Source organism: Zalophus californianus, chromosome 12 (genome assembly GCF_009762305.2).
Source record: "Zalophus californianus isolate mZalCal1 chromosome 12, mZalCal1.pri.v2, whole genome shotgun sequence".
Classification (NCBI taxonomy): Eukaryota; Metazoa; Chordata; class Mammalia; order Carnivora; family Otariidae; genus Zalophus; species Zalophus californianus.
The window spans coordinates 64,107,824-64,396,181 of NC_045606.1; the positions used below are offsets into that span (position 1 = coordinate 64,107,824).

The 288,358-nt window shown below is 40.4% G+C and overlaps 2 protein-coding genes and 1 non-coding gene across 4 annotated transcripts in view; 2 read left to right on the top strand and 1 right to left on the bottom strand.

Annotated features, from left to right (window-relative positions):
- Positions 1 to 346: 346 nt before the first annotated feature.
- NPSR1 (neuropeptide S receptor 1) lies at positions 347 to 150,283 on the top strand. 2 transcript variants are annotated; one of them, XM_027574563.1, is made up of 9 exons: positions 347 to 502; positions 33,966 to 34,098; positions 104,792 to 104,895; positions 114,141 to 114,234; positions 120,316 to 120,517; positions 131,525 to 131,601; positions 144,434 to 144,520; positions 149,154 to 149,334; positions 150,193 to 150,283. In XM_027574563.1, the coding sequence occupies exons 1-9, from the start codon at positions 347 to 349 to the stop codon at positions 150,281 to 150,283; spliced, it is 1,125 nt and encodes a 374-aa protein (XP_027430364.1). The 2 variants fall into 2 exon arrangements, with proteins under 2 accessions (XP_027430364.1, XP_027430365.1); XM_027574564.1 differs by lacking the exons at positions 104,792 to 104,895; positions 114,141 to 114,234.
- On the top strand, positions 14,868 to 14,940 carry TRNAE-CUC. Its single transcript has one exon. It is a non-coding gene; the product is annotated as a tRNA-Glu (tRNA).
- Positions 150,284 to 204,777: 54,494 nt separating the features above from the next.
- Positions 204,778 to 288,358, bottom strand: part of DPY19L1 (dpy-19 like C-mannosyltransferase 1) — an 84,967-nt gene continuing 1,386 nt past the window's right edge. Inside the window, 22 exon segments of the mRNA XM_027573802.2 lie at positions 204,778 to 207,613; positions 212,902 to 213,027; positions 214,181 to 214,280; positions 215,024 to 215,198; positions 216,611 to 216,730; positions 217,784 to 217,808; positions 220,195 to 220,220; positions 220,222 to 220,245; positions 222,970 to 223,041; positions 227,861 to 227,962; positions 233,380 to 233,460; positions 233,996 to 234,055; positions 236,165 to 236,251; positions 241,501 to 241,578; positions 243,744 to 243,843; positions 245,915 to 246,006; positions 253,154 to 253,211; positions 265,746 to 265,839; positions 266,551 to 266,671; positions 268,575 to 268,712; positions 272,380 to 272,467; positions 273,101 to 273,125. Of these exon segments, the coding sequence (XP_027429603.2) occupies positions 207,457 to 207,613; positions 212,902 to 213,027; positions 214,181 to 214,280; positions 215,024 to 215,198; positions 216,611 to 216,730; positions 217,784 to 217,808; positions 220,195 to 220,220; positions 220,222 to 220,245; positions 222,970 to 223,041; positions 227,861 to 227,962; positions 233,380 to 233,460; positions 233,996 to 234,055; positions 236,165 to 236,251; positions 241,501 to 241,578; positions 243,744 to 243,843; positions 245,915 to 246,006; positions 253,154 to 253,211; positions 265,746 to 265,839; positions 266,551 to 266,671; positions 268,575 to 268,712; positions 272,380 to 272,467; positions 273,101 to 273,125 (1,949 nt within the window). The 3' untranslated portion in view covers positions 204,778 to 207,456.

Below are 288,358 nucleotides of genomic sequence, written 5' to 3' on the forward strand. Positions count from 1 at the left end.
TGGAGCCATATGGATCGCTTTTGGCGTGCGGCGGCAGGGGGGGGGGGTGGGGGGTGGGCTCTATGTTGAGGCCCCGGGCCTGGGCGGGACTGTGGGGTGAAGAGGCTGTGCCGGCTCCTAGATCATAACTGCTGAGGAGAGGAGAGCAGCACATGGATCCTCGCAGGCATCAGGCAGAGCTCTTCAGGGAGGTGGGCTCCGGGAGGGCTCCGTGCCTCTGCTGAGCCGAGCTCCAGGCAGAAGCCTTGGGAGGCAGAGCAGGTGCAGAGCTGCAGCGCTCAGAGGGGAGCTGGACTCTTCCTGGGCCGCCGGCGCCGGGACAGCCAGGCTCGAGTCCACCTGAGCCATGCCAGCCAACCTCACAGAGCGCGGCCCGGACTCCGACGCTTCCAGCGGGACCACACAGACCCTGGATGCTTCCCCAGTCCTCTGCACGGAAACGGTGACTTTCACGGAAGTGGTGGAAGGGGAGGAGTGGGGCTCCTCCTACTACTCCTTTAAGGTACGTTTCCTGCTTTCCACTCTGAAAAGGATTTTAAATAATGAGACAAGTGGAATTTAAGAGACCCAGCTAAACTATCATTGCCAATACCGTGAATGGGTATAGTTTGTTTTCTTTAACTAAAAGAATAACAGAAAAAAAAAAAACCTGATGAGCTAAATCAAGGAGTTTTTCATACTGTGCAAGGACCTATACTGTAGTTTCTTATGAATACTGGTCTTTTTCTTCTGCTGCTGCTGAAAACGTGTGAATCTTGAGTAGCATTTAACCAAGAGGCTGCAGAATGGATGATTTTGTTTGTTTGTTTGTTTCCCCCCCTTTCCTTAGGTAAAAACACTTCTAATTAATTCTATAATAGTGCTTGAAATGTTGTCTGTTTCCTGTAGGGGTTATTGCTGTCAGTTTTTTGCAAGGAACATCATAAGTGTGGAGAGCCCACATCCCCCAGGACAGTGCCTGGTGCAAGGAGAAACATAGCAGTAAGGAAGGAAAGACCACACTTTTTTTTTTGATCCTGTGCTTTGAACGTCAGTGAGCAATAGATTCTTTGTTGTTTGTGGTGCCACAGTTTGCAACAAGTTGCTTCCTAGAACAAATGAGTAAATCAGACTTTGGTGAATTTCACCTTCAAAACATCCAGGGGTCACCCTGAGGAAACGATCCTCATTAGGCTAATACTGTTCCCTCTTCTACAAGACTGTAGTCAGAAACAAACCAGGCATCTGGAAAACAAGTTCTCTGCCTCTTGCATCAGAATGCAGGCATGTCAGGATATTTCACACGCTGCCTGGAGGTGCGTTAAGTCGTGGCAATAATTCCCAGGTCTCAGACTGGTCTTTTTTTTTTTTTTTAAAGATTTTATTTATTTATTTGACAGAGACACAGCGAGAGAGGGAACACAAGCAGAGGGAGTGTGAGAGGGAGAAGCAGGCTTCCCATGGAGCCCGATGCGGGGCTCGATCCCAGGACCCTGGGATCATGACCTGAGCCGAAGGCAGATGCTTAATGACTGAGCCACCCAGGCGCCCCTCAGACTGGTCTTTTATACCAGCAAGGAAAAGACTTCAAGAAAAATTCAAGCTGTTTTTGTTTGTTTGTTTGTTTGTTTGTTTAATCCTCTGGGTGTTCTTGAAATGATTTGGTTTTTACTCCACAAAGTAGAATTACTGTAACATCTACCTCTTTACTAGAGCTTTGCTTCTTTGCAAACACTCAGAATAAAACTTTCAGCAGGGAGCAATCCTGGGAGGCAGCCTAGCCTTCCTCAAAAGCCAAGAGACAAAACAGCAAAGCAGAGGCTGAACAAGTCACTTAGGCTGGCTCCACGGGACCCAGTCCCTCAGAACCACCTCCTGATGCATGCACACGCACAGCCCCGCTGCCCAGCTCCATGACAGAAAATAGACACTGAAATTGGAGTTGGTTGCCATTTACCTTTGACTGGGTACATCCTCTCTATGGAATCAGCTTGCGGATCTAGAGAGTCTGTGTTGGAGAAGCAGGCTTTGTGTACCCAGGGAACACACCACTCTTTCTCAGGGACACTGCCTCTGCAGCCTCTTTGATAGTTATAAAACCTGGCAGCAAACGGAACGAAGAGAGAATGGCCATTGCAAAAGGGATACTAATCGGCAATAAGGCAGTCGTTCTGAGACGCAAGCGATAATCACTCTCCACTGAAATCTCTTTTGCCCTTTTTTGAATACAGCTCCTAAGGGGTATTTTGAATGTTCAGACAAACCCCTGCTTGTTCTCTACTAGTGTTTCATTCTGTCCTAGCAACATCCTCTCTAGGTACTAAAGAGAATCACATCATTTTCTGTCTCATGCCTACTCATGTTTGCCCTCAAACAACTAGACCACTGGACAAGAAAAGGAGATAAAAGAGAGGGACTGTTTGTCCAGGAGCTTAGGATGTTCCATTTCATTTTTTGACCCACGCAATCATTGACTAAAGCACAGTGATGTGTAGTTACAAGGCCGTCTGTGGTGTTTGCGGGCACCGAGCTTCAGTGTTTCAGGGTAACTTTTTCCCATGGTCCTCTTGGAACAGGGCACTTCTGTTACACTGTGGATCCAGAAACAATTCTGATGCAAACCCTTGTTCACTGTGAGACTTTTATTGCACATACTTCTCAAGAAGAAAGTCTGAACTGCTCTTTACTATCTCCCAAATGTGTCCTTTTAATCCCTGTTCTTTACCAAAAGCAGTAAAAATATCATAAAAATAAAAATCGTGTCAACAGTAAAAGTAGCAGAATTAATAGCAACAACAATAGCCTAACATCTCATTTGCTGTAGGCTTTCTTGGTGCCAGGAATCGTTCTAAATGACTTCTGTGACGTATCGCATTTCATTCTCACACACTGTGGTGCGTTTTTCCATCTGGAATTGCCTTCCGCCTTCATCTGCATTGATCTAAATTCCACCCACTCTGAAGTCTCCTCTTGAATTGCTTCTTCCATGAAGACCCCCCACCCTTGACTCATCTCTCCTTTGAGTGTACCTGCCTTCTTGCCACTTAATCCACCTGTCTTCAACTGCTATTTCAATATGTGTCCAGAAGATGTATAATAGCCATTAAGCCCCTTGAATGATTTTTGTTTCGTATTCTCTCCAGAAGCCAGCACCATGCTAGGCATACTCAATAAACATTTACTACATTAATGAAGTGTGGTGTTCTGTCTCTGTCAACTGCCAGTATTTTGTCAGAAAGCTTGCTTTCTCAGTGATGGAGGTGGGGGTCTTGTTAACCATGACTCCACAGGGCAGCCCCTGCCCTGCTTTGTCTCTCTACCCACTGTACTCGCCAAGCAAGGTCCTTCTCTGCATGAACATTCAAATCATCCTTATCCCATTTCCAAGACAACGTGACCAAAGTAAGTTATGGATTCCAGTGGGTGGGGTATAGAATTAGTTGTGGTGCCATAGACTAGTACCTAGTATCCGATTTAGCCCTGGGAAACCGTACCCAACCATGTTGTAGCCTTACTAGTCTCAGAGGTCTTGTTCGGTCTGCATGCTTGGGCTTCTGTCTTTCCTGCCTAGCACTTGAGTTCTTGTCTGAACCCCAAAGCTCTCTTGGCAGGAAATAAGACACCCCTGTCTGGATCTGGTTAGCTTTCTCTTCCACAGGCTTAGTGTCTTTCCCTCCTCCCATTTCCGCCCCCAAATTCTTGCCCCCACTTCCACTGCTCTAACCTGATCTGTTATCTAAGCATGCCCTGGGATATAGGCAGGAAGGTCAGCGGAGAGTTTACCACCCCCTTCTTCTATCATGGGCTTCATGTGACCAACCCTGTGCGGTCCTGGGTTCAAGATTCCCAGCTCAAGCCCTGGTTTCCTTCATAGTTTCCAATTTCAAGTTCCCATCCAGTTCACCTCAATTCCAGTACCAAATTCCAGTACCAAATTCTACCAGAAATTCCCAAGGAGGATAGGACTTTGCTAATCAGAAAGTGAATGGAGGACGTGAATATGAACCTGTCCGAGTGGAAGACAAAGACGAAACTCTTCATTTTAGCCTTTCGTTTTGCCTGTGAATGTGCTAGCAATGTTTCCCGTATCTCTAATTTTTAATGATGAGAAAATTAATTCAAAGTAACTGGGAGAGAACCTTGTCTGAATTAGTAAACTGGTGAAATTATAAAATAATGCAAATGAACTCATTTTTATTACTCTCAGGTGAAGGAAGAAACTTGAACCAAGACTGCTAAATATTACCTAATGACGATCTTTTATTGAATCTTCTTCAGTGGGAAGCTACAAACGATAGGTGATTAGTCTAACTATTGTTGATATGTAAATGGTTGCTTCTAAGGGCTTGAGGGTGATTGGACACAGTTTGGTTTTTTTTGCCTTTGTTAGTGTAGCCTCCTACCTACTCTCTTGCTATTAATTTTCTTAACACATCTTTCCTCCTTTAATATAACAAAAGCAAATTCTAGTTGGATTCCTGTCCCGCTTATTTCACAGGGAGCTTTAGCAGGAGCTCAATTGAGAAAGCTTATGTAGACTTGCTTGTTTTCAGTATATTTTGGTTCACAACTCATTTCTAAGAACTTGATCTACTTCCTGAGGTCCCTGACCTCCCCATGTTATCTCCTGCAGATTACAACAAGGGCCTGGCATTCACATCATGCATTTGTTTATGTCTTCTACATAGTTTCGCTCGGTATGTTCATTTTCAGTACATTCATATGGTTGAATATGTGGCTGTTTATAAGGAAATGACTACTAGTTTTGCTCAGTTAAATAGTTATTAAAGGTCTGCTATTTACTACCTGTTTGTGCTGTGCTGACCGAGCACTCCACTTTCCATTCCCTTACTGGGTAAGCTCTATCATGGCCAGTTTGACTTTGTGTCATTGAGAAAGGCACAGATATTACTGGTTGGCTCTACGGGGGCGTCAGACAATTCCCAAGCTATGCACTGTAGTTTGTGAGAAAGGAAAACTTGCTCAACTAAATTTCTCTTTGCAGTACTAGTACATCTCAGGGCAGGAAACATAATCTTAGTTAATTCCGAGTGAACTCAGAATTACAGTTTTTCAGCCTATGAAGGGTTTTCCCATTTTCTGACTCAAGGAAGGTGTCTAAGCTCTAGGGATGGTGCCTCTATAGTGCGTTCACATGTGTGTGATGGGGGTAAGGGAGGGGGTCCAACCTGGGGAGAGACCTGGGCAAGTTGGTGTCAGCTTGAAAAGTGCTGTCTGGCTTTCAGAAGCGGTTTTCCCTGTTCCAGACCCTTGTGTGGATCCCTGTCTGGCCCAGGTCAGGACCACACTGTTTCCTGAGGCAGAGTACTTTTGTCACATTTCTTTCAGGCACACGGGTGTTCACATCTCCCTCTTTCCCTCTCAATCGCAGCCAAATTTGTTTGTCCTTACTAGGAATGAAAAGTTCACCTGCCTCCCTCCCAGCTCTGGGCTGTGGGAAACAGCGGCGTTGTCTCTAGTGCTCTCTCTACCCACATGGCGACCATATCTGTACCGCTCCCGCCTCATGATAGATGGGGAACCTGCCATTCCCTCGCTCCTATGCAGTAAGTGGACTTCAGCCCCCTTTTAGTACTGTGCTCTCAAACTCAGTGGATGTTATCTCTTCCTTTTTTTGGTGCAAGCCTTTGGAAGGGGAAATACGATATCCTCTCATCCGTGTCTACGCTTCTTCACATTCTGTATCACTGTTGAACCATTCTATCTGCCGGCTCCCTCAACCTTTCTTTATCAAGGGGAAACTGGCTGCACTGTATTCTTCCAAATTTCTTATTCCAAGCTTTCTGCTCTGAATGCTCAAAAAGACACTCCTCTTGCCAGGAAAAAAAAAAAAAAAGCCATTTCTTTTCGAGGTAGTTAAGATACCCTCCGTGAGGCTTTTATTTATTTATTTATTTTTGAAAGCCTGACACTCACTTGTTTCTCTCTGCCTACATTGCTAAAGATTATATCCTGAGGGCAGATGCGGCAGAGCTCTCCGGCTGCCTGAGCTGGGAAGGATTTATCAAAGGAGTAGGAAGGCCCACATCCATTTATGCTTCAAAATGTCACCCTGTCCTCCTTGAAATAACTTCCTGTTGATACAGTGGGTAAGAATGTGTGGAGCCATGTACTCAAGTGTCAAGAAATGTCATATCATTGTTCTATAACTGAACTTAGCTTTTCTCTGGACCGCTCAGCCCACCTGATGGCAGAAGTAGCTTAGTCATCCACAGGTAAACTCAGGCTCTCGAAACTTCCCCATCATTTAGTGAGGCATGGCCTCTATAACCAGAGTGCTGGGGTCAGGTCCCAGTGCCACCGCTATCTAACTGTGCGACTTTGAGCAGTTCCCTTCTACCTGCCATGGCTTCCATATCCAACAAATGACACTAATAATTAAATGTCCTCCGGAGGGTTCTTGTGACAAGTTAAGTAATGGAATTCTTGTGAAGCTTTTAAGAATGGTGAAGGGCCTAAAGTGTTCAATAATTGTTAGATGTTGGATCCCCAGGAACTAATTGTTTCACTCTTTACTAAAGCTACTTCCTGAAAGTTGAGGAGCCACCATTATCTATACTTCTGAATATTCTGAAGGATATCACTGCCGTTGAAGCTCTTTGGGACAGTTCTAATATACATTAAGTCCTCACCCAGTGGTGGTGAATTGAGCTGTTGCTCTTCTTTCAATTAGACCATGAAAAATGTAGAGTAAGAGAAGATTCCATTTCTTACTTTATCATCTTGATATAATGTCTAATTTTTATCTATGCAAGCTTAATGGACCACTACAAGAAGGGCTATTTACAGAGATGGGAAATTATGCCCTATCCAGCGGAAGAAAGGATGGGCTTCTACTGTGGCAAAGAGATCTTCTGGGCCACAAGATGGCAAAACCACGCACACTCATGATGAAATCATTAAGAAGTAATCATCAGGGTTCTTTTCTTTTTTTCTTTTTTTTTCTTTTTTTTTTCTTTTTTTTCTCCTAACAGGCAATATTGCTGACCGCCTAAAAATGATGGGTCCCTTACACTTGTCAGCCCTTTACTGTCAACACCATAACACTGTCACATGATTTCATTTGACCTACCATCAGCTCTAGCAGGCTCTAAAATAGCATTCTTATTTTTTAACCAGATGTGAACAGGAAATCAGAGAAAAGTTAAAGGTGTGAATTTCCTAATAAAATAGAAACAGAGAAAGAAGAAAAAAGAAATAAGATTCTACGGCTGATTTTAGGCAGGATAAGGTAGGTTCTGCAACAGTAAAAACTAAACCCTGAGGTGCAACAAAAAATGGGGGCACTTAACTGCTGGGATAAATGAGGCAGAAGAGAGAATCAGCGATATAGAAGACCAAATGATGGAAAATAAAGAGGCTGAGAAAAAGAGAGAGAAACAACTACAGGATCACGAGGGCAGAATTCGAGATTAAGCGATACCATAAGATGAAACAACATTAGAATAATTGGGATCCCAGAAGAAGAAGAAAGAGAGAGAGGGGCAGAAGGTATATTGGAGCACATAATAGCAGAGAACTTCCTTAATGTGAGGAAGGAAACAGGCATCAAAATCCAGGAGGCACAGAGAACCCCTCTCAAAATCAATAAAAATAGGTCAACACCCCGACATCTAATAGTAAAACTTACAAGTCTCAGAGACAAAGAGAAAATCCTGAAAGCAGCTCGGGAGAAGAGATATGTAACCTACAATGGTAGAAATATTAGATTGGCAACAGACCTATCCACAGAGACCTGACAGGCCAGAAAGGACTGGCATGATATCTTCAGAGCACTAAACGAGAAAAATATGCAGCCAAGAATACTATATCCAGCTAGGCTCTCATTGAAAATTGAAGGAGAGATAAAAAGCTTCCAGGACAAACAAAAACTAAAGGAATTTGCAAACACAAAACCAGCCCTACAAGAAATATTGAAAGGGGTCCTCTAAGCAAAGAGAGAGCCTAAAAGCAGCATAGATCAGAAAGGAACACGGACAATATACAGTAACCGTCACCTTACAGGCAATACAATGGCACTAAATTCATACCTTTCAATAGTTACCCTGAATGTAAATGGGCTAAATGCCCCAATCAAAAGTCACAGGCTATCAGATTGGATTAAAAAACAAGACCCATCGATATTCTGTCTGCAAGGGACTCATTTTAGACCCAAAGTCACCCCCAGATTGAAAGTGAGGGGGTGGAAAAGCATTTACCATGCTAATGGACACCAAAAGAAAGCTGGGGTGGCAATCCTTATATCAGACAAATTAGATTTTAAAACAAAGACTGTAATAAGAGATGAGGAAGGACACTATATCCTACCAAAGGGTCTATCGAACAAGAAGATCTAACAATTGTAAATATCTATGCCCCTAACATGGGAGCAGCCAATTATATAAGGCAATTCATAACAAAAGCAAAGAAACACATTGACAACAATACAATAATAGTGCGGGACTTTAACACCCCCCTGACTGAAATGGACAGATCATCTAAGCAAAAGATCAACAAGGAAATAAAGACTTTAAATGACACACTGGACCAAATGGACTTCACAGACATAGTCAGAACATTCCATCCCAAAGCAACAGAATACACATTCTTCTCTAGTGCCCATGGAACATACTGTAGAATTGATCACATCCTAGGTCACAAATCAGGTCTCAACTGGTACCAAAAGATTGGGATTATTCCCTGCATATTTTCAGACCACAATGCTTTGAAACTAGAACTCAATCACAAGAGGAAAGTCGGAAAGAACTCAAGTACATGGAGGCTAAAGAGCATCCTACTAAAGAATGAATGGGTCAACCAGGAAATTAAAGAAGAATTTAAAAAATTCATGGAAACCAATGAAAATGAAAACACAACTGTTCAAAATCTTTGGGATACAGCAAAGGCAGTCCCGAGAGGAAAGTATATAGCAATACAAGCCTTTCTCAAGAAACAAGAAAGGTCTCAAATACACTACCTAACCCTACACCTAAAGGAGCTGGAGAAAGAACAGCAAATAAAGCCTAAACCCAGCCGGAGAAGAGAAATAATAAAGATCAGAGCAGAAATCAATGAACTAGAAACCAAAAGAACAGTAGAACAGATCAACGAAACTAGGAGTTGGTTCTTTGAAAGAATTAACAAGATTGATAAACCCCTGGCCAGACTTATCCAAAAGAAAAGAGAAATGACCCAAATCAACAAAATCATGAAGGAAAGAGGAGAGATCACAACCAACACCAAAGAAATACAAACAATTCTAAGAACATATTATGAGCAACTCTATGCCAGCAAATTAGATAACCTGGAAGAAATGGGTGCATTCCTAGAGATGTATCAACTACCAAAATTGAACCAGGAAGAAATAGAAAACCTGAACAGACCTATAACCACTAAGGAAATGGAAGCAGTCATCCAAAATCTCCCAACAAACAAAAGCCCAGGGCCAGATGGCTTCCCAGGGGAATTCTATCAGACATTTAAAGAAGAATTAATACCTATTCTCCTGAAACTGTTCCAAAAAATAGAAACGGAAGGAAAACTTCCAAATTCATTTTATGAGGCCAGCATTACCTTGATCCCCAAACCAGACAACGACCCCATCAAAAAGGAGAATTACAGACCAATATCCTTGATGAACATGGATGCAAAAATTCTCACCAAAATACTAGCCAATAGGATCCAACAGTACATTAAAAGGATTATTCACCATGACCAAGTGGGATTTATCCCTGGGCTGCAAGGCTGGTTCAACATCCGCAAATCAATCAACGTGATACAATACATTAACAAAAGAAAGAACAAGAATCATATGATCCTCTCAATAGATGCAAAAAAAGCATTTGACAAAGTACAGCATCCTTTCTTGATCAAAACTCTTCAGAGTATAGGGATAGAGGGTACATGCCTCAATATCATAAAAGCCATCTATGAAAAATCTACAGCGAATATCATTCTCAATGGGGAAAAGCTGAGAGCTTTCCCCCTAAGGTCAGGAACGCGGCAGGGATGTCCACTCTCACCACTGCTATTCAACATAGTATTAGAAGTCCTAGCCACAGCAATCAGACAACAAAAAGAACTCAAAGGCATCCAAATCGGCAAAGAGGAAGTCAAACTCTCACTCTTTGCAGATGATATGATACTGTATGTGGAACACCCAAAAGACTCCACCCCCAAACTGCTAGAACTCATATAGGAATTCAGTCAAGTGGCAGGATATAAAATCAATGCACAGAAATCAGTGGCATTCCTATACACCAACAAGACAGAAGAGAGACAAATCAAGGGGTCGATCCCATTTACAATTGCACCCAAAACCATTAGATACCTAGGAATAAATCTAACCAAAGAGGCAAAGGATCTGTACTCAGAAAACTATAAAATACTCATGAAAGAAATTGAAGAAGACACAAAGAAATGGAAAAACGTTCCATGCTCATGGATTGGGAGAATCAACATTGTGAAGATGTCAATGTTACCTAGAGCAATCTACACATTCAATGCAATCCCCATCAAAATACCATCCACTTTTTTCAAAGAAATGGAACAAATAATCCTAAAATTTGTATGGAACCAGAAGAGACCCAGAATAGCCAGAGGAATACTGAAAAAGAAAAGCAAAGCTGGCGGCATCACAATTCCGGACTTCCAGCTCTATTACAAATCTGTCATCATCAAGACAGTATGGTACTGGCACAAAAACAGACACATAGATCAATGGAACAGAATCGAGAGCCCAGAAATGGACCCTCAACTCTATGGTCAACTTATTTTTGACAAAGCAGGAAAGAATGTCCAATGGCAAAAAGACAGTCTCTTCAACAAATGGTGTTGGGAAAATTGGACAGCCACATGCAGAAGAATGAAACTGGACCATTTCCTTACACCACACACAAAAATAGACTCCAAATGGTTGAAAGACCTAAACGTGAGACAGGAGTCCATCCAAATCCTAAAGGAGAACACAGGTAGCAACCTTTTCGACCTTAGCTGCAGCAACTTCTTCCTAGAAACATCGCCAAAGGCACGGGAAGCCAGGGCAAAAATGAACTATTGGGATTTCATCAAGATAAAAAGCTTCTGCACAGCAAAAGAAACAGTCCACAAAACCAAAAGACAACCAACAGAATGGGAGAAAATATTTGCAAATGACATATCAGATAAAGGGCTAGTATCCAAAATCTATAAAGAACTTATCAAACTCAACACCCAAAGAACAAATAATCCAATCAAGAAATGGGCAGAAGACATGAACAGACATTTCTCCAAAGAAGACATCCAAATGGCCAACAGGCACATGAAAAAGTGCTCAACATCGCTTGGCATCAGGGAAATCCAAATCAAAACCTCAATGAGATACCACCTCACACCCGTCAGAATGGCTAAAATTAACAAGTCAGGGAACAACAGATGTTGGCGGGGATGTGGAGAAAGGGGAACCCTCCTACACTGTTGGTGGGAATGCAAGCTGGTGCAACCACTCTGGAAAACAGTATGGAGGTTCCTCAAACAGTTGAAATTAGAGCTACCGTTCGACCCAGCAATTGCACTACTGGGTATTTACCCCAAAGATACAAATGTAGGGACCCGAAGGGGTACGTGTACCCCAATGTTTATAGCAGCAATGTCCACCATAGCCAAACTGTGGAAAGAGCCAAGATGCCCATCGACAGATGAATGGATAAAGAAGATGTGGTATATATACACAATGGAATATTATGCAGCCATCAAAAGGAATGAGATCTTGCCATTTGCAACGACGTGGATGGAACTGGAGGGTGTTATGCTGAGTGAAATAAGTCAATCAGAGAAAGACATGTATCACATGACCTCACTGATATGAGGAATTCTTAATCTCAGGAAAGAAACTGAGTGTTACTGGAGTGGTTGGGGGTGGGAGGGATGGGCTGGCTGGGTGATAGACATTGGGGAGGGTATGTGCTACGGTGAGCGCTGTGAATTGTGCAAGACTGTTGAATCACAGATCTGTACTTCTGAAACAAATAACGCAACATATTTTAAGAAAAAAGAAAAAGAAGAAGATAACAGGAGAGGAAGAAAAGGGGAGTATGTCAGAGGGGGAGACGAACCATGAGAGATGATGGACTCTGAAAAACAAACTGAGGGTTCTGGAGGGGAGGGGGGTGGGGGGATGGGTTAGCCTGGTGATGGGTATTAAGGAGGGCACGTTCTGCATGGAGCACTGGGTGTTATGAACAAACAATGAATCATGGAACACTGCACCAAAAACTAATGATGTAATATATGGTGATTAACATAACAATAAAAAAATTAAAAAAAAAAAGATAAAAAGCTTTTGCACAGCAAAAGAAACAGTCCACAAAACCAAAAGACAACTGACAGAATGGGAGAAAATATTTGCAAATGACATATCAGATAAAGGGCTACTATCCAAAATCTATAAAGAACTTATCAAACTCAACACCCAAAGAACAAATAATCCAATCGAGAAATGGGCAGAAGACATGAACAGACATTTTTCAAAGAAGACATCCAGATGGCCAACAGACACATGAAAAAGTGCTCAACATCGCTCGGCATCAGGGAAATCCAAATCAAACCTCAGTGAGATACCACCTCACACCAGTCAGAATGGCTAAAATTAACAAGTCAGGAAATGACAGATGTTGGCGGGGATGCGGAGAAAGGGGAATCCTTCTACACTGTTGGTGAGAATGCAAGCTGGTGCAACCACTCTGGAAAACAGTGTGGAGGTTCCTCAAACTGTTGAAAATAGCGCTACCATAGGATCCAGCAATTGCACTACTGTGTATTTACCCCAAAGATACAAATGTAGGGATCCGAAGGGGTATGTGCACCCCAATGTTTATAGCAGCAATGTCCACAATAGCCAAACTGTGGAAAGAGCCAAGATGTCCATCGACAGATGAATGGATAAAGGAGAAGTGGTATATATACACAATGGAATATTATGCAGCCATCAAAAGGAATGAGATCTTGCCATTTGCAACAACGTGGATGGAACTGGAGGGTGTTATGCTGAGTGAAATAAGTCAATCAGAGAAAGACATGTATCATATGATGGAATATGAGGAATTCTTAAACTCAGGAAAGAAACTGAGTGTTGCTGGAGTGGTGGGGGTGTGGGAGGGATGGGGTGGCTGGGTGATAGACATTGGGAGGGGATGTGCTATGGTGAGCACTGTGAATTGTGCAAGACTGTTGAATCACAGATCTGTACTTCTGAAACAAATAATGCAACATATGTTAAGAAAAAAGAAAAAGAAGAAGATAGCAGGAGGGGAAGAATGAAGGGGAGTAAATTGGAGGGGGAGACGAACCAGGAGAGACGATGGACTCTGAAAAACAAACTGAGGGTTCTAGAGGGGAGGAGGATGGGGGGATGGGTTAGCCTGTTGATGAGTATTAAAGAGGGCACATCCTGCATGGAGCACTGGGTGTTATGCACAAACAATGAATCATGGGACACTACATCAAGAACCAATGATGTAATGTATGGTGATTAACATAACAATAAAAAATAAAAGATATCTAAACCCTGAATATTGGTGGTTTAGCATATCAAAAGTTATTTCTCTCAATTATCCCAGTTGCAAGCAGGTCAACTTGTAACTCTGCCTTCTAGAACAAAATTATTTCCAAGGAAGAAGGCTTTGGCCTTATCTTACCTGCTTCGGCCTGAACTGGTATATGACTTCAACTCGATTCCATTGGCAAGAATTTATTAGGTGATGGGCAGGGGAAATGTAGCTTCACTGAACATCCCCAGTGTGGGGAACATAGTGTATCGCTTTAAAGCTTGGCCTGATTTTCACCTTCTACAGGATGAAACCTAAGTTCTTCAGCCTGGCCTAAATATGTTCATGACCCCAATATGTTACATGACATATACACATGAACACACACGCATGCACACATACATGCACACATACTAGACTTCAGTCACGGAAGGGTAACTCTAGATCCCACTTCCATAGCATTGTGTCTGACACAGAGTAGGTAAATGGTCAATAAATATTTTGTGGAGTGAAAGAGCATATCAAGAAAGAGTCTGTGTCACAAGTTTATTCCTAAGGTCTCAATAAATTAATGTGAACATATTAGAGTGGATGGAATCTTAATCCTTATTCTGCAAGCCATTGGGATTGGATTTTAAAGGTACCGTGATTTAGGGGAATTCCCAACACCACAGCAAGGCCATATAGCAGGAGAGGCTGTGTAAACAGATCTTTAGACCTGAAGCAATCAACGTCCAAAGTCTGATGATACTCCTTTCCATGGTGTCAGCCCTGGTTCCACATCTAAGGCCTGGAAACCATCCACCTGTGAACCCCAAGACATCAGGCAGGTATTGGGAAAGGCACAATGTTAACATTCACATCCCTGGTCTCCATTTATGTGTTCTGACACCTGATTATAGAAGTTCACCTATAGAGATCTTCTGCAAGGTACAGAGGGCAAAGGGCACCATCTGTGGACAATAGGACCTGCTGCAATGGGGTGAATGATTCAGCCCTGTCTACCAGAATTTCAATCAAGCAGCCACATAATTCCTGTCTGCTGCCTCTGGACACTGTAAGCAGAAAATGTGTCTGTCTTGTGAGCAGTGAGACTATAGCTGCTTTCTCAGGAGAAGACCTTATACTAGGTACTAGGAAACCAGGAAGGATGTATCACTGTCTTGATGGGCTAGTAAACTAATGCTTTAATTCAACAAATATTACTAACGTGACTTCAGCCTTTTAAATTCTTAATACCTATAGATAAACATAAATATTTCTCACTCAGTTTAAGTTTAAAATATAAATATGATGTCTAAAAATAAGTCAAAGTATAATTGTAGTAATGCAGAATATAATTTTTTTAAACTATATTCTTGGGGCCCCTGGCTGGCTCAGTTGGTAGAGCATGTGACTCTCGATCTCAGGGTCATGAGTTCAAGCCCCACGTTGGAGGTAGAGATTACTTAAATAAATAAATAAATTTTAAAAAAATAAAAAAATAAACTATATTCTTTCCCTCCCCATATTTTACATACCCTTTTACCCTATCAATTTGAGAATCACAGATTGGCTTGACCGAGTATTACTTTAGGCACTGGGGGTTCAGAGATGGAGGAAACAGGTACCTTGCCTTCAGACAGCTCTGTCTAATGGGGAACCAGACATTTAGTCAATAATTATAAGGGAAAAGCATATAGTCACTTAGAAAAGGGAAGAGGGGTGCCTGGGTTGCTCAGATGGTTATGTGTCTGACTCTTGGTTTGGGCTCAGGTCATGATCTCAGGGTCCTGAGATGGAGCCAGCATCAGGCTCTGTGCTCAGCGGGGAGCCTGCTTCTCCCTCTCCTTCTGCCCCTCCCCCACTCATGCACGCGCTCCATTTCTCTCTCTCTCTCTGTCAAATAAATAAATAAAATCTTAAAAAAACTAGAGTTAGGTAAAAAGACCCAAGGGGATCATTAGACTAAACAATATGGATTTTTTTCTTACAGGCAAGAAGATCTTTAAAGTTTTATTAACAAAAATGTTAACAGTGAAAACTGATTTTAGAGAGCTTAATCAGGCTGCAGGGTCCCGGATGGGTTTCAGGGAGGGGACCCTGGGAAAGGAGAGTCAGTTCTGATGCCCGAAGGAGAGGTGTTGGTGCTCAGGTGAGGATTGTCTTGTCTGAGAGTGGAAAGGAAGTACATATGTCGGGTCATGAAGGTTTTGGGGAATCAGAGAGGGTTGGCTGAGGCAGAGAAGGAAGATGACATGGGGGTTAAAATTGATAAGGTGATCCCACAATGTCGATGAAAAGGCAAAGGAAATTGAACAGCCATAATAATTCTGAAAAAGAAGAAAGGGAGGTGACTTACAGACTTACTGTAAAGTTACAGTGAGGTATTGAGGGAACGCTAAACGTACAGAAATGGAAAAGAAATAGGCCCACACATATATGGTCAATTAATTTTTGACAAAAGTAAAATTCAATGAAAGAAGCAAAAATAGTGCTGGAACAAGTAGATAGCTACATGTAAAAAGTGAACCCCTACCCAAACTTTATACCCTATAAAATTTAACCCCAAATGGATCATATACCTAAGTGTAAAACCTAAAATAAAACACCTAGAAGAAAATCTAGGAGAAAATCTTTGTGACCTTGGATTAGGCAAAGATTTCTTACATACAACACTGAAAATACAATCCATGAAAGAAAAATTTGATAAATTGGACTCTATTAAAATTAAGAACTTCTATAATTTGAAAGATGCTATTAAGAGAGAAAAAGGCTAATCACATACTAGGAAAAAATATCTATAAATTATATACAGATCTAATGGGTAATTTTTATCCAGAACATATAAAAATTTCCTAAAGCTCAATAAGCAGAAAAAAAATCTTGATTTAAAAAAGTAGCAAAAGTTTTACGGGCGCCTGGGTGGCTCAGCCGGTTAAGTGTCCAACTCTTGATTTTGGCTCAGGTCATGATCTCAGGGGCATGAGCTAGAGCTCTGCATTGGGCTCCAAGCTTTAGGATTCTCTCTCTCTCCCTCTGCCCTTCCCACCCCCGCTCACACGGTCTCTCTCTCTCTCTCTCTCTCTCTCTCATTCTCTCTTAAAAAGATAAAAATAAAATGTAGCAAAATTTTGAACAGACATACCACCAAAGAAAATACATAGATGGTAAATAAGGACATGAAAAGATGTTCAGCCTCCTTAGTCATGAGTGAACTACAAAATAAAACTACAATGAGATACCACCACACGCTTATTAGAAGGGCTAAAATAAGAATACACTGACTGTGTCGAGCACTGTCAAGAATGGGAAGCAATTAGAACCATCTTACATTCCTCATGGAAAAATGGTAAAGACCTTTCAGAAAACATTTTGCCCTTTTCCTATAAGTTAAACATATATTTATTTTACAACCCCCAACTCCTACTCCTGGGCATTTACCAAAGGGAAATAAAACCTACGTCTACACAAAGCCTGTATGTCAATAGGTAGACTGCCTTCATTTAAAAATGCCAAAAAGCAGAAACAACCCAAACATCCTGAAGCTGGAGAATGGGTAAACAGGCTGTAATACACCCATTCAGTGGAATATTACCTAGTAATAATAAGGAATAAACTTACAGATACACAAAACAACATGATGCATTTCAAATGCATTATGTTAAGTGAAAGGAAATCAGACTCAAAATGCTACAAACTGTCATGAATTCATTTGATTTCATTTATGTAATGTTGTGGAGAAAATAGAACTCTAAGGACAGAAAACAAATCAGTGGTTGCCATGGGCTGGGGGTGAGCCGAAGCCTGACTACAAAGGGCACAGGGGAATCTTTGTGAATGATGGAACTGTTCTATATCTTGAGTGTAATGATGGTTACATTTGTCAAAACTCTCAGAACTATATACGAAAAGGGTGAATTTTCCTCTGTAGAAATTATATCTTAATAAAAAATTCATTATCTAGAGATTTACATTGTGAGTTTAATTTTCAACAAAATTTGTTTCATTTGAAAATCATAAATCCCCAAGTGACAGCATAATGGAAGTATAGCGGAAGCCCCAGGAGCACCTGAAATGAGATATAGATTTAGAAGATTACTACAGAATCAAGAGTTTAAGATGGATGAACCTCCAAAAGCCGCAACTATGGATCAAAATGGACAGAAAAATGAAGGCCCCACGTCACAAAGGTGTTTGCTCAAATGTCATCTCCTTGAGAGTCTTCTTCAGCTTATATGACATATGACACATCTGTACCTTTGTTCTCTATCTCATAATGTCTAGAAATTTTGCTTCATGAGGACCAGAACTCCACCTAGTTTCACCAGTGCCAACAACCATGCTAGCCCTGATTAGACCGTCAGAGAGTCTTGAAGAGTGAATAGACCCTATTGTGGACTTAATAGGCATAAATATTGACAAAGAATTCAGGGCACAGCTCTGTAAATGTTTTCCTAGGTACCTCTTTATTCTACTTTACAAGTAGACCTCAACCATTAGCCACTTAGCACGAATCTTAAGTATATAAAGGTAGTACTGGTGAGGAATAAAGATGATGCTTCCAAATTTTGGAGAACATCAACAGCTGTGAAAGGAGGCATTGGATGAGCCTGGAGAAGATGAAGGTGTGCTCAGGAACAGATGCTGAATGGGCAGTGCTCCTTTGGTTGACCCCATAGCTAATCTCAACCCCCTTCTCACTTTCCCAGCTAAATACTCACTGCCCTAGTCTCCCCTGCAGTTAAAAGTAACTCAGTTTGGGAAACTTAATTGGAAGTCTGTGAGATTGCTGATAAATTTTCTCCTTTTCTAATAAAAAGAGAAAGATATGGCTGGCATTCTATTTTTTCCCTTCTGTCTGCCTTGAATTCTGACACAATGCAGGGAGCTGCAGCAGCCACTTTATGACCACAGGAGAAAACCCAAGGCAAATTAGATGCATCAAAGACAGCAGTAACCTACCTTCAGATTTCTTATTATATGAAAAAAAACCACCACACTTTATTTGTTTAAGCCACCATTAAGTGGGCTTTTTTATTTTTGAGCTGAACACTTTCCCAATAGATTTAAAAAAAAAAAAAGGTACAAAACTGTATGTTTGGAGTTCTGAAGCTAAGGTCTTAAAAGTGAGCCACAGAAAAATCAAATAAACATTTCTTTTTCTTTTATCCCACATTTGGGTGGTGCAGGGGCTGGCTATGCTCAGGTTTCTCATCCTGCTGTTAAAGAGGCACTGAAGAGGGTTTTATAAACATTGATTCAGACTGGATTATATGTTTCTGAGTAAGAAAAAGTCTCTCCCCTTTCCCAAAGAAAAAAAGCCTTGAATTTTTTCAGAATGATTCTCCACATTTCAGATAATGACAGTACTTGGGTAATTTTATGAAAAATGCTAAAAGCACTTTAAAAATACTAGCTTAAAAAACTACCCAAAACATTAGGTCATTTTTTCATAACGGCCCAACAAGAGGATTTCCTATTGTTCTTCCTAAGGTGTAAAAGGATATGATTCCTGACACTTTAAGACAACCAAGGAAAGTGTGAGACATGGGCTCTGGAACCTGAAACCAATTCCATATTGTGCAACTCAGAACATCTCACATGCCGGCTCTCGCCTCACGTAGCTCTGCTGGGGGAGCCGAGCAATGACTACTTCAGTGTAGGATCAAGCAACAAAGGAGCCAGTTCTCATGTGGAAAATGGATTTGGGGGGAGAAAAAGAGGAAGGTAGTCATGGAGGAATTCTACCCATTAACCTCCTGTGAGGCTCCCTCCAAACTGAGAGTGGGTGAGCAGCGAGTGAGGGCTGATGCCCTTCCCCTTGAAGACCAGCCTCCCAGACTCTCCACCACCCAGATTCTGCCCCTTAAACTCTCCACTCTCCCAGATTCTCCACCCACCCACATTCTCCATTCTCCCACTCTCCACACTCCCAGATTCTCCACTCTCCCAAATTCTCCACTCACCCACTCTCCACTCTCCCACACTCTCCATATTCCCAAAGTCTCTACTTGCCCAGATTCTCCACTCCCAAATTCTCCATTCTTCCGCATTCTCCACCCACCCACATACTCCAGTCTCCTACACTCTCCACACTCCCAGATTCTCCACCCTCCCAAATACTCCATGCACCCAGATTCTCTCCTGCCCACACTGTTCACCCTCCAACTTGCCACTCTCCCAGATTCTCCACACACCCACACTCTCCACTCTCCCAGATTCTCCACTCTCTCATACTCTCCATTCACCCAGATTCTCCACTCTCCCAAATTCTCCACTCACCCAAGTTCTCCACTCACCACATTCTCCATTCTCCCCAATTCTCTACTCACCAAATTCTCCACCCAGGTTTTCCACTCTCCAGCTCTCCACCCACGCAGATTCTCCACCCACTCAGATTTTCCACTGTCCCACACTCTGCACTTTCCCAGATTTTCCACCCTCCCAAATACTCCATTCCCCCAGGTTCTCCCCCTGCCACACTCTCTACTCTCCAACTTGCCACTCTCCAAATTCTCCACCCACCCACACTCTCCACTCTCCCAGATTCTCTACTCTCCCAAATTCTCCACTTACCCAGAATCTCCATTCACTCAGATTCTCCACCCATCCAAATTCTCCACCCTCCCACACTCTCTACCCACCCAGATTATTCTCCCTTTGCCAAAGGTAAGTAAAGCAGAAACTTCCAGGGATTCCTCCCCTATTTGTGTTCCATTTTTGGAAGGAAAGAGACCGTTCTCCCAAGATAGAAATAGGTGGTTGGAGAAGAATAAGAAGGAAGCATAACCTTGACACAAACAAGAACCAGGTTAAGCTTTCCCACACTCTCTAAGAGCTACTTCTTTCCCTTTGCTGTCTTCTCTGCCTGCTCTCTTCTCTGCCGGTCTAGGCATTCAGCTTGGACCTTGCATGCTCGGCTTCAAAATTTTTTTCTCTCCCTCTTTTCCCTAGTCCTCCTTCTATCTAAAAACACTCTTCCTCAACAAACTAATTCCAAGTATCAGCATAAAAGCCTTCCAGAGTAAAGGAATTCTTTCCCTGGGGTGTCTCTCCCCTCAGCCCCCTTAACCTTCCAAGGCTATTTGCATTTTAAAGAGGATCTTGCTTAACTTACACAAACCCCTCCTCTCCTGAGCTCCCTGGGCAGAGAGAGTGAAGATCATAGGGTCTAGAGGAGTGTTGGGGTTCCTTGAAGAAGCAGCAGCAAAGGCTAAGAGGATCCCCCTTAATTCCTCTTCTTTCAGCTCCCAAAGGCTTTTGCCCAGCTCCTCTGCTGGGCTGGAGCCCTGATTCATCCTGGCCTGCAGTGTTCCTGACTCTGCATCTGATCAGAGATCTCCCCACGGCACTAAGAATTCCATTCACGTACAGATACTGAACCGAAGTCTTTGCTCAAGGACCGTTATTCACAACTCATAATTTAATAAAAAAATGAAATGGAATATTGTTAGGGCCCAAATGCAAGTTTCCTTCCTTTCATCTAGTAATTGTGGACTATTGCCCTCGGCAACACATAGCAATCTATGCAAATAGAAGATACTCTTTCAACGGAGGATAAATTTTATTTTCTTTCCAATGCATTTAGTTCCTTTTGAGGATTTTTTTTTTTCGCCTAGGTAGGGATAAAAATGCAAAAAGTATTCAAGAATACAGAAACTATTTGCCCAAAATAAAACTTAGAATAATCTATTGAATGCTAACTGCCAAGCACTTTGTCTTCTCCATCGATTATTTTATTTACTCCTTCATTACTCAGGTTAACCTAGATTATGCCATGGTAACAAAGAACCAGCTATTACCAGAAAGTTGAAACGGTAATGTTTATTTCCTGCTCATGTCATGTGTTCATTACAGGTTAACAAGGAGCCTCTGCTTATTGTAGTCACTCAGGGACATAGGCTGATGGAAGCTCCATCTCCACACAGGCTGCCTTAATACCAGGACTAGAAGACAGACAGACAGAAAATGGTGAACGAACTCTGCCCTGACTCTTTTAGCTTCTGCCCAGAAGTGACACACATCACTTCTCACAATTCATTGGCCAAAGTAAGTTCATGGTCAGATCTGGTATCAATGGAGCAAGAAAATAACAGCCTCCCTCTGGGAAAGTCAGGGGCTGTTGGTGATCAGAACTGTGAATGAAACTCCTGCAACTCTGAAACAGGCATTATTATCCTTGATTTACAGAGAGAAAAGGTGAGGCGCATTGAAGATAAGTTCACACAATAGTTGATTGTCCAAAAATGTGGACCGAGCCATCTGGTTCAGAAGCACGTGCATTCTCCACTGTAACAGAACTCCCTAAAGATGTTCCACAGAACTCTAATTATGTGAGTTGCTAAGCATGTAAAAAAGGACTATGGCCAAAAAAGTTTGGGAAGGAGCAACTATTATATTCATCATATATAATGTATTAGCCTATTTAAGTTTCTGAGAAGTCTTACAGAAAAGAAACCAGTTTAATTCTGCTTAATCAAAATTTCCCAAATTTTTTGGATCACAGAACATTAGGACGTTACCTCTAACAATATGCCATGGGGACAGTGGTCCCTGGAACACACCTCAGAAGATGCTACATCATGTTCTTTCCCACGGAGCCTGTGGACTAACCTAACAGAACCACCTTTTTGGGCAGATGAGACCCAGAAAGGTAAAGTGATCTTCCCAAGATCATACAAGCCAGTAAATGGTAGAGACAGGACAGAGCTGTAATCTCTGGATATCTAAGTCAGAGCTCCTGGTTGGCCTGTGGAAGCATCATGAAAATACAAACTGGAAAGCACTAGTCAAATTTAAGATAGCATTAATTCTTAACGCTAAGCGCTACTGAAATATAGAAAATATTTGAACAAATAAAAAACCATGGTGCTTCAGGATAAGAAGATTAAATTTTGTGAAGTTGTCAGTTCTCCCCAAATTACCTTATAATGTTTAAAACAATTTTAGTCAAAACTTCAATGTGATTGTTTTATTGTGACAAAATAATTCAAAAGCTCATAAAAAAAAGGTGAGAAAAACTAAGAGATTTTAATATAAATGCTAATGAGGAAGAGGGATTTTTCCCTATCAGCTTTTAATATATGTAAATCTGCATTAAGCAAAAACATTTCAGAATTAGCACAATACTTGACAGATCAATAATAACAAATGGTTTGCCCTGAAAATAACATTCTTGTACATAAATGAACTTAATACTACAAAGAAACTGCAAAAGTCAGTAAGAAGGAATGCATATTTTGGCAATAAAAATAGAGGGTAGGTGGGTGGGTGATGATTCTCACATCACGTGAGGTTGTAAGGTCAATTTCAGTTGGATTTTGGAACTAAGTTTTTACAAAATAGCTAGAAAAAAAGTATAATTATCAGACTGATTTTGAGATGAGCAAAAACTTCCTAAGTTTAAAAATAAAATTTTTTTAAAAAGGTTTTATTTATTTATTTGACAGAAAGAGACACAGAGAAAGAGGGAACACAAGCAGGGGGAGTGAAGGAGGGAGAAGCAGGAGCCCGACCCAGGCCAGATCCCAGGACCCTGAGATCACGACCTGAGCCAAAAATAAAAATTTAAAGGGAAACAAAAACTGAGAAAATTGATGCATTTCCGTAAGAACAAATGAAAGGATCAATTTTTTTTTTCTGCAGAGAAACCTCAAGGGAGGTTCTAAAAGGCATCTGAAAGCAAGACACCTTTGTGACAGTAGCATATGCCAAACAGAGGGAGGAGGAGTTCCAGAGAAGGTCCTGGCCCCTGAGGCTCACACATGAAAAGATCTGGGGAGCTGCCAGCATCTCTCTAGTAATGACCCAGGTGTCGGGGGAGAGGGATGTGGTCTTTAAATAATTATGGTTACACACTTTCAGAGCCACAGTTGGATTCAGGAATTTAGTGAATTCCCCCATTTCTTTATTTCTCCATTTTCCCATATCGCTCCCCTTGTAATTTTTCCCCACTCCAGCCCCCAATTGAGATTTTGTTAGTGATTCCTGAATTACGCACGTGACCTGGAAGTTATCTGTTTCTTTGAAAATCGACTTTTCCAATCATTTGCATCATTTTTCTATCATCATTGGGATGGGCTGAACCACAAAGTGTATTTAGACTTCCATGGCAAGTAGAGAATAGTAGGAAGGTGGCTTAGACAGAGGCAGGCATCAGCCTAGAGGACCAGTCTCTAGGGGACAGGTCCCTGCTGGGGTAACTGAGGCTCCTGAGCATAGGCCCAAGGTGATGTGGCCAACCCCATCAAAATCCAAGAGGTTCAGATGAGGGTGATGCTTGCATCTAGGCAGATGGTTGCACCTGCAGGCCTCAGATAGGCTCCCATGGAATGACTGGCGAGAGGTGGAGGGACTAGTGTCCTACCCTGGGCAGGGGAGGCTTGCAAGACTCAGAGAACATGTAGGAGACCCAGAAATGCAGGCAAGGGAACCAAAGGACAAATGGAAACCAAGGCAGACTACCAGTTGTACGAATTGGGTGCAAACTAACAATTAGCCATTTATACTCTCCTGACCAACCACCCAACTTAGGTGCCCTGAAAATGAAGTCACCAAGAGTTCAGGATGATCTCCCTGGAATCCTTGTCCTGAGCGCCTTTCATGCCCTTCCCACTACCCATTCTCATCTATTCCGTAACCTGGCTTCACGTCTGCTCCTGCTCTTCGTTTGCTTAGCTCCTCCTGGTTTCTTTTAGCTACTTGATTGTGAGCCTTCTGGATGGACTAGAAAGTACAGATTGAAGTCCTCAGAGTCTGTACTGCAATGGGCTCCCAGGGAGAAAGGTTCCTTGAAAACTTTCCCCATTTATTAGTACCCTTAGAACAGAAAACAAATTCCTGGAGGCTTTTTTTTTTTAATAGAATTTTAAGATTGTATTTATTTATTTATTTTAGAGAGAGATAGGGAGAGAACGCGCTCGCATGTGAGCAGGAGGAGGAGAAGACGGAGAGAAGGAATCTCAGGCAGACTCCATGCTGAGCATGGGTTCCATCTTGGGACTGGATCCCACAATCCTGAGATCATGACCTGAGCCGAAACCAAGAGTTGGTCACTTACCTGACTGAGCCACCCAGGCATCCCCTGGCGGCTTATTTTTTTAATTATGTAGTAGATCATCAAGAAGAATAGTTTTTTGGTATTTTTATTACATAGTAATTATTCAGTTTCTACTATGTTGTAGAGATTTGGACCTAATTTATCCAAATGTTAGTTTTCTATTTCAAGGGTCTAGAGCTCAAATAGCAAATTTAAATGTTAATCTCAGTTCTTGGTACATAGGAGGAGCTTCATTCGTTTATTCAACAAACATTAATAATTACTACCTGACCTTGCAGCCCAGTGGGTTTTCAGATGATTTCTAATATCTGTGGTCTGGTCTATTATGGGAATTCAGATGGAATCCCAGAATTTAATTGCCCAAAACTTCCAATACACCCTATTTGTGATTAATCTAGAGGTCCTCTTGTGATCCAAGAATGAATCACAAGAAGGGACTCACATTGAAATGAATATGGGGCACTGGCATTTCTGTTGCAGGTAGAATTCGAAGATTCACTAGTACCCAAAAAGCTGAATCAGACAGTCCCATCCAAATGCAGTCTCGTGCACCAAACCCTGATTGAAATGAGAACAATTAGGCAGTGGGAAATTAACATTGCAAATTAAACATGAAATATAACCCATGGCAGTAATGATAAAACACTCCAGACCAATAAGTAACCCTTTCTGGTTAGAATAGAAAGAGCTGATGCAGTTATTTAATATGTCCTAGAGGTTAAACTGAGAAATAAATGTTAGGGGGTGAATCATTTCCCTGTGCAGTCCCAAATTGAAGAAGATAAAATTGTCTTCTGTTACTCGTGATGGTCGTATTGAGAGGTAAGGCAAAGGCAGTTGAAGCAATGAAGACAACTAGAGAAGGTTGCTGATGGAGAATTCTTTTCTTCTTTTGGTAGCAAGTTCTTCTAACTCAGGACAGACACCTAGGATGGACCTTGCCCATTTGAAATAGTTGGTTTTCAGGACACAGGTCCAGTTTCTCATTATTAAGCCTTGCATTCCTCTGTGACCACACTCAGTGTTCCTGAGTGGCCCTTATCTGTCCTCACTAACCTGAAAGTTTTCAACCTCTGCCTTCACTTACATTATTGCCAGGCACCCTACTCTTTCCTAGGCTATGTCTACTAATTTTTTCAGACTCAGTCACATATTAATTTCTCCAAGATATACGTTTTGACCAACCATGACCAGTCTTTCCTAAAGTTCTACTGCATGTCCCTTCTTTGGAGTTCTACAAAATCTCCATTATCGTAGCTCACAGTGAATTATTTTTTTTTACATTTATGCCTCCACCATCAGACCATGAGCTCCTTGTCTTGGCCTTCCTTCTATCTCCAAACTATGTTGAACTTTAGAACTAGATTCTCAATAAATGTTTGTTGAACTTGATTATACAGAATGCAAACCAGTACGTGTGTATTCACAACAACATGATTTCAAGGACAGTTTTCCACTTCTGGTCTGAGTATCACTTCTATACCAACATATAGATGGATAGGTAGGTAGATAGATAGATAGATAGATAGATGCCAAGGTTCTCCCCTCAGGGCAAATGCCTTTCCCCCAGATATACTACATGGGAGTTCACAGAATGACTCTAGGTCCATAACTCTTTGGGACTGGCTTGGTCCATGGCCATGCTGTCAACCTCAACAGACCCGGGCTGTGACAATATCTTCCATCTCATTCACATTCTTGATTCTTCAAGCAGGAGGCCTCCTGTCAGTTAGTCCCACCAGCCCCTAGTCAGAGAGTGCAATCTATATCCCTGTCCTGGGTCCCTGTTAAAATGATATGAAAAGCCATACAAAAAATTTGAAATTTGAATTAACATCCAGACTTACATGTAGCTTTATATAATTTTCTTTTTTTGCAATAGTAATTATTTTAGAAGTCTTGTTATATATCTTTTCATAATTGATAACAGTACTAGAAATGAAAGTTATCCTGGGTAATCCTAGATGGAATTCCCATAGTTCTAGGTAAAATAGTTTGGAAAGGTGAATGCCGATAGATGGTTTGATGACAGTAATTCAACTGTATTTGCACGGGTGTCTCCCAGATGGTTACTGGGAAGGTGGTGAAATTGCAGATTCTCAAAAGGGGCATCATTAGGAGGAGGCGGTGGTGGGGATGAAGCCAAAGTATGTGCTCTGCAGCAAGCCCAGTCTTAACCACCAAGCCTTCTAGTCGACCACTCCCTGGCAGTGTCCCTGAAGCAGCGGGTAGAGTGAGAAATGGGGAGAAGGTGGGACAACCTCCCAAATGAGAGGTTCCCAACCGTGCAGAAATGGTTACTGCCCAGGGGTTTCTAGAGCCCTCAATGGATCTCATTCCTCAAGTCTAATTAAGCAGCTTCGGGAATCCAAAGCTTTGTAGTCTGTTCCTACCTGCCTCGCTTTGAATTGTGTGCTCCCTGCATTGCGTGGTGATTCAGCCTCAGTGGAATTAGACATTTTCAGATCTTTGCCTTGGATATTTGCAGCCCACCTAAGCAAATTAATAGAGCTTTGAGCAGCCTCAGAGCCTGCGTGCTATGAATGACAGGCGGCATATGAGTCTCAGTGACAGGAGAGCAGAGTTTCTTTGCCGGCTGCTCCCTGAGAACTGAGGCTGAATCATAACCTTTCTGAGATTTCATTTCCTCTCTCGGGAAGTAAGATATATTTGCTCCTTCCTGTGTTCGAGAGATTCATCTTCAACGTCACAAAAATAACAATAATCATAAAATGAGCCATGAAAATGTAAGCGGTACAGAAAGTTCTGTGATTCCTGGGACAGATGATGCAGCTGCATCTTGTGTGATATTTATGACTACAGTTGTGTGGGCACCTTCCACTGCTCCAGTGTCCATCCATCCAAACACATATGGAGCATTGACCTTACACACTCAGTCCTACTGGACGCAGTCATGAAACTGACCCAGCCCCAGAAACCCAGCTTCAGACAAGTTCTGGGTCAGAGGAAAATGAATGAAAATTGAAAGTAAATGAGTCAGCTTCACCAATCCTGACCCCAAATTGGAACAGAAAACCACTCTAGTAAGTAGGGCAGGGACTTTACAGTCAAGTAAAGCTATGTTCACATCCCACCTACATTGCTTATGAACCACATATTCCACAAGCCCCATTTCCTTATGTATAAAATTGGGGACAGTGACATCTCATTCGTCAGTTTGTGATACCTGTGAGCAATATGTAAAGCTTCTCAAATGTTTGGTCCATGACAATCAATCAAGAACAAACACTTACTAAGCATCTACTGTACATGACAAACTAAGTAAGTCAGGTGCTAGATTAATGGGATTCACTCCAATAATATTAGTTCCTACTTACCCTATAATTGTTAAAGATACTTTACACTTTTAATTCCAGTTTCCAGGACTCCTCCGGAAAAGAGGATCACCATTCCTTGAATTTGGATAAATCGTGTTTTACTCTCAGACAAGTCTGGCATAACCAGCATTAACTAGTGTCACCCAACTAAATGTCTGGTATTTCCTGAGATAATTCCCATTTCAGATAACCTGTTCTGTGGTACTTATAAGTACCCTTTCACTTGTCATTAACTGTATATCCACCCAACAGACATTTATTAAGCACTTTCTATGGGGAAGACGGAATGCGAGCCTGAAGTGGTGACCTAGACCTAATGCCCACCCTCAGAGGCATCCTTTTGGCCCTGGAAGCCTATCCTATGGAGTGAAACCCCAAGTATCGGCCCTGTGGCAGCACCAGCATCATCCAGGGAATGCTGTAATTCATCCTTCTAAATCCCAGGGCTTCATTTTCTGTTCTGCAGAGAGATGACGTCACTACCTGGCCTCATCACTTTGAGGTTGAAAACCAATTAGTCATGCCTACAACCATGTAACTGAGTTGAAAACGCCCTAGTCTTGAGTCACTGAAAAATTTCAAACTCACCCATTACTTCTACTCAGTATTGAGCATCTGGCTGGAATTTTGCCTCGCATGACCACTAGGGGGCACTTAATCCCCAACTATATTTCTGCAATAGCTTTTTGGGACCTGTGTTGGGACACCACCCCTACCTGGGGGAAAGGTGGAGGGCCCTTTAGGCTCAGGTGAAATACCAACAGACTGGAACTGAAAATAGGATGAACAGGGTGAATTCAAACGTCGTCCTGAAAAGGTTGAGAGTTATTTATAAATCACTCCTCAAACCCACACATAGTGCAAGAAACTAAGGAAGGGGAAAAAACAGTTTTTATTGTGTATATACAAATGCATTGGGCACCGAGCTAGAAGTCTTGCATTTTCATTGTCAAATCTATCCATCACAAGTGTCCTGCGGCAGATTTTATCTTTATCTTCATTTTATAAATGAAAAAAATAGACTCAGCGAGGTTATCCCTTACCTATGTATTACACATCTAGGGAGTAGCAAAGAGTCTGATCCCAAGTCAGGCTGGTTTCAAAGCCTACCCACTTTTCTACAAATCACTCACCTGATTGTAATATTCAAATGCCTCTGAACTTGCTTCCTAAATTCCCGTTGTCATAATTTTCCAAATCCTCGTATCACCCTGGGATTTGTATGTGTCTGCGTGTTTGTGAGTGCATGGGTAAGAACACTATGAATAAATGATCCTTCAAGTACGTGTTTGCATACTTAATGCCCCTTGTACTAATTGATGAAACAGGATTTAAACTTGGCCGAGTATAATTTATATACTCTACATGATGTAGTGCTAACACCTTATACTATAGACAATTAATTGATGGTGAATGGATTAATAAACAAATAAATAAACAGGGCTCTTAGGAAGACTCCAGAAAGCAAGAAGGGGGTGGGGAGCTTCTTGCATCTTCCAATTTCCTGAAGCCTCTGAGGTGAGATTGTCTTCAAATAGAGAACTATAAAGCAGGGGGACTAATTTCATAGGACCTGCTCAGCCTGCCCTATAGACATCATCCAGTCCCAAGAAGAATAGACTCTGACCTGTGTACAGAGAGCCTTGTGTCTCACAGCCCAAAGCACAGTTACTGCAAGCTTCTAAGAAAAAGGCTCAGCCAAGCTAACACCTGACTCTGCCAGCCCTCCTGAGGCCCGACTTCCAATTCACTGGTATATCTAACCAGGATAATTTGATTTGCAGTGTTTGTCACTCTGTGCTCCCAGCAGAGCAGATCTGAGCTCCAAGCCTACTTTGAAGATATTGGATGCCTGGGTCGGAATTGTGCTGCACGAAGACGAAGAACACAGCCGCTCTGTGCCCACCGAGAGGCCAGAGGTATCCTCCATTACAGAGCAACTTGATTTCTGGAAATCTGAACTTCGGTGCCAGCAGCATAATCACCAGTGCGCCATGTGAAAAGCAAACCGTTTACCCACTTCAGTGGTGTTTTTCTGGCCACGAGGCTTCACTGTACTTACCACAGGCAGTTAGTTATGTGAAGAAAGGGGAACATGAGGAGAGAGCCATTCTGGAAAAAATTTTAGTTCAAATTTACCTGAGTTCGGTTGATTAAATCTCCTCCTCCTTCCAGTTCTCATCCTGAAGGCCTTCAGGGTATAATTTTAGTTGAAAAAAGTTCTGTGTCGGAAGTAGAAAATAGGGAAGTTTGACCTCACCTGCTGCAAAACTGGAGGAATTTCTATAAGGTATAGAGTAGCTAAGACATTCTGAGGGCAGAGCAGAGAGACTCATTTACTCTCTCATCTGAAGTAAGAGTCTCTCCCTGGAGAAGCAGTGAGCGGAGGCCGGCCCCAGGGGATTCCATTACAGGAGGCTGAGTGGGGGGCAGATTTCTGTGGGAAGTCCACCGAATGCCACAGACTCCATGGAAGAGACATGGCCAGCTGCTTTCAACCTGCTAAGGGACTTGGGCCGCTGAGGAGAGCTGTAGGTGGTGCTGGTGAAGACAGTCTCAGTAAGGAAAACAGCCCGGTATCCACCACCTTTCTGACACCCCACCACCACCAGCAGAGTAGTGTGCCTCCTTCTCTGCCCACTCACCGTGGAGATCTGGATTTCTAATCTGACAAAGAAACTTCACAAACATTCTACCTTTTCCCTTTCTTCTTCATCTGAGGCTGAAAGTGCTCAACAGAAATCAACTGAGTCCTGGACAAGTGTGGAAATAACCCCCCCACACCACCATCGCCCAGGCTGAGAAAATTTGCTGGACACGACACAGTGTTCTCTAATTTGAAAAAAGAAATTATGTTAAGGCGTCGAAATGTTTCTCCCTGTGAAACAGATTTCCTGAAAGAAACAGGAGAAAATCTTGGACAGTCTCTCATTTGTATTCTCAGCAGGGCTTGACAGGACTTTGCGTGCCCATATCTGCCGCACCATCTGCTCTAGGGTCTCCTTATCTTTTCCTGAACCATAAACACTCCCAGGACCCCGTCACCCTCCCTGATAGCACACTATATTAGGACCATACTGGGGACATAGGTGCCTCATCCTCCACACTGGCCGCTAACTGTAACAGCCATCAGCAGCACAGTGTCAGGGAGACCTTCTGCCAACAGATGTCTAAGCCACCTAGTTTCTCATGTTGGTCCCCAGGTTGCTCTAAAGTTTTAAAAGGCAGGTCCTCCAAGTTCAAACCGCTTATTTATGCTCCACCATCTGCACACCAGCTGCTGAAAGGAGAACATCGTTCTGGCACATCAAAGGCCTCCCCTGCTGTATCTGCTCCTGACAACTGTCCATCTATCTTGAAGGAGAGAATCCTCTTACTAAAACCACTCGCTCACTCCATTTAGACTAGCCCTTTTCATAATAGTTTCCATTCTTGATGCTTTCCCTAGGTCACCCATAGCTAGACTGCTAGAGAAATGAATCTTCCAGAAGAAGGTGACCCATCTGGTCAAAAAAGGACCAGAGAAAAAGTATAGAACCTGGCACTGAGCAAAGACTGTTCTCCAAATGTGAGATTAGTAAGCATGCTGGAGGTATCTGCCGCCTGTGCCTTTCAAGGTAGCAGAGGTTGTCAACTCTGTGGTCCTCCGCCTCCAGTTGCACACCCTGCCCCCCAACACTACCACAATGCCCCCTAACTTCAACCATCTGCAGTTTCAAGGCTCTGACCCCTTCCCAGGGACTCAGGAACCCATCTGTAAATCTGAGATGGAGAACCAAAATATCAGTTTGATAAAGTACAGGACTCATGGAGATGCTAGCTTCAGCCTGGACTTCTAGAAAGGATAGGGCTGGAGGAGAAATCACGAGAAACTGCCCCAGCCCTGGAACCTGGCAGACCAGGTTTAGGTTTCCACCTGGCAGTGCCAGGGAACCCCAGGAATGCTTGGGGAGGACCGTGGCTTCAGAGTATGGAGCTGACTCAGTACACTTACCAGCTCCCTCCCCTCCCTCAGTCTAGAATCTTCCCTATATCGTCAACATATTTTGTTTTAGCAAATCTAATCCATTTCTTTTAACTGAAATATTTTACTGCACTGTATGAAAGTATCACCTTTTATTTAGCAATTTCTCCAGCTGACCGAAGAAAAGCAATATGCACAATATATACAGAGTATAGTGAATACCAAATTGCTAATCACACACACACACACACACACACACACACACAATACTATTTATTTGCTATGGGTGTGTGTGTGTGTGTGTGTGTGTGTATGCACATGCATCCACTTATAAAGTATTTTTCAAAGGATTGGAAAGATAATGTAATCAAAATGATACTTACCTTCTGGGAGAAGGAGTTGATTAAGACAGAGAGTGGTGGCAAAGGAGCTTTGAGCTTTATCTGCATTGTTATAGGTTTTTTTTTTTAAGTAATCTCTACACCCAGCGTGGGGCTTGAACTCATGACCCCGAGATCAAGAGTCACATGCTCTACCAACTGAGCCAGCCAGGCGCCCCTGAATTGTTAAGGTTTTAAAGAAGAATTAATGCATCTGTTATTGCATAACTTAAAATTAATTTAATATAAGAAAAAGTGCTACTGTGATGTCTCAGATACTTAGAGAGTATATTTAGGTTCTCCACAGAAAACACAGCTAATAGGAATATAGAAACAGAGACAGAGAGAGGCAAGAGAGAGAAAGAGAGAGAGATTTGTTTTAAGAAATTTGCTCATGTGATTATGGGCCTGACAAGTCTGAAATTCATAAAGGAGACAGCCGGCTGGAAACTCAGGCATGATTCCTATGTTTCTTAAGGAATTCTTGCTGGGAAACCTCAGCTTTTGCTCTTAAGGCTTTCAACTCATTGGATGAGTCCCACCCATATTATTGAGGGTCATCTGCTGTATTTAAACTCAAGTTGAATGTAGATATTAGTCACATCCACAAAATACCTTCAGAGCAACATTTTCCACTACTGTTTGACCAAGCAAGTGGTCATTATCGCCTAGCCAAGTTGACACATGAAATTTTATCATCTCAGTGGGAATCTTCAGGCTCTTCTTATCTCCACCGAATAAGAGAAGCACTTCAGATTCCAATATTAGACTTGTGCATTCTTACCAGCATTCTGCCCAGACCTTTTGGGCTAACGTGTCTTGGCTTTTGATTTCAAGCTTGCCTCTGGATCGCCTTGGCCCCATTGTCTTCACCCGTGGCCTCGCTCTGCTTTGTCTCTTTGGTCAGCCTGTCCCAGCACCCTGGGCCTCTGCTTATTCTGGGCCATGGGTTTTTCAACAGATGGAAAGCTCCATTTGAAGGAATTGTGGAAGACTTCTTACAGAGGACTTGGCATTTTAAATGAGTAGCATTCCTGCTTTTTTTCCCATTATTTACTATTTATGTATTACTCAGTGAAACTTTAGTATTACTGTATTATAAAATTATGTCAAAAGAAAAAGAGTAGGATAACCCATAATCACACTACCCTAAAATACCCAATCTTAGCATTTTAGTCTACTTCAGTCTTTTTTCTACATGTATTAATTTTGCAGAGTTATAATCATACCCCATATATAATTTTACCATGTTTTTCCACTTACTGTTATAGTATAAGCATGTTTAATGTTGCTATATAATCTTCATGGTTGCCATTGTTAATGACTACATAATAGTTCACAGAACTGAAGTGCTTTATTTATTTAACTATCTTGTTATCTTTAAACAATTTCCAGTTCATTCTTACAATAAATATCCACATCTTTGCTACTGTAGTATTCTTTTTCACACCTTGAATTCTTTCACAGAGACTTAAAACAATTGCTTGGCCAAAGAATACATTCTTTTGTCTCTTGGCATATATTTCCAAATAGATTTCTTTTAAGGGTTGCATCAATTTACACTGCCATCAATGTAAATAAGGACCACTGTGTCTCTGTTCTCTTGAGAATAGAGCTTTGACAGGTGAGGATTTGCGACCAGGAGGAAGACATTCCAGTAGCGAAGCCTGAGCCTTGTGTTCTGTAAAGTACCCTGGTTCTCACTGGTACACTGGTTTTGTGTTGCTTTGTTTCTCACAGACTGAGCAGTTGATAACTCTGTGGATCCTGTTTGTTTTCACCATTGTTGGAAACTCCATGGTGCTGTTCTCTATGTGGAGGAGGAAGATGAAGTCAAGAATGACCTTCTTTGTGACTCAGCTGGCTATCACAGGTAAGTAACTGTGCAGGTGGGAGAGAATTAGCTGTGCGCAAAATTCCTGCGGCTCCTCGCTTTCGATTATTTTACCAATAGAAATAGCATACTATCCAGTCGAAAAGGCATCAGCAAATTCGAGAGTAATTTCTATAGGGATACAAAACCCATATTTGGAGTTTCTTTCAGCAAGTTTAACACATCTATATATCCATAAGATTCCATTATAAAAATAACTCACTCACTATAAAGCCCACTTGAAAGTACCGTTATCAGTGACACCAAGGGATTCTCTAGAGTTCCACCCTTCCTCTACGCAGCAGCCTCTGTAGTTCACTAAGGTGATAGTACAGTATCATACCATATTATGAGCTTAAAAATACTTCTCAGCAAATGGACCAGAATTATCTCTATTCAGTAATAGAGTATTTTGCAGATTTAAGTCTGTGGACATTGTTTTTGAAAAATAAGTGATATGTAACACCACTTGTGGGCACGATATAAGGACATAAGATAATATCTGGGATCAGGATGTTTAAATGTGGATTGGGGGAACGTCCAGCACAGGTGAAGTGTGAATGCATCACACTTAGAGGGGGAGTGGTGAAATATTCTCAACTTTAAAAACGACCTGTGAAATAAGAACTCTCACAGAGATGGGTAGAGCCCAAACTGATAGGGGTCATGTTCAAAAGGAAAACATAATCATGGGGCACCTGGCTGGCTCAGTAGGTTGAACGTCCAACTCTTGATTTTGGCTCAGGTCATGATCTCAGAGTCCTGAGATCAAGCCCAGCATCGGATTCGTGCTCAGCTGGAAGTCTGCTGGAGATTCTCTCTCCCTCTCCCTCTGTTCTCTCTCTCTAATAGATAAATAAAACAAAACAAAAGGAAAACATAATCAAGGAGAGAGTCCTATTCTATAGATCAAAGAAGAGAGTGGACAGGTGAGATTCCTGGAGGGTCCAGCCTAAGACAGGCTTGGAATCCTGAGCTCTAGGAACAAGATGGCTGTGATGTGAGTTTAATTTGAATCAAAATGTAGGGAAAATGCAAAAAAAAATTTTTTAAGTATTAAGTGCTAACAAGGAGCAATGGTGGATGACCTTCAGAATGGGCTGTTTGGTGCATTTCAACCTGTGCTGTACTCTCAGTTGCAGTAACGGCAATGGGGAGTTCTTGGGAATTTATTCTTGAGCCACAGTATAGGAAAAACATGGCACTTAACTTACAAGAAAAACTTAGCCATTCATTGCTGATAACCTGAAATTCTCCAATCTCTTGAGCTGGGCTACAGTGACCAGGATGAGAACCAAAGGCACTACTGAGAAATACAGAGTTGGTGAGAGAAGCTTGGGTCAGAGGTGGTACCTATGGAAGAAAACTCCTTCAATCTTTACTGCAAACAGGAGCCCCACTTTTCATCCCTGTGACTGTAGAAATGAAGCAAATGCTGAAAAGCAAAATCCTTGGGTGAGGATGTAATAACTTACTTTCATTATATTTTCTTAACTACTGTGTTGTAACCCACATTCTACAGAGCTGTGTGTTCTTTCAGAGGGCAAGAATTTAGAGGTGGCAAGGATATCAGCTTGGAGTTTAGTGTTGCAAAAAATAATCAACAAGTGAATCACTGAAATTTCACCATCTATTGTTAAAAAGTTGTGCTCTAGTCTAATCCATAGTCTGCCGCATTAACTGGGCTTAATTTCTCAGGAATGTTCAAATCTGTTTTTTATTTGCTAATTCTTTCTGGAAAAACTCAAGGGGTCAGATCAGGAGCATTTTAAGTGAAGAATTCTTAGAAAGGAAAGCTTGACCAAGTTGAGGAACTAGAAAATGTAAAATAACAGAAGCTAAAAATACAATAGATGGGTGTAGCAGCAAATTAAACATAACTGCAGAGAAAATCAAGTTAGGTCATGAAGATAGGTCAGAAAATAATAATAAGATTGAAGCATGAAGAAACAAAAGGATGGAAAATACAGACAGAAAATAACACATGGGCCCAGGGAAAAGGATTCCCCAAAAAAGATAAAAGAGTAGTCGGAAATAATATTTAAAGATATAAAGACCAACAGTTTTTCCAAAATCCTGAAAGACATCAAAATACAGACAGATTCATAAAGCACCATAAAAGTTAAGAAAGGAGAGAGCAGAATGCTAAAATTATTAGAACAGGTAGGACAAATAAGCTGGTACATTTAACCTCCAATATATTGATAATTGCATTTAGTGTACGTGGACTAAGTAGTTCACACAAAATAGCAAGATTGCCAGAGTAGGTTTAAGACATACCTACTTCAGTTTGCTTATAAAAGGTGTATACCTTAAATATAAAGATATAATTTTAAAAGGAAAGTAAAAGGATAGTCAAATAAAAGGATAAAAAATAATAAAACAAGGAAACACAAACCAAAAGAGGGCCCATGAAGCTGTATGTGTGTGTCAGAAATTCAGATATTCACTGTGCTTCTTAAGGCATGGGTGCCGGTATCTTTGTCTTAGCATTTGCTTTAGGGGAAAAAACCGAAGAGAGGAGGATTCTAGCGCTAATAATGTTCTTTTTGTTGTTGATGGTAATTACGTCATGTGTTCCCTTTGTGATAACTCACCAAATTATATGCTTATGATTTGTGTACTTTATGTAGTTTATTTCAATAAAAAGGTTTATTTACAAAACACAGCACCTCAATATAGAACAGGAGTTGCCATCTCAAATGCCTTCAGGATCAACTGTGTGAAAGAGCCCAGGGAAGGGACAGGTAAAGTTGGACCCCCAGGGCAAGTGGAGAATGCGTACCCCACCTACAGGCATTCAAACTCAATTCTTGTTAAGCACTATGCTGATCAAACAAACCACACGGGCATATAGCTGCTGATATATAAAATCTTAAAATCAAAATTTTAAAAGCTTATGCTACGATAAAATTCTAGCCCACCCCATGTTATGAATCCCACTTGCAGTATTGGAAGGGACGGACACCTGGGTATCTCTGCCTTCGGTTCAGGTCATGATCCCAGGGTCCTGGGATCAAGCTCCACATCGGGCTCCCTACTCAGCTGGGAGTCCGCTTCTCCCTCTCCCTCTGCCCCTCCCCCATTCATGTGCACACGCACGTGCGCGCTCTCTCTTTCTCTCTCTCTCTCTCTCAAATAAATAAATAAAATATTTTTAAAATATGTGAAAGGAATATTAAGCTTTTTGGGTGCAGTTGGGGAGAGTGAGAGCAAGGGTGGGGAGCTTATCATTTATAATGGTTTAAACAAATTGCATGTTTGTCAAAGTTTTCAGATGCATTCTCTTGAAAAAAAAGATGTTATGTTAGGACTTTCTTCTCCAGTTTCCTTTATTATAATTTGAAAATTATAGACCATTATATTGAACCATTTTGAAACCAAAAATGTTGAAATGTTATATGCCTCAGGAGCAATAATAATACAAATGAAAATATAAAGGAAATTTCTTGATGATATCAAGCCCAACCTACATAACCTGGTCTACATGATTATCAGATGACCCCTAAGATTAAGGAGAAAAGTCAAAAGCACCCCATCCTTATATCTGCTTATCATTAAAATTCTTCCTTCAGAGGAGCACGTATCAGGCTTCTTGATATGAGGAAAAATCACTGACAAGACACTGGCCCTATCAGGGTATTAAAACAGAGGCTGCTGGCTTAAACTCAGCATGATTGAGTTGTTCTCACATAAAGATGCTGCATTATTAGTGTGTCCCTGTGTTGCCAAGACATTTGCATAAATACAGCTATAATTTTATAGGTGTTTTTCTTTTGGCATCATGTCTTAGTCTGTTCAGTGCGCCATAGCAAAATAGCACAGACTGGGGGGCTTAAACAACACACATTTATATCGTCAGAGCTCTGGAGGTTGGGAGTGTGAGATGGGGTGCCAGTAGGGTTGGCTCCTGGTGAGAGCGCTCTTCCTGCCTTGCGGAGGGCTGCCTTCTCACTATGTCCTCACATGGAGAGAAAGAATGCAAGCTCTCTAGTGTCTCCTAATAAAGCTGCTAATCCTGTCAGATCAGCGCCTTACCTTTCTGACCAACCACTTCCATAAAGGCCCCGTCTGCACATAGAGTCATATTGCGAGTTTGGGGCTTTAACCTGAATTTTGGTGAGACACAAATATTCAGGTAATAACAGAGGGAAATAGCTAGGTGCCTCAGAGGATTACAGGTGATTCACAACGGGCAGAACATAGTGTGGGGGATTGGAGGTCCTAGATGAAAGAAATGAGGGGTAGCCATAAATAGCTTTGGATGCCTTGCTAAGATGTTCAGCAAATCCTTGAGCATATCCTCTGTCATGCTTGCTTGGTTGGAGCCACCACTGCCCTTTATGTGGATTACTGCAAAAGTCCCAACATATAAGAATGAGAAAAGAGATACTTAAATTAACCCATGGCCAGGTTTTGCTGGCAATATGGGAACACAATAAAGCAAGGAAGTTAAACTTCTTGTCAAGGGGATGACACAAATGTTGGACACAGAGACCATGACTAAAGAAAGAAAGGAAAGCAGGCAGGTCAGAAAAATCGAGAGAGAGTGGAGAGTTAAGGAATGATAGGTTGCCACAGAGTGGTAAGGTGGGCTTAGTGATAGCTGCTGAATAAAAGAGCTGGAAAGAAGTGAGTGTGTGTTCAAGAGCCAAGATATTCTCAGGTGAATGTTGCAGAGATGGTATAACTCAGTGTGTCCCTTGTACTGGGGAGTAGAGTATTGTCACCTGGAAAGTTGTTAGTAAACAGGGCCACCATAATGGAAATTAATTCTATTAAATTCTTACCGCGTACCAGGCTCTGTGCCAAATGCTTTGTGTAGATTATTTGATTTAATCCTCACAATAGTCCCATGACCTAACTCTGCCATAATCCCCTTTTTATGGGCATAAAAATTAAGATTCAAAGAGATTCAGACCTTGCCCTAGGTCATGCAGTAAGGGGTAGACCAGATATTCAAACTCAGGCAGTCTTTCTTCCAATTGTGAGTTTTTAATCGTCACAGGGTGGGCCTCTCCAAGGGGCCTATGCGTGGGCGAGGGGTCTGTGGACATACTGCAACACCTCAGGACAATAGGAGCCTGGTTAGATGGAGCAAAGTTGAGACCCTGGTGCCAATGTATTTAATAAATGAGGGGGGTTGATGGAGCAAGAGCATAGGAGTCACTAGAGGTAGAAGAATATAAGAGCTGAATATACACTTCAAACGATTTTGAAAGTGCTTACGATTCAGTTAAAACTATTTGTAGCTGACCAGCTGGCTGGATTTCTAGTCTGCATCGTGAACCCCAGCATTGGTACTAGTGACAACTGCCCATGCAGGATGGGACGCCAGGAATCCTCCTGCCCCATCCCAATGCCTCGCACACCTGTTGATATTGGCTGAAATGTCTGCCACAGCATAACCATTTCTTGGAAGCCTGTTAAAATGAAAATACTCTGAAAACCTATCTCACCCTTCACTTTGCTCATTCCTTCCCAGTATGGAATGAGAGTCTGAGACCTCGTAGAAGAGAAGGGTCCTGGGGGCCATAGATGACAAGGAGTGGGAAGGAGCCAGTGTTACTCAAGATATATTTCACCCATTTTAGACTTGTCTACTTCAAATCCTTTGGGGAGCCTCAGGATTTACATAAAGGCAAACCAGATGTCATGGTTCCAAAGTTTAGGAAGGGCTAGATCATTTTTTTTTTCACAAACATTCATTGCACCTTTTTTTATTTTTTTATTTTTTTTAAATTTTTTATTGTTATGTTAATCACCATACATTACATCATTAGTTTTTGATGTAGTGTTCCATGATTCATTGTTTGTGCATAACACCCAGTGCTCCGCGCAGAATTTGCCCTCTTTAATACCCATCACCAGGCTAACCCATCCCCCACCCCCCTCCCCTCTAGAAACCTCAGTTTGTTTTTCAGAGTCCATCGTTTCTCATGGTTCGTCTCCCCCTCTGACTTACTCCCCTTCATTCTTCCCCTCCTGCTATCTTCTTCTTTTTTTTCTTAACATATATTGCATTATTTGTTTCAGAAGTACAGATCTGTGATTCAACAGTCTTGCACAATTCACAGCGCTCACCATAGCACATACCCTCCCCAATGTCTATCACCCAGCCAGCCCATCCCTCCCACCCCCCACCACTCCAGCAACCCTCAGTTTATTTCCTGAGGTTAAAAATTCCTCATATCAGTGAGGTCATATGATACATGTCTTTCTCTGATTGACTTACTTCGTTCAGCATAACACCCTCCAGTTCCATCCATGTCGTTGCAAATGGCAAGATCTCATTTCTTTTTATGGTTGCATAATATTCCATTGTGTATATATACCACTTCTTCTTTATCCATTCATCTGTCGATGGACATCTTGGCTCTTTCCACAGTTTGGCTATTGTGGACATTGCTGCTATAACCATTGGGGTGCACATACCCCTTCAGAGCCCTACATTTGTATCTTTGGGGTAAATACCCAGTAGTGCAATTGCTGGATCGTATGGTAGCTCTATTTTCAACTGTTTGAGGAACCTCCATACTGATTTCCAGAGTGGTTGCACCAGCTTGCATTCCCACCAACAGTGTAGGAGGGTTCCCCTTTCTCCACATCCCCGCCAACATCTGTCGTTTCCTGACTTGTTAATTTTCGCCATTCTGACTGGTGTGAGGTGGTATCTCATTGAGGTTTTGATGTGGATTTCCCTGATGCCGAGCGATGTTGAGCACTTTTTCATGTGTCTGTTGGCCATTTGGATGTCTTCTTTGGACAAATGTCTGTTCATGTCTTCTGCCCATTTCTCGATTGGATTATTTGTTCTTTGGGTGTTGAGTTTGATAAGTTCTTTATAGATTTTGGATACTAGCCCTTTATCTGATATGTCATTTGCAAATATTTTCTCCCATTTTGTCGGTTGTCTTTTGGTTTTGTGGACTGTTTCTTTTGCTGTGCAAAAGCTTTTGATCTTGATGAAATCCCAATAGTTCATTTTTGCCCTTGCTTCCCTTGCTTTTGGCGATGTTTCTAGGAAGAAGTTGCTGCAGCTGAGGTCAAAGAGGTTGCTACGTGTGTTCTCCTTTAGGATTTTGATGGACTCCTGTCTCACGTTTAGGTCTTTCAACCATTTGGAGTCTATTTTTGTGTGTGGTGTAAGGAAATGGTCCAGTTTCATTCTTCTGCATGTGGCTGTCCAATTTTCCCAACACCATTTGTGGAAGAGACTGTCTTTATTCCACTGGACATTCTTTCCTGCTTTGTCAAAGATGAGTTGACCATAGAGTTGAGGGTCCATTTCTGGGCTCTCAATTCTGTTCCATTGATCTATGTGTCTGTTTTTGTGCCAGTACCATACTGTCTTGATGATGACAGCTTTGTAATAGAGCTGGAAGTCCGGAATTGTGATGCCGCCAGCTTTGCTTTTCTTTTTCAATATTCCTCTGGCTGTTCGGGGTCTCTTCTGGTTCCATACAAATTTTAGGATTATTTGTTCCATTTCTTTGAAAAAAGTGGATGGTATTTTGATGGGGATTGCATTGAATGTGTAGATTGCTCTAGGTAGCATTGACATCTTCACAATGTTGTTTCTTCCAATCCATGAGCATGGAACGTTTTTCCATTTCTTTGTGTCTTCCTCAATTTCTTTCATGAGTATTTTATAGTTTTCTGAGTACAGATCCCTTGCCTCTTTGGTTAAATTTATTCCTAGGTATCTTATGGTTTTGGGTGCAATTGTAAATGGGATCGACTCCTTGATTTGTCTCTCTTCTGTCTTGTTGTTGGTGTATAGGAATGCCACTGATTTCTGTGCATTGATTTTATATCCTGCTACTTGACTGAATTCCTGTATGAGTTCTAGCAGTTTTGGGGTGGAGTCTTTTGGGTTTTCCACATACAGTATCATATCATCTGCAAAGAGTGAGAGTTTGATTTCTTCTTTGCTGATTTGGATGCCTTTGAGTTCTTTTTGTTGTCTGATTGCTGTGGCTAGGACTTCCAATACTATGTTGAGTAGCAGTGGTGATAGTGGACATCCCTGCCGCATTCCTGACCTTAGGGGAAAAGTTCTCAGCTTTTCCCCATTGAGAATGATATTCACTGTAGGTTTTTCATAGATGGCTTTTATGATACTGAGGCATGTACCCTCTATCCCTATACTCTGAAGAGTTTTGATCAAGAAAGGATGCTGTACTTTGTCAAATGCTTTTTCTGCATCTATTGAGAGGACTATATGATTCTTGTTCTTTCTTTTGTTAATGTGTTGTATCACATTGATTGATTTGTGGATGTTGAACCGGGCTTGCAGCCCACGGATAAATCCCACTTGGTCATGGTGAATAATCCTTTTAATGTACTGTTGGATCCTATTGGCTAGTATTTTGGTGAGAATTTTTGCTTCCATGTCCATCAAGGATATTGGTCTGTAATTCTCCTTTTTGATGGGGTCTTTGTCTGGTTTTGAGATCAAGGTAATGGTGGCCTCATAAAATGAGTTTGGAAGTTTTCCTTCCATTTCTATTTTTTGGAACAGTTTCAGGAGAATAGGTGTTAATTCTTCTTTAAAGGGCTAGATCATTTTAATCATCATTCTGTATGGAGATATGGTCTTTTTTTAAGGATTTTATTTATTTATTTGACAGAGAGAGATACAGTGAGAGAGGGAACACAAGCAGGGGGAGTGGAAGAGGGAGAATCAGGCTTCCCACTGAGCTGGGAGCCCGATGTGGGGCTGGATCCCAGGACCCTTGGGATCATGACCTGAGCTAAAGGCAGACGCTTAACGACTGAGCCACGCAGGCGCCCTGCGATATGATCTTTTCAAAGTATATTCTATCAACCACTATATAAAATCCCTCTTTCAAGTACGTAAAAATTTCCACAAACTCACGTCTTTGGATGAACATTTTGTTTTGCCAGTGTTTTAGGTTGTTCAGACTTGAGTATGAATCTCAACAATTGTACTTCTTAGCTCTGTGCCTTTGGAAAAGTCAATTTCTCTGAATATCAGTTTCCTAACCCAAAAAGTAGAGATGTTTCTCCGAGTTATGGAGAGCAGTAAATGAGATAATATCAATGAAGTGCTTAATACAGTGTGAAGCACATAGTAATTGCTCAATAAACACTAGCTGTTAATGCTACCACTCTGGTTGTTTCATTCATTGAAATAAAATGAAGGGAATGATTAATTTAAAATCCTTCGAGTCACTTGCTAAAGAGCAAAAGTTCTCCAAAAGGCCTGAAGTTCCCTGCAATCCTCAACTGCTCTGCTCTTTTATTCAGGACAGTGTTCTTAGCTCAGATGTGCTTTGGGTTGCAAGTGTTGCTTTGAAGGATGACCAAATTTTTCATATAAACATATTCTTAAATCATCAGATTCAGTTGACATCATCAGGGCCACAAATATTTGGAAAACTAAATTCTGAAACATTTTATCTGGCTTTTTTGAGGGAGAAAAATATGCTCTAACAGTTATAACTGGGTAAGGCAATACTAATGCCCTTCACTAAATAGTATTTCCATCATCACTCACCTGTTGAGAATAGCCTCCTACCTATAGACCAGTAGCTTTGAGTTATTCTTTGAGGAACATTTTGATTTCTATTTGGTCTTTTATTTATTTAGTCAGTAAATCAGTTGGAATTAGATTCAGCTGCACATCCATAAAATCCAGATAATGGTGGCCTAAGTTTACAAGGATTTATTTTTACCTTATGTAAAGAATTCTTGAGACAGGTAATCCAGGGCTCATATTGTGTTTCCTTATCACTAGGGAACCATGTTCCATCTTCAAAGACTTCCATCCTCAAGGTCGGTTCATCGTATGGAGGGCTCTTGGTTCAAAATGGCTGCTAGAACTCCTGCCATCATGCACAAATTCTAGTCAATAGGAAGAAGAGGGGAGGAAAGACAAGAGAAGCCCATGCCAGCTATCTGTCCTCCTCTTAACTGACAGTCCTAGAACTCCTACCCATTAATTTTTGCTTGTGTTTCATTAGCCATCTCTAACTGAAGAAAAAGCAGGGAATGTTTTTCTTTGTTTTTAACCTGAGTCCACTGGCCAGAAGAAACCCAGAGTTCTTTTCCTAAGGCAGAATGAGAGAATAGAGGTAAGTGGCAGTCTCTGGCATGGCTTGTCTTCCATACTTTAATTTCCATAGAGAACTGAGAAGTTTAGACAACGAATCTCTATTTGACTAGCTGTTGCTCTCCTTTGAGAATGCTTCCTCCAGAGTGTCATGCTCTTTTCTGACCTTTTATCTTGGCACACTCTCTGCACACTGCAGTGACCCATTGGATGATTGTCCCATTAAGCTAATAAACTCCTATTGTTGACTGTTTACATTCCCTAACCGCTCCCCCCCCCACCAAGTTTTGGCTGTTATAGCAATTCTACAATGAATATTCTCACTATTAAATCTTACGAGCTTTTATTTATTTAGGACAGTTTATAGAAGTGGACTTACTGCACAAAAGACACTTTTGTGGCTTTCAAATTGTCTGATGTCCTTTTAGGTCCCCCAGGACTAAAAGATGATGGGAAATGTCATGAGACAAATGCTCTAGATGCCACCAGCATAGATCCACACTGATCCTTATTTAAAAAGGTTTCTGAAAACAAAAGCTTTGCTGGCTTGCAATAGTTAGAGAATCATAACCAGTTCCTTGAGGGCAGGCGTTCTCACTGTTCATCTGTTATACTTGTGCACCTATTCAAGTATAATTTGCTTATTTAAAAAGGAGAATTTTCTTCCACCTTAGCCAGTGTATTGGAGAAGAAACCTAATTTATCTGTTTCTTCCATAATGACTATAGCAGCACTTATATATTTGTGAAAACAAAGAACACAACCTTTACCAGAACATTTGAATGGAACAAGTGTTTTAATTTTGCATCTGTATGTTTTTTTTAATTGAAGTATAAGTGACATATGTTATCCTATTAGTTGCAGGTGTACATCATAATGATTTGGTATTTTTATACATTACAAAATAGTCCCCACTGTACGTCTAGTTACCAACTCTCACCATACGAAGTTATTACAATATTATTGATTATATTCCTTATGCTATACTTCACATCCCCATGACTTCTTTATTTTATAACTGGAAGTTTGTATCTCTTAATGGCTTTCACCTATTTGGCCAGCCCCCAACTCCTACCCCCTGTGGCAACTGCCAGTTTGTTTCTGGTATTTATGAATCTGTTTCTATGTTGTTTTGTTTGTTTTGTTTTTTAGATTCCACATATATGTGAAATCATTAAGGTATTTGTCTTTTTGCCTGATTTCATTTCATTTAGGTCCATCCATGTTGTGTGAATGACAAGATTTCATTATTTTTTTATGGCTGAGTAATAGCCTTGTGTGTGTGTGTGTGTGTGTGTGTATCACATCTTTATCCATTCATCCATCAATGGACACTTGGGTTGGGTTGCTTCCATAACCTGGCTACTGAAAATAAAGCTGTAATAGACATAGGGGTGCACATATTTTCTCAAATTAAGGTTTTCATATTCTTTGGGTAATACCCAGTACTGGAATTCCTGGATCATATGGTGATTCTATTTGACATTTTTTGAGGAGCCTCCATACTGTCTACCAAAGTGGCTGCACCAGTTTGCATTCCCACCAATAGTGCACGAGGCTTCCCTTTTCTCTCCATCCTCACCGACACTTGTTATTTTTTTGTCTTTTTGATAATAGCCAGTCTGATAGGTGTGAAGTGATACCTCATTGTGGTTTTTTGTGGTTTTGATTTACATTTCCCTGATGATGGGGGATGTTGAGCATCTTCTTATGTGCCTGTTGACCATCTGGATGTCTTCTTTGAAAAATGTCTATTTAAGTCCTCTGCTCATTTTCTAATTGGGTTGTTTGTTTGTTTTTGATGTTAAGTTGTGTAAGTTCTTCATATATTTTGGATAGTAACCACTTATCAGATAAATCAGTTGCAAATATCTTATTCCATTCAGTAGTTTACCTTTGTTTTGTTAGGGGTTTCCTTTGCTGTGCAAAAGCTTTTCAGCTTGATGTAATCCCGTTTTATTTTAGTTTTTGTTGCTTTTGCCTGAGAATACTGGTCCAAAAAATATTGCTAAAACTGATGTCAAAGAGCTTCCTGCCTGTGTTTTCTTCCAAGAGTTTTATGGTTTAAGTCTTGCATTCAAGTTTTTAATCCATTTGAATTTATTTTTATATGTGGTATAAAATAGTGGACAGTTTCATTCTTTTGTATGTAGCTGTCTAGTTTTCCCAACACCATTCACTGACGAGACTGCCTTTTCCCCATTGCATATTCTTGCCTCCTTTATCGTAGATTAATTGACCATATATACATGGCATGGGGGTTATTTCTGGGCTCTCTCTACTAGTCCATTTGTCTGTGTGTCTGTTCTCATATGTTTTAATTTACTTCCTCTCCACATTTCTGACCCCTTCAAAAAAAAAACTCTTAACTAATTCTTCTCTATATATACCATTAGGATTTTTTGATTATAGGATTAGTCTTAAGAATGGAAGGAAACCAGAAGATATTGAAGCTGCTATTTTGGCACATGCTGCAATTTTTAGTACTTCCATTCTAACAATTTTCTGGATGAATTTAATGACTGTTTATATTTTATGAGCTAAAGTGCCAATTAAAATTTATTAGTCATTTATCATCTTCAAGACTGACTTGTCTGTTTTATTCAAATGCAATAAAGAAGAGGAGCTAATGAGAATAACTCCCATTGAGTGTTCAACAAAGGAAAGATAGAAAACATATTTTTTGGCACACATTCAAATAACCTCCTTTTTCTGATAGGGCCAAATCTTCTCATATTACTAAAGAAAATTAGCTTTATCTCAAAGCACTCCTTGGAGAGCAATTTACTGATAAACTAAGGAATTCTCCACCCTCAAAACTCTCCTGTTAATTATCTGACAACAGAGAAAATTGAGAGTTTCAGCAAGAGAGGTGAGACCAGGAGTGCTGAGTTGTCTAAGGCTATATGTGGAGCTCACTACAACTTTCCTCTGCTGATTTCATTCACTCTTTTCCTGGATTTGTGAGTTGCATACTTAATTCATTTATTTAATTCTGCTCATTTGTTAACTTTTAAAATTTTTTTCAACTTCATTGAGATAAAATTGGCGTATGATATGTGTAAGCTTCAGGTGGACAAAGTAATGATATATTGTATGTATAAATTGCAGAATGATTACCATAATAAGTTTCATTAACATTCAGCACCTCATATAGTTAGAATTTGTGTGTGTTAAGAACGTTCAAAAAAAAATATATATATATATATATACCATTCAGTCGTTAATGAACACAGTTTGTTTCCATGTCTTGGCTATTATATATAATGCTGTCACCAGCGCGGGGGTAAAGATATCTCTTGAAGATAGAGAGTTCACTTGCTTTGGATATATATATATATACCCGGGAGTGGAATTACTGGATCATAGAGTAGCTCTATTTTTAATTTTTTGAGGAATCTCTATACTGCTTTCCAGAGTGGCTACACCAATTTGTATTCCCACAAACAGTGCACAGGGATTCTCTTTTCTCCTTACCAACAACTTGTTATCTCTTCTTTTTTTTTTTTTTTTGATAATAGCCATTTTAACATGTATGAGGTGATAGCTCATCGTGGTGTGTGTTTCCCTGATTATCAATGATGTCGAGCACCTTTTCATGAACCTCTTGGCCACTTGAATACTTTCTTTGAAAAAAATGGCTATTCAGGTCCTATGTCCATCATTTAAGTGGATTATTTCTTTTTGGCTATTGAATTGTATGATATTACTATATCTGGGATTTCTATTTGGACTTGATCCCCAGTGGTCAAGCTCTGCAGATTTCCCCAGTGATCTCCCCCCACCATTGGAGAAACTGTAGGCCCCAAAGGGGCTTTCCTGGTGTGGCATCATGCCCTCCTGGGTGAGGCGTGATGCAGTCAGGGTACAGCCACTGCTCTTACCCTTCTAATGCAGTCCTTCTTGGGGTCCGTGGTCCAGCAGAGTGCTTCATGATCATGTCTTGTCTATGGACAATTGCTAGTTGGTCTTGTGAGGGGGAAGTCAGGAATGACATGTGTTGCCCTCTTGATGACCTTACTTGTAATCCTCATTCATAATGAAAACGTTAGAACTATGAATTTTTTTCTGAATTCAGAAATGTGTATATGATACAATGTTACTGTTTTTGTTTCCAAGACATTTCAGTTTTGAAGTTTTTATCTCCTCTTTCACATAATAGCCATTTAGGAGGTTTTTGGTTATTTCTATTTTTAATGTCCAGGTGAATTTCTATTTTCTTTAACATTTTGTAAATCATACTGAATGTTATGGCCTTGCAGTCAAAGAATACTTTTGGAAGGATTCCTGCTCTTTGGAATTTATTAAGGGCATCTTTGAGGTCTCACATGCAATCACTTATTTTGAAAAATATTTAATGGATACTAAAACATAGGACATAATAATTAAGGTTGTGGGAATAAGAAAAAGCTACCCAAATGAGAACAGGCAAACAATTGTTTATTCAGAGCTTGCTATAGCAGGTTTTCCGTCACCATTATTTCTGTTGGCAGCGACAGAGAGGTGGGCAGGAGGGTGGGAAAGCCTTATAATATAAAAAAGGGAAGGCTTCAGTTGTGTCCTTATGGGAGGCTATTGGCAAGGGCAGCTGTAGGCAGGCTAACTAGAAGCATGCCATCCTATGTGCTTGGTTAGCCGTGCATATTTGACTTTCTCTGTTTGGTCCTAAGTTGGAAGCAGGGTCAAAAATTAGAGAAGTTGTCAGTTATCAATGAAGTCCCAGCGACTTGGGGTAGATTACTACGATGGCTATTGTTTGGCTTTCTGGAGTGGTTGCTACAGGTGATAGGTTGGCTTCCTGGGCTGGTTGCTGCAGTTTGTGGGTCAGAGTTCTATTTTTATATATAGCCTGGTCATTGTCCATTTGTATATTCAGTCCCTTCTTTGTGCTTATCTTTTTGAATTTGCCCTTATTAATTACTGTCTTCAAATATTCTCTATTTTCATGTTCATACATGTATTTCATGTATTTTCATGTATTTCACCTATTTGATGCATCATGGGTGACTAAAAGAGCTGTTACAGACTTTCATACTTTCTCTCATCTTCTAATATTTTTAAATCAGTATTTATTTTATAAATTTTAACATTTTGTTATTTGGACTCTAAAGGCTCCTGACTAGTGTATCTTTAATATAGGTTTGTGTGCTTAATATTACACACACATAATCCTTTTAGCTTCAGTTATCCACTTGGCTCTAAATTTTATTTATGTGATATTAATATTAAGTTCATCTATTTTATTTTTATTGCATTTATTTGCCAAACACTGGGCCAAGCATTTTGATAAAATGTTATCATAAAAATATTTTATAGTCTTTGTCTTCTGCTTTGTGTCAATGCTTGCAATAATTATCAACAAGTATTTCTATGTTGGAATGTTTCATGCTCACCAGCAATTGGCTTCCTCATTCTTGGTCCCTCTACTTGATACAGCTCACAATATTCTGAAGTACCTTGAGTCATAATTCCTTCTCCTTTCCAGATTGGTACGTGGATAGGAGTCTTGAGCACCTGCCATTTATGAAAAAATCTTCCTCTTGCCTCCAACACAATGACAATATAGATGGGTATAGAAATCTTGAATTCACAACTCAGATCTCCATAGATGTTACTCCATTGACTCCTGGCAATTTATGCTACAAAGGAGAAGTCTAAAGTCAGCCAGAGTTTTCTTCTTTTATAGGTTATCAAATTTTTGTTTGTTTCTAGATTTTTTCTATGTGGTTTCATACCTTTATCTGTTTATATCTATTTATTGGTCTGTTTGATCAGTTCTGCTCTTTGCCAAGTAAGCTTTTTGGATCTGCAGATTAAAGTGATTTCTTGGCTCATTTTGTTTATGCCTGAATATTGATTATCTTCCATTTATTCTGATCTTTTGTTCAGGAGCTTTAATTGTCCATATGTCAGTAACCATGGTTTCTCTTTCTTATTTAAATAATCTTGGTTCTAGTCCTTTACATTGGGAAGGATTATTTAAGCTTTTCCTAATCACTGATTTGATTTTGATTCCATTATTAGCAGTGTTACCTCTACTTTTTATTATTTTTAAAGTCTCTTAAAAGTTGCTTTTCCAATGATCAGTTTCAAAATATTTATTTTTATATTACCCAGTGCCTTTCATTTCTGTCAGTTTCTCAGTATTTCTTTTTTTGCAACTTCTCTAATGTCTTATTGGTTCCTCCTTCACCTTTTATGCCATATTGTCAAAGTGTTCCTAAAATGCAAATTATCACAAAACACACTGCTTAAAATTAAAGTGTTTCCTGAACTAAAGTTTTTTTAATGTTAGATTTTTTTTCCCCCTGACATTTGTGTGCTTTTTTCTACTTACTTAGTGCCACAAAATCTCTCTACTATATGACTCACTCATTCCACCAGAAGTTGCTTAATTGGCTAACATCTGAATAAATGCACATGCTTTTCATTTAGATTATTCCTACCGTGGCTACACAATACCATCATTGTTCCCTACTCTGAAAAGAAAAGGTCTATGTTTATAAAGAAAATCAGTTTCTCTTAAGCAGAAGAAAAAGGTATTCTCCTATCACTCTGTGAATAATTTAACTAAAAGGAATGAAAGCTTTTTCTTCTTTATTGAAGTTGGATTTCTTTTCATTCCCTGCCTTCACACCACCATTAGCACACTCTGTGACCTGGGAAAGGCACTTACCCTCACTAAGTCTTTGTTTCTCTGTTTCTAAAAATGAAGAGGTTAGCTGGTTGAACTTAAGAGGCCAGAGTGATCTGGTTCTAATTGTCCTGTGCTTCTAATAAGGAATTCCCAATTGTAAAAACTGAGGGGAATTTTTACATCTTTAGATAGTTGTTTAATAACTAAACAACTTTTGCTTTAATGAGAGCCAACACTTTTATGAATTAGCTCTGTTGCTTCATAATGGTAGTATGTGGCTTCTGACCCACACAGAAGGAATATGACCAGTGGAATGTATTTAGAAGGTTGACTCACTCCCCTGTTGCTCGCTGCCTCACTGGGCTTCCCAGGTCAACATTCTACAATTCCATACGTGACTATTTATTCATTCCTTCTTTTAGTCATTCAATAAATATTATTAAGCACTGACGTTGATGAGGCGTGATTCTAGGTGCTAAGGGCACAGTGGTGTATTTGGTTATAAGTGAGAGTTCAAACAATAACGCAAGAAAGGGGACAGTTTACCTTTTGTCATGCAAAGTTCAGTGGCAGAATATCCTTGGGCTTGATTTGCTCTAGCAATTCAGCAATGGCACCAAGGACCCTGTCTCGGATATGGTAGAAGGCATCACCCCCTAAGCTTTGTTCCCTATCTTGGTTATGGGATGCTGTCAGAGTCTGCTGGGGCTGCCATAAATACCACCAAGTGGGTGGCTTAAACAACAGAAATTTATTTTCTCACAGTTCTGGAGGCTGGAATTTCAGGAGGAAAGTGTAGGCAAGTGTAGGCCTCCCCTTGGCTTGTGGGATGGCTGTCTTCTTCCTTTGTCCTCACATGGTCTTTCCTCTGTGTGTGTGAATGTCTGTGTCTGAATATCCTGTTCTTACAAGGATACCAGTCATGTGAATTAGGTCTCACCCATATGACCTCATTTTACCTTAATTACTCTTTAAAAAGCCCTAGGTCAAATGCTGTCATATTTTGAGGCACTCCCTGAGTTAGGACTTCAACAAATAAATCTGGGAGGACACAATTCAACCCATAGCAGATGTCTTCTAATGACTCCTGGGGAACACTGGTCCACAGGCATGGAGAAAGTCTGTGACTTTCAGAAGCCTTCTTAGAAGTACAAGAAGGCACTCTCTCCAGCAGTGCTTGGTACACCTCTTCATGCACTTCACTGACCTAACTTGAGCTATATGCTCATATTTGAACTAATCGATGTGAAGAAAATATGCAAATACACCAAGAAGCTTAGACTGAAGTCAAATGCCTTACTCCTAGAGATTCAGTTTTCCCCAGAACACATGGGCTGAGTAGATGGGATGGATACTTGGAGTTAAAAGCTGGGGTTCTTACCGAAAGAAGGAGAAGTAGATGTTGGAGAGGGTAGCCTGCTTACAAATAGTAAGGGGACCGAAAAAAACGGAGTTGCAAACTTCATGAGCTTCTAGTTAACAGAAGGGAAAAGGAGATTTTTCTCAGGACTCAGGAGTGGGGTAGCTGGGCAACTTGGATTCCAGAACATGGCAGAGTAGACTCTGCCCAAGAGTTGGGAGCCTTCTGAATATCTTTGAAGATTCAAAACATTAGAACACTGCTAGAGGAAAATAATATTTATAAAATTATAAAGTAAGCTATTCCATTCAATTCAAGAGAACTTACACAGATCAAATAAGCTGCAGTCGTGTCTGTCTCCCTGATAATTATGTAGATAGGTGAGTGGTGATCACTAACCTTCGGGATGTTAACAAATATCATCCCTTTAACCTTATACCAGCCTTATGAGATAAATATTCTCATTTTCCAGAGAGGATAATGAAGCTCGGAGAGGGTACATGGCCTGTCAAAAATCCTTGAGTGCCTTTTGCACTCCCCAGTGTGAGGGATGCAAGCATGAAGAACCTAGAGTCACAGGTTGTCACTTTCTTCTAAAGAGGATTGAGAGCCCCCAAGCATCTTTTCAGGGAGTCCTTGTGGTCACACGTTGAGGAACCCCTGGAGCAGAGTGACTTAATATACAGACAGGTACCATAACTCTGTCCTGTGGAACTGTCCTTGGCTCAGCAATTACTGGCTCCATCCCTGATGAACTCTGCCAAAAATTCAACATTAAGAATTGTTGTTTGTCCCTGATTTTAATCATTAAACAAAGTTAGACAACTTTCCGTGACTTTCAATTCCATTTTCTTTGGCTTACTGTTTCTTGGGCCTTAACAGTGTGGTCACTGTTATACAGACAGAGGTTGGGCGTGATCTCTGATCAACTTCTTCGTCCACAGTGAGCTCATTGTGTCCTCCTGAACACCCAAGGTTTTTGTACAATTTGGTCATTGAAAACTCGAGGAATCAACACTTGTGTCTAAAATGCATTCTTATACTTTTCAAGGCCAATGCAAACCACAGTACTCCAGACCTCTATATCCAACTGCTTCCTTGACATTCCTTAAAACTGCCCTTCTTCCTGCCCAGCTTTCCCTGTCGGTGATGCCAACACGTCTTTGCAGAATCTTAGAGCAAACGTGAAGGCATGCTATGGTCCTGTCCTTCTCTCACACCACACATGCAATTCCTTGTGAAATCATCTGACTTAAAAAAAAAATAACAGAAACAAAAGAAAACATTTAATATCCAACCAATGAGGGAAGAGAGGTTCCCTTTTAAAAATTGGATTTACTAAACCAATCCATGATGGGAAAAGACAGGGTCTTCTAGACCCACTGAAATAGCTAACTATAGCTTAACCAGTGCTATTAAATCCTCTAAACATGTAACACAATAATATAGTATGTAATAATCCATGCATGGATATATAGATATGTATATTTTATATAGATACGTATATTTATACATTAGGTATATACATTATGTAATATATATCCATATCTATATGTAACTATATATAATATATACAGATGATTTATAGTATACAAGATACACTTTATAATATATACAGATATATGTGATGTTGTATATTATATATACAGATATATGTGATATACCTGTATCTGCATATACATATCAATATATCCATATCTGTATGCATATAAATAGGCAGACACATATAGATATATAAAGAGACTAACAATCTGAAATTTTTTAACGAAATGATGCAATTAGGTATCTACTACTGGCCAGGAGAGAGACACACTGAATCAGGTCATTAGTGTGGTGCTCTGTCCTTTGAATCAAAGATGTGTCATCAGGCCTCACCATGATTATATAGATCTTCAGTCAGCCAAAACTCAGTGAGCCTCTACTATGCACCAGGATGTGCGAAGTGCCAGAGGAGGAGAGTGAGCAAGCGAGCAGTGTGCTTGGCCCTGTGCAGCAGCAGGCTAGTGTGGATGCCGATACTAAACACACACTGGTCAAGGAGGCTGGGAGGGGGTCTCTAAGACCAGCGCCAGTTCTTGCTCCGGTGGGATAATCATGAAGCCACCTTGTGATGACTGCTTCTCTGTGTCTCGAATGGGCTGTTAGAGGAAACTGAGTTTTTTGGGGGGTGGCTGTCGATCAGAAGCCCAATTTCTGGACCTGCTGAACTGAGGACTAAACCACACACTGTGGCAAATTCACCTGAGAAGGCCACCCTCTAAAGCTCCTGGGGACGAGCAGAGTCCTCCTCAGAGACACCTTTCCTCTTGCTACATACACTCCTTTCAGGAGAAACTTTTTCTGAGGCTTTCCTTCTTTTTTCCACTTCCATTCTTCTTACCTCTTCACTTTCCTCCCTCTAAGTCTTCCTCCAAATAAGTTTGTCTTGACCTACCTTGAGTTCATTTGGCCAGATTGCCTGTTGTTAATTCAACGACGCCACTGCCTCTCTCTCGATTTTCTGTTGCATCACAGGGGCGAAGCCTACATTTCCCGGAAGCATTTTTGCCATTTGCTGCCAGGTCAGATCCTGCCAGCGAGGAGCACACACGCAGGATATCTGCAATAGAGATACAAAGGACAGACGAGTTCACCAGCGGCGAGTCTGACAGAGCATGAATGAGCAGATGGCCAACATGAGATTAACGTCAGTGCTTTCTAACCTAATTCTAGGAAGTCCCCTGATTTCCTAGTGCTTACAAAGATACTTGAAGTTCTCAGAGACTCCCCGTGAGCTCCTGCAAGACCACCTGTTTTGGTGCTAAAGGCGGCTCAGGTCATCTGAAGTTGCTATCTAGCCACTCAGGTGCTTTTTGATTTTATGAACTCGAGCCAAAGCTTTCCTGAACCCCCTTACGTCTCTAGTTCCTTGTATCCAAAACCCTTCCTACTTGGGATTCTTAGAAAGGCTGCTTTCGGACGGAACTTGACAAATACGATAGGTTTGTGGGGGAAGGACGATTCCCTCTTCTGTTGGTGCTCTCTGCAAGAGCCTGAGATTATACCACAACCTCCCTTCAGGGAGAGGAGAGAAAGCAGAGGAAAGAAGGAAAGAAATCCACTGTTTGTGAATTACCTATTTCTAGACTCTGTTATTAGTGACTAAAGAGCCCTCTGTACTTTCTATATTGGAGTCTCAAAGGCCATGAATAATCAGAAGCTTGAAAAGAAGTCCTTTAGCCAATAAGAGAAAGAGCTTTCTGCTTGGCCTGATACTAGATAATTGAGAAGCTCTCCTTGGTCTGTGGCCTTATTCAGTTGGTAAGTACTAATTTGGTACCTACCGCGCACAAGGCCCACAGCTAGACCTGGCGGAGAAGAGTGGCATTAGTAGGAAATAGTCTTTCACTGTGGGACTTCTGTGTAGCAGGGAGGAGTCAAAGTCATTAATTGAAATGACACCAGACAGAGGGCAATGTCATGAAAAAAATTACATAAAAGCAAGAGCTAAGAGGTTTTCAAAGAAGCTGAAATTATATTCTCATAAAATAAATCAGAAAGGCCTTTCTGGAAGAGATGGATCTTCAATGATGGTTAGGTCTCCCAAAGAGATAAGCCGGGAGCTGTGCTGGCTAGAAAACAGGATGGCAAGAGGTATGTGGCGTTCTGAGAAGACGGCCGGTGGGCTTGCTTGGCTGGAAAGCAGGGACTCCGTACAGGAGGGAGGAGGGTTATGAATATAAACATGAGAAACACCTTATAGTGTCCAAGGCTAGGGGTTTTCAGGCATCCTGCAGGTAGGAATCAAGTCCAAGAGCCTGGTTAAAAAAAATAAAAAACCCCAAACACTAATATCCAGGCCCCACGCCAAAGATTCCAATCCAACTGATCTGGAGCCAAAGTGAGACATTAGTATTTTTTCAAAGTTCCCCAGATGATTTTAACATGCGGCCAGGGTTGAGAAATACTAAGACAATGCTCTTGAAGTGCCTAGCACAGAGCCTGCTCAAGCAATTTTAGCTTTTGTTCTCTGCTGTCATTGTTTCGGAGATCTGAGACCTGCACCCAGGTTTGTGGGAGGAGCATGGTTTTCGTTGCCCCACAGCTGCCTGAAAGGGTGGGTAAGACCACAGAGCACATTTCTCAGCACAGGCTGCCCATTTCAGTCAACAGAGACTTTGCAGAAATACCCATGCCCTGGCCTACTCTGACCAGTCAAATCAGCATCTCTAGGGTGGGACCCAGGTAACAGTGTTTTCCTTGTGAATTATTCCACGAACATCTGCCACATGATCTGATCTCTATTTCCCCATTAAAACTGATTGGTATGCTATTTCAGTTTTCACAATATGCCTTGTATTACAGCTGCTTGCTTATATTATCTCTCCCGCTGTATTGTGAACCACCGGAGATCAAGGATTATGTTTTGTTTCATTTTGTTTTTATACAATCTCTTTTCCTTTGTACTCAGCACCCAGCAGAGTGCTAACATATGGTATATATTTAAGTACTATTAATTTAACTAATTGTCTGAAGCCACAGATACCCATCTGAAACTCCCTGACTTCTCCATTCTACTTTCCCCTTCACATTACTTGCCATGTTTTCTTTTGTTGTTGTTTTGCTTTATGTCCTTTCTTCACACTGTAGCCAGACTGATCTTTTCAACATTCAAATCCATTACCGAAGCTGTCTGGTGGGTGTAATAGAATATACACAGTGATATAATTAACACACATGTCGGTTATAATGTCCGATCTATTTTTGTGTGTACTAGAAGGCCTCCACCATTTATAAAGGTCCCCAGTGACTTGAAAGCACACCCAAAATGAAGAACCACTGCTCTAGGGGTGGGTTGGGACTGGGAGCCAGAGGGTGAGAAATCAGGGCACTGAGCCATCACTGAAGGCTTTGAGCAGAGGAGCAACTTAAACAGAAATGTGTTTAAGCTTTGAAGCCAAAATACAATGTGTGAATAGAAGAAGGAGACTTAATTACTTCTGAGAGAGTCCTTTATTCATTTCTCAAAGGACTATATAATCATCTCAGTTCTGTTTCCAGTTTCCTTCCTTCCATAATTATTTTTTTCTCCGTTCACTTGCCCTGATAGCCTTATACTCATTTGAGTATCTGTCAAAGGGTCACATTTCAGTATATTAATTCTCTTGCTGAATGTTACAGCTTGAATTCCCATCTGCTAGTTTTATTAAAATCTAAATGGGGGGGAAAAAACCCTCTACATTATCTAGGAGATCCATGTGAGCAGCCTGGCCCCATTAGCTGTTGTCTGCGATGGAGATGGATTGCGAGGAGGCGTGATTTTAAGGACACAGGTCTCTGATGGTTGTTACAAAGCACAGACTGGGCAGAGAGGAAGCCTCCGTGATCAGTAGTTACATCGCTGGTCCCCCAAACAAACAGAATTTCAATTGTCAGACCCATCTTGGTGGAACAATAGATGACCACTGTGAATTTAATAATCTACGACATAGAACTCCATTTTTTTTTTCTGAATGAATTCACATCTTTTAAAAGAGTTAGCACATTTGTGGTTTTTGCTAGCATAGTCTTGTGATGTGGGGGCCAAATGCCCAAAAATCTTTGAGAGAGAAAATAAAGCAATCAGGCTATAATGTCAGATGGAGCTGCCTCTCAGATTCCTCCTTCATAGCCCATCCTTATCCCATCTCCAAATGACAACTTCTAGAAGAAAAAACGTATATTTAAACAATTAATGATTCAGCTCAGAGGCTGGCATGTTGATGCTGGCTGGCCGCTGGGAGATTAGCAAGAACTGTTAGGCAGGTTCCCCGGTTCCTCCTCACATGGCCTCTCCAAAGCTTTACTGAAGGGGGGCAGTGGGTTCCAGGAGCACCTGGTAGAAGCTGCTAGGATTCATATGGCCCGGGCTGAGAAGTTATGAAATATCACTTCTGCCACGTCCCATTGGTCAAGCATGAGTCACAGCCCAGGCAGGATCCAAGAGGAGGGGACCACACAAGGTGTGCATAAGATGAAACATGGCTCTGGGCCTAGGAGGTGGGGCATCTTTGAGATGGCTGGAATTAGGCAATGTGCCGGTATTTGGCTAAGAATCTCTGTGTAAAAGCCAAATAGATACACGGGTCCAGAATAAGACCACTCTCTGGTGCCCTTCAGAAGTAACCATAAAAATTGCCCCATAAGACCTCTGTACATTAGAGCACCCACCAAACTCTCTTAGAGTTCCCAAAGATGATAGGAAGATGAACTCAGAGGTAGATGCCCACTTGGCAGAGCTGGGATATGATCTCCAAGGCTGACCAAATGGAGGTCCACAGCGTTCCCCACCCAAGACCCAGTTAGTTGTTCTTGACCAGGGATAGAAACAGAGCTGGGGTCAGGCCTAGATGGGTAGTGGGCTACCCAGTGATTTAGCTATGCATCAAGGAATGCCACAGAGACCCGGAGCCAAATGAATGAAGATGAGCTATTATTCCAAAGGACATAAGACCACACGCATGTCCGTAAGAAATTGTACTCGGACCACAAACCTCCCATCTCAAGCAAGCAGCAGTGATCTCTGAAATGAAGCTCCAGGCTGGTACAATTCACAGTGGGGATGTGTGCTCTGATTAACACAAATGGCAAGTCCCATTGTGCTCCTTCTATCTGGAGGAATATTAATTGAGGACACCTGATGTGAGAGAGCTAGAGGAGTCTGGCTGCCACGGCAGGTTGTGGCAGGTCCCCCTCTGCCTGGTCAATGCTTCAGAATAGAGCAGAGATATAATGGCCTCGTAATTTGGGCTGCTAGAAAGGCAGCAAAGAAAGAAGACCCAACTCAATAAAATCAAGAAACTGTCCCAGGCCAGTGTTGCTCTTGGATTAAGCAAATGGGAATATGGTTCCAGAAAGTCCTTCTCCCAAAGAAATCCTCTTTTTTTTTTTTAAAGATTTTATTTATTTATTCATGAGAGACAGAGAGAGAGAGAGGCAGAGGGAGAAGCAGGCTCCCAAGGAGCAGGGAGCCCGATGCGGGACTCGATCCCAAGACCCTGGGATCATGACCTGAGCCGAAGGCAGACGCCTAACCATCTGAGCCACCCAAGCGCCCAAGAAATCCTCTTTTTGACAGCCAGTCAGGCCCAAGTGGATTATATAGGCACCCACACACTGAAGAATTTAAAAGAGTCAGAAAACCCTCCTATCATTGGAGCCTCTACCAAGGAATTGTCAGTCAGTCTTACAGAACATTCTTTGTGGCCCTATCTTAAACTTTGGCAGAAGTTATGTCATATGTCCACTACATTCCTTTTCCCATCTGTCCTTTCTGGATGCGGTCATGTAATTTGCTCAAGCCAATGAAGTGTGAATGGAAGTGTTTATGTCACTTCCAGGCTGAAGCCATGCATGAAGCCCTAGATTACCCTGTCTGCCTCTCCATTTTCAGTAATGAGTGTGGAGGCCACGTGTTGAGATGTCGGGTTCTTTCGATCAGAGTAGCTTGAACCTCTGAATCTCTGCGCTACTGCAGACAGCATAGGCCTCAACTATTCTGTTAGTCTAGAGACTCGGTGGGCTCACCTTTCAGCCCCAGGAGCATGCTGATGCTGGGACCTCTGCAGGAGGGGCTCAGCACCTGGGTGGAAAAACTCCACATTTAGCTTGGAGGGACGTTAGTGGAAGCAGCTCTAGGATGTACCACCATGAGAAGAGAGTTGAGTAAAGCCACAGTCGGAATGAGAGGGACATCGGTTAAATCCAAAAAGGAAGAATAGAAAACCTGGAAGAAGCGGTGATAGTGTGAGCGGCCTCCTGCTTTCTAGTAGGAAATCTTCCAAGAAATTTACTTCTCTCTAAAAGCAGCTTAGGTGAGGGGGAGATGGAAGAGAGGATGAAAAGCCTGAGAATTTGAGAAGTAGTTGAGAAGACAAAGGATCCAAATGTAAGCCCTAGGAACCCCAGAGACAGTCTCTGGGGAGGTACCATTTGGTACAGAACTTCTACTCTTGCTCTGCACTGGCCATGCCCCAAAGTAAGGTGTACCCTCAAAAGCCCAGTAGGGCTCTTAGGGTCTCACCGTCAGAAGAGACTACTTTCACACCCTGGGAATGCAGAGTGTATAATGTAATCTGAAGAGCCTATTAGACAAAAAATGACACAGTCCTCCTTTGAATCCAGGTTTGTCTGACCTCCAAGCCTCCCAGACCTGCTGGCCAGGCGAGGTGTCCAGGGTCAGCAGGGAGCAGAAAGAGGTGGAAGATGGAGTTTGCTCTGTGAGTATACCCAGAGCCCATGGCATGTGATAAGGATGCTAGGGGAGGATGAGCACTCAATACCTAGTAACTGCATGGGGGGGTGTGTTATGTAATGCGTGGAAAATGGACCGTCACATGGCTGATCATCAGAGGGCTGGAGTAAGGATAAATGCTCTCAGAGCACATGTGCTGGGCATGCAAATGCCACCCTGCCCCAGGCCTGCCTCTCTCAGGGGAGAGAGGGCAGGGAGGCTTTTTCCTCTCCTTTCATTTCCATGCTGATGCTTGGCATAACTTGCTGCAAATCTGTTTCCTCTCTCATGACTTAGTGAGGAGAATGGAGTCAGATGGTTAGCATGCTAGATTGTTCAGAGCTATGTTGAAGCAGCAGGTGACCTAGAAAAGATTGGTCCTAGGAAAAAAAGATAACGCGCTGTCCCTGGATAATGATGACATTCTATCTCATGTGCTGTTAAAAAGTTTCTGAAATATTATGAGAAACAAGAAAGGGATTTTTCATACAGCTATCACCTTACTACATAAATATCTATTTCATACCTAATTCTTTAATGAGGATTTAAAATGTATTCTCATACTGCTGTCAGAGCATGTTCCTAAATCACAGATTGTTTCCAATCTCTTTTGCCAAAAATCTAGATGGACTTGCAGTTCAGGATTGTGCCTGTCTCACTGCCCTCCCCACAATCTGTCCCCTCTTCTCACTTCAAAAATTTGGGGAAAAGTGAAAAACTCCCAGCACTGTTAAAACCACCCATGACAGACAATCTAATGTCAGAGCTAGAGAGGAACTGATACTACTGATAAGGCAGATGGGGTTGCACGGAGAAACACGGAGCCAAGGAGCCCCGGAAGCCATACCTAGATTCGTCTCGCAAAACCAGACTGACAACAAATGCAAGACAGAGGGACGATCTGTGGCCTGATATGACCCACTGGACAAAGAGAAGCTCGTCCTTAGACACGGCCAGGCTGTGAGACAAGCACAGTGGATTCATTATGCCATTAACTACTTTTGGAAAGAACTCCTAAGTCCCCAGGAGGAAAATGGTTAGGATGTAGGAGCAGACTCAGGATATAGGGTAATGGGTAGTCCTACCAGTGGGACTGGGTGTGTGAGTTGAGAGAAGTCCTCTGGTGACAGTGCTACCTTGGGAGTTGTGTGTGGTTTGTGTGTGGGGTGTGTGTGTGTGTGTGTGTGTCTGTGTGTCTGTGTGTGCATACTAGTGTGGCATGGTGTGTGTGTGCAAGTGGTATGTGTGGTGTGTGTATAGTGTGTGTGCACATGTGTGTGTATACATGTGTATATATGTGACATCTGTATGGGGTGGGGTGTGTGCTGGGGGGAGAGTGTGTGTATACCTAACTAATTAAGAGTCCCAAAGAACCAGGCAATTGAAGAAGAGGGAAGACTTCCCTTAGACAGCCATCAGAAACTTGGAATTGGCCTGGAGCTAGGCACACTGACCTGCCCTCCCAGTGCATTTTGGGAAGGGGTATTATTCGTTCACCATATGCTGAACAGAGCAGGAGCAAGAGTAATTCATTTGCCATATCTGCTTTGAATCATCCAATCTGAAAAGAAATCCGGTGTTTTCCTGAAAAAAATAACAAAGCCATCAAATAATTTATAACTATAGAAGCACACTTTATACCAAGACAAAGGAAACAATATCTAGAAGGCTCAGAAGAAAAAGATATCTTTGGAAAATTTATACCTCAGTGGCTAGAAAAAACATATTTCAAGGAAATGTCTTGGTGTCATTTAAAGATATAAGAAGGCATTAAGTAGGAACAGTGTCATAAGCAAGGCAAGTAAAGGAAAGAAGCCACAGTGGGGAGGGAACCATCCAACAACACTCGAGGCAACAGTCAAAAACTGCCCAATTCATGGTGCAGAAAGCCCTACCCACTGATGGAAGGAAAATTTAAGAAACCTTTCTAGAATGATGAGGAGAAGGATAAGGAAGTCAAAACAAAGTAAAAGGAGGTAAGAATGGAAGAAAGCAGAGTATTCCTGGAAGAGAAGCAAGAATAAATGAATGAAAAGCAGAATCAAGCCTATAACAGAAGAAATTCTCCCTGAGCTTAAAGAAAAGGGGAGAGAGGCTTGTGGGAACAGGTTCCAGGGGCTCATCATTTCTAGACACGGTAATTGAAAAGACCCGCCACCCCCACCTCCACCATCATTGAGTCACATCTTAGCAAAGCATTTTTATGCATTCATTCGACAAATATATATTTTATGTGTAAGTACTGCAATTAAAAAGGTTAAAGAAAAGTCCCCAAATTTTAGGTGGAACAAAATTGTTTGCTGATAATACCCACAGCAACTTTCGATTTCTTTGCAAAACCAAACAATAGAACACTTCGAGAAGACATGGATAGTCTTAAGGGAATAGTTCGTGGCCCAGGGATTTCAGAAGCTGCCAAGTTACCTTTTGTGTGTGAAGGTAACAAAATGATGTATGCAGATATGCAGTGGTTTAGAAACCATGGCATTATTATAGAATGTTTAAAAATAAACTTAAAAGGGAAAGCCTGGGTGGCTCAGTGGGTTAAGCGTCTGCCTTTGGGTCAGGTCAGGATCCCAGGGTCCTGGAATCGAGCCCCACATTGGGCTCCTTGCTCATCGGGGAGCCTGCTTCTCCCTCTGCCTGCTGTTCCCCTTGCTTATGCTCTCTCTCTCTCTGATAAATAAATTAAATCTTTAAAAAAAATAAAAAAATAAACTTAAAGGTATTCCACAACCAGTGAAGAGTTGGAGCAGAATTAAAGACCTGAGATTGAAGAAGTCATAGTATAGAAGTCCTGAAATTATTAAAATACAAATAAGCATAAATAATTGGTACACACAGTTGTAAACTGAAAATATCAAATATTATATTTAAAAAAGAATATATATATAAACATACATACCATTAACTTAATAATTCTATTAAAATTTCCCAAGAAATTATTTAAGTATGGGTGTAATGGTCTCTAAACAAAGATACAATTTACAATGTTATAAAGTGAAAAAAATTAGGAAAACAGCGGTGTCATTGGCTGTAGAAACAATAATTTATACCTATAATGAAATACAATAGAACAATGCAGATAAAATCCACTTACAGGGTAATAAGCTCTGATATGTGGTCATGTAAAAAAAATCAAGTTAAAATCCAATATATACAGTATAATTCTACTTTGGAAAAAATCACCATATGCATATAAATAGAAAATAAAGTCTAAAAACCTCTGCAATTAAATGTTAATAGTTGTTACGTCTGGATGGAAAGGTTTTACATGCTTGTTATTTTCTGGTTTATGTTGGTTTGTTTTTGGCTTCTCTGGATTTTCTAGTTTTCCTGCAAGTTACATGTAAGAGGTTTGAGCAAGGCTATGACATATTCGATTTTCAAGGGTGGAGACAGGTTTGAGGGCCAGGATGAGAGACACAGTCACTGAAGCAAGTCAGGTGAGAGGTGATGGATGCCCAAAGCCAGGCAGCAAGCAGCAGGGTGGATGGACAAAAATGGCAGACTTGAGTCACTCCAACAACAAGGGTCCAATGACGCAGGAGATTGGGTAGATAAGGGAGTGAAGCCGCAGATAATTACTGTACAGTGCAGCAAGAAATGTCGTCTCCTCTTTTAAAGAATAAGGAAGAATCAGCCAGATGGAGAGGAGGGGAAAATCATTGCAGCCAGAAGAGTGAGTCCCATTATTCGACCTCACAGTGGCCTCTCCCAGCCAAATTGCAAACATGGTCACCAAATTTGAATTAACATTTTCAAAGGGAGCAAAAAGCACTACTCCCTCCAGAACCTCTGAGCGCGTTAAGTCAGAGTAAATCCATCCATCTTGGCTGAAGCAATCCTCCGGGGATGCCGCCCAAGGCCGCTTTGCAGAACGGGGTTATTCTCTGCTGAGCGCCTCATTTACTCCTGAATGGAGAACTCCTGGGAATCCTGTATCAGCCAAGCACAGCACAGTTTCTATTTCTAGGAAATAGTAATACATTTGACCCCAATGACTTACAATAACAGAGCAATGTCCCATTGCCCAGTAATCATCACTGTGACCTTCACTGGGACTGAAGTGTCCTTTCCCCAAGGACCCGATCCAAAATACCATCCAGCAGATTGAGGTCCTCTCAGAACGTGAAGATTCATCACACTGACAGGCTCTCCCTGAGGACTCCAAGAGCCTGAGGGTTTGAACAAAGCATCCTTTATATACAGAATGAAGGGGGTGCAAATTTTTAAATGGCACAAAATAAGATGGTCTGCAATTATCTATCTCTCTTTAGCAGACATTTTTTAAATTTTATTATGCTATGTTAGTCACCATACAATACATCATTAGTTTTTGATGTAGTGATCCACAATCCATTGTTTTCGTATAGCACCCAGTGCTCCATGCAGTACGTGCCCTCCTTAATACCCATCACCAGGCTAACTCATCCCCCCACCTCCTCCCCTCTAAAACGCTGTTTGTTTCTCAGAGTCCATAGTCTCTCATGGTTCATCTCCCCCTCCAATTTCCCCCCCTTCATTTTTCCCTTCCTTCTCCTAATGTCCTCCATGCTCTTCCTTATGTTCCACAAATAAGTGAAACCCTATGATAATTGACTTTCTCTGCTTGACTTATTTCACTTAGCATCATCTCCTCCAGGCCCATCCATGTTGATGTAAAAGTTGGGTATTCATCCTTTCTGATGGCTGAGTAATATTCCATTGTATATATGGACCACATCTTCTTTATCCATTCATCCGTTGAAGGGCATCTCAGCTCTTTCCACAGTTTGGCTATTGCAGATATTGTTGCTATGAACATTGGGGTGCATATGGCCCTTCTTTTCACTACATCTGTGTCTTTGGGGTAAATATCCAGTAGTGCAATTGCTGGGTCATAGGGTAACTCTATTTTTAATTTTTTGAGGAACATCCACACTGTTTTCCAAAGTGGCTGTACCAACTTGCATTCCCACCAACAGTGTAAGAGGGTCCCCCTTTCTCCACAACCTCTCCAACATTTGTTGTTTCTTTCCCTGTCCATTTTTGCCATTCTAACTGGTGTAAGGTGGTATCTCAATGTGGTTTTGATTTGAATTTCCCTGATGGCAAATGATGATGAACATTTTTTCATGTGTCTGTTAGCCATTGAATGTCTTCTTCAGAGAAGTGTCTTTTCGTATCTTCTGCGCATTTTTTGACTTGATTATTTGTTTTTTGGGTGTCGAGTTTGAGAAGTTCTTTATAGGTCTTGGATACCAGCCCTTTATCTATAATGTCATTTGCAAATATCTTCTCCCATTCTGTGGGTTGCCTCTCTGTTTTGTTGACTGTTTCCTTTGCTGTGCAGAAGCTTTTTATCTTGATGAAGTCCCAAAAGTTCATTTTTGCTTTTGTTTCACTAGCGTTTGGAGATGTATCTTGAAAGAAGTTGCTGTGGCCAATGTCAAAGAGGTTACTGCCTATGTTCTCCTCTAGGATTTTGATGGATTCCTGTCTCACATTGAGGTCTTTCATCCATTTTGAGTTTATGTTTGTGTGTGGTGTTAGAGAATGGTCAAGTTTCATTCTTCTGCATGTGGCTGTCCAATTTTCCCAGCACCATTTATTGAAGAGACTGTCTTTTTTCCATTGCATGTTTTTTCCTGCTTTGTCGAAGATTATTTGACCATAGAGTTGAGGGTCCAAATCTGGGTTCTCTATTCTGTTCCATTGGTCTATATGTCTGTTTTTGTGCCAGTACCATTCTTTAGCAGACATTTAAAGCAGGAATGGGTCACTGGAATTTCTATTTCAAATCTTCACTGAAATTCTTTATCAAAAGACTTCTTTTTCACTTGATCTATTCAACATTTCTTACCAGTTATAGTTCATAACAATAATAATAGTAATTGTAATAAAATAGTATGAATGTTTGTCAGTTTGCCATGCCCTATTGTGAATATATCTCATTTTGTCTTTACAACAATCACTTGAAGAAGATAACCTAATTTCTATAGATGTCACAGAGAAATCTTATCCACTTGGTTGAACCAAAACCCATCTACCTCCCACACTGAGGAGTTAGGCTTTTATTTTAAAGAATATGTTATTATCAAGAAAACTCCATTATACCTTCACTTTGACTTCTGCCCTCAAAGTCACCCAGACCTGAATTACTAACTTGTTTCTCCAAAAACAATTAAAGTTGACTTTCTTTTCATCACCTCCTATAACTAGATCTGGAAAAAATGGTGTAGCTAGCATAAAGGAAAACCTCTAAATAGTGTAGCCATATTGCCACAGAAACAGACTCAGAAAAATAAACCCAAGAACTCTAGAGAAGGAAAGCATATTATATAAGTTTTCCCTAGAGTTTTTCAGCCTTTGTTCTCTGTTGGATATAAACTCATTCAGTTCTACCCGTAAGCCCACACAACTTCACTTCCTGGCATCTGTTCTCTGCTCCCAGGAGCTGGAAGATTATTTCTTCTGATAGAGTGTAAAATGTTTGCAGCAATAAGGTGTGCTCAGAAAGGGAGAGAAAGCAGACAGCGTGATTCAACAGGTCTGGGTAGGACCAGGAAGCTGGGTTTTTTTTAACAACTCCTCAAAGTTACTCTTACTCAGGTGGTTTTGGGGCACTGTTTTGAGACTCTCTAAGTGGGATATTTGATGGTGGTGTGCACCTAGTGGTTAGGAACTAGCAGTAACAGATTCTGGGGGTCAAATCCCAGCTCTATGTCTCACCAACCAGGTGAATGTGGCAAGTCAATTAACTAAGTCTCAAATTTCCCATTTATTAATGGGATGATCATATGTGAAAATTAATGAGATAGTAAATGTATGCAAGGTGCTTAGCACAAGTGTGTGCATTACAGTAGGCAATTGATAAAAAATGGGAGTAATTATTATTATTATCATTGTAGTATATGAAAATTATAAAACAGACAGTACAGTAGGTAATATGCTTGTAGCATGTCTGATGCTAATGGGGTTGGATGAGAGAATGTCTAATGATAGTAGACAACAAGTGTCACCAAACTACCAAATGGATGATACATTCAAAGTCCACTTTAGAAAGGAATAAAAAGAGAGGGGAGCTCTGAAACCTAGCCCGCCAACTGCCAAAGGTGACTACACACACAATTTTCATTAACTATTCCTGAAGCCACTCATATTGCAAAAAAAGAAAGTGCTTGCAAGACTAAAACTTAGTAACAAAGACATTAAAGCCAAAAGAGGATGTCACCATGAATGTCATAATTACACTTTTGAAGAATTTACTATGTCCCCTCAACAACACTAAATCCTCTACTGGTATTGGCTCATTCTATCTTGACAGCCACCCTAGGATAAGTGTTGGTTTTATCTCCAGCTGTGATGGAGGGTACTGAGGACAGAGAGATGAACAAGTTTAGCCGGGTTGCACACATCATAGACAGTGGAACCAGGTTCTATGCAAGTTAAGACATTTCAGATCCTGTGCTCATAATCAGAACCCTCGTAATAGGGTCCCCAGAATGAGGGCAAAACCCAGTGGTGAGGGGGTTTCCTACACTATACCAGCTAACTGTTGTCACCAGCTTGTTAATAAAAAGGAAGGTGATCAAAAGAATGAGAAGACAAGCCACAGACTGAGGGAAGATATTTGCAAAAGACACATTCTGATAAAGGCCCATCAATAAAATATACAAAGAACTCTTTAAAGGCAACAGTAAGAGAACAACCTGATTTTTAAAATGGGCAAAAGACAGGGTGCCTGTGTGGCTCAGTCATTAAGCATCTCCCTTCGGCTGAGGTCATGATCCCAGGGTCCTGGGATCAAGCCCTGCATCGGGCTCCCTGCTCCACAGGAAGCCTGCTTTTCCCTCTCCCACTCCCCCTGCCTGTGTTCCCTCTCTCCCTGTGTGTCTCTCTGTCAAACAAATAAATAAAATATTTTTTCAAAAATGGGCAAAAGACTTGAACAGACATCTCACTAAAAAAGATATACAGGGGGTAAATAAGCATATGAAAAGATGGCTCACATCGTGTGGCTTTAGGGAATTGCAAATGAAAACAACGAGTTACCATGATACTCCTTTCAGAATGGCCAAAATCTGGAACACTGACAACATCAAATGTTGGTGAAGATGTGGAGCAATGGGAACGCTCATTCATTGCTGGTGGAAATACAAAATGATACAGCCACTTTGGAAGACAGTTTGGCAGTTTCTTACAAAACTAAACATACTCTTAACCACACAATCTAGCAATTGCACTCCTTGGTGTTTACTGAAAGGAGCTGAAAATTTATTTCCACAGAAAAACCGGCACATGGATTATTATAACAGCTTTATTCATACTGTCAAACCTTGGAAACAACCCATATGTCCCTTGGGAGGATATGAACGGATAAATAAACTGTGGTGCATCCATACAATGACATATTATTCTGTGCAAAAAAAAAAAAAGAAATGAGTTATCAAGCCATGAAAAGACATAGGGAAATTTAAATGCACATTACTAAGTGAAAGAAGCCAATCTGAAAAGGCTACATACTGTGTGACTCCCAACTATATGACATTCTGGGAAAGATAAAACTATTCTAAAACCACTCTATTTTAAAACTGAACTAGAAACAGTACAAAAATCAGTGGTTGCCAGGAGTGAGGGGAAAAGAAGGGATGAACAGACAAAGTACAGAGGATTTTTAGGGCAGTGAAACGATTCTGTATGTCATTGCAAAGTGGATAAAGGTCATTATAAACATTTGTCAAAACCAGAGAATGTCTAAATCCAGAGTGAACCCTAATGTAAATGATGAACTTTGTGTGAGAACATAACAATGTGTCAATGAAGGTTCATGGATTGTGACCAGTGCACCACTGTGGGGCAGGATGTTGCTAGAGGGGGAGGTTATGATGTGCAAGGGCAGGGGGTGTCTGGAAACCCTGTATCTTCCTCTCAATTTTGCGATGAACCTAAAGCTGCTCTAAAAAATGAAATCTATTTTTTTAAAAAGGAAATGGATGCCAATCTTCAAACACATGTGCAGTTTTGTTTTTTGTTTTTTTTTTTTACAATTCATTGATAAATAGTGATCTCCAAGGGGGCAAGAATCATGTTTATCTTGTTTGCTTTATTCTTAACTTATTTTGAAATGAGAATAAATTTGAAGGAAGCTACAAAAACAGTAGAGAGAGATCCTCTGTACCTTTCATCTAGTTTCCCCAGTGGTTTTTGCATAACATTTTGCATAATTTTAATATAACATCCAAATCAGGAAACTGATGCAAATAAAGTGTGTGTGTGTGTGTGTGTGTGTGTGTGTGTGTGTGTGTGTGTGTGTGTCTGCCTTTTACTGCATGTGTAGGTCCATGTAACCACCCCCCTCCAGTATCTTGTTCCAGTGCGGACTAAGATATTCAATAATGCTGTGAAGTAACTCAGTGAATGAACAAATAAGCAAGTAGCTGAATGGATGACTGAATCTATGGCATAAATGAATAGCACATAGTTCTTATGGTATAGGCTCAGCCAATCTCAGAAACCATTTTTATTTTTATAAAATCTGGATCTGAGAGTTGCTTATAAATATGTGGATTGGGAGCACCTCACCACACTACTGAAGAATCTTACCTTTCAAGTTGGCTAACTGAGCCTACATGAGCTTACCTGCCCTCCCCAAAAACACTCTCATTGAAATAATATAACAAAAATACAGGAGGAAAGATAAAAACTGCATCCCTGATGATAGGAAAGAGTGCTATCCATGTGGTAAAAAAAAAAAAAAAGGAAAAGGGCTTTCTTACCGGATTCAGAGCAGGCGACATGGCAAGCCAGCATGTGAGAAGACAGAAACTTGCCTTTGTAGCAAGTGAAAGGCATCCCCATCAAGACTCCATTCTCAATCCCAGAACTCAGAAAACCAAGAGCTCCAATTAAAGGATATTCTGGGTATAAGTTATGGAAGCAATGCACCAGACCCAGTCCCAGAGCATCAGCTCATAGGCGACCTCCCAGTTCATACTGGTGAAAGAGGCACACTGGAGGGGGACTGCACTGGGCTGGGGGTGTAGGAGTGGGGTGCATGTGGCAGAACCAATTCTTACCTGGGGGGGGTGATGCCCACTAGAGTGATGTGACAGGGCCTCAGCCCCTGACAAAACTCAAAGGCTCGAAGTGGGGCTAGTACTTTTGCCTTAGTCTCTACAAAGACCTGGATCTTGATCTGGCCAAATGGAACTAGAGAAAATTCTCCCTCAACTTGTATCTGCTCACCTAAGGGTTTTCAGGAATGATCCAAGGAGTTAAGCAAGTGTCATATCGTCTGTGAAAGAAATAAGCTCCATTCCAAGGCTGGGGTTAGGAAAGAACCTCAGGAAGGACCATTCTGCTAGGCTTGAGACCCTGACAGCCACGTGCACCGAGTGTCTTGTCACAGGAAAGCCCACAGGCCTGGAGACCGTGGCGACTAATCACAGTCTCTGTGGGCCTCTTCCCAGATAAGGGGCAAATAGCAAAGAGACAACATAAAATGTCTGCAAATTCTTTGTTACGGTCCCTTTTTGTTTAGAAAACATTTTTTGCTTGCTTTTTATGTTGCTGTTAAACCCAAGAGAGAGATTTGTTTGTTCCTCTGCTTCCCAAGAGAAAAATGAAAGTGAGATTCTATTTCACTGTGTGCTCATAGTTTCTGACCTAAAGAAATTGATCAGGGCGTCCACTCACCTACCACCAACCCTTGGCAAGAACTGTCACCCATTCCCCCCTCAGAGGTTCAGCTTTAAGTACAACCCTTCTGAACACAGCATCCTCTCCCAGGGAGCCTTGTCAGCCCCAGGGTCCAGGCCCCACAAGAATCCCATCCTGCTGAGGGCTATGGCAATACAGGTCATCTCTGGAGTCTGCTTTATCTTAGACTTAAGAGGGAATAAAGGAGAAGCAAAACCTATTGACCGCACTCTGTTTGCCTCTTTGTTTCCTGAAATTTCCATCTCCTTGTGAATAAAAGAGTCAAAATATGTTCGATCCCAGAGAAGAGATGTATCCTTGAACTTTGCAAGATTTAAACATCTTGAAAAAATACACCAACCTCTGATAGAAAAATCAATGAACACATACAAAGATTCTGCAGTTCAAAAGGAAACTCTCTAAGGAATTTAGCTAATGCAATCCAATAAGAAAACAATATAATAAAAGATGTAAGTGAAAAGAATGAGTGAAATTATCAGTTTGTAAATGATGTGACTATCTAAGAAGAAAATGCAAGATTGTTTGGAAAACCCATTGGGCCTAATAAGAGATTTAATTAAAATAGCTGATTATAAAACCAACAAATATAAAAAGGAATTAGCTTTCCTACATACTAACAATAACCTACTAGAAAATATAATAAAAAAACTACAGATTAAATTTTCATAGAGCAACCAAAACACAAAGTGCATGTGAATCCACTTTGAAATAAATGTAGTGACTTATATGAACAGTTAACTAAGTGACATTTAGAAAATTTAATAATTGAACATCCATTCGATGTTTCTGGTCAAAATACACCAGCTTGTAAAGACTCCAGTTATCCCAAAATTGAAATTTTAGTTTCATGCAATTCAGATGAAGACTCCAACTGGATTTTTAATTTAAAACTAGCAGATATTATTTTAAAGCACATCTGGAAACATACACTCTTGATATTTTCCAAGAAATTTTCTATAAGGACAACAGTAAGTAAAATGTAGCTGCTCATCTTAAAAAAAGCTTAAGAACTGAAAGTGAAGGAACAGAATGAAAGGCTAGAAGCAAAGCAAATATACATAAGACTTTAAGATATAGGAAAACTGCTTTTGAAATGAATGGGGGTGGTGGTTGAACAAACAGTGACCGATTGATGCTCCTGCTTTTGGGCACATGCTATGGTCCTTGTTGCCCACAGACCTTGGTGTTTTTGTTTGTTTGTTTAATTTATTAATAAAAACTTATTATTTTATTAACAAAAAACAAGTATAGCACAAATTATCAAGTTAACCTAACTGACATTCTTAGAACATTCTATTCAACAGAAGCAGAATAAACATCCTAATTAAATGTGCATGAGACACACCAAGATAGAACATACACTAATCAATGGAAGAAGTTACCATGAATTTAAAATAATTCAGAACATACAGTGTATCTGTTCTGACCACAACAAAATTAGAGAATTAATAATAGCAAACTAGCTGAATTATTTCCAAGTTGCCTACAGCCCTTTGTGCTTGCTCTTCCCTCTGACTTGAATTGTCTTCTGCCAAAGCTATTTCCTGATCTCTGCTCAGTGTTCCCTCTTCAGGGAGGCCCGTAAGTAAAATAGCAGCACCCTATAGAGGGTTTGAGGGATTTCCAGGGGTAATGGATGAAAAAGATATGACCACAAGGTGGCAGTAATGCACACAAGCTTTATTTAGGTGCTACTTTGACAAGTTTGTATGTAAGTTCTTCATGGCAACATGACCCAGAGGCTATGGTACAAGGGTTACTGCTCAGAAGGAAAGGAGGGCAAGCAGGGAGTAGAATCGAGGTTTATGTGTCTAGATGCTGCCACTCAGCAGCACTGCAGGGAGCCCCAAAATTGACAACATCAGCTTGAGGTCTATATAGCACCAGAGTTTATCTTATCTATGGATAGCAGATGTTGGACAGGGTTTCAGGGTATACAAAGCAGGCAGATTTTCAATGGCTAAAAAGCTGTTTATTGGGGCTATATTTAAAATAATTCGATTTAAAATTTTGAGTTTGGTGCCAGTGAGCTCAGATCTCAGCCTGCTGTGAAGAAATAAGCAAGCTAGGAGCCATTATATAGAGGCCGTCTCTGGCTTACTTATATAACACTTCCATCCCACTCTAGCTCCTTACCCCTTCCATATTTTGTTATAACACTTACCACTCTGTAACATGATAATCTGTATTTATTTGGGTTTTGTGCTTATTATCTGTTTTTCTCATTAAAATATTAACTATGAAGACAGGAAGTGTATCATCTTTGTTCACTGCTATTTCTGTAGCGTCAAAAATAATTGACGGGTTAAAAAGCATTTGCTGGAGGAAGGAAGAGAGGAAAGAAGAAAAGGAAGGAGGTTTACTTAAATAAGCAAAAATACCAATATAAACATGAAATTGTTTTTAGGAAAAAAATTTCAATAATTAGGGTGAGGAAGGATTTTTCTAAGTGTGACATCAAGGCAGAAATTATTAAGAAAGACTAACAGGTTTGACCAAAAGATATAAAACACAAAATTTAAATTATAAAGTGAAAAGTAAAAAATAAAATTATAAATGAGAATATTTACAATATGAGTAGTATTTGCATAGCTGATAACGAGTTAATACACTCACCAAATAAAGACTTCTGGCAAATCAATACGAAGAAGATCAATACTTAAGATAAAGAAATAAGCACAAATATGTGAAGAGGTAAAATAAAAAAGGAAATGCAATTTATCAGTAAGGCTATTTTAAATGTTTAATGTTGCCACTAAGTAAATGAATGCAAATAAGAATAACAATGAGCTGCCATGTTTTCCTACTAAGGAAAGAAAGTAGGTTTCAAGAAATTAGTAGGGTATCAGGCCAGTTCTTCTTAATAAAATCTGAAATGGTATCAAGAAAACATTAGGAAGTATTTATTTCTGGGTCATATTTAGCTTTTTGGTACTTTGTAATTTTTTAGAATTTACTACTACTTATGTAATAAAAAATTAATTGTGTATAAAAAATACACAGCTGTGGTAAACCTTGGCTCCTAGGATGAGCCAATCCTGGAAAATAATGCCTCAGTACTGAGAATTGCCTAGGTCTGCTGCACCTGTCAGTAGCAAGGAGGAGAGTATGCTTTTTCTCTGCTTTGGATGAGGGCCAAGGGATGAGGGTTCCTACTGCACAGACAGATTTTGAAGTCCTACTAGAGGTTTCCAGGTGGTCAGTAGAGGAAGGGATTATAGGCAGAAGAACAGAATGTGCAAAGGGAGAGGGGCACCAAGACAGGATGGGGCACAGTAGTGTCATTATATAAACAAGTGAAGCTTTGGCTTTTCTCTTTCCAGAATTCCTAAGTGACACTAAAAATTTATCATATAAGAAGGCTCAGGTTCACCTAACAGGTTATAGGTAACAGAGTTTTTGATGAAATTTGCAAAACAAGTGTCAGTAAAAAAGAGCATGTTTCTCTAACCTCTCCCCCTGGGAAGTGCTGGGGCAGGTCTTGAGTGTACCCCCCAGGAAAGAGACCCAGCTCCTTCAGTTGTTCACCTTTCTTATTTATCAAGGGATAAGGCAAGCTTATCAGTGGTGGGGAAGGGAAGTGGTGGGGGGTGAGAAGAGGACTGCCTGGGCATTAGGCAGGGTGGTTTCCATGTGAGTTATTTATAATAGTTGTTCAGGAAAGCCAGCTGCCTGCTTGAGACCCAAGAAGTTGAATACAAGTACAGCTCCATCTCTGACATGAGGAAAACCCCACGGTCTATCCTGGCTCATCATCCAGGCAACTGAGTGAGAATTCCCAGGGCTGCTTTCCTACTATTCTGTTCATCCATACCAGAATTCTACGGTGGGTGTTGGACTCTGCGGGTATCCATACCAGAAGTCCGTGACGTTTTAGCAATTTTAATTTTACTGAGGCTGGATGTGACTCATCCACAATTTAAGGTTATTGTGCAAAGTACATCACTCAGCTAGTGAATGAGACGAGCTGACCACCCAGAAGTCACATTCTACTAAACATCTTTTTGTGTATTTATCTGCAAATACACATGCACACTTTTACAATGAAGCTGTTATTTTGTAAAGAGTGGGCACAAAAAGGGGTGTTAACTGCCAATGCTTGTGGTGGCTGTAAAGAATGAGAGATTATTAGTTCTTGGACAGAAAAAAAGAAATTGTGGATCAATGACAAAGAGAAATATGAACTCATCTATTTGTTAAAGTTTGAATGACAATGAGCACAGCATTTAGAAAGAAGTAAAGGCGATTCGTGAATCCGTTTTAATGATTGCCTCAGTGAATTCAAAAATTGCTCATCCAGTTAGAATACAATAAATGAATGATCAAATGATGGTGAACTTACAGTGTTAACAGGTGTCTGACTCTTTACAGGAACCCATGCACAGCAAAAGTACCATTAAGGCTTTGATGGCATATGGAGAAAAATAAAAGTTGGCTGGAAATTTTAGGAAATATTTTTTTCCTTTGCAGAATTTAGATAACAGGGCTTTGTGAGGAGAGGACTTCTTAAAAAAATTTTTTTAAGATTTTATTTATTTATTTGATAGAGAGAGAGAGAGAGCACAAGCAGGGGGAGCCGCGGGCAGAGGGAGAAGCAGGCTTCCCGCTGAGCAGGGAGCCTTATGCAGGACTTGATCCCAGGACCCTGGGATTATGACCTGACCCAAAGGCAGGTATTTAACTGACTGAGCTACCCAGGTGTCCCAGGAGTGGACTTGTAATTAAGGACTCCTTAATCACACCTCTGTACAAATGTGGACTCTACTGGAATGCTTAACCTATTCATCATTCTTGGTCCATGTTACTATAAAGATGCAATACAAAATTGTATGGAGGTTATTTTCATGGCAAAATGTACTGTACTTGTACTTGGTACTTAAATTACCTTAGTTCTGCATTTATAGAGTCATTGAAGTCACAAATTTTTCAGGTATGATATACTGCATGTAGGGAAAGAAATTACATGACATCCAAGAAAATAGAGTGTCACAACTGTCTTGTAAGATATTTCTCTTATGAATAACAAAGACTGCTTTGGTACAGTCATAGAATAAACTGGGAAGGGAACAGCATAGGAGTTGATATTGAGGAGATGGGGGTGGACAGCCCACCATGAGGTTGTGTTTCCAGCTATGCATTTGGGTTACGGTCACAGAAGGGTCACAGTCATGAGAGCAACACAACCAGATAGGTTCTCATGGAAACCCATTCCCCCAAAAGATTTCCCAGGAAGTGGAGTGGAGGACAGATTGGGAAGGAACCAGACTGGAGGACTCAAGGTGACAATTTAGGAGAATATTTTCATAATCCTAAAAAGATGATAAGGATCTCAAATTAGTCTCAAATCCAGTGGTTCTCAACCCTGGCTGGATATTAGAGTCAGTTGGGGAGCTCTTGAGACTGCAGATTCCTGAATACCACTCCAGATCAATTACATCAGAATCTCTGGGAGTGACACCTGGGTACCAATATTCTTTAAAGTTCTCCAGATGATTCTGATGCAAGACAAAAGTGGGAATTCTGCTGTTTAAACCAAGCAATAGAAGTAGATGTGGATGAATTCAAAAAACATTCAGGAGTTAGAATTTGATGAAAACTGATAGAAATGGAGGAACAGGAAGTATCTAACTTCAAGGGATAGGTCTTGGACAGCTTGGAGGATAGGATGGCACTCATTAAGATAGAAAATATGGAGGACCTTCTTAAAGTTAAACACATTTCAAGCTTTAAATATACTACAACCGATAGTCTCTTCAAAACCTAGCCTGTCCCACAAACCTACAACCTTGGAGGGGCAGTCAGCAAAGAAAGCCTCTATTACTTGAAAAAATAATTCTTTTCAAATTGGTTGGCTAGTGTTAGGAAAATCATATGCACTCAAAAGTCATGAGAGAAAATGGCTTGACTATAGATGTGTGTTCTCAAGGGAGATCTGGAAATTGAAATAGCAGTATTTCATTATGTGGATTTTGCTCAAATCTGAGACTAGATCTATCATTTCTTTTTTTTTATTGTTATGTTAATCACCATATATTACATCATTAGTTTTTGGTGCAGTGTTCCATGATTCATTGTTTGTTCATAACACCCAGTGCTCCATGCAGAACGTGCCCTCCTCAATACCCATCACCAGGCTAACCCATCCCCCTACCCCCCTCCCCTCTAGAACCCTCAGTTTGTTTTTCAGAGTCCATCATCTCTCATGGTTCGTCTCCCCCTCTGACATACTCCCCTTTTCTTTTAATCACGATTGAGGTGGAGCATCTCCTCAGAGGACAGTGATTCTCAGCAAATTGGTCAAAATGGCCATGAAGTTTCATAGCAATTATTAGGTTTCATTCTTCTTGAAAACCAATGTCCACCTTCAAATGTGTTCTCTTTCATCTCCCGCTGGCCTTACTTGTTTTCTCCTGTTCTTCTCTGCCCATTTAATGATTGTATTTTTCTCTTAGGAAGGATCTCTCTACAAGGGACCCCAGCAGCACTAGGCTTGGCTATGGGTGGACTACACTGGTTGGCCAGGCCTGGGTCATGAGTCCACACTTGGTGGGAGGAATGGGGTTAACACTACCTAAATCATGTGCATTAAGACCTGGTTGGGGAAAGGATCATTGAGATACTGTCATCAGCAGAAATATATGTAGGGTAAACAAAAAAGAGAGGTGACCAGTAAAACTTCAGTGAGTCTCCAATTTTCCATTCCCTTGAGCCTTGCCAGTGTCCTGTGAAGCCCAGGACTAGTCCATGGATTACTATGCTCCCTTCCCAAGCTCCATGCATAGCTATGCATAGGGACAGAGATGGCCATACTTCGTGGGGAGGCCCTGGAGGTTTCAGAGAAAAAAAACGCCCTGGAGGAAGGCCGACTTGCACCATTCACAGCAGGGCCAACCCTCTCATTTCTTATTCCAGAGCCCTATCCCTCTTTTCTATTTTGCTGACCTCGATAAAGGAATAAGTGAATGAATAAATAGATGAATGAATAAGTGAATATATATTTGGGTCCTATACATATGTTCCCCACAAATGTCATGCCAGCCTTCCTTCTTTCCCCCCAAAAATAAATTGGGTGATTATTGGAATTTAAGAGTTGAAAAAGTGGGAGTTCTTAACCTTGGGCTCTCAAGAAAACAAAATGGATCTTGTGAAAAGTATTGTTTAATGAGTTAATTTCAAAAGCCTGAAACAGAGCTTTAAAAATGTTCTTTTTCAAAAAAATAGCAGTGAAGGTTTTGATAATCTACCCTGGGGAAGTCATCTAAAACCGCTGATGAAGCTTTTTGCAAAGAGATTTTTATCACAGGGCTATTTATAACAGCAGAAAATTATAAACTTGAATGTCCAATATTGAAGGAACAGATAAATAACATATGCTACATCCTGTCAAAGAATATAATGTACCATCAAAAATAATGTTAATAATAAATTTGTAATAGTATAGAAAAAACCTCATAAAATAAAATGAAAAGCGAGATACAGGATTATATATGCACAGTGGACTTCAGCTATATAAAGAAGTAAGGCCTTGCATTGAAAAAAAGAGTACAGAAAATGTTGTTTTTGATGATGATAAAACAGTTGATCTTCCATTGAAGAAGACACAAAGAAATGGAAAAACATTCCGTGCTCATGGATTGGAATAACCAACATTGTGAAGATGTCAATGCTACCTAGAGCAATCTACACATTCAATGCAATCCCCATCAAAATACCATCCACTTTTTTCAAAGAAATGGAACAAATAATCCTAAAATTTGTATGGAACCAGAAGAGACCCCGAACAGCCAGAGGAATATTGAAAAAGAAAAGCAAAGCTGGCGGCATCACAATTCCGGACTTCCAGCTCTATTACAAAGCTGTCATCATCAAGACAGTATGGTACTGGCACAAAAACAGACACATAGATCAATGGAACAGAATAGAGAGCCCAGAAATGGACCCTCAACTCTATGGTCAACTCATCTTTGACAAAGCAGGAAAGCATGTCCAGTGGAATAAAGACTTTCTCACACAAATGGTGTGGGAAAATTGGACAGCCACATGCAGAGGAATGAAACTGGACCATTTCCTTACACCACACACAAAAATAGACTCCAAATGGTTGAAAGACCTAAACGTGAGACAGGAGTCCATCACAATCCTAAAGGAGAACACAGGCAGCAACCTCTTCGACCTCAGCCGCAGCAACTTCTTCCTAGAAACATCGCCAAAGGCACGGGAAGCCAGGGCAAAAATGAACTATTGGGATTTCATCAAGATCAAAAGCTTTTGCACAGCAAAAGAAACAGTCCACAAAACCAAAAGACAACCGTCAGAATGGGAGAAAATATTTGCAAATGACATATCAGATAAAGGGCTAATATCGAAAATCTATATAGAACTTATCCAACTCAACACCCAAAGAACAAATAATCCAATCAAGAAATGGGCAGAAGACATGAACAGACATTTTTCTAAGGAAGACATCCAAATGGCCAACAGACACATGAAAAAGTACTCAACATCGCTCGGCATCAGGGAAATCCACATCAAAACCTCAATGAGATACCACCTCACACCAGTCAGAATGGCTAGAAATAACAAGTCAGGAAACGACAGATGTTGGCGGGGATGCAGAGAAAGGGGAACCCTCCTACACTGTTGGTGGGAATGCAAGCCGGTGCAACCACTCTGGAAAACAGTATGGAGGTTCCTCAAACAGTTGAAAATAGAGCTACCATACGATCCAGCAATTGCACTACTGGGTATTTACCCCAAAGATACAAATGTAGGGATCCGAAGGGGTACGTGCACCCCAATGGTTATAGCAGCAATGTCCACAATAGCCAAACTGTGGAAAGAGCCAAGATGTCCATCGACAGATGAATGGATAAAGAAGAAGTGGTATATATGCACAATGGAATATTATGCAGCCATAAAAAGAAATGAGATCTTGCCATTTGCAATGACGTGGATGGAACTGGAAGGTGTTATGCTGAGTGAAATAAGTCAATCAGAGAAAGACATGTATCATATGACCTTGCTGATGTGAGGAATTTTTAACCTCAGGAAACAAACTGAGGGTTGCTGGAGTGGTGGGGGGTGGGAGGGATGGGCTGGCTGGGTGATAGACGTTGGGGAGGGTATGTGCTATGGTGAGCGCTGTGAATTGTGCAAGACTGTTGAATCATAAATCTGTACTTCTGAAACAAATAATGCAATATATGTTAAGAAAAAAGAAAAAGAAGAAGAAGATAGCAGGAGGGGAAGAATGAAGGGGAGTAAGTCGGAGGGGGAGACGAACCATGAGAGACAATGGACTCTGAAAAACAAACTGAGGTTTCTAGAGGGGAGGGGGGTGGGGGGATGGGTTAGCCTGGTGATGGGTATTAAAGAGGGCACGTTCTGCGTGGAGCACTGGATGTTATGCACAAACAATGAATCATGGAACACTACATCAAAAACTAATGATGTAATGTATGGTGTATGTAATGTATGTATGTACATAACAATAAAAAAATTTAAAACAAACAGTTAATCTTCCTTCTTTCTCAAATTTTTACTTTTCTCTGCTTCCATATTTATGGTAAACATAAGCAATGTTCAGTTCTCAGACATCTTGATTGACCTGTCAGCAGAATTTGACATAGCTGATCACTCCCCACTCCCTGAAATACTTTCCAAACTTGCCTTTCAGAACACCATACTCTCCTGGTCTTTATCTCACCCCACTGGTTCTTCCTTCCCTGTTTCCTTTCCCTGTTTCTCATCTTCTCCCTGACCTTTTAATTTGGGGTGTCCCAGAACTTGATTCTCATACCTTTACACTTCCCTAGCCACACCTACTTCTTTAGCGATCTCATACAGCAGCATGACTTTACACATCATCTATATGCCAATAACTGTCCCATTTATTTTTTTTAATTTTTTTAAAGATTTTATCTATTTATTTATTTGACAGAGAGAAAGCACAAGTAGGCAGAGCGGCAGGCAGAGGGAGAGGGAGAAGCAGGCTCTCCACTGAGCAGGAAGCCGGACATGGAGCTTGATACACCCCGGGATCATGACCTGAGCTGAAGGCAGCCGCTTAACCGACTGAGCCACCCAGGCGCCCAAACTTTCCCATTTATATCTCCAGGCCAAACCTTACTCCTAATTTCTAGACGTGAATATGCAACCCTTCTAGATTTTGCCACAAAAAGATGTCTCAAACAATCCATATCCAGAGCTGAATTTCTGATCCTCTCTCCCTAAACCTACTCTGCTTGGATCCTTTCCCATCTGTATCAGTCCAGATTTGTCAATAAATCAAAGTCACTCTGTTATGGGAATAAAGAAATGTAGTAGGTAAATGGGTGCTTTCTCAAATGTGAGCACAGTTGGAAGAATGAAGACCAAGAAGCCAGTGGCTCTCAAATGTTCTCTGGAGAACTGCAGCAATTCTCAGATTCTATGGCAAATCTCCCACCAGCTGTCTCAACCTCAGAAGCAAAACAGGTTCTTCCAGAAGCCTGAGAAGCCACTGTAAATCTTGCAGCTGCCTATACATGTGCTTTCTATGGCCTACTGACAGCATGGTTTCTCTTCACTTTTGCTTCTCAAATTTCTCATTGAAAAATTCTAACCTGGAACATTACAGGGAAGGAGAATCTAGAAAATGTGGTTTCTAGAAAGTGTGGAATCTAGAAGATGTGGTACCATTTCAATTCATGGCAATGCCATTCTTAGCATTACTCAGGACAAAAACCTTGGAGATATGTTTGACTCTTCCTTTCACACTCTATTTCCAGTCTATCAGGAAATCCAGTTGTCTCACCTTCAAATATATCCAATAATGGCCACTGGAGTGTAAGCTCCATTAAAGCAAGTTTTTTATCTATTTTATTCACTACACTTAGAAGAGTGTCTGGCACATAGTGGGTCATTTAATAAATATTTATTGAATGAATGAATTAGTAATGCCACACCAGCTCTCTTTTGGTTACTATTTGCTTGGCTTTTTTTCCCATTCTTTTAGTTTCATCCTATTCGTGTCTTTGAAACTAAAATGAGTGTCTTTTAAACAACATATAACTGGATAATGATTTTTATCAGTTCTCTACCTTTTGATTAGTTTAATCCATTTATATTTAAAGTAATTACTAACAAAGAAAGATTTGCTTCTGTCATTTTGAAATTTGTTTTCTGTTTATAGCTTTTTTGTCCCTGAATTCTTTTATTACTGCCTCCTTTTAGGAATAATTGATTTTTTTTCCTAGTGTATAGTTTTTATAATTTCTTATCTCTCTGGGGGTTTTTAGTTTATATTTTTCTTAGTGGTTATCCATGGGATTACAATTAACATCTTAACTTTGTAACTGTGATAATTCATACAATCAAGTTTGAAAATTAATACCAACTTAGTTTCAACAGTGTACAAAAATTTTGTGCCTTTATAACTTCATCCTTTTTTCTGTTGCTAGCCACAAATTACTTCTTTATACATTGTGTGTCCATTAACATATATTTATCATTATTGCTGTATGCAATTGTATTTTAAATCATATTGAACAGGAGTACCTGGGTAGCTCAGTTGGTTAACTGTCCAACTCTTGATTTCGACTCAGAGACCTAGCCCTGCATCAGGCTCCAAGCTAGGCCCTCTGCCCCTCCCCACAACTTGCACATGCACTCTCTCTCTAATATAAACAAACAAATAAATAAATAATTGTATTGAACAAAAAAAGAAGAGTTACAAACCCGAAGTGCAATAATACTAGCTTTTATATTTACCTTTGCCTTGAACTTTACTGTTCTTTATTTTTTTCACATGGCGTCTAGTCGCTGTTTAGTGGCCTTTCATTTCAGCCTGAAATATTTCTCCTAGGGCATGTCCATTTGTGAGGTGCTTCTTCATTTTTCATCTGGGAATATCTTCACTTCTCATTCTTTTTTTTAAAAGGCAGTTTTGCTGGATATAAAACTTGATTGGCAGTTTTTCTTTCAGCACTTTAAATATGTCTTCTACTGCCTTCTGGCCTCCATAGTTTCAGAAAAGAAATATGCTGTTATTCTTATGGAGGATCCCTTGTATATGTCAAGTCACTTCTCTTCCACTGCTTTCAAGATTCTGTCTTTCTCTCTGGCTTTCAACAGTTTAGCTATAGTGTGTCTTATTGTGCATCTCTATAAGTTTACCCTGCCTGGAATTCACTGGGATTCTTGCATATATAAGTCATGTCTTTCTTCAAATTGAGGAGAGTTTTGGCCATTATTTCTTCAAATATTCTTTCTGACCTTTTCTGTCTCTCTCCCTCCCTCTGAGACTCCCAGAAGTGAAAGCTTTTATAAGGTTTTCTCCGGACTTGTCTGAGAATTCATGCAGCCCTGAGCATGTGTGTGAGCACCTATACTCATGGGTGCTTTTGAAAGCCTTTATTCCCCCAAATATCTTCTTTCCCAGGCTTTTTGATTTATCTACGCTTGTCCCTATTATTATTCCTTTCTCCATACGACTGTATTCAATACCTTTGTCTTTAAATGTCTTCAACAAGTGCCACTTGGAGAAGCTCTTCAGTCCTGGAACACTCCGAGAACTGGGAACACTCTCAAGGACAGGTGTAATGAAGGCACACTTTGTACCAGTGCTAAGGGGAGCTGCCAGACAGGTCAAAACACAACCACAGCTCTTTGAAAATAGGACTTGTATTGCTCCCTTGGCCCTAGCAACCTGCACCAGTGTCTTTATGGCCACTACTGATCTGAGGAGTCGGGTATGGCAAGCAGGCAATTTAAAATGCCATAGCACTCTCTCACTGCAATGCAGCAATTTCTTAGGCTTTCCCTTGGTTGTTGTAAGGTTATTTTTTAACTGTATTTCAGAGTTCTTTGAAAGTTGATTCTGAGATTTCTGCTAGCTTATGAGTTTCTGGAGTGATGGAACCATGGCGTTCCCTATTCTGCCACTTTCAGTAATACCACCTCCACCGTTTCCTAGCTTCTTAGGTTAGACATTCAGATTATTTATTTTCATACTTTCTTCTTTTCTAAAATAAGTTTTTAGGGATTAAAGGTAACTTCTCAAAAGTGCTTTCATTTCCTCTCACAAGTTCTGACAGATACTAGTTTCATTACTATCTCATTATGATTAATCAACCTATAATTTCTATTATGGTTTCTTCTTGGACAAATTGTTATTTAGAAGTCTGTTTTTTAATTTTCCAAAAGGCCAGGCTTGTCTAATTATGTCTTTGTTATTGTTAGCTTAATGTCTTGTAGGTTTTAGAGTTTCATCCAATTTTTTGAAATTGGATGAAACTTGACACATGGTCTAACGCATAACAACTATATAATGTGCTGTGCGCCTTTGAAAATATGTGTTCTCCAGATTTGAGGAGCATTACTTATATATTTATATCAGGTCAAGGTTGTTTATTGTGTAATTCAAATCTTTTCTGTCCTTAGTGATTTTTTATCTACTTGATCTATAAATAACAAAAAGAAGTTGCTAAAATCTGCAGGTATGGCTGTACATCTGTCTATGTCTCCCAATAGTTCTATTATTTTTTACTTTATTTTTTCTAACAGGTTTAGAATTGCTACATCTTCCCTGTGAATTAAACTTTTAATCAATATTCAGTAACTCTCTTTATCTTCAGTAATGCTTTTAGCATTTAAGATTTTATCTTGTATTGATGTAGCAATAGCATCTTTTTTTAGTTAATGTTTGCCTGATATATTTTTTTAAATACTTTGTGTTTTTACGTTGTAGGTACTTCTTTTATCTTCTTTTCTTAGAGCAAGTGTTCATGTGCCTAGTTCTGTGTGCAGTTTGGCCACCTGCTACAAAGGGGGAGGAGTCCTCAGGCTAAGAGGACAAGGGAGAGCGGAGGCGGGAGGAAGGAGTCCTGAGGCTGGGTGACTCTCCTGAAAACTGGCAAGGGTTCAACAAGTGTTCGTTGAACCATCACAGTGAAGTCTGATGGCCAGGCCTTCTTCCTAGTGTTGACCTGGACTCAGATAAAGTCTCCCCAAGACTTTTTCGCGTTTGAAACTCTGGGAGTTCCATTAAGAAGCCCTGATCCCCAAGGCCTTCTGTTCATAATGACAACTCTGTTTTGTTAGTGATTCAAGATAACACAAACTCTTTCCTCCTCCTAAATCTGCATGTTGTCTGAAAATTGTATGGGATATTTAACACCCAGACATTATCAGTTTTCTTATATCTGAGGACTGGAATCCTTCAATTATAGAAAAGTCATAGCCACTGTCTCTTTGAATAATGCCTCTTTTCCATTCTCTTTATCATCTTCTGGAACTCCAATGAGATTTTCACTGGACTTTCTTGTTCTGTTCACTATGTGTCTGAATTTCTCTTTGATCCATCTCCTTATCTCCCTTGCCTTCAGGGTAATTTCTTCAGACCTATCTTCAAGCGTACAATTCTCTTTTCATCTGGTTCCAATCTTCTATTTAGAATGTTTATTGAGATTTTAATTTGAATTATCATGTAATTTTTCTTCATTTCTCAAAGTTCAATTTTGTTCTTGTTTTAATATATCTGCTCAGTTATAGTTGTCTTTTAATCTCATCAAATTTGGAATCCCTTGTTTCATTCTCATGTTTTTAAAAGCTATATAATATTATTTATCTGATATTTCTAACATATGAAATCTTTATACACCTGTTTTCTGTGTGTACACAGATGTTTATGTTTGAACAGAGGAATTTTCCAAAGGCCATAATATACTCATGAGAGAATGAAAGTAAAAAAGACAAATAAAATCTTAGTGTTACTATGAAAATGGTTTTGACTTGATAGATCAAGGGTCTCAGGGGCCCTTAGGGGTGTCCTCAGATCACACTTTGAGAATCGCTTTCACAAAGCATCCATTGATTTAATGAATTATTTTTCTCCTGTGCATCCAGAATTACCCTGGGGAATTGCCTTTGGCAACTTTGGGAAGCCATCAACCTTGGGAACATTGAGAAAATGAAAACTCCAATCATTTTCCTTAAGGCTTAATTTTCTCTGGAGCTCTGTTCGAGAATAACTGCAAGCAAGTTTTAAAAATCTAATGTAACCGTACGATGTTTTTGCTTCTCAACCGAGGTGTTCTTCCCCTTCTCCTCTTTAGCATTTCTATCACTACATAATCCTCCATTTGGACAACTATATCATGGGGCTTTTACTGCCATAACGAAGGTTTATTAAAGGAACATGAAAACAAAAAATCGTCTACTTCTTGGCTTTTGAATTTCAAGTGATTTGGAAGAAAAGCTGAAAAGCTAGGCTACCTGGATCCAGAAATGGGAAAGGCAAAGGAGCATGTGCAAGAGAAAAGAGCCAAGACATCATCAGGCCATTGCTGAGAAGGGGACCCTGAGCCTTGAGCCGCTACAGGACAAACATTAGGGGGACATGGGAGGGGAGCTACAAGTCAGAGAAATTCAAGAGCAAGGAGGTCTGTGACCCACTTTCTCAAGAGAGAGTCCAGGAGATGAGTGAAGCACTGGGTTCCCCCCTCCATCCAGCACTGAAAGTGTGAAGAAACGTCTGTGTGGGTGTGTAGGCAGAGAGCCTGAAATAGCCACATGCAGTTTGCAGACACTGCCCTGCATCCTGGTGCAGGGACAGAGGAATGTATTCAGAGCAACCAAGAGAAGAGAGCCAGCGGCCAAAAGGGGCCGTGCGGTGGGAACGAGGCAGGCATCACTTTGATCTGTTGACAACCAAAGGCAAGATGGGATTGGGCACTTCTTAGTAGACGCCAGTGAGAATAAGGGAAGACACCTAGAACCAGACCTTACGCACGCGCGCATGCCCGCGCACGCGCGTACACACCCGCACACACACGGCTTGATGCTGCATAAGTTTTCTAGAGCTTAAAGAGGACTCTAGAGACAGGGGAAGAGTAAACACTTAATTGACTGCAATTAAGTTTTCGACATCCAGCAGAGTCGGAGTTTATACTAGCAATTAATTTCAGGTTTAGAAGATGAAGAATGTGATTTTTCTTGTACACTACAAACACAAGTGTAACAAATCCTCCGACTCCAGGATCCCTTAGCTGCGGCGACAGGTGGGAGGAGGTGAAGAGGGAAAGGAGGGGGGGGATGTGGGGACCAATGCGCGCTGCTTCCTTGCTATGGGGGCTGCATCACAAATGAGGCTCATCGTGGTTCTAGGCATGTTTCCTACTCAGCAAGGCTTTCAGCCAGAGAACATAATTGATGTGCACAGAGCCGGCCTGTTGGAAGCTCATGGTGCAAGGGCCTCTAATTCAGAGAAAAAGGAATTGGGCCTCTGCCAGTCATGTACCTTTTATGCTTTCATGTGGACATCAGTCAGACCCTGGTTTCCATCTGACAAACCAGGAAAAATAAAACTGTCAGAATCTAGGCACGCTCTTCATTGGAACTGTTAGCTTGGTAATGGAAGGGAATGTTATTGCTCTAGGCATTTGCATAGTATCTATTGATCAAGCCTCCTCAACACTCCTGTTCTTCATGCTGGGTTCTGGCAGCGAGGGAGGACTGTTTGGGTCTCACATCACAGCCTCTTCACACTCAGGCCAGGCCACTGTCACTAACACAATTCAAGAATAGGGCCGCAAGTCCCCGTTCTGACCAAAAGAGAGGCAGCCTCAGGCTGGGGCAGCCGTGTGAGACTGGGAGTTGAGGCAACTGAGTTTTATTTACAGCTCTGCCACCACCATGCTGTGTGACCTTGGGCAAGCTGCCAGCCCATTCTGTTCCTGTCTGCATTCCATATTGCCTGGAATCCCTCCATTAAAGAGTCCCTCCTGGGCCAAGGTTTGATGCCCCCACTAAAATGAAAGTGCTGTTGAGAGAATAAGTGGCTTCAACCATTAGCGCTGGAGAATTAGTTGTCAGATTTGTTCGCAACTGAGAGCCCTTTGGTTTTGGTGGGCTGAAGTCCCAGGACGCTGGGACTCTCTTGCCCGGGAGTGGGGTGGGTGACATAGAGAAGGATCCGAGTGAGTCATTATAGAATCATAGACACAGGTCCGGGAGACACAGCTTGGGTCATTGCACCCATCTCCCCACTGTGCCTGAATCCCTGTCAAATGGACAGAGGATCTTTGCATAATCCCCTCTAGTTATGGGGATAAGCTACTTGAAAGCTCCAAGATATTACTGAGAAAAGGCCCTTAGCCAGCCACATATTAATCTGAAGTCTAATGCTTTTCCCAGGTGACAGCCCTTAAAGGAATGCATGACAGGCACACACTAAAGTCAAGAGTATGACCTTGAACCTTCTCTTCTTCTAGATTACTAATGTTCTACCCTTCCTCTGCAATGTGTGCACCCCAACAAAGCTGAGCCACCTTGTGGCCAGTCTCAGCCTGATGCCCTGTTCCAAAGAAACACCCAACTTCAGTCTTAAGGAGACCTCTCAGAGGCAATGGCATTTATCAGTGGAGTTAAATTGCAAGAAACACAGCAAAATGTCTTAAAATTCCTCTCTACCCATCCATTTACCTGTCCCAAAATCTCTTTCAGCTGCTCAGAATCTCTTCATTCTCCGACTCTTAGGCTCACTCTTTCCAAAATTTCTTCCTAAATGTTCCAAGGAAAGAGGGAAGGGGATAGAAAAGGAACTAAGGAGAAGAAAGAAAGGAAAAGCTTACATTATTGAGAGCCTGTTATGTTCGAAACACTTATAACATTTAATCTTGACAAAGTATGTATCCTTATCTCAATTTTATAAGGTACAATAAAGACCCAGCTGTCTAGGTAAGTTTCCCAAGGTCACAGAGCAATTAAGAAGCAAACAGTGGATTTAGATAGTGACTATGTCACAGGCCAAGCCCAATTACATTCAAAATAATTCACATCCTCCTGAGTGCTGGAGAGCCAAGCCTTGGGGACCCAGGCATGGAGTGTTGAACAAGGCAGAATGTACAGAAAAGACAAGCTGCTAATCACAGTTTGACCCTGATTATAAAAACTGCTCCAATTGAAGTTGTTTCATCTCTTTCGGTTTCCTTTAGGGGCACCTGGATGGTTCAGTCGGTTAAGGGTGCAACTCCTGATTTCGGCTCAGGTCATGATCTCAGGGTCGTGAGATCCAACCCCGTGTCTGGGCCTGTGCTGGGCATGGAGTCTGCTTAAGATTCTCTCTCTCCCTCTCCCTCTGCTCCCCCTCCCCCACTCGCACTCTCTCTCTTAAAAAAAAAATAAGAAGAAGAAGAAGAAGAAGAAGGTTTCCTTTATATTCCAAGTCTGATGAGAAGTTCGCATCCTAAAAATGGAAATTTGTTGAATATGTAAAATTTAGGCCCTTAGTTAAATCTTTTAAAAAGATTCTTCCTGTGTTTGCCCTTAATCTTTTGTTTCTAATTTTAGTGTCTAGAACTTGACTAGGGGAACAGAGCAGGCTGTTATGAGTCTTATCCACAGTCTAGTTAGAAAGACTAGTAAATGCACTGATACTCAAAATGATGAATGACAACAGGTGCTTCATACTCCCATGCCTTCACACGTACTGCTCTCTTCCTGTGATCTCTCTAGTAAAGCACTGCTAATTTTTCAAGATACAAAGCTCCAGGGGTACCTCTGTGAAGCCTGCCTTGTCCTCTTGGATCCTACGCTAGCGGATCTGATCAGTCACCCCATCGTTGGCACAGATACCATGCAATAACGTGGTAAATTATTTTACATGCCTCCTTTTGACTCTAGAATGTGAACAAATTGAGGACAGGAATGGAGTTTGCTTCCTTATAGTATTTCTAGCACATGGCATGGTATTTGAAGCCTAGTAGGCTGCAATCAATAGTGTAGACCGATGACCACTTAAAGAAGGGCTAGATGAAGTGATGCAAATCAGAGTCCTCCAGGGAAACATGGTGGGAACCTATTGGAGAAATGGAACTTGCAGTGTGTCTTGATGAATAACATTTGGGGTTGTTGATGCTGCCAAAAGTACAGGAGAAAGGCACCAGCCGGAAGGATGAGACAGAATAAAAGGCCAGAAATACAAGGATGCCTTCCCATGGCTTCATGGTGGCCCTGATTTCAAATATCCCATCCTATTGTCAGACATTGTTATAGCTTCAGGATGAGGAAAATGGTTTCACAGAAAAGATGGATGTTATTCTGAATCACAAATCAGGCCGAGTGCTCATCATGAATAGGCTTAGGACTAGGGCTGCCCAAAGGGATACCTAGAGTTTCAAACACAAAGAAGATATGAGATAACTACATCTGGGTGCCAACCCAATACTAGGAAGAAGGCCCATCCGTTTTGAAGCACTTAAATTCACTTTGACAATTCAACAATCGTTTGCAGAAATCTTGCCAGGTCTAGGAGGGTTACCCAGCATTCAGGCTCTTTTTCATCTCCTTTGCTCTTTCTTCCTTCTACTGAGATCTGTGTTTGTAACAGATTGTCAACTGGACATAGGGCTAGGCCCATCAAAACTTGCTTTCAGGATTTTTAGGGCAGTGAAAATACTCGATCTGATACTATCTGTGATGATGGTTACATTTTATTATACATTAGTCCAAACCCCTAGGGTGTACACACCAAGAAAACACCCTAATGTAAACTATGGGCTTTGGATGATTATGATGTGTCAGTGTAGGTTCATTAATTGCAACAAATGCACCACTCCTGTGGGGGACTGATAATAAGGGAGGCTGTGCATATGTGGGGGCAGGGAGTAGATGAGAACTCATTGTACTTCTGCTCGATTTTATTGTGACCCTAAAACTGCTCTAAAAATAAAGCTATTAGGAAATAAAACAAAAACTTGCTCTCCAGAAATAAGAAGAAAGAAAGGACTACCCACAAGATATCCATGCAGACATGTGCTTGTACATTCAGTGACTAGCTCTGGTTATTCTGCTTGATCGTAACTGTGGCTGCTTCTGAGGAAGGAGCTGAGTGAGTGGGAGCCAAGAGTAGGTGGAGGGTGCCTTTTTTATTTTTAGATTTTATTCTTTATATTGAAATATGAATTCTAATCCTGTGCACACATTACAAATATCAGTTTAATGAATGTTCACAGACTGAACCCACCTATGTAACCAGCACCCAAATCAAGAAACAGAGCACCACCAGCCTTTCCCAACCCCCCTCCACCAACTTGTAGTCACCACCCCTCACCTCCACCAAGGGTAACCCCAAAGGCCAAGGTGAGCTTCACCTGATTTTATACTTTATCTAGATGGAGCCTTACAGTATGTATGCTTTTTAAGTCTGGCTCCTTTTTTTTTTTTTTTTTTTAGATTTTATTTATCTTTTTGACAGAGAGAAGGAGCATAAGCAGGGGGAGTGGCAGGCAGAGGGAGAGGGAGAAACAGGGAGTCTGATGCCAGGCTCCCTCAGGACCTGAGCTGAAGGCAGACACTTAACCAACTGAGCCACCCAAGCACCCCATGTCTGGCTCTTTTTGCACACAACATTCTGTTCAAGAGATTCATCAACATTGTTACACATATTGTAGACCCTTCACATTCTTTCCTGAATGGCTCCACTGTGTGAATATAGAACAATGTATTTCTCCATTCTACCAGGGATGGGCATGTGGGTACTTTCCAGTTTAGAGCTATTATGAATAGCACTGCATTGAACATCCCAGGACACATCATTTTGTGAGACATTTATTTTTATTATTTGTACTGCTTGAATTGCATATTGTGTGCTTGTGTTACTTTTTAAAAAATGTCTGTAAAACACCTTCCAGGGCGTTTTCACTGAGATCAGAAAAGGAGCTTCTTCCTTGCTGACAAATAGGCACACAAAATAATAATAATAGTTAAAATTAACTGAATGCTCACTCAGCAAACTCTCTGCAAAACAAACAAACAAACGGACAAACTCTTTGCATATATTTTCTCGTGTAATCCTACCAATTGCCCGAGCTACAGATGCTTGCACTACTCCCATTTTGGCCCCGTGGAAACCGACGCTGAGAGCAGTTAAATGCCTTGCCCAAAACCAGAGAGCCAGCGAGCGGAGAAGCAGGTGCAAAGCAGGTGCCTCCTTCCAGAGCTTGCGCGGTCAGCCTCGGAGTCCGCAGCCTGGGCGGCGGGGCAGGACTGGTGCTCCGAGACCTGTCAGACGCGGTTGGGGGTGGTGGGGGGAAGGAGCTCCGACGGCAGCTGCACTGGCAGCCCAGCCCAGCGCAACAGCAGGGATTGTTCTTTCTCCCCCTTCATGTCCTCATTAATCAAATGCTTTGAACATGAAAGAGAGTGAGATTGGATTTTTGCTAAGATGAAAGAAAGGAATCTGTTCCCATCTGTTACCTTCACAACTCTCCGATGTCAGCCAGCAGGGAGCACTTCAGTGCAACCTGCGTGGCAATTTGATAATTCCTCAAGAATACCGGAAGATTTGGCAAAGTCACAAGCAATCTGGATCCACCAGCACTTGCGCCTAATGGAAGGATCAGGGGTCTAAGGTGTAGAGAAGGGTCAGCTAGCTTTTTCTAAACATTTTCGGCTTTGGGGGCCCTCTGAACTCCATCACAGAGCTCTGCTGGTATAGCAGGAAAGCAGCCATGGACAATATGGGAGCACATGGGCCTGGCTGCCTTCCAATATACTTGTGGATCCTGAAATTTGAATTTCATATCATTTTCCTGTGCCACAAAAGGTTTTCCTTCTTGTAATTTTGTTCAATTATTAAAACATTTTAAAAGCCATTCTTAGTGTGAAAGTTGTACAAAAATAAGAGACTAGGTAACCTGGGTTTGAGTCCTGGCTCTTGTATTTATCATTTGTGTGGCTTTCAACACACTGCTTTACATTCTCGTGGCTTCATTTCTCCCTTGGGGAACTGAGCAGAGCAGGTGCCATGCATTCAAGGCCTCCTTTGTGACTGGTACTGACACGTGGGCTTTCTGTGCTTTGCTTACTTTAATCCTCATTATGACCACAAGATGCAGAAATTTTATTATTTGAGACAGTTATATGTGTGTGTGTGTGTGTATAGACACATATATATATATATATATATATATATATATATATATAAATGGAGAGTTATGGTGATGGAAAGAGATTACATGTAAATTATGTCTGACCTGGCCTCTACTGTTTATAGAGGTAAATCCTTACCACATGCAGAAGTCTCTATGTTGGTTCAAGGATAGTGTTCCTGCTTCTCTAAGATTCTGTGATTTTTCTGAGTGTCTATAGTTAGACTGCACCTTGGGCTGAAACGTTTCATCTAATTAGAATTCTTCTATTCAGTTAGAAATACATAAAAGTCCAATTTACGCTCCAAATTTCACTGAACCCAAAGTTGAATGCAGACTCTGAATGGTCACTAATTCTATTGACGTGTACACTAGAGAGTTGGGCCCAGATATACTCATACAAACACTACATTAAATAAACCAACGCATGTTAAATAGCCCCAAGCAATGCCTGGCACAAAGGCAGTCAGCCAAAATTTGTCTCCACCCTCCTTAGTGGCAAGATCAGACTCAGAGAACTGGTTTTTGGGAAAGGTGAGTGTCACCTAGAAAGATGAGGCCAAGGCCTTACAAGACACATTGAGACAAGCCTCTTCCAAGGAAATAAATACAGAGTCCAGTTGTATGAGTACAAGTCTGAAGCCCAGCCGCTCTCTTGTTCCCAGACTGATCCCTGTTTCTGCCTTCATCAATCACCCACTATTCTGGGCATTGCTTTGTCTCACTCTGCTGTTCTAGTGACCGAACGGTGGCCCAAATCCTCCAGCTTCCTTCTGACCCTGTGATTGGCTTCTGCTTTCCCCCTCTGCTTGCTTGCTCCTATCTTCTGTCTCCTCTGAGCTTCGGCTCCATCCTCCCCACTCCCGACTCAACACAGACAACTCACTTGGCCCTAATATATTATGCAGCAGTTCAGACTCTTCTAGATAATTCTGACCTTGAACACCTCAGCTTGCTTTACAAGTGATTTTCCACTGGAGGCAGTCCTGGGGCATTTAGAAAGGCTTGGGCATTTGGAATTATCACACAATCTGGGGATGCCACATTTCCTGCAATGCACAGTACAGTCTAGCCCAACAAAGAATTGCCCCACAAACAGCATCTCTGTCAACAAATAATGGTCCTATCTTGGAACCATTCATCACAACCAGTATTTCTTTGTGTTCTATTCTCTCAAGTATTGGCTTGGTTGTATTCACCCTGTAAGCCAATCAGTTAATTTAATCAACACTGTTTTGTTAGTGGATGCCAAATGTATTACATTAACTAACATAAATTAATGAGCATGCATTGTAGAAAATAAGATAGACAGTCATTACTGTAGATCTAGTTTAAACAAAGGCTGAACATTCTAGTTATCATTTTTTCCAGAAAACTATCTTCCAGAAAATTGGGTAGGAGCTTGGGACTGCGCTAGGAGCTAAACTCTTAGATTATGCAAAGAGGCAGCCTTTTATCCCTAGACAATGAACGGTCATGTGTCCCTTCCTGCCCTACCTCCTGTTGCAAGTCAGGTTCTTTGGGAGACAGATGCTGAAACAGAATAAGGCATGCAAAAATGGGGGAGGGGATGTAACATCTATGAAAAGAAAAAGGAAGAAGCAAGACTGGGCAGGAGGACCCATCAGAACATAAGGACAATCTTACAGTTTCTGCTCGCTCGTTATAGGATTCCCGTGCTGGATGGAAATGACGAGACCCTTCTACTCGCACCTTGCTCAGTCATTGACAGGACTTGTACTACTAATAGTGTGATCTCAACTAGGAAGCTGAGGCAGATCCTGGGGTATCTAATAGCGAGGAGATGCCAGCAAACCACACTTCTCACGGCTGGACAGGGAGGTCGTTCTTCAAGAGGGATCTGAGCAGCCTATCTCTGTGTCTGCCTCACCTCCCTATGTATCAGCCTGTGCCCTTTTGCAGCAGGATGAAATGAGAACTAACTATTTCTTGTTGCAATCTACTACTTGCATGCCAACCTGCTACAACTCAGCTGTCTTTGGGCAAGAACTGCAAAGAAAATAAAAGACATTCAAAGAATTCATCTCTTGGATAACTATATATGGAACTCTTCTCTCCTTCACTTGGGTTTTTAAAAATCCAAAACCATTGATGGGATTGATGGAAGACCATTCTTCCTAGGAAAACAAACTCTCATTAAAGGAGGAGACAAGTTGTCCATGTCTTATATTTTTACACTCAGAGTCAGTTTGAGCCTCATGTTGTGTGATCATGATTATGTACTGCCATGTCTCAAGAAATTTCCCAGTAAAACAGTGAAGGAGGAGAAATAGTAGTGACTTGATGACTTATTTTTTCCCACTTCAAGAAAACATATGCGCTTGCTGAACCTGATATTTGCACGTCTAAGTATAAGAGTTCTTCACCACCCGGCAATAACCAATGACCCACGCTAGCCAGTTGGCCTCATATAATGGGATTCTTGGCTTTTGCACACAACCGAAGCAAAGAGAATAGGTTTTAGGAGGATTTGGGTTCCTTTAATTAGATACATGATTTGTATTTGTTTAGTGGACCAATGGAAAAAGGGAGATACTAGTGGCATTTATGACTTATTAAGACTAAATGAAAATCTCAGAAACAGCTTTCTGTGGAGAGCGTGGTCTAATGAGAATGGATGTGATGATTATTTACCTAATTGAGCAGTAATGACTGAGGTGCGGGCCACTTTCCCAGGATTAATAAAGAGCTGGGGAGTGGGCCATTAAGCTCATCCAGTACTTAATCTCGGCAAAGGGCACAGTGCCAGGATCATATTAGTTGTAAAATGAGTCTAAAACTTAGAGACCCAAGAACTTACTTTTTTTGAGAAAAAATTTTAATTACCTGGCATCAGGTTGAGCAATGCAAGTTCCATCATTAAACAGATTTTCATATAAAGTCTTCAAATCTTGTTCCAAAGAAAGGGTTGGGGGGGAGAAAAGGATGCTTAGCAATATCAAAAATTGCTATTTCATGCCCAACCACAGGCAAACAATTATCACCTCCCTTGCTTTAAAAACAAAACAAACAACAACACTAAAGACATTGTGTTGAGCTGGAAACATTGTATACCCTGGAGATTCTCCATGGACAATCCTATCCACAGTGTACTCCAGGAAAACCAGGGCATCTCTCATCCATAACACCATAGTTGAAGCTAAAAGAATCTTACATTGTCAGAAATGTCAGTCTTCCTTAAAATTGTTTGTATTCAGTGGTCCCCTTATCCAATGTGACAAATGTTCACATGCTACTCACTTGCCAAGAAAAAGTTACTCAGCTTGCTAAGTGTTCATTATTCCCATAGTTCTTCTCTGTATGGGAAAGTATGAACATCAGCTGAGAATAAGTAGGAATCTAAAAAATGGTGCTTCATCATGTTCTCTAGGTGAGGTGAATCTTACAATAGTGACATCGCATTTTCAAGGACTTTACAAATCTGTTTAGTTCACCAACATTTCCTCCTTTATCTTGCAAGTGCGAGTATCTTGTAAGACACCCTGAAAAGGGATGAGGCTAGAAATATGAGTAAGGCACAGCCACTGCTAACCAGGAGCTTACAGTCTAGCAGAGATCTCAGAATCTAGATCACTTTTTTAGAAATCTGCATGGGGATTGAGGCGCCTGGGTGGCTCAGTCGGTTAAGCATTTGACTCTTGATTTCAGCGCAGGTCATGATCTCAGGGACATGAGATCCAGCCTTGCATTGGTTTCTGCTCTGGGTGTGGAGCCTGCTTAATTTTCTTTCTCTCCTTCTGCCCCTCTCTCCCTCTCTCTTTCTCTCTCCTTCTCTAAAAAAAAATTCTAAAATTTACCAAAAAAAAAAAAAAAAAAAAAAACAAACCTGCTTGGGGATCAAAATTTCCAATCATATTCCCCCTTCCAGCATCTTGACTCTATAACCATTACCTCAATCTACTCTGAAGGAGATAGTTAATGGGGTTCAGTCTGCTCTGTGAAACCCTCTGCTGAGGCAGCCGATCAAGCAATAGCAGTAACAATGTCGTCATTCATTACACGGGAAGTTACCAAGCCCTTACCATGTAAAAAGATGTTAGGGTCCAAGACAAGACAGTGCATAAAATATAATCTTTATCTTCTCCTAATATAGCAGAATTAGGGAGAAATACAAAACATAAATGTGTTAATCTGTTATAGATACTTTGATAGCAAGGTAGGGAGAGGTCCAGAGAAGGCAATCAGCCAATTCCTGTAGTCAGAAAAGTTTCAAAAAGTAGGTAACCCTGAACTAAACCTAGAGGAGTTAGGATATTCTTTAGGTAGAGGTGCATAAAGAAACTCCCAAGTCAAGGGAGCAACATAAAGAAAGGGGCTGGCAGAGTGAACAGCCGGGAATGGTCAAGGAACAGTAAAGGATTCCCATGTAAGGTCTCTTGGCTTCATCTTCTTCATGCCTTACTGGGCTAACCAACACTCTCCATTCCTCCTTCCAACACCCTGACTAACTCGCACCCATGACTAGCAGGATAGTCCCTACAAAGTCATCCATTTCTGCTCCCACTTCTTGGGTTATATGAGTCACAGGTGTTTGTTCCCAAACCAGTTTGTGCCAGTTGTACTCATTATTAAAATAATATAATTAATATAAACTACGTTAAAGTGTTGTTGTTCTGTGAAAATTAAGTTGGATACTTTAGAAAGACTTGACTATTTTTTTTCTGAGTCACTAAAAGAAGCAATAGAATTAAGCACAGGGACTGGAACTATAAAAGAATGAAAGAGGGTTATAAAAATTCCTACAGTGAGATTCTGCCTCAAATTGCTATGCTGATATCTCAAGTTCTCACTCCAATTAAAAGAAAACAAAACTGGAAATAATAAAAGATGCATTACGGATATATTTTATGCACACAAGAGAAAGATGATGCATAAAATCAAATAAAAGTCTTAGCCCTACATTAAAGAAATGATAAATGCATGCACATTAATGTTTTCTATTAAAATGTTTTAAGATGGGTTTGTGAGTGTGCTTCCTTTTTTTAACCAACGTTTTGATCAACTAACCAGCTGTCAGTATTAATGTGCTGGTTGAAAGGGTTTCTCTTATGGTACAAATTTCCAGTAGCACAAGAAAAGATCAGACCTAAGAGGTACACAGGAAGGCTCCAAATGTCACAATTTGTAGTTTATTCTGTAGGTCAGGGGTTGACAAGCTACAGCCCTCAGTCCAAATCCAGCCTGCAGCCTATTTTTATAAAATATTATTGGGACACAGCTATATTCATTCGGTTAAAGGGTTGTCTATGGCTGCTTCCTCTCTACCATGGCGGAGTTAAGGAGTTGTTACCAAGATGGTGTGCAGGTATATATAAAGGTTTAATTTATGCCCTCAGGAAAGGTATGAAATCATGCCCTCCTGCTCAGTCACCTGTCTCAACACCTTAGGCCACTGTGGGACCAAAGACTGTTGCCCCAGAACACAGGGAAAGACATAGAGACAACCAATAAAAAGCCCTCAACTCTTGGGGATGGGGGCATAAAATGGCTGGCTCAAGATATTCTACTAATTCCATTGAACGTCACCTACCACTAGGGAAAGGGCATAAAACTCTCTCCCACACAAGACCCACCATAGATATGAGGCAGAAGTTTGAATGCCATGGTGGGGAAGGAATTGGGATCCCGAGAAGGTCCCAACCCCAAGGCCCTGGTGCACAGGTTGATGTCAGACCAAGGCTGAGCCAGGACAAAGGAGAGCCCTCCAACCTCCAGCTTAGCAAGCACTGAGCAACAACCTGCAACCGTGTTACAGGAACACGGGGGCAGATGAAAGTAGAGACTGGAGCTCTAAAACCCTCCACACCTCAGCTCCCACCCTGACAGAGCACTCAAAGAGGAATGTGAAGCATAGGGGCTGCGGATGATCATAGCAACAACATGGCTAACCATTAAGTAAATGCAAATGGAAACCATAATGAAAGACCATGACACACCTAGCCCAATGACTAAAATAAAACATACTGACAATACCAAGTGCCGACAAGGAGAGAATGCATCTCTCAGACATTTATTCTGGGTACGGATCACAGTGGTACAGCCACTCTGAAAAACTGTCGGGTAGTTTCTCATGAAGTTCAACATATACTCATCCTATGGCCCAACAGTCTTACTCCCGGGTATTTACCCTAGGGAAATGAAAACTTACATTCACACAAAATTTTATACATGAATATTCATTGCAGCTTTATTTGGAATTGCCAAAAACTGGGAACAACCCAAATATAACGAGCTTATCCTCTTGTATTCTCAAGAGGCACCACCATCTACCACGAACACCCAAGCCAGGACTTCTCGCTCTATCTCACATTTGAAACACTAAGTCCTCCTTATTTTACTTTATAAAGTATATCTCAAATCTGCACCCTTCTCTCTATCCCAATTCCTAGTTGACATACACCAGGTACCACTTATCTCTTTCCCGTACTTTTGCATCTTTCCCTAAAAGTATAGTGTGATTTCAGCATTGGACCTTCCAAATTGATCCCCCAAAGGAGACTAGAGAAATCTATTTGAAACAGGTGTTTGAACACATTAAACATTCACTAGCTCCCGCAGTACACAGGAAAAAGCACAAGCTCTTTTAACTGGCACACGAGACCCTAAAAGGTCCAACTTTTGTCTCCCCAGCCCCGTTTCTTGCCCTTGGAAGCTCCTACTTCAGACTTCTCTGAAAGACAATCACAAACTGATGTTGTTTCATGCCATAACTCTGTTCATGCTGTCATCTCTGCCTAGAATCAGGTGTCTTTCACCTGCTTTTCCCCGAACCATCCTCACTGACCCTTTAAGGTTCAGCTCAGGTGTCCCCTCATTCTTGACTTCTCCCCACTCCACTCATATCCATGCTCCAACTGGGAACCGACACTCAGGTTTCTTAGAGACCATCAAAGGAGCAATGAAGCCTGTGGTGAGCCTGTTTTGGTTTTTCTGAGTATTGCAGCTTCCTAGGATCTCTCACTGAAGAAATTTTAAGAAGGAGGAATAATAGCATGGAAGTGATTAAGCCTTTAAAGTATACCCTTTGTTCCCAAGGTCCTGTTAATTACCCTTTAAGAAAGGTTTATTTGCAATGTATTCAATTACTTAGGTAACTAAATAGCTTTTTACTGATCAGATAGAGCAGTATTTGCTTAATAGCCACAAACTCTGGGGCCCAGTTCCATTGATAGTCTACTCCCAGATCTGGGCTTATTTCAGACTGAGCTCCAGGGGAAAAAAGAAATTTTACTGGAGTACATTATAATTGTTAATATAATCACTTAGATTTGAGAAACATAAGTTTAGGGATTTTCCCCATTATTCTTTAGTTAAAGAATAAGTACAACAAAAAAGAAGATCCAAGGAACTCCAATGGCCATTCCACTCATCCCTCCAGTCGATTCCTGCCAAGAAATGCTTCCTGAGGTTTCAGGTCCCAACTCAGAATTCTGAAGACCCTGCTCAAATCTGACCTCCTCAGCACTTCCCTGACTCGCCAAGACTGCTACAAGATTTCCCTAATCTCTGATATTTTTGTTGTAGTGCCCATGTGCTTGCCAGTGGTCTAATTGTTATCTACAGAAACACAAAAAGGAAGAGACAGTTGGGCATAAGAGTGGGAGGGCCAAGTACCTTTAGTTGTAGCCTCTACTGTGTGAATGGCCAAGGGAAGCTCCTGGAAAAGGGGACATGTCAGCTAGATATTCAAAGGTAAATAAGAATTCAACAGACTGATACCTGGAGTGAGGCAATTTCAAGAAGAGGGAATGCATATCTGAAAACACGAATGTATGATCACCGTGGTCTTCAATATAAAAATGTCGCGTGGGTATCTGGCAAGAGGTAGGCAAGGTCAGATTGTGGAAGGTCTTTATGCTAAGCTGGAAGCTTATCCTGTTTATAGTGAAGATCCAGAAAAGGAAGACTTACCATCACAGTTCTCTAAAGGAATAAAGGCAAATTCTATGGATGGAGTGGTCCTATAAATAGAGGGGGGCAAGAGAAGAATCAGGGCAGCCAGGAAAAGGAACGAGGGGATGGGAGGAAGAATCATGCCTATATATTGGTCTGCGGAATATATGAGAACAGAAAGAACAAGAATTAGAAAGGGAGAAAAGAAAAGGAAAGAAAAACACACAGGTACTGTGGTGAAGACTGTGGACACAGACATCCAAGTCTGGGTTAAAAGCCTGCCTTTACCTCTAACTTGTTATAAGATCTTAGAAAAGATTCTAATCACACTTAGTTACCCATCTATAAAATGGGGAACTTACCTCATAGTTTTTGGTTAGATTAAAAAATCTTAAGATACTTTAAATACTTAAAATATTAACAAGGATATAATGACTGCTTAGTAACATTCCTTAAGACCAGCTCAGTTGTACAGAAACCTGGATTAAGAGTAATAATTGTCCTTTGAACAACAAAGTCAACTCTAGTTATATAAGATGTCAGAAGGAAAGCTGGGTGACCGGTACGTGAAAACTCTATGCTATTTCTGCAACTTCTCGTGAGTCTTTAATTATCTCTAAATAAAAGTTTAATTTTTACAAAGCCATAAATGCCTTTTCCAAACCTTAGTGACAATTTACTTGATAAATGTGCTTTGAGCACCTATATCTGCCCTACCTGCTCGGGACGCTGGCCTCCTTTCTCTTCTCATTCTCCAGGGTCCACAGAAGTAATTAACCAAGTGACAGTGTCATTTTCAGTTTTCATTACTTCTTACTTCTCTTTAACAGAAACACAGCAATAAAAATAAACTATTGGAAATGGAATTACGAGTGGCCTACTCCAAAACTGAAGTTTCTTTTGTTGTTTAGCTGTTCAGCTTTCTGAGAGCCTGAATCCAACCAAACACATAACCCTTTACTTCTGACTGAGGTTCTGCCCACTCCTCTGTCTGAGTAGAGTTGCACGGAAATAGAATCCTCTCCCATAACAGCTAGCAGTGTTTCTCGACAAAGGCAGGATTCAAATTTTGATCTGAATAATTTATTAGAGGGTACAGTTCATATGTCATCCAGGACAGAGCTGCCACTTGCCTTGTCTTTGTGCAGCCTGAAGCCAGGGTGCACGTCTTCATGACAAGAATAAAGACTCAGTTTCAGCCCCTATCACCCTCCCACCGCAGAAGGACAGGGCACCCGAGAGCCTGCATAATCTGCACAACTCTTCATTGAGGGTCTGCTGCAGTATGCCCAGCATCCTTAGCCCCATTCATTCATTACTGCCGTCAATCATAACTTGAGAAGTAAACTGCCTGTCTTCTACCCATACTCTTCTCTTTCTTCATTGTATAAACCCAGCTCTACCACCATCTGCTGATCACAGCCACTGACTTTGGCCACAGTGGTGACTTCTCTTCTCGACTGCTAGTCCCTGGACAAAGGAGTCCTTGTGGCAGTCATCACTTTTAGCTCAAAGGGACCCTTGCTATGTCCCTTGGCAGGTTTGTACTTCCTTTTGGAACCAGGCCCTCCAGCCTGCAGAGCAGAGAGGTGCACAAAGTGTCCCAGGGCTCCTTTGGGAGTGATGTTTAGTGAGGCCATTCCTGTCTCTACCCCTTGGTTCTCAGATGTCTGTCTACCTCCTATTAGTGAACACAGCACCATAAAGGAAGCTCTGATTTTATGCATATGCAGCATTTTGAAGGATGGCATTCCATCCTTTCAGAGTGCCATTAAGTTGGCCCCTTATCTGTGCCTTTAGTAGTCCATCCCAGTGCTCCAAGAAGATAGCGGCTCCTGGGTGGTACACTGTGTGATAGAAACAGAGGATTCTACGATCAGTGGTTCAAGCCTATATCCCCTTCACTAGGACGTGGGTCTCCTGATCAGATATTATGTTGTGTGGCATTCCATTCCAGTTGAGCAATCAGAAATCCTCTAGAGATTAGTGAATGGTGTTGACTACAACTCAGAGGTCAGGGAAGGCAAGTTCATACCCAAAATAGGTATCCACTGGGAAGATGGATAGCTGGCCTTTGCAGTATTGAAGGACCCAATGTAGTCAACTTTTCACAAGGTAGCGAGTTGGTCTTAAGAAATAGTGTTATATTGGGGCTCAGTGTTGGTCTCCATCGTTGGTAATTCCAGGACAGTCAAATACAACAATAGCTAGATTGACCATAATAAGGGGTAATTCATCATGTTGTCCAAATGAGTAGTCTTACTGTCTGCCACTATTATGAGGAGCCCAATATGGAGTTATTCCAACTGCCACGTATGTCAATACAAATTAAATACCCAGGGACTGGGGAAATGAACAATGAAAGGTCTGCAGATCTAGCGAACCATTCTACTTCAACTAGAATTCTATTTGTTACCTGGTCCTATAAGATTCCACTCTTGTAGTGGGGCCATAATGACATTTCAGGTAGCCAAGTATCATGTCAACATAGACCCTGTGTCTAATAGTCCTCAAAATGTCTGTATATTCTTCTTTCCCCAGTGTACTGTCACTCAAATAAATGACCATAGGTCCCTTTGGGGAAGGACTAGGAGAACTATTACAGTGTATACTTACTATAGTTCTACAAGACCTGGCTCTATGACCACCTCTCCTACCATCCACTCTGGCTTACAGTAGGAAGCCACCATGAGCATCTTTGTCATGCTGGTGTTCCTCTCACCAGGACATTCTTCATGAATGATGTGTCTTCTGAGCCCTCCGTGGAATATAATTCCCTGGTGGGTCTTCTGGCTTCACATAATATATCCATTACAACATGCCCACTTCCTTTGGTCTTTTTATTCCTTTTTTCCACTGTCTGTCAGGGCAACTCAGCCATTTCCTTGCCTAGGAAGGACCAACACTTCCTCCAGACTTCTAAGAGCCACCCTATGAATGAGTTTGCCTTGTCTCTTGGGTCCTTGACAGAGTGTTATAGCCCATGTTCTAAGAAAGTGACCCTAAGTCAATGAATTCTTATTTTTCCTGTTTTAAGTCCCAGCCCTATCCAATAATCAGCAGAGAATCTCTCCAGCACTGTTTTGAGAAAGATTCTGAATCACATGATCAATTAGTGATATCGGTCATGGAAGGGTGAGAGGGAGCTTCAAGACATATAGTATATTTTACCATTTCTGATGTAGACATCTGCACAACGTACAATCTGTAACTATAGAAATGAGTAAAGATAACCACAGGAGCATAAAATCTCTGACCTTGGTCTCAAATCTTGGCCTCAGTTCCTCTGTAGTTTAACCAACTAAGTTGATTAAACTGATAGATCATGCACTTGACTTTTTCCAGGGACAGACGTTGAAAGGGGAAAGGAGAAGAAAGAAAAGGAAACTGGGGTGGAGGTGGAGGGAAGTTGTTGATGGTAGAGAGGTAATAAGAGGTCCACATTGTAAAATAACGATACAAAAAGGGGAATTTTGAGGGTTTTCTTGAAGATAAATATTTTCCTTTTCTCAATTTTGCCCTTATTGATCCTCACACAGTCCTTGTTTGGATAGGGATCTAAACCCCCTTAAAATTCCTCTTCTGTGACTTAAAATGTCAACTGTATGATTACCAAAATCATTTTAGTCATTACCAAAATCCTCCCAAGGTGGCTCTACCTGAGTGGTAAGAAGCTCCAATAATAAAAGTCAATGGACTCCTGCCTTGGCTTACTTTTCCTTAATGGTCACCTGATAAATCAGGGGAAAAAAAAAATCTCCGCAGGAATTCATTTCTACTGTGGCAGGCCTGGAAATTCAAAAGATACTAAAATTAACCACTTGTGTGTTTTTGTTAGACTCTTTCACAGGTCTGATTAACATCTTGACAGACATCATTTGGCGATTCACTGAAGACTTTCTGGCACCTGATCTCCTTCACCAAGTGGTCCGCTATTTGCAGGTATGTCGCACCTTACAAATGTGATGAGACAAACTGACACCAAAACTAGGTCTTGGATTCTTCATAAGGAAAGTAATATAGAACCCAGCCCTTTACACAACAAACTGCTCGCTTCCTTCTAGTTGGAAGGACAAGCATAATTTGTAAGATTTTTTAATTTGTTTTTTTGCTGAAATAATAAATATATAAATAAAACAAAAATAACATTAGTAAGAATATAAATGTTCACATTTCAAACATTAAGTAAAATTTTGGGGTCATTGTGAAGGCCTTTGACCTACTCTGGCTGTCTTGGTCCATTCAGGCTGCCGTAACAAAAATATCACAGAGAAGGTGGCTTAGAAACAACAAACATTTATTTCTCACAGTTCTGGAGGCTGGAAGTTCCAGAACAGTGTGCCAGAAATTGTCAGATGGAGGGCTTTCTTCCCGGTTGTAGACCTCAAATTATACCCTCTCATGGCAGAAGGAGCTGGGGAGCTCTGTCAGGCCTCTTTATAAGGGCACTAATCTCATTCATGAGGGCTCCACTCTCATAACTTAATCACCTCCCAAAGACCTCACCTTCTAACACCATCAAATTGAGCATTAGGATTCCAACATGTGAATTTTGGTGGGATACAAATATTCAGAGCATATATATAGCACTGTCTAAATAATCTCCAGGAAATTTGTCAATTCTTTTTTTTTTTTTTTTGCCTTTCCCCCCCCCGCCCAAACTAACACAACACTGGCTACTGTTCTTTTTGAAAAACGTCGACAGATTGTTAGAAAATAGGTATTATCTCTGATTGTTTTAACTTGTATTTCTTGTATTACCACCTAAAATTGGACTTTTAAAAATATCTACTGGTATTTGAATTTCTTCTTCTTTAAATTGCCTATTATCCTTTTTCAATTTTTTTTTATAACTGGGATACTTGTTTTTTTCTCAGTAATTGTTAATATCTATTTTTAGATTAAAGACATTTACACTTTGCCTGTTGAATATGCTTTGATGTAAAAATTATAAATGGAAATATATATACATATATATGTAAAATATATGGTGTAAAATATTACATATGTACCATATACATATATTGTATTATTAATACCTTATATATGCATATAATATGGATTAAGGTACATCAACTAAGTATAGAAAGAATGAACTGTTGTATAACTGGTGTTAGGATTGATGTGCTGTTTCTGAGCTCTTAAAATTATTTTCCATTAATATATTTCTATTCTTATGCCCATACTCCAGGTCTAAATTATTGTAGTTCTATAGATGCACAATGCAATTTTGGAAAACCTTATCCTACAAGATTCCATTTGTTAGTAGAGTTTTATAGAATCTTTGCATCTATATTCATCTATGATTTTCATTTGTTCTATCATTTTCAGACCTTGAAAGTGGAGTGACTCCATCTTCAGAAAATGGGTAGAGAATAGTTAAAATTAAAAATCTTTTGTGCTCTGAACATAATCTTGAAAGTTTAGTCGACGTGAAAGAGCCCTGATTAGTATCTGGAACTGGTATTTTCTCAGGGGTAATTTTTTAAAATTTATTTTAATTTCTTATTAAAAATTTTGCTTCCTTTTAGAAAAATGTTATCAATTACTTATTCTAGCAATTGCTGAGAAATAAATTATGCCAGTACTTAGAAGCGGGGATATGGTGGAACTAAATAGCTATCAGTTGAAGTAAACTAAACTATCAATCAAATCGACCTAATTGGCATTTATAGAACACTTCATCCAACAAAGCAGAATACTCATTCTTATCAAATTCACAGGGAACATTCACCAAGAGAAATTACATACTGGACCATAAAACACACCTTAACAATGTAAAAGAGTGGAAATAGCACAAATTATGCTCTCAGACCAAACTAGAATTAAACTAAAAATGTAAAACAGAAGGCTAGCTGTCCAATCTCAATGTTTTTGGAGATTAAACAACACATTTCTAAGTAACACGTGGGTTGAAGAAAAAAATGAAAAAATAATTTATCATAATTTATAGGACATTAAAACAGTGCTTTTGGAGAAACATAGCATTTAAATTCTTGTATTAGAAAATAAAAAAGATCTAAAATTAATCATCTAACCTTCCACCTTAGGAAACTAGAGAAAGCAGACCAATGTAAACCTAAAGCAAGCAGAATGTCTTAAATGATAAAAATTAGGACAAATCACTAAAATGAAAACAGTAATTCATTAGTGAAAATCAATGAAACTGTAAACTGGTTCTTCAAAGAGATAATAAAATTGATAAACTTCTTGCCAGGCTAAACAAGAAAAGAAGAGGATGACACAAATTACCAATATCAAAAATGAAAGAGGGGTCATTATTACTGATCCCATGAATATTAAATGAATAATAAAGGGATATTATGAACTATATTCCTATAAGTTTGATAACCTTACTTGAAATGGACCAAATCCTTGAAAGACACAATCTGACAAAACTCACACAATGAAAAATAGATGCTCTGAATAGACCTATATCTATTAAACAGATTGAATTAATAATTCATAATCTAAGAAAGAAAGCACCAGGCCCAGATGGGTTTACTGGTGAATTCTACCAAATATTTAAGGAAGAAATTATACTAATAAGTTTCTTTTTTTTAAGATTTTACTTATTTCTGAGAGAGAGAATGAGAGAGCACATGAATGAGGGGAGGGGCAAAGGGAGAGAGAGAGAAACAGACTCCCTGCTGAGTAGAAAGCCTGATATGGGGCTCGATCCTAGGAACTCAGGGTCATGACCTGAGCCAAAGGAAGATGCATAACCTACTGTGGCACCCAGGTGCCCCTACTAATAAGTTTCTAATTTTTCTAAAACATAGAAGCAGAGGGAACATTTCCTAAGTCATTCTGTGAGTCCAACATTATCCTAACACCAAAACCAGACAAAGGCATTACAGGAAAGGAAAACTATAGACCAATATCTCTCATGAACATAGATGCAAAAATTATCAACAAATATTAGTAAATTGAACCAAAATACTTATAAAAAAATTGCATACCATGACCAAGTGGAATTCATTCCAGGTATGCAAGGCTGATTCAACATTCAAAAATCAAAGTAATCCATTAAATCAAAAATGTAAAGAAGAAAATTTATATGATCATTTCAATAGATACAGAAAAAGCATTTGATAAAATCCAATATCCATTTATGTTAAAAAGTCTCAATAAACTTTTCATAGAGGGAAATTTCCTCATCTTGGTAAAGAACATCTACAAAAAGCTGTCACTAACCTCATACTTAATGGTGAGAGACTGAATGCTTCTTTCCTAAGATTGGGAACAAGGCAAGGATATTCCTTCTCACTACTCCTATTCAGCATCATACTGGAAGTCCCAACTAACTGAGCAGGACAAAACAAGGAAATAAAATGTATACAGATTGGGAAAGAGGAAAGATCTTTGTTCTCAGATGACAAGCTTATCTATGTAGACAATCAGAAAGAATAGACAGAAAAACCAAAACAAAACAAAACACAGAAAATCTGTGGGCTTATTAAGTGAAAATAAAAATAATGAGGTTGAAGAATACAATTGTGCTTTTATATTCTAGCAATGAACAATTTGAATTTAAAATTAAAAATGCAATAACCATTTATGTTGGCATGAAAAATATGAAAGACTTAGGTATAAACCTAGCAAAATATGTGCAAGATCAGTGTGAAGAAAACGTCATTGAAAGAAATCAAAGAATATCTAAATAAATAGACAGATATTCTATGTTCACAGACAGGAAGATGGACTATTGTTAAAATGTCAGTTCTGCTCAAAGCAACTTATAAATTCAAAGCAATCTCAATCAAAATCCCACCAAGTTATTTTATAGATATAGACAAACTCTAAAGTTTATGTGGACAGGCAAAAGACACAGAATAGCCAATACAACACTGAAGAACACAGTTGGATGAGAGATACCATGTGATTTCCAGACTTAACTATAAAACTACAGCTAAATCAAGACAGCATATTGGCAAAAGAATCAACAAATAGATCAGTGAAACTGAGTAGAGACCCAGAAAGAAATGCACACTAAAAGTCAACTGATCTTTGACAAAGGAGCAAAGATAATTCAATGGAGAAAAGATAGCCTCTCCAAGAAATACTGCTGGAGTCACTGGTATCCACATAAAATAATAATAATGATGATCTGACTAAAGACCTCACACCTTTCACAAAAACTAACTCAGTATGGATCATAGACTTGAATGAAATATGCAAAGCTATAAAACTACTAGAAGATAACATAGGAGAGAATCAGGGACTTTGGGTTTCTCAATGACTTTTTAGATATAACATCAAAAGCACAATCCATGAAAGAAAAAAATGAAAAGTTGGATTTTATGAAAATTTAAAACTTCTCTGCATAAGACACTGTTAAGAGACAGAAAAGACAAGGCACAGAATGGGAAAAAATGTTTGTAAAACACATACTTGATAAAAGATTTTTATCCAAAATATACAAGGAGCTCTTAAAATTCAACCCACTTAAAAATGAGCAAAAGATCTGAACAGACACTTTTCCAAAGAAGATAGAAGGATAAACAAGCATATGAAAAGAAGCTCACCATTATATGGCATTAGGGAATTGCAAATTAGAACAAGACAGCACTAACATACCTATTAGAATGACTACAATCCAAAAAACTGATGATGTGAAATGCTAGTGCTGTTTGTAGGAGTGCAAAATGGTACAGCCATTTTGGAAGATATTTTGGCAGTTTCTTATAAAATTGAACATACCCTTATCATACAATATAGCAATTATACTCCTAGGTATATAACCAGTTGAGCTGACAACTTACATTTACACAAAAACTTGCACAAGAATGTTTATAGTAATTTTATTCAGAATTGTCAAAAATTAGAAACAGGATGTTCCTCAAAATCTGAATGGATTAAAAACAAAGCAAAACAAAAAAAAAGAACCTTGGTACTTCCATGTCATGGAATATTATTCAGCAATAAAACAACATGAGCTGTGTAGCCAGGAAAAGTCACAGAGGAATCTTACATGCATTTTGCTAAGTTAAAGAAGTCAGTCTGAAAAGGCTACATGAGTATGATTACAACTATTTGATGTTCTGGAAAAGGAAAACGATGAAGACAGTAAAAAAATCAGTGGTTGCTAGGGATTTGGAAGGATTGAATAGGTAAAGCACAGAGGATTTTTAGAATAGTGAAACTTTTCTGTATGAATGGTGGATACATGACATTATGCATTTGTCAAAAACCCATAGAATTTTACAACAAAGAGTAAAGCTTCGTGTAAAACTTTAGTAATAATGTGTTGATATTGGTTCATCAGTTTTAACAAATGAACCACACTAAACAAGGACGTTAATAATAGTGAAAAGTGGGGGGTAGGGGGTGGGACCTCTCTGTACTATCTGCTCTATTTTTTCTCTAAATCTAAAATTGTTCTAAAAAATAAAGTATATTAATTTTTAAAGTCAATACAGGGATCCTCCTTTACATGGATCCAATCTGGTATTTTTCTAAATAAAAATTTCCTAAGTTTGCTACATTCAAGTCTCACTTCTCTGCAAGATTTTCCTTAGTTTTATATTTCCTAGGTCATTTTTGTCAGAATTGAGGGGTGGGGTAGTGAGAATTCAGACATATGTCCTCAAGCTGCCATCTGTTCTCCAAATGGTACCCCATATGTTGTTGATGTGTAGAATTTTCATTGTTGACATTTATGAATTGACTATAATTGTACTTTGATTTCCTTCTTGACTCAAGTTAATTACAAGGGTGTTTAAATTTCCAAGTGGTATTTTAAAAAAATAACATGATACTAATTTCAGCTTTTATTGCTTGTTGTTTTAAATATGCAAATTATATAAGTTGTATAATTTTTGGAATCTATTGAGGGATTTTTTTCTTTCTTGGTAGTTTAGTTTAGGACCAGTTTTGAAATGTTGCCTAGATATTTTACAGTAATGTGTATTATTTTAAAGTGTGTTTAATTTTTTCTATCTATGTATTATTGTGTTTTATCCTTTGTAAATCTTTGAACACTTTAGTTATACATATTTAATATTATGTTGCTTGTCACATATAAGTTCATTAATATTCCATCACCATTTTGTATTGCATATATTTTTTTAAGATTTTATTTATTTATCTGACAGAGAGAAACACAGTGAGAGAGGGAACACAAGCAGGGGGAGTGGGAGAGGGAGAAGCAGGCTTCCCTCTGGGCAGGGAGCCCAATGCAGGGCTCCATCCCAGGACCCTGGGACCATGACCTGAGCCTAAGGCAGACGCTTAACTACTGAGCCACCCAGGCGCCCCTGTATTGTATTTTTCATCAATAAAAAGAATCCCTTTGTCTCATGTAGTGCAATTTGCTTTAAATTTAATTTATCTAGTAGTAATATTGTAATAGATGCCTTCTTTTGGTTTTAGTTGTTCGGTGTGTCCTTGGCCATCACTCTATTTTTAAACTTTGATAATCATTTGGTTTTAGAGGTTTGTTTTCAACACAGTATGCAGTTAGACTTGGGGAAGGGTTTTGTACATAGTCTTTGTTTTAGTCAAGGAGCTTAAGCCATTTATATTTATTGAGACAAATAGTGTTTGGTGTTATTTAAGTCACCTCATTTTAATCTTTTCGGTTAATTTTTTTCCTATTTACGTGTTTTTTCCTTTCTATTTGGTTATTAGTTGTGATAGGCTGAAAAATGCCCCCCAAATCCAAATCCTAATCCCTGAAATTTATGTATATTACCTTATATGGCAAAAAGGGACTTTACAGATGTAATTAAGTTAAAGATCTTGAAATGGGGAGATTATTAGATATTATCTTAATAAGTCTAAATGTAATCATATGTATCCTTTATAAAAGGGAGGCAGAGGGAGATTTGACAGACGGAAGAGGCATTGTAACCATAGACCTAAGATGGGATGGGTGTGACCACAAATCAAAAAATGCTGGCAGTCACCTGAAGCTGAAAGAGGAAAGGGAAGGAATCCCCCCTAGAGCCTGTGGAGGGAGGGTGGCCTTGACAACACCTTGATGTTGACCTAGTATAACTGATTTTGGACTTCTAGTCTCTAGAAATGTAAGAGAATAAATTTATGTTGGTTTAAACCACAAATTTTGTTACAATTACCATAAGAAGCTAATAAATTATTTTTTCTCCATTTTTATTTCACTATCATAGCTTTTCTTTAATTTTTAAATTTAATATGTCTCTATCAAAGTAAAAAACAAAAGAAATGCCTAAAATGTCCAAATGGAAATATATGACATGATGTCTTTCCTTATACTCTCTCCTCTCACTCAACTCCCCAGATTTGTCCCTGGAATGTTTCCTAACTATATTCATAGTTATTTTGTAAACATGTTGTGGGGTTTTTTTGGACTCATTGCTTATCATAGCTGTTATTATTCAATCCTGTCCCTCTTCTAGAGTTCTTAATTTTGAAACAATGCACAATCAGCAGAAATATTTCCTCACGGAAGATTTTCAGGAGATTATGTGATGTTATGCTTTCTTCTTTCTTATACATCTAAGAAAAATCATTCTGTGCCTTGGCACAGAAATGATATTTACAAAATTCTTGGATCATAATTTTTCTTTCAAAACTCTGAACATGTTTTTATGCTGTTTTCTGGCATTTTATTTTTGTAAAAAAGAGGCATGACAATTTGAAATGCATTTCTTTTATGTAACCTTTAATTTTTTTTTACCCTGCCTAGATGTTTGAAGACCCTTGAAATTAACTACTGTTTTTGACTGTGTCTCAAAATACGTCTCTTTCTGTTAATGTTGCTTGCTCTTCCAGGCACTCTTTTTTGTACTTTCCTCTTGCTCCAAATTCTGAACTTGTGTCGGCCACCTCACTCAACACAGCAAAAGATGGCTGAGATTATTGTGATCTTCTTACCATGACATTCCATCCCACAGAGTTCTGCCCTTGGGAGATTTCTTTCCCATCCTCCTTGAATGCCACCTCCTGAGCTGTGTGTGGTCAGCTGTAGTAATTCTGAATTCTTGGACCACACATAGAAATCCCAGTTTTCTCTAAGAAGACAGTTGTCTAATTTTTTTTTAGTTAAACTTGGACATCCATATAGCACCTTTTTAGCAAGAGGAGAATCTCTTCTTTTATCCCTCAGGAGAACCTTCAGTCTCTAATCAGCCCTCAGAAAACTGCTTCCCTATGGCACCTTCTACAATGTTAGTGCTGGGATGCATTTGTGTACTGTTCTGGAAATAAAAATAATAAAGAACAACAATATAGTTGACTATTATTTGTCTGAGTGAGGGAAAGAACAATAAGGTATAAATTCAGACAAAAGCTATTACCAAAGTCATGGTATTTCTCTTTCATTTTAGAAGAGATTCAGACACTCACCCTTACACTTTGGTGTTTGATTTACTCTTCCCGGCTCTGGAACTGGCCCAAAGGTTACAAAACAGAGATATGTCTGGACTCTTGGTAGAAATGAGGCTCAACATTACCCCAAAAATTTCCACCTTATTCATCCTTTCAGAGAGATTTCACCTAATTACATTTTGATTATGCTCTTCACGTAAGAGATGTTAACCTCTTATATCCCAATTTCCTTCTCTGCAAACTCTACAAATAACACTATGCTTAGGATAATTAAAGGGCCTGGGCAGGGTTAATAAGAGATGTGGTGGGAAGGAGGAAGAGGGGACCCAAGGAATGACCCTAATGAACAGCTCTGCTAGAGAAGTGGAGGAGGAAGTGAGCTCTGGGACTGTCAACGCAGATGATGATAAATGATTCTAAACCACACATGGTCTCCTGGAAACCAGATGCCTTCCATTGTCTCTCAACTCACACTGATAAATGGCAAATGAACGTTTCTTTCTAATTATTCTGGAATGTCAGTTGTGACAGGGAAAATTAGCTTAGCTTTAAAAGTCAATTACACACAAATGTACCATGCAGATGTGAAGAGAGACTGACCCTGAGATGTGGTATCCAAGAAGCCAAGTGAATGAGTGAAGAAGGGTGAGCATAGAAGCATCCTCACTGGTCACCACTAACAATGACAAGTCCAGTTCCATGAACAGCAATCTGCTTCTTGACATAAGGAGTCAGTCATTTCTCTCCCTAGCCCAAACTTCATCCCTCCCTAGATTCAGTGCACGGGTTTCTAAATAGCACAAAACACTTCTTTCTATGATATGCATTCCCTCATTTCTATGAAGTCATGCACCTCCTCTTGTTTCTGTCTTCAGATTGTGCTGCTCTATGTTTCTACCCATGTGCTGGTGTCCCTCAGCATAGACAGATATCATGCCATTGTCTACCCTATGAAGTTCCTGCAAGGAGGTGAGTTGGCTCCACCAAGGGCTATCTTGTAAGGCTATCATCCTTGGGTGAGGGTAGGACTGTTTTCACTAATATTGTCCTCTTAATAATGGTTTTCTTCCTCCCACTCTCTTCTTCTTTACTTTCTTTCTACTTCATGGGTCTGATTGTCCAAAAAGATGTAGAAAAAGAAGCAGGATGCCTAGGAAAATGTGGATGGCACCCATGGATGGTCAAGAGTTCCTAGGGAAGGCAGTTTGCCGGACCCACTCTGTGGCCATTTACTTTGACCCTAATGCCTCTGGTTTTTTCCTTTAGAACACTGTTGACACATACACCTCTCTCAAGAAATGAATACTCCCACTTCAACTTGCTCATTTTCCAGAAACAATCACCTTGCCTTCTTTACTTCCAAACCTTAGAGATAATTGGAAAGATGTTTTTAACTGACACTCATACTGGAAAGTAGTAAAATTCTCCTTGATCCAGTGATAGTGAGGAATCTCCGGAAGAAGAAAGCAGATGGGTCAGAGGAAAGGCTGAAACCACACAGCTTACAATACCCACAGACAACACTACAGTAATATGGGTGAAGTGTTAAGAGTGCTTCCTAAATAGATCATGTAAAGGCCCAGAGCAAGAAGGACTCAAGGAAATCAGCAGGGTGATTTCTGGAGCACAAAGAGGAGTGTTCATCACTGCATGTTTACTTTCCCTCTGTCCTCCCCCTTGCCAGACGGACAGCAAGGATAGAGGTCTCTTCCTCCTCGTAGTGGGAGTGCTGGATTTGGAGAGACAGGGTGGGGTCCTAGGAAGCAAAGACCCCTTGGAGGGATGGTGGGTACCTAGTCACAAGACTAATTGTCCATTACTCTGCCCATGGACAGAGCCAACTTTCCTCCATGACCCCTGAAAGCAAGTAAGAACCCAATGTTTGGTGATCTGTACCACAGTCTCCCAAGGAGCCTGTGAAAACTTTTAAGATGAGGAACTGATACGAAATCTTGACTACAAAGATGGGGTGCAATCAAATATCATGGAAAATGGGACAAAAGCCAAACTGGAAAATAGATAACCCTTCAGAATACCATTCTGCGGCGTTTACAACTAAGAAAGCAAAATTAACAAGCAGAACTTTAGAATAAGTAGAATTAATGTTATCAGATCCTACTGACTATATCAGAGAATATTGGCACAGTTCCTTTGAGTGGTAAGTTAACCACATCTAATTAAAATATAAAATGTGCAGTTCTTTGACCTTGAAATCCTACTTATTGGTATCTTCTCTGGACGAACACCCACATGTATGCATGTATGCATGTGTGTTCTTTATTGTAGCATTGCTTAGGATAGGAATTCCCTCAGTGGAGGAATGTAGACGTTTCAGTAGCTTAGATTTATTGATTGAGTGCTAGATGCCACTCATGATTATAAGTTCTTTAAGCATGCTAAGCATTTTAATTCTTACAACCTCTCTGTGAGATGGGTCTTATTCTTATCTGAATCTTATAGTTTGGACAATTACAGTTCAGAGAGTTAAAGTAACTTGCCCAAGATCACTCAGCTAGTAGGTGCAGGGCAAGATTTGAACCCAAGACGGTCTGGGTGTAGTTCAGGTATCTATGACTACAGCATATCCTGCCTCTCAGTGGGGGGGTGGGATAGCCATGGACAATGAAAAAAAGAAAAAGTAATAAACAATTGCTTGCAAAGACAGGCACCCACCAGTCCTCACTTCTGGGGATGGAATTTGGACTAGCCATAGTGATCACAGGGACTTACATCCTAGAAGGTATCCTGATGTGTTGTGCACAATTAAAACTAGTTTAAAAATAGAATTTACACCTGTTTTGTAGGCTTTTCTTAGGGTTGTTTTTGTTTGTTTGTTTTGGTGTGTGTGTGTGTGTGTGTGTGTGTGTGTGTGAAGTATGTGACCAGCACCAAGCTTTCTGGGCATTTCCATTGCCCCAGTGGTTATGATAAAGAAGGAAGCAAGGAGTGCGATGAAGGGAAATGGGAGAGACATTTTATGATCTTTACAAAAGTGTGATATACTTACTCATTCATCTATTTATTTATGCCCAGCAGGCCCCAGGAAGGATTGAGTGGGGACATACAAAAAAACGCATACACCGGAGTGTTTCAAGGTACAGAAATATGAGTGAAGGGAAATTAGGCATAAGGAAATGTGAGGGGTGTCCCGAGACATTTGCCAGAGGTGGAGGCTTAGGGAATCCATAGCCAAAAGGGAAACACGGTCAGTTAACCATCTCACCATATTCATTAGGTAAAAAAAAAATATATATATATATATATATATGTATGTGTGTATATATATATATCTATCTCAACTCTTTAGCTCATGGCAAATATGACTAGTTCTAGGAGACACTGAAATATTATGAATAGGGTCCTAAATTACAGAAAGGGCAGCAATGAATATTATAGCGTTCTTTTAAAGATGTAAAGCAATTTATTTCCTCATTACAAAATTAATAGAGGTTCGTTGGAGGGCACTTGCAAAATAATCATCTCCAATAGCTTTGGGGAAAGATGAAAACTTGGAAGGAGACATTAGCCATTTTCCCTTCCTCTCTGCCCAATCCCACTGAAGTCATGGAGGAAACCTAGAAATAAAGGAGATGTGCAGCTGGGTGGGAGCCAAGGAAAGAAGCTATCCAAGTACCAGATCTTCACGGAATTCCCAGCATACAGGGAGCTGATGACACACGGAAGCCACACCCCCCAGGAAGGTGGCATGGCGGTGTAGGAGTTTTGGGGTGAGGTGGTAGGTAAGAACAGGGAACCCTATACTAGAGTCACTCGGTGCTACAGCTCATCGGAATTTAAAGGCAGCCATGAGGGGCAGGGCTTAGGGTTCACGCAACTGAACAAAGAGGAGGCAGCAGAGATTCCCCACCAGGCAGCACAGCTTCTCTATGGAGAACTGAGCTGACAGAAGCCACACGAAGTTACTCGTGGCCAAGCAGACACAGGGCGATGGAGACTAAGCCAACGGAAGGGGTGGGGCACATCTTACTGCTTGTTTACTGCTTTTTACTAAAGTGGTAGTTTCCTCAGCCAGCAACTCCAGAGAAGCTGACATTTTTAAGACTCTTTAGGATAAATAAATATGAGAATAATTAGGAAAACATCTATTCATAGTGAAGAGAAATACGTAGTTCCAGGTACTAAAGCATAATATAAAACTTTGATAATTTAAGCAATATGATACTGAAACCAGAATAATGTACGTAAAGCATATGGAATATCGAATCAGTTAGGAAAGAAGGAATTAGTCAGTATAGGGCGTTAGTATAGCTGTCTAGCCCTTTACAAAATATTACATCTGCCATACTGCCGCAAGTAAATGCCAGCTGGATTGAAAAAGTAAAAACTTTAAATTTGAAAAGGTGTGGGTATGGGTAAAAGTTTTTATTTTTGTGAGGGAAAGATCTTTCTGAGAATAACACCAAAAGCAGAAACAATAAGGGAAATAAATATAGTGTAAACTACATCAAAACTTTAAAACTCTTCATACAAATAACAAACATTGTACACATACTTAAGCAAAATGACAAATAGAAAATATTTGTATACAACGGGCAAAGGGATAATATCCTTCTTCTAAAGAACTCTGGCAAAGAAATAAGAATGTACCAATTGAAAAACGGGCAAAGAACAGGAACAAGTTACTAAGAAACAAAGAAAAATGAACGGATGATATATGGAAATGTTCTTTTTGACCACTAATTGAAGAACTGCAAGATTAGACATTTGGATATAAAATCTTATCAATGAGATAGCAAGAGGAAGAGGAAGGATCCTCTCAGTGTTGGGAGAGTACAAAGAAATGGGCTTGTCTGTATACTTCCGGTGGGGGCCATAAGCTGTAGACACTTTTGGAAGAAATTTAATAATATTTGCCAAAATCTGTTTCTCAGAGTTTATCCTAAGGCAACAGCACTGTAAAGAGATACACATAAATTATTTGTAATAATTGGAAACAATTTAAGTAATAATAGGCTATCGATAAAATTGGAATTTAGTGTAACCATAGAAAAATATTTTCTATCAGTGCTTTTTAAATTACACTTCACACACTGGCCCTGGAGGACTCATTCTGTAGATCTGCTCCAGGACAGGTCTGGAAGCTTCTGGTTGTCACCCAGCCTCAACCTGAGCTACTCTGGCATTCTGCACTGGGCTCAAAGTACAATTATATTTGATGAAGGGCTTTTACTGCCTGAAAAAGTCTGAATGCCGCTTGCATAGACGCATACATGAAAAGGTGTCATAAAATTTTTTGACAAAGACTTTCTTGACATAAAAAGGCAGTCATAAAAATTTTTTCCAGGGAAAAAATAAGGTTGAAAACCAGCATGTATATTATGTTCTCATTTTTTTTTTAAGATTTTATTTATTTATTTGACAGAGAGAGACACAGCGAGAGAGGGAACACAAGCAGGGGGAGTGGGAGAGGGAGAAGCAGGCCTCCAGCTGAGCAGGGAGCCCGATGCGGGGCTCGATCCCAGGGCCCCGGGATCACGACCCGAGCCGAAGGCAGACGCCTAACGACTGAGTCACCCAGGTGCCCCTATTATGTTCTCATTTTTATACGTGTAATCTATGTATTACATACAGATGCATTATCAAAATTTGGGCTGGCTATTTCTGGGTGGTGCCATCATGGACTCTTTTTCCTTCTTTTTGTTTATATTTCTGTAATTATCATGTGTAACTTTCATTATCAAAAACAAAAAAGGTATATGTGATGCATGAAAGAGAGCTAAGACAGAAGTACAGAATTGGACAAGAGCAAATGGAAGAGGAAGTCTTCCTTTCTACAGGTGGGGGACATGGGCCGGTTTAGAGCTAACAGGAGACCACCCACCTAATACTGAAACTGCATTTCATCTGTTCTATCCCTGAGTGTTGAGCCCTGAGCAGTCACCCATGGCAGGCGGGCTTAACTGGCCAAAGGGCCAACAGTCTTGTCACCTCTGTGTTTGCGGGCCACACACCCGGTTGCGGAGGCACCTGAGACTGGGGATTTCTCCCAGTGCAGCCCAGCACCAGTATGAGAAAAGTAATTCCAAGCATCTGCCCTGGGTACACTTTGGGGAAACATTTTTAGTACCCTGGTAGGATTAATTCTTTCTCTTTAATATTTTTTTATTAACAATAAAATGTATATATAATGTATTGTTTGTTTCAGGGGTACAAGTCTGTGATTCATCAGTCTTACACAATTCAGAGCGCTCACCACAGCACATACCCTCCCCAAAGTCCATCATCCAGTCACCCCATCCTTCCCACACCCCTCCACTCCAGCAACCCTCGCAGAGTTTCATATTGTTTTAATCTGATTCTTTCCATGCCCATCTCTTTCAAAAGTGAATGTTTGTTAACCCATCCAGTGGAATCTGAGTGGGGCCCCGGAGTTGCAGATCACCCTTAAAAGTCCAGGCTCTAGGACCTACAGAGGGAGACAAAATTTGAATTTTAACCAGTGAAAGAAGGAGACCATGCATGAGCAGGATCTGTAGAAACCCAGCACGCATCTCATCGCTGTGGTCGAGAGGAAACATCCTCAGTTGCTCTCTAAATGCCAGACTGCTCTGTGTTTGTTTCCTCTCCCAAACTCCCACGGCTTCTTTTCCACCCAAAACTTTCCTCTGTTCCTTCAGGAAAAAACTCCCTTATATTCTCAACCACACGACGGTAGGTTCCCTCCCCCTCCTGCCTCCTGAGATCCCTGGTTCTCCTAACATCTCGGAAGAGGATGCTTCTCAGCCTTCCTTCTGAGAACTTCAAGGCCTGGGGGTGGTATAGACATTTTCCTACTTCCCTGGACCACTTCCAACCCATTTCTCCTCCATTATTGCCTGTGCGCTGATCTGTTCCTTTGACGCTCATGCTATCAAACTAGATAACCTTCTACAATGTTCCCTCTCTGGCCGACCACATGGCCATGCCCCTCACCCACTGAAAAGGTGGACACTGTTCTCAGTCTCTCTCTCACCCTTCATACTGTCCCCATCTTGGGTGACTTTGATGTCTACGTGGACAAATCATCCAATTTCTCTTTCCTTTGAGCAGAAAAGCAAGCCAAGGTCCTCATCGTGATTGCCTGGAGCCTCTCTTTCCTTTTCTCCATTCCCGCCCTGATCGTATTTGGGAAAAGGAAACTCTCTAACAGTGAAGTGCAGTGCTGGGCGCTATGGCCTGATGACTCCTACTGGACCCCGTACATGACCATCGTGGCCTTCCTGGTGTACTTCATCCCCCTGACAATCATCAGGTAAGAGGCCAACAGGCCAGACTCACACAGAGGCTTTCCTGGTTCACCAACTCCTGCTCTCCTCCCCTACAAGGCCCCTCATTGTTCCTAGTGTCCTTAAGGCAAGTGGCCAGACCGTAAGATTTCATCTAAAGCTACTATGTATTAAGCCCAACTTCTCCAAAGTAGAGTAAGGAGGAAGGAACTAACATTTTCTGAGCATGTGTTATGGAGCAGGCATTGTGCTAAGTGGCTAACAATGATCCCAGTAACCACGTTACAACTCTGTAAAATAACTACCGTTGTCCACATTTCATGTATGGTAAAACTCAGGTTCAGAGAGGTTAAGTAACCTGCCCAACATCACACAGGATTTAAACACAGGTTTTTCTGAGTTCATAGCCTGTTCTTTCTCCTTTTGCATGTAGTCTTTCAAATATAAGACATGGTACCAGTTTTAGAGATCTTATATTATAATTGAAATGATAGGCAAACTTGAAGCAAAACTGAGCAAAAAAGGCAATACACACACAAAAATATGCTAGAAAGTGCATGCAGTGAGGTCAGGTAATGGCAGGGAACACTTCTGGGAAGCAACCATTGAAGGAGGGAAGAATTCAGGTAGGAGAAGGGAAAGGTGGGAAGGAAGCAGGTTTCTGGGTGACTGGGGGTCTGAGTAAGTGTGGCAACAGGGCAAGGACAGGCAGGCCATGCCAGTGGGTGAGGGAAGAAGTTGGCAATAAGCTCCTTCTGGTGGGGTGAGCCTTGATTATAAAGGGCCATAACAACCAAGCCATAGGATGCTCCCTTTGTCCCACAGCCAATGGTGGCCACAGATGGTCTTTCAGCAGGAAGACCACAACTGCCCGGAAAGGCAGGGTCTCGCTTGTCATGAGGCAGGATCTCCTCTGACAACATGGCTCCGCCTGGGTGGATGGGGTGGGTGGTTGAGGGAGATACTGGCGTGTTGAGTGTTTGCATGGCCAGGCTGATTCTGCCCCTTCGGAGTGTCCTCAAGCCGGCCATGGTGTGTCCCATAATTTGTCCCGGATGAAGGAACATCAGCCTTTGGTTTCAGATAGTATAAATAATGCTGGGATAAAAATCCTTGTGCTTAAATTTATTCATGAGTCTCTGATTATTCCTTCAGAACTCATTCTACTGGAATTGCTAGATCAAAGATGATGCTCATTTTAAAATTTTGATGCATATTCTTAAACCGCCCTACAGAAAAGGTGTATTCCTGCCAACAGCAGAAAAAGAGCTCTGAGTTTTCTTCCCCTGACCCAATGGAAGGTTTCTTTATGAAATCATTTCTTTATGAAATCTTTGCCAAACATAGAGGTTTCAAAAAAGTATCTCATTGTTTTCATGCACATTTTTTTAATTATGTGTTAAGTGTATTAAATACGTTTCAAGTATTTTTCTGACATTATGGGACTCCTGTGTTCTTGCTCTGTGTTCATCTTTAGTCTCATAAAATACCACAGCTGGAAAAATGTTATCCATCGCATAGGCCAGCCCCTGAATTTTTCACAAAAGTAGGCTTAGAGCTAAAAGGAGCAAAATGACTTGCTCTCCATCAGAGGTCGATCCGGGCAGGAGAGGGATCCCATAGCGAGCCCAGCAGCCTTGCTGAGACTGTAGATTGTCAGTCCTCTCTGCTGACTTGACAAATTGATGTCTACATTATTTCCACGTACTGCCTCCTCTCCACCAAGCTTAATTTGGGAAGAATCCTGGAGAAAAGATGACGGTTATTTAGACAAGCAGTCAAAGGTAAGTCATAGCATCGTTGGAAGGGGCACGTGGAGGAGGAGGGTGGTTAGTCACAGGGGTGAGCATCTGGGGGGAAGCAGCTCCTGACGTCCTTCACAGGCAACTGACGCATCGATTTCAGTGGGCAGGGTTTGTCCTTGTTTTCTCCTGATTGATTTCCCATCAGCTCATGAAATCAGTCCAAACCCCTGCTCAGCAGGGTGAATGCAGTATGTCGACCCCATGGCTCCCTACGCGCTGTCTGGCCAGATCCGTCATGTGGCTCTTTCCCCGTCCATAATCTTCCCCCATCGATTCAAGCTGCTCCTTCCCATCAGGACCTCTCAGACTTGCCTACAGCCCAGCTTGTGTGTTCTTGTAGTGCCCTTGGAAAAAGCCAAGTATAATATGACGATGAAAGGGATGATTTCAAAAGCTGCACTCAGCCTTCATCAAAGTACAGCCTTCTTAAATCCTGCCTGGAGTTCCTTGCTCCCAGCTGTGGTAGAATGAGGAAGATACAGAGTGACCTCCCCCCCCACCCCACCCCCCACAGACCTCGAGCTTCCCTGAAGCGTTTCCTCTCTGTTCAGCCATGACCTTCAATCTTCTGTGGTGAGGCTCTTCCTGATGAAGAAAGAGCTCCTCTCTGGGGGATATGGCATCCTCCAGCCCTCTCAGCTCCTCCTCCCTCTTGACCTAAGACCAGGCCCAGATGGAATCTTGTGAAGAATTTGTTTGCCAGCTAGCTCCTGGGATAAGTTGCTACAATTTTATATCTCTCAGAGTTAAGGTTCATCTTTTTTCTTTTCTTTCTTTCTTTCTTTTCTTAACCACATTTTGGACACTTGAAGTTGATTCTGTTGTTTATAGTTCTTTTAGGTAAAGTTAAACTCTTAATTCCAAGCTTAAGAAGACAACTCAGATTAGGTGTTCATTCACTTTATTAACTATGCCTCATGCCTCATTGTTCTTCAGGCATGAAACACACCTATATATATATATATACATATATGTATATATCCTTACCAAACTGATAGGCAAAAAATACATATATAGTTGTTTTAATTTGTATTTTTTTCATTACAGATGAGGTTGAAAAAATTTAAGATGTGCATTATCATTTTTGTTTTTTAAATAAATTACTTATTCATATTCTTTTACCCATTTCTCTCAATTTTATTTTCTCTCTTCTTTATTTTTAAAGACAGTCTTTGTATAATAAACTTTTCCTCTTTCCATATGTTGAGGGTATTTCTCTAGTTTGTCATTTGCCATTTGAATATGGTTTTATTTTGCTTTTAGTTAATAAGACTGGCATAAATGTGAAAAGGGGAGACTGCATGAATACCAAAAAATAGAAATGAGAAAGTCAAATTCTTTAAAAAGTTAAAAGAATCATAGGAAAGCACTATGTAAAACTTTATATAAATGCATGTGGAAATATGAATGAAATGTATAAAGCTTCTCTATAATACACAGACCTTTCACATTGTAATGTATTCACATCTACTCATGCTTTTCTTTTTTTTTTTTAAGATTTTATTTATTTATTCGACAGAGAGAGAGAAACAGTGAGAGAGGGAACACAAGCAGGGGAGAGTGCGAGAGGGAGAAACAGACTCCCCGCCTAGGAGGGAGCCCAATGCAGGCTCAATCCCAAGATGCAGGGCGCGATCCCAGGACCACGAGATCATGACCTGAGCCAAAAGGAGACGCTTAACGACTGAGCCACCCAGGCGCCCCTACTCACGCTTTTCTTTACATTGCTGCCTTCCATTTCTTTCTTAGGAAATTGCCCCTTGCACATGCTTATTTCTACTTTAAGTTTTTATGATTTATTATTTTAGTTATTGGAAAATAATTTCAGTGTTGGGAGTACATTAAAAATCTCACTTTTTTAAAAAAGATTTATTTATTTGAGAGAGACGGAGAGAGCACAAGTGGGAGGGGTAGAGGGAGAGAAAATCCCAAGCAGACTCTGTACCCCTAAAAATGTCACTTTATCTTTTTATTTTTAAAGATTTTATTTATTTATTTATTTATTTATTTGAGAGAGAGAGAGAAAGAGATCACAAGCAGGAAGAGTGGCAGGCAAAGAGAGAGGGAGAAGCAGGCTCCCCACTGAGCACGGAGCCTGACGTGGGACTCGATCCCAGGACCCTGGGATCATGACCTGAGCTGAAGGCAGACGCTTAACCGACTGAGCCACCCAGACGCCCCTAAAAATGTCACTGTAAAAACCATATTTGATTTGGGGTGACTGGGTGGCTCAGTCAGTTAAGGGTCTGACTCTTGGTCTGGCTCATGTCATGATCTCAGGGTCCTGGGATCGAGCCCTGCGATGGCTCCGCACTCAGCACTGCTCGGGATTCTCTCTCCCTCTCCCTCTAGCCCTCCTGTTCATGCTCTCTCTCTCTCTCAAATAAATAAATCTTTTTTAAAAAAGCATTTGATTCGATTTTCCAATTGCCCCAATACCATTTACTTTCGATGTTACATATGAATTCAAGATCTAACTTAAATCTGCTTTTCTAATGCCAGATCATTTGCCCCAACACCACTTACTGAATATTGAATAATCTATCTTTTCTACATGGTATGAAATGGCAATTCTATCATATGCATATTTATATTCTAAATACTCTCATTGTTTCTGAACTTGTTAGTCTCTTCATTTTGTTTTTATTTTCTTTTTTCTCTATCATGAGACATACTCCTTATACAATAACCTTTTTCTTTTTTTATATGTTGCAAATATGTCCTTTGTTTGTCATTTGCTTCTTCATCTTGAATATGGTTTTATTTTCAGTTTATAGGGATTGCCATAATGAAGAAAGGAGAGAATACACAAATAACTAAGTTACTGGCTTTTGTGCCACTAATACCACATTGTTTTGATTATTGTCACTTTATATACATGTCATATCCCATAAGACGATGTCTTGTCTTTCTCAAAGCTCCCCTAGCTATTTCAGGGGAGCTACTGATGCTCTCCCTTTCAGCTCTTACTCCAGGTATAACCAACAGGGATGCCCCTCACTCTTTTCACCCCTGTGCCTTTGTGCACATCATTCCTTATGCCTGAACACTCCTCCACACTCACCCTGCCTTGCTGCCCTGCTTCTGGCAACCCCGTTCACATTCTGCATGTCTCACCCCACATACCAACTCCACACAGAATGGCCACTGCTGGTCCTAGGCCAAGTAGTGCCTCGGGTGTTCACTCATGGCCTCCAAGCTCAGCTCATCCCTGTCGCCATGAAGGCTTCGTGGTAGTGTCATCACCTGCTTGTGTGGCTGTATCTCTTGAGTATAGAACTTTGTCTCTTAATTTCTGGATTCCAAATCCAGTACCTAATGCTCACTCTGTAAATGTTGGAGTGAATGAACAATGCAGGTCTGACCAATAAAATGCACCAATCACAGGACAGAGTGCCATGTCACTCTGATACACACACACCTAATATGGACATTTCTGGCTATTTAGAGCCTAGATCAGTTTCTGGCAGATGGTAGATCCTCCATATATGTGAAAGGAAAGAAGGAAGGGAGAAAGGAAAGAAGGGAGAGAGAAAGAAAGGCAGAGAGGGAGGGAAGGAGAGAGGAAGGAAGAGTTGTATTGTATGGGGCAAACTCTAGGAGAGCTGTGTATGAATAAAGATTTAGCTCTTCCATCATTAATTAAATCAGGCTCCCAGGACTTGAAACCATAGTGACTGACAATAAAGGCAATACATTGTTTTTCTGGGTCAATACAACTTCCGTTATTTCAAAATTTACTTGACATAACTGTCTAACTGTTGCTGGGGAGGTTATCAGCCCTGGTGTAATTGCTTTACTTTAGCAGTAGTTATTTTCTTGTGACTTAATTGATTTCTCATTTTTCTATCATTTTTATCTCTGTGACATAAAGATAGAGGCATAAAAGATCCATGGCCAACAATTGCAAAGGAATAAGTGGAAAAAAGCACATTGTCATGGAGCATTGATTCATGTTATATGAAAAAAAAGTCCATTCATTCTGCTTGGGGAATGGAGATCAGACTGTGGGAAAGTCCCATGCTAAGGTTGGTACAGCCCAGTAGAGTTCAAGGCCATGGTTTGTAAAAGGGTCCCAGGGGTCTGGCCAGCACTGTCTCTGGGCATGTGGTCCAAGGTCAAGGAGAATGATCCATCATATCAGTAAAGGAAGTGACATACCATATGGTGTTACCTGAGGGGTGGCAAGAGTTACCTTTTGAGAAGCCATTCTCACTGATTTGCTAGGTTAAGGTAGATGTTTGTGATGGGATTTCCAATATCCATTCCACAGTAAGCCACTCCTGGCAGCCCTTCCCCTCAGTATGTGAATGGTTTGGGAATGGCCACGTGACCAATTCTAGCTAATGAGATGTGAGGGAATGTCTTCTGAAGAGCTTTTGGAAAAGATTTCCCCATTCTTAGGAAACAAGCCTAGGAGAGGCCAACTTCTCATCTTCTGGGTACTGCTTCTGGATATAGGTGTCCAGGATTAACACCTGGAACTGCTTCAATCTGACTCAGGGAGACACCTACATTGAAAAGAAAAAAGGATGGAAAGAATGCAGATTTCTCAAGTTCAGCTTTGACCCTTTGAAGTTGCAATTATGGGATATAAGAAATATCCTGATTGCTTAGAATAATTTGAGTTTTCTGTAAGTTGCTACAAAAAATATCCTGATACCCAACTGTCCATACTTGCTGTTTCCAAACATCAGTGAATTCACCTGAACTACCGAAGTCATCAGAGTGAACTCTTCTTCTAGGACCATTAGGAAACCTCAGTTATTTCAGTGGTACCAAGTGAGTTAGCAAAGGCATCCCTTTGACTTTCTCTGTCCTGGGAGCCCAGTAAACATGGTGCCAATGGACCGCATATATCAGGACTCTCAGATTTTTTTTTTAGTTTCTTAAGTATCAAGCTGTTTTTACATTTTCCCCCCAAAGTTAGTTCTGCCTTCATGTCTCCCAGAGCCCAACTACATACAGAGATACTATTCAGTCCCTGACCCCTTGCCTCTTCCCATATACCCATAGGGCACCCACCCTCTGTGAGACCCTGGACCTGGTAAGGGGGATACGGAAATGACAAGACACACATGATGTCTGAATTTAAGAATATTCCTGTATAATAGAAAAGGCAGCCAATTAAGGAAGGAGTTATAACACTGTGATGAGTGCTGTGGTCGGGTAAATAGAAAGCCCTAGGGGACCCACGGCAGGGATGCTAACCTGGTCTAGGAATCAAAGAAGGCATTCAGGAAATAACTAGAACCATATATAGCATACATAACCCAATACATCCCCCAGAGGAGCTTGTGTGCCCTTCTTAACAAGGTTGTTAACAAGTTGATTAACAGCTCTTGAAGTCAGAGGACCCATCCTCTAGGTGTGTGAACTCAGACAAATCACTGAATCTCTCAAACCTGAAGTCTGAGCCCCAGAACAAGTCAGGGCCCCTATTATATACTGTCTCACCCTACATTTTATCTTCATAGAAGTTGCTCCTTTTTAAGCATATATTACTGTGTCCTCATTTTATTATTATCTATCTCCACAAATACAATGTGAGCTCCATGAGGGTCAGAACTCTGTATTTTCTGCTACAGTATCCACAATGGCTCATCAGGTGCCTGGGACAAAGTAAGTCCTCAAATACATATAATGAAATGAACTAATTAATAAGGAGAGAGACACTTTTGACTAGGGAGTGTCCTTAATGCCCCTGCTGGGAGAAGAGAGAAAAGGGCCTTGTTCAGTGAACACCAACTCCTCCTACCCGTGTTCCCAATGCTTCACCTCTAATGAGACCTTCAGAGCACAACTGGACACAATTCTCAGGCCCCAAATGTGAAACAGAGATGGAGCCTTAGATCACCTCTGGCTCTGAATGTCTATGGTTTCAAGATTGTAATCCATGAAGTCCCCAGCCTTGTGCTGAGTCCCGCAGGGGTGGAGCACTTACAGTCTGAGTGGAATGCTGTCTGTTGTGTCTCATAGGAAAAGCAAAGGTTTTGTTCTGTTTCCTGGACACTTCTGACACATAATGCTGAGCCAGGACTAAGGAACCAGGTGCAGGCATCCTCCTGAGGCTGTCCTGCAAGGTCTTTCTCTGCCTTGCCTCTCACTCTACCCCCATCATGAGCTGCCTCTATAAAGGAAATGAGAGAAAATGGGTCTGTGTCTGGATAGTCTCCCATAAAATCAAGAACTTAGCCAGCCAGGGGCACCTGGGTGGCTCAGTTGGTTAAGCGACTGCCTTCGGCTCAGGTCATGATCCTGGAGTCCCGGGATCGAGTCCCGCATCGGGCTCCCTGCTCGGCAGGGAGTCTGCTTCTCCCTCTGACCCTCTTCCCTCTCGTGCTCTCTATCTCTCATTCTCCCTCTCTCAAATAAATAAATAAAATCTTTAAAAAAAAAAAAAAAAGAACTTAGCCAGCCAATTACAGATAAGGGATATTTTCTTCAATCTGGATGATCTTTCAGTTTTCAGATTTCTGAGAAGCTTGAAGAAAAGCTTCATTTGTTGGGAGAATGGAAATAGGTTGAAGACATGGAAGAAGTTAAAACAAAAGAGCGGAGATGCTATTCTTTAGCTCTGTTTCTGAGAATGGGCTATGTATAGGTCTGCTGATCTTTAGGACATGACCACCACAGACAAGATTCAGAGATTTGTAAGGCCCTGTATGAGGATGATATGAACACTCACAAAGCCTTCTTGAATACTTTTAATGGGTACTAAGCTTCAGTTGGGGAAGATGAAAAATTCTGGAAATGGATGGTGGAGATGGTTATACAACAATGTGAATGTACTCCATGCTGCCAAACCATGCACTTAAAAATGGTTAAAATGGTAGATTTTGTTATGTTTGTTTTACCACAATAAGAAAACCCCATCAAAATATTTAAAAAAAAAAGAGGTTGTAAGGATCTGGACTGATGCTGAGGAGCAGGAATGGAGAAGAAAGAACAAATCATGGAAACATTTTGAAGGGACAGATCATAGAACTTGCTGATGAAAGAAACAAGGAAGAAGAAGGAGACAAATACAATTCAGAGATTTCTCTGATGCATAACTGTTCTGCTCTGAGCAGTGGCCTGATTTGGGTAATAAAGGGAGTTGCTTTCCCCTTGCCCGATGGGTCTTATTAGGAGTTGCTTTCCCCTTGCCCGATGGGTCCTAAGGAGATGAGGCAGAGATGACTTAGTCCCAAACCCCTAACACATAAGACCTTCCTTAATTTTCCATTGTGTATATGGCTGATGGCCAATAAATATTTGAATTATTGATTGATTTAGCACTGGGGTTGCAACTGTAATATATAGTTAATGTTTCATACTGGTTGTAACCTTTCCTTGTATTTCATTTACCTGGGGAAAAAGTTTCTCTGCTGTAACAAATGTCCAACTTAAGGTAAAGAATAGGCTCACAAGTAATTTTTTCCTCATTTCTTCTTTAATGTAAACATGCAAATCCCAGAAAAATCCCCGGGCAGGTATATGCGAAGAACTGGGGATGTTCCAAAAAGACTCCAAGCTCACCTGGAGCACTCAGAGGGGTTCACTAAGCAAGAATGAATGGCAAAAGCAAGAAGGAGCAGAAAGTTTTTAACACAGTCATTAATTAGGTTATATTCTAAAGATCATTAAAAACAATTAGTGCTTTGTCAGCCACTGCAGACCAGACCTCTGATTTTGTTTTAACCAGTAAATCTCAAGAGGGAAGTTTTGTGCTATTCTAAAGTAAAGCAACGCTTTGTCCCAAAGTTTTTAGTTGAGGTTCTTAATATATTGGAAGCATCATGTAACTAACTAAAGAAGAGTATAAATTTTTATATTTATCAAAGGGGACAAAAGACAAAATTTCCTGATACTTTTGAGTCATTAACACTTTGTTTTCCTGTTAGGTATAGATTATGTCATACTACAGTAGGTGTGATATTACGTGAAAAATGGGGAAGAACGAGGAGAAAGAAAATGGCATTTATTGAGTCTCTGCTAATTTCCAAGTGCTGTGCTTGGCATTTTCAATGTTGTCGCATTGGATCCAAAAAAAAAAATTCATAAGAAGTTTGTGTTATTAACTCCATTTTAGTGTCAACAGAGGCCCAGTGCCTTAGTCTGTTTTGGCTTCTGTAACAAAATATTACAGACTGGGTGGTTTGTAAACAACAGAACTTCAGTTCTCACAGTGCTGGAGGCTGGCAGTCCAAGAAGAGGGCACCAGCATGGTCAGATTCTGGTGACAGCTCTCTTCTGGGCAGCCAAATTCTCCTTGTGTCCTCACATGGTGGAGGAGGCTAGGGAGCTCTGTGGGGTGTCTTTTATATGAGCACTCATGACCTAATCACCTCCCATAGGCTCCATCTCCTACTACTATCACCGAGGTCATTTACATTTCAACATATAAATTTAGGGGTGGTGACGCAAACATTCAGCCTGTATCAGTCAGTATATTCCTTATCTATTGCTGGGTAACAAATTATCATGAAGCTGGTGACTTAAAACAACATACATTTATTATCTCCAGGGTCTGTGGGTCAGGAGTCTGGACATGGCTTAACTGGGCATGGCTTACTTCTGCTTAAGCAAGGCAACCAACAAGGTGTCTGCCAAGGCTGGGGTATCATCAGAGGCTCAACTGGGGAAGGATCTTCTGTCAGGCTCCCAGGGGTTCTTGGCAGAATTAATTTTCTGCTACTGTAGGACTCATGGTAGCAACAGAGAGAGACACTAGCAAGACAGGCACTACAATCTTACACGATCACAGACATTTATCACCTTCAGCCCAATGCACGGATTAGAAGCCAGTCACAGTTCCCACCACACTCAAGGGGAGGGGATCTCACAAAGGCATGAATACCAGAGGCAGGAATCATGGGGCCACCTTAAAGAGTGTCTAAGGTCAAGGTCATACAAGCAGCAAGCAGTAAAGCTGGTTACAAATAAAAATATTTCCGATCCCAAACCCTGAGTTTGGATTCTAATCTCAGCTCTACCTCTAACCATATGAGTTATCTTGGAGAACCATTTCACTTCACCAAATTCTAGCCTCCTCAGTTAAAAAAGAGGTAGCTGTAACATGCTGGGATTCTATAATCAGCAAGGATAGGGACGAGGCATGGTTTAGAGACCCCCCCCTTTACCTCACACTCAGGTAACTGGGAGTGGTCCTCTGCCTGTGTCCTCACAGTCCTCACAGTAGGGACCCACCAGCCATGTTATTATTACTTCTGGTCCTTTCCACAGTGCCATCTATGCCATTGTGATCCGAACCATTTGGATTAAGAGCAAAGCCCATGAGACCGTGATCTCCAACTGCTCGGGTAAGTCTCTAATTGGCATTAGCCAACTCTTGGGTAATTTTGCTTCTGTAGTGGTTTTTCTCTAGCAAATCAGAGCTTGGATTTTGCCTGAATACAACAAGCCTGCACTCTTCTATCAGGACCCAGCTAGCAGATCAGACCCACCAAAGGCTCTCCTGGCAGGTACTGCTTCTTCCATGTGGCCTCCCTGAAGACTCAAGAAGAAAGGGGGGGGGCAGACTTTGGGTGCCAGGATCCAAAGGTTGCCCCAGTTTCTTAGGCCTGGCAAAGAGGAACACCCTGGAAGACACTGGGGTGAAAAGAGGTCTGTCCAAGGAGCACACATTCAGTGATGTGTGAGCATAGACATTTCTACTTGGCTTGAATTTAGAGATGGAGAAAACTGCCATCCACAGAAAAATCCTGGACCCTAAGCCAGGCAAAGGATGATCAATGCTTTCCCAACACACCATCTCACCCCAGAATGAGCCTGAGACCCCTCACAATAGCCCTTCCCCAAATTCTGCATCAGTAAACCTTAGTGCGGGGCACCTCCCCCACGGCAGGCACTGGGCCCTGGAGGCCTACCCTGCCTCCCAGGCCCCCACTGCTGCACCTGCCGGGGACCAACCTGGAGAGAACGCAGTGAACCACGTGCCAGAAAGAGAGGGGCCAGGGCTCCTGGTTTTCTATTTATTATAATGCAACTAGTTCTCTGCTCAGGCTCCCCACCTCCTCCCATTCCTAGTACACGCATGCACACATGCAGCCCTTCACACACCCAGTCTCTCACACCCGCACATACACACTCCCTCGCATGCACTCACATGAGGACAGCAGGCTATAACGTGGATGTCTGGAATACAAAGGGTTGGTTTCTGTTCCAGATGTGCCACTGAGAGCTGTGCCACCTTGCAAAGTCATCTAACCTCTCTGGCCTTCATGAGCTTAAAATACGGAGACAGCCTAAATGGTCTTGAAGCTTCCTCTTTTCAGACTGTTGAGCTAGTACCTTTACTGGACCAAGACCATGCTCATTTTTCTCCCCTTTGAAGCTACTTCTCCCAGTGTGATGGAGGGAAAGTCATAAAGATTCCCAAGTGGGCACTAATCATCTGTGTCCCTTCTCTAGGAAAATTGGTAGAGACGTGTAGGTCTGGGTGTCTTCATCTGATTTCAGTTCAGTTCTGCTCTGTCCGACACATGTCAGCAGCAGTACAAAGGCCTGGGAATGCCAAATGAATCAACAGCATGGTTTCGGGCTAGAGGAAGCGTCCAGTAGCTCCGGCTACACAAGAGTGTTGCCTGGAGAAATGTTCCAATGCACCCATACCCAGAGACCACTGCCTGAGAGATTCTGATTCACTCTGTTTGGAGTGAGGTCTGGCATCGTTACTTCGGGAAAGCTCTTCTGATGATTTTAATGTGCAACCAGGTTTGACAACCTCTCCTCCAGTGGGAGACACAGTTTTAGGCAGCCAACTCCCACAGTGACTGACGACAGTAGCCCAGATGTGTGTGCAGGCTGCTTGGAAATTTTCCACCCATGGAATACTTATCATTCAACTTGTGACTCATTCCGTCTTCCATGCAGATCCTCCACACAGACTCCCTCACACCAGTCTAGTCTCTGCACCTTGGTTTTTCTAGAAGAACAAGAGCAATCCTAAAGAATAAACACAAATGCATTCGTTTTATTCATTGTGAGTGGCTTTGGTTAAAAGTCAGAATATTTGTCTGAAAAAAATGGAGGAGGATGTCCTTCCTCTATCAGATATCAAATAAATACATTAAATACTATAATTGTTGAAATAGGGTATCCCTATCAAAGAATTACATGAAGTGGGACTAGAACAGAACAGAAACTCTAAAGGAAACCTTAGGAATTTAAGGTATGATAAAGTATTTCAAATTGATAGAGTAGTAGAGATTTTTCAGTAATTAGTGTTGTTGAGACAATTTATTTGGAAATAAATACACTATAGTCCTACCTCATACGCCACAAGGAAATAAACTTTTTTAAAGATTTAAATCTAAGAGAGAGAGAACGGAAAGAAAATATAAGAATCATTGTTTATAATCAGGGAAAATGGGAAAAGTTCTGAATACCTGCAATGAGGGATCAAGTATAATTATATAGACATACAATCAAATACTACAGCTGTAAAAAGTATTGTGTAGTATACTTATTGCAATAGAAAGATGTCTATTAGGTATTAGATTAAGAAGGAGAAAGTGATATCACTTTTATAAATGAATATATAATAAATATTAGAATATGTATGTGCATATACAGATTATAGCTAGCCGGACAGATGGATGAATAGACAGATAGATAGAGATATGTAGACATAGATACATCTTAAACTGATGAATCCTTAAACATTCAAAACTTACATTCTCAGTGAATGGGTAATGACCAAGATCAGATGTGTCCTGATATATAGGTAGGACACAGAAGCTACAAGCAATAGGGAAGTACCCCGAGGTTGATATGAGAGATACAAAAAATGCCTCCACCTGCCCTCAGATATCTCCCTGCTGAGCCTTCTATGATGCCTGAAATTCAAACCAATGGAATCAATCCTTTTTCATTAAGGTACTATCTCTAGGAGAACCCAGGAGCAGTACATTTGTAGCCTGGGTTGAGTAATGTGCACTATACAAGCATATACAGATCAAGTTGTCACTTAGAGTGCATGACCCTGATTTGATGGTGGACAGATCAAGTGTGGTGGGACCAGAGGTTTGGGAAGGTCCAGAGCTTTGGGTTTGAAGGGGAACAAAGTAAAAAGGGGGGTTTCTTTGTTCAGGCTGCCATAACAAAGTGCCATAGACTGAGTGGCTTAAACAACAGAAATTCATTTTATCACAGTTCTAGAGGCTGGGAAGTCCAAGATCAAGGTGCTGGTTGATTCTATTCCTGGTGAGAGCCTATTCTAGCTTGTAGATGGCTGCCACTTCCCTCTTGTTGTGTCCTCATATGGGGGTAGGTGGAGATTGAGAGAGAAAGAGCACTTGCTCTGGTGTCTCTTCTTATAAGGGCACTAATCCCATCATGAAGTTTCCACGCCCATGACCTCATCTAACTCTAATCACCTCCCAGAGGCCCCATCTCTAAATACCATCACATTGGGGATGAGGGCTTCAGCATAAGCATTTGTGGAGGACACAAACACTTAGTCCATAAAAAGGGAGAATCAGAAAAAAAAAAAAAAAAAAAAGACCCTGTGGAAATAATTGAAGACCAACCAAATGAGAATAGACAAACGCTATTTATCCAGAGCTTGCAAAAGAGTCATTGCAAGGGAGTCAGCCACCATGCCTTACATTTTGACAGAGACTCAAAAGCAAGCAAAGGAGGGGGAAAGCTTTATAGTGGAAAAAGGGAAGACTTCAGATGTGCCCTGACTGGTGACTATTGGCATGGGAAGCTGCAGGTAGGCTAAGTAGAAGCATGGCAACCATGTGGTTGGTTAGGGGTATATATTTGGTTTCTTCTGATTGGTTTTAAGTTGAAAACAGGGACAAAAACTGAAGAAACTGTCAGTCATTAATCAAGTGTTGACCGTTTGGGGTAGATTTTTACAGGTCTTACTGGACAGGGGGAGAGAGACTGACTTATTACAAATTTGACTTGTACACAGTAGGTTGGCCTTCTGGTCTGGTTACTATAGATAATGGATTGGTTTCCTGGCCTGGTTGCTGCAGAGTGTGGGTCAGGGCTCTGTTTTTATACATGGTCTGGCCATGATCCATCTGTTTATTCAGTCTATCAACACAAGCTAACAAGACAGAAGAACAGACAGAGCCTCTCCTGCCAGCCACTTCACTAAGTTCTTTCCATACTGTATCTTCTTGAATCCGTACACAGTGCTGCAAGGCGCATTATCATCTCTCTTTTACAAATGGAGGACAGGCGTGAAGGTTAAGCACATACGATTGACCAGAAAGCCTGTTTTCTCCCCGATACCAGGCTGCCTCTCAGAAAGGATACTGAAGAAAGGGAGGTGGTAAATGACCAAAAAAAAAAAAAAAAGCTCAAAGTGAAAAAACCCAAACCCTGGCTCTTTGGCATGGCTTCTCTTCCACCTGGCTCCTAGTGTTTTGCCTTGAGAACGCTATTCTGGTCCCAGCCCCTAAAGTATTTTGATTTGAAGTCTTTAAAATCTAAAAGGTGGCCACTACTGGTCAAGGGCCCAATTTTATCTCAGTAGGCTGAGGTCTTCCTATATTGCAGATTTAAATCAGGTTGGTTTAAACCCCTGTCCCGTGCTTCTTGCCAGTTGCAGGAGGCTGGCGTGTCCTGAGCTCTCCCCCTGAGCTGTCACATTCACCGACCCACCTCCGAGTGCTCTTCTGTTCCCTCTGCTCCTGGCCCAGCAAGCATGGGATCCACATCACTTTCCTTGAGTTTATCACTCCCAAGAGTAAATAGAGCAAATGTCGAGGTGATGAAAGATTTCCACATCCTATCAGCTGCCCCGCACCCTTTTCCAGCAGGCTTTTCACCACTGTGGTTGGGCTCTGTCTCTCTCCAGAGTCCCCCATATCTCCCTGTGACTAGATTTTCCAGTCCCTAAACTACTGGCTTCCCCTGTCCTCCAGTCTCTGAAATAGTACAAAGCCACATAGAGGGCAGTTTTCCCACTGGTATACAATATGCTATTACCCTCCCCAAAGGTGGAAATGGCTACAGTCAATTTTTATTCTTTAATACAAGTCTACATCTCCATTACTGCTATTTTTTTTTTTTTAGTTGTCCATATTAACACCAGTGAGCCCCTTCTAGAATGAGGAGCAGATAGTAGTGTCAAAAGCCCATGTACTCTCTGTATCTGATTCATAAATGGAACTTACCTGATTTTCTATTTGTTATTACCGCCAGGCTGCTGAGGAGTTGGCTGGTAAATAGATCTCCGGTGGTGTTAGCCTGCCAGGATTATTGCTCATCAACAAGGGGACACCGGCAATGATTAGTGTGAACAGAAGCACACTGTGTAAATGCAGGCGGCAAAAATCCAAGCTCTCATTCCTTTATGAACCACTCTTCTTACCGGCAAATATGTCTGTTTTATCTACCTCAGAGGCGGACAGAAAGAAAAGAAAAAGAACTATTTAATAAATGATCTAAATACTTTCCCACAAACAAGTGCGGAAAGCAAGAGGTGGTGGGGATGAGATTTTCAGTCTTGTAGGTAATCTTTCATAAACAGGCATGCTTTTGATGCCCAGGGGTATCTACTTCTGTAAAACAGAGCATTTAACTGCATAGGGACGGGAGATGCCGAGGTGCGGCCACAGAATGCGCAAACCTATCTGCGCATGACTGCGTCCAGCCGCTGTGGCTCGGGAGACGTGGTACGATCCTTGGCACGTCCAAACTGCATGTTTCAAATTAAGTGAGTCAGAATGAGGTGGATAAAAAAGCTTTGGATTAGGGATTGGGTTAGAGTCGTCTTCATTTCGAGCTAAGTGAATTTGAGATAAGCCCATTAACTGCTCTGAGTACCTTTCTTCATCAGAAAATGTAGGCAAAATGGCTTCCCTACCTATAAGGACATTTAGCAAAAGACATAAAGAACTTCATGGAAAAAAAAGTAGAAAGATATAAATAAATGAAGCTTATAACAAGTTCATGGATAGTAAGATTCAATAGCTTGAAGATTGTCAATTCTCCCCAACAGTCTACAGATCAATGCAGTTCTTGTCAAAATTAAAACGGGACATTTTATTGAGCTTGACAAACCAATTTTAAAATATACGTGGAAATTTCAAGAGCCAAGAATAGCCAAGACACTCCTGGAGAACTAGAACAAAGGAGGGGAGGTTTACTGTATTCAATATTAAAATCTATCATAAAGTCAGAGTGATTAATAGAGTATGGTAGTGACACAATAGACAAATACAATAGACAAATAGAAAATTAAAAACCTCAAAACAGAACCTACATGTATATGAAAACTTGATATATGTCGGAAGATCATAGGGGAAGAAATAAAACTGGCTCTTTATCTCAATTTATAGGCAAAAACAAATTCCGGGTGAATTGGAGACTGTAATTTTGTTAACTTTAAGCAGAGCAAAGAACAATTTTATTTAAGTAAAAGATGAATTTATTCATGAACAGCAGAGAAATTGCAATTCGGGACAAGAAGGCATGGCGAACCTTAGGCAAGTCCAAAGAGAAGAAGGGAAGGTGAGCTTTTATGAGGTTTTAGGAGGAAACTGGGGAGGGCTATTCTGAACAAAAAGTCACTGGAGAACGAGAGTTCCAGGTGGTGGTGGTTTCTCACCGGCAGCAGGTGGTGGTTGGTGCTTTGGTGCTGGAGCAGGGAGGGATCTTCCTTACTTTTCTTAAAGGCAGGAGACAAATTCGTGTGTGAAAAGTGAGCTCCCTTGTCAAAATGATTCTGTTTCTTCTTTCTGTTGGTTGGGCAGGCTGCAGGGAGTGATACGTGTGAGTGAGCGCCTCACTTCTGACTCTGTTTTGAGTGAGGTTTCCTGTATGTTCAGGATATATAAAACTTTTCAAAGAAAATGTAGGGCAATACCTTTACAACACTGGGATAAGGAAGGACTTCTTAAACAAGATCCAAACAACATCTTTTATGTTAAATCATAAAAGAAATGATAGATAAATTTGACTCTTAATATTTAAAAAGTCAAGTACAAAGTGGGAGAAGTTATTTGCAACACAGAGACCTGGGAAAAGGTTGGTATCCACAATGTATGAAGAACTCCTAAAAATCAATTTAAAAAAGAGTTTTTTAAAAAGATGAATATAATAAATAAGTCACAGAGATGAAAAGTACAGCATAAGGAATATAATTATATATTATAATTATATAATATATAAATATATATATTATATATATTTTATGTATATAAAATATATAAATGTTATCACAATATTGTGATAACATTGTATGGTGACAGATGGTGACCACACTTAGCATGGTGAGCACTGAGTAATGGATAGAATTGTTGAATCAGTATGTTGTTCACTTGAAACTCTTATAACATCGTATGCTGATTATACGTCAATTTTAAAAATCATATACAACAACAACAAAAGATAAATAGAAAAAAATGAACAATACACAAACAGGCATTTCACAGAAGGGGAAAAAAAAGGAATGGCCAAAACTAAGATTCTCAACCTCACTGATGATCAGGAAGATGCACATTTAAATCTCAGTTAGATACAATTTTCTACCCACAGGATTAGTAAAAATGTTAACGCCTGATCTTTCAAAGTGGTGAAAAAGACATAGAGCTCATGGTTTATTTGGCAATATCATTCCTCAAAAACATAGTAGACTTCTGATCCATTTGCTTTCAGTCAGTTTCATGTGCCAGGAACCATGTCCAAAAAGTCTTTCTTAATAAAATTCTCAGGTCCGACTTGTTTCTTTTCTTCCTCATGCCATCCCTGTCTTTAACTTAATGGAAGCTAGGTTGAAGCCATCTGAAACAGTAGTCAGGAGGCCACATCCTTAGTCTCATCTTTGCCTCAGGAATGATTCTGAATGGGTCTTTGGCTGGTTAAAACTTCTCAGTGTTATAACTTAATTTGGGGACCAGGGTCCGCTCCAATGGCATAAGACTTGCACACTTAGAAGGTATACACATTTGCCTTAATGCTCCACTCACATTTTCACCCAATTTGCACCAGGTCATGCAAAGTATGTATCTGTTACTATCAGGGGCCAGAAACCAATGGACACTTGCAACTCTATGAGATCCCAAATTGTAAGATTTTCTTTAACTTCCCGTCATTTCTGTTCATAAACCAACCAACTCTTGTCTGAATTCATCTCTTTTTTCTAATACCTTGCTAAACACAGCTGGTAGCGATCAACATACACTATTAACTCTATTTACCAACTGTGATGATTAATTTTATGTGTCAACTTAAATGGGCTAAGGGATGCCCAGATAGCTGGCAAAACACTATTTCTGGGTATCTGAAAGGCATTTCTAGAAGCGTTTGAATTGGTAGACTAAGTAAAGATGTTCTCACCAGTGTGGTAGGCATCATCCAATCTGTTGAAGGCCTGAATAGAACAAAAAGACAAAGGAAGGGTAAATTTGCTTGAGCTGGGACATGCATCTTCTCCTGCCCTTAGACATCAGCACTCCCGTTCCTGGGGCCTTGGGCTAGGACCAGGATGTACACCACTGACTGCCCGAGCCTCCAGCCATTGTGCTCAGACTTACACAAACATCTTCCTTGGTTCTCATGATTTGTACTTGGACTTAATTATACCACCAGCTTTCCTAGTTCTCCAGCTTAAAGACAGCAAATTGTGGGACTTCTCAGCCTCCATAATTTTGTGAGCTAATTCCTATAATACATTTTCTTTTATGTATATCTCTATGTATTTCCTATTGGTTCCATTTTCTGGAGAGCCCCGACTGCTAACCCAGGCTTGTCCTATGGGCTCCAGGCTCAGTAGTAAGCACACAATTTGATTTCCCAGGCATCGTATGTAGATGGTTCTATGAAATGGATCTCTAGTGTCCCAGCTTCCAATATCAGTTTCCTTGCCACCTGCTGCTAGCCCACAGGCCATTGCCACGTTTTTGATTTTTGTTATGATAGTATTGCATATGAGATACCAACTTCTGCTTCAGTTAAGGAAATACTAGCTGCTATATCGAAGAAACCCCCAAATACAGTAGCCTTAACAAAGTAGAACTTTGTTTCTTGTTTAAAGTCCAATTGACAGTAAAAGTCAAAGGGAAGGGCCCTGCTCCACACAGTCATTCAGAAACTCAAGCGGATGAAGATTCTGCTGCACTTAACAGATGGCTCTAAGATCCTCTCAGCATCAACATCCGACAGTCAGGGGTGGGAGGAAAAGAGAGAGGAGGACTAGTCAGGTGGTTTATCTGAGCCAGGCCTGAGAACAGTGTCCATGGATTCTTCCCATGTTCCCATAGGTAGAGCTTAGTCATATGACTACACGCTACTGAAAAGAAAAGGCTTGGCGGACAGCTCACCTGTCTCTGCCACGGTTATTTTAGGTCTGCCAGGCTTCCTGGTTCTACCTGAGCTGAGGAGCTGAGGAACAGAAAAAGCTGTGAGGTAGGCGAGTTAGGTCATACCTCCTCATAGCTAGCTATGACCTCTGGTTTGTTAGAGGGTCAAAAAAACCCCAAGGGAAGGTAGTGGTCAAAATCCCACAGCTAAGCAGGTGAGACCTAATGCACTAGAAATATTTAACACTGAGTTTACATTTGTAGATAAACAAGTTATCAATGATCGGAAATCAATTTCAAATTTTAAAAATTTTACAATTCAGGCATTTTAAATTTTTAAAATCAGCCCGAAATACATAGACTTCCCAACATATGAAAAAATATTTATTTTAAGACATCCCCAGGTAGATTTCCTTGTTACAAACAAATCACCTGCACTCATTATAAGCCCAGAGATGACATAGTCCCCTCCCGACCAGGAATAAATTCTGTCTCATTTAAAAATCCCAGGACACCAATTGCTCCCCTTCAGGCACTCAGTTCACAAAAACAATGGATTCCCAGTGGCTCAGCAAGGGGCATGAAGCGTGGCAAGGTAAGGAGCAGGAACTGGCCCCTTGGAGACTAAATGGACAGTGTGGGCCCCCACTAGGGATGCATCCGTGAATTAAGACTGCCTAAGGCAGCATGCTGCTTCCAGTCCCGAATCTAAGGGACCTGCTGCCTCAAGGCTACCCCAGCTATTGATTCGCAGGGATGGCTGGATTTAACTGCTTTTTGCTCCAGCTCGGCACCAAGGCCTGGGTGGAAATAATCCTTTTATCTCCCAATAAAGGAGAATTACTGGCATTTTGTAGCTCAGTTCTCTTTGAAGAGCCATCTTGAGAAGCTGGAGGCTTTGCATTTCCTAGAGTGGTCAGATTAGAGACATTTTTCACTGATCTCATTGGGAGATCAAAGGGCAAGTAGTTGATTATATTGTCACCCAGTTGCCCTGTGGAAAGTACTGCAAGGTTCCATTTTAAAAAGTTAGAGCACAAATGTCATTCTCAAGAACTTTTCTGAAAAACCAACCAAGTCTTCACAACCATATTGTTTCAGAGCCAGCTGTTACTCCAGCAAATGGGGATATTTTGAAAGGATATAATTTGGTCAGCTGTATTTCTTACTTGCCTCCCCTGGGTAAAATCCTTCTGGGAGAATTTTTGGATGTATATAATTCCTATACAGATAACAATCTAAATGCAGTAATACCGTCTGTTCACATCCGTAAAGGCAGTTCATCTTCATCCTGAAATACTATTAAAACTTTATTTATCCCAATTAATAAGGGAATTGACATTCTCAGCATAGGGCTTGGCATCTTAAATACATTATTTTATTTTTATCTTCAAAACTCTGAGTTTGGTGCAGGGCACCTGGGTGGCTCAGTTGGTTAAGCGTCTGACTCTTGGTCATGACCAGATCATGATCTCAGGGTTGTGGGATCAGTCACGGGATCCAGCCCCGCGTGGGGCGCCACGCTCAGTGGAGAGTTTGCTTGAAAGATTCCCTCCCTCTGCCCCGTTTAAAAAAGCCTCTGAGTTTGGTATTTTATGCCTTGTTTTTTAAACTGGGAATCTGAAGCTGGAAACAGTTGGTCGTTGCCTAAGTTTACACAGCTGGTAATTGGTAGAGCTGGAAAGTATATTCAGGTCTGACCTTGGAGCCTGTCTCGTTCCCAGGAGACCACCATGGAAATCAGCGTTTTTCAGCCTTGGCACTATTGGTGTTTGGGACCAGATAATTCTGTTTTACTCTCCTGTGCATCTAAGGGTGTTTAGCAGCATTCCTCACCTCTACACACTAGATGCCAATAGCAGCCCCCGCTCCTCCAGCACATTGAGACAACCAAAAATGTGTCCAGACATCGGCAAATGTAACCCTCGGGGGCAATACTGCCCCCAGCTTAAACCGCTGCTGTAAATGCTTCTGCAACGTTTTGCTTCCTTATGCCGTGAAGTCTTGTGGTTCTGTGAAATGCACAGAGTAATCTGAAGCCCTAACAGTTCCTAAGAGTGGCCTCACAAGGTACACATCAAGAAAGAAAACACCAGTTATAATTACCACTGCCGCTTATTAAACATAAAAGCTTCTTCCTACTACTCCTGATAACCGCTTGTCCCCTCCAGTGAGTAAATGTTCACACTGTGGAAAGACTCAGAAGCTTCAGTGGTTTGCAGTCACCTCAGAAATTCAGCCCAGACTCCCTGGGAAGACGTTCTAGATCTTTCCACTTCGGCCTCAGTTCTCCCCGCGCTGAAAATCAATATCCTTTTAGGCTCCAGCCAAGTGAGGTGACTCCCCCATGGTCCAACTATATCTGACATTTTCTGGTTTCCATGTCTCGGCGAGGACACTCGCTCTGCTTCACGTCTCTGTCCCAGGCTCACTCCCAAACCCCCCAGTTCCACCTCTGGATTCTCTGCATCTGCCCTGCAGCCTTTCCCACATAACAATGGGGGATGGCTCTCTCCCTCACAGCCGGTTTTCCTCTCCCTCCTGTCAGCCAGGCTTGTCCTCACCTAGGACAGTTGTGTGACCTTTCCTGCTGGACTGAAACCTCCTAGAGAACAGGAACTTTATCTTAGCCTCTTCTGTTCAGTCCTTATCTTTTGGCAGATGTGGCATGTTGGTCAGATTGGGCTGGATTAGACTGGAGACGGTCTAGAATAATAGTGCAAAGATAAACTTCAGACCAGTTTCCATGGGATTAAAATAAATTTCAAATGTGGAATGTGAACACTGTAGTGAGGACAGGCAAGCACAGCAGTGTACAACCATCCTGCCCCATATGACAGGTGCCCCGGGTAGGCCTTTGACATGGGCCACTGCTAGGGTCGTGCTCATTGAGCCCCAATCAGTGGCATCCAGCTAAGGGTGCATGGGACTAGCATCCCATTCCCTGCTTCCCTCGCTAAGTGTGTGCTCGGGCAAGGTTGCGGACGTCCACAGGAAGGGCACCTTTTCCCAGTTTTCACAAAGGCGTCATATTGCCTGGCAGAAGCTCTGACAGTGAAAAAACTCTTCCGCAGTGGCAAGGGACCCTGCGTCCAACATCTCCATTCCCAAATGTACCATCTACACACTCCTTTTACTAAGAGCTATCACTCTGAATTCTGTCCACCCCAATCAACTTTTATTTTACCACTACCTCTTAACTAGAGAGCGGTTTGTATTCATTGATTCAACAAATATATATTAATCACTCACTAAGTTTAGAGGATACAGCAGTGAAGAAAACAAAGTCCCTGCCTCCATCAAGCTTATTCTCTAGTAGATTCGTATATGTACCCCTCGTGTGTTTACCATCAAACAACAGCCCACGTAGAATTAGATTATATATCCAGGCTCCTACTTGGGACAGGTTGTTTTGTTCTGTTTTGTTTTTCATATCCCTGGCTTGAGCTGTTGTTGAGAGTGGATCTTCTGAGTTAGATGAACGAGTTAGTCTGGCGTAACGATTCTGAGAAAATGGCTTTACCCTAAGTTCCTGAAGTGGCTGGATGGGTAGCTCAGCATTGCCCCCTGGCTAATTCCAGGTCACAAGGCTAATTCCAGCTTTGGCTGGTTCAGGGCATTCAGCCAAGACTCTGGAGAGAGTCTGGATGTCCCAATGCATTTGCATTTTATATTAAGCTGCAAACTGAGCAGTCTCAAGCATCCAGCCCAAAACCATCTTTACTCTGAAAATACCCAAGGAGGTCCTCCCAGGCAGAGGTGAGCAGGATCTAAGTGGTCCCATGAGAGCTGTGGATCTAATCTGTGATGTTCCTATTGGCAAAAACACCACTCCATTTCACCATTCCCCCTTCTGTATCTCCAGATGGAAAGCTGTGCACCAGTTACCACCGAGGGCTCATCTCAAAGGCAAAAATCAAAGCCATCAAGTATAGCATTGTCATCATTCTGGGTAAGCGAAGTCCCTCCTTGTGTTGCAGAACTGTGTGAACATTCCAAAAGCAAGCTTGTCCCAGGAGCTGGTGGCGGAGAGCCCGCACAAGAAAGGAATTTGTCTGCAGGCACTCTACCTTTGTCTGACTGGAGAGGAATGTGTGGAATTTATCCATCCACCTGTGTCTCCTTCGAGGGCAGACCGGTGGTTCCCAATCCTTCTCTTTAGGACTACAGTTGCCCACCAAGACCATGGGGTGTGGATAATTTGGAGAAAGTTGATTAAGTCATAACTAGCTGAATGATGCTCACAATTACCCAGTTGACCCTGCTGCATTCTCTGAGACATATTCTCCCCTAAGGCTGAAGTTTATGAGCAAAGAAAGACAGAAGTGGCATTCCATTTCTTTTGGATATTTAATCGCAGGGTCACTACAAATCCCTCCCTAATGGCTACTTGACCTTCTCCCCTTTCTCTCTACTCCTAAGACCCATAACATCACTTCATCTTAGGAAAAAAACGGTATTTCTAGAGCACATAATATGTGTCACATTGGTGTGTATTCTTTGCTTTTCTCAAACCTTCGAAGCTTCCTTCCCCTTACTCCCTCTTAGCTAATGACTTTGCTTCATATTTCACTAAGAAAACACATTATCAGACTAGAACTCCCTCATCCTCCCAGCTTCGTATCCATCGACCTATCTGCCTTTCTACAATGTGCTCTGTCTTTTCTCCTATTCCGGTGGATCAACTGGCACTGCCTCTGTCTAAGCCCAGAATGGTTGCTGGAGCCCCGAATCCCATTCCGTGCTGCTTCCTCAAGAATTTCAGCCCTCTCATTATCTCCCCTCCCCAACAGGTCTCCCCTTAACTGGATCGTATGCATGTAAATATTGTGCAGGAGGCCCCTTGGTGAACTCCTCAGTACAGACCCACTTCACCACTCTCTTCTAACACAACTCCTCCACGTTTTACCTCTCGTTCTCTGGAGCCCGTTTCCATCCGCTTTCTCTCCTGTCACTCCTGTAACCACTTTCTTCAAGGTCATCACAACCTCTAAAAGGCCAGTGTCAATTCTCAATCTTCATCTTGACTTGTAAGCAACATGTAATCTGTTTCTCTTTTTAAGAACACTTCCTTTGCTTGGAAATTCTACTTATGATTTCTACTTGAGATCTTGATTTGTATTTCTGATAAGCTTATCATAGTCAACATGTCAAACCGAAAGTCTTGGCATATTCTCTTCCCCCACACAAAGTAACTCTTCCCCCAATTGTCCCTATTTCAGTAAATGACACCATCTTTCACCCAGTGTCTCTATCAAAAACCTAAGGGTCATCTATCTGTTGTTATTCTATTTCTCAGACATCCCACATGACTAGTGCATCAGCAAGGCTTGAAGGCTCTACCTGCAAAATAGCTCTCAAACCCAACCAGTCCTCACTATCTATACAACTCCTGTCTTAGTCAAAGCTTCTACAAATTTCTGCCTAGAACATTATAACTGGTCTTCTCTTTATTCCTTTTCTGCAAAACAGCCAATGTGATCTTTCAAGATTGCAAATCAGGTATCATCACTATCCTGCAAACCCACCTCTGGCTCCCCATTACATTGGAATAAAACCCTACAGTTCTACCATGTGTGATCTACCCCTTGGCCAGGTCTCCAGCCTCACTCCCAGCGCTCTCCTCCTTGCTCATTCTATCCCGGTTGCATTGGTCTTCTTGCTAGTTCTTCAAAATGTCCACCTGTTTGCACCTGGGGGACCCCGTGCTGTTTCCACCACCTGCAATACTCTGCTCCAGATAGCCTGGCTCCCTCCTCACATCATTTTGTTTCCCAGCAGTGCTCCCTCTTCAAGCCAGGCCTCCTCCACGAGTCTTAAATAGCCCTCCTCTAGTCTTTACCTGGCCGTATTTTTCTTCCTACTCCCACTTCTACCTGAACATTTTATCTGTTGATCTGCCTATTATCCGTCCCCTCCCCGGCACTGGTTTAAATCCGTGAGAGCAATGACTTTTGCTTTTGTGTTCCTTGTGTTATTATCGCCAAAGCCTGAAATAGGATCCCACATACACTAGGTGCTTCATTAATATTTTCTGGGAACAAATGAATTAGGATATGCAAGAAGGAAAGGGATTTGTGCGATTTTCTTTTTATGTAGCTCAAATACTCCCTTCCCTACCCCTCTGGCAGCTCCTGGGAGGCCTAAGAAAGCAGGCCTTTGGTCTTAGCTGCGTATCAGATCACAGAAATAATCAATCTCACCTTTTCTGAGACGCCATTGCAAAATGCCAAACAGACCAGGCGCAGAGGGACTCAGCCAGCAGGACAGAGGCGCAAAACAACAATGCAGGCAGAGCCGGGGCTAAAGCGGATACAACCACCGCGGCTCACAGTCCTTTCCCAACAGCTGACCAAGTAGCGCAAAGATTCTCTTGCCTTTGCTGACGGTCAGAAATAGAGATACACATCCCCTGGATGTTGAGTCAGAAGATAAATGTTATACATGTGGTCCAGAGCCAACATAATTATTTGTCATCAGGAACCATCTGCTCAGACCCTGAGGGTCCTTTAGTCGGAGAGCAGAGAGGCCCCCCCAAGAGGGTCAGCCAGTGTTAACAGCCCAGTCAGACCAAACCAGCCCTTCCTATAACAGATATCTTGGAATGCCCCTTCACCGTCCTGAAATGAAATGTGTAATTAATACTATCTACCTAACAAGTCTTAAAAGATCAATATGTAAGAACATAAGGGAGGACTAGAGAGAAAATAACGTATAATAAAACAGAGCAGATTTCAATATGTAAACACTTGGCCACAGCTACACTAGAAGAATAATGAAGTAGGCAGCTAGATGTAGTAATAGCTACAAAGGAAAATCAATACAGGTGTGTTTTCATGAAGACATGAAAATAAAGCAGCATTGCTGTCAGGGACTTGATTTTCTGAGCAGGTAAATAAATCCTGCTAAAGTTCCAAATTAGAAAAAGTAATCTTTCCTCCCTTTGCAAAGGAATTGCCTTTCTGGAAAATTCACCATTTCTTAAAAATATTTGCGTTCATATACAGAATAGAGTTAGGTTTCCAGACTGGAGTAATTATAAACAGAGTTCTCTGCTACAAAAATGCTCACTTGGACAGTCAAAGGATGGATGGGACATGGGTGGGACAGCCTGCCCCACACAGAAGGACTAGTGTCCCCGGGCAAACCAGATCTGCCACCAACCCCACACACGCACATACATAAACATGCACATTTTTTTCAAAATGCAACCAAAAGGCAATTTTGCCCCTTCATGGCCCAGAACCACTATTCTAGGCCAAGCTAGGCTTAACTGCCAGTGCCTAGAATGCTCAGTGGTCTTTGTGTTTCAGTTGCTCCTCTTTAGTCCATCGCCAAGGCCTGGGGAATTAAACACACACCGGTCAAACAGTTACAGGGGAAAGTTGGCCCCTGCAAGCAGATGGCGAAGGAACCCTGACTTCTCTGAAGAAAAGTCCTATGGGTGAGAAAGGGGGAGAGGGAGGGTGGAGAGGATGTAGCAAGAAAGCAGAAGATGACACGTCCGTGTCTAGTCAGCCCCAAGGCTGTTGACCTCGGTGCGTGTGGGTACTAGTCCAGTTCTCCAGAGAAAGAAGAGATATACATGTATGTAAAGAGAATTATTAGAAGGAATTGGCTCACGTGATTATGGAGCTGAGAAGTCCCAGGTTCTGCAGACCTAGGGGAGCCGATGGTGTAGTTCCAGTCTGAGTCTGAGTGTGAAGGAAGGCAGGAGAGGAATGATGTCCCAGCTAAAAGGTAGTCAAGCAGACAGCATGAATCCTCTCTCACTCAGCTTTTTGTTCTATTCAAGCCTTCCAGGGATTGAAGGGGGTCACCCACACTGAAGAGGGTGGTCTGTTTTTCTTAGTCTACCAATTCAAATGTTCATCTCATCCAGAAACACCCAGAAATAATGTTTCACCAAATATCTGGGCACCCCTGACCCAGTCAAGGTGACCTATAAAATTCACTATCATACTCTGGATCTCCCCACCTACCACCCATTTCCTCTGAGGATTTGGAGACAAGCAGAATCAGGGGCTCACACACAGACTGACGTGGAGAGGGGTAGAGGGCAGCTATTTTCTGGAGTGGCTGACTTAGAAAAGGAAAAGAAAATTAAGAACATTGTGATGAAGCCAGATTGTGCTTTGAAAACATTAGGCACCACCTTTTCCCCCTGTCATACCCTAAAACCAGGAGTCACTATCGGTCAAAATGCTTCCTGTTCTTTTGTTTTTTTTCTCATGGAGTCCTCAAAGAGTTTTGCTGGTTTTCCTTCCACACCATGTGGGATGAGAAGCTGAGGCCACACCGAGCAGTTCCCAACCTTTGCAGTAGGACTCACAACAGGGGTCAAATCGAACCCTCCCTTTACAAATTCACTCAACTCTGGCAACGTACCTGTGGGCTGTGTACATATGCGTGTATATGTGCGTGTGTGTGAGTAAACATGACATTAACGTTAACACACAATGTTCTAAATATTTCTGAGAGATCTCAGGTGCAAAGGAAACTCCTATTTGGAGCTCGACTTGGGGTCACCACTGAAAGCCCCCCAGCTGTGTCTGCTACAGTGCTAACGGCTCTCTTCTCCCCAGCCTTCATCTGCTGTTGGAGTCCATACTTCTTCTTCGACATATTGGACAATTTCAGTCTTCTTCCGGACACCAAGGAACGCGTCTATGCCTCTGTGATCATTCAGAACCTGCCACCCTTGAATAGTGCCATCAACTCTCTCATCTACTGTGTCTTCAGCAGCTCCATCTGCTTTCCCTGCAGGTAAGGGGCACTGCTGCCTGGGCCAGTGCAGATAGCCACTGTAATTGGACTCCAACATGTGTCTTTTCAGGTAATAGTTGAGATGCTTGAGGGTCAGAAAGGTTTGCTAGTGTGACAAATTCAAACCCAGGTCCAGGTCATGGTCTATGCTCTTTCTCCTATACCACCACCTCACCTGCGATAGCAACCATCTTAATCAGGTCATGCATAGAAGAACTTTCTTTTGTTCAAAGCTTCCCAACGTGAATTTCCTCAATATGATGCTGTGGGGATAGCAGCACCCAAAGCATGATTACTGTGTGATAGATAAACAGAGGAAGGCTCGTGAAGGTAAGTGACACTACTGAGGTTATATGAAAAATAAGTACCAACGCTGAAATTAGATCCCTCCCACAACTACTCATTTTTGCTCTTTTGAGGCTGTTTTACTGCATAAGCTACGGAGAGTAGGAGAAGAGATCCATAGGAGATAGAATAGTAAAATGGTTTAAGGCTGGGGTTTGATGCCCGTGGCTAAGGTTCAGATCCTACCATTGCTGATTCATAGCTATGTGTTTACTTTGAGCAAGTTAGTTAACTTCCATAAAACTCAGTGTCCTTGCCTATAAAATGGGGCTAGTAGCAGTGCCTACCCAGGCTCTGGTACTGACCATTGGGAAGGAGGGCTGTGAGGGGTGGGGAAGGAAGGTGCGTGTGGGGGCGGGGGGGAGGGAGGGTGGGGGGCGGTATCACACGCAAAGTGCTTACAACAGTGTTTGATCCTCAATACATCCTCCATCACTATTACTGTTTAACATCCTTACTTCCCTTTTCATCAGGTCAAATTATTTTTCCCTCCCTGATTTATTCTTTCTCTAGGGAGCAAACATCACGGGATTCCAGAATGACATTCCAGGAGAGAACTCAGAGGCACGAGATGCAGGTTCTATCCAAGCCAGAACTTGTCTAGACTCTGGGGCAGTAGGATTGCTAGGCTGAGCCCCGTCAGCAATTCTGGATCCCTGTCACCAACCTGGGTGTGTGCATGGAGCTTGGGCTGACTTCTCTATCCTGTTCCTTCCATCACTTGGGAGATGCACAAGGCAAGCATCCTAAAGAGTGTGTGTCGCCTGCATCAGCAAGCACTGGCCAATGTGAGGTCACCAACTATCCATGCCGTCCAGGAAAGATGCTCCCTCTTTCCCCGTGATTCCCAGCCGTCCTTCCCACTGGTCAACACCAGAACCCAATGGACAGAGGCATCTCTGGCCCAAGGTCCAGGCTTGGGCAAGCAGAGGGGACTAAAGAAGTACAGCTGTACTACAGGAGTCTTCTAATTACAACTTAAGACGTAAGTAAAGACTTGTTGAAGCCTAGATTTTCCCCCCATTTTTGGATTGGCAGTTCAGCAGTTGTAGCCAAGAAGATATTTGTCCTTGAAATGGCAACAAATTCATTTCCAGGCACAGGTACGTTGGGTCTCCTCTGCGCGTAGCCTCAGTTTGCAGTTGGGTGTGTTGGCAGCAACTAACCTTACAGTCCTGTTGTATCAATCAATGATTTGTCAAAAGAACCCAACGCTGGCCCTCTAGAGGAAGGTTAAAATTGAGGGGCACTTTCTGCGATGGGAAAAAATAATAATACTAAAAAGTCATGGGCACCAGACCTCCAGTCTCCGAGAGTTGGGACCTGGGTTTCACATGTCTTTGGCTCCCCAAAAGCCCCTTCCTCGGCTTTCCACATTTGGGCCACTCTAGGCTCCAGTCCTCACCGTGCAGAGTCACCTCTTCCCCTCTGACCTCTCTGAACCCTCTCTTTAGTTGAAAGCTGAGTCCCTGTGGCTTTTCCAGGCACGATGTTCCCGTAAGCTCTCTATCGGTTTTGCACGTTGCAGCCATTGGCTATCTAACACCTCGTCCAGAAAGTGCTGGTGGGGTTTATTTTGACAAGTCTGGAGTTTGGTATGTATAAGCCTAATCCAAGTGAAATATGACTAAATGTTTTCTAGTCAATTTTTGCCATCAGATTTTTTTCATAAGTGGAAATGGCATAATTTAATTTGATTATATATACATCCCCACCCACGGCTCTGGAATGTACGTGAGCTCCTTATTTTTAGCCTCACATACATTCTTGACATTAAAATCTCCTTGGCAAAATCCTCCTTCCCAGAATTATTCTGAGCTTAAGTCTTTTTTTTTTTTTTTTTTTTTTTTGGCCTACCGTGCTAGTGGAGTCATTAAAATGTGCAGTATATTTTAATAGCACTCCGTTCCTCATTATGGTGTCAACCCAGAAACTGCATGTTTAAGGTCACAGTGGCATTTTTTCCACAAACTCTCTTATCAATTCCTTCTGTCCTTAGGCAGAAATGAGCCTCCTCAGTCACCATCTCTCTCAGAATTATTCTCTGAATTGAGGAGACTGAATAATCTAGTTTTATGTCAACAAAATAGTTTTGAAGGCTGCCTCCCTTTCTGTCCAGCCAGCTAAATGTGAGCAACCCCAGACAGTTTGAGTAGTCAAGAAGTACCTTTCAACGTTCCACTTTAAATCAGGATGTGCCACCGAAGACCCACACAGAATCGTTGCTAAAATAGCTGCCTGCATGGAAGCCAATTAACAGAGCAAAATCTGGCAGGTGTCCTGGGTGGCAAAACAGGGGCCTGGGTTCTCCTGACAGATGCTTTCAATCTCTGTCAAGTTCTGGTCTGCAAGAGTCATTACATGCCTACCTCATCCATCAGTAGAGTCTGACAGTGAAGGAGAGAGTGGAGTGAGGGGCTTTGTGTTCTTTTAGAAACTGGGAATGCGATTTTGTAGTTTGCCCTAATGCTGTGTCTCTCATTCCCCAAGAAGACTGGACATCAGTGAGATAACAGCTCAAGTTGCTATAAGAGAAGGTGCCGCTAAAATGAAGCTTGCTTTGTACTGGTGTGGATTCTGGAATCCTCATCTCCCACATATCTGCTAAGCTTGGGGAAATCCAATTTAAACATTATGGGAACACTGGTAGTTACTAGTCTTCTGACCTTGGGAAAAATCATTTAATGTCTTTGGGCTTCCATCGTCTCATCTGAAAGATGCGAACAGAATAAGGCTGGAGCAGAGGATCTTGCAGGTTCTTTCTAGATACAGTGCCGAGACCAGAATGGTTTAATGACACCAAGAGAGTCAGACCTTCTGAAATTCTTTCCCCAGGGGACCAATGACTTCGTGACTTAACACTGAGTCATTTGCCCTTGATAACTTCCCCATCTATCAGTATGAAGTCAGAGAAACATTTCCTAATCGAGAAATACAGTTCGAACTCCTGGAGAAAATGAGAAGCTTAGTACTGTGATGTCACTGTGGGCAGCCGTGGACACCCAAGTGGGGTCAGAGAAGTCAGCAAGGCGCTATGCCAAGTAAAGATGCTTACTGCCTACACCGAGGTGTCACAGAGGTCTGTGGTTACATTATCTCATAGCTTCAGGCACGGGTGAAAATTTAGGATAACAAGAGTAAGTGTGCTTAATTTATTTAGCCGTGCTATAGAAATAAGTGTGTCCACTTCACGGAACCAAATTAAACATGAATGGTAAAAACTTCTCTGCTTTCAGGGCTTGTGTGAAGCATAATTTAATTGAAGTTTGATTTCACCAAGCAACATGCCCCACCATTTTTCTTCTGGAAAGTGGCAACACCTTTTTAATGGCTTTAATCTGAAATCAATCATGAGAAAAAAAGTATCCCTTTTATTTTATTTGTTTAATTTAAATTCAATTAGCCACCATATAGTACATCTTTAGTTTTTGATATAGTGTTCAGTGATTCATTAGTTGCGTATAAAACCCAGTGCTCCTCACATCACGTGCCCTCCTTAGTGCCCATCACCTGGTTGCCCCATCCCCCCAGTCACCTCCCTTTCCAAAACCCTCAGTTTGTTTCTTGAAGTCAAGAGTCTCATATGGTTTGACTCCCCCCCCTTTTTTTTTGGTTTGTCTCCCCTTTTAAAGCAAACAAACATGCAGCTTAAACTTTCTTCCTCCCTTCATTTTGACAACTTTGGACACACATCCACAGAAAACTTTGCTTTTTCCTCTGCATGCACAGTATGGAAAGGGGCTACAAGTCTGGGTCTGCTGAGGAAACAGAAAAACCAAAACACTCATAGCACAAAGTAAAGTGATTCGGTACTTCTAGAATCATCTTAGGTGAGCTACAGACCTGCTAGCAACTGCAGTTCTTTTATCATTATCTGAATATATCTCATTTGATATGCAGATCTCCCCGTTTTCCCTACTGCTTTTCAATTGCATTTGATTAAAAGGAGATAGCCCCATTTAGGCCCCAACCTCCTTGCCTTGGGAATCATGAAAAACCCATGCCTCATTGCTCTGCAATTGCATTTTTAAAAAATGCATTATCCACAACAGGGCTGGTCCAGTTAACATTTTAGAAGTGCAGCTCCATGCTTGTAAAATGTTAACGTGGACAGCGCCTTGGCTTGTGTAGTCTCATGGTTTTCGGACTGCTCAGGGACCCTCTAAGAGGTTCCCAGGAGGTGTGACTCAGTATTACCATTTCTACACACAAGAGCATATGTCTAGAGAAAACTAAAGGTAGTGAAATTGATTAAAAGTCCTTGAATTATGTGGAATGAGAGTAGAATATAGATTACCATTAGCCATAGATACACCCAGAATGCATGTCGTCATTTCCAGAAGGCATGTTGTAAAATAATAGAATCGAAGAAGTATGTAGCTTCTAAACTAAAAGAGAAGGAAAACGGAATGATAAAATGGCTCAAGCAGTCTGAAGAAAGGCAAGAAAAGAAAGAAAGGGGAATATGAAGAGCTGGGACAAATAGTGCAGAGGAAGATGGCAGGGTTATTTTTATCCAAATATGTTAGTAACTGTAATAAATGTAAGCAGATTAAACGCTCCAGTTAATAATCAAAGATTGTCAGGCTGGATTTAAAACAAACAACAAACTGTCCTCTACAAAAGACATGCTTAAAACACAAGGACACAGGAAGTGTGAAAGTAAAAGAAGGAATTAAGACATTCAATGCAAACAGTACCAAAAGAATGCTCCTGGGAGGGGCGCCTGGGTGGCTCAGTTGGTTAAGCGACTGCCTTCGGCTCAGGTCAAGATCCTGGAGTCCCGGCATCGAGTCCCACATCGGCTCCCTGCTCGGCAGAGAGTCGGCTTCTCCTTCTCACCCTCCTCCCTCTCATGCTCTCTGTCTCTCATTCTTTCTCTCAAATAAATAAATAAAATCAAAAAAAAAAAAAAAAAGAATGCTCCTGGGACTGTGTTAACAAAGACTAAATAAACTTTAAGGTATAAAGCATTAGTAGAGTTAAACAAGGACACTGCAAATGATCAATCTTTTAGTTCAATAGGATGATACAATAAAACTAAATTTCTGTGCATTTAACAACATGGCTTCAAATATCTATTTTGCAAAGTGCTCAAAACTACAAAATAAATAGGCCAACCCCTAGCCTCATGGGGAATTTTATCACACTTAATTCCAGTAATTGAAGCAAAAATTAGAAATGATCTAGATAATTTGAACAATGTGAATAACACAGAAAGCGCTTTACCCTAACACCCTCAGAATAATCAGGCTTTTAAAGCACAAGTGAAGCAGTCTTCAAAACTTTTGAAAGACTGAGCTCATACAGTCAAATTTCTCTGATCATAATGCAATTATGCCAGAACAATAACAAGAAAGTTACCATATGTTTGGAAATTAGGAAATATACTTCTCGATAACTTATGGTCAAAGAAGGAAGTATATGGAAATTAGAAAACAGTTGCACTGAGTGATAATGAAATTACATGTCAGATGTGTGGGATACAGACAAAACAATATTTAAAAGAAAAGAGGAAAAATCTAAAGACAATGAACAAATCACCTATTTCATGAAGTTAGAAAAAAATCACCAAAATAAACCCAAAGGAAAGCTAAGGAAGGAAATAATGAGTAGGAGTAAAATTAAGGAAATGGAAAATAAGCATGACTCAAAAGATTCAACAAAGATAGAATTCTGCTCATTGAAAAAATAATAAAAATAAAACTTTGGTGAGATTAGTCAAAGGGAAAAAAATGAGAAGGCAAAGTAAGCAGTGTCATTTTTTTTTAAGGATATCACTGTAGGTCCTGGAATCAATAAAGGGATAATAAAAGAATACTATGATTAAGCTTATGCCAAAAAATGGAACATATACATGGATGGGAAAACTTACCATAATGGACAAGAAGAAACAGATAATCTGAGTAGTACTGTAAAGAAAAAATATGCCTTCACTGGGAAGTTCAACCACCATTTAAGTACAAAGCAACCCCCAATGTTACACACTCTTCAGGAGACTAGAAAAAGGGTGAATTTTAAAATTACTTTTGAGACTACAATACTTAATGCCAAAGTCCTACAAAGACATTACAAAAAGGAAAATTACAAGCCAATTTTTTCGTGAAAATAAATACAAAAACTCCAAATAAGATACTAGCAAACCAAATCCAGAAAAATAAAGGCTAACACTTGTGACCAGGTTGCATTCATTCCAGGAATGCAAAGTTGGCTTAACATTAGAAAATCATTCAATAACTCATTACACTAATAGATGAAATGATTAAACAAACAATGTATTATCAACTTAACGGAAGCAGGGAAAATGTTTGATAAAATTATTTGACATCCAGGCATAACAAAAAAAATTCACAAACTTGAGATAAAAAGAAATTCCTAACTAACTCTAAAGGTTATGTACCCCAAAATCCAATGATGAAACTTTGAGGTTGTTCTCTTCAAAATAAAGAATGAGTTAACAATGCTAGCATCATCATTTCTACTCAACATTGTCCTGAGATCCTAGCCAATGCTGTAAAGCAAGCAAAATAAATTATCTTAGATAAGAGGTATAAGGATTGATAATGAACAATAAAAACCAATATTATTGATATATATGTGTAGTGCAATATACAAAATAATATATGCAGATAAACTATCAGAATTAACCACAAGGTTTAATAAGGTAACAGGATACAAATTCCATACGCAAAAATCTGTATCATTTCCACATAACAGCAACAAATAAAAAATTAAACTTTTAAATTATTATTTACAAGAGACTTAAAGGATGACATTTCCAGGAATAAATTTATAAAAGATGTGTAAATCTCTATGGAGAAATTTTAATATTATTGAGAGAGATAATATGTAGAAATATAAATATAGAAATAAATATATCATTATTACTGTTTGGAAGACTGAATATCATAAAATTATCTATTCTTCTCTACTTGATGTACAATATTAATACAATGACCATCAAAGCTTCACCAGGAGTTTTGTAAAGCCTGATGAGGTGCCTCTAAAAATGTATATAGAAATGCAAAGTGCCAAGAATATCCAAGACACTCTTGACTAAGAAGAAAAAAATGGATAACCTTGATGAACCAGATAGCAAACCTTATCATAAAGCCATAATAGTAAAGGCTGTGGTATGGTCTCCAGGGTGGACAAATTAGCAAATGGAACAGAAAAAGAGTCCAGAAGATGCCTGCATTTGGAAAACTTGATTTATTCTAGAGGCAGCATTTCAGAGGGATGGGGAAAGGGTGCTCTTTCCAATACATGATACTAGGACAGTTGGGTGTTTACATGGGAGAAAATTCAAATGAAAGTCTAGTGGATTACATGCAAAAGTGGTTCCAGGTGGATTATGGATCTGACCGTGAAGAGAAAATAACCTTAAGGAGATAATGTAGGAGAATATCTTTAAGATCTCTGAATAGGGAAATAGCTCTTAAAACAAAAACCACAGCTCATAAAGGAAGAGAGCAATAAATTTGATTTCTTAAAGTTAGAAACTGTTCATCGAAAGCCATCATAGGGAGGGTGAAAAAGCAAGCTGTAGACCGGGAGAGGATGTTTGCAACACATATAACTGAGCAAGATCAAGTATTTAGATTATATAAAAACTCATGCTAATCAGTAAGAAAAAAAGAATGGAAGACAGGCAAATGGGCAAGACTTGACTTCAGGAACGAGGTGGCCCAAACGGCCTGTAAACGTGTGTAATGATTAATCCCATTAAGTCAGGAGAAGGTAAATTAAACCACAAAAGGGAAATAATATGCACCCACCAGACTGGCAAAAATGTAAAACTTTGACAACTATCGAGGACTGGTGAGCACATGGAGCAACAGAAATTCTCATTCTGTTCCGGTGGGTGAATAATTAGTACAACCATTCCGGAAAATTATATACCTTTAACTAGTAAACTTAAGGATGCCTATACCCCATGACCTTGAAATTCCATGCCTGAGTACACATGCCACAGAAGAGTGTCATTATATGCACTATGATATATGTGAAAGAATATTCATAATAGCATTGATTATAAGAACCCCAATTGGAGGCAAAGCAAATGCCCAACAACAGTAGAATAAACAGATGATGGTATATTTCACACAGTAGGATACTTTACAGTAACAAAAATGAAAAAAAAAAAACACAGCTGCTTACCACAACACAAAAAAAATCTTTCAAAACATAACATAAAAGTAAAGACGATTGATACCAAAAGATACTATATATAATTTGATTCATATAAAATTCAAAGCCAGCCAAAATTAAACTACTGTGTTCGGGGATGCACACATAGATGATACAATTCTTAAGCAAAGCAAGAAAACTACTTTTTATAAAAGCTAAGACCGGGGCACCTTTGTGGGGAGGGAAGCACTATCTTTGAGAGGGGGCATGCAGAAGAGGGATGGACAACACTCTATTTCTTGCTCTGGGTGGCACTTAACATGTTCTAACTACTCGTTAAGCTATAGATTTATGTTTTGTGCACTTTTGTGAATGTGTGTTCTATTTCACAATAAACGGAGTTTCTAAAACTGTCTTTCAAAAGCCTTTAGAACAATTATTCAGGAAACAGTGCAGGGAAGGGAACCAGACTGGAAACGGGGGGATAGGTATCAGCTGGGTGTCAGTTACACACAAGAAACAGCCGAGATGGTTGAAGGATCCTTCTGGGTTCCTTCTCTATTCAGAGCCAACATGTATCATTAGCATCCAGTAATAGGGATATTGATGCCAACATTTTTCAAAATCTGCAGAAACGTCTTGGCTCCTTCACAGAGCCTTGGGAGTCAGTTCAGCAGAAATCAATATTCATCCTCTGTTCTCTTCTTGCCTTCCAGGGGGCCTGGAGTCCTTAAGCTTTTCTCACTTCTGTATCCTTTCCCAAAGTCTCCTTTTCTTCCTTGTCCCCATCCTTTCTGCCCTTCCTCATCCCTCAGAGCAAAGCAGGTATATAAGACACCTGCTAAGATGTTACTCCCAGAGCGCAACTGAATGCAGCATTCCCCGGGAGATTTACATGTAAATAAGGAACATTGGAGATGGTGCTGCCCTAACCCCCAAAGAACTAATCACCACAGGTGTGTGATCTGAGCCCAGAGTAGGTAACTGGGAGAAATAGTTGGGGCCGGCAGCGTGTAACCCACACATCCCCATAACTACGTGATTGGCTTTAAGAAGACTGATCAAATGGTCCCAAAAAAAACCTATCTCATAGAATCACCCAAGGGTTTAAAAAAAAAAAAAAAAAAAAAGTAGATTGCTAGATCTCCAGCCCTAGATTTTGTTTCACTGGGCTCTGGGAAAGCCTGGAACTCCATATGAATGGCAAGCACCTCGGGTGACTGTGGTTCTGGGAGATCAGGGCATCCCTTCCGTGGGCCAGAATTCAGGAGCCTACACGCCTCAGGGCTGGAAGTGTGCGGGCTCCATCCCCTTGCTTACCTCCATCCAGTTTCCCTGGGTCTGACCTGAGGACAAATGTGTTCGCCTAAGAGTACAACTTCATCACCTTGCAACTCTTCAGATATCTGGTAGGTAAACTCAGGATAGCTCAAATTTCTTTTTTCCAGTCTGGATTAATGGCATTTTTTTCCCCAAGAGGATAGACTTAGTCAAAATTAGTTCTGCATGCGTGTAGATATCCAAAAGTCGACAAGGATGGCCATGTATTTTTTTTTAAGATTTTTATTCATTTATTTGAGAGAGAGAGAGAAAGAGATTGAAAGAATGAGTGGGAGGAGGGGCAGAGGGAGAAGCAGGCTCCCCGCTGAGCAGGGAGTCTGACACAGGACTCAATTCCAGGACCCTGAGATCATGACCTGAGCCAAAGGCAGATGCTTAGCCAACTGAGCCACCCAGGGACCCAAGGATGGCCATGTATTTATGTGATGTCTGGACACAAGGAAGGATGTCTCTGAAGAGGTATTTTGGGGGGCTCTAAAAACATGTGGGTGTGATATGACATCAAAGCCCTCTAGAACAGCTTTTCTTAAACTTATTTGTCTCAGGACCCCTTTATGCTTGTTTATGTGGATTACATTCATTGATATTTACTGCATTAAAAATTAAAAGTGAAAAAATATTTAATATCTATGAATTCATTTACGAGTAACAATAATAAGCTCATCAATATTAACATAAATGTCTTTTATATAGAAAGTAACTGTACCGTCCCCCCAAAAAATTAGTGAGAAGGGTGACATTGTTTTAACTTTTGCAAATCTCTTTAAGTTTGGCTTAACAGAAGACAGCTGGATTTTCATATCTTCTGCATTCAATCTGTTGCAATATGTTGTTTTGATAGAAACGTATAAAGAAAATCAGGCTTCACACAAATATGTAGTTAGGGAAAAAAAGGAGTATTTTAATCTGCTTCTGCACTCAATCTGTTGTGCTATTACATGCCACGTAACCTCTGGAAAATTCTACCGTACACATGAGAGAATGAAAATGAAAAAGGCAAATAGCATCCTAGAGCTGCTAGGAAAATAGTTTTGACCTCACACACCACCCCCTGAAAGGTTCTGGAAGACATGGCCCTCCATGGTTCTGGACCACACTTTGAGGACTGTTGTCTTCAAGAAAAACAGTGTTGACTTGCTTGCCAATAGCACCAGCCATTACCAATGTCTTGGATGCAAATCAGAAACAGGGTGAGGTGGGCAGGGTAAGGGACCGTAGGCATCTGTTTGCAAAGCTGGGTAAGGCACTAATTATAGGCAATTCTGATTGAGGCTTCCAAATAACACCTCAGGAGGGGATTAAACCTGTCTCTGCTGGGGGCTGGGTTCATAGTCTTACAGCATGTTCGGAACTGGGGACAAGTGATTGCTTAGACTGAGGGACAGAATGGTCAATATTCCCCTCAAAACCTAGGGCATTTGTTGGGATTCTGAGTGTCAGCAACAAATAGCACTCCCCGTGTGCTCAAAGGAGCTTGCTAAGTGACGCCACCCAGACCACACTCTTCAGCACCGCAAGTGCTGATCCAGCAACCCTGGTCCCCCTTCACTGTCCTCGGTTTTTTCTTTGCATCCGTATTTATCACTTTCCAATATACTGTACGGTGTACTTATTGATTATGTTTATTGTTTATTGTTTATTGCCTGCATATGCCGTGAGATAAGGATCTTGTCTATTTTATTCCCTGTTGCATCCTCACGACCAGAACGGTGCCTGAAATAGAGCAGGTGCCAGTAAATAATAATAAATAAGAGAAGCTGGGAATGTGACATCTCCATGTGAAAGGAAATATCAGGAATAGAGAAGCAGCCACCACAGTGACTTTCCTCAACTGTTTGTTCTCAAACTGTTTGTGCTCAGCTATTAAGCTGTGGTCAGCAGAGCGTGGCCGTACTCAGAGAAGAAGATCAGAAGTTCTGGGGAGACCTTTCTGCTCCTCTTTCCTCAGGCACGGCCCCAGTGCCATCCACTGCATGTAGGCCCTTCATCTCCCTACTGCTTCTCAGCTCCAAGCCCACCCTTCGGCTCTACCCTTAATCCAGGGGCTGGGACTCTGAAAGCTTCATTTCCCAGACTCCCCTGGCAGTTGGTTGCTGTCAGGTAAGGTCTGCAGAGGGCAGGACAATGGAAGGAAGAACACAATCTGGGGAGAATGGGGGGCTTTCTTCCTGTCCCAAGCACCAGGCTCACCATCTCCTTAGAGTTATTAGGAACATTCAGGCTGGACCTCTCCTCAGTTGCCTGGAGCTTGGATCCTAGGATGGTCTCCCAGGATGACTCCACCTCTTACTTTTGCTCCCCCAGTCTTAGGGACGGTAGCAGCTTCTTGTCATTACTCATCTCTCTACTCCTCCTCCCTTTTTCTCTCTCTGTCCCTCTGTCCTCCAACACCTGTGCACCCAATTCCCTGCACTGAGTCCCCTCTATCTGAAATACCTATGGTGGCTCCTCTGGCCTGACTGGATGGCCCCTGACTCGTTATGCTCCTTTGTGGATCCTCCTGGGACCACTGGTGGACGAGTTAGAATTGATCCCTGGAGGGCTTTTATGTGGGTCAGAAAGTCTTCATTAATTAAATCTACTACATTGCTGGAAATTCATTCTCTATTCCATTTCCCTTTCCTAATTATGTCTTTCAACTGTGTTCAGTAAAGCTAGAGTGACCACACATCCGACTTCACCCAGAACAGTCCAGGTTCGTGCCTGTGGTTGTGGCTTAATTATTAATAGAGCCTCCTTTCTCTCTCAAAACTATCCTAGTTTGGGTGATAAATTATATGGGCACTCTAAATATAGGCCGTTGGGCGCCTGGGTGGCTCAGATGGTTAAGCGTCTGCCTTCGGCTCAGGTCATGATCCCAGGGTCCTGGGATTGAGTCCCGCATCGGGCTCCCTGCTCCTTGGGAGCCTACTTCTCCCTCTGCCTCTCTCTCTCTCTCTGTCTCTCATGAATAAATAAATAAAAATCTTTGAAATAAAATAAAATAAAAAATATAGACCATTGTATGTTCTGCAATGAAATGAAATGATGTTAAAATACTCAAGCAATAAAATACCAATTACAACATGTTCCAAATTTGAGTATCAACCCCTGCTCATCATGAATTTTCTGGGAAGGAATTAAAGTTCAACGATTAAGTTAAAGTCCAAAGATAGTAAAGTCCAAAGGATTTAAAGTCCAAAAGCATATTCTCTTCCCCTTCTGATTTAAGGTTCAAAGAAAATTAAAGTCTAAATCTCCTCCCAATTTGTTATTCAACTCCTACGTTCTATTTCTCAGTGTTCCAAGGCCATGCACCGAATGTTGGAGTTGAGAGGTCCAAAAATAGCCTCTCTTTTCCTCATGAGAGCTTTGAGCAGATTATAAAGTAAAACAAAGGATGACAGAAGGGAGAATAAAACACCCTTATTACAAATAAATGTGGCTTACACCTGCAAGCAAGAGAGCCTACTAATAATGAGTTCTAGAATGAGACATCCTGGCTGTGGCATATACAGCTGTACACCTATACCTTTGCAGCACTGCCCCTAGGCTCAGCTGCACTATATATTTCTCAGCCTCTCTCAGAGGCAACTCTGTTCATATGAGTTTTGGCCAATGGATTGTGAGAAGAGTCACAAACACCCTCCTACCATGATCCATAAACACTGCCTTTGAATTTTCTCCTGCTTTCTCTCCGACCCCCATCGGCAGACTGATTGGAGAGGACTCTGAGGGTGTAGAAATGGGAGAAGCCATTCAATTTCCGGAAGTTGCTTCTTCCAGCCCTTTGCTTGCCCTGCCTGATATACCCAGCCAGTTTCTGGAAGCACTGACCCGGGATGGATTTTCCTATGGCAGGGAGTTAGCTGCTTCGATGAGACAGAGGAGCATGAAAAAAAACAAAAACAAAAACAAAAACAAAAACTTCTGCACCCAGTGGACAGCCCAAACCAAGAGAAAGAGAGGGGGCTGACATTTTTCCTTTGCTCCCCATCCAGATTCTATTAGCTCTTTTCCAAGATACACATTCCCACCCCAGCCTCCTTAACAGGTGTAAAACAGAGGGCAACTGCCTTTGCTTCTCTCTTGATACTGGCCCATGGGAGGAACTCTACATCAAAAACTAATGATGTAATGTATGGGGATTAACATAACAATAAAAAAATTTAAAGGGATACTGGCTCATGGGAGCCCAGCCAAATTGTCCTCTGGGCCAAGTTAGATAAGAATTAAAGGAAAAACAATGCTTATTGACCCTCCCTCCCCACCTGCTCCAGATTCCAGGATCCACAAAGGCTTATGCTCAGTAGATATAACTGGAGGTTCTTGGCACTTTTTTTTTTTTTTTTTTTAAAGGATGGTGGCATTTGCTTACAAGTCATCAGGCTGTTTCTGGGGAAAAATTGTGCTCTCAGCACCTCCAGAGTCCGCCTTCCTGGGAACTACCTTTCTTCCACCTTTACTTGAAATGGAAAGAGAAAAGCTCAAATCCCCACCATAGCAAGAATATATGCTGGGGTGGGCCCACTTCAGTGTACCTGCCACACCCATAGTCCCTTCTGAGGAACACTGTCCTGCACAGCACTTAACGCTTAGGCCAACATTTGGCCTAGCACCATGTGACCTAGCACCTCCTGGCCAAGCAGATTAGACCAAGGTAGCCCCCCAATCCATGGGGGCTCATCTACACACTGATCCACAAACTATGGCCAAGAGGCTAAGCCATTTAGTGGGAATTGCAACCCAAATTCACGATATAGGATTCACACGAGAGAGGACACAACGGACCATCTCAAGCCCATAAGACAATAAGACCCATGAGTCAGCAGAGGAAATTGACTGACAGAGAAAGGACGATGGGACAGGTGTGCAGAGAAATGCAAACAGAGACATGAGAAGGGAAGGGGAAAAGAGAGTGAGAGACAGAGACAGAGAGAGAGACAGAGAAAGAGAGCAAGAACACAATTTGGAGGAACCCATCCACGGAGATATCTTGGATCCTGACAGTTGTTCAATTCTCTCCATGTCTATCCTTATAATAACCTCCTTTTTCCTTGACCTGACTTGAGCACATCACAGTGCCTTGTCTGACTCGAACAGTTCATTTCCATAATTGTTATCAAACTGTGATGAGTGATTCCCTAGGAAACCATGCTCATATGAGCTTCTTCCTCTTCCTTCCTACCTGTCAGATGCCTTGAGCTACAAACTTCGGGAAGAAGCTGTGAATAAATAATAGAGAGTTTGGCAAGATTGGCACTTTGGGAAGAGAGAACAAGACAATTGAATCTTTGGGGTATTTTTTAGGCTTCCATGAGGTTTGGAGTTTAGGGTAAAAGTCACCCAAAGGAAAATCCATGCCAGACTGAAGAATTCTCCAGTCCAGGCCATGTGAGGAAATGACGAGGTTTCTTCAGGGACATCATGGTGCTGGTAAAAAAAAAAAAAAAAATAGCATTTTTTTACTGCTAGGAAGGACAGAACTAAACCACATCCTGTCATCTTTCAGCCCAGGACAGACACTGATCCCTTCCCACTATGGGATGTTGAGGCCTGGGTGAGACCCTTCTAAGTGAAGGTAAAGAGTCTCAAGATCCCAGAGACATGAGCTGCAGTCACATGGAGCCCAGAACTTCAATCCATTATCAAGACCAACAGATGTCCCCAAGAAAAGGGGCCGTTGTCCTGATAGAGCTGCAAGGGCCAAGAGGCTTAGTGGACAAGCCTCCAAAGCAGGGTGAATGGGAGGAGGGATGTGTGAAGAATTTAGCCCCAAGACATGCCCTGGAGGGAGTAGCAAAGTGGTAGCTGGGAAGGTTGCAAGAATTGGATCCCCAAATGAGACAGGAGATGCTGGCACTTGATGACTCACAGTGTACCTTCTGTCCCCATCTTCAGGAAAGGCTTGAGGCTATTTGGGGCCCCAAAGCCAGGAGCTGGAGGGCCAGACAAGACCAGATCAGGTCATTTATCCAAAGAACATAGGTCTGTGGGCAATGCCCACTTGCCAGCAGCATCATAGGTCCTACTAGAGAAACACGTCCAAGTTCCCACACCTGTTATAGCTGCAGAGGAGGGCCATCTTTCTTCCTGAACATTTCCCATTTATCACCCAAGGAGCAATAATGACTATTGATTTTGATCTGGAAATAAGAAAAGGGTCACCAGGGACATTAATGGAACTTCTTCAAGAAGCAATATCTCTTAAGAAATTCTAAAGCAAGTGGCTCCCCCTGCTCAGTGGCCTCCTTGTGACATAGTGATCCCAGCCTGCGTTCTAGGATGAGTCCAAAACAGTCTTGCATTCAGTTAAGAGAGTTCGTTTATGAAAAGGAGGCACTCGGAAATCTGTGGAATGAATAAACAAATGAGGCGCGTCTACTCCAAATGCAGAAAGTTCAGCCAGTTTTACTAAAAACTTTTAATCTTTAAAATTTATAACATCGGAAGCTATAATATACTGAATTATCTTAATCCTCACTAAAACAAAGAAGTTAGTGAGGAAATCAAATAAGAGGACGCTAGAACTGATAGTTCAACTAGCCAACTGGCCAAATAATCTGGTGCACATACTAGAATGTTATTAAATAAATCCCTGGTGAATTTCCTGTATTAAAGAGCAAGGAGTCAGCAGAAGAAAGGCAAATTTCAGAAGCCCTGGGGGAATGCCAGAAATGAAATTGAGAAGGGGTCTGGAACCCCTTAGCATCCTCTGCTGGAGAGCTGGGGAGGGACCAGGCGGCTGCGCCCCTCAGCAACCCCAGACGTCACATGAACAATTTACTCTAGTTAGCTTCTAGGGGCAGGGTTCCATGAAAATGAGTCCCGTGATGACCATGGGAAGAAGACCGCCCATCTTGCCACCCTGTGTGGTAGCAGACAGATCTGTTGCCGAGTGACGCCCTCTGGCAAATGCAGGGGGGAAAGTGTCCTTCATTAATGGGTGAAGGCAAAAATCAGACAGAGACTGGATAATAAAACAATTCAAGTGGAACAATAAAATAATTCAAGGGGAGAAAATACAGGCCCAGTCATTCACAGCGCTTGAAAGTCATTCTTCTAAAATGCAAATTTGGTGACATCAGATCCTGTTTAAAATCGCTGCCTTTTCCCCAGTCCCACACACCCTGCCTTAGCTCAGACCATTATGAACTAGCGCTAGGATGATTGCAGTAGTCTAACTGACCTCAGCCTTACCTTGCCCCCTCTCCACGTGCTGCTTTATGGAATCACGCTTTGAACCTTTCTTAGGTTCAGAGGAGAGAGGCATCACAGAACTGGCAGGGCTGAGCGTATGGTACATTCGTTGACAGGCAACAGGAAACATCTTTCTGAACCCGAACTCATGATTTGTGCCAAGTGCCGCGCTAGGTACTTTCTTATGCTTCGTTTCATTTAATTTCATTGCCGCATCCCCTTCTGAGGCAAATGTCAGTATCTGCATTTTGCAGACAAGGAAAATAAGACTCGGGAAAGGTACACAAAATGCCAAAGCCACGTAGCCATAAGTGGGACACGGATTCTGAACTTAGGCTTCCTGACATCCTGTCTCATAGCCGGGGCCAGCAGCAGCCTTTCCCGGCCCTCCCCTGCCCTCCACTTGCTGTTGGCTCCTCAAGGCCCCAGTGCAACACTAATTGATACTGCCCCCCACATCCCTTCCCAGATCCGCCATGGTCTGTGCACTAACCAACCCTCACCATCACCTTCTGTCCAACCTTTGCGGCCCCCTTTCATCTCCCCCTCCCCATCCATCCTCCCAGACCCCAGAGTTTACTACTGCTTCACCCCCCTTTTCCTGAGAAGAGATGAATAGACCCATGTCCCTGTCCCACAGTATTTCTGAGGAAGGAGGTGGGGCCCAGGCGGGGGCTGTGTGAACAATGGCTGTTATGATAGGACTTGGGGCCGCGCAAAGCGTGGCCCGCTCACAATGCCTTGCATTTTGTCTGGCTGGCTCCTGCTATTGAAATCCTGTAACACCCAGCGATAAAGAGTCACTGTGCTTCTTTACCGAACAGAACTGGGCTGTCATTCCAAACGCAGCTAGGATCCGAGCTTCACCCTGTTACTCAGCGTGTGCAAAGCCACTGTCCCCGCTGGTCCTTACTCTCCCCTAACAGAGCAGCCAGGGGGCACCACAGCCGGAGGCCCCCTTTGCCCCTTGGAGAATGGCTTGTGTTCTTCCCTTCAACTTGGGGTCTCCAGACCAATCCAGGCTGGAGGACAGACTGGGAATACAGCTGCAGGGCCAGGTCTCAGCGGCTTGCTTGCCCTTGCAGCCTGTGATCTCATCCCTCGAATCAGACCCTGGAGCGTAGGGCAGCAATGCTCTTTGAAGGAATTTCCCCCTTAGGACCATGAGAGACTATGGACTCTGAGAAACAAACTGAGGGTTCTAGAGGGGAGGGGGGTGGGGGGATGGGTTAGCCTGGTGATGGGTATTAAAGAGGGCACGTTCTGCGTGGAGCACTGGGTGTTATGCACAAACAATGAATCATGGAACACTACGTCAAAAACTAATGATGTAATGTATGGGGACTAACATAACATAATAAAATTAAATTAAAAAAAAAAAGTTCTCCCTTAGGACAGGGCTTCTCGAACTCCGGTGTGTACAGGCATTGCCTGGGATCCTGTGAAAAGACAGGTTTGGATTCAGCCTGAGATTCTGCCTCTAGGTCTGGGGCCCCGTTTCCACCAGCGAGGCTGAGAGGCTTGCTCGACCCCCAGCGGGGAGGTGAGAGCGGACATCCCCAGGGGTGTATGTGTCCCTCCTGTGCCGGAGCCTCTCAGCTGCAGGGGCCGGGACGCCGGCTGTCCTCCCAGCAGACACCCGGCTGGAGCCGCCCGGGGCCGGCCGTGCCCACGGAGTTGAAGAGGATGAAAGAAATAATCAGAGCCGCTCCCAGGGGGAGAAAAGGGAGGGGGGGCACCCGCGGTGGGAGTAGTTAGAAGGTGAAAAACGGGGGTGGGGGCGAACTCTCTGTGGTATGAGGAGTTCTCCCAAACGAGCTCACACATACGAAGACCCAGGCCTTATACATTACGATCCATCTTTCTTTCCCGGGGTGCTCCTTTCAGTGTCAACGCCAGGAGGCCGGCTCTGCCATTCCCCTCAGGAAGAAAACCTGGGAGAAGCTCGGTCAGCCCCCTTCCCACGGGCCGAACCCCCTCACCACCCCCCCACCACCCCTCCATCCCCCCCCGCCCCCCCCCCCCCCCCCCGCCGTGCCGGGCTCCACTCCTGCCCGCCTACCACAGCTCCTGGTCGCGGGGGGCTCCGAAAAGGGGTCCCCGCAGGCCAGGCTGTGTCGCAGTCCCCGGGGAGGCCTGCCAGAACGCCGAGCTCTACACCGAGACAGGCTGACGCGGTAGCGTATGGGAAAGAGCCCACGGATCCCCGAACACGGCGACTGTGAGGACGCCAAACTTGGGGTAAAGTACCGATTTCCACCAAATACTACTACTATGCGTTAAAAAGGATGTTAACAAAAGGCATTTAGATGCCAGTATTATAAACAGTATAACTCCAGTTATGTGTGTATCTATATCTACTTTGTAGTATATAATAAATAGTATAACGTGAATTCTGTAAATACGCACACAGATACCTATATACTAGGTGGTGGGATGATAGGATTTTCTTTGTATGCCTTTCTCAATTTTCTAGGTTTTCCACAAGAAACACGTATTTCTTTCGTAATGAATACGTGCTTTTGTGAATGCTGGGGAGCAGATTATGACATATTCGGTGTGGGTTTCCTCAAACTGTAACCTCCCAGAGAGGTGTGCTGTTCCTTCCTTCCTTCTGGAGGGAAGATGTCTGCTTCAATGTACTCTTTTTGTCTGGACCGGTGGACCGCCTGGCTGGCTTTTGTAAATGAACGAACACTCGTTTCACTGCATTAAATAAATATATCGACTTTTTTGTTCTTAAAAGGAGTTAAGGAGGAGGTCAGGGACCGGGGCATGCATTCAGGACAGGGCTCCAGTCAGCAGGAAATGGCAGGACTGAGCAGGGAAACTGAGGCTAACATCAGCATGCCAGCGCAGCATGGCAGTGCAGCTGGGGCTGTGGCGAAGCTCCCGGGCTCCCCGAGACCCACCGATGCCAGAGCTGGCTCTGCCATTGTTCATACTGGGACGGGAAGTGGGAGGATCCGGCTTGAGTCCAGCTCAACTACTTCAGGGCTGTGTTTAACATCAGGTGCCCAAGTGAAATGCTTTTCCTTTCATTTTCCCACCTGCAGAACGGGAATAGGAAAACCCACCTCCAAGTCCCGGTGATGGCGATGAAAACTTCGGAGAAGCCCCGTGTGGCATATGGCACACAGACGGCCCTCGGGGAACGCCCCATCCCTGCCTTCAAGATGGGCTTACGTAGTGGGAGGGCAGGAGGAGGGCTTCCCTGGGAGAGCCTGGGAAAAGGGCCCAACAAAGCCCAGAGAAAGGACAAGGGTTGCCATGGCCTTGCTTCTGCACCACCGTCCTGGGGAAGGCTCACGCAGCACTGAGAGCGTTGTAGAGGGCCTTCCCTCATCACACCTCTGCTCTCACACCCAGAAGATGGCGACCTCGGGCTCCCTTGTCCCTACGTGTCTGACAGATAGCACTGTTGTCTAGAGACAATAGGCAGCTGGGGTCAGGGAGGCCTTGAAGCAGCACGCTTGCATCCCAGTGCTGGTCTCACCACTTACAAGCTGGGCAAGGGACTTTGTTGTTGTGTGCCTCAGTTTCCCCATTTGTAAAATGAGGCTAAATAGCACCTTCTCCAGAAGGCTGCCATGTCCCTGGCACAGAACTCAGTATAGGTGCTCAACAAAATATTTTCTTTCCTGACTCCTTTACTGGAAATTCCTGCAGATTTGATTCTAGTGAAGTCTCCAGGGCATTAAATAATATCTCTTCCACTTATTTCTGAGGGGTGTGGACATTCTTTACTGTATAAGCATGAAATTCATGAACCTTTCCCTGGCCAAGCCCCGGCCTTGTGAGGATTCTCAAGGCCGGGTCACCAGGCTCTGAGCCCACTGCCCAGGCAGCCTCTGCCATGGGTGTCCTCTCAGAACATGGGAGGGGGCTCTCTTGTTTTCCTTTCTCAAACACAGGCACCCACCCCCACTGAGAACATTTGGTTCTGGGGTCCGTTTCTATGTTAAAATGCACTCAGGATTTGTGTTAATCAAGTCTGATAAGACATAGAAACACAGATATGACTGTCATGAAGCAGGAAGTCTATACTCACAGATCCCAAGAAACAGGAGACACGCCACACCATGCAGGACCACACAGAGAAGCAGCGGGGTCAGTCAGGAGGTGAAAGAAATGAGAGGGGAGAACATAGCCCAGAGCGTTTATTGGGGTTTTCCTGGGAGAGAAGGTGCAAGGCAAGGTGGGCACAAGGCACTGAATAGTTTAGGATTTGATAGTTTGAATAATCTCAGCAGGCTCTAGGCTATGGGGGTGGTCCCTAGGTGTCCTTAGAACTTGGCCCTGGGGTGGTTTAGGGCAAGGGGAATAATGGCTTGGTGTGGAGTTTGATGAAGGTGATGGTTGGGGGTGTGGGCTCCAGACGTGTTGGTTTGTGTATCAAAGATGCACTCTCAGGGGAAGTCACCTGCTCTCTGGAGGAATTAATTAGCCCAGGGAGGGGCAGTCTCTCCGGAATACGGCCCTAAATGCCAGAGCAGCAAGAATACAGAACATTTCAAAAATATAAGCAATACAGAAAAAATTTTAAATACAGCAAATCAACCCCCAAAAATGCTACTCAGGTCTTCAAATGACACAGAGCAAAATCGATTGCAGGGTAAGAAGTCTTGTGTGTTCTGGATAATCTTGTGAGGTGGACGCTGACTTCAATGCTCTTCTACCTTCCTTTTTACAGGATGATTATCGTAATTTTAACACAAGCTTTTACAAAGCACCTCCTCTTGTACGTTTTACTTCATTTAATTTCCATAACTATTCTATGAGATAAACATTTGGTCCCCATTTGATTCATAAAGAAACAACCTGCAGGGGTGTTTGGGAGTCAGGGGAGTGAAAAATGAGGGGCAAGCTAACATGTGTGAAGCTCTTCTAAAAGGAGGGTGGCATTATCCTCATTTTGCCGGTGGGGGATTCAGAGGCTCAGAGAAGTTAAGTGAGCCTGTCATAGCTGGAAGCTGACGTGTCCCTGGGTTGGGCATTGAAACCACATTGGCTTGATCTAAAAAACCCATGTCCTTCCAACCATATTCATTGATTCAGCCAATGATGTTGAACTCCTATATGTTCCAGACACTGTTCCGGATGCTGGAGATACAAAGCTGAGCAAAATGGACATGTTCCCTACTCTTGGGGAGCTCTCAGAGTAGGGGGAAAGATATTAACCAGTTAATCACCAAAGAAAATATAAAATCGGAATGGTGCTAAATGATTTTGAGAGAACACTTTTGTGGCACTGTTCGACCACCTTCAAAATCCTGGACCGGGAGCTGGAGGCCAGGATCAATTTTACCCACCGTGCAGCCTGGGCCGGGGGCTGAAGCTGTTCCCTTGTTGATGATAATCCCCGCAGGGCACCAGGGGGGTGCAGCCCTCCTTCATAAAGGCCACTGCTTCACCCTTCACTGCCCACCTTCTCCTCCTCCAGGCTACCAATCTTATGGCCATTCCAACCAGATTTCAACAATATCAGAAGCCATGGCAGAGTAGAGCCCCCAAAAAGCTTTCCTTCCTCAGAAAAGAGTGACAGTCTTGTTACCAATACCAAAATTCAAAGATTTTTCACGTCTCTTCTTCAAGTGTGCCTGAGGGAGTGTGAAGGGAAGATTTTTTGAAAGGAGGAAGTTGCTAGAAAGTTCCTTTGCTCTTCGGGGGGAGCACAGGAAGAGACTGATGTCCGGACATGGCCAGTGTCCAATGCCATCACTGAGCCACCAAGTCAGCTGTCCCTGAAGCTGCCTACCTCACCACCTCCTGTTTCCTGAGGTAATAAAGTCCCTGTTTAAACCAGCTTGAGACGGGGTTTCTGCTTCTTTTTTTTTTAAAGATTTTATTTATTTATTCATGAGAGACAGACAGAGAGAGAGAGAGAGAGAGAGAGGCAGAGGGAGAAGCAGACTCCCCGCCGAGCAGGGAGCCCGATGTGGGACCCGATTCCAGGACCCTGGGATCATGACCTGAGCTGAAGGCAGACGCTTAACCATCTGAGCCACCCAGGCGCCCCACGGGGTTTCTGTTTCTTATAGGCCAACATATTTTAACTGAAGCATAAGAATAAGTTTTATTTTTAGTATCATGAAGCTTATTTGCAACCTCACGGAAGCAAAGTTCTTGATGTCTTGTACCTGGATCAAAGATATCTTTTTAAGTAAGTGTTTTATTGAAATGCAGCCTTCATAAAAATGTGTGCCAGTCCTAGGGGTACAGTGTGATGAATTATGATACTGGGAACACACCATGCAACCACCTGGGTTGGACCCAGAAGAATGGGGAAAATGTGGAGAAACAGAAGTCAAAGCCCAGCTGGGCATGTTAGGAAAGAGGAGCAACATGAATCAAGGTCCCAAGGTAGGACCTTATGAGGTGGACCGGAGAGGGCGTGAGAATCCAGGCTTGACAAACATGGGTCATTAAGATAAAGAAAGAATGTCCATTCAGATTCATTCATTATGTGAGTTCTACTAGGACCTTTCCTGCTTATGGACCCAACGATCAGAGGGGCTAGATGCCTATTAGGAGTATAATGAGGAGGAATCCAAGAAGCACCAAATCTAAAGTGAAGAGCAACTTTAAAAACACGGTTAGTAAGCCACATATATTTCCTTGCTCTCTCAGCTGAAGGGGACTAGAAGCAATGACACACTAGTGGCAACAAGCACATAGAGATTTCTAATACCAACCTCTAATTAAAAAAAAATAAATAAAAAGCCAGGGCTCCCTAGAGAAATGGCTGATTCTAGAACCAGGACAGGAAATACACAAGATGAACCTAGAGCATCTCATATGCCAGAAATAAGGAAGTCCTTGGGAAGGAAAAAAAATCCCACAGTGATTGGGGCTGTGCTAATGGGAAGAAAGAGCCCCCGTGGTCAAGCTGAAATACTTTGAGCAACAAAATAAATAGGGTTGGATCATAATCCACAGTACTAAATAAATATCCATGAGTCCATACTCACAGAAAAATGATTGAATAAATTAATCGATAGGAAAGAGACAAATCTCCCATGCAGAAGAATGCTAAATAATGTATGTAGTTATTTCACCCTCAAGGGTGTGCAGTACAATGCCCATCTCTTAAGTGTGGGCTGCAGATGGTGACTTCCTTCCAGAGAGCACAGTAGGAAAAGGGGAAGGGAAGAGTAACTTTGCAGTAGAGGAAGCTGACCAACTACCTCAGCCAGGTGGTCAAGTCATAAATCATATCAGCATCCACAGTTATAAATCATATCGATAGCATGCACCCTTGATATGATGGAATGAGAATCCACTTTACCTCTGTGTCTTCCTCCAAAAATTCCATAACCTCAGTGTAATCATGAGAAAACCATCAGAAAAATCCTAATAGAAGGGTATTCTGCAAAATACCTCACGGCATTCTTCAAAACTGTCAAGGTCATTGAAGCAATGAAAGCCCAAGAAACCATTACAGCCAAGAGGAGCCTAAGCAGGCATGACAACAGTTTTAATTTCCTAGGTGCTTCTGTAACAAATGACCCCAAAATGGGGGGGGGGGGCTTAAAAACAGCAAAAACTTACTCTCTAACAGTTCTGGAGGCTGGAGGTCTGAAATCAAGGTGTTGGCAGAGCCATGCTCCCTCTGAAGCTTCCAGAAAAGGATCTTTCCTTACTTCTTCAAGCTTCTGGTAGCCCCTGGCATTCCTTGGCTTGTGGATGCATTGCTCCAATCTCTGCCTCTGCTGTCACATGACCATCTTCTCCCCATGTGTCTTCTTCCCTTCTTATAAGGACACCAGTCATATTGGTTGAGGGGTCATCCTACTCTATTAGTAGACCTCATCTTAACTAATTACATCTGCACCAACCCCGTTCCCAAGTAAGGTCACATTCACAGGTACCCGGGATTAGGACTTCAGTGTATCTTTTTGAGGGATGTAATTCAACCCATAACAGTCTCCACACCAGTTGTAACCCCCATTTTACAGATGAGAAGCCAGGACTTGGGAGAAGAAAAGCAACCTGCTCAAGAGCATGGTGACTAATAGAGTGCCAGAATCAGGTTTCTAACTCAAGTCTGCCTGGTTCTCAAGCTTGGGTTTCTGCATTACATTATACAGTCTTTTTCACACTAGACATCCCTTCCTGCCTCTGCCCTCACTGTCCATCCTCTTTCAAGTTACAAATGAGCAAATTGAAGTCTAGGAAGGGGTAGTGATTTGCCCAATGTCATACAGGGAAAAATACAGGCAGCAAATTTTGAGATTGGGACTTTTAGTTAATGTATATCAATTCAAAAATGCTTATTAAAAATCTGACCATTCAGCCATGTGCAGGGAGTTGGAGGGCAGGGAGAGGAGCTCTGGGGGTTGGTAGGACCTGGATCTGAAGGCTCCATGTTTACAATAAAAGAGTTGTCCATGGCATTGGGTCTTCCGTTTCTTCCCTCCCATGACACTCTCTCTCTAGACAGTGACCTAGAAGAGAAAAGAACAAAAGAAAAAACATTCTTAGAACAGATTATCTGTCTCTTATCAGCCCCAATGTTGGGGCATTGTGGATTTCATGGTGCCCTCAAAAAGAAGCCCAGACTCCAGCTCCGGGGACACACACTCTGTCTTCTTTGCCTGGGGAAGTGCTGTGCATTTTTCTCCAAGAATGTCAGGAGTTATCGGCACCCTCTCCGGGATTGATTTCACAAAGGCGACAGCTGTGATGAGAGAGAGGCTAGAAATGGCACTGCAGTTACTCCTCTCCCTTGCTTGCTGATGGCCATTAGCCAGGCTGGTATAAGGTGGTGTCATGGGTTGAAAAATGGTCACCCAAATATATCAGATTCTGACCTTTGGAACTTGTAAATGTCATAAGGAAAGAATTCTTTATAGGTGCAACTCAGTTAAGGATCTTGACATGGGCAAATTATCCTGGATTATCAGGGTGGGCTCCAAATGCAATCACAAGTAGCCGGGGAAGAGAGCAAAAAGAGCCCAGCCGGAGGTCACACACAGAGAAGGCGAGAACACGATGTGACCTCGGAGGCAGACACTAGAATAGCATACAAGTCAAGGAGGGCCAGCAGCCACCAAAAGCCAGAAGGGACGAGGAACAGATTCTCCACAAATCCTTCAAAGTGAGCATAGTCCTACCGACACCTTGATTTCCACCCACTGATACCGATTTCAGACTCCAGTCTCCAGAATGATGAGCGAAAACATTTCTGTGGTTTTAAGCTAGGAAGTTTTGGGGAATTTGTTACAGCAGCCTCGGGAAAATAATACAGATGGTCGAAGATTTATTCCTCTAGTAAGGGGAGAAACTCTCTAAAGCAAATGTAAGTTTCCTGATTTAGACTAATCACTGAGGGAGTGAGATGCTGTCCAGTGATGCCCCTGGGCACGCCTCGGAAGAAAGGAGGTCCATCAATGCTCTGGGCTTCCCTCTGATTAAGGAAGAAATTAGGGCTACAAGAAGCCAATATGCAGTGTAATTACCTCATTTTTCAGGTGAGGAAAAGAAGATCCAGGGATGTTATTTAACTTGTCAAAGAGCAGTTAACCAGTTCCTAATGAGTAAAGCTATTTTAGGTCTCTAGACCTAGTGCACAGCACACGCACGCACACACACACACACACACACAATTAGATCATAATCACAAAAATACATTCAATGAAACAATGACAAAAACAGGAAAAAAAAGGAATCAGGATCTAGGGAAAATATGACTGAAAGATTAAGATCAAAGCAAAAAACAGAACGAAATACACAGAACCCCTCGGAGCCAACACACTATCTATAGTTAAGCTTCAGAATGGATGAAAGGAAGGAAGGAAGGAGGGAGAGAGAAAGAGAAAAAGAAAGATATTTGCACAGGAAGTGGAGGGAGATCCTCAAGGATTGTTTTTAATGAAGTGTGTTGTGTTGAGAAAGATTAGGGGAGCAAATAACAAATTGGCAAGGGACACAGCGTCCCTCTGAGTCTGGAGGCAAGGCATCTGTGATGGCACTGTCTGCTCGCTGGGGAGCTCCCCTTCCCCTGCCTTCTTTGCTGGCTCACTTCCAACAGTATTGGAGCATCCTCCAAACCAAACCCATCCCATACTCTCCCTCCATGCTCTTCCGGCCACGGCCCACTGCTCTCTTTTCCAAAACCACCTGGAGTAGACTGTTCATAGACACCCCTCGTTCTCTCCCCGTGTCCTGCACACCCAAACATGCCCATCGTGCCCCTGAAAGTGTTTTCCTTCCCCGCGGGATGAATGCTTGTCCCGCCAGATCGAGGGAGAGCTAAAGTGCTTTTATGTCATATGAGACAGGGACCCACGGTGGAAGCAGGCAATTTGCAGACGCCCAGACCGCTCACTAATCCTGCCTGCGTCAGGGTGTTTCATCCTCTCTGTGGTCCGTCCTGGCCACCACCTCCAGCTCCAGTCTAAGCTTGGGCTCCCAGGATCCCATCTTTCTCTTCGGGTTGGTTCAAGTGTCATCTCGGGTTCATAGCCTGGTCCCCAGATGTCCTAAGCAGTGGCTGCTTCCTCTGGCCTAGAGACAGCACTTCCTAAGCAGAGGCCTTGTCAGCACCCCCCAGGGGTTCCCAATTCATCTTCAAATCCTACTGGGCAAGTCTTTCCTTGAGGCACCCCCACTTATGACAGATTTCTCTCGTTCCCCGAGTTGTCCCAATGACTATGCTTCCTCTCGGCCCCCGCTCATCATGCCCAACCCTCTGCCCCCAGGACAGAAGGAAGTACTGGGAGCCCATCCCTCTTCGTACTTGCTGCCCTGAAATTCTATCTCCCACTACAAGAGATGGCCTACACCTGCCTTTCTGTTAGAACATTAACATGCTCAACTTTACAAAACTTGCAGGACCATGATGAGATTTCTGGGGGAAATGTGTGACTGAGGAAGGCCACAAGGAGAAGCTCGACATGGAAAAGAGAACCCAAGGTTAGAAGCAGGGAAATGGCACAACCCAGTAGTTGCAGTGATGAAGAAAGAGAAGGCAGGGGAGGGGCTGCCCAGTCACGTGCCAGCAGGTCGGATGAGCAGCCTGGGGTGCAGGAGAGAGGTCATGGAGCATTGCTAGCATAGACCTAGATAAGCAAGCTGAGCTGGGGCTGCCCAGGCTATGGTCCTGGAGCCACCGCCCAGAAGTGGGGCATTGCTGGGCTAGAAGGGGCAGGGTCTCCGTGTGGTCTCCCCCTCCCACACCACAGGCTGCCGTCCTCCTGTGCTAGGATGAGCCGACCTCCTCATCCCAGAATCTTCTACCTTACATGGTAAAAGAGACTCTGCAGATAGGGTTAAGTGAAGGATGTTGGGACGGAGAGATTGTGCTAAATTATACAGGGGGGCCGAGTGTAATCACAGGGTCCTAATAAGACGGAGGCAGGAGGCTCAGAGACAGTTGTGGAAGCAAGAGGTTACAGAGGGTGGAACACAGGCGGCTTCTAGACTCTGAAAAGACAAGGAAATAGATTCTCCCCTAAAGCCTCTAGAATGAACACAGCCTGGCCAGCATGTCGAGCTTTTAGACTCCTGACTTCTAGAACAGTAAGAGAATAGTAATGTGTTGTTTTAAGCTACTGAGTTTATGGTAATTGGTTACAGAGGCAACAGGAAAGGAATACGCTTTCGTATAGTGCAGGGAGGGCGGTGGGTGCACATGGGGAGCTTTGGACCTTTGCCAAAACTCTGGGCGGGGCCCGACATGCTGCAGACGGCAACATCAGCACCTCCTCAGGTTCCTGTCCCCGCTCTGGGTCATTCACCCACTTGGAAGAAGGCTGTTTATATTGCCAACGAGGTTATCTGTGAAGGGGGTAAGGTCAGTGTCCACCCAGAGCCCTAGGGAGTCCTCATCCCAGTTGACAGCATTGCAGTTATTAGGGCCAGTGACGCCCAGCCATTGCACCAGTCGCCCAGCCTGTGAGCGGGAGCACGACCTGTCTCACCCCGTCCCTGCGGGGACGCTCGGCGCCTGCTCTGTTTGCTCACTCACACCCAGATAGAGCAAAGGGAGTCAGGGAAAGCAGGCTCAGGCAGACCACAGGATGCAAAGAAAGCACTTCTCCAGCCCACACAGCCCACGAGGCCAGCCCCGGCAACACCAACGTTGTGCCGACGGCCCCTGCCAACCACGGCTGGCACCCGGCTGCTTGTAAATTGAAGGCGAAGAGACAGGAGACCTCTGGCTGCCCGCAGGCTCCATTTCCCCACCCCGTGGGGCCCATTCCCTTCATAAAAGCAGCGTTCAAGCTGCTTCCCTGCAGAACATTAGCATAAAAGGCTCTGGCAGTACCATCCTGATTCTTTTCATTTGAAGCACATGCTCGTTATAGACTTTCTTTCAAATAATATTGCTGGCTGCAAAGGAGGATATTTCTCTGGGCTCACGTGACAACCCAAGAAGAAAGAACAGCAGCGGTCTCTGTGACATGGCCGGCACAAGGGCCTTACGGTCAAAAGCCAGCCAAGTGCCCAGATACACCATGTTCCTACAGTGTTCCTACAATAACACCACTGATCCCTGGGTGCATTCTCTAGAGGGGCTACTAGTTGGCATGCACATGCCCTACTTGAAGGTGGCCGGGACATCAGGCTGTGGGACCGCAGGGGCAGGACTGCCCCACCTCCCCAGGCCCCGGAAGGCTGTATGAGGCAGTTGTCCCGGGCAGAGGTGAGCCGGCCGCACAACATGGAGTCTTTTTTTTATTGTTATGTTAATCACCATACTTTCCATCATTAGTTTATAATGTAGTGTTCCATGATTCATTGTTTGTGCATAACACCCAGTGCTCCACGCAGAATGTGCCCTCTTTAATACCCATCACCAGGCTAACCGATCCCCCCACCCCCCTCCCCTCTAGAACCCTCAGTTTGTTTCTCAGAGTCCATTGTCTCTAATGGTTCGTCTCCCCCTCCGACTTACTCCCCTTCATTCTTCCCCTCCTGCTATCTTCTTCTTTTTTTTTTCCTTAACATATATTGCATTATTTGTTTCAGAAGTACAGATCTCTGATTCAACAGTCTTGCACAATTCACAGCGCTCACCATAGCACATAACCTCCCCATTGTCTAACACCCAGCCACCCCCTCCCTCCCACCCCCCACCACTCCAGCAACACTCAGTTTGTTTCCTGAGGTTAAAAATTCCTCATATCAGCGAGGTCATATGATACATGTCTTTCTCTGATTGACTTATTTCACTCAGCATAACACCCTCCAGTTCCATCCATGTTGCAAATGGCAAGATCTCATTTCTTTTTATGGCTGCATAATATTCCATTGTGTATATATACCACTTCTTCTTTATCCATTCATCTGTCAATGGACATCTTGGCTCTTTCCACAGTTTGGCTATTGTGGACATTGCTGCTATAAACATCGGGGTGCACGTACCCCTTCGGATCCCTACATTTGTATCTTTGGGGTAAATACCCAGTAGTGCAATTGCTGGATCGTATAGTAGCTCTATTTTCAACTGTTTGAGGAACCTCCACACTGTTTTCCAGAGGGGTTGCACCAGCTTGCATTCTCACCAACAGTGTAGGAGGGTTCCCCTTTCTCCGCATCCCAGCCAACATCTGTCGTTTCCTGACTTGTTAATTTTCGCCATTCTGACTGGTGTGAGGTGGTATCTCATTGAGGTTTTGATGTGGATTTCCCTGATGCTGAGCGATGTTGAGCACTTTTTCATGTGTCTGTTGGCCATTTGGATGTCTTCTTTGGAAAAATGTCTGTTCATGTCTTCTGCCCATTTCTTGATTGGGTTATTTGTTCTTTGGGTGTTGAGTTTGATAAGTTCTATATAGATTTTCGATATTAGCCCTTTATCTTATATGTCATTTGCAAATATTTTCTCCCATTCTGTCGGTTGTCTTTTGGTTTTGTGGACTGTTTCTTTTGCTGTGCAAAAGCTTTTTATCTTGATGAAATCCCAATAGTTCATTTTTGCCCTTGCTTCCCTTGCCTTTGGTGATGTTTCTAGGAAGAAGTTGCTGCGGCTGAGGTCGAAGAGGTTGCTGCCTGTGTTCTCCTTTAGGATTTTGATGGACTCCTGTCTCACGTTTAGGTCTTTCAACCATTTGGAGTCTATTTTTGTGTGTGGTGTAAGGAAATGGTCCAGTTTCATTCTTCTGCATCTGGCTGTCCAATTTTCCCAGCACCATTTGTGGAAGAGACTGTCTTTTTTCCATTGGACATTCTTTCCTGCTTTGTCAAAGATGAGTTGACCATAGAGTTGAGGGTCCATTTCTGGGCTCTCGATTCTGTTCCATTGATCTATGTCAGTTTTTGTGCCAGTACCGTACTGTCTTGATGATGACAGCTTTGTAATAGAGCTGGAAGTCCGGCATTGTGATGCCGCCAGCTTTGCTTTTCTTTTTCAATATTCCTCTGGCTGTTCGGGGTCTCTTCTGGTTCCATACAAATTTTAGGATTATTTGTTCCATTTCTTTGAAAAAAGTGGATGGTATTTTGATGGGGATTGCATTGAACGTGTAGATTGCTCTAGGTAGCATTGACATCTTCACAATGTTTGTTCCTCCAATCCATGAGCATGGAACGTTTTTCCATTTCTTTGTGTCTTCTTCAATTTCTTTCATGAGTATTTTATAGTTTTCTGAGTACAGATCCCTTGCCTCTTTGGTTAAATTTATTCCTAGGTATCTTATGGTTTTGGGTGCAATTGTAAATGGGATCGACTCCTTGATTTGTCTCTCTTCTGTCTTGTTGTTGGTGTATAGGAATGCCACTGATTTCTGTGCATGGATTTTATATCCTGCCACTTGACTGAATTCCTGTAGGAGTTGTAGCAGTTTTGGGGTGGAGTCTTTTGGGTTTTCCACATACAGTATCATCTCATCTGCAAAGAGTGAGAGTTTGACTTCCTCTTTGCCGATTTGGATGCCTTTGAGTTCTTTTTGTTGTCTGATTGCTGTGGCTAGGACTTCCAATACTATGTTGAATAGCAGTGGTGATAGTGGACATCCCTGCCGCGTTCCTGACCTTAGGGGAAAAGCTCTCAGCTTTTCCCCATTGAGAATGATATTCGCTGTAGGTTTTTCATAGATGGCTTTTATGATATTGTGGTATGTACCCTCTATGCCTATACTCGGAAGAGTTTTGATCAAGAAAGGATGCTGTACTTTGTCAAATGCTTTTTCTGCATCTATTGAGAGGATCATATGATTCTTGTTCTTTCTTTTGTTAATGTATTGTATCACGTTGATTGATTTGTGGATGTTGAACCAGCCTTGCAGCCCAGGGATAAATCCCACTTGGTCATGGTGAATAATCCTTTTAATGTACTGTTGGATCCTATTGGCTAGTATTTTGGTGAGAATTTTTGCATCCATGTTCATCAAGGATATTGGTCTGTAATTCTCCTTTTTGATGGGGTCTTTGTCTGGTTTGGGGATCAAGGTAATGGTGGCCTCATAAAATGAGTTTGTAAGTTTTCCTTCCATTTCTATTTTTTGGAAGTTTCAGGAGAATAGGTATTAATTCTTCTTGAAATGTCTGATAGAATTCCCCTGGGAAGGCATCTGGCCCTGGGCTTTTGTTTGTTGGGAGATTTTGGATGACTACTTCCATTTCCTTAGTGGTTATAGGTCTGTTCAGGTTTTCTATTTCTTCCTGGTTCAATTTTGGTAGTTGATACATCTCTAGGAATGCACCCATTTCTTCCAGGTTATCTAATTTGCTGGCATAGTGTTGCTCATATTATGTTCTTATAATTGTATTTCTTTGGTGTGGGTTGTGATCTCTCCTCTTTCCTTCATGATTTTGTTGATTTGGGTCATTTCTCTTTTCTTTTGGATAAGTCTGGCCAGGGGTTTATCAATCTTGTTAATTCTTTCAAAGAACCAGCTCCTAGTTTCGTTGATCTGTTCTACTGTTCTTTTGGTTTCTAGTTCATTGATTTCTGCTCTCATCTTTATTATTTCTCTCCTCCTCCTGGGTGTAGGCTTTATTTGCTGTTTTTTCTCCAGCTCCTTTAGGTGTAGGGTTAGGTTGTGTATTTGAGACCTTTCTTGTTTCTTGAGAAAGGCTTGTATTGCTATATACTTTCCTCTTGGGACTGCCTTTGCTGTATCCCAAAGATTTTGAACAGTTGTGTTTTCATTTTCATTGGCTTCCATGAATTTTTTTTAATTCTTCTTTAATTTCCTGGTTGACCCATTCATTCTTTAGTAGGATGCTCTTTAGCCTCCATGTATTTGAGTTCTTTCCGACTTTCCTCTTGTGATTGAGTTCTAGTTTCAAAGCATTGTGGTCTGAAAATATGCAGGGAATAATCCCAATCTTTTGGTACCAGTTGAGACCTGATTTGTGACCTAGGATGTGATCAATTCTGGAGAATGTTCCATGGGAACTAGAGAAGAATGTGTATTCCATTGCTTTGGGATGGAATGTTCTGAATATGTCTGTAAAGTCCATTTGGTCCAGTGTTTCATGTAAAGTCTTTATTTCCTTGTTGATCTTTTGCTTAGATGATCTGTCCATTTCAGTCAGGGGGGTGTTAAAGTCCCGCACTATTATTGTATTGTTGTCAATGTGTTTCTTTGCTTTTGTTATTAATTGCCTTATATAATTGGCTGCTCCCATGTTAGGGGCATAGATATTTACAATTGTTAGATCTTCTTGTTCGATAGACCCTTTGGTAGGATATAGTGTCCTTCCTCATCTCTTATTACAGTCTTTGTTTTAAAATCTAATTTGTCTGATATAAGGATTGCCACCCCAGCTTTCTTTTGGTGTCCATTAGCATGGTAAATGGTTTTCCACCCCCTCACTTTCAATCTGGGGGTGTCTTTGGGTCTAAAATGAGTCCCTTGCAGACAAAATATCAATGGGTCTTGTTTTTTAATCCAATCTGATAGCCTGTGACTTTTGATTGGGGCATTTAGCCCATTTACATTCAGGGTAACTATTGAAAGGTATGAACTTAGTGCCATTGTATTGCCTGTAAGCTGACTGTTACTGTATATTGTCTGTGTTCCTTTCTGATCTATGCTGCTTTTAGGCTCTCTCTTTGCTTAGAGGACCCCTTTCAATATTTCTTGGAGGGCTGGTTTCATGTTTGCAAATTCCTTTAGTTTTTATTTGTCCTTGAAGCTTTTTATCTCTCCTTCTATTTTCAATGACAGCCTAGCTGGATATAGTATTCTTGGCTGCATATTTTTCTCATTTAGCACTCTGAAGATTTCATGCCAGTCCTTTCTGGCCTGTCAGGTCTCTGTGGATAGGTCTGTTGCCAATCTAATGTTTCTACCATTGTAGGTTACATATCTCTTCTCCCGAGCTGCTTTCAGGATTTTCTCTTTGTCTCTGAGACTCGTAAGTTTTACTATTAGCTGTCGGGGTGTTGACCTATTTTTATTGATTTTGAGAGGGATTCTCTGTGCCTCTTGGATTTTGATGCCTGTTTCCTTCCCCACATTAGGGAAGTTCTCTGCTATTATTTGCTTCAATATACCCCTTGCCCCTCTCTCTCTTTCTTTTCTCCTGGGATCCCAATTATTCTAATGTTGTTTTGTCTTATTGTATCACTTATCTCTCGAATTCTGCCCTCGTGATCCTGTAGTTGTTTCTCTCTCTTTTTCTCAGCCTCTTTATTTTACATCATTTGGTCTTCTATATCGCTGATTCTCTCTTCTGCCTCATTTATCCTAGCAGTTAGTGCCCCCATTTTTTATTGCACCTCATTAATAGCCTTTTTGATTTCGATTTGGTTAGATTTTAGTTCTTTTATTTCTCCGGAAAGGGCATTTCTCTAATAACTTCCATGCTTTTTTCAAGCCCAGCTAGTATCTTTAAAGTCATGATTCTGAACTCTAGGTCTGACATCGTACTAATGTCCATATTGAGTAGGTCCCTGGCTGACGGTACTACCTCTTGTTCTTTTTGCTGAGGTGATTTCTTTCGTCTTGTCATTTTGTCCAGAGGAGAATAGATGAATGAGAGAACAAAAGGCTAACAGGTTAACAACGTCCCCAGCAAATATACTCTATACAAATCAGAAAAGACCTGAAACCAGGAGACAAGAAAGGGAAAGAAAGAAAAAAGAAAGAGAAAAAAAAGAAAAAGAAAAAGATAAAAACAAACAAAAACAGAACAAAACAAAAAAAACAGAATATGATCAAATATGATCAGGCTAGTGCATAGATCAGTGCCGCACACTAGATTTTGGGCATATTTTGGTCTGTTAGAAGAAAGTGCCTCCTAAAATTTTAAAGGAAGAAAGACATATATGTACAAAATAAGGGTTGATAAATGAAGGGATAGAAGATGACTGTAAAGATGAAAATTATAAAAGATTTTATAAAAGGAATTGATACGATAAGTTGTTTGAAAAAAGAAAGAAGATTTTTTTAAAAAAAGAAAAGAAAAGAAAGGGAGATAATGTGATCAGGCAGGAGACTAGAACAAAGCCATACACTAGTGATTTAGGGTATATTTTGATCTGTTAGAAGAAACTGTATCTCAAAATTTTAAAGAGAGAACAACTTACATATATATGCCAAAAATAAGGGTAACTACTATGAAGGGATAAAATATGACTCTAAAAATGAAAAATAAAAAATGTTTTTTTAAAAAAGGGATTGATAAGATGTTGGTTGAAAAAGGGAAAAAGAAAAATTAAAAAAAAACAGTTAAAAAATTAACTTTGAAAGACTAATGAATCATGGTAAAAAAAAAGCCATGAATTCTATGTGCAGTATTCCCCTAGCGCTGGAGTTCTCCTGTTCTCCTTGATCGCTAAACTTGGTCTTGGCTTGCTGGCTGTTCGTGCTGATCTTCTGGGGGAGGGCCTGTTGCCGTGGTTCCCAAATGTCTTTGCCGGAGGCGGAATTGTCCTGCCCTTGTCGGTCCAGGCTAAGCAAACTGCTCGGGTTTGCTCTCAGGAGCTTTTGTTCCCTGCAAGCTCTCGGTACAGCTTTGGAGGACCAGGATGAAAATTGTGGCCTCCCAATCTCCATCCGGAGGAGCGGAGAACTCGGGGCCCTGCTCCTCAGTGCGCCCCCAGAGAAAAGCAGTCAGTCACTCCCGTGTCCCCGGTCTCCGGCCGCACTCCATGCTCACCCGGCCTGTGACCAAGCGTTTCTGTCTCTGGCACCCGACCCCGTGTGGAGTCTCCAAACCCAGCAGATCCCTGCGGTGCGCTCCCACGCCGCTCCTCCGGGGGAGGAAGGGGGGGGTCTCGCCGGCTCTGCCGCTTGTTGGGTCCCTGCTGGAGGAGCAGTGGCCCGACTGGGCCGTGGATCACAGTTTATGGCAACCCCGAGCTGAGAGCCCGCGCCTCCGCTCCGTCTCTGCAGCCCGCTTCCCCGCTCCAATACCTGGGAGCTCTGCCGCACTCAGGCACCCCCGGTCTTTCTGTGACCCCGAGGGTCCTGAGACCACACTGTCCCACGAGGTTTCCACCCCCCGCTTAGCCACTGGAGCGACGTCCCTCAGCGGAGCCGACTTCTAAAAGTTCCGATTTTGTGCTCCGCGGGTCTATCACTTGCCAGAAGCGGCCGACAGAGGCCCCCTCCCCCGCCGTCTATCCTCCCAAATATCGCCTCGGATTCACTTCTCCGCAGGTCCTACCTTCCGGTAAGTGGTCGCTTCTCTGTTCAGAGAGTTGTTGCTATCCTTCTCTTCGATCTCCTGTTGAGTTCGTAGGTGTTCAGAATGGTTTGATCCCTATCCAGCTGAATTCCTGAGACCAGACGAAATCCAGGTCTCCTACTCCTCCGCCTTCTTGCTCCGCCCCCCATAGAGTCTTTTGATTCCAATACCAGTACTCTCTCCACTACCCATTCTGTACCATTATCAGTAACCCCAATCTTTGTGCTAAAAGTGCCCAAATTCCAATATGCCTCTTTATTTTAAAGATTTTATTTATTTATTTGAGAGCGAGAGCAAGAGAGAGTGAGCGCACCAGCAGGGGGAGTGGCAGGCAGAGGGAGAGGGAGAAGCAGACTCCCCGCTGAGCAGGGAGCCCAACGCAGGACTCAATCCCAGCACCCTGGGATCATGACCCGAGCCGAAGGCAGCCGCTTAGCCGACTGAGCCACCCGGGTGCCCCCAACATACCTCTTAAGGGTAAGTGTAACTCTCTAACAGGCTGCCAAAACTCATGCTAGCGCTTTTTCTTACCTAATTTTCTGAGTTGATACAAAGGAGCAAACAATGGTCATTGATTGGTCACAGCCCGGAGCACTCATGCATGCACACACGCTCTGCTCCCTGTGCCAGGCACACCTGGGCAGGGGGCCTCCAACTCTGCGCAGGCCCAGCCAGGGCTCTTTCTCTTTAAAAGAAAAAAAAAATTATTTATTTTGAGAGAGAAGCGGGGAGGTGCAGAAGGAGAGGAGAGAGTATCTCAAGCAGACTTCTCACTCAGCACAGCACCCACCTCGGGCCTCTGTCTCATGACCCATGAGCTGATGACCTGAGCTGAATTGAAGTTAGTTGCTTAACCAACTGAGCCCCCCAGGTTCCCCCCAGGGCTTTTTCCCTTGCACCTTCATTCTGCCTATAACTGGTAGGAAATTTAGGCTGGTGTCTTTAATTTTCTGGGAGAGGAGTGAAGTCTCTCTTGGACTACTATCTTTTTGTACTGGGAGTTGTTGCATCTGGCACTTAATGAAGATGCATATGGATTTCCATTTGGCTATTAATCCCTGTGTGTAAGCCCCTCACCTGGCAACCATACAGGGAGGCAGGTGTAATCGAGCCCAGACTCCCACTGCTCAGAAAACAATGTCATTGGAGGTCCTCGGCAGACCTTGGTGAATAAGTAACTATAACTGAAAGGGATTTACAGGTCTTGAGCTGTCCACACTTAATTCTCTTAAAATCATATGGTGTTTGGGCATTATCTGCAACTTGGTTTTGATAAAGCCAGTAAATGCATTTGAGTTATAGGACAAGGGCAATTCTCCGTGGTGGGAAGAATAATGGCCCCTAAAAATGTCCACATCTTAATCCCCAAACTTACAAGAATGGTAGGTTACATGGCAAAGGGGAATTAAGGCTGCAGATGGAGCTAAGGTTGCTAATTAGGTGACCTGAAAATAGGGAGGTTATCCTGGTTTATCCAGATAGACCTAATGTAATCACAGGGTCCTTAGGTGGAAGAGGGAGAACCAGCCACCTGGCAGCTGAGAACTTGGCCTGCCTTTGCTGGCTTTGAAGATGAAGGAAGAACCACAAGTCAAGAAATGGGGGTGGTTTCTAAAGGCTGGAAAAGGCAAGGAAGTGGATTCTCCCCTGGAACCTTCACAAGGAACACAGCCCTGCTGAAATTTTGATTTTAGCCCAGTGACACCCATTTTGGATTTCTGACTTCCAGAACTGTAAGATTAAAATTGTGTGTTATTTTAAGCCATTGTATTTGTGGGAAATTTGTTATAGAGGCAATAGAAAACCCATTCGACCTTCGTTTCTCGACTTCAGTACTATTGACATTTTGGGCTTGACCATTCTATTGTGGGGAGCAGTCCTGCGAACTGTAGGATATTTAGTAGGATTCCTTGCCTCTCCCCAGTAGATGCCAGTAGAGACCCCTCCTCAACTTGTAACAACCCAGAATGTCTCCAGACGTTGCCTTAAGTGGGAGAGAAGGGGGGGAATCCCCCCTGGCTCAGAACCTCTGCTCTGAACCTGCCATGGTTATTCATTCTAATACGCACTTTGTCCTCCTACACATTGGATTCTGTTCCCTGACCTTGTCTATATGGATGCTTCTGGATGAGGCCTTTGATGCCAATTGAAGAGTAAGTGCCTAAGGAGATAGCACACAAAGCTGTCTCCAGTCTCTGACAGCTCAGAATGATTTCCCACTATTTCAAGCAAGCTGATGTGATGGGGAGAGAGAAAGGGATCTGAACGTGCTATTGAGAGAAGGACATTGATAAGGACAAGACAGACTTTGCCCACTCCACACAATGCTCTTTATCACTTAAGGTGGGCCAGAGCATGCACATGAGTAAGATGCAGTTTCTGCTCTTAGGACCTCACTGTCTCATCAGGGAGACTTGCATACAATTTTTTTAAACCCTCAACAGAAATTAAAAGGACTATACACACACCATGGGCCTATATTATGAATCAGGTATCCATGCTCTGAACACAAGCTGTGAGAAAGCATAACAATAGGACCAAATATTTTAAATCAAGACAACCTCAGACCCCGTGGCCATGCCACCTGTAAGAGGCATATGCAAACTGTTACCAGAAGCTTCCAGGACAGAGACCTACATATGGGCAAGAGGAGGAGGAGGGAACCATAACCCATGCAGGAGAAACCCGTGCACAAAAATGCAGGATAGGAAAGCATAGGGCACACTATTTGGACTTAACCAGCCATTCCAAACAGATGCAGCTATTTGAAGAGAATTCCAAATATGCATTATTAACCTTCAAAGAAATAGATAAAACAGGAATGATTTTTATTTAAAAATATACTATGGGTCAAAAAATTCTTCAAGGGTAGGCACCAAGGTTTTAACCTAGATTCTTCCCTCTTCCTAATCAATCATCCATGGTGTGACTTTGGGCAAGGTACTTCTCTGTGCCTGTTTTCACATCTTTAAAATGGGAATAATAACATCTGCCTTCAGGTTCATTGAAGGAGTCATGTATCCACGTGATGCCCTTGGCAGAGTGTCCGGACCATGGTAAGTGCCCTATAATTGTTCTTATAAATAGTATTGGAAGTAGTATTGTTAGCGTTCATTGTTAGCCGGACCAAGGCACCGCGCATGCTCCCTGGCGTGCCCCAGAGGGAGGCGGGCACCTGCTAGAGCTCCTGGAGGAGAGCCACGCCCCCCTGGCCATCCGGGAAGGGTGACCGTGCTTCCGACCTCACCTGCATGCTCTGGGGCTCGGCCTAGAAGGCCCGGCACGTGGGACACACGGGCCCTTCTACCAAGCCGCAGATGGGAACTCCTCAACCCGCCATCTTGACAGATGTTAGCGAGTAGTGGATCCGGTCATGAGCCAGGGGTGGAAATGCCCTTGGAAAAGAGTCTCCCCTCAGCTCCAGCCAATTGTCCCATGAGAATGTTAACAGATCTTATTTTTAAAGAGAAGATGGAAATCAGAAACTCTGTGGGGGAAATACCCAGTTTTAAGACACAGTGCAAGATAAATCCGCTCATCGGTCTGGAAGCCAGATTCAGCCTGTGGGCCACCCTTGTGAGACCCCAGGTTAGAGACTTATTAAATGATCTTTCTTGCCATATCCTTTGATGTGAGAGCACCACCGGCAGGAAGTCTGGATACTGCTCTTGCAAGACTCCGACCGACCCCAGAGGAAGAAATTATTTCTGACTTTCCCCTGGAAGAATCTATATATTGATTTAAGTAGCGTGACTACCTTAACACAGCTTTACTGCCACTTCTACGGCTTCAGCTGGCAGCTCACCAGCCTCTTCAAGGCCAGGAGGGTGGGAGTCACTTGCTGTCTCCTCACCCTCACAGCCAAGCCCTGACCGCGTGGGAGAGAATGGATCACGTCCTTCTCTCATAGCTCTGTCACTCCCGCCAACATTTAGGCAACACCATCCTCTTGCTGCACCCCTGGCAATGCTTCCTAACAGGTGCTCATGCCTCCACCTGACCAGGTCCTCCTGCACACATCGCCGTGCACGGTGACCATTCAAAGCATACTTTGTGTGAGCTCGTGTCACTGCCTTGCTTGGAACCCCTCAAAGACACTCCATTACTAGCGAGTCAAACCCTGCGCACCTTGACATGACATACACATCCAGGGAGTGATGAATATTTATGTGTGCCTGAGTGTTGGGGGCAATGGAAGAGGGAACTTCAGGCAGGGTCCATACCATGAAGAGCCTTGAATGTCACGCTGGGTTGCTGGCAGGCTTGCCTAGGCACTGCGGAGCCATGGAAAGTTAGAAGCAGAGAAGAGCCTTGCGTGATCTAAATTTTATAAATCTCAACACTCCGTTTGCTTCTTTCATGGCACTTATCACAGTTTGTAATTATTTCACTGACATTTCTTTCCATGTTTCCCATTAAACTTCAAACTATGAGGGGAAAAAAACCCACCGGTGCTTTGTTTACATTTATTTCTCTACTACCCTGTAAGTACCTGGAACGTAGTAAAAATTCAATAAAAGGTTGTTGAATAAATGATGAATGCAGGAATGAATGAGTAGAATTAACACAAAATTAACTATAGTCCCCATTCAGTCCATTCCTCACCATTCCTGTTTGTATGTGAGATCCTTCAGAAATATGTCAAGATAAAATGTGTATTCTGGTGAAGCTTTGCAATGCGGGGTGCAGCAGCAGTGACTAGACATTAATGATGTGCATTTTTATTGAATAAAGCAAAATGCAAAGCAGCAACTAGTAAGTAATTAGAGGAATAAGACCTTCAAGAGTGCTCATATGCCATAGTTAATTGAAAAATCTGCTTACTGTTACCAGGAGCATAAACGCCAAGATTTGGTATTCAAGTTGGTCTATATGCATGAAAGATCAGGAGAATTACCACAGTCTTTATTCAGGTATGCCTTCTTTTAACTCTTATCAATCAAGTTCTTGAACAATTTGGACATATGTTGAAATGTTACCAGGGATCTTCTTTGGGTAGTGACATTTTCTTGATTTTCCAAATTTTCAGTAATAAACATGCATTATTTTAAAAATCAGAAAAACAATAAAACCTTAAGAAAGAATTCCCAGGGAGGAAATCAATTTATTGTGTGTCATCTGTGGTCCTACAGTTTTTGAAATATTTTTCAGATCCTTTCAATACCATTTTGGTCCTTAGAATCATGAATTTTTAGAGTAGGTAGAAATCTTGCAATATCGTCTCATAAAGCTCCCTCATGTTTCACGGGTACATTTCTGACTACACAATATCCCTCCCCCACTATGTGTGATTCTAGCAAAACTGTCAATCATGGGGCTGGGGGGCGGAGAGGAGTGTGGAGAGGCTGAAGAACAAGATCCAGATTAAAAAATCAGAGTAATTTACATCATTTTCCTGGAAACAATTATCAGTCTGGCAGGGTTCACATGACCCGGGCAGCCATTCATTACTTCTGTTGGGGAGAGGATTATTCTCTTTGTCTTGGCCCTCAAGTCAAGGGAAGACATGGGTTTGGAATGATCATTCAAAACTTGAGTAACAGATGTGCCTGGCCTAACTCCTTGGACCTTCCAGAAAAGTGTTAAACTAATTAATAATGCTTTTTGCTGAAGGCTTGAATTTATTTTCTGTCACACACATCAGAAAGAATTCTTAATAAATAACCATCCATAACAAATACTATTTACTTTATTGTTTTGTATTTTGTTTTTTATTTAAGAAAGGTAGACTGCCACACTCAGTGCCTCATTTGGACATGTCTGGAGTTTTGGGAGCTTGCCTACACTACGTTCTTCTACAAATGGTCTTTGTGAGCTTGACTGAGAGCATGGCTACTTGTATATCCTTGACTGAAGAACGATTTTCCTCCATGGGCATGGTTGTTCTCTTGGATCAAGCACGCAGCTTTGGGAGGTATGTACATGCAGCAGTTAGGAAGGACGGGGACACCTGCCTGGCCAACCAGAGCAGCCAAATCAACCCTGGCATGAATGGGGTGACAGATGTCCCAGACAGATCACCCTCTCAACCTGTATCCTTTATTAAGGCTCCAAGCGTGAGGACTCCCACATATTCCTGAGTCTCCTCTTTCAAGGATTTTTTGTTTTTCTAATAGTGGGAGTAAAAATAAAATTCATTCCTCACACTCAAATTAAAATTTCTACTATAATTTTTAAGTTAAAGACTTCTGCTTCCACCTGAGACAGAGTAACAGGAACTAAATTTATCCTCCTACTGAAATGACGACAACAACAACCAGCAGACAAAATATATGAAACAAAGATTTTCAAGTCACTGGATATTAGACAATGAAGAACAGTGATCCCTGAGATGGCTAATAATGAGGTGAGCCCTATAATTGCCATGGATTACCTTGAGATAATTTATAGTCTGGAGCATAAGAAGGAGGAAGCCAGATAAAGCCTGATGGACTCCATGAATTGAGAGTCTGGAGACAAGAAGGGAGCTGGAGCTGGTAAGACAGGGTACCAAGAAAGGAGAAAACTGCACAGAGAGTGGTCTGGCCAGAGTCCTTCTTGGGTATCCAGCACAGCAGTGAGCAGTATATACATTTGAGGAAACTACACGATGCTGGGGGGAAACCATCTGGAAGGATTGGAGAACAGTGCCCAGTGCTCACACCGGACTGTGAACAGAGCCTGTTCCTAACAGGCAGAGGGGAAAACATGTAATTCATGGCACACTGGGGAAAGTACCCAGAGAAGTCATGCCTCAATAGTGGGAATAAGTAGTCCTAGACTGAGCACAGCTCTGAACCCACCAAAAAATATCACAAAAACAAGACCCACGAAGATCTATTCAAAGTAACCTAATTGCATCCCTCAGCAAAGTATAAGGATATTTATAGGGATATAAAATATAATCCACACTAAGCGGGATAAAATTCACAATGTTTGGAATCTAATCAAAGATCATCAGATATGCAAAGAAGCCAGAAAATATGACCCACAATGAGGATTGATCAATCAACAGAAACTGGCCCATAACTAACACAGATGGTAGAACAAACAGACAAGGACATTAGTAATGCTTTAATAAGCATTTATTATAACTATTCCAATATGGTCAGAAGTTATGTAGCGACATGGAGAATATTTTTTAAAGACCCCAGTGGAACTTCAGGGGATGAAAACTGTGAAGTCTAAGAGGTGAAATACTCTACATGGTGCCCCTGGCAAACTGGATGTTGTAGAGGAAAAGAATAATGAGCTCAAACACGTGGCAATAGAAATGATCCAAATGAAAGGGAGTAAAAAGAATCCCTCTTCCCTGCTGCCCCCAAAATGAAAACAGCATCAGTGAGCTGCAGGATGGTCACAGGCAGCCTAAAATTTAGGTAGTTGGAGTCTCCAGAAAAGACATTAGAGAGAGGGGTGTGGACAGAAAATACAGTCCTTCAATGATGAAATAATGGAAAATTTTCCAAATTCAATGAAAACTATAAACCCATGGATGAAAAGAGCTCAGTGAATTCCAAGCATGCGCACACACACACACGCACACACAAAACCATTAAGAAAACCACACCAAGACACAACACAATGAAATTGCTTAAAAACAATGATAAAGGGTAAAGCTGAAAAACATCTAGAGAATAATGACAAGTGACCTACGGAGGAATAAAAATAAGAATTACAGAGATTTCTTCCTGAAAATATTGAGAGCAGGAGGACAATGGAGCAATGTCTTGAAAACACTGTACCGAAAGCCTGTCAACCTACAACTCTTTACTCAGTAAAAGCATTTCAAGACAAGGGCCAAATAAAGACGTTTCAGTCATACTAAGGCTGCAAGAATTCATCTCCAGCAGACCTGCACTGCAGGAAGTGAGAGGAAGTCCTCCATGCAGAAGGAAAATGATACCAGATGGAAATCCGGAGCTTCACAAACGCATGAGGAGCACGGGAACTGGCAAAGCCATGAGCAAGCATGTAAGATTTTTTTCTTACTATTTAAATTTTAAGTCGCTCTTCCTTCCCTTGGTTCTCCATGACCTCCAGCTCTTCATTCAAGCCCTTCCTATAAGTGAAGATGAATCACATTGCCTTTTGCCCATCTCTCCTTCTAATTCACATCCTCATTTTTATGGATTTTTATTCTCATGATCTCACTCTCTGTACCATTAGAACTCGTGCTTCTCATTCTTCTAGCTTCTCCTCACCTTCTTGAGCTATGCAACTAAATGTTCAGAACAAGTATCATTCATACCAATAAAGCCATTAAGTGGCTTGACTGCTACCTACTCTAAAGGGCTTTTGATTGCTTATGAAAACTTGCACATTACCCTTGTCCTGGAAAGTTGTGGTGCATAGTAACTTATTAAAGTTTCTGAGAAAGTCATTACTAAAGCACTCTAAGAAATTTATCCCAGCATTTCCTCCAACTTATTGACTACTGGATCCTCAGAACACATTTTATTTGAAAATTATTGATCCTATTCAACGTCCTCACTTTATAGATGAGGAAGCTAAAGTCCTGAGATGTAAAGTAATTTGCCCAAGATCCCACAGAGCAATACAGCGGAGACTAATACTTCGGTCTTCTGGAATCAGTCCAGTGTTCTACCCTCAGCACTCACCCTGAAAACTTGGAATTCTTGAAACTTTCTTTGGGAATTTCTTGTCCCTCCCAAACGATTCTCACAGCTTTCAACTTGGCCTTTCGTCATCAAAGTTCTTTCCCAGTGTAAAACTCCGCAACTCTAGGAATCAGTGGATGCCTGGGCATTTGGACAGGAATCAAATCTTCAGATCATAAGTCTCTGCAGGGAAAGGAAGCTCCTTGTGGAAGTGCCATCTGAAAAGACAATACTGTGCATCTTCAGAGGTGGTAATATCTACTTGGAATTGGCAGCCATTTCTCTGTCATCACTTAGTCATTTTCCTGTGAGCTCACAAGGCAGCCCTGGCTCTGCTGGGAGTGACAGATGCTCTGTTGAGCAGAGCCCCAGCCCATCGTACCCAACTGGCCCCACTTTAAGCAAAGGCTGAGTGAAAGGGGCAGATGTGGAGCCAGACTATTTTGACAGAGGATTGATTCCCACCCCCTTCTCCCAAAAAGCCTTTTTTCTCTCCTTATGTTTGGATGAATTATTCCTATTCTCAATGAAAAACGAAGAGGAACAGAAAGAAATTATTCCAAAGGGGTTGGAGAGACATCTGGGAGAAAAAGTACAAAAAAGAAAACCTCAAAGGTTTTCAGCATTAGAAATGGTTAGCGAGCAGATCCACCCTGATTTGCTCATCATGCTGGGTGCTATGATTAAGGGAAGAGAAAGGGAGAGAGATGTTCTTTTTTTGAAGCTCTCTGCTGCTTGAGCTTGATAGAAAATTCATTTCAAAGAGAGTTCTGGTCTTCTGGTTGGGAAAAAATAACCTAACAAACGTGTTTGATTAGGAACATGAAACCCTCTTGGAATAGATCACCCAGATAAGGTTAGATGAAACACCTGAAATCAGGATCTCAAAGAGATATTAGCCCTCCTGGGCTCGCTGCATTCACAACAGCCACTAAGTGGAAACAGCCTAAAATGGGAACAAATAAGTGGATTCATAAAATGTGGTATATACATACAATGGAATATTATTCAGCCTCAGAACAGAAGAAAATCCTGCCATCTTGACAACATGGATGAACTTTGAGCACAGTAAGTTAAGTGCAATCAGGCGGTGCCAGAAGACCAAATCCTGGCTGATTCCACTTATATAAGGAATCTAAAATAGTCAAAGTCATAGAAGCAGAGAAGAGAGTGGTGGTTGCCATGGGCTTGTGGGAGGAGGAATTGGGAATTATTAATCAGCAGTTATACAAGATCAAGTTCTAGGGCTCTGGGGTACAACACTGTGCCTACAGTTAACTACAGGGGTTTACACATTAAAAATGTTGTCAGCAGGGCAGATGTCGGGTTAAATGTTCAAACCACAGGGCCAAGGAGGGAAGCTCGGCCTGTGAACAAGTTCCCAAGGTAGAAACGGGGACCTGATGACAGTACCACAAGGCAAGCCCTCCCCTCACCGCTAACCTGGGGGGAAGTCCAGGACGTGCTGCATCTTGTGTTAGTGGGATTTGGGGGTCTTTAAAGTGCAGTTCCGGGGGGCCGGGGAGAGAAGAGTGAGAGGGAAGAAGATGTCGGTGTAGTAGAAAGGCCAGCATGATTAACAATGGCGCGGGTGACAGGATCCCAAGACGGAGTTTATTCTCACAGTAAATGGGAGATTGAGCACAGAGAGCTGGCAGTAACTTGATCAAAAACTATGATCTCATTTAAACCTCACACCCAGACTGAAGAATCAGTATCCCTGTTTTACAGACAGGAAAACAGAATTGGACACGTTACTGCGTTTGCCTAAACTCACGCAGCCTTGTCTAGAGACTGGCAGACCCAGGCTGCATACCCTGCTCGGACCCACTCCAGTGCCTGTGCTGCCGACCAGTCCGCTTGTGATGAAACTTGCATGTCCCTAAACCTCATTCTCCAGCTCCTTGATGGCAGGGAATGCGACTTGTTTTTTTTTTTTCATATTGAGTACCTGCTGCACCTGAAATGCAGCAGGTACTCAATATGTATACACTAAGTTGCAACCCCCCCCCAAAAAAGAAAGAAAAAACTAAAAGAAATGACATCCTCTAAGTTGTCATGAGGAATAGTTTCCAGATAGCTCACAAGTTAATTAATTTGTCTGAGATTACATAGCCAGAATGTGACCCAGGCATGCCTCAATAAAACATTCATTATGGACATTCAGCCAACCTCCCAGTGGCCCCCCTAGGGCAGAGAGATAGCAATTCTTTTTCATCCAGGGTAAGATCTCAAAGTCGGAATGAAATAGCAGGCAATGGGAGGTTGGGTGAAGGGAGAAACCAATAAAGGAATCAGTCGTTCATCCAAAAAAAAAAAAAAAAAATGCTTTGCAAACAGACTGTGAATGACAAAGCCTCCCAACTTCAGGAAATTGATCCTGGCAAAAAATCTTAGTTCAGCTTGATTTTTCTGGTTCCCATAGGGATCTCTCCAGGATAACAAAAGCTCTGCGTGTCTGGAGTAAACGGGAAACAACAATAATTGTTTTGTTTGCACAAATGTAACTTGAATGTCCTGTCATCTGGAACCAGAAAGAAATTTGGTTTAAGTCTCAAAAATAAGAAGCAAGGAGCACGAAGAAGACACTGAACTAGAAACTCCAATGTGCGCCTCTTTGTGCGAGCACACCCAGAGAAGCTCGGGGCCCTGGCTCTCCTGCGGCGGCAGGCGGCTTCCGTGCCTGGGCGTGGGCGGAGTTGATGATGTCACATCATTTCAGCCCCCTCCTCTGCTGCTATCATGGGTAGGAGGTAGAAGAAGCAGCTGGCATTGATTATGCTCTGACTGTAAAACTTTCACATACAGTACTTCATGCAACAGCCTTAGGGGACTGGCACGATTTCTAATCCCCCTTTTACCCAGGGGGAAATTGGGCTTTCCAGAATGTAACTGACTTGTGCTGGCTCATAGAGCTAACTGAGCTTGTAAGCCTGGATTCCAACCCAACTTCAATGTATTCCCAAGCCCATGTTCTTCCCACCTTCCCGAGGTGACCAGAGTGCCTTGGGCTGGGACCCAGAGAGCTACTTTCTAATTTCAGCTCTCCTACTTGAGTAGGAGTGTGAGCTAGGCAAATCGACTTCCCCCCCTCAAGGCTCAGTTTCTTGATTTGTAAAAAGAGGTTGTCCTCAACCATGCCAGTCAACACTTCCTTCTAACAGTCTGTGGTTTTGTTATCCTGAGTGGTCACTGCTGGCCTTTTAAATCAGACACCTGTTTCCTTCATCCCTCTTGTCCCTTCACATTGAACTGAGGGTCCATCAGGCACCAAGTGTCAAGGGAAATCCTATTTACAAACTGTGATTGCCAGAGAAATTGAGGATTTCTTCTCCACTTCCTGCCGCACCTATCGGGGATTGTTCTTTTCATGTGTATCAGCATCTGAGAGTGTCTACTTGTTTTTCCACTATTGAATATTTGTTGAAGAATATTTATAAAATGTTTACAGTATAAATAATTATCAGGGGTGCCTGGGTGGCTCAGTTGGTTAAGCGTCAACTCTTGATTTCAGCTCAGGTCGTGATCTCAGGGTTGTGAGATCAAGCCCTGCATCAGGCTAACAGACTGGGTGTAGAGTCTGCTTAAGATTCTCTCTCTCCCTCTCCCTCTGCTCCTCCCCCCTGCTCTCTCTTAAAAAAAAGAAAAGTATAAATAATTATAATAAAGTTACATCCACATACCCACTACCCAATATCAAGGAACATAACCTTCAACTTTGAAGACCCCAGTGTACCCCATCTTCCACTCCATCCTTTGAGAGATGACCACGAATCTAATTTTGTCTTTATTATTCACTGGATTTTCTTTGTATTTTACCATGTTTCAGGCCCTTAAAAATAGATTGTTTAACTTCACATGTTATTGAACGTTCCCTAAATAAACTCACATTGCATGTATTGTTCTGCAAATTAGATATTTTTGGCCTAATGATAATCCCCTGAGAGTCATCCAAGTTGTTGCCTATTGCTATTTTACATATTCAGTAGAACCCTTTATCTGTCTATCTATTCTACTATTTATTCCAGGTGCATGAGCAAATGATCTCCAGGTTTTTGGCTATTACGAACACTCAGCAGTGACCTTCTTAGACATGTCTCCTGATGCACATGTATAAGAATTTTCCTGGGGTATATGTCTAAGGAATGGAGAAACTGGGTCATAGTGTGTACATTTTCAAATTTATCAGGTAATGCCCTTTATTTCCAAAATGGTGACCTTCCACCAGGAATAAAGGACTGTGTTTTTCCACCTACTTTCCAGTGTGCACTTTTCTTAAACCAATGTCGTGTTATAAATGTTATCATTATGGTTTCACTTTGCATTTCCCTGATTATGAAGAGGTTGGATTTTCTTTAACGATTCTGGCTCATTTGCATTTTTTTTTCTGTGAAATGTTATGTCTTCGGCCAGTTTTTCTAATGAGTTCTTTGTATGTTTTTTACTATTTGTCAGAGTTTATTCTGGATACTAATCAAGTATCTTCTACACATCATGGCTTGCTTCACTTTCTTCATATTTTTTAGTGAACAGAAGTTAATAACCCTAATGAATTAATGATCCTTTCTTCTATAGGTTTTTGTTAGCTTTTGTTTTGGAAGTCCTTCTTTGAGGAATTCCTCCTTGAGGACATGAAGATATTATCCTATGCTGTCTTCTAGGCTTTCTAGTACTCTCTCTCTCCTACTTAGGTCTTTCATCTATTTGCAAAGTTATTTTTATGTATGATGTGAGGAAAGGAAACAATTCATTAATTTCCATGTAGATAACCAGTTGTCAGCCTCATTTGTTAAATACGTGCTCATTTGTTCTTGAGCTATCCTCTTTTATGAGTCAATTTGTATATCCTTGTGCCAATGCTTCTACAGCTGTTGTGATAAATCTTGTTATCTGGTAGGAAAAAATTCCCCTATGTCATGTCCTTCTTCAGACTTGTCTGAACTGTGCATCCATAAAAATTTTACATTCAAATTGTCAAGCTCCATTAAAAGCCTATTGGGATGCTGATTAAATTATAGGTCAATTTGAGACCTGGTATTTTTCTGTCTTATGTCCAATTAATTCTTAGGTTCTTGTTTGAATCTTTGTTCCTGCATGTAATAAACCTGCACTTTCCTTTTACTGCATTAACCCCACTCCGCTGTGGGTATTAATGTTACAATCACCTAAAAAATGGAATTCTCTGTCTATTCCCTGGATGTTTGTATAAGATTGGAATCATCAGTATCTTGAAAGTTTAGTAGAACAAACATGTAAAACTGTCTAGGTTAAGTCGTTTTCTCTGAGGGCAGATGTTTCTTAAAATTATTAATTCAAATTCTTTGCTGGCAATGAAATTGTTCCTAATTTCTATTTCTTCTTGGGTCAGTTCTATTAAGTTGTATTTTTCTAGGAATTTAACCATTTATCTAAGTGTTCAAGCTTACTGACAAAATTGTTCATAATATCCCCTTTATCTGTTTACTCTTCGCAGCTTCAGTAATTTGCCAATCCTAATTTCTTATGCCTCCTCTATTTTGTCTTATGAATGATTTCAAATAACCTACTTTGGCTTTGTTGATCTCTGTTTTCTATTTCATCCGAGTTCTGCGTGTTATTTCCTTTCATGGGTTGAGGAGAGGGTATGCTGCTATTCTTTGTCTATATTTCTGACATAGATATTTGAATTCATCTTTAGTTTAATATGTGCATTTTAGACTAAATAGGAAAAAAAGTATACCTCTAGACCTTCTTTAATTATACCCCACAAGCTGTCTGTGGTATATCATTGTTATGGTTTTTTCCTCAAATTTTTTCGGAGTTTTTTATTCATGGATTACTTAAAACTTATTTATTTTGTATTAATTTCTAACATAAGGGGTTTTCAATCAGTAATTTTTTTCAAAGTGCTATTTGGTTCCACATATGATCAATTTTTTTTGACAAGTATTGAGCACTCATATATGCAAGGCATTGTTCTAGGTGCTTGGGTTAACATCAGTGAACAAAACTGACCAAAAATTCATGCCTTTCTGGAGTTCATGTTCTATTGTCAATTCTTAGAAATGTCCTACACACTTACCTGGAATGTGTATTCTTCACCTGTTCGGTGCAGTTGCTTTAAATATGATCATTAAATCAACATTCCTTTTCCTAGTACTTAAACTATGTATATCCTTACTGACTGTTTTTGCCTGCTTATCATCTCAATTTCTAAGAGAGGTATGTTAAAATTTCTTGGTGTATTTGTGAATTCATATTTCTCCTGTTTTTAATTATCACCATAGGAGGCATATCCTGTTGAAAGACAAGAAAACTGATTTTCAAAATAAGAGACGTATCTTGTCTCACAAAGTTGGTAAAAATGGAGCCAGGATTCCAATTTAGTTGTCTCAATTATGACAATATTGTGTAACTGTCATGTTTTGTCTAATATCCTCATATAGCAACAACACATCAATTGCTCCCCATTTGGGGGAAATTTCCTCTCTCATACTTTAACCAAATTCCTAGAGCTCTCTGCTTCCTGGCCAGCAATGAATGTGGCCAGGACAGCCACACAACCTAAACTAGGCCAATTGTCCTTCCTCTGGAGATAGACGTATCTGTGTGTTTCATATTGCTTTCTAATAGTTCTTTGGTTACTAGCCATGTCTGAATGTATCAAGGTACCTAGCCAGAATATGTCTTGAGATTAATTTTTGTTTTGCTGTTTGTCAAGGATATTCTTTCCCTATAAATGATATTAATGTCATCTGAAGATATTCTGAATGTCCTTATTATTTCATCTCCACAGCTAGAATACATAATCTTCCATTTCTTTTAGTTCACATAAATAATTTTTAGTGCTATATGGAATTTACTGCATTGTTGAATGAAGTGTGGTTTATTTCAAAAATCATTAAGCATTACTATGTGCCAGGAACTATGCTAGGAGGCACTGTAGATTCAGAACGTAGTAAGATAGAAGTCCAGTCTATCAGGACACAATGCAATAGAAAAAGTCATGTTCAATGTGTGGAATATAGGAGTTATAGGAGCATGGGCAGTGGGGGGCAGGTCACTCAGCCAAGGCGTAGGCCGTCAGGGAAGGCTTCACGAAGGAGGTGACACTTAAGTTGCATCTTGAAGTGAAACTGATCAAGAAAGTACAGTCCAGGGAAAAAGAAAAAAAAAAAGCATCTGGGAAGAGAAGAACCACGATTCCCCACACTAATATTAAATTGTCAGTGATTTTAGAGCAAATTCCTTTTATTTTTTTGCTGTTATATATCCATTTCTCACTGACACTCTAATCAGGGTTTATGCTATGCGGCACCTATGCTTCCCGTGGCAGGGATCTCTACCTGAACAGAGCGCTCTTTCCTTATGGAGTCTACTCAGCATGAGGTTCCATGATTAATAAAATAGAAATAGTCCATCATCCTCAATAAAAGAGAGTGTACGTGAGAGAAACTTGCTGACCATTTCTAATTTGATTGGGTGGAAGAGATGTGGAAAGGGTGGGTCCAGGAGTGAGGCAGGGAAGCCAGGTTCTAAAATATCACTTGGGCAGTTTTAAAAGTTCCAAATCTTAGGCCACACCCTAGACTGATTCAATCCCAAACTCTGGGGCGGGAGGTGGGGGGGTGGGGCGGCGGGAAGGATTCAGTATTTTTGAAGCTCCCCAGGTAATTTCCAATGTGCAGATGAGTTTGAGAATGACTGCCATTTTTCTCAGAAAAAGTCTAATTCATCACAGATTTAAAGGGCTGGAAGAATTACCAAATTGCACTTCCTGGGGAGGATCGTTTTAGGGCAAGAGGGAGGCCTCTGAATCTGGACTCTTGTCAGTGAGCAGATACCAAGACTGGAGACCTGAGGGGCCTGGCCAGTGAGCAGGGCATTTTCACCCTGGGGCAGAGCCAGAGGTGTGAACTGTGTCGATAAAACCGAGCTGAAGAGCTTGCCTTCAGGCACCTTTTCTTTTTTTTAAACAAGTTTTAATGGCATAATGCCAAATCTACTTAAAAATGGAAATTTCTTACTTTCATTTCTATGTTTTTAGAAATGGCTAAGTACTAAAGCTTTAAGGGCAATCGGCATAAAAACTGAATGAGCTTAATTTTGCTACATTGAACTTTCTTTCAAGGTATTAAATTTGCATACAGAAAAAAGCCCAGGTACTTAAAAATCAATGAAATGATATTATGCTCAATTAAAAAGAACATGCCTGTGTAAACACAATGCTTGGTAGCACTACCATTTATTTGAAAGTCATTTTGACAACACACTGCTTACTTAAATTAGGATTTTGAGTTAGAGATAATGGAGTACAGAAAACACTGCCTTGAAAGCAGAGCCAATGTCAATACCATCCTAATCTCTTTGCACAAAAAGAAAAATCTACCTTTTACCTACACTACAATGACTCAAAATCTTAAGAGAAAAAGACTTCAACTTGTACATTCATTCAGAATTTTAAAAATCTCTCTCATGGAAGGAAAGTTTAAAGGAGAGAATTTTCAAGACCTTCCTATACCTTAATGTCCTTTTCAACTCCAAATGTAAAACTGTATTTGCACTGATATAGTATTGTGAAATAAAGACCAAATCAAGAATGTAATGAAGTTTAAAAGCAGCTTCTCTTTTCTCAGCACAGGGAACAATTTTACTGAGTTAAATAAGAAACTTCTAGTTGTGGGGGAAAAGGGAAGGCAGAAGAGAGAAACAGGTGATCCATGACTCAAAGCTGGTCCTTAGCTGCTCTCTAAAAGAGGGAGAAGATTGAAGATTTCTGGGGCCAAACAAAGGTAATAAAGTGAAAAATGGAGTTTTAAAACCCACACACATCACTGAATTTATCCATTTTCTTCTAGACAAAGTAATTTTACAAAAGGAGGTTCGATTTTAAAGGATTTCTCTCGTTTTTCCATTTCTGAACTGAAAAGAAACTGAAGCCCAGTCTAGTTTACGGTTTTAAAATATTTAAATGATCTTAAGCCACCTGTTCAGCAAACACAATGTAAATAAGCTGCATTAACGTTCTGGTTAAAACCTACCTGATCTGGTCTTTGCTCCTTGCAAGTTCTGTGAAGCAATGCCCCCTAAAAGACAAAGAGGGGACTCTACCAAATTCAGTTTCTAATACAGGGACCGTGTAGCCTGTCCTGTGGGATAAATGCTGTCAAGAAGGAACGCCCTCTAGAGGCCAGTCATCCACATAGTCTTTTGCAATCCATCAGAGCAGTTCTCAAGTGTGGTCCCTGGACCAAGAGCATCAGCACTACTTGAGACATGGTTAGAAACGTAAATTCTGGGGACCCATCTGTTTAGTCCATTTGGGCTATCCTAGAGACAACAGAAATTTATTTCTCACAGTTCTAAAGAGTGAAAGTCCAAGATCAAGGCGCCAGCTGATTCAGTGTCTGGTGAGAGCCCTCTTCCTGGTTCACAGATGGCAACTTGTAGCTGTAGCTTCACAATGTGAAAGGTCCAACGGAGCTTGCTTGGGATTCTTTTATACGGGCACTAATCCTATTCGTGAGGGCTCCACCCTCATGACCTAATCACCTCCCAAATGTCCCACCTCCTAATACAATCACCTTGGGGGTTGGGATATCAACATATGAATTGTGGGGGGACACAAACATCCAGACCACCCCACCACCTTAGGTGAATTGAATCAGAAACCTCTGTGGTGGGGTGCAGCGACCTGTGTTTTAACAAACGCTCCAGGTGATTCTGAGGCACACGAAATTTGAGAACCACTGGATTAGAAACACTTCACTCCCAAAGATGTCAGAGAAGGAAGGTGTCTCTGTGTAAAGAAATTAATTATACAGGCATGAACTAAGCTAAACTGTCTTTCCTCCAGATAGATAGATAGATAGATAGATAGACAGACAGACAGACAAAACTAATGCTTGTATCAAGCAAAAACATGCAGATATAATTTAGGAAATATCATAAGACCACACTATAGTTTAATGTATGAGGAAACGCTTTCAGTAACTCTAAAATTATCCCCAAACTACGGCTTTAAAGAAGATTGTGTCCCTTGATGTAAATGCTAAAGCAATGTAGATGTGTAATAGCATAAATATAGAAGAAGAGTATGGGAAACCCCAGTACCTACGCCGCCCCAGGGAAGAAGACCCCTCTGTCGGAACCCTCCCCCATCGCTGAGAACTACAGCCTGCCACACACCAAGTTCACGGTCATCCAACTACAGAATGAGGCTGAACATGTTAGAGTCAAGGTAGAAATGAAAATAACAATAAAAAAACACTTTCTAGGTTTTTCATGATCTTTTTTATTGAACATACATAGTACATGTAAAACAACTGGCATAAAATTCATAAAAATACAATACTTCTATGTGATATCACTTTATTCCTGATACAGCGTTTCATGTTCTCCTTAATATCATTGTCCTATTTTAATACAATACTTTTCCTGCAAAGCGTTTTTTAGAGGCTTTTCTGCTTATAGAAATACTGCCCCCACTTTGTTTTTTCATATGTGACAGCAAGAGCTATTTTTACCACCTCCTTGCCATCCTTACCTTCCTCACACTAAAGCAAAAAAATATTTTTAAATGCTAAAAATGAGTAAAATACTGAGCTTTAATACTGTTTTGTCATGTGTATGGAAACTACTGCTATTCTATGTTGCCATAAAAGATACTGATCATCTACAGCACCGGCTGCTACCAGATGTGACCAAGGCTGAGTGTGCCGTGTAGCCCAAGGCCTCTGTTCTTAACTGACTGGCCTAAAATATAATCATAGCTTGCTGGTGGAGTTACATTAATAAATATCATTACAAAAGCATTCTTATGGGGAGAAAAAAGAACAACCTAATTGGACCACTTTCAACCTTTCCCAGCATATGAAACAGTCAAAACGGTATTTTAGTGTTTTTCCTGTACAGAATTTCCAATCATCACATGTGAACTCCTCAGGAAGGGAATGACTGGAGGGTGGGGAGAAAAGAGAGTGACTTTAAAAGCACAGTTTTTGAAAACCTGGAACGGCTGCGTGTGTGAGACAGCCACGTTTCCGTGAACAGTCTCACATGGAGCGGAGCGCGCCTCCCTCCTCCCGCCCACGGCGACTCTCAGCCACCTCGGCCTCAAGTGCCCTCTTGCCATTTTTCTGGATTGCTGCATCATTGCTCAAATTCTACTCCTAATCCACGACTCCCCAGCTGCTTCCCTATTTTCTGAAACTGGCAGAAGCCCAAGAAATAAAAGTCACCCAGCGAGCGAGGAGGAGGGGGCAGGCACCCGAAGACACTGATGGCAGCTCTGGCCAGAGGAGGCTCCCGGGAAACGCGGGCTGCGTGCGGGGCGGGCTGGGGGCTGCGCGCTCGCCAGCCCACGCTGTCCTTGCAGCTGTCTGCTCTAAGCAAGCTAGTGCTTCCCCCAGACCAGGCTTGTCCTTGGGCTCTGGTGAGAAGGCGGAAAGGGAAGAGCTCTTCAGTGGCTCCCAGGAGTGGGCACCGGAAACCATCCCTGAGGACTCAGGTCTCAAGGACAGTCCACAATGAGGTTAAGCTGCCTGTGGTTAATAAAGAGAACACTGTATAATTAAATGTGTAGTCCATCGGAGTCATGGTTTGCTTAGACTTTAAAATCTTAAAACCGTTTCTCAGAACCATGAGGATTCACTGTTTTGAAGAATCTCATTTCACACAAATTAACTTCTAAGAAACAAAAATTCATACTAGGAATTCAGAGCAGGTTTGGGAATCTTTCAAAATGAAAATAAATAAGAAGGAAAAAAACATAAAGAGGAAGGCTGAATGTATTCATTCCTCGTACTGAAATTATCGTTTTGGGGATCAAAATTATAACATAAGGCTTAAGGCTTTGTCTTACGAAAGACAGGCAATTTAAAAAGTAAAATATAAAAACTCCATTTACTTCTCATTATGCGTTTACTTTTTTGACAGAAAAATTAGTCATGTTTTATTGTATCTTACTAGTAAAAGAAAAACTACACATACTACAGTCTACTGTTCCGCTGTAATTTATGTCTACTCATATACACATTAGTTTGTAGATGCATTATATTTGGGTCATTCAAAATAGTTGATCTTAAAACTATAATTAAACATGAAAAATTTTTACAGTGGGTTAAAGGTATTAAAATATAAACATCTGAATAATACTAAAAACGAGAAAAATACACAATTGCCATTAAATTTTTTTTAACCAAGAATAAGTGCTTTCGAAGCAACTAAACGAGTAAATGACACTTATTTGACTAAGAATGCTGGGAGAGAAAGAGGGAGAAAGGGGAGTGAGAAGACACGCTGACGCCACATGGTTGGTAACTACAGGAATTTTGTCCTGATCACTAGAGCCAAGAATCTGGAGTAGTCATGGGCAGGAAATGCTTCATTAACAAGAGCAACAAGAAACAAAAGAACATGAAGAAGTGAAACAGGTAAGTCCACATAGCAAGTACCCATGTCTGCCCCATCTGCTCTTACGGAAGTTGATGACAGGGGCCCAACATGACTGAGGAGCTTACGACAGTCACGGAGACGTCCAAATGACAAGAACAAGAGGCAGAAGAGGAAGCAAGGAGCACCAAGAGTCCATGAACTAAAATCAGCCCCTACAACGGTCAGAACTCACGATATTTTCATGCCTTCCTTGTCATGACCCATCATATTTCTTTTACAGGTAGTTTTGCTCACTCACTTTAGCACAAATATTTAAGTCAGGTACAAACATATACTCATTTGCATAGCAAATTTTAAGGGGCTGCATTGAAATAGTAACCAATTAAGGTATAAGTATTTTTACAATCAGAACGACATTTGAATTGACCAAACAAAATGTTTTCTATTTGAAAACAGTTACCTATAAAAGTTTTTGGGATTTGAATTAAAAACAAGGCATGAGTTATTAGCAAAACATTAAAACCATTACTGATGTACTTCTCTGTAGGTCTGTAGGCAGCAGTCATTCTTCTGTAACTTCTAAGACCTTGTAAACACTGTTCTGGAATACAGTGGTGAAGTGTGGCTTGGAATCCTTCACCAAGAGGTTACATAAGGGAGGTTTCCCAGCATTTGCAGGATCTTCCACGTCCCAAATTTCAGGCATACTGCACCCAGGCCTAGAGAAATTAAGGTAGAGAGTAAAAATTAAAGTACATTATATATGGCAGATGAAGCAAAGCACACTTTTTAGATTCCTGCCCCCATTTCATTTTTTCTATGTAAATTAGGTTAGTTTTAAAAATCCTATTATATTTATTTAAGCTGCCATAAATTCTCTTTAGAACAAGGTGAATACAGCAAAGTTGACTATAAAAAAAAAAGAAAAAGACATACAAAAATACATGAATTCAGTTGATCAAGAGAGATCTTGCTTAAATTCTGCCTCAGCTACTTAGCAAGAATGTGTTTTTGGATAGCTCACACAGTCTCTCCCCATATTTGTCAAATGGGGAATACCCATGACGTGGGTGTGTCATGAGGACTTACAGAAAGAGAGAGAGAGAGAGAGATTGTATCTAGCTAGCACTGTGCCTGGCACACAGTAAGAGGTTAATGTATTATATTGACTTGAAAATTATAATTGGCAGATATGCTTAGGTCACATTTATGCAACTTCCCACTACTGTCTCCTAGAATGAGTCAATTTAAAGCAAATCCAGTGGTGTTCAGCTCATGTTTTAGCTAAATGCACAATTAAATTTTAAAAACAATATATTTTATAAAGAATAGCAGAAGTAAAATTGGCATTGTATGATATTTGTCCCAATAACTTCTGCAGATAACTATAACATACATTTATTTATTTATTTATTTATTTATTTATTTTAAAGATTTTATTTATTTGACAGAGAGAGACACAGCGAGAGAAGGAACACAAGCAGGGGGGAGTGGGAGAGGGAGAAGCAGGCTTCCCACAGAGCAGGGAGTCCAATTTGGGGCTCGATCCCAGGACTCTGGGATCATGACCTGAGCCGAAGGCAGACACTTAACGACTGAGCCACCCAGGTGCCCCGTAACATTTATTTTCAATCTAAAGCAGTGTTCTAGATATAACTGTTGGCTTTCACTAGGTTCACAAATTTTTCTTTTTTTTTTTTCCTTTTTTTGGCTTTTATTACATTGAAGATTTTTTTGTTCTTATATTCCAAAATGTCACTCTTTTAGGGATGGTGATTTTTATGTCTTGTGTAAGGAATTCTTCCCTATCACGATATCATGAGAATATGCATTGTGTCTTCCATGAAAGTCTTAGAGTTCTGTTTTTCACAGTTAGACCTATAACTCATCTGAAATTAATTTTTCTGTATGGTGTGAGGTAGAGATTTAATTTTTCCACTGAGATAGCCAAGGGCTCTAGGTCCATTTATTAATTATTATTTATCAAATCCATCCTTGCCCCCCACTACTCAGTACCTGGTACATTGCTTTCAAATCTATATTACCTGTTTTATAATCACCAATGTAATAACGGATTCAGGCAAGAATCAAAACTGGATGCAACCTATCTGGTGAAAGGTTGTTGAGAAAGAGGATAAACAAATGGCCTCCAAGTATCTCCACAGATTTCTTATTAATTCTAAAGGAGATCTGTCCCCTTAAAGATCAAGTGATCAAACTTAGCATCACCAATGATAGAACAAAGTGATCTCTACCTCCTCAAGTGACATATGGAGAGTATACAACCCCTCTGGGGTAATTAATATTCTTGCCACAATTTGCTCAACTAAATCTAATCATGAGGAAGGAATTAGACAAATCCAAACATGGAACATTCCTAGAAGACAACTGGCCTGAACTCTTCGAAAATATCAATAAAAACAAAACAGGTGAAAGGGAGTTCACAATTTTTATGTGCTATTTGAGAAATTAAAAAAAAGAGAAAAATACAAAACACAGAAAAATTATAGAGAATTGGCAACTGCTTATGTTTTGTCATGGTTGCTTCACTTTAAGAGAAAAAACCACTTCTAACATGTCCTTTTTATTCCCAAAGGCAGCCCCACTCCCCTGCTCTCCACGAGGCAAGCACCATGGCAGGAGTACATACGCTTTTTTCTTAATAACATCTTCAATTTAAAGCTAACTACCATCCAAAAAGTGCCAAAATATAGGCCTATCAAAATAAGAAAAAAAATGAAAGTCACTGTCACTGCCAATGCCATTTCTCAGAGGTGGCCTGTGTACACAATCTAGCACACATTCTGCGAGGCCTCTTTCATCCAAGTTCAGACACAAGTGCATACAAACATAGGCACGGATTTATATATGTAGATGCCCCTGGGTTGCTTTTACAAAAATGAGATTATTTTGGGACTCCTCACTTGACAAGAAAATGTGGCCATTATTCCACCTCAGCACCTAAAGATCTACTTCATTCTTTTGAATAGTTGCTAGTATGTCCATGTATTAATGAACCACTGTGTTATGGATGGATATTCTGATTCCCATTTTGCCGTTGTAAAGTGATGTTGATATAAAGATTCTTGTGCCGGTACCTTTCTGCAAGCTGAATTTCTAGAAGCAGCACTATGGCTACATCACAGGGCTACACAATTTTCACTTTGCCCCTGTCAGATTATCTCCCAAAAGGTTTTACCAATGAGTGCTCTCAAGAAGAGTGTAGAGGGCACATTTTTTGCACAGCCTCCCTGACGCCAGATTCTATCAACACTTGAGTACTTATGACAGTAAGATTGGGCTTGGGTTCTCTACCACTTAATTTTCTCACACATGCTGAGTCCCAACTGTGACTACACTGCTGGCTGTGGGCAGTAGAGAGCACAACACACGGGCAGAGAAAACTACCTGGCTCCTGGGTTCACCTGCTTTCAGGAGAAAGAGAAGGCTAAGAGCTGCCTTTGTGAGCTCTGTTGGCCTAAGTGTAACACCCTGTAGTCCTTATCCAGTTTCCAGAAGCTTCTCCAGGAGCCAGCCAGCTAGATCTTTAAATAGCATTACTGAAAATGGGAATAATTTTCCTTTGAATTCATGTGTTTTAATTGTATGTCAACTCTATTATTGGAATTAATGAGAAAGAAAGCAGAGAACTGAGAATAAAGGAGTAGATAATTAAAAACTCATCTACAACTTGCATTTGAGTACATTTTCATACTTGTATTTGAATACGTGGTGTCAAGTATTTAAAGAATAATCAAGCTACACAATTAAAGCCCACTGGTGCTGAGATCACACAAATGCAGTGCTCACCAATGTGCTGGGCAGAGTTTAAGTGCTAGATATATATTGAGTCCCTCTTCCCTTTCTTCTCCTACTGAGTCCCTACTTCCTCCCCCTGCTCTGACACACTCTTCTCTTCCAGTAACCTACAGATGTCTCAGGCATAACTGAAATGGACAGTGGAGTCCAAAGTATTAAAGAAGATCCTTCTGTCAAGAAACTCAGTTTTCCTACTGCACTAAATATTAGTCCTTCTTCCCTTTCCTCTCCTGCCTCAGTCCCCGATTTGCTTCCCTGGCAGAACAGAAACTGCAGCTTGTGTTTTGTTTCAAGGTTTAAGCAGAGTGCACCTGCCTAAAATTTCCTGAGACTTATTATCAGCTTAAATCTTGCAGTAGATGGAGAGTGCTTTTTTAGTTACTGAGGAAAATAGATTAGAGAAAGTCACTTCCCTTAGCTTCCTCCTCTCCATGCTGGAAAAACACAGGGGCAAGTCAAGCTCCAGATGGGGAAATCGAGCACACACTCCCACCCCAGATTCTCAGTCTTAGGGCCCATAAATGAGCGCTAAATGGAAATGATCCAAAGTCAGTGAATTCACTGCTGACCTTGTCTAGTGTACAAGATTGATTGCCATACTTCCTAAATTTGTCTTTCAGCCCTTCTGGTGTACAAAACAGTGCTCTGCCCATCAGAACATGAGACCACTACAGTGAGGCAAATCCAAGGAGCTCCATCAATATCTTAGAATACAAAGCGCCCCAGCCTCTGCAATTCCCACACATTCAAAACACTATGCACGGTCTAGAAAAAAAATGAAGAATCTTGAATCAAGGCTCATCATTAGCTTGGGGACAGAAAGGTCATAAAGCATTATTTTTATGTTCCAGTAACCTATAGGTGTCTCAGGCTGATCACTGAACTAGAAAGTGAAGCCCAAGGCAATAAAAGAAGATCACAATGTGGGTGGAAATCTCCGTCAAGAAACTATGTTCTCCTGACTGCAAATGTCAACCTACCATTCATTTACATTACGATGTCCTCATAAAATTGTTATGAGAGATGCTTGTGGCTTTTTTGTCCTAAGTTTATATAACAAAGTTAATTAAAAGCGAGATTCTTATGTTTATAAGGAACTAAAACATTTTCTGAATTACGACTCTAAGAACAAGAACATTTTGTATAGATCCTGATTCAATTCAAGTCACCTGGGACCCATTCATAGGAAAATCATTCAATAATCAACAATTGTTTGAGTTTCCTTGTGGGCAATGTGGACAGCTACTGCATCACAAAACGATTCTCACTCCTGAGTCAATATTTAATTATTTTGTCTTAACACCCTTGTGTATCACTGAAATACATGGTGAGTAAGTATGATTAAGCCACAAACACAGCAACCTCCAAAGGCCTCTGTTTAAAGGGAAGTGAGAATTTTAAAAATAATAGTATTCCATAAAATACTCTTGATCTGTAATGAACTTCTCATGTCTGTGATCCTCATGGAGCCAATGCTTTGGTATTTTAAAAGCAAGCTCCTGTCATCGGCTGTCTCATCACCCAGGTGTAAGATTTCTAAACAGTCAACTTCACAATTCATATTTGCTTTGCAGAGCTTACTAACTTTTGCTATTCTATGCTTAATGGACTTCCTTGAGTGGAAACAGTTTTTCAAACTATAAACCCAAGAGAATGTGGGTCACAGTAAAGTTAATTATTTCCCCACTCAAATCAGATGTGGAACAGCAAGAAGGAAGGGTCGCTCTGAGGTGATGCTGGGACGGGGGGGCCTGTCCCTCATGGACACGGTGCAGACACGTGGCACGTGCAAAGGAGGCCCTCTCAGCTGCCTGCCTTACTTCATTACAGTGAGAATCACCATTATTCGGTTGCAGACTCTGCAAGTCTTTTTAAAAGAAAATACATCCGACTTTAAGTTAAAAGTTTTTAAAAACATCAAAGGCAAATATGAGCAATTTGGGAAATTGTCAGTGCCAATACAATACCTTTAAGGTAGTGTACACATGCAAATCATTATAAAAAAACATTTGTAATGAGCAGAAAGGAAAAAATTCCAATGCAAATAATGATCTAAAAAGTTTTACCACTTATACTATGCTGAAAGTTACATATATCCCCCATATATGACGAGTAAAGCATTTGCCATAAGACTGAATTAATTTTCATGTCTTATGAATATAAAATATTAACTGTGTTGAATACTCACTTGGATCTTCTTATACACCAGGACTCTTCTAGAATGTAATAATTCACTTGTAACTTTATCAATTCCCGCTTCACTTCTTCAGCTGCTTTTCGACTATACATTGAGTAAACTATTTTCGTTCTGGCTCTTTAAAGAAAAATAATTGGGCAGAAGATTTTCAAGATTAAAAGGATGCAATCAATCTATTTGGAAGAGAGCACTGAATGGAAAGAAGAAGAAAGACTACAGAAGAGTCAGGTCAAGAGAACATGCTTCACAGAGTTCCTGCTCAGGGGCATCGGGGAGGTCAAAAGAAAAAGGTAGAAGCATAGCATAAGAGTCCTGGGAGAAGAGGCTCAGTTTAATGCATCCCTGCATTTCCAAACTTAGTCTTTTTGTTTGTTTGCTTGCTTGGTTTTGTTCTGTATTCTCCATGACCCTGTCATACATGAGAGTAAGGCCTGCTGTGCGTGGACGCACATAAACACGGCTACCCGCCTACGTTACAGCTACACCGCAGTCCCAACTTTGAACGCAGCCAGAACTGGCATTCACGGCTCTCCGTTTTATTCCTAGATTAAGAAACAAAAAAACAACAACTAAACTTATTCAACACAACTGTTCTGGAAATAAGCTTACTGAAATTGATTTTTAGTGAAAAGATTTTTTATTTATAAAACAGAAGTGTCACTGTTACACAAAAGAACAGATTAATAGGATTCACCCAATCACTTAGGAAATGAATAGCTTGACCTAACCCAGAAATTGCATGAAAATTAAATCTATGTCCTTTTCAAAGAGAACACAATAACTCTAACTTATGAAAAATATAAAACACAAAAACCAAGACCATTCTAGTAGGCTACATGGGTGAAAATCAGAATAAATTCAAATCTTTGAATGGGATTCCATCAACTGACTCTTCAGAATTCAAGAAAAATAGCCAAAAGGAAACCTTAATAAAAGATAGAGGCTCATGAATCTTCTGGGGAGCTTAAGGAGGATGATGACTAATAAGGACCTGGCTGTCTTGCAATTCACTTCACCTGTAGAAGACAGACATGCTATGATTTCATTTTGCTGCCTAGTAGAGAAGAGAACCCCCAACGTTGTAGTTTTATTGCCCAATAAACATTTTTGTATCTGACTTGGCCCTCTTATTTCACCACTGTTTTCTCCCCTAATTCTATAAATCCCCGTTCACTGCAGCCTTCTGGAAACACTCATTATTTTACTGGTTCCCTCACTCAGGATTTGTGTGAGAAATTTGTTTTGGGTGATGTGAGAATTGTGTACTAACCTTAACCCTGCATCTTCATAATGCGGATGATTCACAATGGGCCGAAGCGCAGAGAGCTTCACACTTGCCATTGTGGGCATGGCACCTGCAAACACTGCGTCTGCAAAGCAGGAAAGACGGTCTCAGGAAGACACTCAGTGAGGCTTACAAGGGTCTCCTTCTGGTCAACTCGGTCGCTTCCCAGGTGAGAAAGTGGAGGCCCAGAGAGGTTCATGACTTAAAAGACTCAATGGAAGAACCAGACTGAAGTCAGCTGGCTGGTAAAATGGCTATCAGCCCCCTGGCTTGGGTAAACCATTTTCTTTGGAAGTTAGAGCCTCCTCCTTTCATCAGTGAGGATTTCTGGGGCTTTGTTTGTTTGTTTGTTTGTTTTTGTAATATCTTAGGAATCTGTCCTGCCTCTAGGAAAGAATAACGAATTGGCTAGGAAAGTTTTATAGCACCAAGGAATTCTAGGAAATGATTTAAAATTCAGTCATTTGATACTCAGATAACAACAAAATCTCCCTTGAATAAAGTGTCATATTTTGAGTTCATTTCAAGAAGGAATGTGCAAGACTAAGATTAAAAACTCATTAGGAAAATAAGCACAACAAAAATTATTTTAAATTATGCCACACAAAACTTTGGATGAATTCTGAAAAAACATTAGAATTTATGGAAGAAAGCAAAATAGGTTACTAAGAAAATATAACATTTCCTTTGCAAACCATTTAAGTAAGATTGACATCTCTCTTTTTCTGAATAATCTAGAAGCAGCACTGCTTAGAAAGAGTAAGGTCATTGGAAGTAATGTGGGTTTAAGATTTTGCTGTGGCATATAAAATTATGGGGGAAACTTACCTGGTTTAGTACTGTATTTGATCCATTCTATAAGTTCTTCTTGTGGCAAATTGCTGAACTCCCCTACAATATTCCACTGGGTTTGCAGATTTGCTGAACCTTGTATTGACATTGCTGCTAATACAGCAAAAACAACAGCACCAGGATGTACTTTGCAAAAGAGCCATCCAAACAGCTGAAACCAAATGAAGAATACACTGATAATTGTTAGTACAAAGCAGCCTGCATCCAATAAACAAAAGTTCTTCCCAGAGGAGAATGCAGTCTCTGGCAGAGTCCCAGATAAAGGACTAATTATTCTAAGAAAAAGTTCCAGAAACAATGACCAGAGGGATTAAAAGAATTTTGCCATTAGCCTTACATGGGTGGGACATAATTTAAGAAGCAGTTCTCTCAATTTGTTCTAATTCCAGGTTCAGGTAAAGCCAGCACCACCTACATAATTTGCCAGGCCCAATGCAGAATGAAAATATGGGACCTCTTGTTCAAAAATTATTTAGAAGTTCAAAAGAACAACAGAAGAATATCCAAGTAGGTGTAGGGTCCTTCTGAGGGTGGGCCCCCATGTGTTCGCAGAGGTCCCACACCTGTGAAACCTTCCCCGGGGCAAGGTTCTCTATCTTCAGCCATGGCGCAGGCTGGGATTTAAGATGCAAGGCTTCCCATCAGCCTCCTTTCCTGTCCCAGCCTGGGGGAGTCAGGGAGAGTGGCTTCATCCCTAAGCTGGCCTCCAGTAAACACTGCCTCTCCTAACACAACACCACCATTCCGATTGGGAACCTTGAGGCTGACTGATCTTTCCATTCAAATAGTCCACACTCAGTAACACTTTGTCCCGCTCATTCTCCCCTTAAGTTCTCTATGTCTGGAGAACCAGATCCAGCTTTTTGAGGGCATATATATATATATTTTTTTGCTTTTTGACTTTTCTATTTACCATTCTACCCTCATCTCTAGAGCGTGCTGTAGATGCTTAGTAAATATTTGCTAAATTTAAGAAAGCGACTGCTGCTGCACCTTGGCCAATGGTCTGATGAAAAGGGGACACCGTGTAGAAGCATAAATCTGTGGATACAGAGCAAGGAGGCAGTTAGCCAGGAAAAATAAATAGCAAATAACTAAAATGGCTTACACTAAATTCTAAAAAGTCAAGCCAGGGATGTTCATAAAAATGTATACTCAAATGAAAAAAAAATTTCTTTAAGCTTGATACCGAAAAAGAACATCTATTTGAAAGTACCTGCAACTTGAAATCACTGGTTAGAATTCTTTGGGGTAGGAATATCAAAACAACAAAAAATTATTTCTACAATGAAGCTCTGTTTTCTATCAAAATCTGTAGTAATCACTCATGAATTCAGCCTACACTACTTGAGTATTCATTGTATGCCAAAGACTATTTTAGAATACATGACCTGCTTTGGCCTTTGCCCTTTAGGAGAGGTTAATACAAAACCATGAAGAACTTTCACTACAACAGTTTAAAGAATTTTGAGTAATTCAGTATTATTTTAGGGGGCCATTCAATAACAAAGGCAGGGGTAAAGTGACCATAGCAGCTATAACGCCAATATAACACCACCTTACCTGTCTTGAACAGATCAAGGAAGCCATAACACACATGTGTGGTGTCAGGAAGAGTTTTAGTCTCATAATCAAGATACCGAGGACTGTATATGCTAACAGTTGCAATGCATGATAAACTAGCTGAAAGAAAGAGAAAATATTTTTTCATTCCTACTATTTGTGAAGTTTAATATATTGTTAAAAAGATGAATATCCAGAAAAGGGTGCTTTTTCTTAGTAACAATATTGTGATTTCTGAAATAAACGAGTCTTAAAATTCACTTTCAAACTTCTCTATCTTATTAGAAGCTAAAATTATAAGCCACTACCGTAAGTGGTTTTAGAATTTTGCTCAGAGTTAAGCCTGCAGTTAATAAAGCCCACATTTCTGAATCAAACTTGGTGCTACCATCAGATTAAGGTAGGAAAGTCGTAATCAAAATAATACTGCTTGAGATCCCAGAGCTCTGCCTTGGAACAGCCATCAAAACCAGCTGAAATATGCAATACCGTATTATTAACTGCAGTCACCCATGCTGTTGCTAAGAGAGTAGATCTTAAAAAGTCCTCATCACAAGAAAAAAGATTTTTTTGTATGGGTGATGGATGTTAGCTAAGGACTTATTATGGTGACCATTTCACAATGTACAAACATCTGATTAATTATGTTGTATATCTGTAAACCAATATCATGTTACATGTCAATTATACCTTAATAAAAATAAACAAAAATGAAGGAAGGAAGGGAGGGAGGGAGGGAGGGAAGGGGAGGGAGGGAAGGGGAGGGGAGGGGGGGAGGGAAGGGAAGGGAAGGGAAAGGAGAAGAGAAGGGAAGGGAAGGGAAGGGAAGGGAAGGGAAGGGAGGGGAAGGGAAGGGAAGGGAAGGGAAGGCGGAAGGGGAAGGGGAAGGAAAGGGAAAGGAAGGAAGAAAGAAAAACAGGTGGCATCACCAAGAGAGGGAAGCAGCAACCATTCACACAATAAACCAGATCATCCTGAGGATGATCAGAACAGACCAAATGAGCTTCCTACTTAACTGTTTTAACAAATGAATGGTCGTGTTTGTAACAGTCTCATAAAAACACACACAGACCTATTTTGAAGATGATGAGTGACAATTACCAATACTTAAAAACTGGAACTAGAAAGAAAAGTCCAAATATACAGAAAATTTTAGTAATATTGAGTCTTTACCTCTCCATGATCAAACTGGTGTTTTCTGAAATGGAATAAGAAATACTACTATTGAATCATTACTGAAGCACTTACTTCAACTATTTGCATTATCTTACAAATATGAAGTTTTACAACTTGTATAATATTCCAATGGACACATATATGTAAATAAAAATAACTAACAGTTATGAACTGAAACTGGTGCCACAATGTTTTAAAAGACAGTTGATTTTTTTTTTTAATGACAATGCTGCATACCGTGCACATTGACTACATGATAATTACTGGCTCAACAAAGGCACACTGTGGTGTATGAGATACCTCCCTGGGGAATATTCTGGCAAAGCAGGGAGTGAAGGGAAGCCTGAAGCCTTCCATACTTCCATACCCCTGCTTCTCATCACCAGTGGTCCCTGAGCTCCCCCATAAACTGCAGCTGCTAGAGATCATTAGGAAACCACACATAAAAGATGTTTCAGCAGCGGCTACGGAATATACCAATAGCCCACTTTAGTTTTGCTTGACAGTTTTTAATTTCCTGAGAAAGGATACATGCTTAAAGGCCCATATACCTCCCTACATCTCCCTCTGACCCCACACCACCCCTTCCCTGCCATCCCATTTCGATTATCATCACAGTGGTGCCAGCAAATTTTTTGAAAATGGTAATCTAGTCATGCCAATTCCTTACTTAAAACCCTCCAGTGGATTCCTTTTGTAATAAGAATAAACTCTCAAATCCTTACCATGCCGCACATGTTCTTCCTACTTCTCGTTCTTGAAACTCATTGTCTACCGCATTCCCTCTTGGTCACTGTGCTCCAGTCACACAAGACTAATCTTACTCCCTCAAACATCAGAGAGACTCCCCATATTCAGTGCCCTCTCCATAATCACTCCTACTCCATTTCCCTGTTTTATCTCCTCAAAGGTGTTCATTCACTGGTTTCTTGATTACCATCTGTCTCGCCCTACCAAAAATGAACCCCTCGGGACTACAGGGCACAAACCCACCCATCGTCAATTTCATTGAGCACTAATAACACTGCAGATACAGCAGGAAATAAGACAGGAAAATACCTTTGCCCTCACAGAGCTTACATATAAGTCAAGGGAGAAAACAAAAAGTAAATGAGCAAAGACACATGGTGATAAGTACTGTGGAGAGAAAGAAGCAGGGCAAAAGGTGCCAGGAATGCTGGGTGACCGGGAAGGTGTATGTCAATCCATGTGGTCACCAACTGAGTGACATGTGAGCAAGGCCTGAAAGGAGTGGAGAGTTTGAGGTTGAGCATCCCTCAGGCAGAAAGACCGTACAGAGACCCATAGCAGGAAGGTCCTTAATGGGCTAACTCCAAAGACAGCAAGACTAGAGAAGAGAGAGGTGGGGGAGAATAGTGGTGCCACAGGAGACAGGCAGTGCACCAGTGTTCAAGTATAAAGGGTGATAAATGCTTGAGAGAGAAGATAAAGCATGAGATAATGGGGAATAACAAGCAAGGAGACAAGGAATCTCTGCGTCAGAAGTGATCGTCAGGAAAGCCTTCTTGAAGGAGGTGATGTTTAAACAAGAATTAAAGGAGTGGGCCACATGCAGAGCCAGGCTGTGGGGAGCGGAGGGCACAAACCAGGCAAAACTGCAGAGGCAGGAAACCAAGCCGCCCTGGTTTAAAGAGCAGAAGGCAGGTCCATGGGACATGAGTGTAGCAGAAAAGAGAAAAATGAGAATTTATTTTTCTCTCAGTCGCCTCTTTGTGTCCTTCACTCATTTTTCTAATGGGGTTTTAGCATTTTTCCTATTAATTTGTAGAAGTTGCTTATGTATGCCAGTCATTAGTCCTTTGTCGTATATTGGGAATATTTCCCCAATTTGTCTTTTTCTTTGAACACGTTCACAGTATCTTATCAAACCAAAATATTTATCTAGTCAGCCTTTTCAATCTTTCCTTCTAGCTTACAGGTTTTATGTCATACTTAACAAGGCCTCTCTAAAGCTAAAATTCTAAAAATAATCTCTTGGTTAATATTGGGGTTTTATTTTTTTCCCTACATTTAAATCTTTGCTCCATCTGAAATTTAGTTTGTTGTAAACATGAAGTATGAATCAGTTTTAATTTTCCTGCTCTTCTCTCAAAAGACAGTCCATTGGTCCTAAAACCATCAACAGAATAATTTATTTTCCCTGCTAAACTGAAGCACAAAGCTGTGTCCTTCACATATAGATTATGTGTAGGCCTACCGTAGGAGTGTATGGATGGATTTGAAGTATGAATAAGTGATGTTCTGAGCTCTGCACAGATAGGGAATAATGAGAACAGCAAAGAGGAATGAAAACACCAGTTATCAAATGTTGAGTGCAACATGAACTATAAAAATACATCGTAAATATCTACTTAATAATGTAACAAAATGATTAATAGCATATTTACCTTATATGTGCCTGTTGTTTAGTTATAGACACCCCACATGTCACTAATAATCTGCAAATAGATTTTTAACACTTTAGAAGAGCTGTGTTGGGAAAAACAAAATTTCAACTAAAGTATCTTCTAAACTTTCAAACTTCTACTTAAAAATATAAGAAGTATGGAGCTAAGAGATAACTCAGGAAATAATTATAACACGATACTCTTCCATTTATACAGTACTTGACCATATCTAATACCCAACAGCCCCGTACTGTAGATTGTATTATCCTCATTTTGTAAATGAGCAACAGGCTCAGATGGATTAAATGATCTCCCAGAAGGTGGACAACAACCAGGAGGCATTGCTAAGCCCTGAAACCTGACCTTCTTTGTGGCTTCCAATTCACATTCAGAATTCCACCGTGCCAAGGTTGTTGGCAATGCCGTTCCTTAATCATATATACACATACCTGGACAAAGAACTCAGAGACTGATAAGTACAACTAACCAAACACTAAGTGTGCATATTTAGCAGCAACTGGAAGGTCATCTGATCTGAATCCTATCCCCAGTGTGGGTGTCCTCTATAATACTGCTGACAGGTTTTCATCCAGCTCTTAGAAGAACCACCCAACTGCTGCTTGAGTCTGTAACACTTTCCTAGTCAGTCTAGATCAATTCTGGTCAAAAATCCTTCCCCCTAGAATTGGCCATGATTCTAAGGAGCCAAAATGAGTGTAATCTTATTTCCAAGTGGCAGGCTTTTAAATATTTGAAAATAGTTATCCATTCTCCCTTTGAATCCTCCTTCTTTAAATCAAACATCTCAGCTTTTTTAACCTGATGTAATTGTTTTCATCATCTCTAGCCATCCAGGTTGCTGTCTTTTTAATGCATTCTGAATTGCCAACGTTGGTATTCTTTGATTACCTACTGGGTGCACACCCACATAAAGTATGCAAAAGGCAAAGGAAGCACAGAGTCTGGCACAGAGCAGAAACTGACTGACTAAAACTCATTAGATTTGAAAAGCTTGTGGGACTACAAAGCTGAACACGACACAACACCCAATAAGGGGGGAAAGGTGCCGAGTTTGATTCTTGCTATTCCCTTGCTTTTTAATGGACATGATGTGAGGCTGGCAACAACCTCTCTGATCTTCTAAAGCTGCATCTGTCAAGATGGAGATAATAATATCCCCTATAGGGCTGTCAAATAAGCAGGTGCAATAACACATGTGATATGTTCAGGGAGAGTACAAATATATAATGTGAACAATAATTACAGTACAGAATATTCTACAAATATATAACACTGTGTTAACACCGAAATTACTAACTACAAATCAGAAAACCTTTAGGGTCTATCATCTGGTTTTTGATTATAGATTAATCTTTATTCATTCTCTTAAAACACTTGCAGTTACAGAATTCACCAACTGTTAAAAGAAAAAAGAGAATATCATACCTGCTCTTTGCTAAAGACTGGAACTTCCCTGACCTGATTTAAATCTGGGCTTAGAATTTCATTATCAAAGCCAAGTTGGGAGTCTAACAATTTTATTGATGTTGGTAATACATTATCAATAGTCTATTTTTTTGATCAATAACGATAAACTCGATCCAGGAGTTTGTGAGCAATGTACAGATGACTTAGAATGTCATATATTAAATATTTTAGTGAAATATTACATAAAGCTAAAAGTCAGTCAGTAATAGTTTACAAAGACAAAAATAACTGTATCTGGGTCAATATGGTCTCTTTGATCATGTCTTTCAAAAATACATGACTACCAAAACCCGAGCCTTTTCCTAGGTCTATTTTATGCTGGTAGATAGTAGAATTTTTTTAAGGCTTGTAAATGTTCACCAAGGGCTAGGAGTAAGAAAATACAGAATATGTTTCAACAAATCTATATAAAACATTGTGTCAGATTAACATGTAACTTAATATACTTAACTACTAGGTAGAAACGAGAAAGTGCTTTATTATAAGAAAGAGCTCTTAAAGATAGTAGGAAGGGGAAATGAAGGGGGGGAAATCGGAGGGGGAGACAAACCATGAGAGACATGGACTCTGAGAAACAAACTGAGGGTTCTAGGGGGGAGGGGGGTGGGGGGATGGGTTAGCCTGGTGATGGGTATTAAAGAGGGCACATTCTGCATGGAGCACTGGGTGTTATACGCAAACAATGAATCACGGAACACTACATCAAGAACTAATGATGTAATGTATGGCAATTAACATAACATAATAAAATTAAATTTTAAAAAAAAAGAGCTCTTAAAGGGCACCTGGATGGCTCAGTCGGTTGAGCATTTTGGTTTTGGCTCAGGTCATGACCTCGGGGTCATGAAATCGAGCCCTGCATCCAGCTCTGCACTCAGTGGGAGTCCGCTTGAGATTTTCTCTCTCTCCCTCTGCCCCTCCCTCTAGCCCACTCTCTAAATAAATTAATTAAAAAAAAAAAAGAAAGAGCTCTTAAGTGACAGACCTACCTTTTCTTAAATTTTATTTTATTATGTTAGTCACCATACAATACATCGTTAGTTTTTGATGTAGTGATCCACGATTCATTGTTTCCGTATAAACCCAGTGCTCCATGCAGTACGTGCCCTCCTTAATACCCATCACCAGGCTAACCCATTCCCCCCCCCCTTCCCGTCTAAAACCCTCAGTTTGTTTCTCAGAGTCCATAGTCTCTCAGGGTTCATCTCTCCCTCCGATTTCCCCCCCTTCATTTTTCTCTACGGTCATACCACCCTGAACGTGCCCGATCTCATCTGACAGACCTACCTTTTTAACGATTGCAATAAACACAACCAGAACGACTGGAAGCAACAATGTCTTTGTATACCTCAGTGGAGTCTGAAATTCAAAGAGATGTTTTGAAAATATGATTTTCAGACAAAATTTCATTTTAAATAATGAACAAAATGAATTTTAAGAAGTGTAAACAGAGCCTTCACCCATCTAGGGTCCATCCAATATACCCACTCACTCCCATCATAAAAATGAAGATGCATTTCCATAGAAACAAACTTCCCCAAAATGTTGAGTTGAAAACAAATAAACACAGTCCCCAAACACTTGTAAGTATAAAATGTGACTGGGACTGGAAAGATTATTGTTCCCTCTTTGCACACTACTTTTCTAACTAGAGAACTCAACTTAATATTCGCCTAAGGTCAGCAGAACTCCTTTAAATGGCATGAGCTTTTCCTGTACATTTGGTGGGGGATAAAAATCTTAACCATCATCCCAAGAGACACACACACACACACACAAAATAATGACCAATGTTTACAAAAGAAATAAAAACATTTTTACCTTTTCTTAATAAGAACCACAGAAACATTTAATAACAAACCCCTACACATTGCAATCTTATATATTTCTCAATCATTTGAAGTCATAGTCTTAAACAACTCTAGGCTTGAAATTTCTCAGTTGCAATTGATTTGCTTACCACCAACACTTACCCTCATAAAAATAATCTTGTATTATTGAGTTAAATAATGTACACTTACCCAAATATGTTTATCAAGAAAAATCTAGCTTTAACCATATTAAAAAAACACTGGTACATTTTAATCCTACAAAATATAAGGAGTATTTTCTGACTTTCCCTCTAATTAGCCCACTTTTCTTGCTTGTTATTCTGTATTAGAAAAGTAATTTTGATAATTTATTAACCCCAAATGCGTACTTCACAGTTAGAAGTCCCATTAAAAGGAGATTTTTTGTTGTTATTTTACTATTTACCTTATAAACATTTGCACAGTACTTAATCTTTTAAAATACATTTATTTCTATTTTGTAAATTTGTAATTGTCTTAACCTAATCAAAAATCATACAACCAAAAGTATTTTATTTTCAAAACTTTAGATATTTGCTAATAACAACTAACAATAAATGTAAGAAAAGTTGTGAGATATAGGGCTTACCTTAAAAAGGCAATGTGTCAAAATTGCGTTTAAAGTATTTAACAAAATTTAACAAAGAATTCAAACAATTTTAAAATTATATTCCAAAACTTTGTTTTTGTTTTTAAGATTTTATTTATTTATTTGACACAGAGAGAGAGAGAGAGAGAGAGAGAACAAGCAGGGGAAGGGGCAGAGGGAGAGGGAGAGGCAGGCTCCCTGCTGAGCAAGGAGAGCCCGATATGGGGCTCCATTCCAGGACCCTGGGATCATGACCTGAACCGAAGGCAGTCGCTTAACTACTGAGCCACCCAGGCGCCCCTCCAAAACTTTGTTTTGAAAGTATTTTTTAGGGGCGCCTGGGTGGCTCAGTCATCAAGCGTCTGCGTTTGGCTCAGGTCATGATCCCAGAGTCCTGGGATCGAGCCCCGCATCGGGCTCCCTGCTCCGCGGGAAGCCTGCTTCTCCCTCTCTCTCCCTCTCCCGCTCCCCCTGCTTGTGTTCCCTCTCTCGCTGTGTCTCTCTCTGTCAAATAAATAAGTAAAATCTTTAAAAAAAAAAAAAAGGTGTTTTTTAATATTTCTCATAAAAAGAAAAAATCAGATTAGCATCAAACTTTGACAGTAACACTTAGGCTGGAAGATGGTGGGGTAATTTATTTAAGACAGTCAAGGAAAACCCCTTGAGCCGAAGATTCTGCAACTACCCAGACCTTCCTGTATAAAAGCCACTGATAAAATATTTTAACATGTAAAAACTCAGGGATTATGGCTCCTATGGCCCTTCCTGAGGAATCCACTGCAGAGCAAGCTTCACCCAATCAAGAAATGGCAGGAGAGGCTTCAATCCCAGAACATGCAGCATTAAAAACACCAACCTACAGAACTGCGACAAGGACGAGGGCATAAAGGGGACAGAACAGCATGAGTGGTTACGTGTGCAGACGCTGAACGTGCAATGGGATTCCTACAGTGGGGTCAGAGTATACGCGAAGTAAAATAATGTCACGGATTATAGTATTACACTAAATTAGAAATGGGGGGAAGTAGTGGAGGGACAAGAAGTGATTAAAATCAGTATAACTCTCAGCAGGAAACCAACAGAAGGGACTCGACTTAATATATAAAAGTATTAATATAAAGGGAACAAAATTATACAATTTCCTCAATTCCAAAAGATCCATCAGAGAGAGTGTATGCACAAGGACAAATACAAATGAAACAAACCACACAGGGAGAGGGGTATGCGTGTGTGTACATGCGTGTGTGCTATTAAAATTACAAGTTCTTTTTCTACGAATGTTTGGTTTTATTCAAAGCATAAAAGTTATATATGCTCATGGTAAAAACTAAAAATGCAGAAAAAATAAAGACAACAACCAGTTTCACATGTTAATCCGTTATCAGCATTTCCTCCCCAATGGGTTGTCTGTTCATATCCTTCCCCCATTTCTACATGTGTGTGTGGGAGTGGGGATGTATTTTTGGTGGTGGAGAAGGGTAAGAGTCCTCGGTAATTTTTTACTGATTTGGACAATCTCCTATACTCGCTACATTAATCCTTAGTTTCATTTGTTATATTTATAGCAAGAGTCATCCCAGTTAGTCATTTGCTTTTTAATTTTTATAATATTTAATGTACAGATGTTTTAGGTTACACGCAGTCAAATCTATTAATCATCCTCATATGTGCTCTGCACTGCGATTATGCTTATTAAAAAATGAAGCTAATACTCATTGAAATGTCTCTCAAATTTATTTTTCAGGCTTCATTTAATTTTGACACATTAATTGACTGAATTGAAGTTTATTGCATAATATGACACAAGGCTTTAACCTGATTCCTAACCCCAAATCCCATTATTTCAAATAATATTTATGAAATAATGCATTTTTTAACTATTTATCTGTGCTTCTCTCTTCATTTCATATTAAGTAAATACACATAAACATAGTTAAGTACATACACATGGATCTATCCAAGCATTGTCTATTTTTGGCCATAAAAGTGTTCCTGTCTTAGTATCCCTGTACTTTAAATAGTGTTGCTAACCATTTCCATATCTAGAAAGGAAAGATCCCCCTCATTGTTTTTACTTTACTTTAAAGCAGAATACAATTGAAATATTATTATTGCAGAAAATTTTGAAGATGCAAATTGCAAAAAAAGTTAATTATTATCTCTCCAGCCAAAAACCACTGTTAAAATTTTGCTCTCTTACACCTTATTCTATGTGTGTTAACTATAGGTAAATAAAGTCATACCATTTTGTTCATCCCATTATACATGTCTTTCCATATCAGTATAATATCATGTTAAACTGTTCCGTTTTCCCCAGTGTATGGCTGTATCATACAATGGATGCCTTCTCTGAACTGGCACCATACTGTCTCTACAGCACAGGCCCTGTGAAGCTACCTAGGGAGATGTGAAATAGCAGACTGCAAACAGCTTTGCTATCTTCTTCAAATTAACTAAAGTCATGCTATGCTTCAGTAAATTTCCTCTATCATCTAACTGATGGTGCATACTCTCAGGTTATAGTGGCATGAATATCCTCAATAATGTCAAAGGACTTCTGCCATATCCTAATGGTCTGCCGATGTTTACCTTCTATTTCCTTTACCACTTGCTTGAAAGAGTCTTGATCTTCTATGAACATGCATTTGAATGTCTTGGAAGACACACTTCCTTAGTTTCTTTCAGTGGGCTCAACACTATCATTCATACACTATTTATTAGTCACTATGTGTCAAAATTTGCCAGAACCTGGGAATGAAGACTGACAGGTCACTAGAGTAAACAGTACATCTGCAGGACATGCTCAATTCAGAATGTCTGGTTGATAAGAGTTTGCAGTGTGGTACACTATCATCCCCTGGTTTTAACTCAGGACACAGAGGGAACCACCCGGCGGGGATCAAGGGGGAAACAGGGTATCGTTGACCAGTGTGAGACATACACACATATACCTTTGAAGGAAACTGTTTCACAGATAATAAAATAGAATAGTAAATTGGGGCCACATGGGTGGTGTTAAAAAAGACACACATACATATACACATGCTTGTTGAACCAAACCAGCTCACTGATTGCTGCACAATAATATTTTATACAAAATATCATTAAAATATCAGAGTACTCCCCTACATATCTCATTCGGTCCTCACAACATCTTTTTGCAGCACACCACTAGGAACTAGTAAGCCATGACAGAAAATCAAATGAGAGGCGCCTGTCCGAGAACATCAAGTAGTACTGTAGACTTCCACCTCACAACTCCCCACACTACTCTCTGGTTTCTTTTTAAACATCTGAATATAGTTTTAGAAAGAAAAACATTGTTGGAATGAAACACTTGTACTCAATGATATTTCAAAGCAATGAGATTATTCAAATCAACAACCACTGAGTGAATGGAAATGTGAGCGCTTGGGAGCGGCACCGAATTAATGCCATCCCTGAAAAGACTTGGAATTTTGGAAAAAAGACAAGGCGACTTGAAGTGCCTCTGTGTTTACTCATCCGAAACACTATCGCTAGTCTGAATGCATGCTTCTAAATTATCAAAATGAGAAAAGACCAGACATTTCAGGATGCCATACTAACGGAAGTAGGAATGTCCTCCTCCAAACCATCACTTTCCTTTCCTTCCCACTGAGGTAACAGCACAGAGGAGAGTCTGAGATAACAGGAGCGCCCTTTATGAAAAATGAATAGACCAAAACTTGAGGAAGGAAAACTAGAAATTGTATCTTACCTCCTTTTCCATAAAGTCAAACTCCGCTGCGCAGGTATACAATAAAGTATCAAAATCCTTGTAACTGAAGAATTTTGATGTTAATAAGTTGCCAATATGAGCCTAGGAAGGAAGAAAGTGAGGTACCATTAGATTACGCCACACATTGTAGTAGCGCACTTCAATCTTAATAGTATCTAAAAATAGCTTTCACTACGTTGTCGCAGAGCTCGCTGTTCCCCCATGCCAGGCTTGCTTCTGTTAAAGCGCTGCAACCTCATGGTTCTTCCTTCTCTTGCTGGCAAATGACAGCTCCAGCAACACCCGCCTTCCACGATCCGTCATCAACACACCGAAGGCTTTTTATCCGTGGGTTTTCCCTGCTCAGTGTGCTAAGCCTGACAAAATACACTATACAACATCTCCTTTTCCCGAGCCTACCAGGAGGGGCAGGCTTGGTAACACACACAGACATCTGTCAATCCTAAGGGACAAAGTGCAATGGAGTGAAAGAAAAGAAAACATTAATATCGATTTCTGAAAAGGGGGTTGAGGGATGCCTGGGTGACTCAATCGATTAAATATCTGACTGTTGATCTCAGCTCAGGTCAACCTCAGGGTTGTAAACTCAAGCCCCAAATTGGGCTCCATGCTAAGCATGGAGCCCACTTAAAAAAAAAAAAAAAAAAAAAGACTGAAATAAGTAGAAAATGGGCAGGCCTTGGAATAAAATCCACCTTTGAATGATGATCAATTATCTGCGTAATTCTTTACATGCTAGCAAGTGCTCTCACATCATCTCCATCCACTTCCCACAAAAAGCCATGTGAGGAAGGTGGAAGCATTTGCAATTAACAAATGAGAAAGCATTTGCCAAATTTTTAATTCATTATTGTGTAAAAAAGCAAGAACCAAACAAAAAGAGGGAAATTATATAAAACAAACCATAGCTAAAATCCTAAATGATACGTATACGAAGCAGGGGGGCTCAGGGAGAGTAGGAACTAAGGGGTGGTGGGAATGTGCTGAAGAATTCCAAAATACTTTACTTTGTTGGGGAAGAAGTGTATGCTGATAAGTTTAAGAAATCAAAAGGGAGAATATACAGTGCCTTAAATAGCATAAGAAAACAATCCAATGAAAAGGAGAAAAAAATCTAAAAAAGCAAGTAAAATAGATGGAAACTCTCAAACAAAATGGAAGAAATAAGTCCCAATATAATGGTAACTGCCATATATGTAAAGACCTTAAATTCGCAAATTAAAGGACAGACACTCAAACTGGGTTTCAGGGAAAAAATTCAAATTTATATTGTCCACAAGAGACATGTTTAAAACAAAAGTATGTAGAAAGGTTGAAAATAGAAGAGGACAACAAAATAAGATAAACTGAACCAAAGAAATCTAGGTTTGCAATTGTAACATCTCACAAAACTAAATTCAAGCAAAAAAATATATGAAAAGAGACAACAAATGATATTATACACTAATGAAATGAAAGGCAAAGCAAGGTCATATGTATCATGAGCATATCTGTAGATCACAGTATGGATTCAAAGTATATAGAGAGCTGAAAAAACCGTAGGAAGAAATAGGTAAGTTGACCGTGGTCACTGGAAATGTTAAATATTTCCCTCTAAAATAGAAAGAGCAGACAGATGTTAACATAACACCTGAATATTATTAATATGCTCGTGGAAAATATAAACTTCATGAGAGAATACATGTTACTTTTGACCATAAGTAAAATATTTTTTAAATGTTCACAGACCATACAATACATTTCAAAGAACTGATGTAATACAAATTATTTTTTTTCTAATCATAAATGCAATAAAATTGTAAAATGACTAGAAATGGCTTTAAAAATCTTTTTGGCTAGAAACTAAAAAACATAAAACTTAATAACCTTCAGACTACAAAGAAAATCTCAAAATAGTTAATTTGTAAGACACAGAAAAAAGTATTACTAGTAGGGAAATTTACAGCTTTAAATGCATTTATCGGAAAATAAAAGAGGTTGAAAACAAAAGAGCCAAGCACTTTCCCTCGAGCATAACAAGCACAAAGACATAAGAAACAAGGATGACACAATTTGGTGAAAAAGAGAAACTCAGCAAAACCAGAGGACTCAAAAAAGGATGGTACTTTGAAAATATTAATATAGTAAATAGAAAGCAGGAAAAACAGCACACACACACACACACAAAAAAAAACAGCTCTTGATAAGAGACTAACACAATATTGATTCTGAATCCAAACAAGGAAAATAAATAAAAGAACATAAAAGACCATTTCACATACATGCAAAAATTTTAATAGGAATTTTCACTAACTGAATCCTACAATAATTTTTTTTAAAAAACATGATTCATTTGATGACATATATGAAATGGGTTAAGTTTCCTCCAAAGACATAAACCACCAATAACTTCCTAAAGAAAGTGGATTTGTAGCAGAAAATTCTCTCACGAAACTCCAGGCCCTGACGGCTTCACTCTTGATTTTAGCTCAGGTCATGATCTCAGGGTCATGAGATGGAGCCCCACATCCCACTCCACACTCAGTGGGGAGCCTCCTTGAGGTTCTCTCCTTCTGTCCCTCCCTTGCCCCGCACGCGCACACACACACACACGCGCGCGCGCGTGTTCTCTCTCTAAAACAAATAAATTAATTTTTAAAAAAAGAAATAGGAGATTGAACACTTCCCAAGGATTTTAGGAAGCTAGCATTACCTTGAAACCAAAGCCAGTCAAAAACATTGTAAGAAAATAAAACGAGAGACTAATATCCCTTATAAATATAGATAAAAATTCTTAAAAATATTAACCACCAAATCCAACAATATATAGAAAGAATAATACATTGTGAGCAAGTGAAGTTGTCCAAGAAATACAAGGCTGGATCAACACTCAAGAATCAATGAAAACGGGGACTTCCCAATGGCGGAGGAGGAAACTGACAAATTCCCTCCCCAATGACACCTATAAAATTGGACAAAACTGTCAAAAACAACCATATCACGTTTTAGAAATTCACCAAAAAGAAAACAAACGGAGAAGCACTCACCCCCACAAAAGCTGATGGATTCTGAATGGAAATAGTGGGTGTCTGTGGCACAGGTGCCTGGGCTGCCCCCATCCACCATCAGCAGCACCGCCACTGCCCCAGGGCGGTAGGCCCAAGAGTTCCACCAGGGTGTGGCTGGCCATGAAAAGCAGAACCTTTGCTACAGGAGGGTGCCGACTTGCTTGGGGGCAGGGAGCGAAATTAATCTCTGCTCAGAGGCACTGTTAATAAAAGTATCAAACAGCAGGAAATGCTCTGCCAGCCTAATACTGCATTATTCCTGCAGTGAACAGCAGACTGGCAGACTAGCTAGAAACTTTGCAGAGATTCTGGAAATGGGAAAACCAACAAGGGGGTACATCAATTCTCCCATCCCTGGTGGCCTGGAAAGCTGCACACATGGGCTGAGGGATCCCGGAGCCCAGACTCTCCGCAAACCTATGACTGGCTGGGTGGTGGTACGCAGATTCACGGAAGACCCAAGAAGGCGTGGAAGAGAGGAAAAGATGGGGCAAACTTGATGTTAAGATGAGAGTTAGTAGCGGGTCTGATGCTATCCTTGAAAAATCCACCTGCAAAGCTGGTGCTTGGCTGGCATCAGGGAACTTAGATTTCAGATGGCTCCTACCACTCCAAGTGAGAATGAGTAGTGGCTCCCTGTACCTAAAACACTCTGGTTTCTGTGGAGCACCCACATTCCTTCTGGGAGTCTGAAATTTTGATAAGTGTCAGGCAGAAGGTGCCTATGTTACCAGCCCCCAGTAAACTGTGTGTCCCTGAGTACTGACTAAGCTTCCCTGGTAAACAACCTCAGACTTCTACCAAGAAGAGTGTTGACAGGAGCAGGGATGGGAAGTCAGGATGTACTGAGAAATTGTTCACGTGGTTCCTAAAGAACAGAGAAGTGTCTATTGATCTTAATTGAGAAGGATGAGCAGAAATGCTTCATAAAGGCTGTGTGGCTTTGCCAGTCTCTTCCTTTGACCAATGTCACAATTCAGAATCTGTGAGCTGATGTCCTTGATCAGTGTTACAGATTTCTAGAAATACTGAAGTTGCAATTCAATTACTTCTAATTTGCTCCTGCTACAACATCAGGCTGTGACAGAAATGACATCACTTTAACCCAAATCAATACCTTAACTGGTTTGTCTCCCCCCAGTGAGGAGACAGATTCCATTCACCTACAACTTGGGCTGTCTCCCTTTTCTTCCTGCTCATTCTCTGTAGACATCCTCACTGACTCTATCACTGTGTAGCTCTTCTCTTCTCAGCAGACTTCCAGGAGCCTTCCCCGACTCTCCTCCTGTGTGTTCCTGCAGCACTCTATGCTTGCTTTTATCACAGCCCTTTATTACATTATATATCTCCCGAGCTCCCACTAGACCATGTCTTACTTGGTTCTGTATCTAGGATGCATTCTATCGCCAGCCACATAGCAGGTACATATTGAATGAGTGAATAAGTAACTTTAGACTATAGTTTTCTACTTTAAAAAGTCTTTCCACAGGTTGTAGATCACCCAATGAACAACCAATTGCTTTCAATCTTTTTTAAGCAAAAAATTCCCTTGTTCAAATGAAAAACTGCATAATTGCCCAATGTATAAGAAATTAAAGCTAAACTGCCCTGGGTAACAGAGGGGCTGCCAAGGAGGTCGGGAAGTAGACAGACCCCAAAGAAGAGTCTGGAAATTCTAGGACTTCACAAAACCCAGTTTCAAAACTATAGCTTTAATCTATTACAGATGAAGGAAAGATAGCCGATTAAGATAAATTACAGAAAAAATATGTGGTTTGCTTTACGCTTCCTGTGTTGGCGGTTGTGCTGCTTCCTTTCTAAATTTAATCAACGTGTTACAAAAACACCAAAATAAGATAGGCAAAGCAACATTATGGATAGGAAGAATCTTTAAAGTTATAAAGCAGAATTCTTCTCATCTTATTTTCTCTCCTAACAAAACACCAAAACAAAACAAAAAAAAAAAACCTTCTCTTAACAAGACTAAATGGATTAAATTACCTATAAATAAACCTTTTACAAGCACTGACCAGGAAATGGGGTTGGGGGAATGAGACTATAATACGGTCTATAGTTTGAGAGGCTCTGAAGATGGCATACTGATGTGTTACCAAAGGAGATTATAAAGAAACCAGAGAAAAATGCCTGTATGGACCTTAAAATTTGAGCTGAAGTCTTTAGAGCTTTCTTGCTTTAAAATTTTAAAATCTTTGTGATACAGAAAGATTGATTAAAATAACAGAATTGTGTCACGAAATTAATATTGGAGAATAGAGATTATACACAGAGTCACATTTACTTTCTATTATTGTAAATAGATAAAATAGTAAGTGAATAGACGTCATATTAGAATTTGGCTTAAACAGTGGTACTTTAATAACTCAAGTAATTCATTCTTAGCCTGTTTGATTCTTTACAAGTCTTTCAAGTTTAAGCAAAAAATGCACTTACATCATCTGCAATGCCGAAGATTTTAGATGTCAAATACTTGAGTACGACAGTTCCAAATAACCAAAAACATCCTTGGATAACCTACAAAAGGAAAACAAAACAAAACAAAACAAAAATAAACTAATGCTTCACACAAACATTCCTTAGACATAGCGAGGAAGAAAAAAATTAATGCTTTAATCACATGTGAAAGAATTATTTACATACCCAAGAAAAAAATGCTAAACAATGTAGCTTAAAGAATGTTATCCAAAATCAAGGGGCTATCACCAAAAATAAAACTATACACATATGATACTGTCAAAATTAATATATCTTATAGATTTACATAGCAATTGCAGTTACATTCCCCCTCTACTAACAGTCTCTTACATATGCACTGCTCCCCAGAAAAAAAAATGGGTGATAAAATAAGTAAAACCAGAATTCTTCACCTATCCAATATTAATTTTAACTTGCCACATGAAAAGGGAAAATTGAGCCCTAATTATGTCATAAACCTGTTAGATCTCCTGCATTACATAAGAATAATTTCCTTAAAAGTAAAACATAAAACTGATGATATATTTATTTCAGAAAAGGAAAAACTTATGCATTCAAATAGATTGATTCTTACCCATAAACTAAGTTCGGATACATTTATTTTCAGGAAATGTGGTTTCATTTCCAGTATACCCTTCATGGAGAAAATAACATAGCATACAGTTAATACTTATATACATAAATTCAAGTATCAAAAAACATTTCTAAATAATAAGACTCTCAAGAATCTCAAATTCAGCACATTGTCAATGTTCCACATAGCATCACCACAAGCTCATTGACTTTAAGAAATAGCCCCATTTTATCCAAAGTAGATTAGATCAGTTAGTGATTTTGTAAAATTGAAAACAGAATTACCATATATAAATTTCTATGACTGATTTTACATCCCTGATTTACCTCAGAAGCAGTATCATATATAATAGTATATAATATGTGTGTGTACTATTATATATGGTATATAATAATTTCAGAATTTTAGACAGGTGTCTTATAAGATTTTCCTTAAGTTAAAAATGATCAACTCTTAGAATAAACTACAAATGAGTTTTTAATGGATCAACTAAATATTTCTCCTCTACCAAATCTTTTCTCTCTCTCTAGGAAATGAATAGACTACCAAGTATAGAACCTACAGGGAGCTAAATCTACTTCAAACTTGGCAAAAATATGATTGGAGATCAAAACATAAATACATGACCCCAAATTAAATCTTTTCAGAAGTTTCTGAATATCTGGGAACACAAAAAGTGGTAAGATTTAGGTTTCAAAGAGATGACCACAAACAAAAATAGGCAAATGTGTGTTTATAGTTAAATATGCATACATTCTCTATATTCTGTAACTGTTGGCATCATTTATGTGTAGACACCCAAATAATGAAATATACATAAATATGCTTAAGTCATACCCAAGACACACCTTACTTTCAAGCACCTAAAAGAAAAGCTGATACACTGTAGGTACTGGACTGAAGTTTCCTGCCATATGTACTTAGGTTAGATACTGGCACCTGAATACAAGTATTAAGAGTGATGTATTTTAAGTAATAGCAGGTCTTGCCTGTGTACACATGTAAATATAGAACGGAGTACACTGTTACATTTCCTGATTATAAACAGAATTCACTGACTATAAGAACTATCATTAATCTCAAAGTACAGCAACTCAGTTAATGATTTCTTTGACACTGCTGAAGACCCCACATCCTCATATCCTAACTGCTAATATCTGTGACTAAGTACACTTGAACCACACAACCTGAAAAGGGTAGCAGTCCAGACTGGGAAGAGGCATATTCTTGGGAAACAGGATCTTAAATATTATTTGTGAAACAGGACAAAGAAATAGGAAGTTCCCAAGTTGTTCATGGGTTCTAGAAGTCAAGAAAGCCAAAATAATCTGGGTAACTTAAACGATTATTCAAGAAGCAGAATATAGTTCAATTAAGACAGTACAATATACTTTTTTCTTCAGGAAAACAGCCTAATACTAAAGCACGTGCACTTTAAATATAGGAGTAATTTTTTCCTCTTAGGTTAGCAAAACAGTGTAATGGTGAAACCTACTAATAAAAAAGGCATACCCACATCTGTAAGTCCTTAAATGTAGGAAGACTTATATTTACAAAGTCATCCTGCCAAAAGTGGCAGAAGGAGTTAGATGACTTTTCACTGTTTGCTCTAATTCTAGAAGACAGTCTCCCGATAATCTAAATCTGCTCTTTGCAGTGATTTAGCAAAACATAACCGAATCATCACCTGATTTAAACCATCTAAATATTTTACACAAATAGACACAAGGAGTAAAAAAAACTAAAAGAACCCAAGGCCCCAAGCCTCTGATCCCAGCGAAACCAGGAGAGACAGCTGCGAGATGCCACAGGGAGGCAAGGGAGTCAGACAATGGAGCAGGAATAGGAAAAAAACTGCAAAGGGGAGGAAACAAGAAAAAGAAGAAAGCAAAAAACCTTTCTAAAATGAACCCTGGACCAAAACTCATGCGACAGAAAAGACGAGGAAAGAGAAAGGGCAAAGTAGGGGTATAAGGCAAGGTGCTATGTTTTCCCATATTAACTCTTGTGTTTCTTTCCTCCTGGGGATGGGATACTGGAATACTCTATTACATACACATGGATTCAGTAAGACACCTGCCATGATTCTTATCAAAAATCCCAAGCCAGTGATTAAAAACTGGTGAACCATTAGTTTCAAAAATAGCCATGTACTTAAGAGACACTTACCCAAATAATTACCAAAGAGGAAGCATAATAAGAAGTTAATAACATTGAGTTTCCAAACATCAAAACAAAACAAAGTGCAAGAGAAATCTGGAAAAATCCAAGAAAAATATAATTAATGCACATAAAAGACAGTGATTTTTATTCTGAAAATTGCACATGCCCGTGATGTTCAAAAGGGGATATACCATGAAAATAGCCCACGTTCCATCCCACACTTAAAACCCAAAAGACTACCACCATCAACGGTTTCCTGTGCATCCTTCCACGCATTCACAAGTACAAATTCTAGTTTGTATTTTTTAAAAACCACAAATGGAAACTTGGCCCATAAGCTATGCTACTGCTTGCTTTTACTCTGTTTCAGAGAGCTTTCCATATGAAAACCAATCTAATTCATTCTGTTGAATAGCTGAGAAAAGTATACCACTCTAGAGTCATATCATCATTTACTGACCAGTCCTAATACTGCTGAACAGGTAAGTACTTTCCAGCTTTATTTTGCTGTTATTTTGTTTCTCCTACTACAAACACCGCTATGATAAACATCCTTAGGTATGTATCTTATATACATGTCAACACACTCATGAGATAAATTACTAGAAGTGGGATTGATAGATTAAGGGTATACACATTTTGAAATCTGAAAAAATACTGACAAATTGCCATAAAAAATACTGTACCAATTTACTCTTCCACCAGTAGGACATGAGGGCTCCTGCTGATGCACACTCTAACCAATTCTTCAAAATGTTTGACAATCTCATACAAGAAAAATGCTGCTGCATTGTTTCACTTTTCCATTCTTTTAATACTCAGTGAGACAGAGCATCTTTTCTTCTATTTGCTGTCTTCGTTGCGGGTCTGAATTGCTTATTCCTACCAGCCATTTTTCTACTGGGTTTCAGTTATTTTAAGAGCTCTCGTTATATGTTATGAAAACATCACTCCTTATCAAGCAAACACATTGTAAATATTTTTCCGAGTTCATTTTTATCTCTGTAGCATTTCTGCATTATGGTTATTTTCCAAATTTTTATGTTAGCCAAATTTATCATTCATTTCCCTTAGATCTTCCATTATTAGAAAAGCTTTTAAAAATAAAATAATCCATATTTTCTTCTAGAAGTTTTATTTTTGATCCATATATTTGAATTTCCATCTGAATTTTAGGATCTGCTTAAGTTTCAAAAGCTGACATTTTTATTAGAAACGCTTTATTCAATAATGTACATCACATCATATTTGGAGTTCTATCTGTCCACTATTGAATCTTTACATCCAAAAATAACATGTTTCCACTTTAAGTGTTCCTTTACATTCACTAGCAGAGTATAAAATTTTCTTCATATGGATCCTGCATATTAAATTTATTTCAAAGTATATTATTTCTGTTGCTATTGTATCAGGAATCTTTTCTCATCATATTTTCTGACTATATACAGAAAAATTATGTTAAATATGCAGAAATGAATACACTTTTTCATTGTTTCTAGTAGTAATTAATTTTGGATTTTTTTGGTATTCAAAATCATATCACCTACAAACAATATTTCATTTTCCTTTCTAATTTTCGAAAGCCTTTTTAGTCAACTGTATTATTTAATATTCTTGCAACAAACTTAAGTAATAAGCACGGCAGTAGGCACATTTGTTAAGCTTCTGCCATTAATGGGAATATTTCTATTGATTCATCATTTTGTGTGATGCTACTAGCTTTTGAATTGAAGTATATGCATATATTTAAAATTTCAATGAAATATCCATCGATTTTCATTTGATTAAGATCTTAAAATCAGAAAGAGCTACTGACTTTTATCAAATGCCTTTACAGCATCAAAGGAAATGATCATATTGTTGAGGATTCTGGAAAAATGGCAGGAATCTGTCTTCTCACCTAGACAACAGCTACACTGCCCAAACCTGTCTGATGGAACTATTTGGGAACTCGGGACTCTCCCAAGACTTGCAACTCCCAGGAGAACTCTTCGATGGGAAACTGAGTTATTTCGAGTGAATTTCAGTTCTGATCTCAACAGCAGCTGCCCATCCCTCACACACCAGCCCAGCTGCAGACAGTCCTGCACAAGTTCAAAAGCACAGGCAACAAAAGCAAAATAAACAAGTGGGACTACACCAACCTAAATAAAAAGCTTCTGCACAGCAAAAGAAATGACCCACAATAGGAAGAAGCAACCCACAGGATGGGAGAAAATATTTGCAAACCGTCTAGCAGACAGAGTTAATATTCAAAATATGTAAGTCATTTTCACAACTCAACAGCCAAAAAACAAACAAAACCCCACATGATCTGATTAAAAATGGGCAGAGGACCTGAATAGACATTTTTCTATTTTTCTACATTTTTCTACACACAAACAGCCCACAGGTACATGAAAAGGTGCACAACATCGCTCATCATCAGGGAAATGCAAATCAAAACCACAATGAGACATCACCTCACACCTGTTAGAACTGCTACTATAAAAAGACAAGAGGTTAATATTGAGGAGGATATGGAGAAAAAGGAATCCTTTTTCTCTGTTGGTGGGAATGTAAATTGATACAGCCACTGTGTAAAACAGTATGGAGGTTCCTTAAGAAATTAAAATTAGAACTACTATATGATCCAGCAATCCCAAAGAAAATGAAAACAAGATTTCAAAGAGATATCTGTGCTCCCATATTCACTGCAGCATTATTCACAAAAGCCAAGACGTGGAAACAACACAAATTTGCATCAATGGATAAATAGATATTGAAACTGTGGTATGTGTGTGTACACACACACACACACACACACACACACACACACACACGATGCAAAAATTATTCAGCCATAAAAAAGGAAATCCTTCAATTTGCATCAACATGGCTGGATCTTGAGCACATTATGCTAAGTAAAATAACGCATTAAGAAAAAGACAAACACTACACGATTCCACTTACATGAGGTACCTAGCATAGTTAAAATCACAGACATAGAAAGCAGAGTGGGGGTTTCCAGGAGCTGGGGGGAGGGGAAGAAGGAGAATAGGGAGTTATCGTTTAATGGGTATAGAGAGTATATTTCGCAAGATGCAACGAGTTTGGGAGATGGTAGTGGTAGGTGGTGTATAACACTGTGAAAGTACTTAATACCACTGATATGTACACTTAAAAAGATTAAGATAGTAAATGTTATGTGTATTTTACAATAAAAAAATGGAAAAAAAATCCTTTTTGGAAACAATTCTATTTTTTTCCTTTATGTAACTATAGGGATTTAGGAATTTGTAAAGTGATAATGAAAGAAGGTATTTCACAGTAAGAAAATAGTTCAATAGTAAGTCAAATCATAAAACATAAACCATTCACCCAAGATAGGTCCTACTACAAACTAAACCTCTGTCATCTTAGTAGTTTTATAACTGTAATTGAGTCAAACACTCCATCCATAGTTACCTATGTGGCCATGTGGCTGACCAACTCTAAATGCTAACCAACTATTCTGATTTTTACTGCAATGCAATGAAAAAAAAAAAGCTGTATTAGTTTGGAAAAAAATAAGCCAAGTGTAAAAAAAAGGATAATTACTGTCCAATCCCACTCATGAACAAAGATTTAAAAATCCTAACAGCAGCAAAGTTAATCCAGCAATATATAAAAATTGTGTTTAGCCCAGAAAAGCAACGTTTCTTAATGTAGAATATCAATTAACGTAATTCACTACAGTAACATATTAGAGGGAAAAACACACAGGATCATGCAGACGGATTCATAAAAGCATTTGATGAAGCTTAGCTTTAATTAATTTCTTTTAAGAAGTGCTCAAAACTTGAGGATATGTTAAAAGGACAAAGAAGCCAGCTTAAAGTAGTTGGCCAAATCAGGACCAAGTCAAGCATAAAAGCATAAAAATAAATAATGAAAACAGTGGATTATACCGCAGTGAATAAAACAGATGCCATTTTCTCTTGGATATAAGAGAGAAACTGGTAAAAAGATTTGAATAGGAATGTCACAAAAATAGGAATGTTACAAAAAAGGAAACACAAAGGGCCCATAAACATATCAAAGACCTTCGGCTTTACTGAGAATCAGAGAAAATGCAAATTAAGGCCCTAAGATACCATTTTATACTCACCCGATTGACAAGATAAACAAGGATGTACAATAATATGAGCTATATATTATACATTACTGTTCGAGGTAGTCCAATCATTTTTGAAAAATAATACAAGATTAAATTAAAAAGTTGAACATGTATATAATTTACCACCCAGGAATTCTACTACTTGGTAAAGACCCTAGAGAAACTCTTGATATATATGCCTCAGGAGGTATATGTGACAATGTACAGTTATTCATAAAATAAAAAAAGAGGAAAGAAAACCTAAACATCTTTCAACAAGAAAACGGACAAATAGTGATTTACTTATACATGGAAAATATAAAGGAAAGAAACTGTCTGAACTCCAATAACATCCAAATCTCAGAAACCTAAGTAAAAATGTAAGTCTCATAAACAGATACCATTTTTACAAAACTTAAAAACAATACTAATATTCAATAATAAAGATGACAAAGAGAAGACATGTTTTTAAAGGGTAAACATCCCTCAAAATCAACCATCCAGTCTTAGGACCTTTGTTCTAACTGTTCCACCAACCTAGAATATTCTTCTCCATGATATCTACTTAGTTAACTACTCCCTCTCCTCCCAATCTTTGCTACACTCTCCTCTTCTCAGTAAGACCTGCCCTCACCACCGCATTTGCTATCTTAATCCCCTGCCCCCTAACACTGGCACTCCTGATCTCCCTGGGGTACCATGACTTGCTTCTGTTCCTTTTTCTTGATCATCCTTTATTACTTTCTAACATACTGTATATAATTTGCCCATTTACTGTGTGTATTATTTATCCTCTGTCCTCTTGCCTTCCTCCACTCTACCAAAATGTGATTAATACGTATGCTGGGATCTTTGTATTTCTATTCTGTGGTATGACCCACATGCCTGGATAGTTGGTGCTCAGCAAACAAACATTCTGCTTCATTTTAACAGAAGGCTCCTAGATAATATACAATTCCATGTTTCTCTCTCTCATGAATTATCTCTTTTACTTAAAGCAAGTCAGGCACAACAATCTCAAATCAGATACTATGACCCAAATTAAAATTTTCTGGGTGGCCTACTTAAAACAGGGCCTTTAATTATATCATAGTATTTGAATGACACTTGTTTTAGTTATGGAATCCTGTTACAACTAGCTTCAACCATGTGCAAAACAAATACCAATAATCAAGAGTCTGTTTTAAGGTCAAACTAAATGGAAAAAAAAATTTTAAACCATTACCATGTGTATATAAATGATCTTCCGTAATTTGCATATATCAATGTATCCCACAACATATACTGCAAATAATGATGCAATCTGAAATTTAAAAAGAAGTTAAATTACAAATAAAAATTACATATATAATGAATAGCTCTAAGAATGAAAAAAAGATTATTTTTTATTGTTTTGTCACATTGATTTGTATTTATATTCAAAGGGAATTCTTTAGTTTCCCTCTTACTGCCAAATTATTATTGAACATAGTCAATATATTAATATAGCAAATACTGATTTTTTTCTTCCATGAGCAGCTTTCTCAATTAACCATATGAATAATCTACTTTGTGGATTATTCAAAACAATATTCATTTTAATGTCAGGGTGACTTTACTGTCAACACGTACAATTACAAAGTGCTTTGCTCAATCAAAAAATATGAAAATTTAATTATAACATACGACAATACACAATTGGGAAAGGTACATTAAACTCAAAATTAATTATGTAATGCATGTGTGTGTAAAAATGCATTAAGTTCTGCTTATTAGTCTCTCTTTACAAGAATCTCCATTAGTGTTCTTTCGTTTATGTAAATATTCAAGTGTTCATTGTAATCAAATTTACCAAATTTCAAATTAGAAGGAGTACTTTCACTACTTTTAACTTTCTTTACAGTTTTGAAGAAACCTGTGTAGGTGTTGACCAGAAATTCAAAGAGTACTGGAGTTATTTAGGTGAATTAATTGATTAAATGATGATAATGTACCCCTTAGAGTAAAATGTAGTTACTATGTCAAACAATGCCTCTCCACCCTTCTTCATGGAGAAAGCAACTCAGATTAAATCCCATGCTTTCCCTACTACACAAACATGGTATAAACTGCAAAGTAGTTGAATACTTAAACATATAACCTAAGTTTCATTCCTTAAGTTTTTTACCTTCAAACAATCTATGACAAATTTTTTCATTAGCAAGAAAAACAAGATTTCCCTTTCCCCAGATTTATCCATGGGGAGCATGCATTGCTTAAGAATAAGACTCATATGACACAACAGCTGTGAGGAAGTGTGCCTTGCTATTCAACATAAGCCCCTCACTCCATGAAACACCCTCCTCCACTCACCCCCCCAAAAATCAGGTCATCACCCCTAGCTGGAAGCAATGGGAACTCTCCCTTTCCACCCCAGGGCCAAGCAATACACAGCAGGCCTACAAAGGTAGAATCTTTAAGAAGTGCCTTTCAGAGACTTTTTTTTGTTTCATTTTCTTTTCAGGGACATTTTTAACCAGGAACATTTAAAATGTCACCGCGCTAAAGAAGGCAAAGGAGTCTAAAAGGTAAGATCAAAGAAAGAATTAAGTACAAATAGACTCTTTTTTAAAAATACTGATAAAAGCAGCTAACCTTACTGACATCTTGCTAAGTACCAGCAATGTGTTAAGTCTTATATACATTCCCTCATCTGATCCTAACCCAAAAAAGCAGGTTCTTTTATTTTCTCTATCTCACAAATGAGAAAACTGAAACTAAGCACAGCTAAGCAGTTTGTTCAAGTCAAGCAGCTAGTGGACAGAGTTAGGACTCAAACCCAGATCTTACTTCATGTCTCAAGCAAGACATGTCCCAGAAGATTGCAAAACAGCTCTCAAGCTGCTTTAGATGAACATGAATATGGCCAGCATAGTGAGGAAGCAGAAGTAGGTGGGGGTGGGGAACAGCACAGAGAGAGACTGGCACACAATTTACTCCCTGTCTCAGCAAGCACCTTCACCTTGCTTCATACACCTCTATTTGAAGGGAAAGGGAGGCAAGAATACACAGAAAAATGATAAATTAGATTGGTAGAGGAGTTATATAAATAAGAAATGCTTAGCTATTTGTCCTATGTTAATCCTATGTGCATTTATCCCATGGGTAAGAACGTACAGCATTATTCATAAAAGAAGTACATTTATTTAAGAGAAATACTTAAGTTTACAGCACTAGTCCTCTTTTACGTACACTAACAATACTGAATAACAAAGTACTCTTATCAATTTGAATTCAATAAATGCAGTCCACTAATAAGTAAATAATTAACTTTCACTAATAAATAAATTGCACATATTTCCCTACCCTGAATTTTGTTTAAAAGTATTAACTAAAAAACATTTTAGGACTTAGAATCATATAATATCTCAGTTCTATAATTTTATACAAATGAGTTCACATAATCAAACATACTAAGCTTAATTCAGCTTAAAAATATAAGCACCTTACCTGAGTAAGAAGTACAAACTGAGCAAACTGCCACGGAAGCATGAAAAATACGTTGGAAATGCAGAGTGCAATCAAGCTTCCTCTATAAAGTTTTGTAGCCCTTGGGAAGAGAAAATAAATATGAGTACATTTAACCACAAGCTATTCTAGTGTGGGCCCAAACTGCTGCAAATTAGAACTTCTAAACATGATCTGGTTATAACATACACCAGACATAAAATGAACCAATGGGTTAGAAATTATACTTCCTGACACTTAACTACAACAACTTTCCATGAAAAGTGAATACCCATCATTAGTGTAAAAACAAAGCTTGCCAAAGAGAGAGAGGGCAACTGGGTCAGTATATCCATTGAATTTTGTCAAACTCTATTTTGGTGAGTTCATAATCAAACATATTTAATGCTACATCCAAAGGCTTCATCTGGAGAGACAGAGGATGTTATAAAAAAGCAGAGAAGGCGGCATATTCTAAGTGTTAGCAGTATTCTGCAGACAAGGAGAATTCAGAAAATGGGCCGAGCAGAGGGCGACTCCATGGAACATGCGAGGGGACAGGGGGTCCTGCACAGGGAGGACACAGAAAAGAGAAGAGGTGGCAGCGGCCAGGGGCCAATCTGGAGCCACCTTTAAGAGGCTTCACTTGGATCCTGACTTGTAATTTAGGGGATTTTTAGGAAGGTGAGGTAATTTTATCTTTCATTCTAGTTTTAAGAAGTACTTTTCTCCTAAATCACTGAGTTAATGCGAAGCCCCCAACATACCTAACACCTTCACAAAGTGAAGTGTATATGCAACATCTCGAAGCTACAAGGTATGCACCTTAAAGAAACCTTCCTCAGGATAAACCTACCCGGGGCACTAAGCACCACCACAAAATGCCTTTCTTTACTTCCATAAGTATCCCTTCTCTAAGGACATCCCCCTCTGCTATTCATGCCCCTAAATCAAGTCTTTTTAAAATCCAGGTAACCTATTTGTGAGCTATGAAATCAATTTATTAGATAAAAACCACATTTTTAAAAAAAGATTTTATTTATTTGAGAGAGAGAGAGAGCACAAGCAGTGGGGAGAGGTAGTGGGAGAAGCAGGCTCCCCACTGAGCAGGGAACCCGATGCTGGACTCAATCCCAGGACCCTGGGATCATGACCTGAGCTGAAGATAAAGGCTTAACCACATGAGCCACCCAGGTGTCCAAAAACCCACAATTTTTAATGCAGTTAATACATCCCACATTCAGAGAGAGGCCTGTCTAGAAACACTACTTAAGAGACAAGGCCACATAATGACTCTAGTCCTGAAGTCATCACAGGGGGAAACGGACCATCCAAAGGGTTTGGTGTAACAGACTTCAACCAGCTTCTCCTAAGTTCTGCAGATCCTTAAAGGGAGTTCTTAGTCTGAGCCATCTTCAGATTCTCATCATGCTTCGTTTTTTTTCCCCCATAGTCCCCATTTTGTTTTATTTTTACCCTCTGAATCAAGGCAGCATCTGTCCAAGCTCAGGATTTGTCAACAGAAAGGGGAGAGAACTGTTCTTGGTCCTATTCTCTTCCACTCGTATGGTGCTTGAATCTCTGTGCAGTCTCTAGCTGAAGGCTAGATGAACATGGGAGAACCCAATCCAATCCTGAATTTCCAGCAGGAATTTTCCTAGTATAGTTCCGGTCTCCTGAGTGGTTTCTTTCTATGCCTACTATCTGATGCTCGAGGACACTAAGCAAATATGGGAAGAAGAATTACACGTTAACGTACCCGGCCATAATTACTCTACAAACTATTCTTTCCTCTGAAGGACTATATCGTACAGGTTACACTCCATTGCCATCCGTCATCCCCCTTCCTCCTGCCCACTTCCGGGAAGCTGTGGTGGTGGCAGACAATGATGTGGGAAAGCTGAGATGGTAGAAGTGAAAGCAAATTTGCTGCTCCTTGAGCAGCTCTGTGGGCCACTACGAAAAAAGGAAGAAGACTGGAGGGCAGATGAAGGAAATGTTTTTGGTAGTAAATATTTTGAAGTTACACCCTTAAAATAACCATGAATTCAACATAGCAACATCATCTTAATTTTTCATTACACTGTTTTTATTAAGGAAGCTTAAAAAATTCTAGCTTAAGTTACTCAACGCAAAACAAACACAGAGAAGACCTAAGAATAAGTCAAAGTTACCTGAGAATATGAGTCACAAGCAACATCTGAAGTACGAGGAATGGATAGGAGAAGCTTTCGCGGAGGGGTGGTGTCCACATCACACGAGTGCACTGAAAACACAATTCATAATGTATGGTCTCTTTGCTAAATTTGTTAAGTAAGACACAGTAATCAAAAGCAGCTATTCATAAACACAAAAAAAGTTTTTTCACACACAATTTAAATGGTATGTTGGAAAACAAGCTGCTAGGTTTTCCACCAACAGCAAAACTGAAAAGTGAGAAGGAAACATTATTGAGAGATCTTGTGCATAAGATCTTGTGAAATATTAACATGAACTGTCAACAGCAAATACCAAAAAACTTCAACTAGAGCCTAAAAGGAAAGTAGGGGAAGTACCAGCAAGAAAATGTTCTGACAAAATTAAAAACATTTCACTGGAATTGGTGGTATAAACCACTTAATTTGTCCATCCACTTGAATTTCAGCAAACCTCTCCAAAGCCAATACTTCAAAACTCTTTGTAGTCATCAATGTTAGCATTTCTATTCACAATGCTGCTAAAAAATAGAGCACTCCATTTCTGTTTTTACTTCTTCTTTGCCCAAGCTACCCTGGGCTGCAAAAATTTAAAAGGGGAAGAAGTATCAAATAAAAATAACCAAAGTCCTAAAATGACATGTACCAATTCCACTGAAGAACTCACTTCGGACTTAATTAAGTAATGTTCCATCCCATTCTCTCTCTCTCTCTCTCTCCCCCCCACCCCTCCCCCTGCTTGCGCGTGCATGCTCTAAGATAAATAAAATCTTTAAAAAAATAATATTCCATCCCAGTTTTAGCACTCCCATTTTTCTGCATCTATACTAAATAAATTAATAAGTCTATCTTTCAATTAAAGGACACTGCATTGGATGAAATATAAATAATCTGATATTAATTACCCCGACTAAGCTAGTCACACTAGAAGAAATCATCACATCTTTCAAGTCGAGCAGTTAAAGACGATATGAAATTACAAAGACCACAGTGGAAATAAGCCTTTCCTTTATTTTAGCTCTACCTCAGACTGTTAGATCTTTCTACTATTGCTACAAAAGTTTGAGCCAATTTACTTCTCTTTTTAACCAAAATTCACTATCCTCTATGAGATTTAACATTGATACCTATTTATAAATGAACTACACACAAGAGAATTCTGAAAAGATTGAAAAAGTCTTTTTTAAAATGTATATTTGTTGTTATTGGAATACAACTTTAAAAATCTGTTAGTTCACAAAATTAACTAGAAATTTCAATATGATTGATAGTAGAGATATATAACCACAATTTATAAAGTTATCAATCTCTGTGCAAAAACCAAGAAGCAAATAGTTAAACAATGTAGTGTACAGTTTGAGAATTTCTTCTTACAGACTGTTCACTCACACTTATTTTGTTACCCAATTTTAACTATGGTGCCATCTCTTAGAAATTTCTTTCCTTTAATAGCTGAAGGCACTCAATTCTCTCAAACTCAATTACATCCTTTGTAAAGCTGGATGAGAAGGCTAAATTACAGAATTGAAACAAAGAGCAAGATCTTTTGCCTCTACAATGTTAAGGGTGAATGAACGCAAATACGTGAAAATGCTTCCTATTGTTTCTCCAATAACACAATGTGCTTTACTCGAGCTGCTATAAACATAATTGCTGGTCCAGATGACCCCGTGTAATTTGAAAACAGTAAACAGAGTTGCTTCAATCATACCTTAAGTTTCAACAAATATTTTTCTTTAATTATAATAGGTTGACAGTTCAAAACGCCAATGCCTTCTAAAGGCACTGTCCTCAAATTTAGGAATTAAAGAAGGGAATAAATGTGCGAACTCCTTCACAAGGGGCTACACCACTGTATGAAGCACTCAGACAAAATACAAGACATTCCTGAATTGTGAAAATGAACTCAATGAAAATCTCACTTTACTTAAAGTGTCCTCTTAAAGTACATAATTTTTAGCACACATTTCAAAGCACTGAATAATGCTGCAGCATAATACTGCTTAGGTATTGACAAGAACAAGCTCCTTCTGTCTGCTTAGGAAAGCCTGAATTTTAAATCATTTACTCAAGAATCAAAAAAACCAAGGAATTTTAGTAATAGGCAGCTTCATGTGTCAAGCTCTACTTTCAAAATAGCTCACTTATACTATTAGAAATCTATCACCTAATATACTTCTCTTCATAATGTAAAACGAAATAGGAGTACAACTAACTACTGAATTATAAATTATAGTTAGTATCAAACAGATCATATTTAAGGCTTGTTCCAAGAGTTTTGACTAGAGCTGATATTTGCAGGATCAGTCATAAATTGTTGTTGGGATAATGTTTAGGTTTAAAACAAATTACCCCACTTCTGAAAGCTACACGGCCTCATTAGTTATAATACTGCTTTATATTGCTTAATGTTAACTATAATATTGTGTTAAACCTTGCACTTATGAATGCTTTCCAAAAAGATTTGTGGCCAACACGGAATTAGAATCTTCAAAAAAGAGAGAAAATGGGAAAAACAAAATATTTAAAGAGAAGATAATGGCTAAAAATTTTCTAAAACTCATAAAAAAAAAAAATCAACCCATGGAACAAAGATGTTCGGTGAGACAACTGAATGACATTTAAAGTGCTGAAAGGTAAAGCTACCAACCTAGAATTCTTATCCAGCAAAAATACACTTCAAAAAATGAAGGCAAAATACAGACATTTTTAGACAGGCAAAAGCTAAGAGACCTTGTTGGCACCAGATCTTCACCACAATGCTAAATAAAGTTCTTAAGACCAAAGAGAAATTATACCAGATGGAAACCCAGATGTGTAGGATGAAAAATATCACTGAAACCCAAACAAATATCCAGATGTGAAGGATGACTAGGAGATAAAAAAGGAAGGAATTATACAGGGCATAGGAAACTATGTACCAAAGCCCTGAGGCAGGAAAAGGAGTAGTCCCCTCTGGAAACTAGAGAAGAAAGGACGGTGGGACTGAAGCAAAGAAAACAGCCTGGACAGTGGTGAGACCCAGCAGGGCCCAGGTCATGAAGGGGGCTGAAGGCCAGTTCTACTACAGTATAGGCAGTTTTCATGTAAGCAATAGATACATTCCCATCTAAGACCAGCACACTCTTGGGGGGGGGGGGGGGCTTTTGGAGTTAATGCAAGTTTAATGTAAATTCACAAATCCATAAGCACATCTCTCATTAGTCTGAATAAATAATGCATCTTGCACTCATACTATTTTCCAAATTAATGTAAAAAATAATTTAAGCCGCATCACTCTTCTGCATGTAACTCTCCAATGGCCTTTCCACCTTCTCCAAATGAACCTTACAATGACCAACAGGGACTACAGAAAAGGCTCCTTCCACATCCCACCTTTCACTCTCTGCTCCTGTCACAATGGTCTGCTTGCTGCTCCCCAAATAAGCCAGTATTCCCCCACCTTAGGTAGAAGTGGTCCCACCTTCACGATTATCCACAAGGAGAGGGATCTTTGTTTTACTGACATATCAACATATCCTCAGCATCTACAAGTACTTGGCATACAGTGAGCCCTCTGTATATATTGTCTTAATTGAGTTGAATTAAAAGAAGACCCAGAATAAGTGTCCTGGCCAAAATGTGACCCTCATAAGAAAGGGCTGAAAGAAAGGCAAGAAGGGAGGGAGGGAAGAAGAAGAAAGGAAGAGAGACAGAGAGAAAGGGAAGAGAACAAGTTTCACAAATTAGCAAGGAAAGATCTCTGTACTTTGTACTTGTACAAGATAAACTGTGCTATTATCTTTGAAATCCTACTCCCCTATCTAAGAGCTGTCTGTGTTGAGAGAAGTTTGGAGAGATTACTGGTTAATCAAAACTTAGAATCCTATCCCTGCTTCACAACCTTGAGCCAAACACTTAACCTTTTAGTGTTTCCAATTATTAGGCAAACTGGAATATTATTATTTACTACTTATCTATCGTACAAGAGCATTCTAAGGACTAATGAGACTGTTCTCAAAGTGTACTAAGAATAGTTTTCCAAATCTTACATAAATAACATAACTATGTCAAAAACTAATTAGGAACACAGACATTTATATGTACATTATCTCAGTTCAGTTCAAAAATATTTAAGAAACTAATATGGGTCAGAAATATGTTGCGGGTAATAAAAAAAGGTTAATTAGATATGCCTCTAAGGCAAATCTTTCATATACTATTTTGATTTACTTACTTTAGTTTCAAAAAAAAGGGGGGACTTTCCTCCTCATAAATGTGACTATCTTTTTATCTGTGCGCATGTTTTATATAAAACACCATCAATCATGCTGGGTAATAACTTTTAAAAAATCTCATCATGAAAAAGTTAAACAAATAACTTCACATATAATGAATTTTTAAGTCGAAAATTAAAGAAAAATATTATATTTCATTTTTTCATATACTCTTCCAAATGCTTTTCAGTCAGCATGCGAAAAATCCTGCAGCATCAAGCCATAGGTGCACACATCTGATCGTATAATAAGGAAGGATTTCAAAGGCAGAGTAAAACTGTTAGCTTTCCTCTTAGCAATAATTCTCAATAGGGACAGAATCAACATTTAATAAAAAAGCTTGATGAGTGAAAACATTGACATAATTTTTATTATGAAATATATAACCTCAATATTATTGATCATTACTATGAGCAATTAGTGAGTTCTTTATTGCATCCTCACAGGTTCCAGATTTAAAGGTTTTCAACTTCTGTTTTAAATCATTTGATTAATCCTTTTCTACCACACATCTTATAGTTCTTTTGTTGAGGCCAAAATTTTCCCTTGTAAAACCATCTGAGTGAAAGAATATTTTCAAAAGTACATTATATTCTATCTTAGACTCAAATAGAGAGCAAACTGAATAATAGAAATAGAACTTAAAAGCAAGCAACAATTCACAACTATTTTCTGGTACATAAACCACTCACTGGCATGATTAAAATAACTCTCCCAAGAAAAAGGGATACCAAGTACCAATTAGTAACCCACCAGCAATTTCAGTGAGTACACATTGTGATGCTCCAAAAAAGTTCACTAAATGTGTGAATGGGTACTACCAGAGTAGATGCTTCCCTCATATAAAAATTATATGCTTTGGGCAACGTTTTTAAAATTCAGAAAATAATTGGGTCTGACAATCTCATAGTCTGAAAACCAAAACAATTATTAAATTATAATAAAATGGTTTTAGTTACTTAAGTTCTCACCCTTATTTTACCCAAAACTACAGTTTATTCTCTCAATTTTAATGTCTTTACTCAAAATGGTCACTTTTCTACTCGAAAGCTAAGTTGCTGATATAAAGTACAATTATCTACTTGACCATTTCGGAAAAACTGCAATCCTAATTCTAATCACATTTAGTCTACCCTTTCCTAAGTAGAAAGTGATGTCTAAGCATGTTTAAACACACTAAGTAGGTGAAAGGTATTAAAAAAAAAAAAAAAAGAAGACTTTCAACCTGAAAAATGAACTGAATAGTCCAAATTTCATTGGTATGAACTGAAAAGACTTTGTAAGGAATGATGTTCATGCTACATGAGTATCAAAATTATAAGAAAAACATAAGATCAGGAATTGACAACCTTTAATTTAGACTGAGGGTAATACAGTAGACCTTTCTGCTTAACAGAGAGCCATCTTTAAAACTGCACCTTGGCTTCAAATTTTTCTATAATTTCTTTCCTCCAACTTCTTATTATGAACACTCAGTGCTCCTTTCCTTCACTGTTAAGTAGTCACTTCCGATTTCTTAGGTCATTCTCACAGGATCTGTGCCTCCACATGTTCTGTGGTCCACACTATGACATTCAGAAGCATCCACAGTCAAGAAGAGGCAAAAAAAAAAAAAAAAAAATTTTTTTTTTTCCTCAAAAGCAAACCAAACCATAATGCAATGATTTTTCTCAAAGGCTCTAATCTGTAAGGCCACTCTGGCTTTAAATTTCTGTGATTCTAAATACTAAGCATGTGTTAGTTCAACATCCATTAGTAATCCACTGAACAATAAAAAAAAGTTCAACCTTGACTCTATAGTTAAGTTTTAGTATGATTACTCTTGGGGCTTTATAACATGTGCATATTCAATATATTATACACACTGAGTTTATAATGCATAAAAGGATTAAGTTACTTCATACAAAACAAGCTGACCTTTCTTCTCTTTCTCTCATACAAGATTTACGATGAAAGAAAACCAGGTATAGATATATTAATAAAAATTCATTTACAACTACAATTGATTTAGTGGAAGGATTTCAGTGGCATCCTGAATGTCTATTAGAATTTAATCTAAACTAAGTTATTAATAATAATAACAACACAAAGTAATAGTTACATAACTTAAAAGCAAATAACAATTCACAACTATTTTCTGGGACATAAATCACTCACTGGCATGATTAAAATAACTCTCCTAAGAAAAAGGGACACCAAGTACCAATTAGACTATGTGCAAAACATTGCTCCAGGCACTTTACACTTATGAATTCATTTAAACTCGCCAATAATCCCATGAGATAAGTACCATTATTACACCCATTTACAAAGGGGAAACTAAGGCAGGTGAGATTAATGATTTGCTCAGGTCTCGGAGCTGTTAAACAGCAAAGCCAGGATTTGAACACAGGTAGCTTGGATCCAGAGTCAATACTTTTTACGATAGTGTTCTCTTTAGAAAACCCTTGGATATGTGCAAGTTTACAGGTATAATATAATATTCTGCAAAGAAGACTTAAAAATACATCCAAGTTTAATAAGATGCGTTAAAATAGAAACACACTCTATGGCTCCTACAACAAAAAGTTATCCCCACACAAGGAAATTAACTTTATCCATGGCTGACTTATTTCTATTTTAGCTAAACTTTCGAACTTTTAAATTATATAAAGAATTGACACAGACCCACTATTACGTCAAATCACTAAGAGATATATCACAGAAAAGATAATAATGTTCATGAAAAGTTAACTTAAAATAAATGCTAATGTAAAACTTGAATGAAAATAAGACCAAACATTTAAAGAATGCTACTATAGACTAAATTTAAAGAAATTGAATTTTAAAAAGAAACCTGTAGTTCTAGAAGTAAAATCTCCTAGAATGTTTTAAAATATTTGACTGACTACTTAAAGAAGAAACTTGTATTTCTAAAAGTACAATCCCCTAAAGATTTTGAAAGTATTTGTTGACTACCTACCTCTCCATGATTGAAAAAGAAGCACAGCACTGTAACCAGTCCTCCTAATCGGCTGCCGCTGGAAAAGAAGATAAAAACCATAACTCAAATAACAAAAATCCAGGTCAATCCTAATGAAACCTTGAAATAATATAATAAGATAAACTTCCAGTTCTACACAGTGTTAGCCACACTAGAACTCTACTATGCTTATTTACAAAATAAGTATCTATAGTATTATTAGTCAAAATAAGTTTCATTTTTAAAAAGTCAACTTCCATATTCAAAATGTACAAAACCACAGAGACGGGGAAAAAATTGTGACTAGTCATGTTACCAGGCATCATGCAACCTGATCTTTTTCTTTCTCTCTCATTTTTTTATTTTTTAGTGCCACATATTTATTTGTATCCTCTAGCAATTCTCAAACTACTTTTCTAGGGACACATGATATACATTCAGGAAAGAGGAGAGAAGTGCAGAAAAAGCCTTTGTGGTCATAAAGACAGAAAACACCATACTTGGAAATTCAAAAAGCAAGCCAGCACATTTAAGCGTTAATTAATTCGGTATTTCCCAAGCCCCATCCCAAGCTACTCTCCTATAGAACATGCTTGGAGAACACTAGTTTACAAAGTTTTATCTTTCATCTGTTTCTAAAAACTTGTAAAAGAACACAAATATCAAAATATGACCACCAGGCTTCTAACTCTAGCTAAGAAATCACAACGCTGTAGATTTGGCCATCCGAACAACTAAACCTTCATTTGCTTAGGTAAAAGTAATATGGGTCTCCCACTTTCCTCCCACCCTAGCCAGAGGCATCTGAATAGGGGAAAGAAAGGCTGTTTTAGGTCTGTTCCATCATTTCTTTCAACTTTACTCTTGAGATCTTCCACTCTCTTTAGCTCATGCTGTTTTCTCCTGATTTTACCCAAATATCCTTCTTTCTTTCTACACAAGCATGCGTAGAACATCGACAAGCCAGGGAGGTAACAAGGAATCAGACACAGGTATTCTAGGCCGTGCTACTTACTCCTGGGGATGTATGAATGAGGAAACATGGAGGAGATACAGGAGATGGCTGGGCTAATCCATGCACCGAGCACACACCCCCTCCGCATCCCTCCCGGCCTCCCAGGAGACCAGAAGGGCTGGCAGCCCCAGCACAGGTGGCCAGTCAGCCTTGGCACAAGACGAGGGTTAAGTCTGCATGTTCAGTGAAAGGAGTTTATGGAGTTTCCATTTTCCCTACAGAATTTTGAGCTCTGTGCTGCTCTAGAGAAGAGATGGCAGTGCGAGAAGTTTGAGGAAGGGGGTTGTCTGAAATACCACTTGCATTTAAGGACAGAGGTAACGACGGAAAACAGAAGGACTGCAGAGCCGTCTTAAAGGGATCATGGGAAGCTGGAAGACCACACATTCACAGGACACTAATGGAACAACTGTGCGTTTTCTCCACTGATTATCAACCTGGTCTAGCACAAATGAGATATAAAGGGGCAAAGAAATAGCATATTGGCCAGAAAATGGCTGAAATGATGAATCACAGAAATGAGAGGGACAGATAAAGGAGCCAGAAAGTCACACAGGCCAGGAAGCGGAAGTCAGGGCTCTCCCCTTAGAGGCCCAGCACGCCTTCTTAAAAGGCCAGCCAACAGGCCAACGCCAGGCTTCATGGCAAGTCATAAGACATTAGATAAGTTAAGTGTGAGTTATGGGTTTAAATAAATAGTAATGTTTTGAACTTATGCCAACGAGGCAGAAAAGTGCAAAGGTCTATATATTTTAAAAATCCGTTTCCTCATTGCCACCCTTCTCTCAATCCTATTCACCTAAGATAATCAATAATAACATCTGTGTGTGTGTCCACCCTCCCAAATCTTTCTCTATACCCCTATTTTAATGTGATCATGCTATTAACACCTCTCTGAAATTTGTTCCTTTTCTAATTCATCTATTATAAAGATTATTCCTAATCAATACACATAACCCAAGGCATCCTTATTAACAGATATCAAACACTGCATAGTACAAATGTACTACAAATTATTCAGCCCTTTCCCTATTACCAAACATATAGATATTTTTTAATTTCTTACCGTAAGAATAACACGTCAAAATAAATATCCTTGTACACACAAATACTGGTGCTTTTATTTCCATAGGGCAGACCTAACTGTGAGACTGCCAAGTCAAAGAACGTGAACCGGAAAACGCCATACCAGTCCACACACCCCTCACCACAGTGTACGAGGTGTCTGCTTCTCCAGAACACAGCATCTGATGTGTCCAGATCCTTTTATATTTTGCCCATTGGGTAGGTGGAAACTTTTTTTCTCACTGTCATTTTGATTTGTACCTCTTGTCTACTAATACGGGCATCATTTTAATGGGTTTTGGGACAATGTGCATTTTCTCTTCTGTGAATTGCCTGTCTACATTCTTGTCCATTTTTCCATTGGATTGTCTATTTCCCTATTCAAAGATTAAGGGTATCCATTTTTTGACTGTTATATGTGTGATTAAGTATTTTGATATGTGTTATGGTGTATTCTGCCAAAAAGAAATTTTAAATTTCATGTAGTTAAATGTCAATATTTTCCTTTATCTCTTCTGCATTTCCTGTCTTGTCTGCGAAGATCTTTCCTACCCCAGAATGACACAGTGTTCTAAAATATCTTCCAGTATCATTGTATTTTACATTTAAATCTTTCACCCAGAGAAATGTATGTGTAAAGCCTTAATTTTGTTCTCTTTGAAACAGCCAATTATGCTAACAACCATTTATCAAATAAACATTCCTTTTTCCGGTGTAATGAAATTCAGCCTTTATCATATATTAATTTCTCATAATACTAGAATCTGTTAATTTAATTCTATATTTTCTATATCACAATGTCTTCATTACTGTAGCATTATGGTAATATTAACATATGATAAGGAGAATTCCCCACCTCTAACTAAGTATTCTTTTAACATTTTTTAGGTCATTCTAACCAGTGCCCCCTCCCCCACACACAAAAGTGTTGGATTTCTGATCAGAATGTCATTAAATTTCCATATAATTTTGGAAGAATTGTCATTTATATGATGGTAAGTCTGCCCATTCAGTTGGATAGTATGTCTCTCTCCACTTATTCAATTCTATTTCTTTAAATAAAAATGATACGGACAAGCAATACAGCCACCAGATATCTAGAGCTAAAACTTCTAAAAATATGGGGATATGATAAACTCTGATCATAGTATAGTATTTTACCACTTTCAGACTTTGGCAGGTCGTATAAGCTAAAGAAAACATACCAAGGATTCGAATGAGATCATCAGTAGGCTCGATTTTATAAATCTGTATGGTACTTTGACCATACAGAGAATATACATGATTTGTATAGCACCTGGAACACCTGGCTGGAAAGACACCTCATTCTCTGGTTATAATCCAAAAAAGACCCTACACAAGAGAGACCGAGAAACACCACCACCACCACCACTTTGGGAAATTGATGTAAAATTCCCTTTTAAAAATACCCTGAAAAGAAAAAGAGTCAAAACTGAAATTTTATAAGTTCAATTTTTTTTTAACGGCAGCGTAAAGACAGGGACGGGGTAAAAAGAGGGCAAGGACAGAAGAATCCCACATCCAATCTCCCAGCCGAATCTCATGATGGGCCTGCTCAAGTCCTCCACCCCTACTACTGGCCTGCCGTGCAGCCTGTGGGGCTCAGGGACTGGACATTTTCCCAAAGGCAGAATCAGTGCGACATCACTCTCTTTAAACTAAATAACCACAAGATGCGTTATGGCCCAGCATCTTCCACGAACACAGACAGCTTTGCTTACCTAATCAGGGAGGCAGATTTTCGGGTACACTCTCGTGCCCTGCATAGCTAGGAGGGGAGGACAAAATTTGCTTATCTACAAGAAATATCTGACTTACAGTCATCTTGAAATGGTGCGACTTGCAACAAATCTAAAACAGTGTCCCCAGCATTTACCTCCTTTCCCTCGAGTCCTTACAGACTATCATATAGGTCATTTGAGTTTGCTAAACAGAAAAGATGTAATAATCAGAAAACTTAAGACTGATTTTTTTTTCCCCATTACAGTTGATCAGTTGGTATTTCAGCATTCCCTAGCGGTTAAAAAAAAAAAAAGATTCTTCTGCAATATTACCACCGACTGTCAGAAAATTTGAAAGCTCCCACTGTGCAAATTTTAAAATAGTCTAAGTTTGCACATTTACTCACACATCTCATTCACCTTTTGAGCCTCGATTTCCTCAGGTATAAAATGAAGGAGTAAAAGATCTTAAAACTTTTCAGTTCTGACATTTAATAATTTACAATTCTCTTCTTTCTCACATCTTTAAGTAACATGGATTCAAATCAATCATATTTTGGTAGGCTTAATCACTGGCACTTGTACCTCTATTTACCAAAAAAATGATAAAACGTACAAAGTTCAACATTCAAGGAGAAAAAGTTATCATAGTTAATCCAAAACGTTATTAAATAACTCTTGGAGTGAATTAAATTAAATAACTTTTGCTGTATGAATGCTTATGAAAGAGAAAATGAGAGAATAATGTGGAAATAATTGAATTAAGAGAATTCCAGGCTCAAGTTTGAGATGTAAGGCATAAGCACCTTGCTAGCCAGATGAAGAAATGCCCCGCAGGCCTGCTGAGAGCTGAGCATCTTCCCCTAAACTTATACATGGATCCTCTGGCTTTTCTGGAGCATAAAAGAAAGCCACAGAAAGTAAGGGTGAGGACAAGAATGACAATCAGGAAGGCGAGGCATGGTCTCAGCTTAGTCCTTCCAGTCTGTTACAGGCAACTAATTAATGTCTTTAATTTAACTCTTTGTCTGCCAGGGCCAAGAAACAGAAGATTTTATTTACTAGACTGTGAACTTCCCAGTTCATCCTGGTAGTTCGCATAGTGCCTTGTCTATGGCACAGAGTCAAAAGGTATCTGAGGAGTCAATGAAAACATAAAAACTATCCAATCAAAAGTTGGCTGGCATTCCTTTGTGAGGAGAGGGGGCACTCTCAGTCAAACACACCACACCTCATACCACTGCAGTCCTTGATCACTGGCCTGGACACAGGCTCCTGCTCATCATCAGTGCCATGTGTTCAGTGGAGCCCCTACTGTGACCCAACCACCACACTGCTTGACTCCCCATCCAGACCTTCTACTGTGCCCTCAAGAACCTCCATTCCGTGGTGAGCGATTTCCTTCCAGGAACTCTCAAGCCTCTGCCCAGATGCTTCCTCTCCTCCTACCACGAAACCTTACCCTCCTCTGAGAGGAAGTTTCCTTTCCTCATGCCACCACGCTCCTGTATGGCTCAAGGCCCAGAGGGGAGGCTGAAGCTTCCTCTATTGCTACTTTCAGACACCATCTGGGACCCTTCGTGGAAGTCTGCTCCTCTGAGCTCATTTCTCTCACTTGCCTCCTCACAGAAGTTCTCTCCTAATACTCCAGCTCATTCTCCATGATTCACAGCTGTTATCCTTCGTCAAGGGCATGTCTAGAGTCTTAACTCACAGAGTCAGGGTCCAGGGTCCCCTGTTCTTCATTTCCATTCCCTCTATTGCACAGAGGAGGCTTTCTGAGAACTTTTTAATTATCCTTTTTATGACCTTCTCTAGATTTAACGTCTGCTGCTCTGCATCACTGTGGCCACTCTGATCTGTCTCTGATCTCTTCATCCTCTTGAATATTCACCTTTCTTTGCCTCCACTCTGTTCTCCATGGCTTCTCAGCTCTTGTCAGAAAAGTCTGTCTATTCTTTTGTAGACATAGCTAGTCATCAGAAAAATGCCTTTTCTTCCACAGGAGGAACAAACCAGTCACAGAACATAATGTATTCATTTTCTGACTTTCTACTCTACTCTATTATTTTCTTTGGTCATTGAAGGTTCATGCTTCTTTGATACCAGAAAGAATTTTTAACTACTTTATTTCTAGATGTGTTCCAGAAGCCCTGAAGGCATGGTAGATTAGTCTATATGCCAAACCTTCCTTTTAATTTTGCTTACTAACATCCCCCCCACTTTCTATCCTGAAAAGTGAGAGTGAATAGTCATAGTTAATATAACCAATTTCTCTATTTTCTTCTCATGATCCAGCCCAAGTTATCTATGAAGTGACTCGGTGTCCTTTTTAGACTCTGTGGCAGAATAGAGTAGCTTTTCATATCAATTCTCTATATCAATGAATAGACACCTCCCCCTTCCCATACCTGTTTTAAGACAAAGTTGAACTTCTTATTCTTTATGACAATTTTGCTTTGCTTCCATTGTTTTATTTGAGATTTTTCTGTTGTTCATGCTTTGTTAAAAAATCAAGCACTACTGTTTATGCAGCCTGGATTTTTGGCTAAAAATATGTCTTACTTAAGCCATGAATAACACCAGCTCAAACTTTTTCAGCTCCATGTTGTTGCTGTGGGTTGTTTCGTTTTGTTGTTTTTTTGCTTTTGGAATGTTCTATTAACTTGGCCTTCTAGCACATCTTTAATCATTTGGTCTAACAGTTGTATATGAATATTTAAAAGATAAGTATTTCTCTTCAGTATGCATAAATTGATGAAAGTTATTGGTTGAAAATATTGGCATCTTTTCTCTAAAAACCTGTCCCTCTTTAGGTCATTATCTTACCCAAATGACACTTAACCACACTATTTGCTGCCCAAGTCTGACCGCCTAGGAGAGATCCATAACTTTCCTGTGACTCTGTTTCCTCAGAGTTACCTCTTAAAGTGCTAGATACATATTTCTTCAGTAAACAAATAAGCTTTAGAATCTGGAAAAGAAAAAGTGGAATCTGCAGAGGAAATGCTTCAGATGAGTCCACTGAAAAAATATTTCCTAAATTGGTAAAATTCTAATAAAACTTATGTGATAAATAATAATATATTATTTTTGTGCCTTCCGTAAATAGTAATCAAGAGCTAAGTTTTTTTTCCAATAATTTATTTATCCACTTCATTCAATTAAAAACTATTTTCTGAAAGCAGGCATTCTTCTAGGTGCCTTGCAAGCATTAATTTATTGTATTCTCACACAGAAGACAATGTCTCCTAACTCATCTAGGTGTTCTCCCTCCTACCCAGACACTTCTTAAAAATTCTATAATACTGCATTCCAGTTAACTTATGAAACACTTTACTTCCCTATTACAACCCCGAAAAACCTTTGTTACATTAAATTTTCTTTTATATCCAAAGGCAAACCAAAGAACTGGCAGTCACTCTAAGTTCTTCCCACATCATTTATTCAAATTATATAAAAACTCAATGTTAACAGGTTCCACCCACGATCTGGAGCTCCCATACAGCTTTTTTGTCTTCCAATCTCAATCATGACAGCCTAGGATGGGCCAGACAGCTAAGGAAAACTTCTAACATGGTAGGTATAGGACCAAAAAATTTAAAAAAGCGAACTAGAAGATACCAAATTATTTAGGGAGGGGAAAAAAAAACATTAGTATATCCTCAGAGAGAAAGATACTAAATCCATGAAACAAAAATAAAATACTATTTTTTTAAAAAAAGGAACAGCCACAGAACAAATGAAAATTCTTGAAAACTAGAAGATAACAAATGAAAAACTGAATAGAAGAGTTGGAAAAATAAAGTTGACAAAATTTCCTAGGATATAGAAGAGCAATGATATTAAAAATGGGAAAATATATGAAAATTAGAAGATCAAGAAATGCAATATCCAAATAACAAAGTTCTGAAAGAGAAAACAGAAGGAATGAAGTAAGTGAAGAAATACTCCAAGAAAATTTCCCTGAAATTAAGGGCATAAGGTGCAAGACTGAAACAACGCTCACACGACTAAGATAATAAATGGGAACAGACTGATCTAGAGCAAGACATATTATGAAATTTCAGAACCATGGAGACCCAAAGAGAAGATTCTACAATCTTTCAGAAAAGAAAGGGAAGAAAAGGTCACATACAAAATTTAGAAATCCGAATAACTAAAGAATGCCTGAACAGCACCACGTCAAGCAACAATAGTGTGACGCCTTCAAAATTCTGAAGGAAAGTGGTTTCCAGTCTGGAGTTCAATACTCGGCAAAACTATTAATCAAACATGAAGACAAAAATAAAGTCATTTTCAGATACACATGATCTCAAAAATTACCTCCCATCCACTCATTCTCAAAGACTTCTAGAAGATGGAAGATGCACCAGAGTGAAAAATAAACCAAGGAAAGCAGAATACATAGGATATGGCATAAGGATCCCATTATAAGAGAGCAATGAAAGAACTCTGGGTAGTGAAGGAAAATGCCAAGGTGACAGATGTACACCAAACAACAAAAAGCAGTCAGTCCAGAATCAAGTACTGACTCATGCCCAGATCCTCATGTTTTATTTAACCTGAGAATAAAGCCCCAGTGAGCCTGGACAGATTGTTGTCTATATTTTGTCTTGGCTTCTACATGCCTTACTGTTGGCATCAGCTAAGGACACTCATTTCACCTACAGAAATCGTTCTGCTTCAGTATGCTCTTGAGAGCCAGGGTCCATAGTGGTGAATCTGGAAACAGGGGACAACTCTTCCCCTCACAATATTTCTGCTGGACAGTCAGGACCAGGCCCACACTACGTTTCTTCAGATTCCCCTGCCAAATGAGTCCTACATTCATCCCAGGACTAGCTCATGACCTTGCCTACTAATGCCCTAGGGAGTTGGGCTCCTGATTAAAAACCCATATATGATTTCTGAGGCCCAACCACAGACAATTACAAAGGTTCACCTTTTGTTCAGGGCTTCTCAACAATGAGATGACCCTCATGTCTGCACTGATCCCTCGATTCTCAACAGGGCACTATTCCATGGGGGGAAATGGACAAGGGGGAGTCTGTATTTTCTCCAGTTTTAGAATCTTGTTACACCATCATAGTAAGTAATAAAAGGTTTAACTCTTTCACATTTAGCTTGTTGCTTTACACGACTACTCCAACACGTGGCAGCTCAACTCCCTCTCCTAACGGTCCCTGAAGGTTCCTCAGGAACACTGCTCCCTGCAGAATAGAGACTTACCCACACCATCAAGTTACAAAACTGGCCTCCAGAACTGTTTGTAGCTGAGACATGTCAGGGCATCTTACAAAATAAATAACTGTAATCATGAATTAACAGCACGGCTTTTAGAAAATAATTAACAATGTTTTATTTTTTTAATTTTTATTTTTAAAGATACCAAAATACTGAGAATTCCAGAAAAAGAGGTACAGCACGAATAGGTTGTGTTTGCAAAAAACATCTGACTTCATCTCCTCATGTCAGAGCTTGGCAGCCCAGCCCCATTTCACCATTTGGCTGTGTTTTCTATTTTCTCTTCCACTTGCATTTTTCGTGAAATGGATTGGCTTATCTGACTTCAGAAAGCTTATATCTGTACTATTTTAAAGAATATACTTCTGGAGTAAAAATGTCATACTCAATCTGCCTGTAAATTTATAAATACAACTTATAAAAAGATTCTAACCACAATTATAGATATCCTCCTCTTATTCTTAACCCACATGTTAAGAAGTCTGCAGCTTCGTCCCACTTTACAAAGTTAGAAGGGTGACAAAACTAACCACCAAGGAAGAAAACAATAAGAACTACCTAGCAATTTGAGACCTCAAAAAATACTCATGTCAAGAACATTTTAAAATATGATGAAAAAGACTGATAGAAAAGAAGTGACAGAAGACTTTATTCAACACAATATAAACCAGGATCACCACTGAATCTAATTTACACACCCGCCCTCAAGGCACAGTGCAATAGTCAAGGCTCCCTAGAATACAAGGGGCATTATAATGTAGGAGAACTGGATGCTCATTTGGGGCTGGAGGAAACAAGTTAGGATGTGTTTGGATAGAGCTAAAGTGATTATTCAGGGTTAAAAAAAACACTCGCAAACAGAGCAAAGGGAGAGCTAGAGAAATGAAAATGTGCCATCACTGCAGTGTCTACATCCAAGCACAGCTGCAATAAGGCAGACCACCCTGGGGGGTCCAAGGGTCAAGGACACCCGAAGGGCCAGCTAGGGCCCAGAGCAGTCAAGTGGGTAAAGCTGAAACAGGTTGCATCCCTCGGAGCCAAGAAGAGAAACCAAAAACAGCTATTTGGAAAGGCTCAAATGCTTTTTTTTTTCTTTTCGTTTGAGAGAGAGAGAGTGAAGGAGCAGGAGCAGAGGGGCAGAGGGAAGAGGGAGGGAGAGGACCTTAGTCAGGCTCCACACCCAGCCAGCACAAAGCCAGACTCGGGGTTCAATCTCACAACCCTGAGATCATGACCTGAGCCAAATCAAGAGTTGAACACTTAACTGACTGAGCGACCCAGGTGCCCAAGATTCACATGCTTTTAAAGCAAAGTCACTCCCTCCTGCTACCCTAAGCAGTGGTCTACAGATTTTTTTGACACTCAAACTACAAGAAATGAGACTTTACACTACAACTCAGCACATGCACATGTAGACATGTATATACAATCAATAAATAGAAGTTTCTCTAAATAACGCCTATCTTACAAAATGTTGTGTACTCTGTTATTTATGTTTATAATCTTTTCTTTTTCATGTAAAAAAAAAAAAAAAATCCTGATCCAAACCCACTAAATTGATTCTAAAATCACCCTGCAGTTGGGCAGACAGCACGCTCAAGTAGTCACTGGCTAACTTCAGTGACAGGTGAAGTCAAGGGTCTCATGAGATCATAGTTCAGCTTGAATCCTGTCCCTCTATTGGTCAAATTTCTGATTTCTCTCCCTGGCTTTGGAATAGTCTCAAACCAGCCAAGGTCATTTATCAACCAGCCCAACCCATTGATTCAGTCTTCTTCTACAACAGCCCTCAATAATCTGCATCCTAGCAAAACCAATCCGCTTTCCACGTCCCAGGACGTCCACCTTTGCCGCTCCCTGGGATTCTTTTCTCCCCAACCTATCCAAAACACTCTGACCCTCCAAGGCACAGTAAAGCAACCCTCCACACAGAACAAATTTCTCCTGCCCCAGCATTATAAGCCCTTTATCTTTGCTGTCTGTCTCCCACTGACACACACTTAGCACCACCTCCAGCTCCCACCTCACCCCACCACATGCTTTCAAAACCCAAGCACACCATCTCCAAAAGAAGCCACTCGGTCCGTACTTTATGTTGACTGGACAAATGCACATGTATCTCCTATGCAGGGAGAAAACTGCTGTCTGGGGACTGTTGGGGCTGAAGACTGAGAAATCTTAGGTCAGGGTCCAAACCACCTAGAACCTCTCAATCAAAACCAGAACATCATACTCTCTGCAGCTGATGTTCTATCTTTGGCCTCTGAAACGATGGTTATAACAAGCATTATAAGAAAATGATACTGAATGTTTAATAAATGTTTAGAAAGTCTTCTTTCCATCTCAATTCTTCTTTCAAAAAGTAGCATAACTACAGATCAGTAATTTGGCAACGTTGACATGTTCCATATTTTAACTTCTCTTACTCAAAATCAAATCTCCCAAATGTAGTAAAGCTATCCATTAGTACTTAGCAGAATGATAGATCCCCCCCCTCAAGATAGAGACCTTTGGCTCATCATGATACAAGGCACACTGGCCTTGCTTTCTTTCAAGTCAGCTTCCTCTTCTGATTACCATATACTTTTGGTTATCTGTGTGTCTTGTTTCAAAAACAAAATTTTCCACCTCATCTTTTAATCATGCATTTTCATTTCAGTCTCCCCCAGTTACATAATTAAATGAACTTTCTTATAGCTAAATCAGAAATATTAGCATCAAAGTATCTTAAATCTATATGCAAATATACTCTAAATTGATCTTCTAATAACTTCCTCATTTGACAAATATTTATCAAGTAACTGTTACCTGCTCAAACACTGAGCTAGGGTTGCAGTAAATCTTTGTGGTACTAAGCTGAAAATGCCATACGTCCAAAGCAAAGCTAATGGGATAATAGCAGATTCAAACTCATTAACCCAAACTGAAAATCATACACCTATGCTCACACTTCTGTACTAACAAGAAATCAGTAAGCAATAAAAAAAAGAAAATTCTAAAGATACTCTCAAGGTAAAATAGTTCAAACAAGTATACAATGTAACAAACTGTCAAAAAGAAACGAAGAAAAAGAAACATAAAAACTCTTTAAAAATTTCTCAATCTTTTTAGTTTAAGGAATATTGCTGGACTATGAAGTTAATCAGGTCAGATATTAAATATCTGTATAGAATATATTTCCATTTTAATGTCAACAAAATAGAGCCATTAACACCATTTGATAATGAGTGGTCCTTTCCTTATATTTTGTGTAAACAATATACTGCTTATGCTCAAAAGCCTGTGAATATTTAAAATTTATCCAATATCCCCACCATTATCTGAGCATCTAAAATTATTTTAAGTTTGGCTGACTATGCCAATGGTGAAATCATTCCAATAGGAAAGAATTTTGTATCTGGATGTATTAGAAATAACATTGTTATAAAACTGAACTGCAAGTTAATCTTTATCTCACTATTTTTATTATTTTAGTACATAATATTATAACACATACCAAAATATTCTCAATCAATGGTCTTACCTTAAATATGTGCCATATATGAAGAATAATGCCATCATTAGTCCATTTAAAATAAAAATTACAGCAACATAAAAGCAAGCAGGATCTCCCAATCCTTTAAAAATAAAAAAAAATAAAAAACATGTTCTAACTATAAATTACTTTGTGTGTCTGGCAATTTATATTAAAATGTGCTTATTTTGAAAATGGCACAGATTTTAAATGGTTGCCTTGGTTCCCATTAGAACACGTGACCCTATTGCGGAACAAAGATGAGAACATGGCAGTAGCTGCGGTGGTTTTTAAACAGGGTTACAAACTCACGGACACGCCTTCTGTAGAGGTACAGGGGGTCTCTACTCCTGCTTTTGAGCCCAGCTGGGCTTGTGACTACCTCAACAGACGATGGCGGAGGCCATACCATGTGACTTCTAAGGCTAGAAGAGGCCAAGCAGTGTCCAACTTGGAGCCCACGCAAAGCCTGACTACCCTGAGGTACTATGCTATACAAAAGCATGGAAAGGGCATTACGTAGGTGTCCCAGTTGACAGTCCCAACTGAGCCCAGCCTCACAGGGACCCCAGCCCAGGAGCTAGAATGTAAGTGAAGCATTCTCCATTAATTTCTCCAGTCTTCCCAAGTCACCTGAGTCTAGCAGCAGCCTCTGACATGGTGGAAACAAACCAACCCTGCTATACCCAGCCCAAATTCCTAACTTGCAGAATCCATAAGCATAATAAAATGGTTATTTATATCACTAAGTTTGCTGCAGTAAGTTTAACGTGCTCCAATAAATAACTGGACAATATCATGGAAAGAAACTTGCCTTCACAGCTTTCAATAGGACTGAGTCCTTCTCCTCTGGTCACCGTCCAACATATCTTGGTTTGAAGACCAATCAAGTCCATTATTTTGGTATAAATCCGGTACCAGCTGGCTAAGATTACCTATTTTTTAAAAACAGAGACATTTTTTAGATTTTTTAGAGAAAAGGTATTATCATCAACAGTTTCATTACTAGAATTTTTTGAGATATCTTGATAATTATCAAATTTTCCTTTCCTCTACCATCTACTTAGCTCCCATTAAATCTAGTAAAGTAAGCCTCACAATCCCCTACACAGATTCTTCATTGGTCAGTCTTCAACTCTCCACCCATGGGTGAGAATAAAATATAACATGAAACACACAAGATTTATATTTTTCAAAAGGCATAAAATTCTACTAAGGTACATAAAAGAAGAGTTGAACAAACAGATATTCTGTCTTCTTGAATAGATCTAATTTCTCAAGATGTGAATAGATATGGCATTTCTGTACAGAAAAAGTACATACAGATCATACACAAAGTTGAAAGGCAAACAAAAAGCTGGGGGTAAATGTTTACCTATATAGCATGGTATTCATATCTAGTATGTAATAAATGAGCTCTTACAAATTTTAATAGAAATATAGACAAAGGGCATAAGCAAGCAATTACTTTTAAAATTAAAAATGCATTTTTAATCCACAGCATTGAATGAAATACATATATACACATATACAGCAATGAACAAAATATATCATGTGATTTTAATTTTTTTGTCTATCAAACTGGCAGGGATTCGGGGATATAAGCATTTTCAAAAACACTGCCAATGGTAATTTTCATTGGTATAACCTATCTAGAAAGCATTTTGGCAACACGTACCAAAATCACTAAAGTATATATTCTGTTTAACTAAATAGTTCCACATCAACAAATTTATAGTTTAAAAAACATTAAGGATATGTACAGAGATTTAGCTTCAAGGATGCTTATGGCAGCTTCAGAATATTTTAAAAGTTGAAAACAATGAATATTTTCACAAAAGATGGACTAAATAAACAATGGGAGACCATATATAGCCACTAAAACTGATCCTGAGGAAAAAAGATGACACAGGAAGACTGTTATAAATATTCTAAAAGACAAAAAGCACTTATAAAAAAATATTTGCTGTGTGATCCCATTTCTGTAAAAGTAAATGTGTACATGGTCACAGAAAGTACTCAATAAGCAGTACATCAGGAAACCAACACTGAATTTTGGTGGTTAGGTATTTGTCTCTATCTCCGTCTCCTCATTAATCAATCGGCTAACTCACCGATTTAGGTGGAAGCTGGACTTCTCTCATTCAATGGGAAATGCCTGAGAGGCCTGCTAAGTCCAGGTACTGAGCCTGGGTTTGAGATCCCCAGAGACCAAGGCAGCCAGGGCCCTGGCACAAGGACGTGCTGTCTAGCAACAGCAGCAAGCTAAGAAGCCTTGTGCTTGGGACAGCGTATTAAAAGATCACCCTCATATCAAGTCAAGGAGGATGTGGCTGCAGAAGTCACATCTCAGCTTGGCCCTGGAAAATGCTCAGGGATGTGTCAAATGAAGGCAGGGATGGTAAAGGAGAGGCCAAAAAAGTTACTGATATCACTGCCTTCCTCCCTCACCTCCTGGGTGGACCGCACCTTTTCCCCACTCCACCCAAAAAAAAGAGCATTCAATTAAGTAAAGAATCCCTGAGAGGGAAGAAACATTATTTGGCAAATGACATGTAATGGTGCTTCCTTGCTATAATCTCTACACACCGAATCTAGACAGTTTTCAAATTTTCTAGACCATGCAATCATAACAGTTTCCATGAAATCAGTTAAAGCCCACCAAAATTAATAATCTTTTTCCCATATTCCTTTCCAAAAAAGATACACACCTTCTTTTAAAAATTAGATGAAATATAATATATTGAATTACACCTCACATTTAGAATCAGCATTTAATGCAAATAACACTTTAAAAAAAGTAAAAAAAGAAAAAAAAAACACAATTGAAAAACTTACCTCAGGGTAAAGATTGAACCTTTTTAATGTATTAATAACAAGGGGGTATTCAGTCAGCTTATCATTCATAATCATCCATACTCCATTCAAAAATGAGGGTGCTTCCACAATAGTCTTAAAGTAGGAATAATACAGTCCCTGAAACAAGCATAAGTTATAATTGTAATAAAAAAATGCATAATTCCTATGCTTCTTGCCAGCTTAAAAAAACTTACACTGTTTTTGAAAAACAATCAAGCAAATAATAGCTACAATTATTCTCATGGTTTCTGATCACTAATAATACAATCTTAGGTTATAAAAAAGAACTACATATTTTAGTATAACCTTGTCTTAATTAAAATAATTGAACTCAAAATATCTTCAAAAATAGTTTCAACATTTAAAAAGTAATATACATAACTCAGACAACCTATGTAACTTAAGAAAACTCCATATCCTATACTAATTTAAGTGTTAGAAAAGGCTACCTTATGAACAGGGCAAGTGAGTGGTTTACCATGAACTTAAGTTACCGTGATCCAAGAAATCTCCCCTAGCCAAAAATATTTCCCCCTACTGCCCATTTGAATCCCCAAAATGGTGCTATCATCTTCTTTCCTCCAGATTTACATGTAAAAATGCAAATATATTAGGAAGGCTACATGTTGATATATTACATATAAGTTACATTCAGATGCCAACTAATTTTACAGACGATTTTCCTTCCTTCCAGCTCAGAATAAGGTCAGAACCCTGGAGGACTGGGGCTGTGTGGATAGGGGAAGGGGACAGTAGTGGTACTCTCATTTTGAGGGAATTAGGACAGATATTGAGGTTGGAATAATACATGGACCAAAACATAAGCAAGTACCAGTACTTGCTCCCCTCGTGAGGGGGTGTAAGGCGCAGTACAGGGTGCTCACCTTCTATATAATTTTGCCTAGAGCTGCTCTAGTAGCCAGCACCCATCAGCTGTCAAACTCCACACTGGATTTAAGGCTCATAAATATGAAAGCGATTTGCATGCCCAATATTTATAGATAAGGAAAAAATGATTCTTGATATTATGGTGTTTAGCTTTCCTATCGCTATTTTTTAAAATATTTCCTACTGTACTAGGTTGGATAATATCCCCCCAAATTTCACATCCACTGGAACCTGGGACTGTGAACCTATGTGGATTAGGTTCCTTGCAGATGTGGTCAAAATAAGGTCATCTAATATAAATGGTATCCTTACAATAGAGGGAAATTTAAACTCAGAGACGATGGGAAAAGTGTCCCATGAAGACAGAGGCAGAGCTTGAAGTGATGGCATTTCCAATGCCAGCCAACACGCACCAAGGATGGCCAGAAAGCACAAGAAGCTAGGAAGAGGCAAGGAAGGATTCTTCCTAGAGCCTTCAGTAAGAACGTGGCCCTGCCAACACTTTGATTTCAGACGTCTAGCCTCCAGAACTCTGAGAGAATAAATCTCTGCTTTTTAAGCCACCTAAGTTTATTGTACATTTGTTATAGCAGCCGTAGAAAACCACCACAACCTATCTTGTTTTGTAGGTTTGTTTTGGAATCACGTAAACATCTTATTTAATTATAAAGTGAAAATTTTTAAATCCCTAAATATCAAAATAAAAATAAAATAAGAAATTAACTATCAAGTTGGAAGAAGATTTCAAATAACCTTAAGATATAGTAATTCTACTGTACATCCTAATGGAATATATCCTTTTTAAAGTCAAAAAGAAATGTAAGAAAGTCTTAAAATGTTTTCAATCCTCTTATTTTTAATAGTACCTTTGGTTCTTTTATTCCACAAAAATAAGTAATATGAAACCAAGATTCCTGGGCTAGCAGTAAAGATACAAATTTAAAACAAAGTAAGTAACTATCTAATCCTAAATTTGAATTTTAAAATATGAATATAAATTAATAATTTAAAAACTGTTTCTTAATTCTGTTTACTAAAAAGGCTTGGACACATTGGCCAATCTAGTATCAAATACAGTTGACCCTAGAACACCACAGGTTTGAACCATGCAGCTCCACTTACACACTGACTTTTTCGATAGAGTATGGTAGTGTAAATTTATTTTCTCTTCCTTATGATTTTCTTAATAACATTTTCTTTTCTCTGGCTTATTTTGTTGAAAGAATATAGTATATAATACATGTAACATACAAAATATGTGTTAATCGACTGTTTATGGTACCGGTAAGGCTTTCAGTCAATAATAGGCTATTAATAGTTAAATCTGGGAGGAGTCAAAAGTTATATGTGGATTTTGGACAGCATGGGGTCAGCACCTCTAACCCCTTGTTGTCCTAAGGGTCAACTGTAGTAACAATAAGCATCTCTAGCACCAAATTTGTGGTCTCTAAATACCATTTGCCACTGAAAGGAATTGGGGTTCCTTGGAAAACTGGATGATACCAGGTCTGGAGAGGAAAGTCTTTTTTTTTTTTTGTAAAGATTTTATTAATTTGACAGAGAGAGAGAGAGAGACAGTGAAAGAAGGAACACAAGCAGGGGGAGTGGGAGAGGGAGAAGCAGGCCTCCCATGGAGCAGGGAGCCCGATGCGGGGCTCGATCCCAGGACCCTGGGATCATGACCTGAGCCGAAGGCAGACGCTTAACGGACTGAGCCAGCCATGCAGGTGCCCCAGGAATGTCTTAATAGTACCAGAAAGTAAGAAAGCTACAGAATACTCATGAGGTCACATCAAAGGGACACAGAGTCAGCAGCAAAGGCTCTCATCAGCTAAAGACAGGTAAGTTTATAAAACCTGCTAAAATCTACCAGATCATAATGATATACAGCAAAAGAAGGCACCCCACTGGTTACCAGAAGAAAATGCTAGGAAACCAACTCCTTTTTCTAGAAAGTAGTAAATAAAAAGAAAAAATCAAGCATTGTCTTACCTGTGTGACGTGTACATCAGAGAAACAAATAAGTATTATGGGAAAACTCTTCTTTACAGAAGAATTACAGTCAACAAATGCAGGGAAAACATAATAGACTAGATAATCACCACTTGGTAATCTTAATGAATTAACTAACCCAGGCTGATGGCTAGGCTATAATGGAAGAACCAACGTGACAATACCTAAAGCCACTGATCAGTCTTGACATCACAGAAGTGAGACAACCAGACATGGTGTGCCTCTTTGTACGGTACAATACATGCACACCACTTATGAAATATTCCTGCCGAAAAAACAAAATGAGCCTTCAGCTATCAAGTCTCTTATCTATCAATTTTCAGGAAACTTGGGACAGTGGAACATAATAAAGAACATGAATTACCATGGGTAATTCTATAATAAGACAAATAACCTGGATTCTTCAATAAATAAATAGCAAAACAATAAAAATGGGAAGTGGAATTTACAGATTAAAAGACTTAAGAGACACATCAACTAGACACAATGTACAGACATGGCTTGAATCCTGATTCAAGCCTACCAACACACCAACTACAAAAAAAAAAAAAAAAGCCAATCGGTCATGTAAACACTGATTGATATTTAATGATATCAAGCGACTGCTGTTCATTGTTTTCAAGTTTGCCGACAGAACTGTGGGTAACAAAAAATTCTTTTCTTTTGAGAGACACATGAAAGTATTTACCGATGAAATGATATGATGTCTGAGGTTTCCTGTGCGTGGAGGTGTATACGAAGGAAAAATGGCTGTGTCCAGTTGTTGAAGCTGGGGGATAGGCAAGGGGAGGTGTCTACTCTTTGTATTTCGTACTTCTTTGAAAATTTCAATGATAAAAAGCTTAAAGTTTTTAGAACCCGAAAATATCACATAAAAACTAACCATTTCAGTGCGAAAAGCCATCTCCCTTTCCAATGTTGAGAGGTGAGAAAAGTGACGATCATTTTCAAAGAGGTGTGTTATATGGCTCCTGCAGACACAAAAGGGTAACAAACCAAGGGTTGATGCTTATACTAAGTATTATTTTTAAAAGAAACTCTACAAGCAAAAATAAAGGTATCCAGAAATTTGCACATAATTTTGTAATAAAACTCAAATACAGTGGTATCCATATCTGTTTGCCACTCTGTATGCTGTAATAGTTCTACTAAAATTTCTAATAGGAAACACATTCAAATTAGATTTTAAAATTAGAATGAACCAGAATAAGAATATTTTCAGTCAAGTACAATACAATTATAAATTGAATTATAAATGTCATTGGGTTACCATTTCAGAAATGTCCGATTAATGAAATTCATATTTCATTCTATCCAGAAGATTAAAAAAATTAATCTTCCTCTCAACATGAACACTATGTTAACGTTAAGTGAAATACAGTCTCAAATATAACCTCTTTAATAATGGATCTCTTTTTTTATTAAAAAATTACATTATTCTGACCTTGATTTATCAGTTAAACTACTTTTTCAGACTATTGTGTTGCATGTAATATATATATTCATCCTTATCATACTGAAATTATTTCTTTATATTTATGGGAAATAGCTTTGGTGAGTTGTAAACATCTGCATAAAATATACCAGAGGAAGAAAAATCTTACCAGTGCAACACTGCTGCAAAGGTAGCTGAAAGAAAAAAAGAAATTTAAATCATGTTAGCATAAAGAAATGTTTTCACTTTAGAGAAAAGCATTATAAAGATAAGCATTTGGGATGTGTAATGTTGGACTCTTAGCAATTGGGGAAAGAAGACTCACTCTGTGAAAGAAACCTCAGGGCTATGCTTAAAATCCAACAGCCTGAATTATAAAAGAATTAGGCATATATCTACAAATTTCATTCACTGAGTCATTCAACAAAATGGGGACCTATTATTTGCCAAATACTATACAAGGAAACCTCAGGTGGAAACTTCCACAAATAGAACTGCCAGAGGGACAGAACCAGCAGTGAGAAGTAACTCTAGAATCAAGAAATATGGTGACCTTGGGGTGCAGGACTGGGGATGAATAAAATGAGAGCATGCCACTTTTTATATATTGCTGCAATATTTGGATTTTTGTGATAAATTTTACTATTTTTTAAACAAATTTAAAGTGAAATAAATAAAGACGGAAGGAAGAGATGGAGGGGTTGTTGACGCAAAACAAGCAAACATTTTAGAATCTCTAAAAGTAAGAGAGGAGTTTTACTGGAGGCCAAGTTAGGACAGCTGCCCAGGAAACACGCTCTTCACAGGGAAGAAAGTGCTTTGTAGAATAAACAGTTTTCACAGGGTTATATACTTTTTTACAACTTGTAAAAGCTCAAAAGATTATAGATTAGCACACAGGCAGGCAACACAAGTTTTAATGTCACGGAGTACAGGGAGTAGGAGCATTGATCGGTATCTTAAAGACAAGATGGTTTTCCTTCAGGCTACTCATTTATAGAGCAGGTGTATAACATATGCATGGCAGGCCATAAATCAGGCTTTTGGTTTAAACCAAGTCTATGTACAGTCATGCTGACTTAGAAAGAAATCTAAAATGGCTTCCCTTATATCTCAAGCCTTTAGAGTTTTGTTTTGTTTTTGTTTTTTTTTTTCTCATCAGGGTAAAAGGAAGAAAGGTAAAGAAGAGAAAACAAGCTAATAATAAAATCAGTCTCATAGGAGAATCAATAGTTGCTTTCTGTCCAAGTACAAAAAACATATTAAGATGAATCCAGAAAATACCAATTTCTTATGCCACAAGATTCATCTTATTGCAGACTTCTGATTAAATAACTAATGAGGAATTGAACTATGAAAATGCTCTTAGAAATGAAAACCAGTCTAGATCTTATTGCCTTATTCTTAAAGAAGTATTTATATTTTTAAAAATTAAAAAATACACTTTATCTAGGAGATATTAATGGTTATACAAGACAAAACTTACTCTTTCTAGATCACTACAACTGCAAATATTTAACTAGCTTTGTCATGTGACATTTGCTTATATATGGTACTTTGATCTTTCAAATTTTAGATTTTTTCTTGTTGACAAATCTACCATCCATTTCCTTTTTGGTTTCTGCCTTTAAACACTTCACCCTGCAATAATGAAGTTTGGGTTTTATTTTCTCAATAATCTATCATGTTCTGAATAAACCATTCTTCTCTCACAGAATGTAAATGCCATCTTTATCATACACAACACTTGATACACATACTTTGGTAATCCCTTTGAGATTATAATTGGGATTTCATTTATAAATTAATTTGGAAAGAATCCACATGTTAATGATATGAATCCGTATCTTTATACCCATAAACATGGGTTCAATTACTCAATTTCCTTTTCAATTGCCTTGACAAAAATCCTATCAGGAAAATTAATAGTTATTACACAGTTAATTCATATTTCTTAAGTCTTTCTTGTAAGCTTAACATTTTTTCTACTAAGAGCCATGAAATCTTTTATTATACTTTGTTAGATATTGTTAATGTATTTTTTTGAAGTTTATTTATTTTGCAATATATTTATTTTTTACTCATTTACTAAACTATTATTAATTCTTATAGTTTTTTGGCTTATCATCTTCAATCCTCTATTTTGAACAATATTATTTAAAAATGATAATTTTGCTCCTATATTATAAATTTGCTACTAGTTTCTTCTTCTCATTTGACAACAATAACAAACTTCTAGAACAATACTAAGTAATTCTGGTAAAAGAAGGCAGCTGGTCTTCAACTGACTTCATTGGCAATGTATTTCACATACGCTTTTAGCCTTTAACCTTCCCAACTCTAGACTGATAAATAGGATTTCTCAAGGCCATCACCTCTGTACTTCCTCAGAATACCACAATTCCTCAGAAGAACAAATGTACCAAGTGGCCTTTGGTGCCTTCCTTTAATTCAATCGCTGAAGTACTAAACAATTCTTAGAGTTCCAGGCATTTGAACCGAGCTCTTTCATAACCTCCAGGGTCAATTCATAATCTGCCCAGTATTTTTAATTCCTTTGTTCCATTCAATTTAGTAGTAATAATAATAAAGCAGCTAACATTTGCATTCTTATTACATGCCAGATACTTTTTAAGTGCTTTTCCAGAACTAATGAGTAACTTGCACAAGTAAACAAAATGAGTAAACAGAGAAAGGGAAGTTGAAGGCAAGAACTCTTACAAGAAAGCCATACACGCCATAGCCTCTGGAGGAGGATGGGGGGAGGGTAGTAAGACAAAAGCCAGGCTTCCCCTTACCCTAAAGTGTCTTAGTCCCCTCCTTTTCTTTTTCTTAAGATAAATGGGAGGAAAAGTTACAATTCATCTATTGATATAAGCAGTATGTTTTATAGAAACTACCATTTTTATATAAAAATGTAAAGCCTGGATGGCTCAGTCGGTTAAGCATCCTACTCTCGATTTCGACTCAGATGATCTCAGAGTCCTGAGATCGAGCCCTGTGTGAGGCTCCATGCTGGGCATGGAGCCTACTTAAGATTCTCTCTCTCCCTCTCCCTTTGCCCTTCTCCCCCTCTCCTCCTGCCCCCCCAAAAGAAAAAATATATAGTTATGCTTTAATTTATTCAAAATTGAAATAAGTGTGCATTGTGTATATCTATATATGTTATTTGAAAATGAAAGCCCCAGTAAAGCAGATACTGCCTTGTGAGCATATAATTTAAGCATAAAGACATAAATGACAAAAACTCCTAAAGGCACCCCTAAAGAGCTTTTCTTGCTTTCTTGCCTACCGAAAAGATTATAAACTATTTTCTCTAAATTTAGCCCAGTGATGGGGTGCCTGGGTGGCTCAGTCGGTTAAGCGTCTGCCTTCGGCTCAGGTCATGATCCCAGGGTCCTGGGATGGAGCCCCGCATCGGGCTCCCTGCTCGGCGGGGAGCCTGCTTCTCCCTCTCCCACTCCCCCTGCTTGTGTTCCCTCTCTCGTTGGGTCTCTCTCTGTCAAAATAAAATAAAATAAAATCTTTAAAAAAAAAATTTAGGCCAGTGATTATCAGCCCCATCTAGAGTCTTTTGGGAGTGTCACAAAATTGATAATCCCCTTTTTCCATTTTAATACATATGCTATTTTTTGTCATTCTAAGGGACAGTGGTAAATATAGCGGTTTTTTTTCTTTTAATCAGAACATTAAAAAAAAAAAACTTTCAAAAATCCAAGCCTATCCCATAAGAAAAAAGTGTTCAAGCAAAGGTTTGCTCTGTAATCTAATTCAAAAGATCGCAATCCTATGGCTGAGAATTCTGAAAGACTCATGTTTTGCTGGAAGCTGCTAAATTACCAACACTCTGAAACTAAATTGGACCCTCCTACCACTTTCTGATTAAAGAAATTTTGTACCAGATTATACGTCACATTATATCAATTTTCAGTTTCATGGGATGAACAGCCTCTTCACTGAAAATTGTTCTTCTCCTATTATTAGAATCTCCTTTAAACAAACTAGAATGTAACTCCCTGAGGGCAGAAACAATGTTTTACTGAAGTTTATACTACAGTATTTAGCACAAAGCTGAGCACATAGTTGAGCACAGAGCTCAATTCAAATGTCTGCTGAATTAATGGATACAACCTGATATAATTAAGGAGGAAACTGAAATAATCTAAATCATGTCTATATAATTAAGTTGAATGTGCTTTGATTGATGGATACACATACACACACTTGTATGTATGTAATAGATTTGTGGGGTTGTTTTGTTTTGTTTTTTCCAAAAATCAAGTCCCCACTTACTTAGTGCAAATTAGACACATCTCCCACCCCACCCTATAGTACCTAGAATGAAACAGAGGCCAGTTTCTATGTAGTGAAGTAACAAGTGAAAAGACATTCTGTAGGAACCAGTTTAAGAAAGAGAAAACAGTCATGTACACCACGAGCTCAGCTCCCGTCTTCTTTCTAGCACCTAGATTTTTGAGAGTTTTAAGTGCTCTAAAGTCAACAAGTATCTAATGCCTACTAGATGAGATGCTTAAACCTGCACATTTAGAAATTGACTGCATTCTCCAGGATGGATTGTTGATGTGGAACAACGAGACTATTTACTGGTGCCTTTTTCCTTCTGGAAAGTAACTTTTAAACTCTGAATAGACCCTTGAGAACAATAAGAAATGATTAGTAATATTAGGAAGGGGTTGAGTATAGAGCTTGTCAAGGTTGACTTGGAAACCTTGTCCAATAGATTTAAGGGGAGCATCCTTAACCTCTTTTTATGTCATTTGTCACTTAAGGGTTAGAAAGGCTAAAACTCTTTAGAATGCTTTAAGTATGGATTAACCTCAATTTAGGAATAAATTGTATTAAGTTTTGCAAGTCATTTTGGACTTAGAATACATTTTTCCATATAAATATTTTTACAAGATGAAGTCATCAGATGCCGACAAACGGGAGAGGAGGCAATTCTGTCCCAGTGGAAAGAAATGGAGGTTTCGAATTAGAACCACATGGCTCCAGATGGTTCTTGCCATTTAGTAATGACCTCCTCAAGGCAGGGTCTATTAAAGTGGGATGGGAGGGAGGGACAGGGCTGAAGCCATGATTACCACTTAGGTGGGGATTTATGGTGGGTAGCCAGAAAAGAAGACAGCTACAGGAAAGCTGTATGTGGCCTGGGTTCCAACATGAAAAAAAAAATTCCCATAACTAACACAGTACAGAATATAAGTGATAAAGGCAATAACAAAGACAACATTTATTGAGGGCCCACTCACTACATATACAGTGTATTGGGCCTTGGAGCTCCATGAACACCAGGAAACGAGTTAACAAAGCTTCTCAACCAGTGAGGCCTGGTGTGCTAAGAATGAGAGGACTAGCGTCCCCAGGGGCCAGTAACCTCCAGGCTTTGAAGACACCACTTCCCTACTCCATGCCACACAAATATTCTCATTTTCTATGTGTGCCATGATGTGAAAAAGGCTGGGAAGCACTGAGCCACTCAATAAAGAACCAAAGCAAGTTTCAGAGAATACATCATAACACAGTAACAGAGTCACGGCGGTCTAAATCCTGGGATTGCATTAGAATTATCAGTGGCACTAAATAAAACTAGAGGTATTTGAGTATTCATCCAGAGCTCCTAAACCTGAAACTCCAGGGATTTTTTTTTTTTTTTTAAGATTTTATTTATTTATTTGAGAGAGAGAGAGCAGAGCAGGCAAAGGGGCAGAGGCAGAGGGAGAAGCAGGCTTCCCGCTGAGCAAGGGCCAATGCGGGGCTCGATCCCAGGACCCTGGGATCATAACCTGAGCCAAAGGCAGAAGCTTAACTGACTGAGCCACCCAGGCGCCCCAGGATTTTTTTTTAATTCACAAGTGATTCTGATGTACAGTCAAGGTTAATTATCATTGGTACAAAAAATGACTGGAACAAAATGTAGGTGATAGTTCACAAAATTTAATGTGAGATTGGCTCTTTGTATTCCAAGTGTCCTCCAGCAGTAATTGTATCACCTGAGAGCTGGTCAGAAATGCAGACTCTCGGGTCCCACCCCAGAAGCCTAACTCCAAATACACATTTTATCAAGGCCCCTCAGATGATATATAAACACTTTTAAGACAATGTGTCTACACTGACAGCACAGCGGAATCACCTGGGAGCTTTGAACACTGCTAGGTTTGGCACAGGGGGTGATTCTAATGTTCTCAACTAGGGATAAGAACATTAATCTAGGAGAGGCATATTAAGACTGCACCCCATTCTCAAAGACCCCGATTCAAAAGCTTTCACTTGGGGCTTGGAAATCTACACTTTTAGCAATTTTTATCAGGAAAAGGCAAATATTAATTCAAAAGATACTCTGAAGGAGAAATTGTCAAAATCTTCACAGCAGAAAGCAATGATTAAGAAAGGGAAAAAATTAAAATTAAAAATCAAGTCCTTTTTTACTTCCTCTGGCAAGAAAGTCACTCTTAAAAAGAAATAGTGCCTGGATTTTTTATGACTATAAGTAATTTGGCCTCTGGGAGCCTCATTTTTACCAGAAGTGAATAAGCAGTTTTTACTTGGTTACCTCTATCCCTCGCACTCCCTGACCTTGTACAGCTACAATTACTACGAATACTTCAGACTTCACACTCTCCAAGATGCCTGCCTGGTTATTCTCTGTTTTCATTTTGATCTTCCTGCTCCCCAAACTAAAAGTCTTTGTAGGTCTGGTCCTTTTAATTTGTTTTCTTTTTTGAATGGAGAAAAAAAGAAATGTACTCAATTTATTACTAGAGATATTGAGTCCTAAGAACCATGACTGCTTTAAATTTCAGTCATGTATGAAGACACTACTACTAAGATCTAGAATTCAGGGGTCTATGTGATTATGGCTGCAAGGCTGACTTTTAGTTCATTTGAACCTCCTCCATATATTTGGCATTGAGCAAAACAGTACCTTATAACAGGAAAAAATTAGGAAGCTCTCAATTACAATGACAATGTCTAATATCTGTTTATTAGTTGCAGTTTACAAAACATATTTCACATATTAAGCAAAAAGATCCAGGAGTCCTCATAAGTCAAATATGACTCTTATTTTCCTAGGAGGTGCAAGATCACATGATTGGGATGCACTAATACTGAAGGAAAGCCTGGATTCTGTGACTCTGACCACTGATGTCCTTTGGACAAGAAGTTCGGGCATGAAAATGTTAATAAGCACATTTAACCAAAAGAATGCATTCACGTATGGAAGGAAACTCTTTAGAAGTAACTTAAAAATCAAGGACAAAGTCTTATTTTAAAATGAATATACGAAAACAGAGCATAGAAAATGTGTATCACCACCCTCAAAAAGAATATAATTAGGCTTCTAAACAGAAATATACAAAGTAAATTTTCACACTTTTAAACATTTATGCATATACATATATTAAAGTAGGGAATACTTAATAGAACAATTGCTCAGCATATGGGTTTTTAAAGCAACAAATTCTAACTTCCTTTAAAATCCTGTCCTCACATAATGTGAACACAAATATTTCTAAATCAAACAGTAACCTACATTAGTAATTTTCATAAAGTAGCTTTTTCCTTATTAAAAAAAGGCATTACAGTGTTTTAAGTACAAGCAGCTAGATAACTATAGACCCAAAATAATATGCTAGCCCATTAAATGCTTCTGAGCAATCACAGCAAAACTGCAAAACTTTAGTAAACCCAATGGAAAAAGTGTAGAAGCTGCATCTCTTCTTTAGAGGGGGAAAAAAAAAGATCCACACATACACAGTACAAACCCAGACAAGAGATTTTAACAAGTTCATTAATCAATAACCCATTCCAATCTTCAGGTTACAGATTCCCCCACAAATTGCAAACTGCCCTTGGATATCACAGTTTACCCTTAAGAAAACCATGATACCACTTATTACTATTTTACTCTGTTTTTATACTAATGCCAAACAACCAATCAAAAATAATTCAGAATCTAGTCGTTTTCATAAAATAGTTAAGAAAAACAAAATGGAGACTAACAGTTTGACCATAAGGATATAACAGAGTGATTCCCCTAAATAAGCAGAAGCCAGCAAAGTAGTACTCTTGCCAAGAGTTATCAGGTCTTAAGAATATAGGAGGTCATTTTCCTATTAATGTGTCTTTAAAAAAAAATTTATTTATTTATTTCAGAGGAGGGGGCTTGGCGGGCCCCAGGGCAGAGAAAGTCCTAAGCAGACAACGTGCTAAGTGTGGAGCCCAAGGGAGGGCTCCATCTAATGACCCTGAGATCTCCAGCCGAAACCAAGTGTGAGACACTCAATCGACAGCACCCCTCAGGCACCCCCCATTAACGTATCTTTGATGGTTTTTTGACAGTTGCCTAAAACTAGAGATCTGAAACCGACAATTTGACAGATATACTTAACAAGCCAAAAGACCTTAACTTCAATCTCAAACCACCCCCTGTGAACTCACTAATGCTGTCAGGCCATTCACCTGGCCTACTTTACTTTCTTCACATGTAAAATTCCAGTAACCTTTCAGTTCTAGATTTTTTATGATATTTCCGTGGAGATCAAAGATGACAAAAGAATGAGAAATAAGGTCTTATTAAAAAAAAACTTTTAAATGTAGTGGAAAACAGTGGCACTGTGCTAGTTACATAAGTACTTTATGATTATTATTAAAATGTGGAGAAAAGATTCTGAGGTTTGACAACTGAAGCACTGAAAAGCTGCATTACAAAAAGCAGTGATTACTATTAGGAAGTAATAGACAAATCCAGTGCAGAGCAGTAGCACTTTAGGCAAATTTGAGTTGAGTTGTATAAAAATATGACTAAAGCCTCACTCTTCTCAATTATAACTATCTCACTCTTCTCAATTATAACTATCTTCCCAAGTTAAAAATTTGTCAAGATGGCAAGTTTTCCAAAAGTAATTGGCCAAGTAATTTATAAACTGTGTTTAAGATACAGTTGGTACTACTGTAAACTAGAAGAAAAACTCACCCTATCCTTGGTCAGTACAACGAATCACAACAGAACTTCTGTGAGTGATCTTGGTGACTAGGTTATTATGTTAACATTTGCCGCTAGAAGTTAAAATTACAAAATGCTGCCCAAACATTGATCATGTGTAGTGACAGACCTGAGTAAGATACCTGACAATTGGTTACTTTGGAAAGGAAGTCAAACAGGGAGGAATATGCCAGACAAACGTGAAGATATGTGAGCTGTTCATTTAAATGTATTCGGGGCGGGGGGGGGGCGGGAATAGAGAAAATAAAAAATAGTATTGAAGCAAAAAAAAAGTTACAATAGTTGTAGATTTATGTACTCTAAAAAAATCAATTCTTCCACTTTTAAATTTATTCCTTTTCACTGATTCTTGAATTATGAAAGCTCACCCATGGAGAAGTGATCTTTCCTATGAAATGAGACTGCCTTTTACAGAATTAAACAGCTGCATAAAGGTCTTGACCTAGAAATAGATGTAAGTTTTACTAACTTTGATGACTAATACTCATTAGAATGGTAACTAAAGAAAACTAGCAAACTCTTCCCTGGAAGAAAGTACAATCTGATGGCAAAAGATAAATTAGCTTATAATTATAAATTATGCCTAAATTATAAAGCCTAAAGCTACCCTGCTTAGAAACATGCACACAGACTTACAGTCTCTGTGATAATGTAAATCATTACCATAAACTTTAAGAAACATTAATACAGCCTAACAGGCTTAGTGTATAAAAGTTATAAAAACAGCTATAGTTCAAAAATTTAGCAATGTCCAAATACGCATGTGTATAATAAAGTTTTATCTGCTTTCAGTATTGATGCTGTATTATAGGCCAAAAGTCAATCACAAATTGGTAATATATCCTTACATTTACACAATCCAAACTCGTCCCATTTGTTATTTGAGCACACATGAATATAGCATCTTCAGAACCCTTCTAATTGTTTATTTTAATAACAAATGATTATAAATGTTCTTTAGAGTTAACCAGAAGTCTATTTCAGAAAGAAAAAAACTGGTTTTAGACACTGAAGAAACTCTTTAAATCCCAAATTCCCATTTCATTCACTGGCTTTCCAGGGAAATGTACTGGCCCAACATCTATATATTAAGACACCCTTAGAGCTGATGCTCAGTTGTATCTAAGTGTTTGTTTGAAAGCCATCCCACTAAGGTGCCCAGTGGTACCCGTGCCTTCGTAGTTCCTCAGCTTTTCTTGTCCCTTATGCCACAGCTAATATGTCCTCTCCACTTCTTATTCCCATATCTCTATGCATGATCCCTCTTTTCTCTATTTCCCCTAAAGGAAGAAACAAGAAAGCTAACACTTATTGAGCACTAAATGTTGGAGGTTTCTCTGAACTGAGTCCTGGGGCTTCATTTCTTCTTTTGCTATACTCACCCTAGAGAAGGTAAAATACAGCATAGCAGTTAAGAGCATGAACTCTGAAGCCACCTTGCCTGGGTTCAAATCCCAAGCCTTCCACATTCTAGGGATGATCTTGGGCAAGTTATTTAACATCTGTGTGCCTCAGATCCTCTATCTGATAAAACAGGTATGATGACCACAATGTCATGGTCAGGACTGAGTTAGCAGTGAAATGAGTTTAAGATAAATGAGTAAATCTAAAGCACTTAGAACTATGCCTGCCACACAGGCATATCAGTATCAGTAAAAGATGCTATTATCAATTCCCATTAATTTAATACCACCCATTTGCTAGGGATGTCCTATTTTGTTTCCATCCTGACATCTTCTCTTATTTCCCACAGCCCACTTGACAGTTCTACTGGGACATCTCACAAATGTCTCGAAGGTACCATGTCCAGGATAGAATTCTCGATCTTTCCTCTCAAACCTATGCCCTCACCCATGCCCCTAGTCTTCACGATTTCAGTGAATGCCACCTTGTTTTCCCATAACAGCAGCCAAAACCTAGAAATTATTCATAGCTCTTCCCTTTCCCTCAATACAAGTCCAATTCACCAGCAAATCCTACCATTGCTCTCTCCAAAACAGATCTCAAATCTACGCCCCTTCATCACGGCCAATAACTCTCTTACCAGATCCCTGCCAGAGCCTCCCCCCCGGTTTCTCTCTGTTCCGCCCTTGTACTCCACAACCCATTTTCCCAAAAGCAGATTTCTCAAAATAAAAATTAAATCATGTTACTCTCCTGTTCAACACTCCTCAGTGACTTCCCATTGTACGAGGAATAAAACCCAAGCTCCTTAAGGAGACCTGGTTCATGCCTCTGTCGTGTTGGACACGCTAAGCTGTGGCCTACCTCAGCAAATGCTGTGTACCACATCCACACTGCCCTTTCTCTTCCTCTAGACAGTGCGCATCTTCTCTGCCTTTAGGGCTCACATCTAAGGCTACCTCCCCAAAGACTTTTCTGATTCTAAAGTGGGTATCTCCTGTTTTTTCTATCTCAGCCACTTTTTTCTTTCCTCCACTGGACTTACTGCAATGTACTATTATTTTTTATTTGTCCCTGACCCTTTCAGAATGGGGTTCCACAGAGACAGAGGCTACAGCTGTCTTGTCTTCCATCTTACCCCCCAAAACTAGCATCAGGCATAGCAGGCATTCAGTAATTGGTGAACATGAATAAAGCTGCTGTTTACATGTATTATTTATTCTTTAACATAACCATGTCGGGCATTTATCATCCCCATTTTAAAGAGGAGGTAGCCAAGAGTCAGATATTAAGGGATCTATAGCTTTTACGTGTAGAAATAAGATCCAAATGCAGGTCAGTTCTGAGACGCCTCTGCTACTTGAAACACACCACGCTGCCTCCTCTCCAGCCCCACTGCTAACACCTAGCCTCAACCTCTGCCTCCACCCACTTTCTCACCCCTTCTGCCCCTAAGAAGTCATATGTGTTTCCCATTATATGGGCTTTCACACTCCATAAGTTGTGGCTAACAAAAGCAGTGGTCCTAACTGTGGCATTTTTGCTTCCCAAAGGACATTTACCAACATATGGAGACCAACATATATTTTGGTTGTCACAACTGGGGAGGTACCTCTACCATCTAATAGGTAGAGGCCAGTGATGCTGCTAACCATCCCATAATGCACAGGACACCCCCCCCAAACAAAGAATTATTCAACCCAAAATGTCATCACGCCGCATATGAGAAGCTTTACCAATAAAGAACCCACTTACAGCAGTTGCCATTGACCTTAGGAACCAGACAGGTAACATAAACGAGTCAAGCAGGACAGATGTAAGGGAAAAAAACAATAGTTTTCATTATCTCTCTCTTCCATATTCAGGTTACAATTTCATTATGTTTTGTAAATGACATCTTACCTTGTAGTCTTTCACCAGGGGCATGCTTTATTTGCATGTTTAACATGCACATTCTTCACTTCCACAAAGGAAAAGACTCCTCCCATTTCTCCTTGAAACACAGAGCCCTCTCCAGCTATCCTTTTTACTTCCCCCTTTTGATAACAGACATGGGTACAAGAAACTCTAATTTAAAATAACAGCCATATCAGATGATGAATGGCAACTCACAGCCCCAGTTTTGGGAAAACAACAGAGACTAAGAGAAACGGGCAAACTGGACTGTGCCCCTGCCTTAAAAGAGGGAAGGGGTGCCTGGGTGGCTCAGTCAGTTAAGTGTCTGCCTTTGGCTCAGGTCATGATCCCAGGGTCCTGGAATCGAGCCCTACATCAGGCTCCCTGCTCAGAGGGGAGCCTGCTTCTCCCTCTGCCTACCACTCCCCCTGCTTGTGCTATGAGATAAATAAATAAAATCTTTTTTAAAAATTATAATAAATAAATAAATAAATAAATAAATAAATAAATAAATAAAAGCGGGAAGGCAAGAAGCCCTTAGTTCTAGGGGGTCACTGCCATATAGGAACATCAGTTCCGTGATGCTAGACAGTCTGCTACTAAGCAGAGGCAGGACATAGGACTTTAAAATTACTGACACTTCCCTCCACCTCACCCCACCTCAGATTCTAATTTAATTGGTCTGATGTGTGGCTTGGCTATCAGGATTTTTTAAAGCTTCCAGGTGACTCTGGTCCAGTTTTGCTAAGCTTAACAGCCACCAGTCTAATCCAGTCCTCCCATTTTTACATATATGCGAACTGAGGCTCAGAGAAGCTAAATGCTTTGCTTTTGCTCAGGCCCCCAACTAGTTTAAAACAGGTATAGAATCAGAAAACAGTTCTTCTAAGGCAGTGTTTTCAAACCATAGGCTATAATACTAGATCATAAAACTCAAGAGTTAATAAACAGGATTTCTTTTAAAAAGGACAGAACAGGAAATCAGAGTATACTGTACGTTACAGGAATAAGTATTGCTACATGAAACGTGTTTCAAGTATATGCACATATTTGCTGATCTCCATTGCTTCTCTAAATCCATTCTCCTCCCTTCTCTGCGTTATTCCCAACCCTACAGAATGATTCAGCTGGGTCCCTTGCTAGAGGGGTTCCAGTTCGTTAGCCAGTGAGAGGCATGAGCTGGAGAGCAAAGGGTGGGAGGAGAGGGTCTGGGGGCCCCTCTTCCTGGGAGATCCTGCTCCCACAGCACAGCTCTCCCTGGGGTCAGCTCCTGATGAAGCTCCCCTTCCCCTGGAGGCCCAGAGGTGGTAGCACCTTCTGAATGCTGACAGTCATGGGTGTTTCAGTGTCTTTTATGGGTTCCTTAAAACTGTTCACTTCTGAAAACAGTCCGTTTATTAAATCTGTTTCCTGCCAGGACACCAACATATCTAAATGGAGTAAAACAGACACGTGCATAAATGTACTGGGTCGCACTTTCAGAAGTGTGAGCAGGTTTAATGTAAATTGTATTGCTTACTGTGAGTTATGGTGAATAAAGTTGGAGAAAAACAGCATCATGGTTTTTCTTTACTATATTGCTGCTCCTCCTGACTGATGTGTAGGGAGCTATTGGATTGACACTTCAAAAAACAAACATTTGAAAAACAATTCTTTACGACTGTTACCACTAAATAGCCAATAATGTCCAAAAATAAGAAAAACATGTATGTTGTTAAGCAGATTTTTTTAACAGTGCTTATCACTGCCCAACAGCAGAAAGGGCCACCGTGGTAAGTAGTGAGCTCATCAGTGCTAACTTAGCACGTATGGAGGAGATGAAGGAAACCGAACCGAGAACCTCTAGTCAGTTTCTAACTCTTAAAGATGTGTGCTTCTATCAGGGAGCTTCAGGTTGTAAAATTTTTTTTCCCCAAACATAAATGAAGACATTTTTGTGATAGCAAAATCCCACACTAAAGACCTGTATGATGTCAGCTCAACTCATGCTCATTCTGCGAAGGGCAAGAAGAGAGGGAATGAGGAAGCTTTCAAAAATGTCTAAACTTTGCTCCTTTCTGCAGGACCCAAGGGTACAGGGCAAGAGGAAGAACCAAACATCCTATGTCTCTGATCATTCTTCAGAATCCTGTAGCTGGCCTCTTATAGATGTAGAAAATCATCCAAACTCCATCCAATGACCAGTGTCCAGAGTACACCCAAAAATGTGGGACAGCTCCTTCACTGTACCTCTTTCCAATGCCCAAGGGGGTAAGTCAAGTAAAGTGCCACACTGTTCTATTAATACAAAACTGTATTTAGGTATAAGCATTAAATATAATGCTCACTAAATCCAAAGCTAAGCCATCCAATAAAAGAAGATTCAAAGTAAATGCAATTACGAGAAAACGGCAAGATGATTATCCTACGGGTGTTACTGTAACCTCCCTGAAAAAGAAGTGGTGCCCTTCCACATTTCACTATGAAGTGGTTAATGTTTATGCTAGCCATTCAACAAAAATGCAACTTCATTCTGTCACAAATCAGTATTATGCATGCACTTTTATAATAGCAACTAAAACTTGTTAAAGGCTTTAGACACAGAATGCCATCCCATATATTAGCCACCCCTTTTAGTTCTACTCCTCAGAACATGCCCATGGAGTAAGCAGGGGAGGTGATAATCTCAGGTCACAGAGAAGGAAGAGGCTCACAAAGGAAATAATTTGAAACTTAAACCAAACAACCACTCCGCACAGGATTTGGAGCCTGTCTCATCCATTGTACCATGCTGCCTCCCCAAGGTGAACTTATCTAACCTGCACGCTGGCAAGGTTTTTCAAGCTCGCTACTGAAAAGAGGAGGAATATACTGAAAATACTGAATTTTTCTTGGCTTGAATCTACAATACATAAAAGTACCTAAATAACAATATCAACTTTTCTGAGCCCATTAAAACACACACACACGGAGATGACTCTGGCCTTTTATGACTGAGTGGCTTCTAGTGGTGGATGTTATGTCAGGGGAAGCCGAATTGCTGTGTCCTATTCCTTCGCCTATACTGAAATCCAAATTCTTTTGGGCCACTAAGGGAATTTGAAAGGATAATTGGGCATAAAT

Excerpts from the sequence above, each read along its gene's own strand:
- NPSR1 (XM_027574563.1), top strand. The coding sequence starts at position 347 with ATGCCAGCCAACCTCACAGAGCGCGGCCCGGACTCCGACGCTTCCAGC. Across the intron at positions 34,099-104,791 it reads GACTCAGCTGGCTATCACAG|ACTCTTTCACAGGTCTGATT; the intron begins GTAAGTAACTGT and ends TGTTTTTGTTAG. Across the intron at positions 149,335-150,192 it reads TCCATCTGCTTTCCCTGCAG|GGAGCAAACATCACGGGATT; the intron begins GTAAGGGGCACT and ends TTCTTTCTCTAG.